The sequence below is a fragment of the Camelus ferus genome, chromosome 10 (genome assembly GCF_009834535.1).
Source record: "Camelus ferus isolate YT-003-E chromosome 10, BCGSAC_Cfer_1.0, whole genome shotgun sequence".
NCBI classification, from domain to species: domain Eukaryota; kingdom Metazoa; phylum Chordata; class Mammalia; order Artiodactyla; family Camelidae; genus Camelus; species Camelus ferus.
Window position 1 is genome coordinate 21565340 of NC_045705.1, and position 288141 is coordinate 21853480.

Sequence of the window (288141 nt, forward strand, 5' to 3'; positions counted from 1 at the left end):
GACAGAAAGGTCAGTGGTTGCTTTCAGCTGAGGGTGGAGCAAGGATTGAATATAAAAAATTCAAGAGAACTTTCGGTTGACTGAAGTATTTTAAACTGAATCATAGTAGTTATATAAATTTATTAAAACTCACTGGAATATCTACTTACAGCAAGTAAATTTTATGGTATGTAAATCCTACCTCAGTAAAAGTGTGAAAAAGTAAAAATGACTCAAGGAAGTTCTAAATAAAACAAATGATAATACTTGAGCTTGGGGCTATTCTTTTCTCTTTGCCCCACTTCTGAAAAGAAATGATTTCCCTACTGACTAATTCTGAGAGAGAACAAGTCTTTGACACGTGTGTTCATGATTTCTTTCTCACCCTTTTTGCTGCTTATCATTAAGTGGCAAAAACTAAGGGAAGTTTTTCTGAAGTTCAATAGCTTGTGTTCTGATCTATTTTTATTTTACACTTTTACAATTTTTAAATTTTATTTTGCAATTTTTATTTATTACACTTTAAAATTGTAAACATGGAAGAAATAATTAAATAATGTTATGCTAACCAAATTGTATATTATATAGATGGTGTTCCAGGACTACCAAAGTGACTTCAGATCTGTAAAAAGTGTTCAAAAGATAGCCTGTAACACAAACAGACTCTAGTGCAAGGTTGGAGGGACCTGATGCTGAGTAGATAGGAACCTTGAACAAGGTCCTTCATCTCTAGGTTAGCGTATTTCTAGGTGTATTTCAAAATGTGATCCCTGGACCACCTGTATCAGAGTCACCTAAAGGCAAACTCTTACAGGCACATGAAAAGATGCTCAATATTGCTAATTATCAGAGAAACGCAAATTGAAACTAGTGAGGTATCACCTCGCACCAGTTAGAATGGCCATCATTAAAAAGTCCACAAATAATAAATGCTGGGGAGGGTGTGGAGAAGAGGGAATCCTCCTACACTATTGGTGGGAATGTAATTTGGTCCAACCACCCTAAAAAATAGTACAGAGATTCCTTTAAAAACTAAAAGTAAACTTACCATATGATCTAGCAATCCTACTCCTGGGCATATATTTGGAGAAAACTAATTCAAAAAGACACATGCACCCCAGTGTTCATAGCAGCACTATTTACAATAGCCAAGACATGGAAACAACCTGAATGTCCATGGATAGATGACAGGATAAAGAAGTTGTGGTATATATATACAATGGAAAACTACTCAGTCATAAAAAAGAATGAAATAATGCCATTTGCAGCAACATGGATGGTCCTAGAGATGATCATACTAAGTGAAGTAAGTCAGACAGAGAAAGACAACTATCATCGCCTATATGTGAAATAAAAAAAAATGATACAAATGAAATTATTTACAAAACAGAAACAGACTCACAGACAGAAAAAAAATTTATGGTCACCAAAGGGGAAAGCGGGGTGGGGATGGATAAATTGGGAGTTTGGGATTAGCAGATACAAACTACTATATATAAAACAGATAAACAACAGGATCCTACTGTATAGCACAGGGAACTACATTCAATATCTGGTAATAAACCCTAATGAAAAAGAATATGGAAAAGAACATATATATATGTATAACTGAATCAATATGCTGTACACTAGAAACTAACTCACCATTGTAATCAACTATATAATAATAATAATAATAATAATAATAATAATAATAATAATAGACAGTCTCCTGCCTTTAAACTGTCGATAAAAGACAGATTCCTGAACTTCACGCTGGAATTCATGGATCAGATATTTACTGATTGGTGGTCTCTGGTAGGGGTTTAGGAGAGATACCCAGTATCTGCATTTTTAACTAGCTCCTCGGGTATTTTTTTAAAAATTGAAGTAATCTCAATTTAACTACAATTCAAGGGGACGAGTGAAGGGGTAAAGAGTGTGGCCGCTGGGGTCCCAAGCCCGGGTCCACACCCTGGCTCCCCATGTGCTGGCTCAGACCAGCTCCTTGACTTTTCTCTTACTGTTCCTCCTCCTCCTCTGTGCAATGAAGGTAAGAGTGTCCTTACCTCATAGGATCTTTGGGAGGACTGGGTTAATACTTACAAAACACTCAGAATTGTACCTGGCCTATAGTAAGGCCTGTGTAACTCTTTGTTAAATAAATGTACTAGCTTGAATTGATTTCAGGCATAAACTCCCCCTGAGACAGTTCTGCGCTGTCAGGGCAGTGCTCTGGCATGAGCGTCGGGTACAGACGTTCACTTTTGGGTTTCAGTATTTGGGGGTCTTAACCCAGCCAGATAGGCATCTCCAAAGCTATGCTCTAAGGAGACCCAGAATTCCATAGTGTGTGTGCGTGTGAGTGTGCACATGTGCACGTGTGTGTATGTGTGTGTTTGAATGAGGAGGACACATAGTAAACAAGAAAGATGCAATGAGCAAGATAATCTCTGATAGTGGTGTTAAGAGGTAAACAAAACAGAGTAATAATTCTGGCCTTGCTGAATTGTTCCCTCGTGGCTGCTTCTGTCCCATCCTTCCCCCGTCTTACCCAACCTCCGTCTCCCACCCCACCCATCCCAAGATTGGACAACCAGGACCAAACAACTGACACGTGGAGTCCACATCGGCACACTCGACTGGGTCCACTCCTAAGGGTCAAATGGGCCAGTTTCCCACATCCTGTGCTTCTCTTTATTTAAAAGCCCCAAATGACTTTTCCGGTGACAACCTTGTGAAAAATTTTCCATGAACTTTGGGCTAAAACCTTCCTTTATTTAATTTCACCTTAATTGCATCAATTAGGCTGCTTTCATGTTTGCTCAACAAACTCTTTTGTTTATTTCACTCAGCTCTGAGCAACAGCTGCCAAATGGAGCCTTTGTTCTGAGGGCCTTTTCTAATAGTTTTCACACCGATCCTGTTTGTTTTCCTCAATGGCAGCTCCTACCCAACCTGAAAAAGTGTGACCATTAAGCCTCTGAGGGCAAGATCAGTTGCCAGCTGCCATTAACCCCCAATTCAGTTCCTGGAATGGAAAATGACGCCTTTCTTCTCTCATTTTGCAGGGAGCTATTTTTGGTTGTGTGGGGAAGGGTGTTAAAAGACCTCAGATAACTTGAATTTTCCTCATATTCTCACAATATGACACCTGGGTCCAACACAGACTTTAGCCACCCCTCCACCCTCAAACCACTTTTGCTCTTTAAGACTAGACATCTCCTCATAGTTTACCTCCCTGCCTCCCATTTTGTCTCATTCTTCACCCCATTCTTCATAGCTGTCAGAGGTGGATGATTCTAAAATAAATTTGACCAGACCACTACCTTAGCTCCATGCCAATGCTTAAACCCTTCCATGGCATCTCACAGAACTCAGGGTCATCACTCCACAGCTTGCTTCTCCAGGTCCTTCAGGCTCAATTCTCTAGTCCCAATTTCTTCACCCTTTGGAACCCATTGAGGAAGCTTTTCTACAAGATGGCACCTATAAAAATGTCTTCCTTCCTTCTGCAGGCAAGCCATTCCCTCATTAAAGGAGGGGGCTCTTCCTTCCCTCCCTTGAATCTGAGCTGGCTAGTGACTTGCTTGCTCATTAGAATACAGAAAAACTATGTTCTGGAACTTCCAAAGCCAGATTGTAAGAAGACTGGCAGCTTCCACATGGGTGAGTTGGAATATTTGCTCTAGGGGAAGCTGGCTGCTACGTAAGAGGCCCAAGGGCCCTGAGTTGGTCATGTCATGAACCGCCCAGACCACATGGAGTGGCTGTGGGCAGTGAGACACCACATGGAGAGGGAGAGAAGCTAAGAAATACAAGGCATTAAGACGTCGATGAAGAAGCCATCTTGGAGGTGGACCATCAGCTCCAGTTGCCCCAGCTGATGCCAAACAAATAAAGAAGAACCACCAGCCAAGCCCTCCCACGTTCTTTACCCACAAAATTATAATGGAAACAAAATGATTGGCTTATGCCACTAAGTTTGGGGGTAATTTGTTATATAGCAATGGACAACCAGAAAATCACTTCTTCCAATAATTCGTTCAGAACTTCGTAAAGTCCACCCAAGGCTTTGATGCATATTCTCATTCACTGTCCCTGAACCTGTTACTTCTTTTTTCTGAAATACCCTTCCCACTCTTCTCTGCATGACTCACTCTTGCTTTTTCCTTGAAAACCTAAGTAGCACTTTCTTTGCCTAGACATTTTTTTTAACCTCCCCAGTCTGTGTAAAATGATTCCCTTCTAAGATAATTCAACAGATATTTATTAAGTCCCTGTTGTGTGCCAGACACTGAGGGTTCAACGGTGAAGCTTACTCTCAGGATGTTCTGTGCTTCCCTCTTCTGTCAAGAACTCTGCATTCCGTTGAAATGGCTTCTACCTGTCTGACAATGTGCTCCCACCAGGCAGAGGCACTGGATGTCCCTCGCCACATTCTGAGGATCTGGCACAGTACTGGTATACAGCAGGTGCCCGATAGATTCCAACCAAACGAGCAAATGAATTGTGACCTTTAGTTGGCATCCATATGAGCAACGGACTTTAGTTTTGGCTGAGCCAGTTCCAACTGATTTTTGCTACGTCCAGCTTTCTCAAGAGGAAATATTACCAAAGCCCTTAAAGTAGTGGGAATAAAGCCTAGTAGCAAATTCCCTAGTTTGAATGTCCTTCAAATGCAAATCACAGGTGCAACAACCAAGAACCCAGTGACAGAAAGTCTACAGAATGAGCGTTGGGAAATGCTTGCCCAGAAATGTACAAGGAAACCTTCTGTTTTGAAAGTAAGAGGGAAGATTAGCAGACGGACCATTCCTGTCGCTCTGGATGGTAGGTACATCACTGAGCTCAGAACTCAGTCCCTTTGTCTCCTCTGCCCTAGGGTAGCAAACACACAAGAGGATGGGAAGAGCCTAGACTCTGAATGTTTTTCGGTTTTGTTTTGTCTTGAATATGCCAAGCAGCTGAGCCAGAGAACTGGTGCTGAAAGTCAAAGTCAATGTCGCGTGCTCTTGCCTGAGGGTGGATTTGAAGGAAGGGTTTATCAAGATTGAAAAACAAGATCTACCCTAAGGTGGGTATGTCTTTTTGCGCTCATCACTGTTTTGTGCTAAGGAGCCTCCCAGAACGTGTGGCAGCTGTTTGTCAAGATGGTACAGAGAGGTAAAGTTCTGCACACCGAAGTTAAATTCTCATGGCACCGCTTAGCTCTACTTGACTCTTCTTGAGCAGTGAGTCACTTGACTTTGGCTAGTAACTGCTCGCATAACCTGCAGCCCCCCTACCCCCTAAATGTCCTTAATTTATCTTGTGAGCCCACTAATCACCTTGAGGCATCCTGGATCACCCAGTAGCTCAGCAAGTGGTCTGCAGGGTTTCTCTGTGGGTCTTCTTTTCTGTTTTACCTCTCTTTAGGATTAAAAAAAGTACAATACAGAGAAAGGATAAGCGGTTTGTCCATTATCTCAACCGGGGATGATTTTACCTCCTTCACCCCATGACGTCTGGCAAGGACTGGAGACAGTTTTGGTTGTCACATGGATTCGGGGTGGGGGGACTACTGGAATCTAGGGTTTAGAGGCCAGGGATGGTGCTAAACATCTCCCCAAGCACTGGACGGCTCCCTCTACGAAATCACCCAGCCCAGACTGCCAGCAGTGCCGAGGCTGAGACACTCGAGCGCTGGTTTCAGACTTCAGCGTGTATCAGGATCACCCAGGAGGCTTGCTAAAGTCCAGGCTGCTGATCTGGTAGCTCGGCAGTAGGACTCAAAAATTTGCATTTCTGACAAATTCCTAGGGGACACTGATGCTGTTCTTGGGACCACACTTTGAGACTCATTGGTCCAAAGCTTCTCTTCCCTGTGTGGCAGAAGCTGAGATGGGAAAATCAAGGAAAGCAGCCACCATGCAGGCCTTTTGGGGGACCTCCCTGAACTCACCTTGGGTCAATGAGCTTCATTCTAGTTCAGTCCAAAGACCACCTTTGGGCTGGAACTGAAAAAAAAAAAAAAAAAAAAACATAACTAAACAAGAACAAGCAAACAACAACATCCCTGAAAGAAAAAGATCAACCTGAACAGAGAAGGGAAATCAGTTCCAACTCAAGTCAAGATTTTGGCACATTCCGTGGAAGGGCTCGCAGAGTAGATAACAATACCTCCAGTTCTCTGGAAGGGCAGCCAGACCAACAAAAGTTCAATTAGTAAGTCTTGGCAAATAAAGACAACAAACAGTTTGGCAATAATGAATTAAGGCCCTGCTTGGCTGTCACCCAGGCTCGATACTGTATCCCTGCCAGGCTTTGTGAAAGGGTGGCTTTGAAGGCTTCTGAAAAGGGTCCATTTCTCAAACAATTACAGCTTTTGTTTGTGGCCACTCTCTTCTTCTCTGGGCTCCTTCCTTCACTTATCGTGAAGGGAATGGACAGGAGCGTTAGGCTTCTGCCCTCCCAAGAGTTCGCCAGTTCACTTCCCTTCTTCCCAAGATGGTACCAGGAGACCATTGCTCACTTCCACTGTGACCGTGGCAGACACCCACGGATGGGACCTAACAGATGGGACTCAAAGAAATGAGCTTTCTAGTTTAAAAATCCCATTTCCAAGGAAACAGAGAACAAAGGCTGCTCACACTTAGAAACACTGTTTACCTTTTGAACCTGTGTTTACGGGCGAGGAAGTGGGATCATTTGGTGAACTTGGTAAACACTTTAAAACTTGGCAGTATACAGTATGGAGTCCACACCCCTCAAGGTTTTCTGTGTCCCCTAAGATGTTGCTAATGACATCAATGATGATAATGACATTATCTCATGTTCATTGAGCTTTCGCTGTGTGCCAGACATAATTCGAAGTGTTCAACATCTGTTATTTAATTTAGTTTTTTGAAAAACTTCCGAGATAGGCATTTTATTATTCCCATTTTACTGATGAGTAAATAGAGGCAAAGAAAAATTAAGTCATAGAGCTAGAAAGTGACTGGTGTCTCCAAGATGAGGATAAAGATTTTACATCCCTTGTGGGAAAGTGCGGTCTGACTCTTGCTGGTCTGGTAACTATGCGTGCGAGGTGGAGTCTGTGATCTGTGGTGGGCCTGGTACCCATGGTGCAGTCTCAAGCACTTAGCTCTGCTTTAGGCAAATACGTTGCTGGACACCAAACTTAGTGCCACTGGGTGAGGTCCTGCTGGCAGGAACTTGGTGTTCCAACTGCGCGCTGGGTGCTGGCATTTTGACAGTTCAGGGCAGGGAGGAATGCCGGGCTATAGCTCAGGTGCACCGAATGCGCGGGGAGGAAAATACAAAAAGGCAAGGGCCTGCCCGTGATCAGGAAACAGCAGACCTGGTTTACTAGTTAAAATCAAACCTAGTGACTTTCAGTTTGATTTCTGTGATCATCAGGGTCCCTTCTCATTCCCCTGTCCCAGGGTCCCAAAAGGGGCAATGGAGGCTCAGCTGAGGAACCTACCCGAGGGTACACAGTGAATAGAAGAAGTAAAACTAGGACTGGGGGCAAGGGACTCTGGCTCCTGCGCTCTTCCCGGGATACCACTCAGCCCTCTGTCATTGGTAGATCAGTGGCACGAGCCGTGGGTTTTGTAAAATTCCCGAAATCACAGAATCTCAACCTCCAGAGAAATTTCCCCTGGTTTAATCTCTTACCTTCTACAAAGCTAGAGAGAGAGCAGCAGTGACGTCTTGCCATGTTCCTAGGTCTGCAGTTTGCGGGGTCAGGGCCACGTGAGGCATCCCACATGATGGGATGACCAACCCATCCAGGAAACGTTTCCCAGTCCACTGAGAGCCAGGCACTGCCACGGGCTAAGTGAGATGGTGCTCTCTAGGCAAGGGCCCTACAAAAGGCTAGGATCAAAGAGTCTAGGCTATCATCAGCCAGAGAGTGTCAGGGAGACACAGAAAGTAAACATGAGGAAAGAAAGTTGAGACTGAGTTGTGTGGGGTCTTGAATGCCAGGCTGGACAGGCTTGACTTCACTCTGAAGACAATGGGAGCTTCCTGAGTAGATTTCTGGCATGGATAGAGCTCTGCTTTGGGAAAATGAATATGGCCTAGTGCCCAGCTTCAGGGGCTGACAGCAGGTGGCAGGCATGGCAGCTAGGAGAATTCTGCAGCCATCCAGACAAAAACTAATGTGGAGACTCAGATTTTTTACACCTAGGATGTATCAAATAGAAATGAAAACACAGGTCCATAAAAAGGCTGCAAGGAAATATTCATAGTAATTTAATTCACAATAACCCAAAATAGAAACAACCCAAATAAACGTCCATCAATAGGAGAATGGATAAACAAATTATGGTTTATTCATCCGAAGGACTGCTACTCGGCAATATTTAAAAATGAACTACTGATGAATAAAACAACGTGGAGGAAGCTCACAGACGTTATCCTGGGTGAAAAAGCCAGACACAAATGAGTACAGAGGGTATGAGTCCATTTACATGAACGTCTGAAACAGCCAGACTAATCTAAGAGCAGAAAATCAGAACAGTGGTTGCTCTGGGGGAGGGGAGAGATGGGGCAGGGACACAAAGAAACTGTGAGATAAAAATGTTCTAGATCATAATAGAAGCATGGGTTAAATGGATGTCTCCATTTGACAGATTTGTACAGCAAAGACTTGTGCTGTGTAAATTTTGCTTTACTTAGAAAATAATTGTGAAATAATAATGACAATTGATCAGGGGATAGAAAGTGGCATAATATTGGTAATCGTAGAAGCTGAGTGATAGGTTCATAGAAGTTCATTACACGATTCTGTTTATATTTTATGTGTTTGAGATTTTTCCATAATAAAGTGTTAAAAATAAATAATGGGCTTAGATCAGGCAGTGGGAAGAGAGAAGCCAGGACAGATGAAAGACATTGTAGGGGTGAACTCGAAGCATCTTGGCAACAACTTGGATGCAGGAGGCAGTTTTCAAAGGTGAATGTTGAAAACAACGTAGGGTTTTGATGGCAGTACCTTTAGTGAAGTGAGGAACAGGTTTCAGAGGGAGGGTGGTGGGTAGGTTCAGTGTGAGGATATACTGATTGTGAAATGCTGGTGGGATGAGCAGATGGAAATGGAAGACAGAAAGGAAGGAGAATGGTGTCCTGCCTGGAGTGTCTTGGTTATTATATAAAAAGAGTTGTAACTTACTATACAGATAAAAAAAATTATGCAAAGAAGGGAACAGTAACTTATAACCAGGAGATTGTGGAACAGTTCAGTCATTTTTACAGACAAGGAAGTTTCAGAGAACTCATGTCACCTGTTCAAGATTGAATCGCTTTTCAACAATTTCAACTGATTTCTTAGAATTCTGTGCTACTTGATCCCAACTGAGGCGTCATGACCTAGGCTTCTTTATCTCTAATTCAGTGCCACTTCTGTTACAGCTCTCCAAATTTTCCATATTCATCGTAGTTGGAAACACCCACTTGTCCCCTGCTTTTCCACTCCATTTGATGTAATAAACGCCAACTACAAAGTACTCCTGAATGGACAGAGGCCATTGCTCCCCTGAGTGTGAGCCTAGTCTGCACACTATTGGAGGGAGGTCATTGCCCACCTGAGTGTGAGCCTGGTGCAATGCACTACGAAATCCAACCTTGGAAAAATGGCACCAGCGACCTCCTCCTACAGGAAGCCAATCTCGACATCAGTTAGGCCTTTTACATAATCTCCGATTTGTGATGACACACGTCTTCAAACTGCAATTAGTTATAGGCCAGAGATGTGGAAGCCTTTGATTCACAGTTGGCTGACTGTTTCCAGAAAGTTAACCAAAGGGACAATAATATCCAGTGGGCTCTCCAAGCCCTGTTGCAAACACACACTCTAATTCCTGAAGCTGCCCACTTTTGCTGAGTGGATCCCTACCCACATCTCCAATCTTCAGTTTTTCAAAATGTTTCTGGGATTAAGTCACTCCCTAGCTCAAAACCTCTCAGAAGTTCCCCCGAGCGTATTTGGGACAATGTCCTAACTCCTTGGCACCACCCATGGAGGCCTCCATGCTCTGGCCTCTGCCTCCTGTGCAGCTCAATGGGACTGTGCTCATTGCGTCCCGACAAGCCTGGCCTTGCAGGTCATGTGATCTCAGTAGCACATCCCAGCAACCAACCTGTATTCATTCATCTAGTCTTTTGCTCATTCACTGATTCATTCCATGAATATTTCATGTGACTTTATTAGGTGTCGGCCCCAGTGCTAGGTGCTGGGGATTAAGTGATGAACTGGGGAGTCAGCTTTAATTCTCAGAGGAAGACATTAATCAAATCATCACACATCTACATGATTACAAATCGTGGACATACAAGGAGTTGGAGGAAGGACATTCCAGGCAAGAGAATAGCAGGGGCAAAGGTGCTGGGGAGGAGAAGAGGTCGGCATAGTTGGGGAGCTGATGAGGGTGTGGCAGCGAAGAGGGAGGAAAAGGAACTGAGTTGAGGTTGGAGAAATAGCCAAGGGCCAAATCATACAGTGCTTTGTAAGTCAAGGTAAAGAGTATGAATTTTGTTTAGGAGGTAGGATTTTAAGGAGGGAGGATGACACAACACAATAATATATGACATCAAGGGATTGCGGTGGGCTCCCGGGTGGAGAAAGAGTGAAAGACAAGCACACCTGGGACCTGGGAGACCTGTTAGGAGACCACCATGCAAGGCAAGGTCAGTGGAGAGATCAGCATCCTGGTCTGCCTGCCCTGAGGGATTCCCCGGGGTGGGACTTGCAGCACTAAATCCTGAAAAGTCTCAGGTGAACCCGGAGAAGCTGGCCACTCTCCAGCTAAGACATCATGATGTCTTGAATTATAAGATGCCACTAAATGGAAGGATGTGAAAGGTCTAGAGACAGAGGACTTTTGTTGAGGAACTGGACAAAAGGGATAGAAGAAAAGAAGGACTCACGTTTTGGCTTTTGACACCAGTTGGTAGAGACTTCTACTGAGAAAGAAACGACTGGTTCCCATTTCTCTGTCTGCCTCAGGGCTTTCTGAGCAGAAAGCAAGCTAACCTAGAAGAACAGAGTGAAAGAAGCCACCTCCTCACTCTGCAGTAACTTCAGGCAAATAAAATGATGTTTTGCACCAAGGCCAAAGACATGGTCCACCAGTTGTCCACTCTCTATCTTGTTTTCAAGGAGGCCAAAGCAATTTGCGGACTTTTATGATGATCTTCCTAAAAGTCCACGTGGCACCAACTGAGAGATACGCAAGGAGACAGAGGGAGATCAGATTATCATCATTATGGCTGGTAAACCTGTGCGTCACTGTGCTCGCTGGCTAACTGAAAGCAATGAGAATGCAGCTGCTTGCAGACAGCTGGTTCCTCCCCAGAGAGAGGACTGTGTGGTGCTACGAACACAAACTTTGGGCTCCAGTCCTCCCACGGTCACTTACCAGCTGTGTGACCTTGGGCAAGTTACCTAACCCCCTGCGCCTCTATTTCCTTGCCAAAAAAGGAGGATAATAACCTACCTTGCAGGGTTGTGATGAAAATTAGAGGTAAGGTATGTACTTGCTGCGTAATAGCCTTTCCATAGTGGTGCCTTTCATTACCTCTGCGCCTCCCTCTCCTCATCTGCGAAAGAAGGATGATCTCGCTTGTATCTACCTTACAGGATTTTTATGAGCATTAAATGAGATTATCCATGTTTAGTACTTAACACTGGCTCCTGGCACACAGAGGGAATTCAACGATTATCAACTACTTGTTTTATTAATAGTGGGAAGAGTTGCTACTGGTTTCCCCACTCTCCCATTCACTTCCACTCATGGCCAATATAATGCTTGTGTGGATCAAGGGAACCCTTGCCTCACACAGAAGTCAGGTTCCAGAGGTAGTATGTCAGGTGAAAAATCACAGGTATTCAAAATTTCCCTTACAAATACCTTTCAAACCCCCAAAAGTACTGTGTATGTGGTTTTATGCTGGCAACTCTGTAAATTAGTATTTATGTATGAATGCATAATACATTCAGCAATTCACAGTGCATAATAAAAAATGATATATGCAAAATTTGTTTTTCCAATGTCACACAGTAGCTTAAGATTTCTGCTAACCATGAGTAGTTGAATTCCTATGGGGTAAATCATGTGCGATGTGATTCCACTGTGATTATCAAGAGTGAGAGTTTCTGCGGGGAAGGGTATAGCTCCCGTGGTAGAGCACATGCTTAGCATAGGCAAGGTCCTGAAGTTCAATCCCCAGTACCGCCAATACGAAGAAAAAGCTAATAGTAAATAAATAGACCTAATGACCTCTCCCCCACACACAAAATAAATTAACTAAAAGTTTAAACAAACAAAAAATGGTGAGAGTTTCTTTGCAAAGCTAGTACTTTTCTCTCCAAAGCTAAAGAGCCAATAGATATGGTATTTCCTAACACTATCATAGGCACAATTGAAAATATGAGTAAGCACATAATTCAGTGAACTAAATACAAAAAATAGCTATATCCATCAGCATTTATTGAGAAACATGTACTGATTTGTAATAAATCAGCATGTAATAAATGCCAGACCCTGGGCTGAATGCTTTACCCGTGTTTGTGAGAAGCAGCATAGTCCTATTAATTACTTGGATCCTGGCCCCACTAATTACTAGCTGTGTGTGAGCAGGTGCTTATCCCATCTGAACCTCAATTTTCTAATCTGCAGTATGGGGATAATGACAGTGTCTGATTAAGCAGGTTTTTGTAATGGATTAGTAGCTAACGCAGAGTGCCTTGAATAATATTTAGCCTATATAAGAGGCACTCAAATATTAGCAACCCCATGATGTAGGTGCTGTATCGATCCCACTTTTCAGACAAAGACACCAAAGACTCAGAGGAACCATCAATGAAGTCTGAGGAATGGAGAAATGTCCGCTTGAATTTCTAAACAAGGAGCTAGAACCAGTGCTTATTTCATAAATAGCCCTTTTCAGTTTATCTCCATTCTGGGTCAAAAGAGATCATCTTCCTTTAAATTTGTTTTGTTCCCACACGTCTGTTTTCCTTTGCCTAACTGTGACATGTGTATGGTGTGGTGAAATTTGTGGTTTATTCATTCCTTCAGCAACTTCACAGCGAGCCTGCTGTGCTAGCTGCTGGGGACCCCGCAGTCAAAGATCTGCATCCTGTCTACACTTGCACTCAAACATCAGGAGACAGAGAGGACAACGATTTCCCATAAAGCATTCATCCACGCACATAATTTCCTGAGATGCCTGCTGGGAGAGGTTTCTGTGGTAATCATTACCCAGCCCCCAAGACGCTGACCCCATGAGCTCGCCCCAACAAGCTCACTGAATGGCTGGCTCTGATTATCTCTCCAACCGAGAGAAGGCTGCCTTTGACAACAAGACATTTTCAACAGGGAAAACACAGATAAGCATGACACGTTAGAACTTGTGGTGGAGGCTTAATCATTTGACTTTTCTCTACTTCTACAGCATGACTTTTCAATGTTTTCAGGTTAAACTGGTTCACCTGAGTTGCCCTGATCTACATCTATACTTTCAGGTTATTGACTAACAAACAAGTTGGGGCAGCAGTACGGTGTTCTGGTCAACCCGGAAGTATCTGCAAAATATCTGAGCTTTTATATAAATGGTATTAGTATTTTCCCCAAATCTGTACTTTGGGGTTATTGGAACACCAAATCAGAAGCTTGGAGAGTCCAGATGAAGTCTTGAAAAATCATGAGACTTTCAGTGGCCATTTATCTCCAGTTTGGATTTTTTCCCATTTGAGTCAATCAGCTATTGGGTCCCTCTCAAGAGTAATATTCTGTGATTATTGGATTTGATTTCTGAGAATGTTCTAGTCCCCTGGAAACTCCCACCCTTGGGGCTTAACTTTGTATGTTACTAACAGAACTAGACTTCCATGCTCCAGTAGCTGGGAAGAGAAATATGGAAAATACTCTAAAGCTATGAAAACTACACACAAACTCTGGTTGGAAGGGAAGATTTTTTTTTCTATACTGGGTTATAAGGTGGCTATATTTATTTTCCTCACCGTAAGATGTTCTAGGAATACCTTTGAGTTCAAAGAAGCAGAAAGGTGAAGGCATTTTTTTAACAGTGGCAACCCTACATACCACTTGGCCCCAGAGAAGGCGGGCACTCTCACGTGACCAAGAGATGTGAGACTAGCCAGGCAGCTAGGACTGGTTCCCATCAGGTGATTCTTCCTCACCTGCTTCACTCTTCCAAACTGAATCGGCAACCACAAGAGCACCGCAAAGGTGTTAAGTAGGTATTTCTGGAGCCCAGGATTCCAAGAACTGTACCAAGCTTCTACCAGGACTGTTTTCAGAGCCAAACCAACAGGAAATGACTTTTTCTGTTCCCAGTCCACCAAAAGAATAAAAGAAAAATTGCCAAACCTGGTTTGGCATGTGACCACAATAATGCCAAAGAGAACAGGCATAGCTGAAAAGAGAAGGCAATAAATCTGAAGCCACCACCCCCACCCCTACAACACACACACACACACACACACACACACACACACACACACACGCTGCTGCTTCATTTCCTTCCCCAGTTTGGCTAATGGACAGTCATATCAGTATTAAGCTCAACAAAGTAAAACAGTGAGAACTTCTAAAATTTCCCTCTAGATGAGGCCCTAAAGCCCAGGAAAGAATTCAATTCATTGCCGTTGAACTCTGGAAAAGGATAATCTCTCTTGATTTCTGCCAAAGGAAACAGCAAATCTCTGCAGCTCTCTTAATCTCACGCCAAATTAAACAGTCCGTCTTTTCCCCAAACTCTAAACCCCAGTGTCAAATCTCTTTGTGATGATGATGTTGACAGTTTGTAAATTTGAATTTCAAGTGGGCTATTTGTGAATCAGTAGAAACAAAACTTGATAAATTGACTGTTTTGCTTCTGAATGATGTGAGGACCTTGGTCCATGGCGGGGGGGGGGGGGGGGGGGGGTGTCTCATGATCTCGACCATATAAGGTATATTCATTAAGTGAAATTCAGATTAGAACCATTGATTTTCCACTGCTCCCCTCCCACCCCCAGAATATAGTCCTTTACAAATTAAAGCTACTGGCTATAAATAAATGCCAACAGAAAAATCATCCAATTCATACCCATGATGTCAACCTTTTCATAAGAAATATTAACTCGGTGATAGGAGGTGGTGCTAAACGGCTGAAAGACCAGAATATTCTCAACACCAGAGCCAGCTCTGCAGAAATCAGTTGTGTGACTTCGGCTAAAATATAATTTGCCTGGGCTTTCTCTGACCTTTATTCATTTGTAAATAAAAGACTTGGGCTGGGTAGTTTCTAAGTTTACTTTCAAAATCTAAGTTTCAATAACTACTTTAATTACAGTTAGTGCTTTTCTCCCTTGCTGCGTTTTACTGTTAGTAAATGTCACTTAAGCTAATCTTGACCTTATCCCAGACATTGATTAAAATTCTTTTTTTTTTTTTTGCTAACACATCCTTTGGTGTATAATATCAAAGGGCTAAAACTTTGGGACGTCAGGCCAGTTTAATATCGAAATCCCTTCCCAGTGACACCTACTCAAGATCTGACAGTTTCTAACAACTTCTGGGTAGGGTACTTTTGTTTAAGCAATTATCCCTGTATCTGCTCTTCCTGTATCAGCTCAGTAATTGGCTGTTACTGAAATGAGTGCAGAATGTCAGGTTCTTCCTGGCCCCTCCTTACCCCCAACTGCAGGACTGGGAGAGAGAGAGAGAGAGAGAGAGAGAGAGAGAGAGAGAGAGAGGCTGTCAACCGTACACAGGAACAGAGAAAGCAACAAACAGACGTAGGAGAGATTGTTCGGCATTTCAAAACCCTGTGACCCCTTTTCCCAAACATAAGTGCTAACTTTCTACTTCTTTTTAATAAATAACTTCTGTCAGCTTTTCAGTATGTCTTAAACTGGGAGCTGTTGGCCAAGTATTAAATGAAACAAATATATTGGATGTCTCTTAGAATATACTTTTAACCTACAACTTCTAAAAACTTTATGAATAAGAGACTATTTCTCAGGAGCTACTCTCAGAAAGAAAGTGCCCTTTCTGGGGCAATACATTTAAACAGAGTAAACAAAATTTTTTCTAATGTTAAAAGTAATTTGTGTTCATTATAGAAAATTCAAAAAAATACAGAAAAGCTCAAAGAAGAAAAACTAAAATTACATGTACCCAGTACGGGATTAACAAATAGACACCATGTTTATATAAAATACATAAACAACAAGGTTCTACTGTACAGCACAGGGAACTATATTCAATATCTTGTAATAACCTATAATGGAAAAGAATATGAAAAAGAATACATATCTATAATAAAATTACATGTGCCAGAACTCTGGGGTTCTTTCGTTTTTTGATAACAATTTGGTGTGAGTGCATGCAAATACTTGTATGTGTTATATATGTTATATATTTACCTATATTCCATAGTTGAGATCACGCTGGGGCTAGAGTTCTCAGTGATTCAGTGATGACACATCCGTCCATCTCCTGCAGAACGTCACATACAGCGAGCCTTGCTGCTGACACAGTAAGGCTGAGAGAGTGAGGAACATTGTCCAGCGCTAGCTGTCCCTGGGGAATTTCCTTGTACAGATTCCATTGCAGTAGTTAATGGGATTATAGTTACCGCACATCACAATTTTCCATGTTTCCAGGACAGTATGAAGTTACCTAGACCCCTTCAAAAAACATTCCTAAACACAGGCTACATTTATATCTGCTTAATCCAACACTACTTTTGCAAGTACTTTCAATTTTTTCTGAAATAGGTGCTTGGCAACTTCCCAGGTATAATGGTATTAGAACACCATGTGTGTAGTCAGTCAAAAAGATCTCAGCAATCCTTGTATTCATTGTATATTCAAAATTGTATAGAAATCTGTATCACATGAAGTAGTGATTAATCCCAACGTTGATGCAGCAGGTGGGGGAAGGTCTTTGTCTTCGCTGAGTTGAATTGCGTGGTTCTTTATTACAGACTGCTGGAGGGCGTGCTCAGTGCCTGCTTTGTGTTGGTATTGTCCTTAGTACCCACCATCACACCTCAGAAAAGGTGGTTGAATTGATTTTAATGTACTCACCAGGGAGAGAACTGCCAATTGCTATCACCAAATATCCTATAGCCACTGTTTCGTTCCATCTTGGGAAACAGCCTCAAGGCAGGTGGAAGTAACAAGGTAACATGAGATGGTTGAAGGAACCCTGGAGAAGAAAGGACTTGCCCTGGGATCACTGTGGGAGGGCAGGTTGGAATGCAGAATTTAGGGATCGGTGCTTTGTCTTATCTAGTCACTGTGTCCCGTGCTCCATTTAACCCTTGGGAATCACCCTAAAGAGTTCTGCTCCCTTTTCCCTTTTGTTTATGAAACTTTTGAATATGGTTATTTCATTAATTTCAGAAACATGTATTGAGGACCTCATATGTACACAGTATATGAAAAGTAGTTCATAGTGGATAGCTTTGACATATATACAATATAAATTGGGCAGAACTCAGCTCTACTTTTTATTAATTCATTAATTTCAGCAAGAGAATTGGTCTCTGTGCCTCAGTTCCCTCATATGTAAAATGAGAATTGTAGCAGTATATATCCCTCAGCCTTGTTATGAGAGTAAACATTGTTATTATCATCATTTTTATTATTAAAGCTTGTGCCAGACACTATGAATGATACTCAAAAGTTCAAGCATCAATCCCTGGAGAGTGGGCACCTTATGAACCGAAAGAAATTCAAAACCAGATGAGTTGGTATGTACTGTATGAATTCAGAGAGGGGAGAGTAAGTAAGAGCTAGGGTAATCAAAAAAAAAAAAAAGGTTTCACAGAGAAGAAAAAACTTCAATTGTGTTACAAAAAAAGAATAAGAATATATGCATGTGATTTGGTTGAGAAAGTGTGCTTGGAAGATGTAAGAGTGGATATAGCCAGGAATAAGTTTGAAGCCAGGATGGGAAAAGGTTGACTATCCCGCTAATAATTTTAGATTTCCATTCATTCATTCACTTATCCATCAAGTATTTATTGAGTAAAACTCTGGCTATAAACATTTGCCTTGTTGATACAACGGTAAGCATGGCCTGGTCCATTTCTCTTTATATTCAAATGGAAATAAACAAAGATCAACCAAATGAAGAAAGCAAAGGCTATTTATTCTGAGCTTGCTACAGCAAAGGAGTCACTATATTTTGGCAGAAACTGACAGGCTGACCTAGGAGTGGGAAGGCTTTATAGTGGAAACAAACGAAGGCTTCATGTATGCCCTGATTGGAGGCTGTTGGCATGGGGAAGCTGTAGGCACACAAACTAGAAGCAGGGCATCCTATGTAATTGGTTAAGGGTGCATATTTGGCTTCCGTTGATTAGTTCTAATTTGGAAGCAGGGACAAAAAGTAGAGAAGCTGTCAGTTTTTAATTAAGTCTTGGCATTTGGGGCCAATTGTTACAGAAGTTATTGTTCAGCTCCCTGGATTATCGTTGGAGATAGCAATCTGGCTTCTTGCAAGTCTGACTTATAGTAGGCTGGCTTCCTGGATTGTTTATTGTAGATTAGGAAGTTGGTTTACTGGGCAGGTTGCTGCAGGTTGTGAGTCAAAGTTCTATTTTTATATATGGTGTGGCTATTGTCCATTTGTATGTTCAGTCTAGTGGAGAACTAGACTGAAAAAGATGGTAGGAACAGGAGCAAAACAAAAGCGATTAGACCATTATAAAGACAATGAGAACTTGGTTGGGGAAACCTGTTTTAAATAAAGTAGGGAAGGCATTTCTGAGGAGGTGACAACTATGCAGAGAGCTTAAAGATGAGAAAGAGCCAGCTGTTTGAGGAGCAGATAGAAGAGCATTTGCAGGCAAAGGGGCTGAGAAAATACTCTGAGTCAGAAAGAGCAAAGAAATGAAAGGAGACCAGTGCAGCTAGACAGGAGGAAGCAAGGGGAGAGGGCATGAGAAACAGGCAAGGTTAAGGTCAGGTAGAATTTTTTATGCTATGATAAAGAGTAGATTCCATGAGTGCTTAAGCAGAGAGAAAATGAAGGAAGCCGTTGCAGTAGTCCAGGTGAAAGATGGTGATGACGGGCTAGATTGAGGTAACGGGAAACAGAGATGAAGAGGAGTGACCAGTTTCCTGAGACGTCTTGAAGAAGGGACACAGAGGACTTGCTGAAAGCCTGAATGTGGAAGCAACCGGGAGTGGGGAGAAAGGAAGGAAACAAAGAGAATTCCAACGATTGTGGCACTTAATGAGGCGGAGATACTGGATGAAGAGAAAAATGGGTTTTTCCAGGGAGAGGGAAATCAAGTTTAATTTAGATAATGAGTTAGTGAGAAAGGCGCCAGTGTAATAAATGCCATCTGGAGAGACAAAAGGCAGGATGGGTTCAAAAGCCAGAGACCTCAGGGCTGAGCTTATATTGACAGTCCGTACCTCATTTAGTCGAACAAATAGGTACCCAAATAAAGAACGGGGAAGACAGAAAAAAGCTACAAAATGGAAACTGGAGGTAAACTCTGGCTGGGAATATCTGGGCCCAAAGTTTCTGGTCAGATGGTTAAAAACAGATCAACATAAAAAAATGGAATTGCTTAACATTGTGTGGTCGAATTACCTGGTCTACTGGCTGCGCTTGAAGTATCTATCACTTGGTGACACAATCACATGTAAGACATGGTCCTTGTTGCTAAATATACAATTTAGTATTAGGCTATCATTTTGTATAAAAATACCCTCTTGGGATTCTGATTGGGATTACACTGAATCTATAGATCAAATTAGAAAGAACTGATATTATAATAATAATGAATTTTCTAATCTATGAGCATGGTGCAGCTCTGCCTTTATTTAACATTGTATTTAATTTCTCTCAGAAATGTTTTGTAATTTGCGGCATATGATTTTTGCACACATTTTGTTCGATGCAGCTCTAAATATTCCATGCTTTTCAATGTTACCGGAAAGGGTATTGTACTTTAATTTCAATGTTCAGTTGTTTTTGCTGGTATGTAAAAATAAAATAGATTTTTTATATGTTGACCTTGTTAAAATCAGTTGTTAGTTTTACTGGCTTTTTTGGTAGGTTCTTTGGGATTTTTTTTACATCCACAATTATATTGTCTGCAAAGAAAGATAGCTTTCATTTTCTCCAATCTGCCTGTCATTGGTATCTTCTTATTGCCTAATTTCACTGTTTAGGATCTTCAGTAAACATTAGGTAGAAGAAATGAGAGTGAATAACAGTGCTATATTCTTATATCTATTAGAAATTTTGAATTAATTGTTAAAACCTTCCACAAACACACACACACACACACACACACAAAATTACATGCTTAGATGATTTTGCTCATGAAATCTACCTAACATTTAAGGAAGAAATAAAACCAACTTTACATAAACATTTAACCATTCATTACTAACTATGATATTGTCTGTAGGTTCTTAGTAGATGTCCTTTATCAGGTTGAGGAAGTTTCCTTCTATTCTTACTTTACTGAGCTTTAAAAAAAATAATTCTATTAAATTATTTTTCTATGTCGATTGGGACGATCACATGGGATTTCATTTTCAGTTTGTTAATTAATTGATTCACTGATTTAAAAAAGAATGTTGAGCCAACCTTACATACCTGGGATAAACCCAACTTGGCCATAATGTATTATCTTTTTATATATTCTTGATTTGATTTGTTAAAATTTTGTTGAGGGTTTTTGTGTCTCTTTGGTCTGTAATTTTCTTTTCCTAATATTTTTTTCTGGTTTAGGTTATCTGAGTAATTCTTATCTTAATAAATGACTTCAGACATAATCATTTTTCTCCTTTTGAAAGTGTGAAAAATTGGTTTCATTTCTGTCTTAAGGGTTTAGGAGATTTTGTCAATAAAACCATCTGATCTTAGAGTTTCTTTGGGAAAAGTTTTTAACAATAAATTCAGAGTCTCTAACAGATATACCCCTATACAGATTATGTATTTCTTCTTAAGTATTCTATGGCAGTTCGCATCTTTTTGTGAAATTTACCCATTTCATGTAACTTATCAAATTTATTGGCATCAGGGTCATAATATTAGTATCCTTTTAATGTTTTTAGTTTTAATGTTAATGTGATAGCCTCTCTTTCATTCCTAATATGTCCTCTCTCCCTTGCTCACTCTCTCTTTCTGTCAGACAAGAGGTTCATTTATTTCATTGATATTTTGAAAAAAACAGCTTTGGTTTCACTGATTTTCTCCATGTTTTTCTGTTTTCTGTTTCATTGATTTCTATGTTTATCTTTATTCTGTCTTTCCTTCTATGTACTTTGGGTTTGATTTGCTCTTTTTTGAGTTATTTTAAAGTATAGCCCAGAATATTGATTTGAAACCTTTCATTTTCCCTACTATAAGTATTTGATGCTATGAATTTCTCACTGAGTACTTCTTTAACTGCATATCACAGATTCTGATACATTATTTAAAAAATCTTATCCATTTGAAATATATTCTAATTTCTCACGTGATTATTTTTATTTAACTCATGAGTTTTTTTTGAAGTATGTTATTTAATTTCTAAATATTAGGTATTTTCCAGATATCATTCTGTTATTTATTTCTAACATAATTCTGTTGTGGTCAGAGAACATATTTTGTGTAATTTTAATCCCTTTACATTTGCTGAAATTTGTTTTATAATCTAGAATATGATCTGTCTTGATTCATATCCTAAGTACACTTGAAAAAAATGTATAAAAAAGAGTATATTCTGCTACTCCTTGAAGGAATGTTCTGAAAATATTGTCAATTTTTTGTTCTGTCCTTCAATATCTTGATGATTTTTTTGTCTACTTGTTCAATCAATTGCTGTGAGGAGTTTTGAAGCCCCAAATATAATTGTATATTTGTCTATTTCTCCTTTTAGTTATATCACTTTTTCTTTATTTTGAAGCTCTATTACTGAACTTAATTAAGATGCTAATTTTAATCCCAAAGGCACCTACTAAGAAAATAACAAAACATGTATAGTAAAGAAATAATGAGGGAATTAAAATAACACACTAGTAAATATTTATTTAACACAAAAGAAAGTGGCACTTAAGAATAGAAAACCAAGAAGACATATGAGATATAAGAAACAAACAGCAAAATGGCACAAATGACTCCTACCACGTTAGTAATTACATTAAATAAATGGATTAAACACTCCAATCAATAGGCAGATACTGTGGAATACATTTTAAGTGATATTACTATATACTACCTTTGAAAATCCACTTTAGATTCAAAGACAAACAGAATAAAAGTAAAAAGGTTAAAAAGATACACCATGCAAGCAGTAACCAAAAGAGAGCTGGAGTGTCTATATTAATATCAGACAAAATAGACATTAAGACAAAAAGGGAGTTCAAAATTTGTACATACTGACAGGCATATGCAGAATAGATAAACAAGATAATACTGTATAGCACAGGGAAATATATACAAGATCTTGTGGTGGCTCAAAGCAAAAAAAATGTGACAATGAATGTATGTATGTTCATGTATAACTGAAAAATTGTGCTCTACACTGGAATTTGACACAACATTGTAAAATGACTATAACTCAATAAAAAAAGTTTATATATAAAAATTTTTTTAAAAAGACAAAATGTATTACTTGTTACTAGAGGAAAGAAGTTTATAATAATAAAATTGTCAATTTATCAAGAAGATATAACAATTATAAACATGTATGCACCGACTGAAGTATAGTTATTTATCTGTTGTGTTAGTTTCTGCTGTACAGCATAGTAGTCAGTCTACCAAGGCATTTTTTTTACTTCTGATACTACAGTTGTGTGGGATGTACATTGAAGGAGGCTGAAGGAAGAGTACATGGAACTTCCCTGTACGTTTCTTTGCAGACTCATGTGAATCTATAATTATTTCAAAATAAAAGTTTTTTAAGAAGAAAAAAGTTGTATGCACCAAACAGCAGAGTCCCAAAATACATGAAGAAAAGCTAGACAGAACTGAAAGGAGAACTAGACAATTAAACAATAACAGTTGAAAATTTTAATGCCCCACATCAGTAGCAGAACAACTAGGCTGAAGGTCAACAAAGAAGAGTTGAAAAAACGCTAAAACAAAACGGTTCTAACAGAACTCTATAGAACATTCCACTCAATGACAGCAGAAAACATATACTCCTCAAGAATATATGAAACCACCATGATAGACCATATTTGAGGCTGTAAAACAAGTCGCAGTAAATTTAAAGGAATGAAAATCCTACAATGTATGTTCTTTATCTACACTGCAATTAAATTAGAAATAAACAACCAGAGGAAATTTGGGAAATTCACAAATATGTGGCAATTAAGCAGCATTCCCTTAAATGGACCAGTAGATCAAAGAAAACATTACAAATAAAATTAGAAAATACTTTGAGATGAATGGAAATGAAACACACTATAACACAATTTATAGGATACAACTAAAAAATACTTACATCAGCTAGGATGGCTATAGTCTTAATAAGAGTTGGTGAGGATGTAGAGAAATAGAAACCTTCACACGTTGCTGGTGGGAACGTAAAATGATGCAGCCACTTTGGAAAACAGCTTGGCAGTTCTTCAGTAGGTTCAACATAGAGTTACCATATGAAACTCCTAGATACATACCCCAGAGGAACGCAAATGTATGTCCATACAAACACGTGTACGCAAATGCGCATATCAGCATTTTTCATAGCCCGAAGTGGAAACAATCTGAATGTCCACCAACTGATGAATGAATAAGCAAAATATAGTATATCCATATAATAACATATGATTTGAGAATAAAAAGGAATGAAGTACTGATACAGGCTACAACTTGGATGAACTTTGAAAATATTCTGCTGATTTAAAAAGCCCAGTAAACAAAACACCACATTTTGTATGATTCTGTTTATAGGCAATATCCAGAATAGGCAAATGATAGAGGCAGAAAAAACAAATTAGTGGTTGCCAGGGTCTGGAAGGGGGAAGGGTTGGGAAGGAACAGGGAATGACTACTAATGTGTACAAGGTTTCTTTTTATTTTATTTTTTGTGTTCAAAGACAGTATTTTTATTGCACAATATCTCACCAGTAATGTTCTATATTGATTGCATGTTGAAATAATACTATTCCGGATATGTTGATTAAATAAAACACATCATTAAAATTAATTTTACTTCTTGCTATATTTACTTTTGCTTATGTCACTACTAAAAATTGTGAAGTTATATGTGAGGCTTACATTTGTGGCTTGCATTATATTTCTTTCTTTTTTCTTTTTTTATTGAAGTATAGTCAGTTTACAATGTTGTGTCAATTTCTGGTGTACAGCATAATGTTTCAGTCACACATATACATACATATATTCGTTTTCATATTCTTTTTCATTATAGGTTACCACAAGATATTGAATATAGTTTCCTGTGCTATACAGGAGAAACTTTTTGTTCAGGGTTTCCTTTTGATGGAAATGTCCTAAAATTAGATTATGGTGATGATTGTCCAGTTCTTTGACTATACTAACAAACACTAAAATTTACACTTCAGATGAGTAAATCGTATAGTGTAATATGTGAATTATATCTCAATAAAGCAGGTAAAAAAATCTTTGGAGTCATTCTTGATTCCTCTCTTTCTTTCACATTCCATATCCAATTATAGGGAAATTCTGTTGGCCAATGTACCTTCAAAATATGATCCTGAATCCAGCTACCCCTTGACCCTTTCACCCCTCCCATGTTAGTCTAAACCACATCATCCCTCGTGAATTTCTGCAGTATCCTCCAAGAGGTCTCTGCTTTTATCCTTGTCCTCCCACAATCCCCAAAAAAGAGGCAGCATGATCTTTGTAAAATTTAAGTCAGATCATGTTACTTCTCTGCTCAAAGCCATGCAATGATTAACAAAATCCAGCACAGGGAAAACTGTGGGTCAAACTGACCAAGTACTTCAACAGACAAAGGAAAGAAAGGGATAGAGGAGGACCTGTGGGCTAATAACAATTTAGATTAAACTATAGTGACTACAGCCGAGATGCAAACTTGGGTGATGAAACATAAAGAAATCAAATGAATGATCAGTAGAAAAGTCAGGATGGTGGTTACTTTTGGACAGAGGCAGGGGTCTCTGATAGGGACAAACCACGGAAGGGCTTCTGAAGGAGGCTGACAAATTTCCTTCTTGACTTGGAAGGTGGTTGAAAGGCTATAAGCCTCATAATAATTCACTAAGCTATATATGTGTTTTGTGTGGTTTTCTGTATCTTTCATTTCACAACAAAAAGGTTAAAAACACAAACTCTACATTGGTTCCCCATACCCCTTGATGAAAAGCCAGTCAGAAAACAGTTCACAGGCCTTATGGATCTGACAGTGTTTCCTCTTGCCCGCCTTTTCTCACCCGGCTTCAGCCATAGTGTCTCTCTGCTTTGTCTTGAATGTTCCAGGCATATTGCTCTGGCTTTTTCCTCTTCCCCTCAAAACATCCCTTTGGCTAACCCTCTCTACCTTTCCAAGTCTTTGCTCACATCCCAAGTTCTCAGTGATGGGTACATTGTTAACTATTTAATATAGCCACCTGCCTCTCTGCCCTAAAACACTGGTCCCCTTAACCCTTTACTTCTCCTGTTTTCCATAATCTGTATCATTTTCCATTATAATATAGAGTTCACTTCATTATTGTGCCCATTTTTGTGGTCTGTCACCCCAGTGGAATGTAAACTCCATGAGAACAGGAAATTTATCTGTTTTATTCACAAGTGCATCTAACAAGACAAGGCAAGGCTAGGGCCAAAACTTGAGTGACTTGACTCGTAAAGCTTCAAGGAAACACGTTTAGATTTAGACAGTGCATACATACTGTAAAGAAGAATCAGCCAAAGGTGCCAGCTCCCCGTGATCCTTGGCTCACACACTGAAAAGGACAACCCTGAAACTAAAAGGGCTTGATGGATACCACGTGAATGGTGGGCTACCCTGTTCCTGAGAAGCTGATTCTACACTGCAGTCAAGTTGCTTTATATTCTGCAACTCTAGTCTGGGGAGGACATGGCAGAAAGCCTCATAACTCATCAGAACTCAGGAGGTGATGAGAAATGGTTCATGATCGGCTTCCCCAGGAGATAGAAAGGCAAAGGGAGGTGGCCTTGGAGCCACACTTCTCAAGCTTCAAATGCTCTTGTGTTTCGGAAGGACCACAAGGCATTCTGCCAAGACTCAGATAAGGGTCAACTGGAGCTTCTGCCTTCGTGGCCTATGTGGATACACGTCAAAGTTGCCAGGGCGCCAGAGCAGAGCTGTTCTTCTGCAAGTAGGCATTCAGTAATAAATACATGGACAGCTGAACTCCTGCCATTTCCCAATTGAATTGACCCATGAGGAGAGAGAACAGGAGATGTAAACACATGTTTTGGAGAAACAATGTGGTTCAAAGTGCGGAAGTAGCTGCTCTGGGGTTGGACTGTTCAGCGTGGCCTCAGAACAGCTGGACAAGCTCGGGCAAATAGGCACTGTGTACGTGAGTGTTACAGCATTTATTAACTTCATATTTGATATTTGAATATAAGATTTTACATTTGCAAAGACTCCTTGGTACATTTGCCTTCTTTCCAGCCCTACCCTCTACCCCAGGGCTTGCAATGGTTTCCCATATCCCTCGATGAAAATGCTTGGTTTTGCATTGCACTGGAGATTTGACTGTTATCATACTTGGTAAGTTATAGAAATAAGAGAGCCACCTCATACAGAATGGAGAAAAGAAAAGAAAAATCACTCATATCTAACAAGCTTAGCATAACAAGCTTGCTGTGAGCACTTTAACATGATTCCTTCTAGTCCTCCTTCCACCTCTCTCTCTGTAAGTGTATATAATACATAATATTTCTTGATGGCCTCATATGTGGTCTATATTAACTCATAGATCCTCACAAAAACCCTGTTAGCTAGGACCCGTTATTAGCTCCATTTTAAAGCTGATGAAACACAAGCACAGAAGGTTTGGTAGCTTGCCTAAGATCACACACCTAGGCAGAGCTGGAGTTTGAACCTACGTGGTCAGCTCCCAGTATGTGTTGTGCATGTCACCTCTGGCATACCAAGTAAACGATTTTACATTCTAGCGCGAAGGCTGTCTTAGTTCAGGCTGCTGTAACAAAACGCCACAGGCTGGATCGCTTAGAAACAGCAGAAATTTATTTCTCACAATTCTGATGGCTGGAAGTGCAAGATCTGGGTTGGGTTCTGGTGAGAACCTTCTTCTGGCTGCAGACTGCCGATTCTTACTCTGTCCTCCCATGGCAGGAGGAGACGTACTAGGTCTTTGGGGTCTATTTTATAAGGGTACTAATTCCATTCCTGAGGATTCCACCCTCATGATCTGAGCTCCTCCCCAGGCCCCCGCCTCCTCATACCAACACAGTGGGAGTTGGGACTTTGACATACAAATTTAGAGAAGGGACATTCTTTTTTATAAATTAATTAATTTATTGTTTAAATTGAAGTATAGTCAGTTTACAATGTTGTGTCAATTTCTGGTGCACAGCATAATAATTCAGTCATACATATGCATACATTTATTTGTTTTCATATTCTTTTTCATTAGAGGCTACTACAAGATATTGAATCTAGTTCCTTGTGCTATATAGAAGAAACTTGTTGTGTATCTATTTTATATATAGTAGTCAGTATCTGCAAATCTCAAACTCCCAGTTTATCCCTTCCCTTCCCCTTTCCCTACTGGTAACCGTAAGTTTGTTTTCTATGTCTGTGAGTCTGTTTCTGTTTTGTAAATAAGTTCATTTGTGTGTATTTAATTTTTTTTAGATTCCACATGTGAATGATATCATATGGTATTTTTCTTTCTCTTTCTGGCTTACTTCATTTAGAATGATGAAGAGAGGGGCCACTCTTGAAGGAGGTCATCGAGAGGCTGTGACTGTTGGTTGACCCGGGCAATAGGAGACTCCTTACCCTCTCCCCTGTCCATGGAATGTACATTTCACCCACTGTTCCTTCACGTAGAGCTGTTTTCAAGGACACAGCCTTGAGAGACCAATGTGTTGTTAAGACCATCCAGATGGTATGGTGACTGAACCCCATGAAGAGCGCCATATAAACTTTTAAGATTCTGGCAGGTGGGTATGGAGAAACACTCTTGTGCCTGCCCAAGGCAAGCCCGATATGTAAGTTCCCTTGCTTGTTAAACCAGCCACCTCCCCATCTGAAGTGGTCTGCCTCTTTCTTCCATCTCTCCTTGCCCTTCATGTATAGGGGCCAGTAACAAATTTCACTCAGGAAGCTCTGTGGCTGCAAACCAACAGTCACAAACACTCAGACTATGGTTAAGTCAAAATACTTCTCATGTAGAAACACATTCATAAGTATTAATGTCCATCAAGAGACTGTATCATAGTTTCCGTAATCACTTCCCCTACTTTTGGGTGTTTATTTTGTTTTTAAATTCTCACTTTTATAAACAAGGTGAGATAAATATCTTTGGACACAAAGTCTTTCTGTGGTTAGGATTCTTTCCCAGAAATGCAGATACAAGATCAGAGGTAAGAACACATACTTGGCTCTGGATCCTATTACCCAGTGGTTTTCCAAACTGGCCCAATTTCTGTCAGGAGCCAGCAACTTCCTGACTCAGACCAGGATGTTCTGATACACTGGGGGGCTGGATGGTTCCCAGGAAACTCAATTTTTACCAACTGTCCTGGGGATTCTGATATTGTCCAATTTTGGAAATGTTTGATGTATCCGAGGGTCTTCCTTTTCCATGCAAATAGTTGAGGATTTTGTATGAGTTAACTCTTTGCCACCACCTTCAGGAACAAATTCATAATAGTACCTCTGATTAAATAGAATTGGCTGCAAACACTAATTCATTCAACAAATTCAATGAACATATGTGAAAAGGTGATTTTAGGGGGCGATGTATGCTGTGAAAGTACCACAATGGAATCCCGTGATAGGCTGTGCTGTGGGGCTGCAGGCGTGGCACGTAGCTGGTGTCAGGAAGAGAGGACAAGAGAGGGAGGCCAGGACCAGATGATGCAGGGCTTGGCGGCCTCCAAAAGGAGTGACTGTGTTTACATTCGGGACACCACTTGTACCACTGGTAGGGATGGAGCCGGAGGTGACATGCCATGACGCATGCACTTAAAAGATCACGCCTGTCCTTGGGTGTAAAGGGAGAGGGAAGGGCAGGGCAGCAGCAGAGAGGCTTCTTAGGAAGCTCCTGCAACTCCAGGCAAGAGATGAGGTGGTTTGGCAGAGAGCAATGGTAATAGGGATGCAGAGAAATGAACTGATGCTAGCTGTATTGGGAGGCGGAGGCATGGGAACACTACAGAAGAACTGGTATCTCACATAGCATTAGCTAAGAGCAGACATCAAAGGTGCACTCGAGGGGTGCACTGAAGCAGAGGGTCTTGGAGTTGATCCTAGGGCTCTTATCACCCAGCCTTGTGACCTTGAACAAGTCGCTTTATTGCTCCTGGCCTCTCTTTCCACGGTTGAAATAAACATGTCTGGTCATTTCTAGCTGCAGCATTTTCCTACCAATTTTGGATGTCTTATTCTCTACCCCACTCCTCCTTTATTCAACAAATATTTATTGAAAGCCAGCACGGCACAGGCGGACCTTGTTTCATCAAACTTTGTTTACTGCACTTCACAGATAACTGTTTTTTATATATTGAAGTTTTGTGGCAACCCCGCGTCGAGCAAGCCTGTCAGCGCCTGTTTCCCATCGGGATTTGCTCACTTCATGTCTCTGTGTCACGTTTTGGTAATTCCCACAATATTTCAAACTTTTTCATTGTTATCGTATTTGTTACAGTGACCTTTAATGCTACTACTCCAACGTGCTGAAGGCTCAGAGGATGGTTAGCATTTTTTTAGCGATATATTATTTTTTAATTAAGGCATGTACATTGTCTTCTTAGACACAGTGCTGTATTGCACACTTAATAGACTGCAATATAGCATAAACAGAACCTTTATGGGCACTGGGAAACCAAAAATGTGTGTGGCTCGCTTTCTTACGATACTTCCTTCATTGTGGTGGTCTGGACCCAAATAGGCTTGATTGGCAGTCATGGGAAAGCTTCCCTGAAGAAGGGCATTTCGGCTGTGCTGTCTGGTGAGGGCACAGTCTGCTGAAGGCAAATCAAAACCCTCCTAGGCTGTGTTTTGTGAACTTTCACCCCGCAAGCCCAGTCACCTTTAGAGTCACCGGCTTGTGAGACGGAAGTGACTCCAGCCCAGGCCTGCCACAAGGGGCCACGTGGTCCCGGGGACAGTCTCTCCTGAGGTCGGCCAGTTCAGCTCGACAAAGCCAAGCATTCTTCCTAGAACTGAATGTCATCGGGAGGCATATTCTGTCACCTGATGTCATGATACCCCAGAGCGAAGGAGGTATCTGGCACCTCATCGGGTTCCCCCGGACTCTTTCTCTGCCTCCACCCAGGGCTCTGGGACAGAATGCCAACTGCTGAGCCTCCTGGGGCCAGATCTGGCCTGTCCACTTGGAAAGCAGGCACACTCCCCATTTTCAGCTTGAGGATTACATCAGGAATGAGTCTCTCTAGCACAAGGTAGAGAAAAGCGTTTCAAGTTGCCTCGGTTGTTTTGAAAGTGACTGATTACTCCCATTGCTCCATCCCCCCCCACACACACATCCTTCCCCCATCCAACCATCACATGAAGACACTGAAGCGGGATCTTTGCTGGGCAAGCGTTTCCAGGATCTTGGGACTGGTGTCTTGTCTGCCTTAGCGGCAGGAGCCAGAGAATGATCACACTGTTTTCTTCCTCTTTGGAGGGTTTCTAGGCAAACTCTCACTCTGGGTGAGGTCACCCACTTGCTGGGCACGGGTATTAGCATGCCTGGCAGCACTGCAGATGGAGAGGAATCCCTTTTGCGGGGGCTGGAGAGTCTCAGAGAAGACAGCTTGGGCTCTTCTCCGGGGCACTGTCCCAGTGCACCACGGAAAGCCCACAGCCCAGAAGAGGGCACCCTGTTCGCCGACTGGTTTTCTAATCAGGTATGCTGAGAGCATTTTAAAGATTCATCTTTATGGAATATTTCCATAACTCTGAATAAGAGCCCGTGGCCAGGCATCCTCCCCCAAGACAAGGCAGTGCAGTGTAACGCCCAGGTAAACAGATACTGCAACCAGACTGCCTGGGTTCAAGTTTTAAACCTTGTGACTTCAGACAAATCCTCCTCTAAGTTTTGCTTTCCATATCTTTACATGGAACTGATAAGAGCACACTTCTCATAGGTTGTTGATTTTTCTAATTGAGATAAAGTTGAAATGCACCCTTATATTAGTTTCAGGTACACCTGTCATAGGCTTTTAATTAAAAAATAAGTGAACTGATGCAGGTAATGTGTGTAGCACAGCATCTGAGCTCAGTCACGGACGTCACATCATTACCAGACGTCCACAGGGAGCTACGCTTTCTGCTGTCGCCGCTACCCACTGAGGGATGGTCTGATCTCTAGGTGCTGAGCACAAGTGGCCACATGCTCAGTGGAGAGGTTTACAGATGGGAAGCTGGAGATCCATTGCCAATTCTCCCTGTGACCTTGGCCAAGACACTACATCCGAAGAGGAACAGAATGAAATAAAAAAAGGACTCTAAGATTCTCATTAGCGCTTCGTCATTTTTTTTAGGAGGGCTCAAATTAGTCAATGGGAAGAAGATAAAAGCTCCAAATCTGTGATGTGATTTTTCAGGGCATCCTGTTCCCTTTCAGCATCTTCTGTCCACAGGACCATTCTCATCTCCCCCCACCCCACCCACCAGCCACGCTTCCCCAGGTAGGAGGAGCACACCTGTTCATGGCAGAGTGTCCTCTACTGAACATAAGCGCTGTGGGTGACTCTGGAGATCGCATGTTCTGGCTTTCTCTCTTTGCAGGTGAAGAAACCGTGGTCCAAAGGCATGAAGAGATCCCCCTGCCAGCCTACAACTACGGGGCACAAAGCCCGGACTGGAGCCCTCTTTCTCTTCCTCTAAGTTTGCCACCTCCTGCTTCTCCTCATCCACCCAAGTAAGTATTAGGGGCACAAGGAAGGAGTGATGTCTGGCTCCTCATATGAAGAGACTTGCTGGGATCAGAATGGCCTCCAAAGAGGCCAAAGCACCAGAATCAGGAGGCCTGTTTTGCTTCCAGGGCTGGGCCAAGCTGGTTGTGTGTCTTGAGCCAACTCCCTAATTCCTCTGTGTCTTTTTCCTCGCCTCAACTCTGGCTGCAGTTTCAGCCTGCTTTTCCCCTACCTGACCAATCATGATGCAAAAAGGCCCTAAGGTGACAGCACCTTGTTTTAGACAGGAAGCCACTCAAAGGGATTATTCAGCCCCTCACTTCTCCGGGAATCCATGTGAAGCTCTAAGCCCAGTTCCCAGAGTATTATGCTCAGCTTTGGAGTTTTCTCTTCCAGTAAGTGAACAAAGACCATTTAGAAACCCAAACCTACCCACCAGCCCCTGGGGTCCAGGCCGAACTCCTGCATTTGTGCAGCTCAGAGAGGAAGGCGCCTGCTGCTGGCTTGAATGGGCCCATTATGCAAGGTTGATTCCAGAGCAGAACACTGTGTCTTTGAGGGCCTGGCAGCAACTGGCCCTACCTGTTTAGAGTCAGTACATTCTGTTTGCTGGAGGGATGAAGGGAGCACAGGACACACACCACATCTCCTCATTGTAAATGCCATTTCAGGTTAATGATTACCACGTACAGTAGTACTGTAGTCAGACTCTGCACACACCGAGCGCCCTTCCCAAGGAGGCTGGCGGGCAGCAGCATGAAGGGGGTCATTGTGCGCGCTGGGTGAGGGAGGGAGAGGTGCCTACGGGTGCCAAGTGTGGTCTCCTAGCTCATACGCTCAGGAGCGGGGAGGCTGGGACACCGTGCACGTATTTTCTCATTTTATAAGGCAATCTGTTTACATCCACTGTTGACACTGGGGTATGGTTACTGAAGCTGGAATTTGTGTCATTCAGTAAAATACCCTATCAGACTAACCTGACATTACAGAACATCTACTTGATCCTACACACAAAAAAGTTCCCATCTTTGGTTAGAACTGGTTCTTTTGTAGCCAGAGCCATTCTCCTCCTGCCGGGGAGCTGTGTGGACCTGCCTGTAGACTGACAGTTGGGGGTGTTTCTAATCACCTGAATGACCGAAGTTGATGGCTCTCAGGCCCCAACCAGCCTCTTCTGTCTGCCAGAGAGAAAGCAAGAATGTTCCCCTCCTGATGTCTCAATTTACAGGCTTTTCACGTTGACAATTAGGCAAGGTTTGCCACCTGCACTCCTATTTAGAGGTTCCTCCCAAGAGAGCCCTGACATCGCCTTGAATCAGCACAGCTGTGACTCCACCTGTTTCCACAGCCACCTCCAGACAGAGGGGACTGGTCTCGGGCTAGAAGGCTATGACCTTGGTCAGTCTTATAGGTCAGCCAAACCAACTGGATGACTTGGCAGGACCAAGGAGATCCTTCTTCTCTAGGGAAGATATCCCCCAATGCCTGGAATTCCAACTTTAGTGCAAAATTACTTTGTGCCAAGCGTTGCCCTCTTTTGCAGTTTACACTTCAAGTCCAAGTAACTCCGGAAGAATAGGAATATAACTTTTTCTCACTGAAATACATTTATCAGACTGGGAAAGGTAGTGTGAAAATCTTGGGTGTTGGAGGTGGGGAAATGGGGGAAGGGAACTCAAGGAGCTTTGAAACAGGTTGAGGGCTAAAGAGGGATTGAGGCATCTGAGGCACAATGAGACTGTCTCCTGAGTAGCCAGAGTTACAGATTCTTGTTTCCTCTTCCCTCTTAAAATCCAAAACCAAATCCAAAAACACAGGCTTTCATGTGTACGAATTCATAATGGCTGCAGTGGACACTGTTGTTTGCCCATTCAGCAAACAACATTCCCCTTTCTTTTGGGAAACCTTCCTTCCATTCTTTGTCCATGTGGTTCAGATGAAGCTGACTTCACCCCTGTAAGCGTCATGTTGGCCTGGTCCATCAGATCACTGCATCCCACAGTCCCTTTGGCCATAGTTACTGTTACATGGATAGGCAGGCATACGGCCTGAGCTAAGCCAGTGAAGCTCAAATGTTGTGCTTTTGCTGAAACTATTGGAAAGGGGACCTATCTTTCTGCTGGTGGTATGACACTGATCAAATGTGGACCTAGATCAGCCAGTGGCCTTGAATGTGAAGAGCCTGCCTGGGATTGAAACCAATGCAAAGGAGTACAGAACTAGAACTTTGAGCGCCATGTTTGTATGATAGCATTCAAACACCTAGATCCAATTCCACCTGCAGGCAGAATAACCTCAGACTTTTTAGTTACATGAACCAAGAAATGTCCCCCTCTTCCTTACGCCGGTTTGAGTTTCCAATACAACAGAACCAGTTCTCAGTGGTGCACTGACTTTACCATACAGTTCACAAGGGTGCCATACATGTCCTCAGCTGCTGGCAGCACTCTTCTCTACCTGATTCTGCCACATTCCCGAGAACCCGGCTGAAACCTGGGCCTCGGTGTACCCATTAGCTAACTGGGGATAAAAATGGGGCAGATAGAAGGGAGGAAAAAAGAATTATTGACATGGAAGAACTTTGCTCTCTTTGAAAGAAACACACTGTAGAAATCCAGTCTTATGTTGTAGACCACATTTTGGCCTTGGGAGAACCTGGAGCTTTGCCACTCAAAGTGAGGTCCCTGGACCAGAAGTGGGAATCACCTGGAACTTGTTAGAACTACAGAATCTCATCTTCATCCCAGACCTACAGATCAGCATCTGCATTTTCATAAGGGCCTCAGGTGATTTGTGTACACATGAAAGGTAGGGCAACACTGCTCACCGAGACCTCAGAAGGCCAGGGCCCCAATAACACCTCTATGTATTTTATATGTGGGGTACCATGGATGATCTCAGTTAGAAGTAGTTTCATGCTGTCAAGTAGTTTGAAAAATACGTAACACTTCAATTTCTGCATTTCACAGAAGGGTAAGCTAAGGCTGAGAAAGGATGAATGACTCGTTCAGGATGAGAATCAGCTGCTCACTAAGGATGAAAGCAGGTATTCTGAAAACCTTTGTGACCTTGGGTGAAGATTTCTTCGATATGACACCAAAAGAATGATCTATTAAAAAATTTGTGATAAATTGAACCACATCCCAATTTAAAACGTCTGCCCCTCAAAGGATACTATTAAGAAAATAAAAAGACAAGCCACAGTCTGGTAGAAAACATTTGCAAAACACATACTTGATAAAAGACTTTTATTGTCTCAAGCTCAAAAATAAGAAAACAAACAACCCAATTAAAAATGGGGAAAATATTTGAATAGATACTTGACAAAAGAAGTTATAGGGACGGCAAATGACCACATAAAAAGATGCTCAACATTTTTAGTTATTAGGAAAATGCAAATAAAACCACAGTGAGATACCTGCACAGAGCTGCTACTGACAAAAACAAAAAACACAATATCAAGTGCATTGAGGAGGATGTGAAACATCTAAGGGGGTCATACATTGCCGGCAAGAACACAAAAAGGGAGCAGCCACTTTGGAAACAACGTGGTGGTTTCTGACAAATGTAAACATACACTTGTCATGGTGTGACCCAGGAATCCCACCCCTAGGTATTTACCCAAGAGAAAATTTTACATGCAAAACAAGTGTATGTGTGAATATTTATGGAGGCTTTAGTCACAATAGCTGAACCCTGGAAATAACCTAAATATCCTTCAACAGGTGAATGGATAAATAAAACTGTGGTTCATCCATAAAACAAAATCCCCCTCAGCAATAAAAAAGGAATAGAAAAAAAAAAGGGAATGTAGGTGAATCGCAAAAGCATTATGTTGAAGGAAGCTAGTCTCAAAAGGCTGTGTACTGTGTGATCCCACTTACATGACACTCTGCAAAAAGCAAAACCTCAGGCCCAAAAATCGGATCAGTGGCTGATCAGATGGGGGAGGTGCTGAGGTGCTGAGGTGGGGGAGGTGGTTGATTATTGAGGGTCTGTCTCAGTTTGCTAGGGCTGCCGTAACAAAAGTGCCACAAACTGGGTGGCTTAGACTGCAGAAACGTGTTGTTCTGCCATTCTCAAGACCTGAAGTCTGAGATCAGAGTGTTGGCAGTGTTGGTTCCTTCTGAGGGCTATGAGGGTAGGATCTGTTCCAGCCACCCTCCTTGACTGGTAGGTGGCCATTTTCATATTCTTATGGTATTGTGTGTGCGTGTGTGTGTGCATGTGTGTGGTGTGTGGCTCCAGATTTCCCCTTTTTATAAAGACACCAGTCATTTTGGATCAGGGCCCACTCTAATGGGCCTCACTTTAACTTGATCACCTCTGTAGGACCCTATCCCCAAATAAGGCCATATCCTGAGGTACTGAGGGTTAGGGGTTCACCATACAAATTTTGAAGGGACACAATTCAACCCAAAACAGGGGCACAAGGAAACTTCTGTAGAACAGAACTGTTCTACATCTTTTTTAGTGTATAGTTTTATGAGTTTTGACAAATGCTCGTGTATGTATGCATTTGTCAAAACTCATGAAACTATACACTAAAAAGGGTAAATTTTACTGCATGTAACGTAATTTTTAAACACTAAAAAATAAAGCATGTCTCCTGAATTTTTCTTCAAAAGATTATTACTCTTTCCAATCTCCTGTGCTGTCCTGACTGGACCATGTGTTCCAGCCACCTGTGATGGTAAAGGATTGTTCTTTTAGAACCCCAAGTAGGTCACCGTTTCAGAGAAAAAGGTTTTTTTTCCACTGTGTGAACTTATCTAAAGCAACATTCCATCAAAGCATAAAGATTCCATCTCATCAAATAGCACATTTAATGAATTGCCTTTCCTGAGCGGGATGAAGTAATCCAAAGGGAGGGCCAGCCAGGAAAATCTGGTTTGGGACCTGCCAAGGTTAGTTGGAGCTGAGCTCCGCTCGTGACAAATAGAAGCTGAGCATTTTGCCCACAAGCCTCTGGAGCCTCACCTGAGGCCACTCAGAGGACACCCACAGGAGAGGGAGACAAGCAATCAAACAGCCTGCCAGCTACACTCAGATGCACAGGAAAGAACCCACGAGGTGACCTCATCGTCACAGGAGGGGCGGGGTGGGTGGATTTGCTCCACGCACTTCATCTGAGCTGAGGCGGGGGTGGCGACGGGTGTAGGTTAGATATGCAGAGATGTTGCTTCATAACGGAGGAAAAATGTTCAAAGGGGCCAGAGATAACAAAGCTTGGAGCCCTCCCCCACCCTGTCCCTGGCACCTTCCCCTGCCCTCTGCTTTCTTATCTGTCTTATTCTGCCACCACCTGCCTTTTAGCCATCCTGCAGGTCACTGACTGGACCTGCTTAGGCCAAATGGAATCACTTGACCAGTAGTGAAAGCAGGAAGTCTTTGTTCTTTCCTCTCTTGCTCTGTGTGTGTGTGTGCGCGCGCGTGTGTGCGTGTGTAAAACCTAAGTCAAGATGTGCAGGGATAACCAGAGAAGAGACACCATGTTTCTGGAGGGATCCTGAATCTGCTACAGTGTCTGCTTCAGGAAAAGTGTTGCCTTTGTAGCCAGTGCCTCCGAACACCTTGCCCTCATCTGTCTGCACAGGGGTGGTGTGACTGAGACTGGAAACTGAGGCCAGCTGCTGCCGACAGGGAGCCAGCTGGAAAAGAGGGTGCTCAGAGCGAATCTTCTCAAGGGGACTGGTGGGAGCAGCCCCCAGATGCGGCTGAGGGGAAGGAGCCCGGAGCCACACGGCCGCGCACCTGCGGGGGGAGACTGCTGTCGGCATGTTGGCAGCTGCCAGGCCAGCCTCCGAGGTGTGTGACAACAGGGCTTGCTCTTTCCGGTTACCCATCAGAAATGAGCTCACTGTTTCGGTAACCTTCTCATCCTCCGCATTATCACAGGCGCTCTGTCTGGCTTCTATTTAGTCTGTCCCTGCTGTTTTGTCTCTTTGTGTTTTATGTCACATATATATTTTTTTCAGTCTCCTAAATTTTAGTTTTCTTAATTTTATTTCCTGAACGGAAACCCGAAGACCTTCCATTTCCATGGCTTTATTTTTCTCGTCTGTAAAATGGGGGTAGAGGAAGGGTGCTTCTTTCAGTCAGTTCTGTGTCCAAACAGCAGGAGATTTGGACTCAGAGGGTCTAGATTTCCATGGTTTTTCCCCCCACATATTTATAAAGACCAGTAGGGACTGTGTGCCCCCCATTGAGTCTTTACAGTAACACTATAAGGTATTATTTTATCTTTACATAGGAGATAACTGAGATGCAGAACTTAACAGACTCCCTCCACAACACATAGTTAGTCCAAGACGACAGACAGGTAGGTGGGATTTGAACACCAGGGTTCCTACTCTCTTTTATTTTTAGCTTTGTTGAGATATAACTGACATTTAACATTGTATTAGTCTAAGGTGTACAATGTGTTGGTCTGGTATGGTGTATATATTGTGAAATAATGACCACAATAAGGTTGGTTCACAATCTGTCACCTCACATAGTTACAGTTTTGTGTGTGTGGGAGAGACAATTTTAAAATCTACTGTCTTAGCAACTTTCAAACATACCACACACCATGGTTAGCAACAGTCACCATGCAGTATCTGGAAGAGTTCTCCTCTCTCCCTATGTTTATTGCAGTGTTATTCACCAGAGCTAAGACAGTGTCCATTGATGAATGAATGGATAAGAGAATGAGGTATGTATATACAGTGGAATATTATTCAGCCATGAAAAGAAGGAAATCCTGCCATTTGGGACAACATGGATAATCCTTGAGATCGTTATGCTATGTGAAGTAAGTCAGGCAGAGAAAACGAATACTGTATGATCTCCCTTACATGTGGAATCTAAAATAAATGAACTCATAGAAACAGAGAACAGATTGGTTGTTGCCAGAGGTGGAGGAGCCCGGGAGGGAGGGGTGAAGGAAAAGGTGAAAGAGGTCAAAAGCTACAGACTTCCTAGAGTCACACTCCTAACCAGTCCACTCCACTACTGCAAGGCCAGTTTTACATCTTTTTTGCTATGGGACAGCTGGTGCATCATTTGGACCCTCTGAGCTTAACTGTCCTCATTTGGCAAATGGAGAAAATTATAAGATTCTTGTCAGAAATAACAATTACCTATATGTGAAAGCACTCTAAGTGCTTATTTAGAGCACCCACAATGTCAGCCCTCCATAAAAGATCTTTTTTTTTTTAAAATGGAAGTACTAGGGATTGAACCCTGGGCCTGGTGCATCCTCTGAGCTACGCTGACCCCCAAGAGCTCTCTTTTGATTCTTTGCCTCTTCTCTTCCCTTGTTTCCATGTCGGTGGCCATTTGGATGACAATTACGCCGCCATTCCCTGAGCATTCCACACAACAGGTAAACATCTGGAGCACCGACTACATACTAGGCACTGCACTAAGCACCTTGCATGCTTTTGAAGGAGAGGAGAATTTTGCCACCCCGAAGTGTGTCCATTTGGCATAAGGATTACCTTGAACTGGTTATTTTAAAGAAATTGCAGACACAAGAGAAGCTCTGAAAACCAAGTAGAAGTTACCCTTTTGTAAAAGACACTTAGAAGCGAACTTGCCATTCGTAAGGGTGTATCCATCCTTCTCTGTTCCAGGAAGAGGAGGATGACTAAATCTCTGGAAACTCATATCAATGGAGAAGGCGATGACTTCAAAAAAAAAAAATCTGAATAACAACCTTACTCTCATCTACTTTGTTTTTCCTGGTCACCTCCCATAATTGACTCCCCCACCCCAAACAGCTTCCTTTGTCTTTAGCTGAACATAGTATTTAAGATGATGTCTCTGGCCATTTGGGGGAGTTTCTCAGTTTTCCTGGGTCCCTCCCATGTATACAGGAGGGGTACGTGTTATTGTACTTGTGTTTGTTTTTCTCGTGTTAATCTGTCTTTTTACTACAAGGGTGTCTCTGCCAAGAAACTTGAGGGTAAAGGGAAAATTATTTTTTCTCCCCTATGCTTTGCTTCCTCTGTCTTTAATCTCACAACAATCCTGGGAGGTAGGGGCTACAATTATCCCCATTTCACAGGTGAAGCTGAGACACAAAGAGGTTGAGTAACTCTCCCAAGTTCCCACAGCCAGTTAGGGGTGGAGCCAGTGCTCAGATGAGGTCAGTCTGACCCATTCTGTTACCGAACTGTGCTGTAGCACCAACTAAAGCACGAGGGTGAGGGTGGGGGAAGTTGTGTGGCCAATATTCGAGGCCTCTTGTAAGGTTTTCCCATGAGCAAAAACAAGAATCTAAGGTAGGGAAACAGTCTTAATTTTTTGAAACAAACAACCCTTTCGTCCTTTTCTGGTCATTTGAACTGTTAGTCAACAAGAGGAATTCTCTAAACATCCAGATACAAGCCAAGTAACTCCTACATGAAATTTTGTACACGCACATCCAGATGTGTAAAAATACGGAGAAGAAAATAAGCTAGTTGATTGCTCATAGCCTGTGGCCTATGTCTGAATAAAAAGCAAGGCTGTGAACGCCGCCGCCGCTGTGTTTAGATGTCAGCCCTTCACTTTCAGATCCCTCTTTAGCACTTTGTGTTGCCGGGGGGAAAAGAGAAGCTCCTTAATAAATTGTTTCAGGTGGCAGAGTTTCTCTCAGCCTCTCTTTCCCATCCACCACCAACAACCTGAGTTACTGCATTCTGGAAAGGAAGGAGACAGAGCCAGGGGAGTGGCCCAGGACAGCGACAGGGTGGGCTCTGCTGGGCTCACAGACCCGGGATGCCAGGGAGTGGGGTGGTGGTAGGGGCAGATGTCACATACTTAGCAGTGAGACTCAGGGCCTGTCTCCGGCAGGGTCCAGCCCAAGACATAAGATAGATAACACCCAGCATCAGAGCCTGGCCTGCCTTCCCTAGAGGTCCCTCTCCATCCTCCTCTCTCCGTCCCACCTCCACACACTCTTTCACTAAGCATCCCATAAAGTCTTCCTCCCTACCAATTACTTTCTGCTAAGATGTTCATCTGTGAATTGATTTATGTGAAATAGCGACCTGACAGTGTTTGAATTTTAATAGAGGATTTCTGGAGACCCCAAAGAATTAATCACTGAATTACAGTTCCCCAGAGGGGAAGGGATGGAGCCATCAGCTAATCCAGGGGTTGTAGATTCACATGTCTCCAGGGACAGGCAGTAAATGCAGATGCAAGAAGCAGGCACCTGACAGTAGCGGGTGGTGAAAGATTGTGGCAGAGTAGAGAACCATGCCTGTCTAAAGGCATTTACATCCCAGCATTATAAAACATTCTGCAGGCAAAATAACAGAAAAACAAAGCAAAACAAACAAAAGCAGCTGCACCATAAATGCAATGTGGTATCCTAGCTTGGATCCTAGGACAGAAAAAGAACATCAGTGGAAAAACCAGTGAAATGCAAACAAAGCCTGTAGTTTAGATAATCGTGCTGGATCAACGTTAATTACGTGAATGTATCATATTTGTGTAAGACACAAATATTAGAGGGAGTTGGGCAGGCGGGAATTCTCTGTATTATCTTTGCAACATTTTTATGAATCTAAAAGTATTCCAAAGTGATAAGTTTACTCAAAAAAAAAAAAAACCCCAAACCCAGCTACATCCATAAGTGGGATCTGTGGTAACAGAAGCTATCACTTACTCAGATATGAGGGTTACTATGTCTTTGAGCTTTGTATATACTAGTCCACTTAATCCTCATGACAATTCTATCAGGTAAATACAAGTTTTAGCCTCCTTTTACCAATAAGGAAACCAAGGCGCAGACAAGTACTTGCTCAAGGTCACAGTTACTATGTGGTGAAACAGCACTTCCAATCCAAACGCACAGGATTTTTTCCTACACCAGCCCGCTCCTGGGATGTAACACACGTCTGTCAGGCTCTAGATGTCAACCTGTAACCAGGAGGCAGGATGGGGACCACAGTGAGATGAGTGAGACACCTCCTTGAGTGGGAAGTCTAAGGGCACTTCCACTTCACACCCACCTTGCATCATTAGGATGGTTTCTATCAAGAAACGTGGAAAGGAAAAGGAAAAGAAAAGAAAAATTGTCAGCAAGGATAAGAAGCTGGACCTTTGTGTACTGTTGATGGGAATGTAAAATGGTGCAGCCACTATGGAAAACAACATATTTCCTCAAGAAATTAAAAATAGAATTACCATATGATTCAGCAATCCCATTTCTAGGTATAAACCAAAAAGAATTGAAAGTAGGGTCTCAAACAGGTATTTGCACACCTATGTTTATTGCAGTATTATTCCCAATAACTAAAAGGTGGAAGCAACCCAAGTGTCTGTGGATGGATGAATGGATAAGCAAAATGTGATCCATCCATACAATAGAATATTATTCAGTCTTAAAAAGGAAGGAAATTCTTATGCATGCTACAATGTGGATGAGCCTTGAGGACATTACGTTAAGTGAAATAAGTCAGTCATAAAAAGGCAAATGTTGTATGATTCCGCTTATGTGAAGTATCTAGAGTTGCAAATTTATAGAAACAGAAAGTAAAATGGTGGTTGCCAGGAGCTGAGGGAGGGGGGAATGGGGAGCTATTGTTTAATAGGTATAGAGTTTCAGTTTGGGAAGATGGATGGTGTTGGAGATGGTTCTATAACAATGTGAATGTATGTAATACCACTGTACTGTACACTTAAAAACAGTTAGGATGGTAACTTTTATGTTAGGCGTGTTTTACCACAATTAAATATAAAATAAGTGAAATAAAATAAAAATGTAAGGGGCCCTAAAATTTTCAGTCATTAAGATAATCTTCTAATGCAATATTTTTAAAAAATCAAAATTAATGCAAAAAAAATCACAAGTTAAAAATACGAAAATTTTAATAAAGACAGGATCAGGTATGGTGTCCTATCAAGTTATATTGGGGTCTAAGGCAAGAAGAAATATGGGTGACACTGATCCTGAAGGACACCCCCACCCCTCCTTGAGCTCCTATGGGAGTCTTAGGGGTAATGGGGCATGGAGTGTGCATTGAAAAATCTCCCTTGATGATACTGATATTCAGCATTCCCTGCCCCATTCCCATCTGCCCCACTCTACCAAAAAAAAAAAAAAAGAAAGAAAAGAAAAAGAAAAAAGAAAAGGAAAATTTCAGCATGGACTGGAGGAAACTGAGACCCAAGGCTGTTAACTTTCACTTACTGGAGGTCCCCACAAATGAATTCATGGTGGACGGTCTGGGAGCTCAGTAGCCTGAGAAGGAGGCGTCTGGGGGCTGGATGCCCTGGTGCTCCGTTCCAGGGAAGTTCTGCCTTGGGGACCCTGTGACCCAGGCTTTGAGGAGCTCATTAAGACGCCAAGCCTATACATGTGTGGCCAGGTCTTTTGGACATGTTGTTATCCCCCAGCTCCAGGCTGATTTTAAAATGTGTTTCAGACCTAACTATCCAGCACCCTGCTACCCTTTGCCAACTCCCTTGGGAGTTACAGCTGGGGAGGCAGCAGCAGGACAAGTTTCTGCAGCAACACCTGGGGTTTAGGTACCGCCATTAGCAATGCAAATGCCGGGGAGTGTCAGCTGATTTATTAAATGGAGCCTTTGGCACGTCTTCTTCCCCCACTCAGGATCATCTGTCATCCCCTCGTCAGCCCTGGGAGCCGGGTGGATGGGCTGCATGTGCTAACCCAGCTCAATTAATATTGTCTCAAGGCTCAGGATTTATGGAGGCTTATTTCTTAATTTTTGGATCCCAGTGATTAGAGTCATGAGATCCTGTCAGTAGCCTCCTAGGCTCCCTTGATGTGATTTTCCGTTCTCTTTACCAGGGAGCAGACAACTCATTTCCTTCTTTCTCAGCCTGCAGGGTATGGCCCTGTCCGCCAGCCCCTCCAGCCACACTGTGTCTCCAGCCCCTCCAGCCACACTGCTCCCTCACCTTGGGGCCTTTGCTGATGCGGCTCCTTCCACCTGACACATCTTTTCTCTTCCTCCTCTTTTCTGTGCCCCAGTGCCTGGGCTATTTCCATTGTTCAGTGATTCTCAACCTGGGGGGCGGTTTTGCCCTACCCAGGACATCTGAGAGTGTCTGGAGACATTGTGATTGTCACAACCGGTGCGTGAGGGGTGGTGCTACTGACAGCGAATGAGTAGAGGTCAAGGCTGCCGCTAAAGGTTGTACAGTGGACAGGTCAGCCCCCCACAAGGAAGAATTATCTGGCCCCAAGTGTCAGTAGTCCTGAGGTTGAGAAACACTGGCCCAGTTAACCAGATCCATTAGCTGGAGCTCTAGCATCACTTCCTCCCCTGGGGAAGCCATGTCTGACCAAGCTTTCCTGCCATCCTCACCCCACCTCCAACCCCACCCCAAGTGCACAGCAGGCTATGCCATATTCTGGGCATGCCCCCTTCTTTCCTTTAGAGTATTTACTGTAATTTGTTGATGTATTTCTGTGCTTCTGTTTGATTAATGCCTACTCCCAGGCTGCAGAAGCTTGGGGATCTCGTCTGTGCTCACTCACCTTTGCATCCCCAGTGCAGAGCAGATTGCTGGAGGCATAGTAGATTCTGTGGCATCTACTGGGTGAACCAATGGATGTACTCTTTCCATGTTCCCTATGGAGGGCCCTCCACGTTTAAGGCAGCCCCTAGGAACTACTGGACTGAAATAGCTGGGAAAGGGCTCAGCCTGTGTGCACCCCAGGAGCTGAGAATGAGGGCTGAACAGATCCTCATTAAGTCCTCTCCCTCACCCCCCCTCCCTCCCAATAAACAAATATTTATTAAGCATCTACTGATTATCAGGAACTCTTAGGTTTCAAATATACAACGATGAACAAGACGGACACAGAACTTGCCTTCATTGGTCATTAGCCTTCTGAGAAGACAGTTGTTAAACAAGTTACCATGAGTGTGATGAACGTCCCAAAGGGGAAGGAAGTGGGGCTGTGAGTGCCTATGTCAGGAGAATCTGAACTGGGTGGGAAGGGTCAGGTAAAGACTCCCTTTTCTTCTTCCTCCTCCTTGCAGTCCTCCCACCAGACCTCTGTTCCTGTCTCTGGGCTGGAATGAACATGAATCATGTGTTAAATTATAAGCCTTGGGAATTATCTGCAAAGCGTGTAGGCATAGCCTGGGGTGCACAAGACAACTGCCGGGTGTAAATAGGAAACGTTAGAGCTCTTTATATTTATTTTCACCTCACCCTTGTTTGAGTTTTAATTTGGAGGTATATTTGATAATGTACATAATTGTCTTTGATTGGGTCCCCGGAAGCAGACTCAGAAATGTAAAGCGACATGCAGGTTTACCGGGGAGTGGTCTCAGGTGATACACTTGTAAGAAGTCGGGAAGGCAGGATTGGGCAGGGGGGATGCTGACCTGAGTGCACATGTGATGGAGGTCTTCACCATGACACAGGGAGCTCTGGAGCTGGGAGGGCCCTGAGAGGGTCCTGAATTAAGGCAAAGAAGTTGGGCTTTTGCACCACCATCAATCACTGGTCTCCTCTTGGGGATGGCATGACCTTGGATGAGCAGTTTCCCTCAGCCAAGGGCAGTTTCAAGTGAGGAACGCAGCTGTGAGTCTTCAGCAACTGATCTTCCCACGTCTACGAGATGGAGGCATCGGCTCTGAAGAGGGGATCTGGGCAGGTCGCTGCACCACCCACCACAAAAATCTACTCATACAGCAATATGTGTGAACTTCACACACACACACACATACAGACAGACACAGACACAAACACACACACACACACACACTCATGCTTTGGGGATTGTGTGCCCCCAAACTTTGTGTTATGCTGATAGGGTCATGCCACCCAGAAAGTTTGAAGACCACTGATTTAGAGTAGGGGGTACCCAATTGATAAAAGGACCCCTTTCTTTTTTTTTTTTTTTTTTTAATCAATTTACCCCTACACTTCTAAAAGTTCCTCTCAAACTGCTGTGATAAGTAATGCATTACTTCTCCATCTTGAAATTAACAAAAGATGGCAATAACTCTGGGTGATAGAAACCAAGAGAGGGAACACCAAAAGTCATCTGATTTGGACTTCTGATGTAACTAAATTTTAGTTAATACAATGGTTAAGAGTCTGGGTTTGGAGCCTGGCTTATCTGTGTCCAGATACCAACCAGTTCTACTACTTACTATGTGAACTTGAGTAAGCTAGTCAATTTGCCTCATTCCTGTTTCCTCATCTACAAAATGAGAGTAACATAGCACCTACTTCATGGGAATATTGTAAGGATTAAATGAAAGACTAATGTACTCAAAGTGCTTAGGACAAAGTCTGAGACACAGCAAACACTCAACAGATGTTAATCATATTAACCTGCATGATTTCCTTCTCAGGGAAATGGAGAATTTTTGGCTTTTCAAACTACTGTGGAGCCCCTTGTATCAGTTAAGATAGGGCTCAACTGTGAGTGACAAAAAGTCCAAAGTAAGAAGTGGAAGTTTATTTCCCTTTCATGGTATGCATTGCTAGCTAGTATGGCAACTCCACAGTCTTCAAAGACCAAGAATTCTTCTAACTTACTGCTCCTGTTATCTTCAGCATGAAGATCCTACCTCATAGCCCAGTGTGGCTGCTCCAGTCTCAACCATCTTGTCTACATTCCAAGTCATTGGGAAGGAGGAGGGCACAACTCCTACCTTTAAGAACACTTCATAGAAGTTGCACACTGGCTTCTGCATCTATCCTTTGGGCCAGAGCTTAGTCCCATGGCCAACCTTAGCTGCAAGGGAGGCTGGGAAATGTAGTCATTGTTCTGGGTAGCTGCATGTTCCACTAAAATGTGGAGGGTGGACTTCTGCTTAGGAAAAAGGAGAGAAGGGATATCAGGGAATAACTAGCAGCCTCTGCCAAATGTCCCAACATTGGAAGGGCAGGAAGGCATAGCCCACTACCCACAATATTTCACAGATAACTAATGGTGAATCCAGAAGTATGCATAGAACTGTTCCTTCCTTTGGTCTAAAGCTGACCACTGTGATCCCTCGGAGCCCAGGGGTGGATTCTGACTGAGACACTGGTTGAAAGACATCTCCTTTCCTTGCCCTCAGGGAACCTCTCTCTTCAGGCTACCTCTCTAACTACACAGTACCCGCCGTGGGCCCTGGACCCCCTAATCCTCCTACCTTCTTCCTCATTCCACATTTTCCCTTCCTTGGCTGTAAGCTGGTTTTCTGTGCTGTGGTTGTTCTCCCAGGGCAGAGAAGGAGAGGCCTTAGGGTGGCTGTGCTCCAGGCGAGGCAGGGGCTGAGGCAAACCTGACCACCTACCTCCTACAGCCATTCCTGTTGTGGCGCAAGGTTGTCTCCGTTTCTTCTCCAACTTGAGGTCCTTTTGACAAAAGTCCCCTCTCATTAGCCTGCCTCAGTGCGCACCTGCCCCAGAAGGAAGTGGACAGGGGCGGTTCTGGAACAGGTTCCCCACACCCCCAACCCCCTACTTTCAGGGACCACTGAGGATTCCAGCTGAGACCTGAGCACCTGAGCAAGGCCCAAGTTACTCAAGAAACCCCTAGAGGACAATAGACTTTATCTCTTATCAAGGCCCAGGCCATTCTCTGGTCCTGCCAACCTCTGCATGACCTTTTACAATAATTTATTACTACAGGGAACTAAAAGTTACTGGGTACCCACTATGTGCCAGGAACTGTGCCAGGGACTTAAATTCATTGATTAAACCCTATAACCATTCTTTGAGATGGAGGATTTTAACTCTATTCACAAATGAGCAAAACGAAAGTTGGGAGAGGTTGAGTAACTCACCTAAGGCTATAGGTCTTGACAGCGGTGGGGCCGGGACTAGAACTCAGGGCTGATTCCCTGACTGTTCTTTAGCCCAGCAAGAGCTCTTACTTCAGGGCATTTGATTAGTCAGTGGTGTGCGCCGTGGAGAATCAACTAAAGAAAAGCAATATGTATTTACTGAGCTACTCCTAAGGGCCAGGAGACGAAGAGGACACAGCCCCTCATGGAATGTAAGGTTAGCCAGGGAGACAGTCATAGATACAGGTTATTTGGAGTCAGTTTAAGGGCAAAAATATAGCACAAGACAGGATGGGTACCCCATAGCATAATCCATATTTGGCTGGGAATTTAAAGGGTGGAGGTGGTAGGAATCCTAGGAGACTGCCTGAAGGGCATAATCTCTGAGTTGAGTCTTAAAGGGTGAATTTGATATAGACAGGTTAAGAGTGGAAAAGGCCTTCCAGGCAGAGGGCATAGCACGTGCAAAGGTCAGGAGGTAGGGGGTAACATAACCTTCCAGGTATTGGCTCCAGGGTAGCATTCTAACACACACTCAGTAAACATCTTTCACCGAATAAATGCATTTTCCTCCTGCAGCGCTTGAAAACAAACAAACAAACAAAAAAAAAAACCTTTCCTATTACTCAGTTGATTTGTTGGTCCTGTTCTTGACTGTCTCACCTGCCTTGGCCTGGCTCCTACTTCCTCCTCCCTGCCCCCTACTCCCTAGCTCTTTATGGAAAGTGTCCTTTTCCATGAGCAGACGTCTTTGTCGTGTTCCTGGGATGCCATCTTGCTTGCATTCATTGGAAGCCGAATATTGTACTGCTTGGGGGTCTACTGAGATGTTGGGTGAATGAAGGCAGATCTCTTGAGTGAGCGAGGTCTGCACAGGGACTTTGACCTACGCAAGGAAGACTGAGCCCATCTGCTTCCTCCATCCTTCTCAAACATGGTTTCCAGGGAGCTCTGGTGTCAGCTCTGCCTGTTAAGAGAGCTTTGCCTCCTATTTGTCCCCAGATTTCAGTTGCCAGGGTACCTGGGAGGGAGAGGTGGTTCTCTGTCTTCAATTCCTCCAGCTTCACGTTGCTGTGGCCTCTCCACACTCCATGGTGGGTTGAATCTCTCCATTTCCCCTTCTCAGTTTACTCCAGGCCCCTTCTTTCCTCCTCCTGCCTTCCCCGCCCCATACACACTGTAGCCTGTACTCAGAAAATTGCATCCTACAGGCTTCAGTCAGAAGCAGGAATTTCTAAGGGTGAGATTTTAATCTCAAGGTTCCGAGTGATCTTTCCTCAACATCTTCTGAGGGTGGTGACCTCCTCAGACACCCCTGAAATCATGCCAGCCTGTTAAGAAGGTGGTACTACACTAAGAGTCAGGAAGGTGGGCTCTACCCTCAGACAAACTGGAGTTCAAGTCTGTGCTCTGCTTTTTCCTAGCTGGGTGTCCTCGAGCAGGTGACCAAAACTCTCTTAAGCATTTATATTCTTGTCTGGAAAGTGGAGATAATAAAAGCCCTACTTTGGTGAGTATGAGATGCACCATGTACGTACAGCATGGAAACTCTTATTACAGCACCGCTTGCCAGTTTGTAGGCTGCTCTCGCACATACATTGCTTCATTTAGCAAATAGCGACTGCCTACTGTGCATCAGGTGCTGTACTAGGCTCTGAGAACACAGGAGTAGAAAAAATGATCACAACACGAAGATAGTGGGAACAGGCATTTTTGCCTCTGTGGCTAAATTGCTTATAAGAGGCAACGCCTCTACTCTGCATAAGAACGTTAGAAAAAGTCCATGTTATCAGCTACACTCCTGGGCTCTGACCTGGCTTCCTCCTGAGAGTTTCTAAAGCATTTTCTTTAGTTGGTTGTCAGGTATATGAAAAGCATCCCAAATAAATTCAATTGTGTAGGACCACGAGTTCCTGTGTTCTTGGATGTCTCACAAAATCGAGGAACACCCTTTTTGGAGCTCAGGAAAATGCAGGACTGTCCTTTACGTAGAAGAATCTCTGATCCAGCTGAATGTGTGTTCACCTGACATAACTATAATAGAGATATTTTAAAATTATTCTTACAGTTAGTAATTATAAAATCATATTTGCTTATTGTAGGAAGGTTGAAAAATATAGCAGCAATAAAGAAGTTATATAAATGATTTATACTGATAGTTAGTGTTTAATGCAACATTCTCAAAGGGTGGTCCAAAGACCTTCTGGGAACCACTGAGATCCTTCTCGTGGGTCCACAGAGTCAGAATTTTTACAATAATAATACTAAGCCGTTATTTGTCTGGTTTACTCTTATTCCCTTATGCACGTACGGTGGAGCTTTCCAGAAGTTCTGTGACATGTGATGACACCATCTCTCTAACAGCTTATATGCATGTACATACCTATGGTTTTAAATTTCCTGATTTAAATTATGAATATAATAACTACCCATAGATATAACCCACACAAACAAAAGTTTTTTGTGATCCTCAATAATTTGAGAATAAGGGATCCTGAGAATAAAACGTTTCTGGGTTAGTGGTTTTTTATTTTTTCAGTCTTTGGCCTATGACTTTGTCTAGTCATAAAAAATTGGTGCCATAACATATGGACTTTGTATCCTGCTTTTTCACTTAGCTAATATATTATATAAATATTCACATCAGACATTAATATATATTTATGTTGTGTCTCTTAAACAACAATAACAGCATTTCTATGAGCCAGGCACTGTTCTAAGCACCCCTTGAGATAGAAATTGTTATAATCTCTATTTTAAGAAAATTAATTAATGTTAATTAGCTCACCTAGGGTTACAGAGCTAAGGAAAGACAGAACTAGAATTCAAACACAGGCAATCCTGATGCACCATGGTGCATCATCGGCAGGGTCCAAAATTGATGTACTCATGCCATAATTTTGGGACATTTAAGTTTTCAACTGTTTTCAATTTTCCGCTAACATAAAATAATATCATATGAATGTCCTTGAACATACAGGACTTTTCTGGGGGAATCACCAATTATTTCTTTGTAATCAGTTCTTAGAAGTAGAATTATCGGGTAGGGAATATATCAATTTTTTTCCGACGTTTGATACATATTGCCGAATTATTTTCCAAAAAGTCTATACAGTTTACATTCTGCCCTAAATATTCGAAGAGCACTCATCTCGCTTTACCCACACTGATATTTTTGCTAACATTATAGGCAAAGGAAAGATAGCTCCTTGTTTAACTGGACGTTTCTCTAATCTCTCGGGATGCTGAAATTTAAAATCTTTTCTGTTTTTTGTGATGTGTATTTATTCCAATGTAAATTGTCCATTTTACAATCTATTTTTTACCTAATGAGAGTAACTTGATTTTTAGTCACATATTCCTGTGCTTATGCCTCATAGTGAGTGTTGCCAACACCAGACTGATCACTTAGACACTTATTCTAATGATAGTACCACCTGATAAAAAATACTGGGGACTCCTTTATGCGACTTGCATGCAGAGTAGTTTATAAGTCACAAGGGAAGAAAGGAAATTCTTTGTATAAAGCATTATTATTACCTTTAAAAATGTTATTTGTATTTAAAAAAACATAATTCTATATTATTTACTAAGCTTATTTATCAGGTTAGATCCAAATAACTTTTTAGCTGTCTGCTAATTTCGACTCTTCTCCCACAGGACTGGGAGTTAGTACAGAAGTTATCTGGAGTGGACACCAACTGGCACCCTGCCTAGATTCCTCTTCACCTGCTGGATGTGCCCAGCTCCCTAGTGCTATAGGTAAAGCGGCCCCTTCTTCAGAGCATCCTCTGCTGACCAAGAGTGGCCAACCCTGTAGGTTCAATGCTCCTTCACCCCCTGAGGGCAGCTAATAGCCAATGACAAACACAGAGATACAAATGGTTGACATCCTTGCCTCAAGGGAAATCCAACCGTGTGGTGCAAGTGTGCTCCAGAGCTTTCTGCGGGGCCAGACTGATGCTAATCCTCAGCTGAAGCCACATCCTTACTTCACTTTTTTCTCTTGCCCTCACTTCCCTTCTCCTGAGAGCACTTTTTCAATAAATTACTTTCACGAGCATCCTCACCTTAGGCTCTGCTTTTTAGGAATTTTACCTGAGACAGTTGATACCAGTAGCAGCCAAGGGAAATAGACTCTGAGGGTGGAATCCTGGAGGTGGACCGCTCACTGACTGGCTGACAACGAGGACCCCTCCCTGTGGCAGGTGGAGTACTGATAGCATCTGGCATGCCATAGCAGTGCAGTGGCTAAGAATTCCACCTTTGGGAAACTGGAGGATGCAGGAGATAATGTCTGGCATTTGAGAGGTATGCAGCAAAGCCGAAGACTAGAAATTGGGTGACCGTTGCTAAGTGCTGTTAATTCACTGAAGAGAAAAAAAACGCAAGGCTCAAATGTGTTAATCAGCAACTGAAAGCTGAGGGCCTCTTTGGTGGCACCTAGAGACACTCCTCTTTGGCAGCCCGAGGGCAGACAGAGCTGAAAGGCAAGCATAGAACCTAATTGCAAGGATAGCAGGACTTCAACGTGGGCTGAATTCTCAATTTAGGCAAACATTTTCTGCCAAAGATGGGACCCTGATAGGAAAGGAAACCTAACCCTTGAAGATAGATACCTGGGAGATGCATCTGAGAACCTCGAACCCCTGGATTTCAGATTTCCCTGAACCCCTTTGACTTGCATAAATGGCCCACTCCCCTCTGTTAGGAGATAGAGTTCCCCTCCCTCTTCTTGAAGATAATACTGAATCTCAAATGAGGCTGGTGCCTTAGAAGATAATGCTTGCCCTTCTTGGGATCAGCTCTCATCTTCTCCCTCCAGGTCACCTTACCTATGATTAGGATCAAATTTCAGAATACCACCACTGAGGAAGTGCCAGGCCCGCCAAAGGAGGGGAGGAATTATATGTCAAAGAAGGTACAGAAGCTGGTTAATAGGTACCAGCAGGAACTGGGTGAGTATGCTTAGGAGTGGATCGTGAGGATGCTGGCTGAAGGTGGGAGGTTAAGGGAACCTTTGTCAATATCAAGGGAGGGGCCTCAGGAGACACGTTTAATATACTGCTGTGGTAGTTGTTAGTGCCTTAGAAAAAGTGATAGATTGAATTAAGGAGATAGAGATGCCAGACTACCCAGGAGACTGTGGGGAAGGGATTAACAGTCTCAGAGAACCGAGCTTGTTAGAATGGGTCAAATACAAAAGACTAGAAAGCTGAGAGCTGACCTGGTTCCTCCAATTACCTGCCCCCGCTGGGAGGGGCTGTACCAGAACCACCGAGAAGCTCAATTAGGCTGGGCTGACAGTGGAAAATGCTATTCCAGAACCAGGCTCCCTAGTGTTGATGAGAATAACAGGGTCCCAGAAGAACCAAGGCCAGGGGGTGACTCAGCCATCAGAAGCAGAGTGGATGTACTACTGTAATGGGCAGCAGTATTGCAACGTCCCTCAGGGAGGTCTGACCTGAAGCTACCTGTGAAGCTGACTAATAGATCATGCTGTTCCCAGGGCCCAGCTAGATAGTAGTCAGTTAGAATATTTGCCTAACAGCTCAAGTCAGAAGAGATCAAGAATGGATGAAAAGAAGGGCGAGGTCCATCATCCCAGTAGAAAATCAGGATTTCTAGCCCAGTTTCCAGACCTGAGTGAATTCTCTGATCCAGAACTCCTTGGCTGGGGTTGAGTTCCCATGTGAGAAGATACTGCAGCATCATGACAAGTATGTACCTTAGTAATTCACCCAGTCCTCCTGAGGGACCTACGGCTATTTAGCCAGGTAACTATACACTGGGAAAAGGGAAACACCCCGTTCTTTCAGTCAGAGGTAAGCTTGGTACTGAGAATCCAAAGTGCTACCCCGACCTCTTTTAAATAGGGGCGTATGTAAGTCAGGTATTAAGTTGAGTCCTGACCCAGGTTTTTCTCACAATTAGGTAAACTGAGTTCATGGATCCACCCAGTGGTCATTTCCCCAGCGCCTAAATACATACACGGAACAGACGTTCTTAATTTGCAGAATAATTACATTGGATCTTTGACCTGTAGAGTAAAAGCAGTTATAGTATAAAAAGCCATGAGTAAGTCCTCCACACTGCAGCCTTCGGTCAGGACAATATATCAAAACACTGTGTATTCCCTAGGGGGCATGGCAGATTGGTGCCATCCTTGAAGACATAAAAGATGTAGGAGTGGTGGTCTCCATTATATGTTCATTTAGTTTATCAGTCTGGTTCCTGAAAAACTGGGTCATGGGGGAAGACTGTGTACTGCTGCAAACTTAACCAAGTAAGACCCCCAATTGCAAGTATTTCTCACGAGAGCAGATTAACACATCCTCGTGTATACGGTATTCAGTTACTACCTGGGAAATAAGTGGTTTTAAAAACCCATCAGAAAGAAGGATCAGAAGCAGCTGACACTGTTTATGCAATGGACAGTAATACACATTCACAGTTTTGCCTCAGGGCTATGTCCATGTCCCTCCTCTCTGTCACAGTCTAAAGGGACCTAAACCAACTTACAATTATGCAGAACGTCACTTTGGTCCACCATATGGATGACATCATGTTAATCAAACCTGATGAGAGGTAGCAGATTCTCTGGATGCCTTGGCAACACCCCTGTGCTTCAAGGAACAGGAGATAAACACTGCAAAGATTCAGCGACTTGCCACAATGGCGGTGTTTTTAGAGGCCCAGTGCTCTGGGCCTGCGGGGCTGGCCTGTCTAAAACACAGGTCAAGGTTTTGCCCTTTGTACCTTATGCAACTAGGAATGGTCCTCTCTGGGTTTAGGAGAAAGCATATTCCACACCAGAAAATGAGTCTGTTTACTGGGTGACACAGAAAGATCCTAGATTGAGTGGGGTCTAGAACACTCCTCCAATAAATCTCTTATCCTAAAATTCCTATCCCAGGCTCTGCTTCCAGGGAACCTGACCTGAGACACGTGCTTGAGAAGAAGTCAAGCTGTTCTGAACCAGAAGGCAGAACACCTGGGTCTTAGTTCTAGTGAGTTTTCTTCTGGCTGAATGATCCAGGTATGTTATTTGGCCCCTTTAGGCTTCCATGTTCTCATTTATAAAATATAGAATTTGTGTTGTTTCAGCATTTCTTCATTGTATTTCATCAGATAGCAGACACGACAGAGAAGATTTACACTGCACGACACACTCCCAAGGGTGAGCCTCTCAGCAGGCAGGAGCGAAGCTGCAGGTTATGGGTTGTGTGCAGTTCCCGGCAGGCCGGCTGTAACTCCATCCTTCCTTCCCACTCAGGAATCGATACTGGACTGCAGTGGGGTAAATGTGGGAGAATGCGGTAGGGGTCACCTTGACATTGTTCTAATTCATTTTTAAAGACATTATTCACAATCTATAGGCACTTTAATGTGCTTTAAAAAATTTTTTTTAACACATTTCACAACGTCTTGACAACACGGTTCAGAACTGGTGATTAAAAACGCTCTTTAAGATTACGCTCCACCTCCAAACTTGCAGATTCTGAAAGTGAGTCCTAAAAAACAGAGTTCCAAAACCTTTCTATGCCAGTGCCTCTCTGATAACTTGAAGTAAGAGCACTCCTTTGTATGTAAAAATCTGACTATAAGTTGAACGTGTATTTGATAGCAGTTCATCTACTGTGACTCCTATATGGAGTCACTGACCCCATATTTACCAACTGTTTACTCTTGTGCTATTTCTCAAATTCTAGAAATCTAAGTTGTCATGAGTTGATTAAAATTTAGTGTACTTATAGTAGCATTTCAAAAAGTACAGATTAATATCTGTTAAGAGAGAAAGAGTTTCTGTGATCAAAGAACTTGGGGTCAATAAAGGATAATAAGATTTCTTTACTGCAGAACTTCTCAAGTCCTTTAACCTAATCTGCTAATATGTCTTGTGACTCTCCAGGAGAGAAATTTAGTTTGCAGTGTTTCCAAAAGACTTTGAGCATGAAACACCACAGAACAGATGTTTCCAGAAGCACACTTTGGAAAAGTCTGCTGTAGGGCCATACCAGATCTCAAAGTTTCCCAAGTAGTTTGAGAGAATTCTGCGATGAGACCATCTGTGCTGACCTACCCACCACCAATGGTGTTATGCCCCTGAGTGACATACAGTGTTGTCTACTGAATGTGTTCCACTCCCCTTCCATTTCTTCCTTCCCCATCAATAGTCCAGATTCCACAGAAGCAAACAGTGGCTCCACTTGAGAAAGTGTATTGCTCTCCCTCTCAAGTACTGATAGACTTTTGTGGGGTAATGGACCAGTGGTCAAAACACCCAGTTCTGGACTTTGCTCTGGTACCCAGTAGAAAGGTGGGCAGGGGTGGGAGACTAAGAATTAATGAGATACAATAATTAAAATGAGAATGGTTGTGTTTGTGAAATGAGTTGATTTTTTTTTAAATGTTGTTTAAAGATGTCTTTTAAAAAAATAAAATATAACACCTACCATATTTTCAGGCATATAACCTGTGAGCATCTTGAAAATGAGAACCTGGAAAGTAATATTATTAATGGCTCCATTTATGGAACAGTCTATGCCTGAATTGTGCTAAATATTTTACAATCAAGTCTTTGCTTACATGCCACCTCCTCCAAGAAGTCTTCCCTGACTATCCTATATCCAATAGTCTCCCTGTGACTCTCCGTATCTTAATCAGGCTTTAAGCTTTATAGGGTTTGTCACCACCTAACATTATATTATTTTTCTGCTTGTTGTTTATTTCCCCTACTAGAATTTAAGCTGTGCTAGAATTTTGTTCTGTGCTATATCTCTAAGGTCTAGAACAGTGCTTGAAACATTATAGGCCTGCAATAAAGGTATTTATACAAGGAAGATCTAAATGAATGATCTCATGGAATTCTAACCACAACCGTATGAGCTAAGTCCTATTATTATCTCTATTTAGTGACTGAGGAGACTGGGCCACGGAGACATTAAGTCTCTCGCTTAAAGATGTAGTAAGTGGTAGATCCTGTATTCGGATCTAGGTGTGACTCATGGCTTCAACCACCAGGCTACACAGCCTTTCAATGAACACAGTGTTGCTTCTCTGAAGGAGGTAACTGGCCTCCATGGGGACTCATTAAAATGTAGATTATTGGGATTCACTCTGATACACTGAAACTGAATGAGTTGGGGAGGGCGGGGGAGAATAAAGGGTAGGGAAAGGGAGGAGGTGGAAAGAAAAAAAATCATATTTTTCTCGGACATCATTTCCCACATGGACCAGTCTGACCCCTTGGGAATCCTGTCTGAATCCTCCCAGAGAGAGGCAAGAAGGAGCTGCTTTCACAGGGGCTCGGCCACACCTGGGTTGCTTTGATGCCCAGGTAAAAAGATGCTAACAAATCGGCCTCTTTCAGGTTAGCAGCCCTGGCAGCACCAGGAGACACAGCCTTGGCCCAGACACCAGGACTGTCATGGAGTCCGTGGAGGAAATCTCGGGAACTGGACATCAGCAACACAGAGGCTGGATGGAAAGCCACAGACCTGCATGCAAATGCCTACAGAACATCAGAGAAACTTGGACGGCGGGCAGAATTTGCTAGGGTCTGAGGTCCCATGTTTAAGTAAGCGTGGGCAAGTGTTAGCTACTGACGTTTGAACTGGTATTGTTACAGTGACTCCACTAGTGCCTCCAAATATTATTTTTCCTCTTCCACGGTCCCTGTTCTCCTTCTGCTGGCTGGGCCTGGGGGGTTCGACTCCCTCAGGTCACACTGGCCTAGAGGGCTTTCCCCCTGATGTGAGCCAGAGGGCAAGAAAAACAGCCCATCGTTGACAGTCTCTGGGACTATCTGTAATGCTCTGGTGACTTTAAACAGGAAAAAAAAAAAAAAAAAAAAAAAAAAAGTCCAAGGAATAGAAAGCATGTGGGAGGACTGAGAGTCAGCTCTGGAGTCCCACCTGCCTGTGTCCCCTCTCCCTGGACATGGGTGAGCTCCAGGGAGAGAAAGGAGCCCTTTGTCCTCCACTTGGTCTGGGCCCAATGACCTTGCTGAGCCTAAATTCCACAGTGTCGCAGGATTTGAGTGAAGCTGCCCTTGATTTCTAGCAGCTGAGCTTTCTTGAGCGGTCCCTCCAGTGCGGAGCTGCTAACTCACCACTCCTTTATTTACATATTAGTTAGACGAAGTACGCCCACTCAGATTGTGAAACACTGTTCATTGTTTTTGGCGAGTTGCTCTTAGGTGTTGTCAAGAAGCCTTATGCTGGGGGGTTCAAAAGGGTTTCATAGCCATTGTCAACTCTGTAGTTATGGCCCCAAGTAAAAACCTTGACCAGAGAAATGAGAAAAGCTCCCAATAGGTGAGGTAAGTAATTAAGCAAGGGGCTGCATTTTATTGTGTAAATTATACTACATTTACTGTAAAGCTAAACTTCCAATAACTCTTATCAAGTCCTCACCGGTAATGACTTAACCATGAATAGGGAATTCCAGGGCTGCAGAACAGAACACGTTTGTCCTTTAAATGTTATTGGGAAAGAGAAGCTAGATTAAAATTGAAAAGAGCAGTTTTCCCAGGTTCCAGTCAGTGAAGGCTTGGCTTGGGTTCAGGGGTGGAATCCTGGGTTTCCCCCCAAACCTCCCCAGGACTGTATGCAAATCTTAGGTGTAGCAAGAGTTGGGCATGAAATCAAGTGTAGTTTTGCGATGTTTGTAGCACACATGCAGCTTGGTGGGATAGTCTCTCTTCTCCTGCACCATTTTGCTCCTCGTTTCCCGGGAAATAAAAGCCATATGACCATTGCTTTCAGACCCACAAGGTTGCCCAACTGCAGGGGGCACTGTGACCTTATGTGAATGTCGCCCTCTAGAGTTGCACAAAACGTGAACCCTGATTCCTTGATAATGGAGCCATTCCTACAACCGTCTGCAAAAATGATGCCGGTTATTCCATCCCAGTATTCTTTTCCCACTGCCTGGGTCAGTCTATTTTTACCTTTTTCTGTGCTTCATTCAAAGATGCGACCTTTCATCCAGTACCAAGGGATGTGATACCCAACGTCAGGCACAAGAGAGATTAGGGGGTGAAAAAGAGAAAAGATTCTAAGTTGTTCCAAAGAACCTGGAAAAGATATGAGAATTTGTTCTGGAAAAGGTATGAGAATTGGCTTTGTGATAGAAAACAGTATTTTAGATGCCAGATCTTGTGTCTGGTACAGAGCGTTAAGACTCTGACGTGCAAGGAGGACACGGTGTTCCTGGCAGATGATGAGAAAAGCAGTGTGTCCCCCTCACCCCCTCCACCCAACCGAAGTAAGTTTTTCATGCTTTTTGCAACAGGTCTTTACTTACCAAAACAGCTGGTTCCCTTAGGAAGTACGCATCCTACTAATCCTCCGCATAAATACTTGGCTCCCACAGAGAAAATAAATTTGTCATATTCAGCTTAAAACTTGATTGCACTTGCCTCGAGGCCTTTGAACAAAGCAGGGCTGTCTTGCCCATTAGGCACCATGGGCACAGTGTTTAGGCAGGGGCCCAAGAACATTTCATGAGATGATTAAAATACCTGAGATCTGGGAAAAAAAGGAAAAGAAAAGAAAAGAAAAGAAAAGAAAAGAAAAGAAAAGAAAAGAAAAGAAAAGAAAAGAAAAGAAAAGAAAAGAAAAGAAAAGAAATGTTTTGCTTCCAAAATATGGAAATTGTGAAATCAGAATTTTCAAATATTTAGGGACATTGCTGCTCATTATGGCATATGTTGACTTCCATGATTAAATTCAATATTTGTAAGCATCTCATTACAGGTAATTTGTGGATGAGATTTTATGACTTAAAATTTCTCATGGGTACCCCATAATGGCTGAGGAATCATAACCAAGTGTGAACTAAAGGAGTTACTCATAGAAAATAATTTCGAAAGCCAAATTAGGAGATGCCTTTCAAATTTTTTCCTCCCAGGTTATGGTAGATGTGAGTCTCTTTGAGTGTTTGCTATGACGTGTGGAGCTGCCTGGGACTTGAGGGGATCCTCAGGTGACCCCGTGTGGGGGCCATTTCCCCTGCCTGGGATATTCTTTCATTGTCTCTACAATCCTTGGTCTGTCCCTGATTTAAATCTTTAAAGGAATTCCCTCAAGATCTTTTGTTTGTTCTGCTGCACTGGTCTCCTGGGCTATTTCTATAACAGTCACAGATAGAAGGATTTTGTATTTGCTGGTGTTCCAGACAACTTACATTTATTTGTATTTTGAGGGCTTTCTTAAATCTATTTTATGTATTGATGCTCTAGTTCAACTAAAGTGAGAGCCTTGGAAAGGAAAGCATTTGTTCTTCCATTTGCTTATTCAGTGAAGCCACTGTGTGTTGGGTGCTTGGAAAACAAAGCTGAGTAAGTCAGAGTATGTGGCCCCTTTTTTCAAGATGCTCACAGTCTAGGAAAGAAGCTGGGAAAGCAGGTAAATCATAGCACAGTTGCTACTCTGACGCTAAGACTGGGACTGGGTTCACTGTGTTTTTATTTATATAATAAACATTTTCTGTGTGTCAGATACTGTTCTCAACACAGGTGCTGTTTAACATTTTTGCAAATATTAACCTATTCAATTCTTAAAGCAGTCCTATGTGGCATTCTTGTTGTCCCCATTTCACAGAGGAAGACGCTGAAAATTCAAGTAACTTGTTCAAGGTCAGTTGCTCAGCAAATAAGTAGCAGAGCCAGGATCTGAACCCAGGCTGCCCGGTTCCAGAGCCCTCGCTACTGGTGTCCAGGATATAAACTGAACCATAGGTTTGGTACCAGAGGGGTTTGTAGAAAATGCTACGTAACTAACTATGCACAGGAAAGGTGAATTAGGCAGGGAATTCTTCACAAAGGGGATGATATTTGAATTGCTTTGTATCAAAGAGGAATTTGCCCAACAGATACATTTGGCTTACAGGATTGTGAACTGCTTTCCAAGTAGAAAGAATAGCCTATCCATCACCTATATGCATAAAAAATCCAAACAGATATGAAGGCTTATTTTGGGAAATGTAAATAGTTTATTTGGCCGGAATTGAATGTGCTTGGGGAGGATTTACAGAGATGAGGCTTGAAAAGGAAGCAAGGAAAACATAAACATGTTGGTTGTGTCGAGGAGTTTGGCTTTTGGTCAGTTCAGTGTTGATGACCTCTCCCCGCTCCCACCCATTTCAAACCACAAAAGAAAAACGTTATAAATCCGATTATGCAAAAGAAATTTTTTTTAACTGTGCAGAGAAAAAAATGACACAAAGTCAAAAATCAAACAACAAACTAGGATAAAATATTTGCACTGCACAGCACAATTTTTCTCAATGTATTAAGTGTGTTTACAAATCAATAAGAGAACTAGATGTGCTGATGGATGTTAACTAGACGCATTGTGGTGATCATTTCACAACATATACAAATATCGAGTCATTATGTTGTATACCTGAAGCTAGTATAATATTATGTGTCAATTATACCTCAATAAAAACAAAAAATAAGGGGGGAAAAAGACCAACACATCAAGAGACAAAGAACACAAACAGTTGAAAGAAAAGGTATCTAAACATTTGTAAAGGTGTTTTGCCTGACTTAATAGTATGAGACAAGCAAATGAAGTCAAGAGCAAGATATCATTGTCATTGCTGGTTTGGCAAAAATCAAAAGGTTTGGTAACACACTGGCCCCTCCATGGTTTGGGAAATAGCCTCTCTCATACATTGCCGCCAGGAGGGTAAACCGGCACAACCTTGGTGAGGGTAACTGGGCAGTGTCTATCAAAATAACACATGCGCGTAGTCTTTAATCTGACAATTCCCCTCCTAGGAAATTATATTCACACACGAATTTGACGTTGTACACACAAAGACATCTCTTACAACATTGTTTGCAATAGCAAAAGGTTGGGAGAAAAAAGCGTACCTGTCCTTCACTCAGGAACTGACTTAAGCCCATTATAACACATCCACACCACAGAATTCTCTGATGTCTTTAAAAAGAGCAGGTCTGTCCTATAAGTATCAATGTGGCAGGATCTCCAACATATAGTGAAAAAAAGCAAGGGCCAGAGCAGGGGGTTAGGTTTGTTAACATTTGGATGTGCATGGGTGTTGAAGGAACTCTGTATGCATGTAGACTTGTGTAGGCACTAAACACTTCTAGAAGAATCGAAAGAAAATGATAACACCCAAGGAAACCAGGTAGCTAGGGAGGGGGGGATTATGACGATCTACTTTTGTGGTATAATTTTGGTATCGTTTGCATTTTCTGTCATATTTCCTATTTTTAGGGTTTTTTTTCCCATATATGATTTTTAATGGTTAAGTTTTAAAATACTGGTTGACAGACTCACTCCTCCTTTCACCATTACATTGTTTTGCATTTGGTGGGACGATCACCTGAGATCTGTTTTGTGCTTTCATTTTCCATAAAACTCCAAAGTAAGTGATCTCGTCGCAGGAGGGGAATAGCGACAGCCTTGGCCATGATGACCAGGAGCCGCAGGTTGAAGGTGGTGGGAGGGCAGGGAGGCGGCTGCTCCTGTCCACCTCCTGGTGTGAGGCCAGATCCTCGGCCTCCCTGCTGGTCCTGCCAAGGGGAGAGATCGTGTGTCTGGGGGAAGGTGTGCACCACAGTTTGTTGGGAGTCTTTGGTTTAAAGACCTTTCCAAACCCGGGCTTTCTGGTTACTTGTACCTGGAGATAAAGGTTGTGAAACTCCCGTCTGGCCTCAGTTTTGTTTCCAGCCCTGGGTATGCGTCGGCTGATACCTTCTGGCCTGGACGTAATCCTCACTGACCCTAATTGGAGCAAAGCTGAAAGGGATGGATTTAGATACCTATTTTTAGCGAAGTATCTGGTGTCAATCTGCTTTGCTTTCGTGTGCGTATGTAGCCTTACCACCGAAGGCCTGATTTCCTCAGCAAATGAGGGCAGAAGACCCGAGTGCCCGTTTGGAAGAGACTACGTTTAGACGTCTCAAGGTATCATTCATAAAGAGAAGAAAGGATCAAAGATGATTTTGACTGACAAGGCCAGGCCCTTCTAATTAGTGAAAACTGCCCGGTCGCCTTGCCATGTTTTCTTTGCCAGGAGACAACTCCTCTCCTAAATGTTTCAGCGACTTCTTGTTGATCTGGTTTCGGAGGATTAAGCTCAGTGTAATTTCATCTTTCCCAGGTGTGAGACTCTTGTGTGTGCAGTAATATGATTCTGTACTGTCAGGGAAAACAGTGTGTCTTTGTCAGAACCCCTGAATCACGACCTCACTCTCGACAGACCTAAATCCTGTGTGGTTACCACTTGCCCTTCTGCTGAGAGATGCCAGGCTTTGGTGGCTGGCTCCTGGTCACGCCGGTCAGCAGGGCGGAGACGGTGTGTGCTGGCAGCCCAGCTGGCTTTCAGAAAGCATTTCCCTTCCGATTCCTTCAGATTCAGCTTCTAAGGACTGAACACTGCTAACTCTGTTTCCATCAAGGGTAAAAACAAAATGCTCAGTAATTAGCATTTGTAGTTAAGTCAGTTTTTTTTTTTTTTTGATTCTTTGGGTGATGCTCTCAATAATCATTTCCTGCTGCATGTTTGCATTTTTTATGTATAGTATGCACTCTAATACAAAAAGTAGTAGCTACCATTTATTAATAATAATAGCTGATCTTTATTGAGTTCTAACTGAGGGTCAGTACTGTTCCAGGTGTGGATGTGGATTACTGCATTTGATGCGAACCACTATATTAATCATGTCCATTTTACAGATTGGAAACTGAAATACAGGGAAAGTGAAATAATCTGACCAAGAATACAGAGCTGGCAAATGGTGGACATGGGATTCGAACCCAGGAGTCTGAGTCTAGCATTTTAATACATAACCACAAAGTGGCCTACCTCATTTATTATATGCCAGGCACATGACAACCCTGAGTCAAGGTGATGATTGCCATCCTCATTTTAAGATGGGCGAAAAAAGTCTCAGAGAGTTAAAATAAGGTACCCAGGTCACGCTGGTAGTAAATGGTAAAATCCAGATCTGAGCTCTTAACTCATAAATCATCTGACCAAGAAAGGTGAATCTATTCCTGCCTTGGTCCATGGGAACCCAGCCATGCTATGGACAGAGATACTGGCTGCATGGCTATTTGTCTGCACCTGTCCAGACAGAGAGGAATCGCAAACAGGAGACAATTGCATTCTGAGCTGGGGATTATAGAAATTTGTTACTCTAAGTCTCGCTGTCTTAACAGCAGCAAGAAGCAAGAAGAATCTTGAAGGAATGGAACCTTCAATATCACAGGTCAAATCCCACAATTTCACAGATGAGAAACTATTGCTTCAGAGACAGAAAACTAACTTACGCAAAGTCACAGAGGAAATGTTAGTGGCCTTGCTGGGATTAAAGCCAAAGTCTCCTGACCCCCAGCCTAGGGGTCTTTCTTTTACACCTTTTTGTTTCCACAGAGTTTTCCTGACCTTTGTCCTGCAAAAATACTGTGTGGGCATGGTTCCTCGTTGTGTGGTGTAGGGTCAGTAAGTTCATCGGAATTGCACTTTAAAGTTCCTTATCTGAAGTCTCTTTATAGTTAGCCCAAACCATATGAATTTGCTGCTTTTATTGATTCAAAAAGATTGAATTTAACCAACTTCTTAAGATTCTACTTGATGGTTTTTCATTTAGGAAGTAGCAACCAGCATAGTCTGCTTTGAATTTAGTACATTAAAGAATCATGTTCCCTTATTGAATTATTTCTTGGTCTAAATGCATCCCCTAACCCTGTGGGGATAATTTCTAGTTTTTGCTGTCTATCCAGAAGGAACCATTGAATAACTCAAGAAAAATAGAGGAGGGACAGCATGGCTAAGACTTTCCAAGGCTGACAAGTGTAGTGGGCTATTAATGGCCTCTGTGCTCTTGGCAATTAAACCATAAGATGTTCCTTCACTCCACCATCATGACCACCAAAACCAGGTTAAACTTCTTTATCACACATTCGCATAGCACCATAGCTCTCTTTTGTGGCATTATACTTATGAATTTACTTGTAAGATGATTTAACTAATTTCTTCCAGATCCATGAGTGTAGGAACCTGACTGGTTTTGCTCACACTGCACCTCCAACACTTAGCACAGTGTCCAAGCACATAGTAGGTGCTCAATTAATACACATTGAATGAATGAATAAGCAAAAATGAAAACATAATGCTTTTATTCCAATCCTCACCATCCAGCAACCTAATATTAGAATATTTTATTTAAGTTTAAATCCAATGGTGGAAATCTGTGGGAAGATCCCATCTTACCACTTTGAGAGGCTCACTTGTCCCATGCCAGCCAATGACCTTTACCAGGTATCAGTGTACTCAGAAAGCAGCCCTGGAAAGGAGTCCCCTTGGAGTTTCTTTGTATGGCCAAGAGACTAGTATGTAGATTAACTTAAAATTTGAATGTCAAGCTTCAGGGGGCTTTAAAACCCATCAGCCAGCTGTCACCATAACCATTTGGTCATCATGCCTTCTGATGACTGGGGAGAACATTCTGGCAAACCCCCTCACCACCCAGGCTGGCACATGTGCACACACAGTAGATCAAAGGCAGACTCTGTGGCAAATCCAGCCACATAGACATGGGCTGGGAGAGCCACTCCAGCAAATAAGGGCAGGGGTTGGAGCAGAATTGGAAGTCCAGTCTCCCCTAGTTCATTAGGGTCAGAGTTAGGACTAATTGGGACACAGTGGAAAATGCTCTGGAATAATTTGGGATGAGAGGGAGGGCTTAAGAATTTGAGCCAAACTACATTCTTCATCCCCTACTAGTGACTAGCCCTTCTTTCAGAAAATGATCTGATCTTAGAGTTAATCCATAGCCTGCCAGTGATTTAGGAGGCTAGATCCACACAGATGACCTAGTGCTGCCGTGCCAGCCCCCTTCACAGGGACCTGACATGAAAACCGCTGTCCCTGCAAAGAATGGAACTTCCAGCAATTGTTTTATTTGCCCAAACTGCGGTCGAGAAAGGATGATCTCTCCCTAGCTGGAATAAGAACAGGGTGACCTGGCACCTCAGCTGCTCCTAACTGCCTTGTCATCTAGTCAAGATCATTATCCGCAGTCTGGGCGTCCGAGAAAACAGTCTTTCCACTGACATCTCAGCGGGGATTATGATCCTCTCTTCTTCTGGAACATGAGAAAGCCAAGCCCTGGGAAACAGAGACAGATTGCTTGCTTGAGAAGCCAACTCGTCAAACAAGACTTAGTTTAAGCTTGAACTTGACAGTGGCATAGCCAGAATTCTCTGTCCCGGTCTTTTCTAGCCTCCACCTCCTCCCCCCACCTCCTCCTCTTCCTTCTTTTCTTCTTAACCAAATTTATAAATTTATTCCACTTTTGCAATGATAGCCAGAAACCTACCTGACTGATGGTCATTGGGCACATCCTTCTCAATTCTGGTCACTAAATGACACCCTGAGCTAGGATGAAAATGATACACCTTTCCGATTAGTGGTTTGTGCAAGCTTCTCAAGGTCTTCTTGGCCCTCTGATGTCTGCCTTCTATTTTTCAGTCTTCTCCAAGCTCGGCCATCTCTCATTTTAGACCTAGATCTGTGGGTACTTTCTATCCTGGCCCCTGCTCTTTCTCTTAATGATTTCCTGCTACTACCCCTGCCTCCAATGTCCAAGTGAGGGCAAGAGAAAAATGTTTTGTAGCCTTCTAAATTGAGGTGAGTCTAATGCTTGATGTATTCGTATGCTACACCAGATGTGGGAGACAGAGTCCAATTCAGTCCCAGGTTCTGAGTTGTGAGGTGTACCTTGCTTAAATTTCCAGCTGTGTGACTGAGCACATCCCCAAAGTTAAAAGGTTGCAGCATCTGGATACCGAATGGGGGCTCTAAATTGTTATTACAAGCGTCCCCTTGATTGCCCTTCTTCCTACATCTTACCAGACAGGTGCACAGTGGGAGACGATCAGTCTGAGGTACATAGATGCTGGAAGGGTGTATGAGGAAGAGCATACTGGATCTTGAAGTTTAAGGACTTTACGCAATTTCCTGGAATGCACCGATTCTCCTTTCCGCCAAATTCAGAGATGCCCCCACCCCCGCAAAACAAAGCAAAATAAAAACCACACTACTCTTTATTAAGCAGGACAATTGACACTTGCCACTCTGCATGCATGATCTCGTTTATGCAGCCCTTAAAGGAGGCATTATCATCCCCACCAAAATCACATCACCAGTACATGGTTGGGGTAGGACCCACAATTATGTTTTTCTGAGGCTAGAGCCCATGTTTTTAACAAAACTATCTACAACTTTTTCCTTCAGTCTTACTCTTGATTGTTTAGCCTCAGTTATTTTACTTCTCTTCCTTTGAAACGGTCACATCTTAAACAAAATGCGATGCTTTTCTGGTTTTCCACCTACTTCCTCTTCTTCTGTTTCCATTGCAGGTTTCTCTTCTCTCTTCTACGCTGTAGAGTGTGCCCCAAACTTTAGTGTTTCTCCACACCCTTGGAAAGTTCATTTATACTAGCGGCTTCAGTTAACACTTCCATGATCCCATCAGGGTAACAGAGACCAGATCTATCTGACTCACTGGAAAATCTTGAGCCTCCTGCAGAGTGCTTGTGACACAGTCGGTGTTCAATAAATTCTATTGAATGCTGACACAGTCGGTGTTCAATAAATTCTATTGAATGCGTGAATGGATGGATGGATGGATGGAAGTATCACCAATCCGATGAAAATTCTCAGATACGCTTTTTCCCAATGTGTAGACCCATCTTTCCAGCTACCTACTGGATATTTTCACTATAGTGCCCTGCCATTGCTATGAAATGGTGGTAAGTGTTGGTGGAACCACTGAGGGTTTAAACAATTTTCTGGAGCAGTCATACCAGTTGGGGGACTCTCATGATTTTCCATCGGAGGCAGCTATATTACCAAAGTGGGTTATAGACTTTCTACAGGGGGAGATAGAAGCTTGGTTTCTTCCAATATTGTGGGTTTGGGTTCCTTTGGGAGGGACCCCATGCAGCTACTGGGTAGAGTCCTTGTTAAGTACATGTGGATGGAGAAGTTTTGGTGTTTATGAAGCTACTGGTAGCTCATTTAAGGGTGACAATATCACCACAGTCACTGGGAAAACGCATCTTTATGTTGAGTGCCCAGAGAGACTTAAATCCAGGTCAAGTCCAGGCATGGAAGAATAATGAGCTCGTAGCCATGAAGAGTCGTGATTCTATCAGGGCCTCCTGATCTGACTGTTGGTTGCCCCCTCCTGCTGTGAGTCCTTAAATTTCCCATAAAACTTGGCTGTGAGTGCCAAAGTTGGTTGCTGTCCTTAGTTATTAGGGGTGTGATCTCTTTGTTTAGTCTGAAATAATTAATCAAATGATTTGTGGGTGGTACTCTCAGAGAGAGACTTGGAGGCTGGATGACACCCACGGATGGGTTCTCCTGTCCACTGAATCGTCTCATACCTGTTCTGCAGTGTGAGCCCCCTGGTGGGCATCAACATGTGAGTCAGAGATCTTTACACTTCATGTTGCTGTCCTCACACCTCTGCCTTGGACCAATTTGATCCCAACTTTCCAGTCTTTCTGCTTCCAGATTCCTGATCAGCCAGACATTTGCCACTGCCTGTGAGTCTGTATATATTATATATTTTAACCTTGAGCCACTCCTCTTGTCCATACAAAGTGGGTGACCAGAGTCATTACCCAAAACTCTCCCTACTGGAAGAATTTTTGCTTCATCGCTATTTTTCTAGATCACCCCTGGGTGGGGATAGAGTGTGGCTTATGGCTGTTCTTGGCTTGCATGCACATGCTAAGTTAACCATCCATAAATCAAGCCCAGGCTTTTCTTCTCTGTCAACAGGTTAAGGAACCCACCACGTGACCATAGATGTGCAATAAGGGAGAAGTGCTTGTGCAACAGTAATGAATGGCATAGAAGCCTGAGCTCTCCCTGCATTGCAACTTTCTTGTGACCTCTGGCCCAGTTCCTGCTTGACTCCAGGGGTACCACTGCTATCTTACGAATTGTGTCTGGCCTGTCTGAGCTGTCACTTGGTGGGTCTGACCCAGCTCATGATGGTGATAGGTGTTCTAAATGCATGATCATTTGGTGTATTGGTCAAGGTTCGACGGAGAAAAAGAACCAATAGAATGTATATAGATGCACACAAATATATGCACACACACACACACACACACATATACACATATAAACATATATGTACACACACATATGGAGATGGGGAGAAAGATTTATTTTAAGGAATTGGCTCACATGATCGTGGGGCTGGCAAGTCCAAAATCTGCAGGGTAGACCAGTAGGCTGGAGACAGCAGGAAAATTTGATGTTGCAGTCTTGAGTCTGTCTGGAGGCAGAATTTCTCTTTAAAGTACTTCAATCTTTTCCCTTAAAGCTTTCAATTGATTGGATGAAGCCCACCCTTATTTGGAGAGTAATCTGCTTCACTCAGAGTCTACTAATTTAAGTGTTAATCACACCTAAAAAATACCTTTAGAGCAACATTTAGACTGGTGTTTGAGCAGACATCTGGGCAACCTAACTTAATCAAGTTGACATAAAATTAACCATCATCCTTGGTGTCTCATAGGTCAGTTCTACCAGGGCCCAGGAGCACACTGGTTTTTCAAAAGGCAAGTAATTCTCTATTGCAGAAGCCTGGGACTGGGACTTGCCATAAATTACACATGACACCTTTTATCCACCACAGATCTTCAAATATCGTAAGGTTTTGTGGGTCCTATGGCCCAAGGAGCAGGGCTGCTTCCGCCACAAGGTGGAGCTGCTGCAGAATTTGTTCCTGCTCTGGGTGTCACTCAAAGCTGGTGGCCTTCCAAGAAAACCAGTGTATGTGCTGGAGTGGTATTCCCAAGTGAGGAATATGTTGTCTCCAGACCCGTAAGATATCAAGAAGGCCTTGTGTTTCCTTCGTCCTAGTGGGAAGTGTAAGATGTAAAGGTTTGTCTTTCACTTTGGGTGGAATATGTTAACATGCCCGTGACCATTGGACCTTTAGCGTCTTTCCTCATGTGTCAAGCTCCTGAATCTTCCTAAGATTTATCTCGCATCCACTGGAGCAGATGCCAGCTAATTCTTGCTCATCCTTGATAGCATAATGTTTAGCAGAAAGTCATCAATGCTGTGGGTCAATATATTGTTCTGTGAGATATACAGAAAGTCCAAATCTCTTTGGCCCATACTTTGAGAGTGAGCACTAACACAGCCCTGGGGAAAAACTCTATTGCGTATGTCACATGAAGGCAAACTCTTTCTGATGGAGAAATTGATGGCTTCCTAACATATATCTGAAGCCACATTAATCTCCTCTAGCAAAGATGCTGTATCTGGCTTGGCAGCTGCAGTTGGGTTTATGATAGTCAATTGTCATCCCTAGGAGATCTAATTGATTTCTGCAGGGGCCCAAATTGGTGAATTAAGTGGATATGAAATGAGGATCTCTACCACCTCCTTTAGATACTTAAGGGTGGTGTTAATTTCTGTCACCCCTCCAGGAATATGAATTTGTTTTTATTTAATATCTTGGCTGGGAGCAGGATAGGGGTAGGGAGGTAGCAGTTTCAAAGGCTTCTACTTGGTCTCCTCAACTAGGATAGATGGCTTTTACCCCTCAGGCCAAAAATCCAGTGTGGGGGCTGCATCATCTCCCAACTCTATCTGCTCCAGTTATGCATCTGGAATATACTATGGGCACACAGTCAGCCAGAACCTGGTCAGTGGTCCATTTGTAGCCTGGCTGCTTCTGGGCCCACCAGGGAGGCCATGATGATACTTTGGGTCTCCAGCTACCACCTCAGGCCCTGTGTCCAACAGTGGTTGAGTGATTGGGTGTTTCCCCCCTTCCCTAAGAGAAATAAACTGACTCTCCCATAACCAGTCTGATGCTCCAGCTTTCTATATCAAGCGCCCTTGGAATTCATTCCCACGAAACTCTCCTGGCTCCTGCTAGTACCTGTAGCAGGAGCTGCAGCTCCTCGGGGGCCCCTTTCCTCTCTTACTAGACCTGGCACAAACCCTGGCTGGGTTCTTCTGTGACTTAATGCTGCTTATGCACCTCGTGGCCAGCAGGGGAGTTAGGAACAGACCCTGAGGGATGCTGTCTTGGCAGGGGGTGGCAAGGGAGGAGTGCCAGCTCCTACCAGGGAGAGGAGTTCATTTCTGCAGCCTCAGAAAGTATAGGGAATCTGGGAATTGAAGATTTTCAGGGACATCAAGGCCAATTTCTCCATCGAGTGTGTCAAGGTCCCATTCTTTCCTAACAAGAGCCTTGACCTTGTGATGGCAGACTGGCCTTGGCTGGGAGTTGACCATTCTTTGAATCTCAGATACTCCGATAATTAAAACCCAGGCCTGTTCTTCAGCTTTCTTTGCTTTACTACTGCAGGAGATGAGAGTCTCCTGGCTACCAAGGAGACCCTCTGGCTTTCACTGTTGGCTTTCAGTTGCCTCTTAATCACTGTCAGCCTTTTGTTATCTTTCACCCGAGCAAAAATCACAGTAGCCATCCAATCCATTGTCATTATGGTGACTATTTCCTCCATAAATTTCAAATGCCTGATACACTGTGTGTGCTAGTGTTTTCCCTTCCTTGGTGTACTATCCTGCTTTACCATCGGCGAAAGTTAACAAAAGCTCCTTGTGTCAGGGGCTATATGCTCCACTTGTCGCTGGATGGGGTCTTCAATGCCAACCTGGCGGTAAGAGATTCAGCTCCAAAACTCTTATCTTATGCCAGCTCCCTCAGATCGCTCTTGCTGCTGTCACAGGCTGAGAACACTGGGAAGAAGGCTCTGAGACTGCGTTTAGTGTCCAGGGTGTTTATTAGATGGTGTCCTTGATCAACACATGTGAATAGGGCGACCAGTTCATCCTGGTTTTCCTGGGACATTTTTGGTTTTAGCACTGAAAATCCAATATCCTGAGAATTCCCTCAATCCTCAGAAAACTGGGACTCTTGGTAACCCTACACGTGGTAGAGAAGGGGTGGGAGCAGGGTTAAAAAAAAGGGGGAAGCCAACCTGCCATGCAAACCTGATGGCCTCAGCTGACCCCATCGAGAAAGAATTCCAGAATTAAATTGGCCCTTCAGACATGTCCGACATCACGTTGAAATGACCAGGCCTTTCTACACCTGTTATTTCAGACACTGGATGCGGGCTGCCCTGGAAAGGGCATGGCCTTGGGTGAACAGCTCTGCAGCTGAGACAATCTCTGAATGGGGCTGACAGCTAAAGGTTATCTACTGACAGCACTTCTAGGAGTTGGGGCAACAAATCCTTCCATGAAAAGGGATCTGGGTTTTGCATCCCTGTGTCTAATACAGATGTGTGTAGCTCTCTTCTTATATTTGCACAGACCATCTGTGGAGGAATGCACAGGATACTGGTACCAAGAGCTGCCTCCAAAGAGAGGATGTAGGTGACCCGGAGAACAGTGGGAGGAGGAAATACTCTAGGGAGATAGTCCTTTGTATAGTTTGAATTTTTCTATCATGTTAAATGTATATGTACATTGTAAACGTGCACTTCAGTTGAAATATCTACTCAGTAAATAAATAAAAATTAATTGAGAAACAATCAGAACCTAAGGAAATCAAGCATTTTATTGTTAAGATATTTTCCCTTGACAGATATTTATGGAATACCTATTACATGCCAGGATCCTGCAGATCCAAAAGTGAGATATAGACAAAATCCTTGTTTTTGCGGATCTGAAGATCTACCATATCCCTTGTTAACCAAATGGGTACAAATATTTAAATTCTACCAAGTTCATGTTCTTATTTTTCAATCCAAACCAATATAGTCATTTGGGTAACATGAGATGAATGGTAATATTAATAAGCTGGTTTGTTACGGAAATGTCACCTGATTTTACACAAAATCCAAACAGCTTATCCACAACATTCATTTTATTGTAGCCTTAACATTGCTCTTCAGCATTAATGCCTGTGTTTCTATTTCTTCCTTTCCCTCCCTATTTCCCCCAAATCATCTTATTAGGTAAACTTTTGTATGGTCCTCAGTCCTTTTCAGAAGGAGTGTGGCTATATATACATGAAATATAAATGCTCTGACACCGTATTTATCTTCCATACTGTGTTAAAAATAATAAGGCTTATGGGATCAACAAGGCTGAGGCAGACCACTAAAAATTTATGGGACTATGTAACCAGAGCACCAGTAAAAACAATAATACCGCTAATAAAAATGCGGGCAGTTAGCACTCTTCCAGTATTTGCCCCAAGCATCACTGTTAGTTAATCATTTACTTCTTTATAACTCCACGGGGTTGCTCTTCTTCTTTTAAGACTTGGGTCTCAGAGAACATTTGCTTCTGAAAGACTTGATTTTTATCCAATTTAGAAATCTGATCCAGTCTGAAACCTTCTCCATTAACCCATTTTTTTACATTGTAGGAAATATAGCTTAACAGGTAAAAATACTGAAGGCTTGTGAAGCTACTAGATCAGCCTTTTTTTTGTTTTTTTTGCAATGAAGAATGAACTTGCGTTCATTTTCAGCTTTCCTCCCAAAGTTTTTATATAATTCTAAAGCTTTCTCATTAATTGGTCCTGATTGCCTTAAACAGGGCGCTGAGAAAAACTGTGTATAGGCTAACACAGCTTCCTTGTTATACCAATATACCAACATTATTTCTCTAGTCACTAATTCTGTAGAAAGTCATGTGCATAAAAAACTCGGGTCCCATTCACATTAATGTGAATTAGGCTTTTACTTCATACAATTTCATGGCATCCTTCTATTATGTATTGTATCAGTTAAGACTCTGTTATGAAAGAACTCATGTCAAAATAAGTTAAAACAGACACACACACACACCAATTTGTTCATCCCTTCTGACTCAAAAGGCTGAGATGAATCCAGAGGCATTGCTGAAATCAGGTACTGAAACTCACTACTTCAGTAGACGGTTCTCCATTAGAACTTTCTTTTTATATCTGCTTTTACTGTTTCTCTCTGTGTGTTGGTTTCATTCTCTTCAACCAGAGATGGGTTTCTTCCATGTGGTAAGGAGGACGGACCCTCCTTGAGTCAGGAACCTCATACTTGGAACCAAGCCGGAGGGCAGGGAAATGGTACTGCATGATTGGCCAGGCCTGGGCCATGTGCTTAAGCCTGCAGCCAGAGGGCAGGGAGGACCTGGTGAGTGACAGTCATTCCAGGACTTCATGGGATGATGGGGGTGTGGAAGTGCATGCAATGAATGAGAGAAACTGGGCAGACAGTTTGAGCAACAACAGTTTACTACTAGGTGAGTACTAATACCCTAGTACTAAACAAGTACTGAGTATAAAAGAATAGCTGAGATCATCATTCTAAGCGAAGTAAGCCAGAAAGAGAAAGAAAAGTACCATATGGTATCACTCATATGTGGAATCTGAAAAAAAAGAGAAGACACTGACGAACACATCTACAAAACTGAAACAGACTTGCAGACATAGTAAACAATCTTATGGTTACTAGGGGAAAGGGAGTGGGAAGGGATAAATTTGGGAGTTTGAGATTTGCAAATAAACTACTGTATATTAAAAAAAAGATGAAAAACAAATTTCTTCTGTATAGCATAGGGAACTACATTCAATATCTTGTAGGAACCTTGCTGTACACCAGAAATTGACACATTGTAATTGACTGTACTTCGAAAAAATAAAAAAAAATTAAAAATAAATTAAAAAAGGGAATATGAAAACAAACGTATGTGTGTATGTATGTATGTGTGTGAGTATGTAGACATATATATATATGTATGGCTGGGACATTGTGCTGTGCACCAGAAATTGACACATTGTGACTCACTATGCTTCAATCAAAAAAAAAAAAAAAAAAGAATAGCTGAAATTAGGAGTTAAAAGATCCTTAGGAAATGTCAGCCAAAATATGGAAGAAAGTTTAGTGATTCTTCTCAAGGTCAATGTAAACATATTAAAAATATTAACACATATGCTGAGAACATAGGTGTCAGGAGAGAAAGTGTAAGTTAGGACAGCAGATTAAAAGAACAAAATAAAAGATATATGTTTAAAGAATAAAAAGGAAGAGAAATGAGAAAAGGGAAAAAGGAAAAAAAAAAGTAATAAAGCAATGAATAAAATCTCCGTAATTAAGAAGGATGGGCAGGAGGCATTGAAGGAAAGGAAAACCTCAGCTCCAGAGTGTGAAAGCATTAAGAAAGATTACGAGTGATATTAGATACCTTAATATATCGTGGATTTGGTTTAAGGTACAGTTTTTATTTCATACTGGAACTATAGATGGTGATTTGTTTCTTAAGTAAATAGGAAAAATGACAGAAGAATATGCGAATGGCATTGCATGATTGAAGATTAACAGCTAGCGGTAGTTAAAGCCTGGGTTAAAATCGCACTTATTTGTAAGCTTGGTGAGTCAGAATCATTGTAAATGCTAAATGGTAATGCTTATGAAGCCACCTGGGGCAAAAAGTAATATCCTTCACAAGACACAGCAAGATTTTTAGCAGGCATTCTTTGCTAGGAAGGGAAGCACTTGAAGTAAGAATTCAGTTTTGCTTTTTGGATAAAATGAGGCAAAGGAGAGAATCACAATAGGTTCTGAAATTTAGGAAAATTGGAGGAAAGAAGTCTTTTTCAGAGACTTTCTATAAAAAGCAGGTGTTGATTGCTGATAGGACATTGGTGAATGTAGTCTGAAATAAATTCATTCATCCCACTGTGTGATAAGATCACTCACTCGTTAGAGATGCCATGCAATTAAATTCACTGCAATAATTGCTTAAAAAAACAAAAAGCAAAAAAACCCCACACATGCAAGGGAATTGAAAGGGCAGAATTCTACTTGACATCCTATAAAATGAATGGCTTTGAAAGTGCCATTAGAAAGCGTCGCCTAGGTGCAAAGCCTTAGAGGTTGGAATTTAAAACAGAATGAACACACTTCTAAGTTACATGACACAGAGGTTATCAGGATCCTTATGTCCGTGAAGAACTACTGAAGAAAGTGGAAAGGGCGGAAATATGCGGGCTCATCAAGTTGTGTAAGTTCGTTCTTAAGAACCATAGAGGGAGAAAGCGAAATAATTGCTTCCTTAATGATATCCTAGTAGTCTAGCATTGTGACGTTAATCACCTCTATGAATATTATTTAAATATGCATGCAGTTTTACTAAAATGTCAGAGAGAATATACTTGCAGTTTATATAAAGAATGAAAACAGATAAATCAACCTGAAAATGTCCCTATGTACATTATGTGGAATGATTTAAAAATTTAGGAATAAAATGAATGTATCTGCCTTTTCTGAGAGAGAGCTGCTCGTCCACTTTGGGCAAATGTCACAGAATTTAGAACCAAGGGCCAGGGCAAATTCCCACCTCTACTATTCACAGGTCTTAGACAGTTAATCTTTTGGAACCAATGTTTTCATTTGTAACAGGGGGGATTACTCAAGCAACAAACATCTTTGATTGTCTCCTACATGTGGGCACAGGAATATGGGAATCCACAGGACATGGCTGTGGTTTGCCAGAAACCTCTACCCTTTGGCAGATGGTGATAACACTGCAACCACAGGATGACTAGGAGAGTGAAAGTGTTTGCTAAACTGTAAGATTTTATGCAATTGTTATTAATGAATGATTTATAGTTAGCTAGTGGGAAGACTCATTAAATTAAAGACCTTCATTAAAGAGATATTAGATACGGTTGACTGCCTCCACAAGATTTTGTAATCCTGTTCTTCCCAACCCCTTCCTTTGCGATGTAATACAATACAGATTTTTTAAATTTATAACTCCCCCTTTTAGTTCTGTCCCAAACAGGGATTTAAGACTTCCCCCAGTCCTACTCCATTAACCACCATGAACAATTATGCCCATAATATAAAAGCTGACATGACATTTATTCTTCCCAGGCTCAATTCTCTCCCTGCAGAATTGGGAGAAGGAGGTATGGCAGACATTTCATCTTACTCCTAAATCCCATTTGCTTTAATATTGCTGGGGGGCCCAGAGTCATTCATTCAGCATCTCTTGACATCTACTTACTATCCTAGGTTTGCCACAATATTATCTGAGGGGTAAAGATTTCCCATTTGGGCAGGAACTCTCAGTGCCCTGGGGATGGCTACTCCTTTCCCTTGCCTATGATATCCTTCCTGTGGTGTCTTTTAGATCATTTATATCAGACTGATAAGCTTACAGATGGTCACCCGTATTTCAACTGGGAACCTTACATCTGACACCAACACAACTGCCTGCTTCAAGAGAGCACTTGCTACACGGATACATTGTATTTCCTTGGGATAGGTTATTTTGTTTTTCACCCAGTTTTTATAAAATAATACAAATCTAAGTGAGCATAAAATTTTTATATTTAGAGCATGGGAAAGAAAGCTTTATTAACTGGAAAGTTTAACCATGCATAAGGAAAGAGAAGGCATCTTAGCTAGGCATGAGTTTCAATCACAGTGACATTGAATCATGTTAAAGTTGATTTACAGGGGTCATACAGCAGGGCAGTCCTCCCGGTTCCTTCCTTACATTAAAAGTGGTGGCTGCAGTGAAACCTGAAACCAACAACAAGCATTTGTGAAGCCAGTGGAAACCCCTGCGAGTAATTTTAAAGCACACTGTTCAAGCAGTAGACGAACGGTTGGTGATGGATTGATCAGTATCCTTAAGAAAGGAAAAAAGTATGCTTGAGGGCCCTAGGTAAACACTTACTATTGAAAGACTGAAAAAAATGAGGTTAAATTCACAAGTCATATATACATAGGACTATATTTTGTGGGTGATTTAAAGGATGTTTTAAAGTAATTTTGACTATTGGAGAGTTTCACTTTACTCATTAAATTTCAGATTTAGAATGCAGCTCTGTTGAATGTCATAAAACTGATTCCTTGGTTTCATGTGCAGAGATGTGGCCCTTATTGCAATAAAAAATAATATTAAGAAGGAGAATAAAATTATAAGTGAAATAACAGAAATAAGTGAGTATTTTATATCTAAAAGGCTAAAAATTAATCGTATAGTTGAATAATAAATTGAAATCCAATACATGATTAATAAATGGTCTCCAAAGAAATCTGGTGAACTATTTGCTCAGTGAAGCCAAAGATGCTTCTTTTCTTAAGTCCCTGATGCTTATCTCAGAAGCCACATGTACTTTAAGAGGAAAATTAGTTTTACACCCTTAGTATACCAATTGGTATATTACATTGATAAGATAAAATTGAGTTGATGTGGGAAAGTGCAGAAGGCTTGCTTGGTGATCTTGGTTAATTTTTTACTTGGGTCATTTAACCTCTGAATGTCCTTTTCCTCATCTATAAAGTGGGGGTAATAATACCTTCAAGGGTTGTTATAAGAATTGGATATAATGTATTTAAAGATCTTTACCATACTGCTTCAAAAAATAGAGACTGCTATGATGATTACAATTACACCTGGCTTGTGCTGGGCGCCATTGTAATGACTTGAAGAAATTCATTTTACCCTCGTAATCTTTAACTACTTCTAAATCAGAAAGTTTCAAGGACAATCATAGAGGAGATGCATACAATATTGAATTGCCTTGCTTATTCTCTGGCTTTTAAAAGTCCAATAATGAAAAAAACTTGTAGAATTTTCAAGAAGGAAGAAGTAAATGGAGGGAAACTATATTTTTCCTTCAGTTGGATTTATTTAATTTTCAGAAAATCTACTTTCGAACAGTAAAATTACACAGTGAGAGACAACTGTGAGAAAGAGATGAACACTGCTTACAACTTATAACCAAAGAAGAATGCTTAATTCAGTGATTATCATCCAAAACACAGTGCTCCGGTGATTATAGATGTTTTAAAGAAATTTGGTGAGAGGATTCTGGCTGCTTTTTGAAAAGTGATGTCCGTGTTATGAGCCCCATATCTGACCACCTTGAGTGGAACTGCTGACAAGACACGGCAGTTTTCTTTATCAAAAGAGAAGTATTTGAGCCAATTGAAATGTAAGATGAAACTCTCCTTAAGGTTATGATTTGACCTTTCTAATTATTTGGGACATTCTCTGGGGAACCATATTATTATTATTCTGAGGTGACTCTCACAAAAGAGAGCTGGGTGGGACCAGAAGCTTATAAAACCATTTGAAACATAAACTGACATACTCTTGACTAAAATGTTAATCCCTTATTCAGTCCGGGAGGTGAATGGAACGTCCTGCACTTAATGAAATAAAAGTGTTTGATTTGAATCTCTTACCAGTTTAACCTTTCACCTCCTTATTTAAAGTAGGGATGACTGAGGGAACAACAGTCACCAGGACATGTGAAGGATGCCTGCTGCTCCCTTACACAAATATCCACTGAACACCCATGTGCCAGACACGGAGAACAAGCCCTCCCTGAGCTGTGCCTGTGGACCTCAGCTCCAAGCAATCACATTGCAGGGATCAGATTTTTCTTTAAAAGCAACAGCAACAGCTAACTAGGAGACACAGGCTTCCACCAGCTACCCGCAACTCTAAGTCAGGTTTTGCACATCTTCCCTGCATGTCCAGGGGTGACGAAAACATCCAGTGGAGACATGCAGAGCTACATGTAGCACAGCTCAGATGGCTCACCTGCATCACAGTTACCTCGAGGGTAGCTAAATGAAGGGCGTTTAGGAAAAGAAGTTTATAGCTTGAGTGCATTCCTAGTATATGACAGGCACTGTGGCAAGAAATTTACAACCTTTCTCTTAAGTTCTGCATATTTATTATTCCTACCTAACTCAATTTCCTTATCTAAAAAAAGGGATAATACGTACCTCGAAACCCTCTCATGAGAATGAAATGATACCTATAGAAAGGAGGGTCATTAATATTTATAGCATACCTGCTGTAGGTCAAGTACTGTGGTTTTTTCCTTCACATACTTATTCTCATTCATTAGCTCCATTTCAAGAATGAGGAAAATGAGGTTGAGCAGAAGTGACCGAAACTCTTTTTCCCCTGTGGAAGAACCTCCACCAAGAACCCAGAAAAACAAATATTTATGGAGTCCTTACAACGTGTCAGGCATTTTCCTTGGTTGTTGTGAATAAGACAGAGGTCTGTCACAAAGAGCTTTTGGCGTAAGCATCCCGAAAATGCTTGGGGGTGAGGCGAGGGAAATGGCTCATATGGAAGAAAATTCAGTGGCACTGTTTTGGGCCATGGTAGGTTTCATGTGCCTGTTAGACAACACTGCTAGTCATCAGCACATAGATAATATTTAAAGCTATGGCATTGAATGAGACGCCCTAGGAAAAATTATAGGTGGAGAATACAGTCATGGGCAGAAAGCCCTGAGGGCCTCCAGCACTTAGAAGTCAGATAGAGGAGAAATCTTCCAGAACCACAGGAGTGACCCATGAGGTAAGTAGAACATCACATGAGTCTGGGGTCATGGAAGCCTAGAGAGAAATGTTTCGAGGAGGGAGGAATCACTAGTGATGCTACCTTAAAGTCACGTAAAATACAGAGAACTGATCTGTGGTTTTGGCGAAAAGATGGTCTTTCATTCAACAAATATGTCCTGAGTATCAGTTATGTACTGATACTAATCAAGGGGCCAGGGACATGTGTGAACGAAACAGAGGGGAATCCTTCATGGGATTCACATTCACATAGTGAGGGGGAAAAGAGAATCCATTCCATCATAGTATGCTAGCTGATTCTAAGCACTTTACAGAAAACTGAAGCAGGGAAGGGGTGCATTCTGGGTATGGAGGGTGGGGTTGAGATTTAAAATAAGAGTAATCGGGGAAGGCAGCACAGGGGTGACTGTGAAGTCTTGAATGAGCAGAGGGAATGAGCTATGCAGGTGTCTGGAGGAAGGGCATTTAAAGAGGGAAGAACACATATGAAAGTGCCTGGGATGCTGAAAGGCTCCCGAGGACGCCAGACCGAGGGTGCCAGAGTGGCCGGGGCAGGGTAAGTGAGGAGGAGGAGAACTGAACTAGGCAAAGGGGGAGATGGGGACACCACATAGAGCCTTCATTGTGGGACTGGAAGCCAGGATTTTGAGCAGAGGAATGCCACAGGCTGACTTCTATGTTAACAGGGTCACCCAGGTGGCTATGTTGAAAAGAGACTATTGGGTTGGGGTAGGTGGACCGGGGGGGGGGGGGGGGGGGTTGGGGGGGAGCAAAGGCCGAAGAAGGGAAACTGGTTAAGAGGCGATTGCTATAATTAGGTGAGAAATGGTGGGCCTTGGGCCAGGTGGTAACAGCGAATGCAGTGAAAAGTTGAGAGGCTGTATTCACAATGAAAAGCTGATAGGATTTGCTGATTAGCCAGATGTAGCCTGTGAAAGAAACTGCCAAGCATGGCACCAAAATTATCTGCCTGAGCAACTGTTAGAATGGAGTTACCATTGAGTAGTGGAAGACTCCAGGAAATTGGGAATTATTTTTGGAATTGGGAGGAGAGCTACTGCCTAAGGGAAGAGGCTGGCCTTAGTGGGAGGCATGAGCATTTTAACACGAGAGTACATGCAGGCAGGTGGGAAGTCTGCACAAGTTCTCTCTTGGTAGCTTCTATTTTTGCAGCAAAATAGCAGTCAAGGTCATCAGCCAAGAGTGTATATGCAGGGAGGAGTTTGAAGTTGAAAGAGAGAAACAGGTGTCAAGGAGAGTAGGGGAATGAATAGACCAGGAAAATAAAGTAAAATTCATAGGCAGCATTAAAGACTCACTTGACCTTGATGTGATTGTGTTTTCCTTCAGACTTATTAAGACTCACAGGTTCAGGTTAGTAGTAAGAAGAGAGCTGGAATTAACTGTGATTGAAGGTTTGCTGAGGACAGTGGAACAGGAGGAGGGGAGAGACATTTAGTGCTCCAGGAATTCACTCACCCCAACCCCAGGGGTAAGATAGGAAGTAAGAGCAGCCATCAATGGGGGCTTCAGGGGAAACCGTGTCCCCTGGGGAGAGACAGGCTTCTCTCAGAGCAAAGAAAGAAAAGGATGCATTCAAAAGCTTGAGAGTGGGGGGAGGGTAAAGCTCAACTGGTAGAGTGCTTGCTTAGCATGCATGAGGTCCTGGGTTCAATCCCCAGTACCTCCTCTAAAAATAAACCTAGTTACCTCCCCCAACCAAAATAAAATAATTAAATGATAAATAAAACATAAGGCTACTTTTTTAAAAAAAGGTTGAGAATGGGAGAATTTCTTATTTTTGGTAAAGCAGTTTCAGTGGTGTGGTGCGGTTGGACTGGAGTGGGTCAAGGAGCAAGTGAGAGAACAGAAGTTGATGGAAAAATGGACAACTCTCAAAAATTTTTGTCTGAAGGTGCTGAAGTTAGCTGAAGGTTGGTTGAAGGCAAAGTTTGTGTATTTTAAGATAGAAGATAGTATAGCGTGTTTTTATACCAATGGAAGAGGGTAAAAAATTGACAATGCAAGAAAGAAACGGGATAAATGTGGGAATCTTTGTGTTAGCAGATAGTGGAAGGCCCATCAAAGTGTGGGGCCTTGCCACTGGCTGTGAAAGAACTCAAAGCAGAGGCAGAGGGACAAAGTGAAAAAGCTGCTTTGTTTTTCAAAAGAGGGAAAGGAAAGAAAAGCACTCGAGCAGGGAGCTGTCAGCCAGGATGGCCATTCAAGACAGCTCCAGCCCCGGGTCGGGCCACGTGGACTTCCGTGGTACACTTCTGCCATGTGTCCTCCTTCTGGGTGTGTTACAGCCAGTTGGTCCTAAAGCCAATCAGGCCTTGTATGGGCTGTTCTGATTGTTGTCATGGCAATCGTCGTCTGTCATGGCACTGGTGGGTGTGTCATTTAGCGTGCTAATACATGATAATGAACGTGTAATGAGGCTCAAGGTCTACTGGAAGTCAAATCCTCCATTATTTTGGGCTTAGTTGGTTCTCACCAGTTCTTGTTTCTTCTCTTTTCCTCCTGAAACTTAAATAAGATAACTGGTTTCTATTCAAGGGAGGGGCAGAGGTAGGATCCTGGAGGCAACAGCCTCGGTAACATGGGGCTATAAACAAGAGGCAAGGGTTGGGCTGGGGGGGGTCCCAGCAAGGTCCTACTCAGTATTATTTGCAGAAGCAAAGTCGTTGAGAAGGCCAGAGGACATGGGCTCCAAGGCGTAAGTGGAAGAACTGAACTTAGAACTTGGTAGAAGGAAAGTGGCAAAGGCTGGAGGCAGGAAGGTTGGCAGAAATGTGAAATGGGAAGATTACTTAGTTCTCTTTGGAACGGATCTATTTCTCTCTAAAAGTGTGTGAGGAGGTCATCATCTGAAAAGTGGTGGGTGGGGGGAAGAATGTTGGGTATTTGATGTCGGAAGTAAAGCTGTGAGAAGGAATGGTCACCAGGTTGGGGAAATGAACTTACTAGTAGGTTTGTTTGACAGCATCGAGTGCCCACCTGAAATGTGTGGTCATGAATCTGAAGGGAGATCCGTCTACATAGTTGTCATCTTCCCCATCAGGCCTTGCTGCCTGGGTACAGGTGCCAAGTGGCTCACAAGGAATGAGAGTTTTTCCAGGTGAGTATGATGGAGGGGGCAAGATACAAGGGGCTCAGGATGTTTGCAATAAAGTGGTGCAAATACTGGGCCATCATTGATGCTTCATAAGGAAGGAAGCAAGGACATGAAAGGAGTCACGGGCAATGACAGATGGTAAGATCGAGGGACTGGAGTCTGGATGAGGTTAAGGAGTCGCTGGTGGAGTGGAAGACCTGGGGTAGATGAACTCAAATCATGGAGGACAACAAACTGAGAGGAGGAGGGGTATATGAGATTGATTTTGGAGATTGTGCATTATTTTCTCTCCCAATTAAATAAAAGCATTAGCCAAATAAAACCTTAGGATGAAGAGGATGTTGCTTTTGGCTACATTAAAAAAAAAAAAAAGCACTTTCTGATTATATCACTGGTTTGGTCAGGGTTTATTTGACTTAGGAGAGTTTGAGTTAATGGTACCTAATTTGAATTCACAACTGACCCCAATATAACATGAGTATGCTATGTTACAATACAGGGAAGCACTGCAGCATATAGGGGAGATCTATAAAACTGTTGTGGCATCGGCATTAAGGGATATACATTAAGGCCTTCACTTTTAGACAAGAAAATGCTCATTCTGTAATTAAGTGGAAACTTTCCAGGGAATTCTACTATTTTCAACAACTTGAAAGAGAAAGAGGAATTCTCTGGGAGTATATACAAAAAAATTAAAGAAGAATATTTTGCTATTAAGGGATTCAGAAATAAGACTAAAAATTCATTATAAAATTTTTATACTCTTACATTGTCATTTGAAAGGATAAGAATATAAGCCAATACCATCCAGTATCAGAAGACCTGCAGTATTTAATGACAAATAAAAAACTGCATGGAAATTTTCAATTCATTAAAAAAAATAGTCATGCCATTTAAGTAATAATTAAGATAAGCTTTGTCTCTGTATATAATCAAACTTCTACTTGGCTTATACAATTCCATTTTCTCCAACTGGAAGCTGTGAAGGATCCAGCCCTATTTTCTTCATTGACACAGCGACATCAAACAAGTAGTCATAACATTCACACCTGGAAAAGAAAAAGCAAAGAGAACTAAGAGTTTAGTGGAACAGAGTTCTCTAATCGTAATAATCACATTTTTCTTCTGCATCAGGTTAGCCCTGTTCCTAGCAGATTTTTTATTTTTCTCAATTCTAGGCAAAGTTTTTCTTATATTGTCTTCAACATTATTAAAACATGGAATCATATTGAATCATGCCACCATATTATATACTTCTCAGGAAATAAAAGGGAGTTTAAAATACCCTACTTACATAAATTTAAATTTTTTACTATGTGTCACTTTTTAAAATAAACGTAGCAAATCATTATAGAACTTGGGTCAGCTTTATTCAAGCCTTCAACTTGGAGAACGAGATCTGTATCTCCTTTGTATCAAGGAGCACAGTGCCTTGCCAAAAACAGCTCATCCAAAAAACATTTAACAGAAGAATACATAATACAAATAAAAACCTAGAAATAATAATGATAAGCTGAACTTAAACCAATTTGACCAGTAACACACACAAAATATCATACTTCATTTTAAATCATAAAACATTCTTGGTTCTCTTCTACATTTAGAGTGTGGTGACTTGTCCCCGATGCTCTCTGGTTCCCACTTACATGGTTTTAGCCTTCTCCCAAGTCTCTCCCCAGACGTAGACTCCATGCCGTCTGACCAGCACCGCACAGGAGTCTGGGTATTCATTCATTGCCCGAGCCATTCGCTCTTTGAGGTCTTTCTCCTCAGGTGTATTCTCAATAATGGGTACTACTAATGTATCATCGTATCTGTAAGACAGACCAAGCTGTTTGTTTTCCTTTTTAAATCAAACAAAGGTATTCATATATAAAAATGTATATTTTTTTCAAGTAACCGGTTAGACAGTCTCTTTATATCTGAAAGGCTACTCCGAGTTATGAACAGGATGACGCATGTTGTTCTGTATATCTTGCATAAACATCTGTATCAAAAGACACTGCGAATTTGGCAGGACTCGTTCTAATCCTAAGTGGCAGAAATTTGTACAGGATACCAAAATCTGACAAAGGAATTATCAAGATCATACAAGTATTTCCTTGAAGCACAGAGAATCATGGTATTTCCAACAGGAGATGAGAAATGATAAATCTCAGAAGTGTAGGAAGGATTAACAATTGAACTACTTATTAAAGCAGGAACTTCCCAATGATACAAAATCATTTCATTCTATCTCTGCAGGATCTGAAAGTGTCTTGGATAAGCAAATAAATAAATTAAGGTGCAGTTTGTGGCCCTGGGATAACAAAAAACTCCTGGCACTAACTATTAAAGTATGATAATATTTTCAGAATGTTCTTAAATCTGTGACATTAGAACTTCTTTTACCTCATTTTTAGTAAGTTACATGTGATGAAATCAGAATATATGCATTTTCCATTTTGTTTATGGAACAATATTTAAGCAAATAACTTAGTTACTGGTAAAATTAAGTCTATTTCTGAGGTCATTTATAATCAACCAAAACTCAGATATGTTTTCCTTTTTACATGAATTTCCCTTGCCTTGTTAAAGTTAACATTTGTTTTTTCACTACCTCTGTAATGGCTAAACTTAACCAAAAAAAGTTCTAGCTGTATATTGTCAGAAATGACTACTTTAGGGCAAGTATAGGCTAGGGAGCTTTCATGTGATAAATAACTTGGCCAACCATTATCAGTAACAGTGTGAGGTTGCCCATTATCTCACTGAAGTACAACAGAGGTAATTATACAATATCCTTAAATATGGAAGGAATAAACTGCTAGTCCCAAATCTTTCCTAATACTGGCCAGGAGAACCACAAACTTATGCATATACCAAACAGCCTGAAATATCTCCAGGTGCAAAATAAAGCCATAGCAAAGTAAGACCTGAAAGCTAATCCAACCCAATCTACCCATTTTACAGGAACAGAGCCAGGCTTGTCCTCTGACCATCAAACAGCGTTCTTTTCACTCTCCCACAGGCATGTTGCTTCCAAAAGGTAGGATACGTATTTAACTACGGTAACCTCCTCTGATAAGAACTAGGCATTTCAAAGTTTTTTTTTTTTGTAACATGGACTTAAAATTTTTTAAAGTGGAGAAGAAAATGTAAAAAAGTCCATCCTCTCTTACTTCATCCAGCTTTTATTGCCCCTTCTTTTGACTGGATCTTAGGATTACTCCCCAAATACTGGTGAAATATTGCTGCCTCTGAGCTGTGAAAATGACCCTGTTACTGATTTCCCAGCCAGGCTCAAAAAGAATTGCAAAAACAACTTGAAAAACTATGTACCCTTTAAATTCTGAAATATTCAAATTAATATATAATATGTATATTATGCATAACAAATGGCATCTTTTCGTTTTCATTCACTGCGTTATTCTTTTTTTCTACAAAATTCTGAAGGCTTTCTATTATGTTCTCTTCCTCTCCCCATCTTTCCATATGTTCTTTGAACTCATATTTGTTTCTTCACCAAAGCAATCAAATGCTGATGAAATTGACAGCACACATAATGCCTCTGCTTCAAAGACCCAGGTATGGAAAAGGCAGTATGCAGCCCTGCCTTCTTTAGCGTGTACACTTCCATAATTTAAATATTTAACTTTTGTAACCAGGTGTTTCCTGGCGTGGAGGAATGCTTTAGGCACTCAATAAATATTAACTAAAATCAAATCAAATTAACTTCCCAGCACACTAGTGCAGACACGTACATTCTATTACATGCAGTAACAGTAACCTAAGGACACTTGAGAAAAACTGGCACCCTTTTCCTCTAATCAAGGCAAAGCAGATTCAGGCCCTTTCGGAAATTGGTGGTGAACAAGAATGCCAGTATATTCAAACGCAATGCTGAGCTTGTACCTGGTCACCAGGAACGTGTTTCTTCATGTCACTGTATTTTAGATTGATGAATACTGGCTACGTTTTGCGCCGGCTGGCGGACTTAGCTGATTTTTATCTAGAAGGCCCCTGTTCTATCCTATCTGCGCCACTTTCTACACTGAAAAATTATACAAGTATAGAGATCTACTTAGTTAAAATAATTAAAAATTTTTTAAAAAATGAAAATATTCCAGCAATACTACATTAAATCAGCACGAAGTATAAACTTTAGTCAGAACTGAAACTTCCTGAAGACAAAGTGAAGGCGAGGAGACGTTGCTCCTGGGGTTCTTCAATATAGGAACACAATCTTCCCATCTCTACGGAAATCTCAGCTAAGGGTTTTTCATTTTACTCGGACGAACATTTCATTATTCACGTTGGCAATAATTTACCAAGGCTGGGGTGGGGATGGAGGGAAGGAGGGTGGGCATCTGATTCGTGTCACTGAGAATATTTCTGGAAGTGTAACATTACGTAGGGTGCTATTTAACACAGACCCACAATGTCTCATGAAAGACATGAAAAGATCAGTATCCTATTTATCAAAAGAAGGAAAAATACTTTCCAAATTATTTAACCAAAAAATAGGGGAAAATACCTGTAGTACCCTCCTGAGGTACATTTCTTTATTCCTTTTATCATCTCTTGATGTGTAATTTTAAACTCCCTTCCTGGGAAAAGAAGGGTGGCCATGACCGCAGCCTTAGAGTGGGTATGAATCACAGCACCTGCTCCTGAAGGAGGAAGAGTAAAGTCACATGCTCAGTGAAAACTAAATTACACCTTTCAAAAAAAAAAAACCTATATATACACACATACACACACACACATACTTTTATATGGTTATAGATTTGTTTTTCTTGGCATGAAATAATAAAAAAACAACACACACACACACACTTTATCCAGTATCGGGGCAATGCACAATATGTTATACATTCTTGAGAAATAGCATTTAGATGGTCTGAAGTACAGCTATAACAATCATGGAGATCATATTCATAATACTATTACCACTGAATTAGGGACCCCTATGTGCCAGGCACTGGGCAAATGCCCTTTATGGATGTTACCTCTTCGTATCATCACAACAACCATCTCCCCCATTTAATGCTCAAGGACATGGAAGCTCAGAGATGTTTAAGTAACTTGTCCATGGTTCACAGACAGTGCTGCAGAACTTGGATTTGAACCCAGTTCAGTCTGACCCTTTATCACCAAGGGAGGCTTCATAGCATAGGCCACACCTCGGTAGCATAAGGAATGGTAGCGATTTTAAGACACAGAGGCAATGGATTTACCTAAAAAAGAATCTGTATGCTATAAAACTCAGTAATGGCCATTTTTGCAACTGGAAGTTTATTTAGCTTTTTGCTAGGAGAGATTGTCCATGCTGTTAGAGTCTGTTGCTGAAGTTTGATCCTTTCAGGAGTAGCTGATAAGGTCCGAGAACAGAACACAGCGGGATTATTTATTTACTCAATTGATCCTATTCCCGGGCTACATTAAAGCACGGTCTGAATGACCTCAGTGCTGTGGGTCAGCCAGTGCGTCCGTCATACTTTCCTATTTTTACATTGTCCTCAACATTCAGCCTTTCCGGGCTGGTTTTCTACCGCAATTTCTGGGAATTAAATGAGTCCTAATTGTTATTGTACAGTAAATTTTTCTAAAAAAGAGAGGACCACTCCCACTGAAGTGAAGAAAAGGCCATGATTCTCCCTCATTTGTATTTTGATTAACTTCTAGTACAGGTTCCCAGAGGTGTAGCTCTAAACTAAGAGCAGCAATTGGATTGTAATGTAACAATCAGTTAATTCAACAATCTGGTGGAGTCATACTGATCTAGGTTGGAACTCTGGCCCCAGTACTCACTAACTGTTTATTTTGGGAAGATCCTCCCAGAGCCTCTGTCCTCTCATATATTAAATGAAGTAATAATGGGCCTTCCCCACAGGCTGACGTGAGGACTAAATGAGTTAACGTATTTAAAGCTCTTGCACACAGTAGGTATTCAAGAAGTGTTAACTACAATAATAATTGATGCGATTTAGGGGAGCCTACTCTGCAAATATTCTTTATGCTGACTACGTTTTCTGCCTACCTCTCATTGTGTATGCGTTCATGAAAAGAGGAGTACACTGGCTTTTTTTTAGATTCTTACATGGCGGGGGTCCACTTATGTCCTGTTCATTGATATCACAAACAAACATGTCTTCAGGCTATTTAGAGGGAGAAAAAGAAAAAAAGAAGGCTTATACAGTATCCATGAGAAATGTCCCCTTTCTTGTATACAGATATACACATAGTATATACACATCTGCAATGCTAAAATATATATACATGTTTAACACACATTTTAAATATTCATATAATTATAGTTTCTCTCTCAAAAATTTTAGCCTTTTTTTAGAAATAAAAAATATTTTCTACTAATAAAAATATTATCAGGAGTTAAAAAAAACTGACCTTTAGAATTTGAAGAAAAAATTGATATGGAAAATTTAATATTCATGTAATGATGCTGATACGTCATCAATTTAGCTTCTCAACTTTGCCCTCTAATTTCACAACTGTATTTCAGAGACACTATATAATCATCATTCTAAGATGAGTGTTATAATTTTTTTCACATTTCATAATATAAGAAGAAAAATATAGAGTAAAATTTTCTTATCCCTCAAGAAACTTAACTGGTATTCAGAAATGTTAATCTCGATAAGGTACATGATTTTTAAAGTTCTAAGGAATTATGCAGAGCCACAGAGTTTTTCCTAGCGATACATACACATTTCTGACTTGCACCTTTCATTTGCTATGGTTTATTACAAACTACAATATAAATGTTTTATTAATGAAATACTACACCTTGTAAGTATTACGTGATTATTTTAACTAGATTCTGGATATTATTCTAGCATTAATACAGAATGGGTCTCCTCAAAATTCTGAAATGAAGTTTTACAATTTTAAATTGAAAGAGCTTCACTACTATTAATGTGAATCCATTTGGCCCATTTGAGACCACCAATCTGATTACCCTATTAGCCTAATAAATATGGTGTTACAATGCTGCAAAGTTATAATCATTTTTTATTATGATTTAAGATTGCTCTGTTCACTTTTGCCCTCTAGAGGCTGAATGAGAATTCAAAACAACTAGTTGCATGTAGGATCCTTACCACCTTAAAATAATTTACTTAAATGTGTATTGATTAGTTATTAAAATTATCACAATGTGACCCCCCTTCAAAACTAACATTTCTTTTAATGTTAATTCTATTTCAAAACAACAGTAATCAAGTAGAGAAGAAGAGACGTCTGAGTTGTAGCAGGACCCCTTTACCATACCTGAATCCGTTCCTTTTGCACTCCTGAAGGAGCAATGTAGATTTCATTGCTGGTAACACAAAATACAGAAATTGGTATACATTTAACTCTAATGTTCTGCTTTTGCACAATGAAAAGTGTATCCCTGCAGTCCAATCATCAATGATCTTATTTAATCAAGTCACACAAAGAGCTGCTTTATTTCATTAACGGTATAGCTGCATAGGAAGATTACCAAATTAATGTCTTTATAATGCTGGTGACACAGTTTAATGCTGATAGCTGCTTTTGTCTTCTGTATTTTTATATATACTTCTTTATTTCTTTTTATGGTGCAAAATCAGTGGTAACCAGGCTTTTGTCTGGTTAGGGGAAATCAAAATCTGAAAACACATGTCTTTAGCATCTTTAAGCATGAATAAGTGGTTTATCCTACTGTACATGGAACACACTTATTCTAAAATCCAGTCAGGGGAAAATATGCTCACCAGGAGTAGTAGATCTCTGTCTCATAAGGAATCAGGTTTAATTTTACTGTTTGGAAATGCCTATTGTAAAACATGAAGTTCAGAGACCTCTGCTGGACAGTTTGTTAAATTACAGCATTAACACTGGGCTACTTTTTGGGTGTAAGAGCATGCTTCCTAATTGAAGAACACTTTTTTCTTGTGAAAATATGTGATAACAAAGCTAAAACAACGGCAAGAAGATAAAAATATAAGATGCGTGGCTACAACTGGAGACCTCTCCGTTACACAGCATGTTGCGCTAAGGGAGACACATGCTCTAGCAACACCATTTACCACAAGGTGCTTTCGAGTTTGATTTGGAAAATAATTTCAAAATCTTCTCTAAATTCTCTCCACCCTCAACAAAGGTCGTATGGCTCACTCCTCAGTTTCAGTTGCTGCCAGAGGGTGTTGAAGAGCTGCCACATAATGCCAATGAAGGAAACACCAGCCCCTGCACGATCCAGCTTCTGCCACTGAGGCATGGACGTGGGGACACTGAGTAAATATTAACCGCTTCCTGGTAAAAATGAGGATGACTGCCTGCACTGCATCCAGCTGTCCAAGCTGGGGTTAATAATGAACCTACGGACTTGGAACTGACAAAAACATAAGAAAGTTCCTTTAAGGGTTAACTCGTAAATTAAGGTCTAGGAAATAGATATCCGATAATAATACAGTGAAATCCAAAGCAGAGTGAGCCAGGTTCAAGCATTCGTTTTCACAAAGTAGCTACTGCTTTAGAGCATAAGAAAACCATAAAGTGGCCTTCCTCTGGAACTCGTGGGGATGCTTAGGGGTCACGCCATTAAAAAGGGCCCCTCACAGATTTGGATACTAGGCATCCAGATCTTTAGTCCTTGCTTAACAGGAAAGAGGTTCCAGAATTATGTGTGGTGTGGAGTCCAATCACCTCCACTGGTAAGTGGATGCGCAGGTCTTCTCATGTGCGGAGAAATTTATGCAGTCCTGGGAACAGACCCAAATAAAGTTCAAAACAGTCTGCTGGTAAATAAACTCCATCGTCAAAGTGGGAAAATGCAGGGTTTCTGTTCTGTTTGTTCAAGTGATTTGGTATGCTAAATCTGTTTTTATTACTGCCTTTGTAATGGCAGTAATAATGGAAATCAGTTTAGACTTTGATCAAACTTGAGTAATTAGAAGATTAGCTAAATGGGTTTTGGAAAAAATATATTCACACGTACAAAAAAAGAGATACCTGGATAAAAACAGAAAGATGACAGAGCTTTTATTTTAGGAGGGAAACACGCCAAAGACTAAGGTGAAGTATTTACTTGGCGCTGTAAGCCATAAACAAAAAGCATTTTGAATTTCAAGGCATTAAGTTTTGGAATTTATTTTCTCTGCAATCCCTGCTCTTTCACTATGTGGTAAGCAGAGGGGCAAAACCCAAGGGTTCATAATACGTCTACATACAGTTGCTTCTATTTTTATTTACAATTGTACTTAACAAAATCCTTTAAATCTTACTATACCTCATGTATTGTATACAATATGGATTTATTAATTTTAATTCTAACAGCATAATCAGGACTAGTGTCTCTGACCCGTAACAATATTACACTGTGAAAACAGGAAATGCTAAATGTGAATGGTAGGAACCCAACTTAAACACAATGGCTGCTGAGAATCCTGGAATTGCCTTGATCACTGTTATTTTCTTGGTCCTCCACTGCTTCCTTTTGATTTACCTCTCATATGTGTCTTAAGCTGTCTTTTATTGTATACATCTTTAGGCACCATAAACCAACAGCATAAGCTGAACTGGTATCAGCCAAGCCTCGGCACTGGTAAATAATTTCATATTCCCCGAAGAGCTTATTGTCAGTATTATCCTGGAAACATCATCTATTGGGTTTGTACTTGATTCCAAACTTATTTGCTCTAAGTGTCAGATAAAGAAAACCAAACTTTCACTAACATGAGAATAATTATTGCTGCTAAAGTTATTGATATGGGTCTATGAAGTCATTTAAATATTAGGGAGAAAGTTCAACATTTTATTACACATTACCCATTTTACTCTGTAAAGCACAGATTTAGTAATATTCCAAATGCAGTGCCATAAAATTGTGGCTGTTTTCACCTGTGACCTCCAGGAGGAGCTCCTCACCAATTAAGAATCTAAGGAAAAAACATTTTACAAATATGATGCATAACTTCCCTGCAAACTGATTGTCGTGCAATAAAGCCATTTAATTTTAAAATGTGCCAATGAGTGTTTTAGGGTGATCACACACAATTTTAGTGCATCGTTCAACATGTTAATTCTACAATGAATTTTAGTTCTATAAGGAACATAGTCTTTTGTGTCTTTATGATCAAAAAAATTCCCTCTTGAGATCTGCAGTGGCTCCTTACCTGCATTCTATTTTTCTTAGCTGTTTCTTTAAAGAGCCATTTAGGTTATCTAGGCTCTGTTTTGTACAAATACAAACTATTTCTGCATATGCAAATAAAAAGCAGTTAACTAAAGGCAATGTTTAGAATATGGTTTATCATAAATACAGCAGAGAAACCAAATTACTAGGACTCAACTCCTAAATGAATAAATGAAACAGCAACAACAAATGTTATCACAGGACTTTTGCTGTGAACACATCAATTTGAACGCTTTGGGAAAATAATCTGAAAACCTGCAAAATGCTGACACATGAGCACTGGGTTGATGGTAACAGAGGACGCATGTGATGGATGTATGTGTGATGTACCACGTGGAACTTTCCAGACTGAGTGCCTCCCTACACATGTAACTGACATTTGTTGACTGAGGCCCCTCCTGTTGCTTCCCACAGTTTAATCAATATTCATGAGTTCCTCAATAATTTGAAGCAGATGAAATTTCAATGGCATCATCTTGCGGTGTGCCATAAAATCCTTTTTGTTCAAGATGTTCTGATTATATTTTACACTCCATTCCTTTCTACACAACGCAGCCTCCTTGGGGGCGTTACTTTGTATATTCAATATTACATAAATATTGCAGTAATCCAATTTTGTTAAAGAAAGTGAATTAGGATAAAGAAATAAATCGAGTTACTCAGTTTAACATTCTGCCTCCAGACAATAACATCTCTAAAAAATGTGAGGAGGAAAAATATTAATCTTGTTCCAGAAACACTTGAGAGAATGAGATGCCACAACCTCTATTTTCATTGTTAGTAGGTTACTTATTTCTTCATCCTCTTAAAGGAAAGACACTGAATAAGTCTAACAACTAATTAAATACTGTTCATTCCTTCTGTTTCAAGTCTAACATCTCTGGTTTTGTCCTGTGAGCAACATGGGCCAGCCGGGGCTATGTCCATTAACAATGGTATACGCATTTAGAAAGGCATAATATTGCCTTTTTCTTGATTCAATAAAATGTAATTTTTAGGATTTTGGATGGTTTGTAATCTGTACCTAGGTGACTTTAACATATGTATCTGATCCTTTGAAACGAGTCCTGTCTACCCAGAGGGGGCCTTTCATGGTTCCAGACATGTGAACATACCTGGCAGCATGTTTTTTAATTTTGGTACCCCAAGGACTGAGGACCAAATAATTCTGATTAGAAATTGTGGTTCTTAAATCCTTATATATTTATTATATCTGCAATATCTGTATCCTTACTCTATTCAGTTATGCAAATATCTATTTCTGGATTTAGAAACTAAATACCTTCAGTGTCATAAAACTGATCAGTTGTTCTTTGGACTTAGTACACATGGCCTCTCTGTGGCCTACTTATATGGAGAATTCCCCAAAATGAAATCAGCCAGAAACTTACCCATGCTTCAGGCTAATTCCTCCTCCAGTCCCAGTGACCCAGCCCAAGTGGTAAAACTGTTTGCAAAGCTCTGGAATCAGGTATCTTGGATGCTCCTTGTCCTTAAAAAGAAGAAATGATTTCTAAAATGGACATTTTATCATCTGACTATTCTAGTTGACATCTCTATTAAAAAACTAATTTAAGGACGTTCAAGAAAATATACCATAGAAGGGATGTACCAAGAGGGAGAAAATTATTGCCAAATATACTTTGTTTTTAATGTTTGGAAAGTGGATCTACTGTATTATTTGGCAACATGGAATTACTCAGGTAAAGGCCATACAGCCCAATACTATGGAACAGGTTGCAAGAACAAGGTGGAGAAATGCCCAGATTATATTACAAAATGTCCACTGAAATGGCTGAAATAAAATGGAATCTGGTGCTAAAGGGAACATGCTTCATTCTGTCCAGAAAATTTCTTTACACGAGACATCTTATTCAATTAACATACGATATGCATGATATACAGTGATAGTTATTTGTTTATTTTCTGTGTGTTGGTTCAATTTTATTTCTATTCTAAAAATACTGCCTTTTCCCATAGTAATTGTATTGTTTTCTCTTATTATGAAAGCAATATATACTCAGTATAGAATATAAAGTCAAGAAAATAACATTAAAAAGCACTCAGAAACAACCGTAATTAATTTTTCTAGGCCCAATTCTATAAAGATCTATGTTGGGGTAACATTGAGCCCTATTTATTTATACATACCAATGTATAATTGACATATAACATTAGTTACAGATTTACAACGTGATTCCGTGTTTGTATAGCTGGCGAAATGTTTAGAACAATAAATCTAGTAGCAATTAAGAGCCTTACTTTTATGTAAGTCTAATGATTACTTCTTTAGGAAAAAAAAATGAAACAAAGCCTTTCTTCTTCTTTTTTAAAGCTAACATGAATGAAAACAAAAACACTAAGAAATACAATGAATTCCTTTTTTGGCCGTATGATAGACAACCCTTACCTCGAAAACAACCAAAAATGCTGAATAAATTATTTTAAAAATATTTCAAGAGAAATTGCTGAGCTGGCAAGAAAATACGGTTTCACAGGGGCCATAAAAGAAATGAGAGTGAGTTCTACCTGGGAGGGAAGTGAGCTCCAAAGCCATAGTTTCCCTGAAGGTATTTGCAAACTGCTGGTGACCTTGAGCTTCAATTTTGATTGCTATGCAAGTCATTAGAAACACAAGATAAAATCTAGAGTGTGCTCAAAATGGGGCATCTAATAGAAAAATCCCTACAGACACATGAAACCCCAAGGGACCACACCCGCCAGGTAAAAGGGAACAAGAAATAGATGCACTGTGCAGAAAAGCAGAGCAAGCAGATCTGCCTGTATAAATCTTGGCACTGGGTAAAGGGGAAAACACATCTTTGAGTTCAAAGAGGGATTATTATTGAAAACTGAAATTTCAGCTACTTGATTGGATTTCTGGAATTACGATCTTTTTCTAAATTCACGTAATATTTTACATACATATTTTTTAGTATTATGAATGATAATTTGATGGAGTAGGCTTGAAATTAAGAACATGGGAACTTTAAAAAAAAAGTTCTGATTAGGCTTAGGAGTTAAGGGACATAAAGTCAAATCCATATAACACCATTTATTGCTTACCTGACTTTTGGCCTCAGTTTACTTACCCATAAAATGGGAACATTATGAGGATTGAAAGGAGATATAATAGATATAAAACATGTAGTATAATGGGTGACATAGTCAATATTTGTTTCCCTCTCATTTTAAGGAGTTAAAAATTCCTGAATTAAAATTAATAATAAGGCTATGTTGGTTTTTCTTGCATCCATCCTTATGAAATCTAGCCAAAATTACCTATGCCCTGTATAATTTGCTATTTCCTTTTTTAGGGATATAAATGAAATATTTTAATTACATATTAAAGTACAGCTAATGAGAAGACTCCTGCAGTTTTCCAATCCTTAACCATCAATCTGCACAGCAGGTTACAAACATTAAAGAAAACAGTGTGTTATTACAGGTCTCCCCTCTTCCTTTTGTCTTTTCAGTACTGAGGTATTACAGCAATTAGCCAGCTTCATGCTACACGAATAACAATAAGGCAGCTGCTGTAATAAAGTTTCATTCAGTCGTTCAAACCCACAAAATTACAATTTCAAGAAAAATAATCACTTAGCAGCAGGAACCAACAGAGATGTGCTGAGTAAAAAAGTAGTCATTTAAATTATCCAGAGTGGGAAGAAAGTAAAAATCAGAATATATATTTTAATGAGAATGGACTAGAAAGAAAACATTTATTTCGTATTTAGTTCTCCCCTGAATGTCAATGATACTACTTCTCTGTTATTGTCAGGTCAGGTTTTCACTTAGAATAAGAATTCTGAAAGACATATCTAAAGATGGATTACTGTCAACAGCTTAGAGCAGAGGTTCCATATAGTAAAGGAGAAACACAACAGTATTTTGTGTATATTAAAGACACTGAGGCCTAGGGGGTGAGGGGTATAGCTCAGTGGTCGAGCATGTGACTGGCGTGCACAGGGTCCTGGGTTCAATCCCCAGTGCCTCCATTGGGAGAGCAGACATTAAAGCCTAAAAAATTTTTGAATCAATATTTTTCCAATTTTTCAATCCAGTTATTTTCAGGAAATCAGCCTTGGATGTCACTGAGATACATGTTCATGGTCAACAAGTGTTCTAAACCCCTCCCCTACTTTGTCTTTCAATTTACGCAGCACAGAGGCATGTATGGCTCAGATGGAGGTTTTCCTGGGGGCTCTCATACAAACATAAAATAAACATGTGTCCAAGGTATTATTTAACCTGTCAATTAATGAGGGAGCCAAAAAGATGATATGACTATGTCCAAAGGGAATTCAAAATACACACACACATAAAAATAATTAGGAATCCTGGATTTACAAATAAAAAACTGAACAAGATCCACTGGGCAGCAGTAAGTTGAACTCCATAACACGACTTGCATTTCTATGATTATTATCATCTGCATCACTGTCAGTATTCTACAAGAATTTACAGGCCTGTAAAATAGCTCAAAGATAGCCCAAAGACAACGTTCAGGCTTTCAAAATTCTTCCTGACACTAGATGCAGGCACAGCCAAGTTGTCAGCATTTGCTCTGTCTCTAGTCTTTGTTTCTTTCTGCACATCTGTTTCCTTTTTCTCTCGTACATACTGGTTTTCTATGTAACTCCACCTCCTCTCAGAGCCCTTTTTCTCCCTCCCACCTTCCCCACACCTAAATGCTCTTCTTACCACTTTAGCACTGACTAGAAGAAACCAGAAAACATGGAACCTGGCTTTAGCTTTGACCCCTACTAGCTGAGTGCCAGCCAAGTGTGAATGAAAAATGTTTCCTGCCACATTGAAAGGGAACAGGACCCTGTGCCCCCACCCCTGCCCCTTGTTTATAGGAAAGCTGAAGTCTCCCAGGCCTCCCTGAGTCGCAGAAGAGCAGGCTCAAGCAGTACATTAGGACAGGCCTGCAGGCACTGGGGGGTGGCAAGGACTCTGACCTCCTATCTCAGCGGTTAACTGAGATTACTCCCCCATTTTCCTTTAAAACTTTCATGGCTGAACAGAATCTTTGGAGATTCTGTTTTGGGGGGGCGGTGCTGGATCTGACAGAGGAGGTTAGGCAGGTTTACTGACCTTAGCTAATTAACAACAAGGGAAACAAAGTCCTTAGCTGATGAAAAAGCAGGACATTTCTCTTATCCCACAGCGGGCTCGTTAAAATCCAAGGACATACCCCAGTATCTCTTCCTTCATTCCTACCGAAGTTTCTCTATAATTGCTTTTTGTTTCAGGGCTGAGCTCTGAGGAAGGAAGGAGCCTCTAGCAGAAAATAATGAACACCACCACCAAAATGAAGGTAACAGTGGCAGAGCCTTCTAACAAAAGACCCCTGAGTCAATCCCAGGCTGAGCTGTCTCTATGGGCCACCTTGGCTGCCGGCTCCCCATTCAGTGCTTCCTTTCCCTGCTGGAGCACCTTTCTTTCCTTCTCTCTGCTCAAGCACTTTCCTGTGATTTCCCCTTCTGAGCAATAAAGTGGCTGTTTACTTCGTTCCTCTGCCTCTGTTGAGGATCCGTGAGCAAGGATCCACACTTTGGTGGGCTTCCTACTTTAGGGGTCCCTCTATCCGCTAACAGTATCAGTAAACAAAGGATGTTGCAACCATCACCACCTTGCAGCTGCCCCAGCAGTGAGCCCTCAGGGAACTCAGGATGGAAATAGGAAGCCTGCCATCAAGCCCTCAGCCACTGCAGCCACCCCCAAGGGGACTCCGGATGGGAAAGCATGGGACACTGGCCCTAGATAGCTAAGTGCATATCAAAGGGATGATTTCAGTGAGCCCAGACTCCTGCTGCTTCCCATATTTAGAAAAGCACTTAATTCCTTAAGGTATATGATTTTCTCTTGCAGTAATCTTTTGCTGTTTCAACTACCTGGTTTGTGTTGCAAAACTCCTATACTCCTCCCTCACCTCTTCAGAGCAGTCCCTCAGAGCTACCTGGCTTGAAGTCCTCAGAAATTCTGCCAAATAAAACATAATTCTCAGCTTGCAGGTTGTGCTTTTTTTTTTTTTTTAAGTCGACACAAGACAACATCTTTTTCTCTTTGCACTGTTATTGCTCATGCTGGATCTACAATTATCCCAACTCTAGCTGTCAAACTCCTGCTTGTCAGCCCTTCCGCCAGGCTTCCTACCCTCTCCACTTATGATTCCTTTTCTCATCATCTCCGCAGGAAGTGATCATTCCTTCCTCAAACTCTGTGTCTCAGCACTGCTCTATATATCTTTTTTTGGGGGGGGTTATTGTATGGCTGTCTTATCCATTCACTAAACAAACTTTTACTGAAGGCCCTGAAGAAATAAATACAAGTAAAATAAAACCCTTACACTTGAGGGCTCAAAATCTAGCAAAGGAGTTAACATTTGTGAAATGACAAAGCAAACAAGATGGTCCAGGCATTATGGAAGCAGAAGCAACTGGTGGGAGGGAGGAGTTGGGAAAGGCTGTACAGAGGAAGGGATGCTGAGCTAAGTTTTAATGGATGGTGGAGTATGCAGGTAGGTGAAGAGGATAAAGGGCATTTCAGTCAGAGAGAACTCTTGAGTAGTTGGAACTGGAATTAGGTTCTGTGGGATGGAGTGGGGAGGGAAAAAGACTCTAAGGATATTTCATGACATGCACAGCGATTTGGACTTTATGCTATAGATGGCTGATAATCACTGAGCAGTTTTAAACAGAACCTCTGATTTTGTTTGTGAAACATATCTACAGTGGCAGTAGAGAGAAGAGGCTGAACAGTGATGACCAAGGAAGCAAAAGACCAGACCAGTAAGGAGGCTGTGGAAATAGCTCCAGAATGAAATGGTAAGGGAGTGATGGTGGAGATGGATTTGGAAGATAATTAAGAAGCTAAAAAGAAAGGATGGGCTTTGGGTGAGAAAACAGAAGAAAATGAAGGCTTCAAAGAATTCCAAGTTTTCTACTGGCTGAGAAGTTAACTGGACAGAAGTTAACTACGACAGCTAGTCATAAATATTCCTTGAGTGCCTACTATGCAGCAATCACTTCTGGGAATTCAGCCATGAACAAGACAACATCCCTGAACTAAAGGAATTAATACTCTTGGAGATAATTTTTAAAAAGTGACATCAACTGAAAAAAAATGCATAACCTGAGAGTTGAGTTATGTTCTATTTGGGGCAAAATGAGGACTACAGCCTGGAAGACAGCATTTCAACTCCAAGGAACTGCTCAGGAGAGGTAGGGTGGGAGGTCAGTATATTTGTGATTTTTAGTGAAGGGAGATATGGGCAATCAAACACATTTTACCAGAGGCTTGCTGCTAGCCACGAGGAGCAGATGTCTCCATGAATGATTTTAGTACTTTTCCAGATATGAGAAGATGCAAGAATTTGGGCTCATAAAAATCCTCTCCTGAAACAATCTGTCCGAAGGCCTGCTCTGCCAGTTTCTCCCAGAGCAAGGGGTGCCTCACTCCTGATCTCCTCCCTGAGTTCCTTTCAGGGTGTCTTGGAGGTCAGTAGCTGCAGTAGCTAGTGAACTAAACCTTGTAGAGGCAGGCAAGCGACCACCTTTGGTTGGCAGTGAAAACAGGAATAAAGAAATAAATTATAATAAGTAGGAGAAATGAAACTAACAAGGGACTTTGCTCATCTGTGTAAAGTCACTTATTTACACAAGCTAGTGGCTGACAAGTACTTACCAATAAAATCTCCCACGTTATTACATTTTTAAAAAATTGAAGTATAATTCTGAGAGGGGATAAATTAGGAGTTTGGGATTAGCAGGCACAAATCCTACTTACTACTTTTTAATTGTGACCTTTACCGCCAAGAAATAACAGAAAGCATAAGGAATAAGGGAGCGATTTTAGTGCCCTTTCCCTGCCTCTTAAGCAGTGCTCCAGACATTATAACTGTTTATTCATCCAGCTCTCCTCTAGACCCCAGGTCATTTGTCTTAATCACTTTTAACAAGCAGGTTTTCCATAAAATTGTCGATATGCAGAACTGAGTCAAAAATTAAGCACACCCCGAGGGTGGACTGTCCTTTGACTTCTGCATAAGAATCCTTCTTATGATCATCCTATGATCAATCTAAACCCAGGAAGGCAAAGAGCATCTGTGCAGAGGAAAAATGCCGGCTACTGAGGCACAGATATAGTTCGGTGAACGTTTCCCAAGTGCCTACTGCGCACGAAACGTCGTGCTGGTCGCCAGGACGCAGAAGATTAGCTGGAGGGCACAGTTTGAGCTCCAGTTCCACTCCAGGGATTCACGTTCCCCTATTCGGCCTGTCTTCAGGATAAGCTGTTTTGAAACACACACTTAGGATGCCCAACGCTCTTCTCCGTTATTCTTCGTTTTTCAGCGTTTGGTGCCCAGCTCCCGCCGGCGGAGAACCCCAGCCCGGGAAGCAGAGACAGCTGCACGAGGAGCCGATGCGGCTGCGCGCAGGGGCCGTGTCTGGCCCGAAGCCCCTCCCGGCCCGCGCCGCGCCCCACCGACGCCCATCCTCCTCGGAATAGAGGGCACCGGCGGCCCCGCCCCTACCTGCGCGCCGCATTGCCGTGAGCAACAGTCTCCCTCCGGAGCGTGACAGCCGGCCATGGCCCGGACCAGGGGTCCCCACGCCCTCCAATCTTCCCACGGTTTTGCTCCCGGAGCTCCGCCTGGGCTAAGGCGGCGAGGCCAGACTGCAATCAGGCGTCACTGAGGGCAGCCCCGGGGGCGGGGCGGACAAGGCGGAGGGCGGGTCTGGGAGGGCCTCGCTGACCCAACCGCGCAGCCGCCTGGCCGGCAGGTAGGGCCACCGACCTTGGAGGCGGGGCTAGACGGGCTCTTTGACTCAGAGACAGAGGCCGTAGGCGCCCAGGGGGCGTGTCCAACTGAGTGTGGGGCGGGGCCTGGGAGGGCTCTGATGACTGGGCGATCAGGCTATGCTGAGGGCAGCCCGAGAGAAGGCCGGGAAGATGGCGGCCTCCTGGAGGCTGCGCTGTGACCCGCGGCTGCTGCGTTGCCTCCTGGACTTCGGCGGCCGCCGAAGCCCAGGGCTGGTTAAGGGGGCTTCTGGGTGGCCTTTGGGCCGCGGAGCTAGTTGGAGATGGTTTCACAACACGCAGTGGCTGCGGGGTGAGTGGTTGGGGCTTGCTTAGCTTCTCTGTGTATCTGAGCAATGGGCCTGGGGCAGGGGCTTTTTGATTGAGGGCCTGCATCTGGGTGTGGACGTCTTGGGGCCCCCTGTTCCCTTGGCCTTTTCTCAGGGAGGGATCTGCTGATTTGGCCTAGTGCTTGCCGCGAAGCTAGGAGAATTTGACTCCGTCCCTGGCCGCCTGGTTGGTATGGCTTCTCTGTGACCTTGCCTTGGAATTTGGGTTGTGAGGCGCGGAGTCCTTTTTAAGGCCTCTTCTTAGGTTTCCTTATGGTTGTCAAGCTGCCCAAGTTTGCTCAGATTCAGATGTCACCGTTAGCCATTTTTTATTCATTCTCCTGACCCGTCTTTATTAGGATATCTTCCCGGCCACTGGGGTTTCCCTACGGGACGACTGGTAAAGGACCCAATTTGTTAAAGTCCAGGCCTCACAGATATAGGTCCAGAAGAATGTTTTAAGCACAACATGAACTTGAAAGAGTGAAAATTTAGGAGGAGAGTCTTACGAAGAAAGTGTCGATTTAAAAATCTACGACATAATAGTTGTGAATTTAAGTTTTATTCAGGGTCTTTCTGAGGATTATAGCCCTGGAGACAGCCGCTCAGCTCTGAGGAACTGCTTGCTCTGCAGATGTAGGGGAGAAGCCAGGTTATATTTAAAATTTTTGGCTAGGAAATTCGTGCCGTCAAGCATACATCTTGGTAAAAGATTACTGCTATATCACAAAGAGCAGATATTTCAAGTTGGTGGTTTTGGTACTTTTCTATATATGGGAAAATGTAAGAATTCACGGTCATTGAAAATTCTTCCTGAGATATGCTTTCTACTATCTTAAGGGCCTGTTTATCCAAAGCACAGAGTGCTTCATTTTGTTTTTCATCCTGAAAGCTGCACTGTAGCTGTGCATCTGCAGTGGGTTATGACTTAACCCTTGTAGAACTGGGTAGTCATTGAAATTCTTCTTTGTTCACAAAGTTTATTACAAGCAGTTGTCATTAAATAATGATGTAGACACAATTAATACAATTCTTCCAATATTTAATAGTATGTAATGTAATATACCCGGCATTATTTTTCTTTACATGCGGATGGGGAAGGGTGGATGTTTGAGTGTGATGTATCACCTGCCAATTATTGTCACTCCACAGGATGAATTGTAGTAAAAAAAAATTAGATGCAATAGGCGTGGCCTACACATTCTGAGCTATCCAAGGCTCTGAAGAAAAAAAAAAGTTACTCGAAGTTACATGGTAAGATGAGTGCGCTGAGATTTTAAGATCCAGTGATGAGAACAGTTTATTTCAGTTTCTTTAGCTTAATGTTTCATAAAATACCTCTCGGAGCGGTGGTTTCTTTAAACTGTGTTTAGAGTTCCCTGTCCTCCCTTCTCTGAGTTTTTTAAATATTGAACTTTCCTACAACTCGCAGAGATTCTGTCTGGGGTAGAGCTCAGCAATCTGCATTTTTACAACCAACCTTTGGTGGGTTTTGATGTTTCATGTTGGTGCTTGAATGGGCTACACTGCGAGTCACTCTCATAGAAAATGATGGAATGGTAAAATCTCAGTTTTCAAAATAATTTACAAAGAGTGTTGTTAAGCTTGTTTGTGAAACAGTTCCTTTTGAGAATCTTTGAACATTATAGACCCTCTCTGCAGAGGAAGGGACAAGTGTGGTTACACACAAAATGTGCATGCAGTTTCAAGGTTTTTTCTTAGACCAGATTTAAGGACCTCTGCCTTTGGAAACTCTCTCAGGCAGTCATTATCTGATGCATCCTGACATTTTACCTACCCACCCCTCCCCCAACACACCGTGAACAACTTGTCTAACTCTGCTTGAACATCATGTGTAAGGAACATTCCAAGGAAGCTGTATTAGTTTCCTAGTGCCTCCTTCTTTGGTGTATGTACAGGACCCCAGTGGTTATATTGAGCCCACCTGGATGATCCAGGAGTCTTTCCCCATTTCAAGGTCAGCTGTTTAGCAGTCTTAATTCCTTTTTCAACCTTAATTCTTCCTTGCCATTGTAACATAACATAGTTAATAGGTTTTGGGGTTAGGGTGTGGTGCATTTTGGGGGTGGTGAGGGAGGTTTTTTTTTTTTTTAAATATTGAGATTTTTTTTCAAATACTGAGCCAAAATTTGTGTCCTAACTTTTCACATACAGGTTTTTGTTTTGCCGTGATGAATTCCTGTGGCAGTTCTTGAACTATTTGCTTTACAGAGTGTGGATTACATGACTTGTTTGTTTTTCTCTGAGCTTGGTAGAAACTGTAGTTTCATAAAACTAAGCAACTATTTGGTAACCTATAGACTATGTAAACTAGGTGCAATTATTGAATTATTTCCTCTTTTATGTATCTATCCAGGATCTAAAAATCTGTCAGTTGGGAAGTCACTTGGAGTTTTGGTTTCCTTAAAAGGTGCTTGTTGGCAGCAGTTTTATGAACTACAGCATATGCCATGTCCTTAGTTCTTGGAGAATTCCTTATTTTCTCCTCACAAAAACCTAGTAAAATTGACATTATCTGCATTTGTATTGGACAAAAATACTAAGGCTCAGAGAAATTAAGTGGGACTTCTAAAGCCACACAGCTATAACATTAATGAACTGAAAAGGATACAGACACACAGACACACACACACACATAAACACATACGTATATGTGTATACATATTTTTAACCTATGTTTAACAAAACCTTAACTAGTTTCATTCTTTCAACTGGTACGTTTATTGAGAGGGCAGAGACCGTTATTCACTGTTGTGCTACTACTGAGTGGAAAGGATGATGTGAGATTCCTGGTGCCTGCTGGAAAGTAGCCAGCCTCCTGAAGGAACAGAGTCTCTGTATTCTGGCACATGGCCCATTTAGTCATGTTTAGCTTCTGGAGATGCAATCCTAAATTCTGTATAGGCTTTATCCTTAAGGTAAGGGAGGTAAACAACAAAGGCATGATTTCAGGAGTATGTGCAGTAAGCTCTGAAGAGGCAAGTTCAGGATGATGAAGGAGAACTTAGGAAAGCATCTTGGAGGTGGCAGCCCTTCCAGGCTGAAAGAGTAGCATATATAAAGGCCTAGAGGCCAGATGTGATATTTACCTAAGTGGCAAAGGATGTGTGAACAGGTTTTCAACCTACCCTATGCAATTAACTTTGAAGAGTTTCCACTGCTGTCCTTTCAGAGAAAATGACATGGTTTGAATTAATTAATAATTAATAAGATTTTAATAATACTGCTTTTAAGTTGTCTCTGGGGAATAACATGTTGAATTTAAAATGACATGTGAGTAGAAAAATAAAGGTTCAAACTTTGTAGTGCTTTGTCCAAAATACAAGCACAGGCCTTGCATATGCAGATGTTAAATACACATATCTAGGGAAGCTAAAAGTCTAGGAAGTTACAAAAGGACAAAGACCTGACGTCTACAGTAGGATTGCAAGTTGGCAGCCAGTGAACCAACCTACGTGATTGTAGAAGAAAATTAAATTTATTGACAATATTCAAAAACTAGCAACTTTAGGTAAAAGTCTAGATTTTTGGCTTTTCTTGAAAATTTAAAATTAGGGCGTGTGTGGTGACAGATGAATAATGATTGTTCTCTTTAGGTAGGAAATTGCCACTTTCTAGTTTCCTAGTCTCCTCTCTCTTTTACCCCTTAGTCCTGTGGTATTTGTCATCACCTCTAGTTGTCATTCTTTTCTTGTACTCTTATCTCTATGGACAGCAGACAACAAGAGGTATTTAGGAAAAATGGGAGAGAGCAGTTGGTATGTGTGTGTGTGTGTGTGTGTGTATACATATGAAGAAGCTTCTTTTAGATTTACTATGAAAATATAGCATGTCTGGATCTGAAGAAAAAACTTCCAGATGCTGCTGGGCCACTTCTTTGACCTGCCTTTTCCCTATAGGCATCTGAGTTTTTGACAGCGGTTCTATAACAGGGAGGCAACTTCTTTGATAAGAGTTGATGGTGTGGTGTGTTGACCTAAAACAAGTAGACTGCCAGACATTTCTCGAGCAAAGATGGGTATATTTGGGATCAGCAGAGAATTGTAATTTGGGGCCTGCAACCATGGGGAGCCAGGTGCAAATCCCACCCAGCGCAGGAAGGAGAGGGGCAGCGGAGGTGGGGAGTGCTATAGCAAACAGAATCCATAGCTTTTCATTGACTGAGTCCTTACCAGGAAAGAAGAGGAGTCAGTCTTCCTGCTGGGCTCTGCTGTCATCAAGGGCGTGAGAGCTTCCCCTTCGGGTCTCCCCAATATTTTTAAACAAGTATTTTTTGCCAAAACAAATACTGTTTTAGGCCTGGCTCTAATTCAGTCCTTCTACACTAATACTGATGAGACTGTTACTGTTCTTTGAGTTCTTTGACTGTGGTCACAGAAACTCATAGATTAGCTGAAGTAAAATAGGATTTCTTAGAAGGATACGACACCAGATTTATGAAGTTGCGGCTGGGGCCATGGGGGATCCGTGTTGATTCCATACACTTCTAGGCTCCCATTGTTTTTTTCTCTGATTTAGTTTGTTTTTCTCCACAGACTTGCCAGTCTGCTTCCTCATAGCTTTTCTTTCTCTGTAATGTCAGCTTGCTTTGCCTTCATGTTGATTCAGGCCCTTATGCTCCATGCTCTTTTAGTTCAGTTCAAGTGCACACCATCATTTCTGTGATTTAATTCCAGATTCCTTGGGCAGAGAAGCTGTTGACCCAGTTGTAGGTCAGCTGTGCTATAGAGTGCACAGGATTGATCCCATCAAAGACTGCAGTTAGGACATTTTCTTTAAAAAGGGAGTGTGATTTGGGAATCAGTGATGTCTGCTATTTGGACAGTCTGATTAAAGTAGGAGAGTAGTGAAGTCCTTCATTTTAACTGTTATGGGGTAAGTATTGACTAGAGAAAATAGGTGACTGCTTAAGCAAAGCAGATCTAGGCTACTCAGTAGGTGAGATGTGTGATCATCTAGGGAAAACAGGAAGGGGATAAATGAGATCTTAGTAGAAGCAGCAGCAGGAGAAACTGATAAGGTTTGGATTATCAGGAAGTACTTAGTACATATTTGCCTTGCCTTAAAACATTTCATTCAGGATATGGAAGTGGGCCGTTCAAAGGAGGCATCACGTATTGAGCATTTCATGGGTTTCATTTTAGATTCTTTACTTCTGTCACTCCTAATCATAAGAACCCTGCAAAAGTTAGTTGTGCTTTATTGGTGAAGAAATAGAGACTCCATGAGGTTTAGCTGTTTGCCCAAAGTTAGTAAGTAAATGACCATTTTGGAACTATGTACATGATAATATGCAGGGGGAGAAAAGGAGTCCTTTCTTGTTGGATATCTTGGAATGGACTGACTTTGACTAACCAAGGGGTTGGGTACTATAGACTGGATATTTGTGTCCTCCATCTCCCTGCTCCATTTATATGTTGAAACCCAGTGCCCACTGCGAGGGAATTAGAAGGTGGGGGCCTTTGGCAGGTACTTAGGTCATGAAGGGAGCCCTCATGAATGGGATTTAGTGCCCTTACAAAAGAGACCCCGCACAGCTCCCTCACCCCTTCCACCACATTAAGATACAGCAAAAAGATGCTGTCTATGAACCAGGGAGTGGGTCCTCATCAGCCACTACACTGTGTCTGCCAGCATCATGATCTTGGACTCCCCAGCCTCCAGAACTGTGAGAAATAAATGTTGTTTATAAGCCACCAGTCTCAGATATTTTGTTATAGCAGTCTGAACAGACTAGGACACTGATCAGTGGGGTCACTAACTCCAGGCACACATTCACAAGAGATACAAGCAAACAAAACTGGGTCTCTACCAGCAAGAAAGAAGTTGGAAGAGTGGGTTTGGGAATAATCAGTAGCATTTATTGAGCGCTTTCAGTGTACCATGCCCCCTTCTCAGCACTTGACATGAATTCATTCAGTACTCACAACAGCTAATGCTGTGCTCTGGTGATAGAAATCCAGTTTCAACCCAGGGCTACCTGATACCAAAGCCTTTTGCCTTCCTTAACCACAGTCTACCTCAGTGCCAAGTGATGGCTCAGCTGCAGACATCAGCAGAACAGTGTCAGTATGCTGCAGTTTTGTACCATGTGTGTTCTGAGTGAACACCTGCCCTCTTTTTTTTTTTTTTTTAAAGAAGTGAGACTCTTTTAAAGTGTTAGTAACATCTATATTGTGAAATAGTGTTTCAGCAACAGTTGTGGTATCTTTAAGTAATTTAAGATACTAAAATTCTACACTGTGTATAAAGGATGGTAGGACCATTTCAGAGTTAAAGTGTATGTTAATGTGCTCCTCCCTGTAAATTTCTAAGATGATAGACTCTTTAAGTATGACTTATTGTTGCCTTGAGCTTCATTTGCCTTTACAACAAAATGTGTAAATCCCCAGACTGCTATGCGTGTGTCGATTTCTTTCGCCACACTTTTAAGTGGTGATTTCTTTTTTCCCTTGTTCCAAGATTACAAGATAATCTGAGATTCATGTAGAATTTTAATTTTATAGTTTAATACCAAGAAGGCCGATATTGCAAGCTGAAACCTCTTCTGAAATGTTTATTTTGTTTCATTCAGAGGAAATAATTCTGCAGCTATACTGACATACCTTAACAATTCCAGCCAGCCTCTTTACAAGTGTGTCATTGAATACTAAGTGTATGAAGGAATCAGCAGATTCTGTAAACAAAATGAAGTGTATGGTGACTTTTTGTACTTGGTAAGCAGTACATGTAGTGTAGCTCCTGATCTACTCGACACTTTTCTGCAATCAGGACTTTCTTATATTAATGAAACATTTCTAGGGAAGAATAAAGATTGGTAAATTTATAATTCAGGAGAGTTTATTTGGGAATATACTATCACTGATTTTTAGAGGTGCATAAATCTATTGGAAAACTGATTTTAAAAAAGCTGTATCACTTCTTCAGAAAAGTGCATACATAAAGAAGTTTGTATGTGATTGCAGGGAACTTGCAGATCTCCCTGTAATTTATCTATAAATAACCACTAATCTCCAATCTATTACCATAAACATGTTGGTCATTTCCTACAGAAAATAATTGTGCTGCTTTGTGAGGGTATTTATTATATCTGAGAACAAGAAAGATGTGTTTTAATATAGGAGTTTCAACTATAAACAAATGACTCATGGTTGCATTTACATAGGTGACTACAACAAAGGTAGTAATTTGGAAATCTTGATTCAGATCTGGGTTTTGGTTAAGTTTACCTGTGCATTTAGGCTCAATCAGAGCATTCACCTTCACTTAAACATCTGTATTTCGTTTTCCTTTTGCTCATACTGTTTCTTCAAATGGAGTGAACTTCCTTGTGGTTTGAAATTTTTCTTACTACTTAAGTGCCACCCTCCTAAGTCTTTTTATAGGGTCCTGGCAGGGAATAGATGACAATCAAAAAATGGGTAATTTGAGGAGAGTTTAGTAAGTGACCATTTTTGTAAATTGAGGGTGTAGAGATGGTGCTGTACTAGGGAGCTGTTTTGAGTAAGGTGCTTGTGACCACCTCCAGTCTTGCAGAGGCATGGGAAGGGAGCACTTCACAGAACTGGGAAGGAGGGAGCTCGTAGGTAGGACCTCTGATGGAGTTGTGCCCTTCAGTTAAAGGATCCAGCCAGGCCCAGGTGACCCCACAAAGAGGGAGCTTGGGAAATAAGTATCCTGACCTCTTTCTCCCTCTCCTTTCAGACTCTTGCTCATGCTGCCTGTTGGCTGAACCAACTGGAGGCCAGAGCACAAGGAAGCCTGTTGATGTAGCCTGTTACAGTAGTGCGGGGGAGGGCTGAGGGGTAGATCTGGAAGGGCAGATGGGAGATACCCGCAGATCCACCTGACTCACACCCATCAGTCATTACCCTTTAGACCTCAGTTTTAGCACTGAAACAATCAGGTACTGGCTTGTGTGTATGTGTATGGTGGGTCTCATGCTAAAAGAGGGGCAGAGAGCAAGTTGAGTTTCTGTCCTTGGAGAAATCAAATGTAGTTTCTGTCTGTTATGTCCCTAGGCCAGTGCTTTGCACAAGCGTAAGCACAGGCTCTTTATAACTGACCTGATTTTTAATGGGATTTTTATGTCTGCATTTGAATAACTGAATAGGAATCACGTCTATGTAGGCTCTTTGGGCACTTTCTATAGGAAGAAACGTTTTCTTTTTGGAGGGTTATCTCCCCAGCCCCTGACAACCATTGTTCTCCTTTCTTCGTCTGTGAATTTGCCTAATCTAGGTACTTCATAAAAGCAGAATCATAAAATATTTGTCTTTTTATGGCTGGCTTATTTCACTTGGCATAATGTCTTCAGGTTTCATCCATGTTGTTGCAGTTATTTCAGTCCTTTTTAAGGTTTTATTGTATGTATACACCATGTTTTGTTCCATTCACTTGTTAGTGGGCACTTGGATTGCTTGCAGCTTTTGGCCATTGTGAATAATGCTGCTGTGAACATGGGTGTGCAAATACCTGTTCGGGTTCCTGCTTTCAGTTCTCTTGGGTATATTCCCAGAAGTGAGATTGCTTGATCAAGTAAATGGTAATTCTATTTAATTTTTTGAGGAACCATCATGTTGTTTTCCCCCAGCAGCTGCACTGTTTCACTTTTCCACCAACAGTGCACAAGAGCTCTAATTTATCTCCATATCTTGCCAATACTTGTTTTCTGGTTTCTAGGTAATAGTCATTCTAATGAGTAGGCAGTGGTACTAGCACAGATTCTTTTTATTTTTCCTTTCTCGATCTGCTAGAGTCTCGGCTCTCATAGCTCTTTGGCATCTCAGGGCGCGTTATCTCCTGCCATCTGCTACTTGTGTATTTGTCTTGACTTTCCATTTAAACTATAATCCTTGGAGGTCAAGGTTTTCTGGTCTTAAATGGGTCTGGGGCTAGGCTAGCAAGAGCTCAGTAAACATTTGTTGAATGCCTAAATTTGCCCTTTAGCTTTGGTAGCCAGTATTATGACAGCACCCCAGAAGGCAAAACATTTGCCAGTGAAATTCACAAGAGTTTGTTTTCAAATGTGCAATACGGTTAAAGTAGAGATCACGAGTTAGTGTGCTTGAGCAGCGAGACCAAGGCTGGATTAGATAGAGGAAAGAGTAGAAAGGAAATCTTCAAGTTTAGATTGGGAAGGTGAAAGGAGCCTGTGAATTCATCTCTCATTACTGGAGGAGGGAACTGTAAAGTAGGATATTGTGATACATCTAGCTAACTGTCTGGACTCCCTCAGAATCCACTCTGTTAACCTTTTCTGTGCTGCTTTTTATATTAAACTGCTAACATTTTTGAGGCTTACTTTTTGCTGGGCCCCATTGTAATGGCTTTGCACATGTAGCCTTATTTAGTCCTTACGAGATAGACAACTGAGGCACCGTGATAGGTAACTTGTAGGTGGTGGGTTAGTAATCTGAGCCTAGGCAGTTTGGCTGCAGCGCCTGTCCTCTAAACCACAGTGGTATGCTGCTGCTTATTACGTTTTTTAAAAATATTTATCATTTTATTAAATATTAAAGTATTTTAACAGTAGTACATGCATATAGTTTAAATAGTTTAATAGTACTAAAAGGCTTATAACGATACAGTGGGTCTCTGACCCATCATTTCCCTTCTTCCCTAGTCACCTTCCTCCTTAGAAGCAACAAGTTTTGTCTCTTAACTTTCTTTTGGCATTTGCTCACCTTCCTGTTTGATTTTATACATCATTTGTGGATGACTTCTGATCAGTGTCATCCCTTGTCTTCCCTCCCTCATTCTCCCAATGTCGTTATTTGGCAATTCTTAATAATATTCAGTGTTTACATCAAACAGATATGCTCAAGTGAGAATTGTCATATATCGTCCGATATTATAATCGTTGTTACCTTTCTTACTTTTTGCTTTTCCTCAAGCTGTTGCCTTTTAAGTTTTTTCTTTAGTTTTCCCTGTAACTACTGCTGATTCATCCCACACCGTCTAATAGCTCAGCACAGTTTCTGTACTGTCAGTCACATCAGCTAATCTCTCAGTCACCTTGGGGTGTGCAGGTTAAACCTCTGTTGCAAAGGTCCTCTCTTCTATGTCTCCAGGCTTCTGTTGAATGAGGGGGGTGTTACCCAGCACTTCAATAGCATTCACCCAAATTCCCCACCTCCCCCAGCATTTCCACAGGTCCTCAGTGTTGTCAGTTCTTGGGCCTTTGGGAAATTCTGGTACAAGCCACGTTTATTATCTCAGCTTTCCTTATTTCTGGTTTAGCATTTGGCCTTCTCAAGTCTCTTTAGTTAGTTATTGCTATCTATCTGATTTACTTTTCTGCTTCCAAAATTATATTCTGTTGTTCCTTCTGTTCTCCCTGTTCTTGTGGATTTATGTCTAAAAGTAACAAAAAACAAAAGCACATTTTTAACTTAGTGTTAGATTCTGAGTTTTGGGGAGGGAGTGAAATTGGATATATTTGTTGTAGGACATTGCTTAAATGTAGATTATATGAAACCAAAGAAATAGCAGGCACTTACAACAGTATCACCAACCGGAGCTAAGTACTGCTGCCATTTTGGAGCATGTCCTTTTAGTCTGTGTGTGGATGCAAGCTGCGTAGGTAGGTTGGATTATGCCGTATACACTCTTTGTGGGCATCGTTCATTACCTCTGAGTGCTATTTTCACACAAACTATTATACATACATTCTCTGTTCATTGACATTTTCAACCTATTCTTATACCAATACGACACCAAGATAAGCACTTGTACAAAGAAGACTCATATGACAAGCACTCATTAAAAAAAATTGCTTTACCTGCCTTTATTCAGAACTGTAGTGTTAATGTTATTCTGTGCCCTGGTGTTGATTTTTAAATCACCTGTATTTCATATGGCTTTATTTCATTCAGCCTGCAGATGGCAGAATTGTTTTATTTGAGCAGAAGTTTTAAGGTTCATTTTATTTAATGAGTTCTTGCATTGGACAGAGAGGTAATTAAATGAGCAGCGTCTCTGTCTATTAGAAAAGCAAATTAATGTAAAAGGAGCAGAGCTGCACTAAGAAAGTGCTGGGTAGTTTATTTCTTCATTTGGTCTATCTTCATTTCATGGTTTTCGTGTTTGGATTATAGTTGTATAAATGGATTAGAGCATGACACTCTATGGTACCATATGTAAATTGCTGAATTTCCTGAATTACTTTAGTCAGAGTAATGGAGCTTAAATCTGCTTTATATTAGCCACAAAGCTATTTGTTCTTCATTTGCATTTTAAGAGTTTGCTTATGTTAATCTTTTTTTTTTTTAATCTGGAGATCTTTTAAAATTGATGTACAGATCTGTTTAAAGCTTTGATAGGTTTTGCTGAATTATGAGTGTTTTACTCTTGGTAGAAAAGAAATACTTTACAGAACAAGAAATTAGAATTAGATCAATGTACCATATTTGAAGTTGAAGACAGAATTATGCTGTAGAAAGATCTGGAAAGCAGATTTGAAGAAATGTAGGAATTGCTTGGAGAAACTGCTGTTAAGATTCAGTGATGAATAGATTGCCCACGTGCTCGACATGGAAAGTAAGGCAGCAATATACTGAGCAAAACATTTTAACTTTCTGTATCATTGAGGCAAAAAAAAAAAAAGATATTAAGACAATTGTGATGGATTTGTGAGACTACTTTTAAAATCAGTATGTTTAAATATAAACTGGAAATGTACATTACTATAGTTATTCTAAAAATTTTTATATATGGTTTTTAACTGCTGTAGAAGGGCAGACTTTACAAGCCATTAGATATACTTTGTTAGCTTAATGAAAAGGAATAGAATACAAAAAATGACTACAAAAGGGTTAAATTCTAACAAATTTGGGGTATTTTCTGAGTGTTAATTGAAATAACCTGTATGACCAGTGGAGCAAAAATACCACATTTCCTTTATTCTTACCATAGTTGTGCCCAGTTAGTAGCAGGAAATATAATTGGTGCCCATTTCAAGGCCTCCTCAATTTGACAGGAGAAAGGTAGAATGTACTGCTTGGGAATGAAAAAGGAAGCTATATATAATTTGTAATGAAATTAAACAATATTAGGTATAGGTTAAAATTCCAAGGAGTTCGGAAAAGCCCTCACTGTCTCAATAGAATTGATGGCCGCCGTAAAGGCCAGATATTAGTTATAAGCAGCCCTGTCATTCAAAAGTGATATTATGATTGTATAATTACTTTCCCACGGGGAAAAATATATTTGGAAAAGATATGTATAATGTTCCAACTGAAAGAGGATATACTGGAATGAAATATGTATTATTATTAATAAATTAATGCATATATTTTGAAATGATTTTCTAGCATGAGATTCTGAGGCTAGATTAGGTTAGATTAATCAGAAAATGCATTGCACATTTTATTCTCTATAATAAGCCAGTATAATCAATCAAGAGATAGTATTGAATAATGAAGATGTCCAAAATGTCTTTCTTTGGTTTTTGTCACCTTCATTTCAGAGAAAGGATAGTGATCTATTACAGAATTTTTATATTTTATTGTCATTCTTCAGAGAAGCAGTTTCAATTCATCCATGAAGGGTGGCTGTATGAGGAATGATTATGTTCTTTTTATTTTTAATATATGAAAAATTTTAAGTTTCTTGATGTGATAAATTTAAAATAATAAATGCAAAAGTTTTATTATAGTACTTAATGTCAGGACTAATGGAAATGTGAAGGTCTCATAGGTGAGAAATGGTAATAGGAGATACAGTTAATATTTATTGTATGACTCTATCATGGCAACTAGAACCACAGTATAAAAATATTGAAGAGAGACTTTGTTTTGAGAGAATTGAGCTGGTGTTTGTCATAAATTGGGATCTGGATGGGGAATTGTTGAAGTTCATTTATTTTGCTTCTTTGTAGTAGAACTCTATCTGATGTATAAATTTAATGTGTCTATGATTATGAAATGTTCTGTCTCATAATGCCAGGCCTGAACTTTTTGATAGAAAGGGATTGTCAGCCTGTTTGATTGGACACATGAAGAATGCTCACATGGACTTAATATGTCTAGTTTGATGTTTGAATTGCTGAGTAAATAGGCTGTAAATAACCAACGGTTGATTAATCAATGATCCATATTGGTAAGGATTATCAATGATGAGTGGTAGTACGGTGTAGGAGAGTACAGTCTTGAGAGTTAGGCAGAGTTCAAATCCCTTAATTAATGGATTATAGTTTTCTTATTGATGAAATGGATGCGTTGACTTAGAGTTTGGTTTGGACTCTTTCATTGTTGGGTTATTAAGAGTAATAATTCTACTTCTTTATCCTTCTTATAGCTTGGTACCAATTGAGAAAGAGGCAAAAAAGTCAGACAGAGATCAGAGTAACAGTTTTAATGCTGATGGTTTTGTCAGATTGGAAAATGTGACTTAAATCTGTGGCCTTCTGCAGTTGGACTTCTCAGTACAACACCATATTTAGACTTGGGGCTTTTATTTGAGAGGGAGAGTTTGTGTCTAAAAGCAAACACGTGTCCTAAATTGCTTCCCAGTACCCATGAGGCCCTACTGGCAGGAACAGAGGGAGGTGGGCTTGCTATCTGCCTTTGAAAGGCAGGTCCATTTATGCCCAGTGCATCGAAGAACCAAAAGGAAAATGCAGGTTCGCTATAGACAGGCAGGTCTTAAAATGAAGAGAAGGCTGAGGCAGGTGTGTGTGCTTGGGTCCTTTGCCAGTCAGTCATCTAGAGGGAAGTGAAAGAAAAGTGGAGGGAGATAGAAATTTCCCTCCACGTGCTTCAGAGATGGAACTCCTTCACCATAAAGCCATAGGAACTCTCCATTTGAAATTACAGTAAAATTAATTCAGTTTCTCAAAGGAAACATTTAACTTCATGTAACATTAGTATTCAGTTCTCTTATTTGAACCCTAAAACATCAATGGAAAAAAACAAGCCCCATTCTGCCTTTTTCCACATTTGAAATACGTTAGATGTGGTATGTTGTTTTGCTTTTTTGGGTCAAAGAGTTGAATAATCTGAGGTGAGAATAGGTTTTGTTGAAGATTTCAGGGACTGTAATTTGTTACTATGGCTACTGCCAAGTGTTGGAGCATGCTGTTAACTCTGTTATTAGTATAAATTTTATATCAATTGTAACCTAACAGCTGTGTGCTCTTTGAGTATGGTCCTGGACAGTGGAACTGTCATGAAGGCCATCTGGCCAAACATATAAAGTGTCTCCTTTTTTGGTATCTAAGGGAAAAGAATCTATGCTTTATTGAGAGATCACCCTGGTTTGCAGCTATCTCTTTGGATCCCCAGTTAAATTGTGGTATGGAGCATAATCTGAGATTAATTTAATTACTTAGGTTCACTTGCCTGATCATCCTTGATGAGGCACACCTCTCCTTTCATATACTTGGCAGCAAGAACCTTTGATTTTTGAATCGTATAACATTACATGGAAGTAAAAACAACCAATTTCTTAAAGTTTAATTTTGATTATTCTGTTGTAAGTGTAACCATTGTTATTTTGTTGTAGGTTATCAGAATCCTCTTTTTTTCTTTTTTGTCTTTTCCTTTGGTCATTTTACTTGTAAATGTTTTTTGCAGTGACAAAGAGGGAAGGAGAAGATGAAATATAAATCGACTTTTCTTTTTTTAAATCTTGTAAGCACCTGGCTTGAAAATGTTCATAGAGAACTTGGGGAATTATAAAAAAAAGGAGTTGAGTATTTCAGAAAGGAGTTTTATTTTTTAAACGTTGAGAATTTTTTGTTTCCTTGCTGTTTACTGGACACTTGGTTTGACCATTTGGATGTCTTTCCGGCTGTGGAATAGTTTCTTTCTCAAATTGAATTTGACATGAATTTACTTGAACTTCTTATTGTTGCCTCATGAGGTACATAATTTTTTGTGTTTAATCTTTCCTTTTTTTCAATTTCAGCTGGTCCTATTAAGATATTAATGCCATCACTGTCTCCTACAATGGAAGAAGGGAACATTGTGAAATGGCTGAAAAAGGAAGGTGAGCAGTTGCGTTATTAATACCTGTGTTATTTGCTCATTTTGGTTTTTTCTTAATCAGTTGATTTACACAATGCATGATATAAATGAAGTAATTGGTTCTTTGCTCATTAATCTTAATTGTTTAAATAAATTTCTCATGGTAATGCAGCAAAGGTTTTCCAGGTTCAGCCTGTATCTTTTCAGAATCAGAGAATGGTAAACTATTTTAAGGCTTTTTTCCAAGTTTTCATTCCTATCCTTAGCTTTTATTTTCAACATCATACATTCGTCAATTCCTGTAAGTTAATTTATAACTTTATAATGATTCTGTATGTGTGTTTTCTGTAGTTAGGCAAGCTGATTATTAGTTCTATTGGAAAGAACAAATAAGTAAGAACAATAAGGAAAACTCGCAAAAGAAGAGCAGTGGAGGAGGGTTGCAGCCCTACTAGATGCTGAAACATGTTATTCAGCCTCTGTAACTAAAACTGGGGTGTTGACACTTAAAAAGACAGACTACTAGAACCAAATAGAAAATGACGAAATAGACATAGTTGCACGTAAGTATTTATTGTCTCAATAATGAAGGAAGATGACATTGGATTTATTCTCTGTACTATGCCAATGATAAATTACAAATGAACCAGATATTTAATGTACAGAAATGAAACCATGTAAATACTAGGAAAAAAAACTGTTCAATTCCTCTGACCCCAGAAGTGGAATAAATACCCTAACTGCAGCTTAAAAGCCAGGTGCAATAAGGGAAATATTGATAAATTTGATGATAAAAATAATAACTTTAGCTGAAAACACAATAAATAGAGTGAAAAACATGACAGATTGCAGAAGAGTATTTGCAGTTTTCATCACAAAAATAGTAAGAAAATTATCCAACTCAGTAGGAAAGTGGCCAAGATATAAGAATAGATGGTTTACAGAAAAAGAATTGCAAATGGCCTTTAAACATATGAAAAGATTCTTCATCTTTACTAATAAGAGATACACAAACTAATACTACACTGAGATATCGCTTCTTACCATTCATACTGACAGAAATTTAAAAGTTTGACAAGCTATTCTGTAATGAGGCTGTGGGGGGAGTGGGGAGAAGTGGGCATTCTCGTACATTGCTGGAAGAAATGCAAAATGGTGTAGGCCCTACGGAAGGGAATTTGTCAATACCTAGAAAATTACATTTATATTTTCCCTTTGGCCAGACAGTTCTATTTCTAGGGATCCTATCTCAAGGCAGAAATAAGAAAAGACACATGCATGAGGCTATTTGTTGCAGCAGTGTTTCTAATAGCAAAGGTGGAGACAATCCAGGTGTTGGTCAGGTCTGAATGTGGTGGACAACTTCTACTCCATCCATAACTATAAAAAGGAATGAAGGGTATCTCTTTATGCTACTGTAGAGTGATCTTCAGGGTCCAAAAGCAGGGTGGAGACTGTTAGATACAGTATGAACATGTCGTTAATTAAAGAAAGGTATGGGAGTACTAATATTTGACACATTAAAAAGAAAGGATAAGACAAAAATTTAACAACAAAAAATGGTTACCCAAAGAGTGATGGAGGGAACAGTGTTGTGGGTGGAGAGAGGTGTAGAAGCTAGATGTCTCTGAATATATCTTGTTGTTTCTCTTTAACTTTGGAACCATATACATATTTTGCATAATTTTAAAATTTGATTTTAAGAGATTCCTGAGAAATGAAACCAAATGAAACAGAAGAACCTAATTATATATCGAGTTGTTGATATGACCATACAGAGAGGGGCTATTTCAGATGTCAGTAAACTTGATGATACATCCTTAATAGATTGTAACTGAAGGACAAAGACATCCCTAAAAATATCCTAAACTGTTCAGAGTAATCATATTATAGTGGTTATGTTGGTATTGCTATTCTAAGGTTTTTGTATATATTTTATGGAATAAAGCAAGTGAGTGATTCAGATGGTATTATTGGTTAGCCAGCCTTTTGGTGTGGTTTAAAGGAAAAACATGAAAGATAGCTAAGATTAAGGCAGGATACTAGGATGGTAGATTTTCTAGCTTTTTTCCATGGCGGGGCCTGGGACAACCATAAACCCACTATCAATGAGCAACCTTAACAATGAGATTATAGTCTCTAAATGTCAGTTCCCAATAAAGTAAACTAGCTCCTTGGAAAAGAGCTACTTCCAGTTCTGGGGCAGGAAATGTGCAAGATGCGCTTGGAACATCTTGTCAATTTAGAAAGCAAAGCAGTTATCAAAAACCCCTGAGGGTATCTTAAAAGACTCAGGAGCCAAAAATGGGACAATCTGAGGATCAGTAAGAATAATAACTGTTGTGTGAAACACATTAAATATATTTGAATTCAAAGCTCACAGTAATACTAAAGAAAAATACTAATAGTTGGTCTCTTTGGCGGATGCTAGTAAATTAACTCATTTTGAAAACTGTAATAAGTGGAAAGACTTAAGTATTTTTCCCTGCCTTTCCTATATGAACTGTAGCTCAGAGTAATCAAGTAGTTGGTGAGAAGTTTCTAATTATTGGCAGATCCCAACTCTTAAAAGATGGAGAAATAATAGAATGTCACTGTATCATAATTTTGGACTCTAATGAATTAAGGAATGTAACCAGTGACCATCAGTGGTTAATAATATCACAAAAAGAGAGGAAACCAGATAGTACACCCCAGCAGCTATGAGGTTGTCTTGCCAGAAAATTGAGCCAAACATGATCAAGCCTGTAGCTTTAACTACCATTTTCCAGGAAGTATAGGAGGAAGAGGGATGCATTCAATCACACCATGAGAAGTATATCAGCATAAACCGGACTGGGGAATTCTGCAGGTCAGTTTCTTAAATAAATTTCAAGGGGTGGGAAGATGGGGAAAGGAAGGAGGTAGGGGAACCTATAGCTTAAAGGAGACTTGAGACCAGTTCCAATGTATGAACCTTGTTTTGTTTATGATTCAAGTGAAAAAACATTTGGGGCTTTTGAAAATTATATATTTAATGAGATTAAGGGATTAATCATTTCAGAGGCTTAATCATACTGTGGTCATAATTTTAAAAATCTTATCTATAAGAGATATGAGTTGAAATACTTATGTATGAAACGATAGCATGTCTGGCACTAACTTCAAAGTAACACTGGTGGGAGAATAAGAGCGTAACTGTTCATGAGTCAATTGACAATTGTGTAAGTTGGGTAAAAGGTACATGTGGCTTCATTAACTCTGCTCAACTTTTGTATATGTTTGAAATTTTTGTACTAATATATATTTTTTGAAGTTGTACAATCAATAGCCGTTGGGCTATGACTTGGAGTGAGAAACTGTTTCCTCAGCTTTTTATAAGCTCCAGGTGAATTTGAATCTTGCTGTTACTAAGAGAATACTTGCTCAGTATTACCTATGAAACTGTATTAATCTATTATTTATAGCAACTGTTTTGCCTGATTTTTTAAAATTTATTTTTTATTGAGGTAATATTGGTTTATAATACTGTGAATTTCATGTGTACAGCCTTATATTTTAACTTCTGTGTATACTACTCATTGCTCACCACCAAAAACTCAATTTCCATCTGTCATCATACAGTTGACCGTCTTTACCCATTTTGCCCTCCGCCATGCCCCTCTCTGGTAACCACTGCTCTGTTCTCTGTATCTACATGTTTGTTTTTGTTTGGTGTGTTCATTTATTTTGGTTTTTTGTTTTGTTTGTTATAGTCTACATATGAGTGAAATCATACAGTATTTGTCTTTCTCTGTCTGACATTATTTCACTTAGCATAGTGCCCTCGAGTTCCATCCATGTTGTTGCAGATGGCAAAATTTCATTTTTTATGACTGAGTAGTATTCCATCGTAGCTCACATCTCCTATCCATTCATCCATTGATGGGCAGTTAGATTGTTTCCATATCTTGGCTATTGTAAATAATTATTTTGCCATATTTTAAGTACTTAGTATGGTACTTAAAAAATAAGGTTAAGAATATGAGGGCCAAGGAGATAAGGATACTACAGTACTCACAGGTACAGAAGGACAGAGGAAAAATTAATGTGAAGAAAGTTAGAGAAGGAGACTTTTTACTTTTCTGACAGCTGCTTTCTTTCCCTCTTTTCTTCCTCTGGTCATTGCCACATGTATTGGTAGAGTAACTCTCCCATGTGGCTCCCCCACAAAGTGTTGACTGTGGGATGGCTTCTTTTAGCACTCTGTGTATCTATCTTATGCTTTACTCTGCAGTTTGTTAAACTTCTGTGGAGGAAAGAAGAATCTCCAGTCCTTGTTAGGGCTTGTTAGACATATAGTAGAGAAATTGACCAGATGACTTCCCCATAGCCATTATTGTGCTTTAGCTTGAGAAGTGGTAAACCAAGTGCTTAAAAAGGAAAGAGAGGAGGGAAAAGTGAGTTGAGAATAAAGGACCTGTCCTGGAAGGACTCAACTGATTCCAAAGACTAGCCCTGGCAAGGACATCTGGAGTCTCTATATGTGATTCATTGGGCACAGATGTCATCTAGGCAGATGATGAGTGGGCCAATCTAGTGCTTATAAAATTGCATGTGGAGAGTTTGGGTGGTGGGCAGGAGTTCAGAGTCTGCCAGAGTTATTCTGTGATTCCAGGAGATGGAGCCATTCGTGGCCATGAGGACAAGTGTGGGGATTGGGCAGATCCCTAGACAAATGTGCTTGGGAGTTCAGGAGAAGGCCCTGGTTCTTTGATGGGGACTAGGGCACCAGGAAAGGCAACAAGACAGATACAGTATGGGCCTAACAGCAGGAGCTTGGGACTACGGATTGGACCAATATATAGGGTGGAAGGTATGGCTCATTGAGGCCGTCCAGATGACCATGACTGGTCCTTAATGTGCTGGATACCACGTCTGATTGGAAGCGTTACTCAATTCTGTTCCTTGGGAACATGTCTGAGTTTTGATATGTTTCCTTTTCTGCTTATGACTGGCATAGTAGTTGGAAAAGACCGGGCAGCACTGTAAGTAGTTGATCAGTAAATAGATCAATAGAGGGGAGGATAAACCAAGAACAGGAAATGTGTCAGGATTTGCAGATGAGGTACTGTTTGAGCTGGTCCTTATAGAATACATGGGCTTTAAAAAAGAGAGAGAGAGAGAAAGAAGGACATTCCAGGAAATGTAAACAATTTGCTAAAATCTTGGAAGTGAGATGTCGTGACATATATTTTGGCAGCCGCAGGTAATTCTGACTGCATTAAGGGCATAGTGGGTGTGGGATTAGGTAGGTTACAGGAAGGATCTCGAATATCAAGGTGCAGTTTATCAGTGTGTGAGTGTCCTTATCCTAAAGCCAAGAAATATCCACATTCCTGGTATAGGGAGTGGGTTTTATGTGCTTTCTTGAGGTTTGCAGTGAATGGAACAGGCCCTAAGAGCACTGCAGTATCAAGAGCTAACTATAGGCAGTTTAATTAGCTGCCTTCACCTGCTCACATTTGAAAAACCAACCCTGAGGACTTCTACTCAGTATGACCATCTAAACAGATGTGGTCAGGATTCTGCTCACTTCTGGATAGAAAATTGTAAGACAGATCTTTTAGATGTAAGTTGAGCTTCTGCATTTAACATAAGAAAGAGGAATCACCAAATGTCAGCAGTACCCAGAGTGGTGAGTGGGAGTTGACCACATGCCCCACTGGACCTGAGCTGGAAAGATAGAATAACTAAAACTGAGAAACAGGTTTTTTTGGGGGAGGAGGTGGGGAAAGCAAGAATTAGGTTCAGGTTTGGATATGGTAAAGTTTGAGACGCTTATTAGATATTCAAGGGAAGGTGTTCAGTAGACGGTTGAATTGAAGTTCAGGAGTGAAGTCTGAGGTAGAAATTTGAGAGTCATCAGCAAGCATATGAATGGCATTTAATACCGTATGCTAACAGACAAATGTATTTGTTTGACTTGGAATAAAAATGCCTACTCCCTTGAAAATGTTCCCATAGGACTCTCCTCATGAGGATTTGGGGTTCAAATTTATAGTATTTGCATTTTCTGGGACCCCACAGATAGAGGTAAAACAGTCCTGGGCTGATAATTTTCCTGGGTTACTTGGCAGAAGCCATTATTCTGGAAATAATAATAAACAGTCTCTAATCCAAGCCACACAAGATTCCCAGATAAAGTCCCAGTTACCACGAATTCACAATTCCAAATTTAATAATGCACATGGAAGCTGTCTTTTAGGAGCAAAAGTCACGAGGCGTAACAAGCAGCAGGATTAGGCCTCCAAGAATTTCAGTTAATTGGAATTGCTAGATACATACAAATGAATGTTTGAAATGACGAAACATGTAAGAGAAGGAATTGAAAATATGGAAAAAGGCAAACACTAAAGTCCAGGCAGATTTTAAAAGGACAAATAGAACTTCTAGGATGAAAAACAATCTCTAAAATTAGAAAATGAAAAAATTCAAGGTTGGGTTAAAGTATGATTAGACGTGACCAAAGAATTCGTAAACTGCAGTCCAGCCTGAAAAAATTAGCTTGAATGCAGCAGAGATAAAGCAGTAGGAAATATAAAAGAAAAGTTGAGATATGAAGAATAAAATGAGAATCAATCATCCACTAACCCAATAGGAGGAATTCCAGAAGGAGAAAAAAGAGAATGAGCAAGAGGTAGTATTGAAAGAAAGAAATGGCAGAGAATTTTCTAGAAGTTGAGAAAGTCATGTCATGTAAGTGAAGGAGCCAGTGCTTCATTAGGAGGCATTTTGAACAATCGGCTCTGCATGGCTGCTGCCATCTTTCAAAATAATTATCAGTGTCTAAGAAAGTTTCACCTTTATAAATAATGCAGTCAATTGGAATCTATTTTTGAGTTTCTTTTTCCTAATGTGATGAATCACAGAGCTTTGGCTATTTCCATATTCAGTATGACGGAGTGTTGGTGTCATTAAATAATGATTCAGACACAGAACAGCCTTTTAGGGTTATTATAAAAAGATTAAATTTCTTCACACTTTGAGACCTGATAGACAAGTAGATAAGGATTCTTTGGATCACATTTATCTCTCAGACCTCTAGTTCACTGGCAGTCAGCTAAGTTACTCACACCCAGTAGAAGGTGGAGAGTATGATGAAGAGCCAGGAGATAAATGGTTTCATCATTCTGTTCTTTTTCCTTTTGATTACATGTGCTATTTTCATATAGAACAAGCCAGGGTGTACTTCACGCCCCTGGAGCGTGTCTCCCTGAGGGTTGCTCTTAAAATTCTGTGTTCCGCCAACTGAGGAGAAATGTTTGTTTACCAGGACACATAAATAATTGAGAGCAGTCTTAGTCCTTGGTTCTCCATAATTCATTGGCTTCTTTTTTAAGTTCATCACTTTTGTGATTTAATTGTGATTCTTTTGGAGCATAATTTACTTTTCTTTAACATTTATGTACTGTACACATGGGTGTGACTATATATCTTTAAGTATGTTTGGTGCTTGATATATTTATAGTAACTTGGTTCAGTCATTATGTACTAAAAACTTTTATATTCTGCAAGAAAAATTTTATGTATCTTTTTTTCTTATTAGCTATGTTTTAAAAAATTTTATCTTGAGATCTTTATTGTAGGGTCACTTATTTGAAACAATGAGTTTAGACCTTCAGTCGTTGAGGATTGAAATTTTTTATGAAAAATAGTATTGTATCTATAAGAACCTATTTTTATGCTAAAGCTAATAATCTGATAACCTTTAGTAGATAGTTTGTTTTTACAAACTTTTAAGATTTCTTGAAAATCTGAGACTCTGTAATTCACAACTGTTACTAATGTTGTATGTATGTGTGTGTGTGTGTGTGCATGTGTTGTAAGCCAAGGCGATCGATAAGGGTGCAATGGAAAGAACTCTGGCCTACGTTTGTCCTTTGGGGTTCCCCCTCTGTCGTGAAATATCTGGGAGTGAGTTGAACTAGATGAGATCTAAGATATATCCTTGGCTTTAGAACTCAATGCTAACTCAATTTCATTTTCTTTTTTGAAGTCATGATGTTGATTCACAACCTCCTCAGGAGCTCCCGGGTGCGATCTGAGATCAGCCTCATACATGGAGGGTAGGGGGAGATGGAAGAAAGAGGCAGGCCGCTCCAGATTGGTAGGTGGCAGCTTTACTAAAAAGGGCACTTTCGTGTGAGGCTTGCCTTAGGCCGTCAGAAGACAAGTAGATCTCCACACTGCCTGCCAGAACTGGACTCAGGCATGTACACTGGCCAGATGGTCTCAGCACCGCGGAACTAATCCCAAGGCTGTGTCCATGGGCCACTTCTCACCCTGGGAAGGCAGGCAGAATGCACATCCAAGGAAAAGAGGGGCTGAAGGACCTCCAGTGGCCCTTGTCCAGCCCACGAGTTAGCTAGTGGTCATGTCCCTCCCTCATCACACAGAAACATGCAATAATACAGCATATAAATGATTCCTTTGTTGATCTAATGAATGTTGGAAAAAGTAGTTTTATAATGAATATTTGAATACTTGATTTCAGTCTGAGGATTAAGTAAAGAATATGCATCATTAAGTTAGTAGAGAAAACAAAAGTGCTAGATAACACGTAGCAATTCCCAAATCTCTTGAAAGGTAAATTGAGCTGTAATTCCACACATTTAGTACACATTTGTTATTTAGGGGCGGGAGTGCAGTGTGCTTCGGATATTTTTAGTTTAAAGTGGATATAGTTTATTTTTTCATCAGTTGTAAGGTCAAGTCTGTTAAAATAACAAGAAGGAAGAAAATGTTCTTGTTCCTCCCTTTTGTGAGAGAATATTTGAGGGTATGAAAAACATTGTGTTCTTTCTTGAGATATTTGAGAGCGTATCCTGAAACACTGGAACAAAACTAGCCTGAGATAGTTACATGAGGTCTTGGCCACATCCTGTCTGGAGCACACGTAGAACTTGCCTCACCTGCTGCTCCCGCAGAGCCTGTCTTTTCATGTGGGCTTTCCTTCTGTCGTGTGACTGGGAATTCTGAATATCTCAGTTTGTGTGTAAATCTTAGACTGTGTCTGACTAATCTAATACAGAGGGTAAAATTCAGAAATAAAACTGTCTTGAAGGAATTTAGCACTACTTGAATTGTCATCGCTAGGTGCCACTAGAGTTAAATGGGTCTCTGGCTTCTACTCTAGATGGAACTTTCATTTCTGTTATTTCTGGGGGTTTGTATAGGTTTGTGGGGCTAAAATGGAAAACTTTTGAAATGTGCATTTCACAAATGACATCAGTGTTTTTCACTATTTTAACAGCTTTACTGAGGTATAATCTACACAGTGTAACATTCACCTATTTTGGTGCACAATTCAGTGATTTTTAATAAATATATAGAGTTAATGCAGTTATCACCAAAATCCAACTTTAGAACATTTCTATCACCCCAAAAAGACCCCTAGTGCTTAAGTGTAGTCACTTGCCTTCTCCTATCCCTACCCTGATCTGTTTTCCATCTCTAAAATTTTCCTTTTCTGGGCATTCCATATAGATAGAATCATGTAACATGAAGTCTTTTGTGCCTGGCTTCTTTGATTTTGTAGTTTATCCATGTTGCAGCATGTACCAGCAGTTCATTCCTTTTATTGTTGAATAGCATTCCATCATTATGCTTTTTTACATTTATTGTTAATATTTCTATTATGTCAGAACTGTAGAATTGGTGAGTAGAATTACAGATTACAGTATCATTCAGTAGAACTTTCTTTGGTGGTGGAAATGTTCTGTGTCTGCACTGTCCAGCATGGTAACCACTAGCCACGTGTGTGTTGAGTACTGGAAATGGGCAGTGCAGTAAAATGTAAGAGCCAGAAGGCTGTAAGAGAGGTTAACGTTGCCTTGCAGTTTCCTTCTCAAACCACTACTCTTGCCTTCGGCCCTCAGGGCAGGACTTCAGATGGCCTGGGAACCAGGTTGCCTGCAGTCTTAGACCATATGAGAAATATCTTTTGGTGTGTGATGGTGAAGAGTTGGCAGACACCACGTAGGGGCCCCGTCTCTGTCTTCCCCTTTGCCGTGAGCATGACTGGATGGGATCCACATTGCCTGCTCGTTTGTACTCTTCCTCTGTCAGACTAGGAACTTCTTGGAGCAGGTCTGTCTTATTCTGTTATTATTTTTGCCATAGGGTCTTGCACAGTGGCATTCACATAGGGGCAGCTAGTAAATATTTATTGAGGAAACAACTGAATTATTTTTGTCTCTAATCATGGTTGTCATTATGGTTCAACTTAGCACTAAGAAGAGGTTTTTCTGTAATACTCATGTAGGTGTGACTTCCTTGGTCTTACAGAGAACTAGCTCTTCCCCGCCACTACCACCACCTTTTAAACGAAGACTTTTATTCTTAATTTTGGCAGAACCAAATTATTTTGTGAAAGTCATAGAATGTGTTTAGTTAATGAACATCACCATTAACTATGTTTGATCAAGACTATACTTCGTGCCCAGACTTTAAGAGAGAAAGGGAAGCCTCTGTGTGCTCCAGTCCTCAGCTGGCAGCTGCCCATCTGGACAAAGGAACAGGATGATGATGCTGCTGGCTTCGGTGCTGGGGAGCGGCCCCCGGGCGGGCCTCTGCTCTGGCCCCTCCTGGGGCCCGCACTCTCGCTCCGGGCCCGCTCCACCTCGGCTGCTGACACGCACCACGAGGAGATGGCGCAGGCACGCGCAGGAACACGACAAGGCTGCCATCTCCTTCTCCAACCAGTCAGCCATCAACGTGGCAGCGGGACCGTCTGTCACCTCACGCCAGCCATGGTGCTCTACCCTAGTTTCTCAGTCTTCCCCCTCCCCCCCGACTCCGAACTCGTGGACAGAACCGTGTCTTACTGTTGTGTTTATACCCAGTGCTTACTTATAAATGCCTTGTATACTGTTTGTTCAGTGATCTATTTGAAATGACAGAGTATGGCGTGGGGAGCTAGAATGAGCCTTGGTTCTTAATGGTTATTAATAACGTGTCTCATTTTCAATCTAAAGGTGTTATGAAGTGTTATTTGAAGAGATGTGTGAAGAGTGAACAGTTCCATGATTTTTTATAGTAGGTGGACATTTAAAACTTCCCTTAGAGTCAGAGAGATTAAGTAAGTTGGTCAAGACAACTACTAAGTGTCAGAGCTTGGAATAAACTTGTTTCTGAGTTGGCATAGCTTCTTAAAACTACTCTGCCTTGTAGCTTTTCCAAATTCTAACACTAAATTGTTGACCAAGGCTGAAACAGTATGTTTGGAATCTCCATGGCTTATTATTTATCTCCAAGTTTTTCTTTGGCCTTCATATTATGTTTGATTATTGATAGATAGACCCTTGGTTTTGTGATATTAGGGGTAACGTGCCTTACATAGTAATTCGATGTTTTAAACCTTGCTGTAATTCCTGGGGAAAGTTCACCACACAATAGATGTTTTTCTCTATGTTTCTTTACCGTTTATCTCTCAGCATTCTCATACAGCTAATATATATGTCTATGTCATGTGAATATGTATACATATAATTAAAATAAAAAAGGAACAGGATACCTGAGTTTTAAATGTTAGAAACATGCTACAAATGAAATGTTAGAATTGAAAGAAACATAAAAGGCAGTTTGATGTATACCTTGTGAGGAGATGAAGAGTTGTGAAATTCCAATTTCTTTCTGAAGTGTTTTAATCTCAAACTCGTGTATAAGGTACTAGCTGGGGTCCTGGGGAATGAGATAGAATGTAAAACATTTAAGGCATGTCTTATTCCTACTGGGAAGAAGCTCATAGTCCAATAAATAGAGGGAAACCAATTTTTTTTAAGCAAGTAATAGTGGTAACCTAACATTTCATAGTGTAATTTGTGATTCATTTTGAATTAATTGCAGCTACTTTAGGAATTCAGGAATAGGAACAAAATCATCTAGGTTCATCTGTGGCTGAGGTAGAATTTGCGAATGGTTCTTAAAAGGTGTTTGGAATTTGAAATAGGCAAGCACCAAGTGGTAAAAAAAAATCATTTTATTGTTTTCCTATGGCCAGAATTTCTTTTCTAGCTGTCTAGAAAAAGTATTTAATTGCAAGGTTGACTTGTTCAGTTGTTTTTTTCCATGGTTACAGCAGAAACATATTAGGGTGTGATTCCTTTCCTTTTGAAATACAATCTGTCTTAATTACTTCTAAAACACCTGTCATACAAAGAAATATGTAAGATTATATAATCTGGCACTGTAGCTTTCTCTGTATGACAGATCAGTTTCCTTTTTGGGTCTGAATCTGGCTTACTTTACCAGCCTAATCCCTCATCACTTCTCTCAGATAGTATTAGCAGGATCCTCCGAAGTTTCCTGTTCTCTTGCCTCCAGGGCTTTGGGTATGTTGTGCCTTCTGCCTGGATCAGTTACCCCCTTTCCTTGATTGTCTCCTCTTCATCTTTTCAGGCTCAGATTAGATGTCATTTTTTTTTTTTTTTTAAGAAAGCCTTCTCTCACTTTCCAAAAACTAGATTAGATATTAGATACCCCTCTTGAGTGTTCCCATAGCATCCTGACCTCACCTAATCCCAAATTTCTAATTGATTTGTCACTAGATAGTAAAGAAACCTCTTGAGGTCAGAAATCTTAACTGTTTTTTTCTTCTGCTGCTGAATCCTCAGTGTCCTAATACATTTCAATACATACTGGTTGAGAAGGAAAATCCCTTTGGGGTTAGACCAAGCACCTTCTGTGTATTTGATAAATATCTAAAGATAAGTTTATTTCATTAAAATAGTTTACATTCGTGGTTGTGAACTGTTTAAACAGATAGAGTATAACCATCTATGTGAGAATCTTGGTATACGGTGAAGTAGTTTCAGTACAGGTAACTGTCAGAGCATATTTGTTTTCTTAGTGTTTTAGATTTTCCTTCATGTTCTTTTATTGAACGCACCTGTTATTGCTATACGAGCTATTTTTGGTGTGTTTGTGTGTCTCATTTTTCTCTTATTTTTTATTCTCTTTTTGTTTTAGGTCTGTCTCTTGTAAGCAACATTTACCCAGATTTTTTAAAAAATTCATTTTGATAATTTCTTGCTTTTAGTAGATGACTTTAATCCATTTATATTTATTGCAATTACTGATATGTTTGGACTTACTTCATCATTTTTGTTACTTTCTGTTTTTAATCCTTTGCTTTTTTCTTTCAATGTGTTTTCCCTCAATTGGACAATAGTTTTTGTTATTTTCTATGTTTTCTCTGCTTTTATGAATGCTGTAGGTCATATTTCCATTTTTATATTTTTTGGTGTACGCCATTAAGTTTTTAGGATACATATTTAATTATATTTTGCCAATAGTCTAGAATTATCCAGTATTTTTTTCCTCCTGTTTGTATCAAAGTTCTTAGCATGTTTTATCACCCAAAAATTCCCTTATCCATCTTATTTTTTGTTTTGCATTTGAATTGTAAACTTTTTTTAACCCCTCAAAATTGCCTTTTAAACGATTAATAGTTAACACCTTTATCAATTTCTGTGGTGACTTGTTTTTGTAGCCCATGGGTCCCCTCTGTGTCTACTTTTCTTTTTGATGAACTGCATTTTGTAATAGCTCATCAATAAGTTGTGCATTTTCTTAGCCTTTGTATGTCTAAAGAATACTTTTCCTTCATTCTTGAATGATGGTTTGGCTGCATATAAAATTCTAGACAGTTATTTTTCCTCAGCTTTTTGAAGATATTACTCCGTTGTCTTCTGACCTCTATTGCAGCTGCTGAGAAGTGTGCTCTCAGTCTGTCATTCCATTGAGGTAATCTATTTTTTTTCCCTCTGCTAGCTTTTAAGATTGTGTTTCTGTTGTTGATAGTTTGCAATTTCTGTACACTGTGTCTATAATGTGGAGTCATATTTATACAGTCTTATTACTCTTTTTTTCTGTTTAATTTTTTTAATTGAGGTAGTACCTGCACAGAGTGTAAGCTTAGTTAATGTCACATACACATATATCCAGGTTAAACCACCTAGTCAAGACACAGAATATTCTAGCAAGTTAGAAGACTCCATGTGCACCCTCCTAGTCAGTACACTATGGATAGCCACGTTCTAAACACATTCAGTAGTCTTTCATTTTGAAGATACATATCTCTTTTCAGTTCTGGGAAATTCTCAGCAGTTATCTCTTTATGTATTGTTTCTTCACCTTTCTCTCCTCTCTTTTCCCTTGGAATTTCATTGGACAAACACTGAGCCTCAATCTATGTTCCTTCACTGCTCTTGCTATTTTTTATCTTTTTGTCTGCCTATGTTAAGTTCCAGTTAGTTCACTGATGCTACCTTTACTTACTAAATCATTTTTTCACTATGGCCAGTGTAGGTATATCCTATTGATTGTTTCTTTTTATTTCATTCACTGTATTTTTCATTTCCAAGGTTTCTAATTAGTTTTTTTCCTTTTCTACTTGATAGTGTTTTATTTCTGTACATTATTTTTTTAATCTCTTGTTCTTGTGATGGATCTTACACCTTCATTTCTATTTCTGAACATCCTTTGAGATACTTATTTTAAAATCTTTGGTGGATTGCACTAAATAGATTGCATCTGAAATGAATTTCTGTGCCAATTACTGATTTTTGTTGTTTCCTTTCTTAGCATTAAATTTCTTCATGTTTTGGAACTTTGTTTTGCAATTTACTTTTGAGTAGAATGTTTATGTTTTAGTTTCGATGTCTTTCCACCTGTCTTCTGAGTCACCCTTTCCCCTACCCCGCCAATCTAGGGATTTTGCTATTGGTATGGGGGATATTGGCAGATGTAGTAATGAAACTAGAGGGTGGCTTGGCTCTGTTCCTGGTACTGAGGTAGTGTTTTGTTCTCTACCTTCTTAGACCCGCTGTTCTGATTCAAAGCCATAGTTCTAGTCAAAGGTTTTCACTGCCTGTTTTATCAGCCTACTATTATGGGTAGAGAAACCCTGGTGCAGCCCTGGCTTTAAGCAGAGAATCTGATTTGAGTCCCCTGCTTCAGCACACCACTTTTAGTTCCCTTTACTCCAGAGGAAACCACTGATTCACCCTTGCTCCCCACACCCTGCTTTTAGATCCAGAAACAAGCAAGTCAGATCCTACTCAGCATATTTGAGTATCCGTACTGTTTCTGTTGCACAGATATGTTTCTTATTTGACCTTAGCTGTGTCTTTGATTTTTTTTCTCTCTTTATGCTTAATATGCTTTATTCATTTATGCTCTGTGGTACCAACAGGGTTTCTGAACTCACCTCCAGTGTTAACCCAAAAGTACTATTAATTGTAAAACTATTTTCTTAAGGAATAATTGTCAAAATGTATTAAAAAGGAAGGAATGTGGGCTCTGGAATTGATTTGTTCAGAAGAAGATATACATTCCTTGCTATTGTTTATAAAATATGATTTCATTTTTGATACTTGCTCGGTAATCTTTGTAATCACTTTTTGTTGTAACAATTTATTTCCATTATAGAGCTTTTGGAAAATACAACAAAGCATACATATATACACACATAATAACACACACACAATAGGAGAATTACTTGTAATTCCACAGCCCAGAAATAGCTACTGAATAGTTTGGTATTTATTATTCATCTTTTACACACTTTACACATGCCAACTCACGTAACTAATGTTCTTAACTTAAAAAAACAAAACAAACCCAGTCTTGTTTTATAGGTGAAGCAGTGAGTGCTGGAGATGCCTTATGTGAAATAGAGACCGACAAAGCTGTGGTTACCTTAGATGCAAGTGATGATGGCATCTTGGCCAAAATAGTGGTAAGTTTTTGATTGTCTTCAACAGGATGGAGATTTCTTAAATGTAAAGTTCCTTAAAATCAAGTTCCTTTTTTATTTTTACCTTTTTGTTTATAGCGTTGTATTATCTCTACATAATACGTTTCAAATTCGGATGTTTAAAATATTTTAGTGTTAAGGTCCAGTAGTAGCCAGTGATGATCAAACAACATAGAACTATTTCAACCATGATGAAAGTACTCGGTATTTTGGGTTCCCTAATGGAAAATGAGAAGCATTCTGGCCTGAGGGATGAGAGAAGGCTATTTGAGGTGGAATTCAAAGACAAAGAAGTTAATAGTTTAAGGCTTAGAGCTTTACGATATTAATAGCCATGTTAAAACACATTGTTGAAAATACTTCTTTGGAGGAAATATGAATGGGAGGCTAAAATTTCTGTACCTTTATTAACTGGGAAAATATAAATATTCATACCAAAAATAATTTCTTTCACTAATTTATGCAGCATTTTGAAAAAGATTGTTTGAATTACCATATGTAACAAACTCAGCTACATTTTATTGTGTGTGCTTTTGGCAAACTGTGTTTTTGGCCCTAGTTCTGGATTGTTTGGCTATGAAAGTCTTCCGGAATTGATCGCCTTTTCCACTCAGCAGCTTAGTAATGCGTTTCAAATTACTAACGATGTCATAGGTCAGTAGTGCCTATTCATCTGGCCCCAAAAGCTCTGAAAACGTGTTGCGGGGGGTTGATGATAGCAGGCTTTAGCAGCACAAATAGCTGTTTCCTTGCCAGACTGTGTGTGTGTGTGTGTGTGTGTAGTCTAGAGCTTTGTCGCTTTATTATTGCTTCACATGTGTTTTGGATAATAGGAATGGGAGTATATGCATGTTACAATGTGTGCAATTTTATGGGGGACAATTATGGAGGAAAAAATTACGGTTGTATTACTGGTGGGGTTTTTTCTTTTTTTTGTTTTTAGCCTTTCACTACACTCCATTCCTAACCGCCCCACTAGCAAACTATGCTTTGTCTTTCATTGTGGAATAATTCTCAAATTAGCACATATAAGGAAATGATTTTTATAGGAATACATATAGGAGATTCTTACTTTCAAATCAAGGAGTTGAATAATTGAGCTTATTCATGGGCAAATGATGATATAAAACTCTAGCTTTTAGTTGCCCACATTTTTGAAAGATTGAATTATAATCTACTTCACTCCAAAGGGATTTATTTCCATAGTCTTTGAGAAGTTTTAGTATTCTGCCCCCTCCACAATTTTATACCCTTCTTTGTACTCACTCATAATTTTTACATCTGAATTCCATTTTAAATATAAAATAATAATTATTATTACATTTAAATTAGAACCAGAAAAAAGCTAAGAAGCTCTTAATAATGTTAATAAAGAATAATTGCTGTCAGTGTAGATAATTTTATGATTTATTTCCAGTTTAGTTCAGTTAATGGGAGCATTATTAAATTCTCATTTAATCACTAGTAAATTGTCCTGCAGAAACCTTAAATTATTATGTATATATCAGTTCATAAGTTTAGTCTTAAACTTATTCATCAAATTGAACAGCAGGTGTTTTAAATGATAAAGTAATAAAATTGAATATTAGGATGACATTTTTGAATTTATTAGAAATTGTCTAGTTTGGCATCAGACGTATTTAAGGTTACTATATGATTTGTCATGCAAGTCAGGATTCTTTTCAGGATAAAAGGGTGTAGGATCCTGTGATTATTTATAATTTTTTAAATTTTAGTTTATTGACTGGCAATACTTTCATTAATAGATATTTATTTTATTGGTAAGCCATTACTCTTCAAAACAATTTTCAAAAGTAGAAATCTTCTGAAACCTAACATCCATTAATATTAAAACAGATTTTTAAAAAACCTTTTATTTATTATCTAAATATTACAGAAACAACAGACCATAATTCTTCTTGGCATTATTCCTATTATTCAACCAATTTCTTAGCTATATCTCACTCCAATACTGTGGCACTGGTGTTTTCTAAAGAATGGATTTTTTTCAATATGGTTTTATTTTATTGTAGGATTCTACTCCCCCCATTTTTTAAAAAATTAAATTGCCTGTAATCTCCTTCAAAGTTGCATTTTATCATTTAAAAGTTGAATGGTTGAAATTTGAAGTATTCCACTAAATGGGAGATATTCTCAATTCTAATTTTTTCATATTGAAATGGGTAAATGACATACTGAGATAGTAAATGAGTCTAGGTTCCCTGTGAAATAAAAGCTAACTCATTTGTAATCTTCTCTATTATCTTTTTTAAGCTTCTTTTAAAAAACAGTAGCACTATTTTGAGTTGCTATATGGTAATTTTGATCATGTGAATGTAATTTACAGATTTGGTACTGATCATATGGAATGCTGTCTCTAGTGTAAAACTGCATTTGAATCCTGGCTTTACTAGCCTTGTGATCTTGAGCAAGCTATTTAACCTTTCTGTGCCTCAGTTTCTTTATCTGTAAATGAAAATAGTAATAGCACTTACTTCGTAAGATTATTAAGAGAATTAAATGAGTTAATACTGTGCTTGAACAGTGCCTGGCACTTGAATGCCAGACAAGCTGGTATTCAAGGACTTAATGAATGTTTCTTCTCCCCTCTGCATTTTAGCTTGTCATTGATTTGTTTTCTGATTCATTGTTTCTCATGTGTCTTCATTTTAAATCAGAATTCATTGTGTGTATAAGTTAAATATATATTAGAGAATAAAAATAATTTAAAACTGTAAAATGATTCAAACCATGATGAAAAATCTTTCCTAAGTTTTCAAACCAACCAAGTCAGTCTCCACTAACCATTGTGCATGCTCCTTCAGCGCTCGCTTAGCAGCTCTCAAACTGTTCTGTTTTAAAGAAGAAAAATAGTTAAATAATTGTTCAACTTATTGATTATGTTTAAATGTTAGAATGAATACAGTATTTGCCAGCACCTCTAATGGAGTGGACCCCTTCACATAATTTCTCTGTTGGGAAATACTGCTGTAGATATTTTGTGTCTTCACATCAGCATCTCATACCCTTGGGTACACTGATGAACTCACTGGGGGCTTTAGTTAGCACATCTGCAGGTGACTCATTCCAGCTTATGGGTTGCCTTGGGTATAGAGACCTTATACTAGGGTGAGGGCCTCCGGACAGAATTTAGACTCTATATGTGTCTTATTGAGGAATAGTTTGTCACAGGTCTTACCACCTCAGTGACTCCCATGTTCTAGTGCTGCCAGCCTCACGCTGGGCCTTTAGGTATGACTTTCCAGCCAACGGAGGACACTTCTCTGTAGTTCAGCCTTCATCCACATTGAGTATATTTTTCGTTTTAAAAATAACTTGGAGGAAAACACCACCACGATCATAATAATCCTAATACTACCTTCCCCACTTATGTAGTAGTTACTGGATGTCTGGTATTGTTCTAAGTAACATATATAACTCATTTATTCCTTATAACAACTCTGTGAAGTAGCCACTATTACTGTTTCTATTTTACAGATGAAGAAATAGGCATGGTGAGATAGAGAAACCTCACTCAGGTCACATAACTAGTAAGTAGCAGAGCCAGCCCTGAAAGCCAGGGGATCTATAGAACACCGGGAGGGAAGGCTGGTGCTTTAAAGGAGAAAGACTTACTCAGTTTAAAGAGAAACCAGAGTATAAAATGGCATACTCCAGATCCAATATTTGAGCATTAATGAGCTGTTTTAGCAGAGCTAACTGTAAAACCCCTGCAGTTAATATTTGAGAAATCAGTGACATAAGAGTAGGAGAGTTTTGATCAAGTAAGTCAAGTCCCTGGGAAGACCTGGGCCTTCAAGGTGTCATCACGCTCCAGGTGAAGGCGTGGAGCAGAGCGCCCGCACTGCTCACTCAGAGGGAGCGGGACAGCTCACTGGGTCCCTAAACACAGTTTTGAAAAGAGCATTATTTATTCTTCTGTTACTAAATCTACACCAATTTTAAATATTTTTGACCACAACATAGGCAAATGTCTACAGGAAACTAGCACACCTCTAAAAGATCTCTTATTGTATTAAGGGAATAGAAACAGAGAATGATCTTAAATTCATATGGTGGTTTTAAAGGCTTTAAATGGAACTAAATGAGTCATTATTTTCTTTTAACTTCTGTTAATATGTTGAAGTTGTGTGGTAGTATATTATTGTTCATCGTATTTGGGTTTCATGGTTCATGGTATCCTGTTTTATGGAAAAAATGAGAGTAAAGATAACAGTTATTTGATATTTAGATATAGTAAAAATTGAAATGATACTAAATGCTCATTATTGCCCACTTGTGCAGGTGTCAGTAGGTAGGGTGTATGTGGTATCATTGATGTGATGTATTGTAGTAAATGAAACAGAGGGTGAGGTATCAATTTCAGATTCAGTATAGTATCTGATGCAGATTTCAGAAACCTATTGATATAGTTTAAAATAAAACTTCCTTTTTTTTAAGAGAATGCTTTTTATTTTAGTGATGTTCTTTGCACTTGGATATTGATACTATTTCTAGTTCAGTTTTGATAGGAATTAACATCAGATAGACTTCGTATCATTTCATAATTTTTTCTTTTTTTTAAGAAAACTGGTCATTTTTGTGATTTTTAGTTAGCAGTTCATAAGCAGGTAATTAGGTGTTTTTATAAGAAGAAAAACTGTTAACCTATTGATAATCTTGACTCACCTTTTTGACATAGTAAAGAAAAATGACAAGTCCACAGAAGTAAAACCTTTTTAGGATGTGACACACAACTAAACAAATTGGTTTTGGGTTGTTTAGCATTTTTCCACAGCTTGCAATTCATTAAACATCCTTATTTGGTTTTATATACTCATTTCTTACGTGTATTTTGCTTTCTCGGAGCATTGTTCCTGTTCTCCATCAGTAATTAGTAAACCTAGAAAGCTTCCTAACTCTCAGAACTTATGCTATATTATTTAAAGAATACTGCACATACTAAGCATCAAAATTAGTGTTACTCAGAAATGTCAAGCCCATTTTAGGAGTTACACTTGTTTACTTATAATTACTGTATTAGAGTCTGCAGTCTCATTCTGTTATTCATTAAATTATATCTCTAACGAACCATATTTAAACTAATTGAAAGGAAATAATAGAAAATTTTAAAGGAATGACGTTTTCTTCCAGTACTGAACGTATATTGTCACCTGAAACTTCCCTAGGGACTTCTTTTAATAAGTAAATAAGAGTCAGACCTTTCTTTATAAATTAATTCTGCTGAAATGCTTAAAATATATCTTGAGTTTAAAAAAATCATCTTCAATTTTATTTATGCTTTTAATTGGCATTATCTATGAAAAAGTAGTTAGCTGAGACACCATCATGTTTCTGATGTGCTTATAGAAAATTCATGAGGTTTTATTTTATACTCAAGGTTTTGCAGATATACATAAGGGAAAAATTAAATATAGAGAAACACAGAAAGTACACTTAACATTATTAACCAGAATAGTTATCCAGTTCTATCCATACAATGGAATATTCTTTTTTTCCAAAGACTAAATGTACTGAAAAGATTTTCCTTTAAATTAATTTTAGTAAATATGACTAATTTGGAGGAGTTAATCCCTTATGAGGTCTTGGAATTTCTAAGTCATTGCGTGGCAACTGTCTGGGGAAGACAGAAAATTAAGATACGTAACTGCAGTCTCCTTTGTTGGATCTGTATTGATTGACATCCAAAGGAAGATGGTAATGGTAGCTCTTACATATTTGAAGCCTGTCAGAAAAGGAGAGATTCTAAATTTTTTTTTTAAATTTCAGAGGGTAGCATTAGTAACAGGGAGGGGGAGAGTTGTGAAGGAAGAGGTAAGTTGGGGAAGGTAGATGAGGAACATGGAAGGAGCAAGCAGGCTGGCCTGGTAGATTTTAGCTCACATTAAGAGATATTTCTAATCAGTACAGAATTAGCCAGGGTATAAACTACTTCATGAAATCATGAGCCTTTCTATCCCCGCAATTATTTTCTTTTTAAAATATAGGTTGAAGAAGGATCTAAAAATATACGGCTAGGTTCACTAATTGGTTTGCTAGTTGAAGAAGGAGAAGATTGGAAACATGTTGAAATTCCCAAAGACATAGGTCCTCCGTCACCAGCTTCAGAACCATCAGTGCCTCGCCCCTCACCAGAACCACAGGTTTCTACGCCTGTCCAAAAGGAACACACACCGGGGAAACTGCAGTGAGTATGCTTATTTGAATGATGTGAAAAAAAGTTGCAGCCAGTTTAGGGTATTTTAATCATTATCCTATATTTAAAAAAAATCTTTGTCCATTAAGTAGGAAGTTACTGATCTCCCCCTTTTGCTCTTAGGAAACTCAGGTCAAGGAGTGATTATTTTACCACTGTTGTTTATTCCGCAGACAAATAGTATTGAATACCTACTATGTTCCAGGTACTATGAAGACCCTGAACACCCAGTAGAGAGCAAAGCAAACAGTCTGTGTCCACATTGAGCTTGAATGAGGTTTTAGGATGCCAAAGTGGAATTCAGTGCACTAAACTTCATATTGTGTTCCCATTCATGATGTCCTGATTACTGTGAGGTGAATTCCAAGTTCAAATGTATAGCTGATATAAAATGGAATTAGGATTTTAACATGCATTCCTTTTCTAACTACCCTGCATTTGAGTTTCTGACACAGGTTGGAGCTCAGTTTTATCCAGTTGTTCTGTAACAACACAGATGTTTAGTAAATGTCATTTTACTTTAGCTTTCCATAGCTTTAATTGGTGGGCTCTGAAAATGCTAAGAAGTTTTATTTATTTATTTTAATACTCTTTATAATTATGCATGAAATTACTTTTTTTTTTGTAAAAGGAAGTTCTTTGTAGAAAAAATGTCCTATTAAGAATGCTTGTGAAATGCAGACCCTTTCGCTTTTTTATTTTTTCCTTTCATTCACCATTGTCAGTTCTCAGAAAAAATTCCCAGTGTGTTTGAAGTACTGACTTTTAACTTTCCATTACCAGGAGAGAGGGTATAGCTCAGTGGTAGAGTGCATGCGTGAGGTCCTGGGTTCAATCTCCAGTATTACCATTAAAATAAATAAATAAATAAATAAATTTCCATTACCACACACAGGGTTTCTGACTCCATTGGCTTGACTCCTATTTCTTTTCTTTCTTTCTTTTTTTTTTTTTTTTCATTTACCATGAAAATCACAGGGTAGGCTCACGGGTGTTTTGTACTTACTCTCTTTTCCCCTTTGTAGAGGTAATGGTGTGCACTCTTGTCATTCTGCTAAGCTCCATCATTAGAAACTTACATAGGTCTGAGGCCCCACGGTGCAGCTTAAAAACCAGCTGACCTGTGAACCTGCACAGTGTTGGCCCATACAGTGATTTAAAAATTTTTTTTTCAGTTGGTTGGTTACTAGCTAATTTTACGTAAAAATCTAAAACGTTAAGTTTCTCTTGGGAAATCTGAAGATTTGGTACCACTGAGTGCATATTAGCTAGAGTCGTTTCCCTGAAACGCAGCAAGTGCCACATTTGTTCCTCTCCATTTCTGACTTACGAACTTCTGGATCCAGTCCATTTTACTCATTTTCTTTATCTGACTGTGTAGTTGTTTGTGTTTGCTGCTTGGCCTAAAGGTCTTAATTGACGCATAGACACTAGTCATGTGACCTTTGGTGTGCCTCAGTTTCCTTGTCTATACTATCAGCATAACTCTCTTCTGGAGTATATATAAAGTAAAAGTGCTTTCATGTAGATACTAAGGACTTCAGAAAATATATGAAGGATATAATTAATCAAGAACAAAACAAAGAACCCAATTTAAATGGGCAGAGGACTCAAATGTTCATTTCTTCCAAACAAGATGTGCACATGGTCAATAAGTACACAGAAAGATGTTCAACATTAATAATCACTAGGGGGCTGAAAAACCAGAATGAGATATTACTTCACACTAACTAGAATGGCTATCAAAAAACAGAAAACCCCCCCAAAAAACAAAATAGCAAGTGTTGATAAGGATATAGGGAAATTAGACTTGTGTGCACTGTTGGAGGGAGTGTAAAATGGTGCAGTCACCCTGGAAAATAGTATTGCAGCCCCTCAAAATATTAAAAATAGAATTACCATATGAGCTAGCAATTCCTCTTCTGGATATATACTCAAAAGAATTGAAAGCAAGGATTTGAATATTTCTTCACTTAGTATACCCATGTTCATAGCAGCATTATTCACAATTGCCAATAGATGGAAACATCCCACATGTCCAAAATATGCTATATATATACACAATGGAATGTTACTCAGTTTTAAAAAGGAAAGAAATGCTGACACACATTATAGCATGGATGAACCTTAATGATACGCTAGGTAAAATAAGACAATCACAAAAGGACAAATAATGTATGATTTCACATATATGAGTTACCTAGAGTAGTCAGGTTGGTAAGGACAGAGAGGAATGATGGTTGCCAGGGGCTGGTGGGAGGGAGGAATGGGGAGTTATTGTTTAATTGGTACAGAGTTTCATTCTGAGAGAATGACAAAGTTCTGGAGATGGGTGGTGGTGATGGTTGCACAACATTGTAATTGTACTTACTGCCACTCAGTTATAATACCTAAAAATGCTTAAGATGGTAAATTTTACATATATTTTACTGTAGTAGGAAATACATGAAGGGACAATATAGTTTTTTTATTGGTGAATGTGATAATGAGTCAAAATAGCTCTCTCCCTGTGAATATGTGTTCTTATTAAAAGAATATTTTGAAATAGTAACTAGTTAAATTTGTATGAAAATTCTTTGATGGTAAAATAAACCAGATTAGTACAGATTATCTTGACTGTGACTGTCTGTGGGCGTCATTGCAGGTTTATTATAAGTTTTTATTGTTCTAATTATCAGCAAAACTGTTGACATTTAGATCTGTTTGAATCAAATATAAGTATTAATTGGTTCCTTTAATCTTCATGTTTTCTTCTTAGGTTCCGTTTAAGTCCAGCTGCCCGTAATATTCTGGAAAAACACGCACTGGATGCTAACCAGGGCACAGCCACTGGCCCTCGAGGGATATTCACTAAGGAGTATGTGTGTGCTTTTTGTAATAACCGATTCCGTTATTTATCATGGTCATCCTTTTTCTGAAAGCATTTAAAGAAGGGTTTATTCAGTGTTAGGATTTAAAAGAAAGTGCACTGTTCTTTTGTACTTTTAATTGGTTTTGTCAGTATAAAATTGTATTTTATGCAAGAGTTGTTTTCTGAATAATTATAGCGTTACTGAAAAACAGTTCTAATTTGATGACTAAGCCAGAACCTTAGAAATGGTGATAAATGGGGAAAATTAGAGTGCGAAATGGTGAAGCTTTATATTTTAAGTTCGTATGAGATAATCATGCAATCACATTTAAATTCCTGAAACATGTGCATATACTTTAAGAAAAAATTTCATTATTGTCCATTTGGATTTTGTTCACGTATATGATCAAAGCAATTTCCATATGCAGTTGGGTCTCATTTTAGATTTTCTTTTCTATTCCGTTGATCAGTCTATCCATGAGTAAGTATCTCACTTTTTTAGTACCATACTCCTAATTAGAAATATTTTATAGTGAGCTTTAAAATCTGATAGAGCTATCCTTGCTCTTCTTTTTCGGTAAACCAGTTTTCTTGGTTTATTCTTATTTTATTATTCTTCCAAATGAATTTTAAACAATTTGCCTAGCCCCACGGTCAGGGTTGGGTAGGAGAACTATGGTATTTTTATTGGGATTGTATTACATTTTAAATTAACTTAGGGAGAACTGACATCTTTATGATGTTGAATCTTCCTATTCAAGAACACTGTCTTTCCATTTGTTTAAATTTTGTGGCTTGCAAGAATATATTAAAACAGATGGCCCCTGCTATATTGAAACTTAATCTAGTGGGGAAGACAAAGATTAATCAAACAGGCCTGTGAACTAACATGAAATTGCTCAGGTGGTGCGTGCCACAGTTTCTATTAGAGTAATACTACGTTTTCACATGAAATTAACGTTTTAAAGCAATATCCTTATTCACTGTTTAATATTGATAAGAAGTGATCAGTAATTTTGGCTAAAATTTTTACAAGTTGAGATAGAGCAAAGGTTGTGAAATTATTAAATGGCAGTGCTAGACTAGATGACTCTTCTTTCTTTTTACTGGGCTATTTAACACTTCACTGAGGCCATTGATTTATTGTTGGCCATTTCTTATAACAAAAGCAATACAGCTTTAATTCTTAAATATTCTCATTTATCTGTATTACAGCCTTACTGATTTGTTAATCAACCACGTGTGTGTGGTTTTCTTAAACACATACTGTGAAGTTTGTGCCATGGTTACATGTTGGAAATCAGCTGTCTGTCCCCTAGCTGAAGAGCAGCATCATAGAGAATGTATTTTTTGTTTAAGGACTTAAAAGTTTCACTTAACCATAAGAAATTAAAATGAAGAATCCTGATAGGCAGTTAAGTCTAGTTTTCTCCCCACATTAATCCTTATTTAGTATCTGCTACTTGTACCTTTATTTTGTTAATCTTCCACCAGTCTCTACTGTAGTAAAAGTGTCTGTAAAAATGGAATGAAACAACTTTCTTCATAACATGGTAGACTTAACCTACTATATCTAAAGGATAGATAAAGAGTCTATGCTTAATTCATTAATCGTTAAAAATTTGGTGAAATGTAAAATAATCATAGATGTACCTTAGAAAGATCAATTTTGTAAATTTGTGAAAGATAAATTAGAGGAGAAATAAGACTTGAGTAAATAGAGAAATTAATAGGCTCATAAAGTAATCCCAGTAAGAGATAATGAATCCTTGAGTGTGGGTGGGAATGTGAAAGGGAGATTACTGATGGAGACAGCATTATAAAGATAGAGTCCAGAAGCCTGTAAAGGATAGAATGTGGAGCGTGGACCAGGAGAGCAACAAGTCAAGGAATGAATGTGGGATTCTGGTCCAGGGGATGACATTTTGGCACCATAAATAGAAATGAGGGATATGGGAAAGCATTTGTCTCAATGGAATAACCAGTGTGTTTGGTCTGAAATTTATTGTTAGTGCTGACGAGCTGGATTCCAGATACCAGCCTCAGTGAGGTGAAGATGCATCTCGGGAGATAGTTTGGGACTAGAGAGGTAGGTTTGATAGATAATAAAGTGATAGTTATAATTGGGATCATAAATAGGTAAACTTTTTAGAAGGCAAAACTTCCTGGATATCTCGGAGATGGATAGAAGTCAAGGAAGAAGGGTCTGAGAAAAGGCTCTTGAAGTTGATGACTAGTGACCTTTTGGAGGGCAGTTCAGTGGTGTGACAGCAGTGGGATACAGAATTAGAGTTTTCATCCTGTCTGCTTTCTCTTTCCATATGTGCTTAATACATATGTGATGAACAAATGTCTTTTTAAACCGGGGTTGAACGTTATCATAGTAATCTGACATTTCCTAAGGAGGACAGACGAGTGTTAGCTCGTTGGATACCCTAGGGAAGCACTATTAAAGAGTTACGTGTTTAATATTTTTGCCATCTTTTTTCTGTTACCAAGTCCTTTCCCTGTCCTTATTCTTTAGCTCCCTACCATGAGAGAGTCAACCTTTGGTCTTCAAAATATGACATATTGCAAAAGATTTTATGAGAAAAATGGATTCTTAAAGCATGTGTTATTGAGAATTTTTGCTTTGTATACTACTGAAAATGCCTATGTTTTAAGTTAAACACTGAGATGAGCTTTGGGAAAAATGTCCTGATGTCATCTATAAAAATGTAATCTGCTAAGACTGACAAATTGCAGGCTTTGGCATAAACTCCTCAAATACCTTCACACACATTCTTGAAATACTGAAAGTGCAGGTATGATAGAAAAGTCAATTACAGCTGCTGAAGAGGTGCCACTCACCCATTGTATTTATGAAGGAAATTGCAAGTGTCACGGTTGCTATTTTAATGTTGCATTAAAGCAAACATATCACTAAGAATATACATTATGCAAAAGTATACAGACTTTACTTTCCCTGTACATGTAACTATTTTAAGAAAACGTGCTGGGGACACCGTTGGAGGCAGAACACGCTTAGATTCTTTGCCTGCAGCCTAACTTCTTTGGTATACTTAACATCTTAAATCATAATTGTGGCTAATGTTTGTGTTCATATCACAGCATCGCAAATGTAGTAGGCGTGACCGTAGTCATATCTAGTATGTTGTCAGTGATACTTCTCTTTATAACTAACCCATAGGCACATCCAAATGAATTACGAGACCTGGTAGAGTAGGTTCTACAGTAAGTGAATGATCAAAGCATCCTCTGCCATTCTGCAGAAGGGTATGGTGGATCAGTTTTTCTTTTAATTTTTATAGCTTTTGATGTCCACCTAATTCTTCAAGCTTAGGCTGCTTAATTATTTAATGGACAGTAATCATTAAAGTCACTCTCTGCATTACAGAAACTAAATTGTTGGCTGTTATTAAACAATAATTAATATTTTTACTTTATGGAGGTATGTAAGTGTAAAATCAGCAATGAAAGCTTACTGTGACTGGCCAGAATTTATTTTCTTCTTACTCATTTATGATTAATGACTCCTCCTTACTTTAACGGTTGAACCCAAAGTGCCTTTTTCTTGATAAAATAGTAATAGTTATGCTGATAGTAAAATTAAAATGTCTTTATTTAGTGTGACCAACCTTTTTATTTAAGTAGACATATTCAGGCATCATTTTAGATATTTTAGTCTCCTCAAGTGTTCATTGTTTGTTTTTAGCTGATTACTGAGGGTACACTAGTGACCTCTATATAAGGAAATCAATGTGTTTTGGATATGCCATTCTGATGCTAAATGTTAATTTAAAACCCAGATTAATAATAGATTTTGTTAGAAAGAGGTATTTAATTACCTTATATAATGAAGAGGGACTAGTCTTTTTAGGGTGTGACTGGTAAGAGCTCTTAAAAGCTAAATCTCTTTTCTTGAAGGCATTTTTCTGAATCACTAAAAGGCCTTATTTTATATCAGTGCTCACACTTTTATCTGTGTGGCCAGGGCTTTGGTTCATGACGTAAATTCCCAGGGATTATATTGCAGTCATTTACTTCACATGTAAGTGTCATCACAGTTAGCTGGAAATGGTGCTTTGGGTTATAAATATCATAAGTAAATTAAAAATTAACTTCCAATGGAGGTAAGCTTATTGTCAGAATCCTTCACAGTACTTAAGCTCATTCCCTGGGATGCTCGGTCTTTCTGTCATCATTGCCATGTTGTGGCTCATCCTGGGAGAACCAGCAACACCTCCATTATGTTCCTGTCACTTTTTGTGTGATGGGTGAAGGGCCTTTGTCAGGAGGTCCTATTTTTAGCTACATTAGATTAAGTAGATAACATTTCTTCATTCAATCCCAGAATTGCTGTTAATCTGAGATACACTTACTTAATTCTGTTCTGGCCTGTTCTTATGAGAAAAAGTTATCCTGACTGTCTTAGTTTATATTTAATTTACATACTTTGTACATAGGTATTATTAGAAAGATAGCAGGAAATACAGTGGCTTTAGGGTTGGCCATACCTGGCTTTGGTCCCAGCCCTGGGACTTCATCTTTTAACCTTCTCCGTCTTGTTCACTGCACTTCTCACTTCTTCCACACTCTGGCTTTCCTTCTGTTCTTAGAACCCCTAATTCTCTCCCTAAAAACATGGTTTTCCCAGCTGTTCTTGAGACTTGTTCCTTCATGTCATTCCACAGAAATACTACTTCTTCAGGCCTTCCCTGACCATCCTGTTTTAAAATAACACCTCCTCTCACCCATGATTCTCAGTCTCATTACTCTGCTTTATTTTCTTCATAGCACATCGCCATCTATTCATTTGTTGACTTGATTAATCTATAGGATTGGTCTCACCTCCCAGAGGCCTCCTTCAGGTCTTTGCTGTGTGGTCATCTCCGTAGGCAGTTCATAAATGCCTTTTGCTTCTCCAGTGCAAGCAAGAGAATCTTTCTCCATTCATATTTCTTTCAGGAATTCCCTGTTCCTTTTAAAGAGCTTATCTGCTGTGTCTGACCCTTTCAGCATAGTTTGCCTTTTGATTAACTCAATATTAATTGATTTTGGGCCATAATTATGTCTGCAAAATCCATCACCTTTGTCATGTAATGTAACCTAATCATGGAAATGACATCCATCATAGTCACAGGCCCACCCACACTCAAGAGGGATTATATTGGTTATATACACAGGAACAGGAATACTGGGGCCATCTCAGAATTCTGCCTACCATGTGATCATACCAAATCATTATCTAGGTTTAAGAAATTTTAAAAATATAATTTGCCTTTAGATTTGTGTCACCCTGAAGTTGTTTTTAGATTATATAAAACTTTTTTATTTAAAAAATTTTAGATTTGAGACATTTTTAATGTAAAACATTTTTCAAAGTGCTTTTGAACTGTCAGATTAAATTTTTCGAAAAAGCTGTTTTGTTTGAAAAAATATATCACTTTATACCCACTGTAACCTAGAATGGATTGAGAGCTTGACAGACTAGTCTAATTATATCCTTTTAATAAACAAAGACACCTTTGTTTTGCAGAGTAATGCAAAGGCAAGTCAGTTACTCATTAATGATGTTACTGAGTTACTAAATGATGCTGTGGGTTAGATTTATTACATTAGATTGTGTTCATAGCATTTGAGCAGAATTTTAAATGATATGATTTCCTGGCCGTAAACAAGCTGATTTACACTAGAATAAACAATGTTTTAGTAAATATCCTAATGAAAATCATAGGTACAATAAACTTGACGCTTTCTGAATGCAATGTGAAAATTATTTCACAAGTACAAAGAATGAAGGTATGGTTTAATTTATGAATTGCTCATCTACCAAAAGACACCTTCCCTCCCAGAAAAAAGGACTGATTTGCCTTTTGAAAATAACCGTCTACACCAGATACTCTGATAAAATTGTATTTGTTGTTTGGTTTTTAAAATACGCAAATTTGTAGCCATTGGACAAATATGAATCAGTAGAACAGATAAGAATCAAGATTTTCTTGGGTAGCTCAAATAATTCATTTTGCATTATAGCCTTGACATCCGTATATTTCTTTATCTTCCCTTCACATCTGGCCTTCATTTTCTGAAAGTTCTCTTATATTCCTGGTTGCTAATCATGGTTATCTTAATTCCCTTCTTATCTCCAGGGATGCTCTCAAACTGGTCCAGCTGAAACAGATGGGCAAGAGTCCTGAAGCCAGACCCACCCCAACCATTCCAGCCACTCCCACAACACCTTTGCCCCCCCAGGCCACTGCCGTGCCATCTTATCCTCGGCCAATGATTCCACCAGTATCAACTCCTGGACAACCTAATGTAGCGGTAATATCTGAGTAGACTTTTATTTTTCAGATTTAAGTGAAAGAGAAAATAAGAACCATTACAAGGTACTTTTACCAGTCTGTTTTAGTAGTAGCTCAAAGTGATAAAGACAAAAATACTCTACATGTTTTGTTTTGCACATTTCCATGAACCAAATTTGTTTGTACAGTGCCACTTTCCAAATAGAATTATGGTTCAATTTAAATTTACTACAAGTTCCACAACTTGAGTACTGTGTATATGCTCTATAATTATGATACTTTTCATGTCTTTTTTTGGGGGGGTGATACTAGTAATTGGTAACTGACACAACATCCCTTTTGTGGATTTCTTCTATTTTTTGGCCAAGGGAATTGATAGTTTTACTGTGAAGAACTATAGAGATTATATAGCTAATCATTCTTTCCTTCTTGGATACATGCAGTATAACAGCCTTGTTTATTTTCAGATTACTCCATTTTACCTCTGTCTCCCTTTCTTAGTACCTTTTATGTCATTTGCTGCCCATGAGAAGAAATGCAGGATAATAATTTTATTTAAAGTTAAATAGACACTGTAAAAAAAAAAAAAAAACACCACCAAACAAATAAACCTACACAGCTTTTTCTGATGGAGAAGTATATTCCAATATAATATTTTAAAAGAATTAAGACAGTATAAGTTTCATGAGCAACATACTTTTTAAGTGTACATTAATGATACATGACCACATACACAAAAGTTTGTGAGTAATCAAACTTCATTTCTTTAAAAAGTAAGTTATTCAAATTAGGAAGATAAACCTTGCTTTCAAATTCTTACAGTATGTAGACAGCATTTATTTTACTTGGTCAAATATCTTGCTAACATAAACTGTTTAATTCCCTGAGAGAGCATTTGTTAAAAAAAAAAAAAAAAAGTCAGCTCTATTTTGGCTGTTTTGTACTATCCTAAGTGATTGTGATCCAGTCCCAGAATGGAGTAAAGGACAAGAAAGGAATTAGATGTAATTTAAGGTCCATCATGTTTTTGTTAGCGTTTCAAAGGACAGAGTGGAAAAGCTACATTCAAGTTACAGGAAATTTTTATTATCTTATTCATACTTTATATTATGAGTTTTTTTGAAATAAGATGCTAATGTGATTTAAAAAATTTTTAATTACAAAACAAAAATAAAGATATTTTGGCAGATTAGTATGTTGGGTTTTTTTTTCTACTGTATGCCATTTCTTCTAATTGTTTTATTGATTGATTGATTGCTTTGAGTTTTATTAAAAAGTGATGTTTGTAACAAAAGCTACCTACAGGCTTACAGGTGGTATCAGTACACACAGCCATGGGGGTATTATTCATGATTTGGTAGATGTCTTTTTGATCATCTTAAACATAGCAACATAAAGATGTTCCATGCACAACTGAAACACGAATTTTTCTACTTTTTTCTATAGTCATTTACTATAAAGCTAAAACTCCTAAGGTATCTTCTTATAGTAAGAATTTTTAATAATACTTTTACTATATTAATCTTTATTTTCATAAGTTAGGTAACTGAGACTGGATTTCAGTTATGCAGTTTGTTTACTTGTTTTTTCCAATTCCATTTGTGGTTTAATGGACATGTTATTTTTTACAGGGCACATTCACTGAAATCCCTGCTAGCAATATTAGAAGAGTTATTGCTAAGAGGCTAACTGAATCTAAAAGTACTATACCTCATGCGTATGCAACTGCTGACTGTGACCTTGGAGCTGTTTTAAAAGCTAGACAAAATCTCATCAGAGGTTAGTAAAGCTGAATTTATTTTATGTGATACACATGCTAAACTATTATGAAAGCCTTTATTTATAAAATGTACGTTGTGTAGCTTTTTTTTTCAATTTTATCATTAGCTATGTTTTAGTGCTACAAAAAAATTGATTCTCTTTTCTTATAAGAAATAGATTGGTTCCAGAGTATTGAATTAATTATACTTTTTGATATGATGAGTGAATAAGCAGTTCTTAACATCTCAGAAAGTATATAATCCGAAACTGATTTAAGAATGTTTTAGATTATAAATATGTCTTAGATATCACTTGTCTTTATAATTTTAATTTTCAGTTTCTTTTCAAAATGTACTTTTATATTTTTAAATTTGTAGTGTTCCTCCTGTAAATCAGTTAAAACTAAGGTTGCTGAGAGACATAAATTTTTAGTATGAACTGATGTTTTATTTTTTCTTTGCAGTTTTTGGCTTTTATTTCATTTTCTTGCCTTATTGCACTGTCTAGGACCTCTGTTACAGGGATAAATATAAGTGGTGAAATCAAACATTCTTGCCTTGTTCTGGATCTTAGGGGAAAACATTTGTCTTTAATGTTAACTGTTGGTTTTGGGGAAGGTAACTTTCTTCATGTTGAGGAAATTTATTTTCCTAATTTGCTGAGAATTTTAAGCATGAATGGATGCTGAATTTTGTCAAATACTTTTTGTGCATCTCTTGAGATAATCTTTCCTTTCCCTGTTAATATGGTGAATTAGGTTGATTTCCAGATGTTGAATCAACTTTGTTTACCTAAGTGATTCCTCATTAATGAGTGATGAAATCTTACTTAATCATTAATTTTTTCATATATTGCTTGATCCCACTTTCTAAATTTTTGCCAAGAATTTTTACACCTATGCACATGAGAAATACTGGCCTGTGGTTTTTCCTTTATTGAGAATTTTTGGGGGTTTGTTATCAGATTGCAGAATGAGTTGGGCTGTATTTCTTACTCCTTTGTTTTCTGGAAAAGTTTTGAGTAGAATTGGTTTTGTTTCTTTTTTAACTATTTGGTGGAATTTACCAGTGAAGCTATTTAGGCCTACTGTTTTCTTTATGGGGAGATTTTTAACTGCAAATTCAGTTTTTAAAATAGATAAGAGTTATTTATTTCTTCTTGAATGAAATTTGATAGTTTTGTGTTTTTCATGGAATTTGTTTGTCATCTAATCAAATTTATTGGCATAAAGTTGATCATAATATTACCTTACTGTACTTCTAACATCACTATATACATTCCTTCATATCCACAGCTTTTGCATCAATGGATTAAACCAACCATAGGTGGAAATTGTATTTTTTTATATGAAGTTCGAAAAAGCAGAACTTGAATTTGCCACACACTGGCAACTGTTTGCATAGTATTTACATTGTATTAGGTATTATAAGTATTCTAGAGATGATTTAAAGTACACAGGAGAATGTGTGTAGGTTATATGCAAGTACTGCACCATTTCCTGTAACGGACTTGAGCATCTCGGATTTTGGTATCGGAGGGATATCTTGAAACTAGTTTCCCCTGGACACCAAAAGATGACTGCAATCTGAAGTGAGGTCATCATTTTATATATTAATAATTTGTCTTCTAACTTTCTTGATCAGTCTGGCTAGAGGTTTATCAATTTTATTGATCTCTTCAAAGAACCAGTATTTAATGTTATTAACTTTCTATTTCTATAATTTTGTTTTTATTGATTTCTGCTCTCACCTTTACTGTTTCCTTTTTTCTATTTGCTTTGGGTTTAATTTGCTTTCCCCCACCCTAGTTTCTTAAGGTGAAAATTGATATCAATATAACATAATAAATTTTATTTCTAGTATAAGCATATGCTTTTAAGTTCTCTTTAAGCAATGCTAGCTGTATCCCATAATTTTTGACATGTTTCATTTTCCTTCCCATTTGATTCTAGGTGTTTTCTTATTTCCCTTGTGATTTCTGTTTTGATTCATCATTTAGAAGCATAAGTTTAATTTCCAAATACTCAGGGGCTTTTCAGTTATCTTTCTTTTATGATTTCTAGTTTAACTCAGTTGTGTTTAGAGAACATGCTTTGTATGATTTAAATCTTTATAAATTTGTTGAGATTTATAGTCATAATGTTACTAATTAATTTTATAGTCATAATGTTACCAAGCTCATACTTAGCATTGCAGGACAGCCAGTAAATCAAGAGATGAGGTGTTGGGGCAAGTAAGAATGATTTTATTCAGAAAGCCAGCAGACCAAAAAGATGGCAGACTAGTGTCCCAAAGAACCATTTTACTTGGGTTAGAATTCAGGCTTCTTTTATACTAAAAGGGTTGGTGTGTGACTGGGTGTTGCAGACTTCTTAGTGCTGGAATCCTTTGTTCTTACAGTGTCTGTGTGGGTCTGATCACAGTGTTCCTATGAACTCCCAACAAGACAGTTGTTATTTTCTGTTCTGCAACCTTTTATCTCCTGATAAATGGAAAAGTGTTATACTTTTAAATGTCAAGCCTGGGAAGTAGAGCATTGAGAAAGGGCTGTTATCTATATATCATGCCATAGACATCATTCTTTTACAAAAGTGCTGAGCCAACATGAATGACTAAGCACAGGCAACAGCACAAAGGTTAGAGATAAAGGAATAGGTCCAATATGGAGTCAGGTTTGTTCTCTGTTACTATAATAGGGTCTATCTTATTTCATGTGTACTTGAAAAGAATGTATGGTTTACTTTTGAGGAGCATTCTATAAATGTCAGTTAGGTGAAGTTGGTTGATAGAATTATTCTTGTCTCGTATACCCTTACTGACTTCCTATTTTTTTGTCTTATTAATTCTTGAAAGAAGAACATTAAAATATTTAATTTTAACTGTAGATTTGTCTGTTTCCCCTCTTAGTTTTGTCTGTTTTTCTTCATGTATTTTGAAGGTCTGTTAATAGGCACTTACACATTTAGGATTTTTGTATTTTCTTGATGAATAGACTCATCATACAATATCCTATCTGTTGCTGGTATAATATTCATTATCCTCAAACCTTCTTTGTCTGATGTGTATGTGGGCATTAGTGTTTTCAAGTTATGTCTTCTTCATTCTTAATGTAGCTGTATCTTTATATCTCACACATAACACAGGTTCGGCTCTAGACCACCACAATAAAGCAAATATTTCAATAGAGCGAGCCACACATTTTGTTTGTTTGTTTCCAAGTACATATAAAAGTTACATTGCACTACACTACGGTCTGTTAAGTGTGCAATGGCATTATGTCTAAAAATACTTTATTGCTAAAAATGCTAACCATCATCTGAGCCTTCAGTGAGTCAGTCTTTTTGCAGGTGGAGAGTCTTCCCTCAATATTGATGTCTGCTGACTGATCAAGGCGGTGGTTGCTAAAGGTTGGGGTGGCTGTGGCAATTTTTAAAAATAAGACAACGATGAATTTTGCTGCACTAATTGACTCTCCTTTCACAAATGGTTCTCTGTAGCGGCAGTGCTGCTTTGTAACATTTTACCCAGCGTAGAGCTTCTTTCAGAAGTGGAGTCAGTCTACTCAAACCCTGCTGCTGCCTTGTCAGCTAAGTTTATGTCATGTTCTAAATCCTTCGTTGTCATTTCAACAGTCTTCACAGCATCCTCACCAGGAGTAAATTACAGCTCAGGAAACCTCTTTCTTTGCTCATCCATAAGAAGCAAGTCCTCATCCATTCAAGTTTTATCATGAGATTATAGCAGTTTAGTTGTATCTTCAGACTCCACTTCTAATTCTGATTCTCTTGTTACTTGTACCATACCTGCAGTTACTCCCTCCATTGAAGTCTTGAACCCCTCCAAGTCATCCATGAGGATTGGAATCAACTTCCAAACCCCTGTTAATGTTGATATTTCTACCTCTTTCCATGAATTATGAATGTCCTTAATGACATCTAGACGGTGAATCCTCTCCAGAAGGTTTTTCAATTGACTTTGCCCAGATCCATCAAAGGAATCATTGTCTATGGCAGCTATATATAGCCTTATGAAATGTACTTCTTTAATAAGACTTGAAAGTTGAAATTATTCCTTGATCCATGGGCTACATGATGGATTTTTAGCAGGCATGAAAACAACATTAATCTTGTCTGATTTCCATCAGAGCTCCTGGGTGACCAAGTGCATTGTCAGTGAGCAATAATATTTTGAAAGAAATCTTTTTTATGAACAGTAGGTCTCCACAGTGGGCTTAAAATGTTCAGGATACCATGTTTTAAAGAGATACGCTATCATCCAGGCTTTGTTGTTCCATTTATAGAGCACAGGCAAAGTAGATTTAGCATCATTCTTAAGGGCCCTAGGAGTTTCAGAATGGTAAATGAGCATTGGCTTCAACCTAACATCACCAGCTGTCTAACAAGAGAGTCAGCCTGTCCTTTGAAGCCAGGCATTGACTTCTCCTCTCCAGCTATGGAAGTCCTAGATGGCATCTGTTTTCAATAGAAGGTTGTTTCATCTACAGCGCTTGCTGTTTCCTTACACATTTATGTTATGGAGATGGCTTCTTTCCTTAAACCTCATGAACCAACCACTGCTAGCTTCACACTTCTCTTCTGTAGCTTCCTCTCCTCTCTCAGCCTTCACAGAATTATAGAGAGTTAAGGCCTTGCTCTGGATTGGGCTTTGGCTTCAGGGAATGCTATGGCTGGTTTAATCTATCCAGAATACTATAAAACTTTCTTCCTATCTTGCTTTTCCTCCCACCCTACTTAGGATGGGCACAGCTTTCTCTTGTGATTTTTTCTTTACATGCTAAGTGAAAGCAGAACTGATAAATCAGCTTAGGTACAGGCTTTCCAACTTGACAGCTTTTAAAAGTTCAAGGAACCAAATGAAAAGCTATTTCAGAGAGAATGGTCAATAAAATATTCAAGAAGTAAACCCTGGAAACTGCCCTTTTAGTCTCAAATGACACTTGCTTAGGTATGACATAGAAATTATTATGGGAATAATTTTCCTGGTTCCTTTCGTTCATGAGGCCAGAAACAGTGCTATTTCAGTGGGGGTGTGGATTACAGTAGTATCTTTGCATGATCCAGTTTTGGTATGTCCTTTCAATTAGGAATTTTCTGGCAAGTCTTCAAAGAGCCCACATTATCCAAGTATCTCCACTCTTCTTTCTTATGTAAGATTATAGTATATAGCATTCTGTATGCGTATTTCACACTTTATTTTGTAACAATATACAAATAAGAATATTTTATATTCGTAATGTTTCATACTGTCTTCTTAATGTCACCAATGGTCTCCTTCCAGCATGTTTGAAAATTTCCGTAATAAAAAATATTTTTCAGTGTGTTTTAAATTTCATTTAAAAAGTAAAGGATCTTGGGAACAAAATCTCCTTTGCACATGTTAGATTTGAGATGCCTATTAGACATGTAAGTGGAAACGTCATGTGAGAAAGTGGATATGAGTCTGAAACTCCGTATACATCAGGACTGGGGACAGGAGGAATCACTGTCATATAGATGGTCTCAGAACCATGGAACTGAAGTTCTCACCAGGCAGGTCGTTAGCGTGAGAGGAAGGGACTTGAACATGAGTGAACAGAGAGTGGAATAAAACCAGGAGAGTCTACTGACACAGTCGGAGAGAGAAAGTGTTTCAAGCTGAAGAAAGTGATCAAATGTAGGAGTATGATGGGGGCAGGGAATTTTAGGGTGAGGACTGTGGACTTAGGCAGTAGATTTGGAAATCATCAGCTGGCAGGTGTTTTGAGAAGTCTTCACTCTGGATACCGGTGGACAGTAGATAAAGTGAGGAGGCTGAGAGAGGCAGGAGAGGTAAGCATAATGAGTTCATAAAATACGATGTCTGCATATCAAAATTTATGCAGACCAGATCTTTTGTTTGTGGTTATCATTAAAAGTCTAAGCACTGGAAATGCGTTTCTATTTCTGCTCCCAAAGGGATTTTAAATAAACAAAAATGTTTGTGTTTCTGGAAATCTGAATTATAAGAGCTGTGTATTGGAAGAGCAGCTGGCAGTTACCATGACAGCTTGGCAGTATTAGGTTTGTAGTACTACATCTCATCGCTTTCTGAAATCTTAGCATGCCTTTGAAATGAGCTATTGTTCACGTAAAATTCCGTGATACTGCAGTAACAGGATGTGTGTATTCTGCCACATTCCATCGACTAGATTTTGATCTTCAAGTCTTTTTCTTGAAGTTCTTGCAATAAAGAATCAAATGGTAGTTTACATTTTCTAATAGTTTCATACTCACTGGGAAAAGCAAAGGTATAAATCAAATGCTTTAGTTATGATCAGCTCTTTGGGAAGGGAGGGATCCCAGCTTTATCTTAAAATCATTATGTATAGTGGAAGGAAATTGATTTAAATGAATTCACCATAGAAGTAGACAGAGAACCTCATGTTATTCATTACGTTAGGATCCATGCCAGCATTGCTTCATCTTTGGCATTTGCTATATCCTGTTTTGTTAAAAAGCAACCCTTATTTAATGTAATGGTCTTAAATTTTTTCATCATACAGCTCATTAGTAAAAAAATTTCTGAGCATTCCCTTTCTCTCTTTCTACGTATGTATTTGTTTCTTTAAAGTGACTACATGCGCCACTGTTCTGATATAATCAGTCTATTATAAAGCATGAACAAGATACAAACATTTGAGAAGGATGTGGAAAAAAATGAATCATCTTGTAAACTTCCTGGCTATACAGGCCTCTGAGAGAGACCATTTGTCTTTTTAGAGACCCAGGAGTTGGTTCTTTTCTTTCTGATTATGGTTATAATGTGTATCCTTCAAGTTCTTACATATGATATCTGAACAATATAAAAGAATTGTAATCAGGCCCAGGAGTAAACTTTTACATTTATGGTTAGTATTATTTATCTGGGACCTCATATAATGAAACTTTTTCTACTCGAGAGAACCTTATAACTAAGCAAACAAACAAAAACCTGTAAAATTTTTCGTTTGTCAGTACATAATTTAGAAGTTTGCAATCATAATGGTTAATTTTAAAGTTGTATGATGAATGCTAATTTTAATATGCTTGTTTTTCTTTCAGATGACATTAAAGTATCAGTGAATGATTTCATCATCAAGGCAGCGGCTGTTACCCTTAAAGTAAGTAGCAAACCCCCAAATAATTTTAGCTGCTAAAGTGGTCTCGTGTCTTGAGATTTTACATCATAAATAGAACTCTTATTTTTAAGTCACAACAATTTTGTAATTTTAATGCTAAAAATATTCTATTGTTTAATCTTACTCTCAGTTTTACAGATGAAGTAATTGAGAATCAAAAAGGCTTACAATGAATTATAGCAGAATAAAGACCATTTATTCCACAAATACTAATTGATCCCCTAGCTTGTACTAAATATTAGGCCTTAGCAGTATAGCAGTGAACAAAAGCCTATATATTTTCTGCTCTCGTGGGGCTTACAGTCTAGTAGGGAGAGACAAACATACATATATCAGGTAGTGAAAGCGCTGAGGAGAAAAAGAAAGCAGGGGAAGGGGGTTATTTTCAAAAATTCAGCAAGGAAGGCCTCTCTGGCAGGGTGATAACGGAGACAAGGCTGGCAGAGAGGGAGAGAGCCACGTAGGTCTTGGGGGAGGAGTGCTCTGGGCAGAGGGGACAGCAGACACAGAGGCTGTGAGGAGCTGATCGTGTCACTCAGCGTCATGGCTCTGGGGATGAAGGGAGCCTAGAGTGGAGTTAGCCAGAGTGGGGAGGTAGGAGGTGAGATTCAACATGAAAAAAGATGGAGTTGAGGGAGCCCCGAAGTACATGAGTCCTTAGTGGCCATGGTAAGGAGTAGGGATTCAATTATGAATGAGAAGGATGTCTTTGGAGCGCTTTGAGCAAAGGACTAACACTATCTGACTTAAACTTTAAAAAGAAGGAGGAGAGCCTGCTGCGGGGGTTGTGCGGAGCATGGCCTCAGGAAGCCAGGCAGAGGCAGTGCTCTCTCCTGGAAGGCTGGGGGATGACCGCGGCTTGGGCAGAGCTGGGTCACATGGAGACAGCCGGTTATGTTCCAGAAGCAGAGCCAGCAGGATTTGCTGATGGATCGGATGTGGAGGGTGAGAGAAGGGACAAGGATTTTGCCCCAACCAGTGGAAGGAATGGAATTTTCCCTGTCCTAAGATTGGGAAAATGGGAGAGGAGCGGGTATGAGGCAAGAAATCTAGAGTTTTGGACAAATTGAGTTCAGGAAACCTAGCGGCATTCCAGCGGGGGGTGGCAGGAAGGCAAGCGAACTTGCGAGCCTGCAGCTCAGCAGTGTCTGGCTCCAGATGTAAACTCTGGACCCAGGCTTCTGACGTCCCGCTCAGCACCGTTTGCTGTGATGCCTTCTTTCTTCTTTCTAGGCTATTTTCTGGATCACTGTTTATTAAGTGCTGTATTTCAAACACATTTATAAGGAATTCACTTTTACATCTTGGACAGTGCAATAATAAAGAATTTTAAAGGCATGCCTTTTCAGCCATTTGGTATCTAAATGTTCATATGGTTTTTCTTTTTGACCAAATGATATTTTGAATTATATTAATGGTTTTTCTGATTATGAGTCATTCTTGCCTTCTTCAGGTGAATCCCTCAGGATCATTAGCTGTTTGTTAATATTTCATTTTATGATTTTGCATCAGAAGCCATAAGTAATTATGTAAATTCTATGCTAGCTTTTTTCATGCTTTTTTTTTTTTTAAATCATTGCCTTCATAAAATGAATTTGGATACATTTTTCCCTTTCCTTTTTCTGTGCTTATTTCAATATTATAAAGATTTTTATTTCTCAAAGTTTTATAGAGTTTACCAGTGAAAATATGGGAGGCTAGTTCTATTTTGAGGAGGAGGCTCTGGCAACTTTCTCATTTTTTTTTACCACACGATTAGCAAGCTATTTTTGAATCAATTTTAGAAATTTATATATTCCAAGAAAATCATTTATTTCATGGATTTCCAAACTTATTAGCCCAGAGTCATTTGAATTTGCTTCTTACAATTATTTTAGTGTCCTCAGTGCCTGGGTTTATTCTGAACTCTGTGTTACTTTTATTGCATATTTTGCATATTGCGTATTATTGCATATTTGTATTCTCACTAGAAATATTTTGTTAGAAAACATGAATGTGTAATTCATTATAATTATTTTTTATTAATAAGAAAGTTTAAGATGAATTTTCCTTTGAATACAACTTAGGCTTTATCCCAGAGGTTTTTGTTATACAACTTTCTAATTGATTTGTCAAATAGTCTTCAATTATGAGGTTCCCCCCCCTCTTATTTCAGTGTTGTCTATGAAGAATTTAAAATCTTCTGAGGGGTTGGGACATAATTGTTTATTTCTTTGACATAGTAGCATTGTTTAATGAATGAGCTGCGCCTTGAAATGTGGAGAAGTGAAAAGAGCAGTTGAGCAGTGATGAAATGGAAGTGGGTGTAGGACAGCAGCAGTGAGAAGTCTGAGTAGGGTGACAGTTCACCTTAGGGGAGTGGTCAGGAGTAACATTAGATAGACTGGGTGAAATCAAATGGGTTGCTGTGTTTGAAAGACACGCTGGGAGGCCTGGATCTTATTCTGTAGAAAGCAGTGAACTTTTGAGAAGAAAAATTAGCTTGTAATTTCTGTTTTTCAGCATCATTGTCTCCTAAGAATATTTGGCAACATTATCCATACACACTGTTTCCAAGCATTTAGTCATTCCGTCTGGTTTTTTCCATCCTCAGTGTAGTTGCATGTATATTAAATATATACATGCTCATATATAGTATATAACATGTGTTTATGAAGCCTAGGAAATCTCTCTTTAATAGAGAAGTCATTTATTAAGAGCTTTCTAGTATCTTCCAAGGCTATGCTAGAAAACCAGGCTTCCTCATGCCACAGGAATAATATGGTGGAATGTCACTACTCCTCTGCCCTCCTCTCTTCTCCTCAAGGTCATGTTGGTCATCATATGAGGCAGGAAGGTTAACAGTCATTAAATGCTTCCTAGATATCAGGTTTAGCAAAGGGAGCCCTTTTTTTTAACCATGTTATAAAGAGATTAAAACATGTACATCATCAGAATCTCCTCAAGCTTGCTTCAGAGCAGGTGATATGTTTAATTATTCTTCCCAAACATAGAATATTTAATATAGTGATCCAAGCCAGTTTTTTCAAATTGAATTTTTTTTTTCCTTCAGTCTAGCTATATTCACTTTCAAAACTGCATAGTGATATTAGGTATTTTTCTGTACCATCCTTGGTCTTTAGTAACATGTTTTTTCTATTGCTGTTTTCTAGCAAATGCCGAGTGTTAATGTAAGCTGGGATGGAGAGGGCCCAAAGCAACTGCCCTTTATTGACATTTCAGTGGCTGTGGCAACAGATAAAGGTCTAATTACACCAATTATAAAAGATGCTGCTGCTAAGGGTCTACAGGAAATTGCTGTCTCTGTAAAGGTAGGTCTTAACAAATACTGTACTTTCAGAATGTTAGAAATTACTTTCTGATAAAGTCTTGGTATGATATGGTCACACTGTGAGGGAGATATACGTGTGTGTGGTAATATATATTTTTGTTATTTCTAAGTGATTATCAATTATGTATATAGGTTTTTCAGTTTTAATCTGGGTACAACCCATTTTAAGAACATTTAACATTCAAATATTTAGAAATAACATGCAGATAAGTTAGGGCCCACAGCATCAAGTTTTAGATGAATGCTTTATATCCCAAAGTCTCAAATTCAACTCTGAAGATGATATTTTGATAGAATTTAAAGTTAAAGCTGAAACTCTATTTCTATGAAAGTGGTAGTGGATAGACCTCACTTTTCACAGCATTTTATTCTTAAAGGTTTATTTTATTCATTTCCTCCCTAGAATTGAGACCATCAAAAAGTACTTAGTATTCCAGAAGCAAAATTACTTCATTTTTCCTGGGCTCCTTTAAAAGCAGTTTTGTAGCTCCAGTACGGAAGAATCAGATTTCACTAAAAGTATCACATTGAATAAGCAGGAACACAAGCAATAGGTCAGCTTTGAGAGCCTCATGAATTTCCAAGGGTTTTTTGTTTTTTGTTTTTTTGTTTTTGGCAGAAGTATCACAGATCTTGAAGTGTTAGCATTGAAAATTTTAGATTCATTTAGATAAGTGATTTTTTTGTTTTCCATTTGTCAAGGACCTCTGATATGTTGAGTGGTAGAAAAAGTTACCAGGGGGATAAAAAGTAGAAGATAAGACTCCTTTGGGGAACTGACAGTATATAAATGTGTAGACTCACTTGCCCCAAATAAATAAATGAATGCAAGTTAATCTAGTTTAGAATCTAGTTGGATCTTAAAGGTGATCTTAGTGGAATTGACATATTTAAGTCTCTCTTCACTCCTCTTTAGAAAGATTTGCAGAATGTTTTTATAGATAAAAATGCAACTGTTTTTCTTAATTGAGAGGTGGTAATAATTTGGCAAATTCAAAAGTTAAAGAGATTAGTTTATTAGGATATTACATGCCTTTTTTTCATAAAGGGTTTTCAACAGCAGTAAGAATGCATATATTTCAGTGTTTTTGTGAAGTTCAAATGAGATTAGATTTAACTGTAGTGTTAGAATTTCCTTTAACTGTAGAGTTAAAAATTAACCATCATAAGAAGGTTTCTTTGATTCTACCCAATTTACCTGCAATCCATAGTTTTTAAAGTAGCTGTGTTAGCATTCTCTGTTCCTTGCATCTTAAAAGAACCTAAGTTGAGGTGGTAAGGAAGCAGTGTCAGCAGCCTCTCAGCAGTGGGAAGGGCGATCCTAACCCTTCGGAGTGTCCCACTGGTAGCCCTTGAGCACTCTCTGTAATTCCTGATGACTCGTAGGCTTGCTGTGTGTGTGCTCTGGCTGCTCATCTGAGCTTCCCACTCCACCTGCTTCTCTCTCTTGCTCTGCGATCTGTGGTCAGCACTCCACTAAGCACTTCATTTAATCCAATAGCCCAGTATTACGGTTGGAAACTTGAGTTTTAGCACCTTTAAGAAATTCGTCTATGGTGCTGCATCTAGAAAGCAGTGGAAGTGAGGATTTGTTTAAATGCAGTCATTTATCAGTTCAAGTGCCCCTGTCTTAGGCCTTCTGTGGCTCCCATAGCTAGAGTGACTTCCTACATCACCCTGTTTTTTGTCTTCGTATGGCTTATCAGTCTTTGAATTTACCTTGTCTGTTTATTTGTCAACCCTTTTATGTTCCTGATTGTTATGTTCATTGCCATATATCTAATTCTAGAAGGTGTTTGGAAGATAGTAGTTGCTCAGTGGATTTATTTAAAAGAAAACTTTCAATAAAAACTGTTCTATTGAAATTATTTTTCAAGGACTTTGTGGGTCCCTGAATATCTATCCATGGACCCCAGGTTAAGAACACCTGCTCTGAGTACTTCCTGACCCTCAGTAATCCCAAGGATGTCAATATGTGGGGCCAAAGGCATGCCTCAGCCAAGTTCAGGTTTGTATTCCCTGAATAAAGTAATATAGTAACAAGCCTTAGATCCCATGCTGTTCTTAATTAATTATAACAATCACAAGAGGCAGAGGCAAAGTTTACCTCATTAGTATCCAGTAAACTTTTTGAATGAATTAATAAGGCATGTGGTATATTTTAGAAATATTTACTAGTCAGCTTTTATTATGTCCTGTCAGCTGGGTGTCGGGGAACACTTGCTTTGATTTTTAAGTTCACATTACCAGGATATACCAGTGAGAATTAAGTTATTTTCAGAACCAGTAATCCTCATCAGAATCTATTCTTATTCCAAGCTGTTCAGAGTTCATTGACAAGAATACCCTGCTGATGTTTTTGGGGTCCGTATAGATTTTTTTTTAAAGTGTATTATGTGTGCTTGCAATATGTTTTTTGTTTTAGCCTGGTAACTCATCAGGCTGTGTTGAGATCATCTGCTTTTAGAGAAATGCCTTTCAAAATTCATGTGATATGTGCCTGTTCAAATCACGTGAAGTTACATTGCTTAAGGCAGGGAAAATGCATTTGTAGATTGTTCTCTCTACTTGTGATACTCTGAGGACTATATAAGTCGAAATTCATCTCTTAATTTTTCATTTTGGATCCAAATATTTTTATAAGTAACTATATCCAAATAATATAAATCATTTGGCAGTAAGTCACAGTGATAGGTTGAGATCATTTTTAGGTTTTTAAAGAATGTTTTATTTTTCAAAAATTAAATCATCTGTAGTTTAAAATTAAATAGTTATCAATAGTGATTATAGTTGTATCTATGTTAGTTATATAATACAGAATATTAAGTAATCCCCAGATATAGATCATCTACCCAAAAGACAAAAGCTTTGCTCTTCTCTGCTCTTCCCCTTATAGAGTAATTCTTGATTAGTTTTTCACCTGTAATGACTCTATCTCTGTCCTCTTGCTTTTGAAGCACTGAAAAATAAAAGTGAAGATAAATGTAGTTAATTGCATGTACATGTAGAGAAAATTCAACTGCTTTTCCTCATTTCACTCTCAGAGTGTTATCTGTCTTTCCTACTGTAAATTTTTAGACATCAGTTTTAAGAGTGGTATGAAATAATTACATTCTTAATGTTCCTTGTGGCAGGGTAAATTAGACTAGCTCATTCAGAAATGCTTTCACTATAGTATCAAGAACTAAGGGGAAAAAAATGTTCCTTTTCTAGGGCTTTTTAAGTCCTCTTCTGAGAATTTATATGAAATAATTCAAAAGAAACAAATGATCCAAATTACACCACCAGGGAAATGACTGAATTATGGCAGATGCAGTTTTAAAATATTAAACAGATGTTAAAAAAATCTTACAAAGACTAACAACATGGAAGATGCTTATACTATGGAGAAGTAAATATAAAATTCTATGTTTTTTTTTCTTTTTTACAACTCTCTGAAGTTATATATATGTATGGGTAAAAAAGAAGCAAACACTGAAATAAAAAAATAATATATTTGTTGTGAAATGGTTACCACTGAATAATTTATATAAAAGCTACTAGATTGACAAGAATGACTTTTATAATACTCTGTCTTACAAGAAAAATTTTATAGGCAAATTAGAAAGTTGCATTGTTTACATAAAAACACTGAAACAGTCTTCATCTTGTACAAGATAATTCCAATATTTGAAGAATTTTTTAAAGGGAAATTATTTTTCTAAAGTTTTGATTTACATGTTTAGCTTCTTGGATTGTCAGTGCACTAATTTACTCATTTTTTAAAGTGTGTTAGAGAAAATTATATACCTATATATGAAGTCTCTTTTAAAGTCAAATCAAGGCATATCAGAGATGAGAGTGTGTCCTGTACAAATATTTCAAGTGACAAAAATCAAAGGTATAATGTAGTGCTGGTGGTCATTCTCTGTTTGTCCTTTCCTAGGCTCTATCAAAGAAAGCCAGAGATGGAAAACTGTTACCTGAAGAATACCAAGGAGGCTCTTTTAGGTAAAATTTAATCTCTTAATTATTGGTAGCATCAAACAGATGTAAGACTTACAAAATCCTTGTCAGCCTGTTTATTTTCTGAAACATTTTTTAAAATGTAAGCTAAATATCATACTTTTATCTAGACAATAGAATACATGAAAATAGTCCCCAGATTAGTTAGGCTTTCGTATCAACGCTAGTGGGAATCCATTAGGGTTAGCTAAGTTAACCCATTCAGATGTTCACAGAATGACAGTCAGGGTCTGAAATACAGTAGATTTACAAACCTCAACTGTATATTTTTTCTACTTGTGATTTATTTTAAGGTACTTTGGGGAAGAATATTAACACTTAGACTCGAGTTATTATCAGCTCTATTTTTGTTTAAATGTAACTTGCATACATCCCATAAGCCTCCCTTCACCTTTCCTAATTCTCACCCCCTCAGGGTAACCACTGTTGTGAAAATTAACACCAAAGATTTGTTTTGCTGGCTTTGATCTTTATATAAATAGGTATTTCTCAGTGTCTGACTTCTTTCACTCAGTGTTAATGTCTGTGAGATTAACCATGTTACTGTGTGACGCAGTCACTTATTTATTATTGCAGTTATAATATTGTGTAATATGCGCTATAAATATGCCGATATCCACTTCACTGTTGCTGGGCATTTGTGTTGTCTACACTTTGGTGCTATTACAAATAGTGGTACCATGAACATTCTTCTTCTGTCTTTGGTGAACGTATGTACATACTGTTGTTGTATAGCCCTGAAAGTAGAATTGCTGGGTTTATAGCTTTGCTAGACCCTGCCTGATAGCTTTCCTAAATGGTTATACCATTTTTTACTTCCATCAAGTTGAGTGAAATAATTCCCATACATAGGATGGGAATCCCCATTGCTCCACATTCTTGTTAACTCTTGGTATTGTTAGGTTTTAAATTTTGAGTCATGGGGTATGTAGTGGTACTTTTTCTGGTCAGGGAAATACAAATTAATGATCTTGAATACTGTTTTCAGTTATCTGTCAGCCATTGGATATCTGGTAACTCATCAGGCTAAATGCCTGTTGAAGTCTTATGTCTATTTTAAAAAATGATTTATAATATTTAAAAAAATGATTTATAGGAGTTTTTTTTCCCCAGATACACAGACTTTTGTAGCATATATATTATTTCAAATACCTTTTCCCATTTTGTACCTTGCCTTTGAAACTCTCTTGATGATGTTTTTTAATGAACAGAAGTTCTGAATTTTAATAAAGTCCTATTTATCAGTATTTTTCTTTATAGTTAGTATTCTTTGTTTTCTGCTAGGAATTATTGTCTATACCAGAGTCATGAAGTTATTTTTCTATGTTATCCTCTGGAAGCTTTATAACTTCTCATGTAGATTGCAATCCATCTGAAATTAGATTTTATCTATGATATGGAGGTAAAGGTCAAGATTCTCTTTTTTCCCCATATGGATAATTAATTGATTCAGTCTCAATTATTGAAAAAAGATTACTTCTCTGTAGCATTGAGAAGATGACCGTGTGTGCTTGGTCTTTTTCTGTGTTCGCTCTCTCTTTTTCAGTTGGCCTGTTTCTTCTTCCATTGCTTAGTTACCAGCAAACTATAACTTCTGATATCTGATGATGAAAGTCTTCCAATTTTGTCCTCCATCAAGATTGTTTTCTTGGCTTTGTATTTCCAAATAAACTTTAGAATCAATTTGTCATTTTTCATCCATACACACACAGATATACAAACCTTGCTGGGATTTTGATTTGGATTGCATTGAATTGTTTGATCAGTTTAAGGAGAATTGACATCTTTATAGCATTGAGTCTTCCCGTGAATGAGCATAGTATAAAACAGTGTTTACCTAGTTCTGTGATTTCTTTCAGTTGTGTTTTGTAATTTTTTGTTTAGAGGTCTTATCTAATTTCATTAGATTTATTTCTAGATTATGCTACTGTAAATGGTACGTTAAATTTTACTTCCTAGTTAAAGCAACTTACATAGAGATATAAGGTAAGGTTTTATATTGATTTATTATCTAGTAACTTAGCTAAAGTTATTTACTAATCTTACTAGTTCATCTGTGGAGGCTTTGATTTCCTTTGTATACAATCAATTCATCTGTGAATAATAAAGTTTTATTTTCTTTTTTCCAATTCTTATACCTTATATTTCTTTTTCTTGCCATATTCCTCTGCCTGGGATTTCCAATTCAATGATGAATAAATGTTTATGTTACATGTAATATTTGTATGTGTGTTGGTACTTGTTTTTTCAATACTGTTATAAATAGTGTTGTTTGTCTGTGTCTTTGGTCTTTGAATAGCTTGGCGTAAGGTTCTGTGACATTTTTTAATAAAGTAAAAATGTATAAGTCAGGGAAAAGTTTCTTTGATTAAGGATAATGCCACCTTCAGAGCTTTTTGTTTTCCCCTAGTATTTCCAACTTGGGGATGTTTGGCATCGATGAGTTTACCGCAGTGATCAACCCACCTCAGGCCTGCATTTTGGCTGTTGGGAGATTCCGACCTGTGCTGAAGCTCACTCAGGATGACGAGGGGAACAACAGGCTGCAGCAGCGCCAGCTCATCACCGTCACGATGTCGAGTGACAGCCGCGTGGTGGATGATGAGCTGGCTACCAGGTTTCTTGAAAGTTTTAAAGCAAACCTAGAGAATCCTATTCGACTTGCCTAGTTCGTCGAAGAGAAGAAGTTGGTCTTTGGCTTAGTGAATTGTATAGTTGTTACTGAGAAACATACACTATAGGAAAACAGTTAGGTATTTAAGTGTGAAGTGGATGAAGTGTTTATTTATTTTAGGTGAAAGAGTTTGACCCAAGTTGTCTTTGTTTTCAACTTGGTTTTAATGTTAAAGAAATAAATAACAAACTGTAACTAACAGAAGAGGACATCTGGTTAGTCAGATCCATTTTTAATTTAACCACTGGTGCTGTACAAAAGGGATGTTAAAGTAGATGTAAATTAAATTGTGTGTTTGGCTCATTGGAGCATTTTACAATATTGGAGAATGTATGATAAATTGTAAAATCAAAAAGTTGTTAGAACTCTACCTTAATTGTGTTGAAATTAGAAGTGGTCTTCAGAGAGATGCCCGTTAACATAGCAGTGGGACCTCACTTTTACAAGCACTGCTCTAGATATACTTGAACCATTTAATATGTACAGACGTTTATTCTGGATAGTAGTAAATAAATAAGAATCACGCTGTACTAGGGGTTGTGGCAACATTATTGAATTTTTTTATGTATATAAAGCCATATGTTTTAGAGTGGTTTCTATCAGTCTTATTTTACACTTCCATGACACTGTGAACTAAAGAATAATTTAAAAAAAAAATTAAAAGTGAAGAAAGAGACCAAAAAAAGTGTTTGTTTCAATAATAAACTATAGTTAAAATATCTAAGCCTTCAGAAATAAACTGCTCACCTTCATACTGAGTTGGAACATATTAAAATAAATTATGCTATTTCCTATCAAACATTTTAAGTTAGCGTTGAGTTAAACACAAAATGTTGTTTCTTTAGTAAGAAGAGAAAACTTCATACAAATATGAAGAGAAACATGAGTAAGAATCAGGATGTTGTTTCTTAATGCATTTTAATCAAGTTTTTATATTGTGCAATAAAATGTCAGAAAATATAAACATTTCAATTGTATTTTAAATGTTAGGACACAGAAGTTTAGTACCTTGAAGTAGGTTAGTAGTTTCCCTGGAACAGCTTAAAATGGACTCTACGGGAGGAAAGAAGGAATTTAAAATTACAGTTGACCCTTGAACAACTCGGGGTTTGGGGCCGCTGACCCCATGCAGTTGACAGACGTGTAGGGTTGACTCTCATATCCATGGTTCCACATCCGGGGATTCAACCAGCTGGGGATCGAGTAGTACTGTGGTATGTATTTATTGAAAAAACTCCGTGTATAAGCGGACATGCACAGTTCAGATGCATGTTGTTCAAGGGTCAGCTGTAATATGACATCAGGAAAATAATGGATATGGAATGTAAAACTTTGGAAAGAGGGTAGAAGAGGAGGCCTGTGAAACAGGTGAGAACTGTTCTTTTTATTCCATTGATAATATGAAAATTTGGCTAACTGTAGTAAAGGTCAGAAGAGTTTATTTCTCTCTTAGCAGCTGCTACAACTGACGAGGTAACTTTATAGGAATTGGGCGGTGATTTACTTAACCAGTCACAGACTCGTGTCAGCATCTGCTGACATGAATCACCAGAAGGCTGGTGTGCAAGTCATATGCTATGACATGATGAGCTACTTATGCTCTAACAAAAGAGCTTTCTGAAATAATTAGCGCCCCAGTACATCAATTGCTAAGAAGATGCTTGATCCAATCACTCGGTTTTAAACAAGCCATTTTAAAAGAATAATCTTCAAAACTTTTGTCTGATTAGCAATTATACTGAAAATTGTAACCAAATGCTATTTTCAAAGCAACTGTCATGAGTTATATCATTTTCAATCAGTTTCAACTGAAATTACTTGTTTTTTCCCCTTATTTTTGTATCTGAGGAATAGTGTGAGACAGCCATAAATCGCCCTTTTTGGAGTTCTGTTTTTCCAGGGACTGACACACGTAAACTGTGGTGCATCTGTTTCCCTGGAGGTGGAATGGCAGTGATACCCACCCCCACCTGCCTCAGGGAGTGGTTGTGAACGGCACGGGAGAAATGCTCTATAATTCAAGACGTTTTAATTCTTCATGAACGTCACAACCAGGCTTTTCATATAATCAGTTGCTTCTCCTGGTTTGACCTTTCATAGTTTGACTTCTCAGCTGTTGGTATAAATGCCCATTCATTCTGTCTGAAAGTATTTTTTCTAGTATTTCTGTATTGCTTAGGTTTATGTAAGGAAATTGTCATTCCTAAAAATAATTCTCTTGCAGCCTGAGGTCAGAGATTTGAGAAAGGGGTTTGGTATCCTTGGTGGGGATTGTCACGGAGAATGGGTGTGTGCTGTATGAGCAGGCTCGCTTCCACATGGTGTGTATAAATCTACTTTGTAGTACTGAGAGGCTATGAAATGAAATTTTACACCTGTTTTTTTTTTTTTTTTCTCATTTAACCAAAATGACCAAAATGTTGGGAAGACTTCTAAGGAAAAGGCAGCACTCGTTCCAGTTCACACTTGGGCATGAAAATATCAGTGAATGTTAGAATTTATAAGTCACAGCAGTCCTGCTTCTCCCTGACTGTAGCTTCTAGGTAACATTTTCAGACACAGCTTATTCACTATTTTGTGGCAGATTAAAATCGTTATACTGCTAGACAAACTGCTTTGTTTGAAACATTACTGAGAAATTTATATATACTGGTGTAAGTATTCGACAGTGTCAAATGCAACTTCTATTTTTAGATTTTGTGGTGTGTATGTATTTGTGTGTATTTTGGACTAAATTTCACATTAAGTTGTACAGGCCAGCCATTTGGGCATTATGCTCTTTAAAAGTCAAACTAGTTTCCTAACGTTTTATTGAAAGGTAGGTGGTGCTGTGACTTAATATATTGTAGCTAGAGTGTGGCAGAAAAATTAAAATGGTAATTCTGTTTCCAAGGAAAATTTATTCTCATTACACATTGCGTCCTGGTAGACTTTGTCTCGAGTGAAGTGAAGAAATGAAAGAAACAAGGGTATTGCAGGTCAGAATTAACCATTATTTTAAATGTGATGTTATTAATGGGAAATTTCTGTTGACTTTTGAAAAAGGAAGTAATAGTGCAGAGTTACTTTTAAGGTTAGATCTGGCCACAATATGCAAGGTCAGTCAAAACAGGGAAAGGACAGCAGTCAGCAGGAGCCAGCTGGAAGCTTTTGCTATAGTGAAACCTTGAGTTGATTAGATTCTGTGCCAGGTCAAGTGGCTTTAAAAAAGGGAAAAAAATTAAGACTATTAACATGTCCATCTGCTGCTGTAGGTTATGAATACGTGGGGTAGGTGTGCTGTCAGGTGGTGCAGTGACAATGATGCAGTTTCCCAGTCCAAAACATAGCCCCCCATAGTCCCCATCACCAGTGTACAAAGGGTTAAGGTTCTAATAAGTTATTGGCAGCAAATTGTATATTTCAGAAGACACTTAAACTTTTTATAAATGGAAAACGCAGCAGTGTTCTAATAAAACCATGTTAAATATTTTTGTGTATTTTAAAATTTATTTTCTAGTGTGGAAAATAAAATTTATTTTTAAAATTTAGTTTCTTTTGATTTCAAGAGATGGAAACAGGCAAGACTGAGGCAGAAGGTATGATTTGTCTAGACTTGTAATATTGAAGACACCATTTAATTGAAATTATAAGGTATAAAGATGTATTTTGAAAAATTATTAGTCTCTGTTAGTGGCAGTCTTTTATTTCTTTGATCGTATAAAGTTTACTTTCACATTTTATTACTTACGTACATTTTTTGCAACAAATCCAAGCAGCCTTTTTCTTCCTAGCAAAGTGGCTACTTTTAAACATCAAATTTAACCTCTTCTGTCTATGATCTATACAGTTAAGAGAAACATGGGCTTTTATTAAAAATTGAGAAATTATTAGCAAAATCATTAATTATTCATGATTTCTCTTTATTCACACCTTAAATAATTTATTTTTTCTGAAATTTCTTAGTTTACAAAATTATTACTCCTATCACTAAAAAAAAAATAAGTCAAAGATAAGGCTATTGTGATCAAATTAAATTAGTCATAGCACTTTGTAAAGCATAAAGTATTACGTAAATGTAAGATGTTCAAGTTTTAATCACATAAATCGCCCTTGTTCTACGCTTCTTATCAGCGGCTCATCAGCCGTCCGAGAAGGAACGGCATTTATCAGGCAGCTGTAGGATGGTCCTTAACAAATGACTGTCCCTCTCAGTGGGGCCACCGGTCTTTAGCACATACTTTGTTTCCCAAGTTTGCATACTTAAGTCGAGGGTATTTTAAGCCTAGTTTCAACTTCATCTGTAAGTTACTACGCTCTTGGTAAAAACCTTACTTCTGTGCCTCAGTATTCTCTGACCTAGAAAATGAAGTAACAGGAGGGAAAATTAATCACAGTGGTGGTTGCTTGTTTAGTTTAGTCCTCTCAATTCTGTGAGGTAGGTATACCCTACTTTACAGCCGTCATCGCAAGGCAGGAAACAGACTCAGGGGTGTTATTTGGCCAGAGGGACACAGCTCAGAAGTGACACGGCTGGGATTTGAACTAGGCCTCTGCAGTGCCAGAATGCTAGCTCCCGCGGGCAGTGTGCAGCTCTCTGGGCTGGGTCACTGCTGCTGAGGTGCTACTGTGTTAACAGCGTGTTCCACTGGCAATAATTGAAGGTCCTGCTCTTCAGTAATAACACTGATGTGTCTACCACATGACCACTCTTAAATCAATTTATATTTTCTCTGTAGAATTTGTCTTTGTGCCTTTCTGGTGATTGTATGTAGAAAGTGCTGAGGGATTTTTAATTTCATTATGGACAACTATTACTAACCTAAAATGCTAAAGTTAATTAAGTGTTACAACGTCTACGTCTGAATGGAAGGCTTAGAGAAACATGAGCTTCAAATTAGGGACTTCGTTCCTCTAAGGGTAAAAACATGATATAGAACACCTTACTTTAAATAAACATCTTTGGTCCAAGTTCAGAACCAAAGGTAGTCCCTTCAGTTTTTATTTTGGAAGCTCTAGGCTTCTTATATATTGACAACTGTATCGGTCAGGGTCCAGTCTTCTGCACTGACCACCGAATCAGTCAGCATCCAAAGGTTTGCAGCCCACTGGGTGGCAGAGAAGTTCATTATGTTGCTCAGGCCAGATCTGTCTGCTGCCGTCCAGGAAATAATGAAGCTAACCTCCAGGGTCAGGTCAGCCTCAGCTGCTGGGCTGGTGCACTGAAGGGGTCCTGGTACCACTGCGGGTGGGAGGTCTGGAGGGTAGTGTGTCTGTGTTGGGAGAGCCGTAGGGAAGGTGGTCACCAGGCCGAGCTGGGACTGCCATTCTGGGCACATGGCAGGGACAGAGCATCCATCAATGGGTGTTCTGCCCAGGCTGAGAGCCCTGCAGCAGCTGCGATGAGCAGTGTCTCCTAGGCACCCTCTACTGAGAAAGTTACGTTGTGCTCGCTGTAAAGGAGAAATGCTTTAAAGAGTCTTTTTTTTTTTTTTAAAGAAATGTATAGGAAGTGCAATAGTGCAGAGCAGGCATTGAAGAATGCAGCTGAACCTGAGAAATGATAAATTAGTGACCGGCACAGCAACCCAACCAGACAGGCTGGGAAGTGCAATGTGACCTCATAATTTGGAATAATGGCAAATGATAAGACATCATAGTAAGGTAGAGCAGTCTATATTGGACATACTTTGTGAAATCTGTATAGGCTAGGAGTAATATTGAAGATGATCCCTTTATTTCAAGTAAATTCCCCTATTTGTCAGGTGAGACATTTATTAAAATGTGAAACAAAATGCTGAAATATGATTCATTCGACAACGGTGAGCATCTACTGTGTGTTGGCACAAGATTCATGCTAATGGCCCTTCCTTACCCTCGGTCAGCTTAAACTACAGATAAATAAAATGCACTTCAGGGAGTTCTGTAATCAGCGTCCGTGCATAGGGCCTGGATTGAGAGGACGGCTTCACAGAGGAGGTAACATTTGAACGAGGTTTTCACACTACTGGGCATAACCAGCTCCTTTTGGCTTCCGGTTGCTTCTAATTTTAGAAGCCAAATATTTAGCACCTGTTATACACGCTCAGCAGTTCATTCTCCATGACCTTGACTCAGTACCTGTACCCGTTCACTCTAATAACTTTAATCCCAACAAAGCTTAGAAACTTAGTCGGAGGGAAAGCTACCCAGTGGCGAGTTGAGTGGCGAGTTGCATGGGTGGAGAGCTTTGCACCCTACTGCTCGCAAAGAAAGTGTTCTTTGTCCAGCTCATCGTGCCTGAAGAAAGGCTGATGTAGAAGAAACACTGATGCTCTTGTGTAATAGAAATTCATTTTAATACCTCCACTCTCTTACCTCTACTCCAGCCTCTGCTTTTTTGAAGATGTCTTTTTTGTGCAAATGCATTGCTAATGGAGTAGGCCATCTGCCAGGAGAGCTTTTTTTTTTTAAATCAAAGCACACGTTTGGCTTGTTTTGTTTGTTGTTGTGGTGGTGGTTGTTTTTATGAGGGGGGTTGTAATTAGGTTTATTCATTTGTTTCTGTTTGGAGGAGATGCTGGGGATTGAACCTGGGACCTCGCGCATGTCAAGCATGCACGCTCCCACTTGAGCTACACCCCCCACCCCACCCCGGATGCACAGCTACTTCTTTAGGTATCTTCACACCACATTGTCTTGCTTCTCAAGGGACCATCTGTCAGGTTTATTTTCAGAGCATCATGGTCATCTTTGAGTTCTCCAGCTGACTGCGCAACACAATAGGAGCGGGTGAAAATCAAGTTTTATTTTTGCCGTTCAGTATTATTAACGCTAAATAGCAAATTAGTTTGTTGTTTAAATGTATTAGTTCAGAACGAATGTGAGCAATGCCGAGGCCAACTTTACTCCCCATGCAGCTCTTCCCGCGCTACACAGCCCCAGTGAGCCCCCGGTTAACCAGACTTCATTACTTCACTGAATATGATACGCCGTTTGTGGGCTTTTCATTTGGACACCAAATCATCTATTAATTATTGATAAATAAGAATGTATTTTATCTCAACCTGTTAATTAAATACTAATCAGAAGATCATGATCAGTTTCCAGATAACCTCTTTATATCTGTGCTTTGATGCAGTTTTAGAAGAATGGGAGTTCATGAGCCTGTGAATCGGGCAAAACTGGAAACTCACCATTCAGTGGGATACAGGGCTTTTGTATGTTTTTCAATTTCCTGAATGAGTCATCACAACTTTTGACATTATTAGGAGGAATAGCTTCCTCCTAAAATGGCTTCCTCTTAAAAATGGAAAAACTGGTAAAAATAAATAAATTAGTTCTTTGAAGTATCATTTGATACTTTACTTTTACTTTCTAGGTACTTTTATTTTGTAGGTAGATATTTCAATATAATTTTTCTAGTTACGTTGTACTTCTTTCCTGTTGAGTAGATACAAACCTTTTCTTCGAACTATACATATGCTGACCATGAAACTATAATGATACAATAGTAATGGCTAACTTACTGTGTTTTAGGCATTGTTCTGAATGTTTTGTATGTACTATTAACTCCTAAGTCTTCATCACAACCCTGTAAGATAGGTGTTAGTATTATCAGTATTTTACAAAAGAAACGTGAAGTCTTTTGCCACTTGTGTAAGATTACACAGTCGACAGTTGGCAATGACAGGATTCAAGACAGGCAGGCTGGCCCCAGAGCCTCACAAGAGATTCCTCTTTAAAAAACATCACTTTAGTAGGAAATCCTGGAGTTTAGCACATTGAAAAGACTTACAAGTTGGGGAAATGCCTCTCTGTTGATGTAGTGAAGACAGCTTTGTTGAACTTCTTGGTAGCACCTGCTACAGGACTTTAGAAATAAGAATGTAACAGAAATAAGCCTGGTTAAAACCGCAGTAATCTTGGTGTCCTGTAGATTGTCTCATTTCTAAATGAATGCTATATTCCTTTAACCTTGTGATTCATAACAGGGTGGTGACTGGTGTGGATTAATAATTAAGGGTCCAACAGGAAAACACCTCAGTGTTCTATTTAGAGGGCAAGTTATTAGTTGATGGAGCAAAGAGTTCTTTAGTTTTGCTCTGAGATAGCAAGCTATGGAAAAAGAAATGGCTAATAATTTTGTTCAGCTTAATAAATGTCTTTGTGATTGAAAGTACATGTTCTTTCTATGCAGATGCCAGAGCTTGGTAAGTAGAAATATCTCTTTGGTTTTTCCCAGATTGTTTTGCAAGTTTCTTGGACATGTTTTTCTTTGAAGTATATCACTCGTCACCCCTCCTCCTTACTATCACCAATGAGATTATTAATGCATAAAATATAACACAAGGTTCATACCTTGTAAGATACCAGACTGATTGGGTTTCTCCCACTCTTCCTCCCTCTCAGCCTCTAAATGTGTCAGTCTGACCTTCACCACACACATTCCTTTTTTAAGGACCTAGGGAATCCTGTTGGAGCAGTTCTGTGTCTAGGGTTCAGGAATGAAGCAATTAAGTTGAAGTGTTACCATTTGTCAAGACTAACCCATAACATTATGTTTTCTCTAAGATGTTCTGAGGCCAGTTTCCCTTTTATGGTGGGTAGATATGTGAACATTTTATCATGGTAGCACTGACTCATCTCTTATTAGGAGGCCAGAGGAGGTTTTTTGTGCATTTATATTTGCAATACCATAAGCAAATATTCAGAAACATCTTACCAGAAGACTCCTTATCTGCATCAATTGTGTTTTTTTCATAACTGAAAAATTACACTTTAATTGGAGAATGATTCTTTAGCAGAGGCATCTGCCTCATGGTACTCAGATAAAAATAACATATTTAGTGGACTTTTGCTTCTTTTGTGTTTTAAGAGAAGAATTGTTAAGGAGGTTTGGGGTGGGGGGTTAAGGCTGTAGTATTGAATAGATTCATGCACTAGGACATACGAGTAACGTGGACAGCCAGAACTCCGATTTGATTAGAGACAGGTTTCACAATTTAGTTAAAAGAAAACTTTAAATTTTCATCTCAATTTTTTTTTTCCCCTAGCACTGAAGGAAACTCCTTGATGGTTAGTGTTGACTATTGGTAGTGGCCTAAAGTTACCAAACCACAAGACTACCAAGGAACAGAATTTTTAAAATTTCCATACATCTTGGCTTGGTAATTGTGTTTTATTTCACCTTTAGAAAGATACTTTTAAATCACAAGCAATGACAGTATTAAAATGTGTAAGAAACCATGATTTTCATGTGCATTCTGCCTGGTAAGAGCTGGAGATGCTCACTGGCTCTCAGGTACCCGACATGTTCCATGACAAGAAGATTCAGGCTCCTTGTTTGCTGCTTTGATGCCTCTACTTACTCTCCTCTGCTCCCAAGGAGCCATCTGGTGTAGGTTCAAGGGGAAGGACATTTATTAGGCTATGGTACCAAGGCTGACATCTGTTAGGATGCCCTCTTATCTTTTCCACACGGCAGGTATGGTCAGATCAGCCTAAAGCTGTCTCTACTTGGAAGACAGCCTCCTTAGGAAGGGCTGGATTAGGCAAATTCAGTTATCTGCTTTGCATCTTCAGGAAAATCTCTTTTCCTTTTGTGTTCTTGTACAAGTCTTTGTGTTTTTCTTGACAGGAGAATGGTGAACTAAAGAGCTGAGATAAGGGTGGGGACCTATAGGATAGAAGGCAAAGAAGCTGTTCAACCTGTTTTATTCTTGGCTTGGGCTGTGATGTACTGGTAAATGTTTTAACAACAGCTCTCTGTAAAAAACATGTATATGCGTTTATAATCAAATTTAAGTCTATTAGAAGTTTTATTGATATACAAAAAAAATATAATTCCCAAATTTAATAGAATATACAATACTATCAAATATAGAAAGAATTCAATAAAATATACAATTCACAAACAATAGGACCTACAATACCCTATATGATAAATTATATACAGCTCATTGATTCTCAAAGAATGCTTTCAATGATTATATGAAACCTTTGTGTCTGTAGCCAAGCTATGGTTGCAGTTGATAAATGTTGGTTGTTTTTCTTTACATGAAAGAGTAAAATGATAGTTAACAAAGACGTGTTAGAATTTCGCTTGTTTGTCAACGAAGAGAGTAACATCTTTTCTAAAGTCGGACAATTTTCAAATACCGAAGGAACGTTTTCTCAAGTTTGGTGCTATTTACAGTATTGCAGCTACAGGCGTGACATATTCCTAAGTTGAATCTGCATTATTTACATTTTCCCATCATTTTCTTAAGTCTAGAGACAGTCAACAATAAATCAAACCTCAGTTTTTACTGTTTGCTGATTTCCATGGTATAAATCTTCTGATCTCAAGCTACCAAGGCGATGTCATGGAGTGCGGAGTTGGGAAGAGATACACCATCATACAGCATTTCCCACCACTGCATGTGCAACAGATATAAAAACCTCAAGAATGTAGATAATAATAAAATGTAGTAAGTTAGGATGTGATGCGCTTTGGGTATTAATTTTTTTTGATAGAATTTATTTCATAGTAAGCTTATATAATCTAACTTTTGATGAGGGTTTGCAAAATTCCTGAATATTCAACAATTGCTCTTGTGAGCTGGTACAACCCAGCTGCAGCACACCACTGGCCTGTCAGCTTCCAGCTCAGATCAGCGGTTCCCTAAAGCTAGTGGTGGCAGGGACAGGAGGAGACATGCCAATGTGCCATGCTTTTTTAAATGCAGAATCCAGGGCCTCGCCCCTGGAGATATGTCTGAGATGAGACCTGAAACTACAGTTCAGAACAAGACCAGACGTCTGCAGATGATGGTGATGTGCGACCATATTTAAGACTATTCCTCCAGCAGGAGTGCTTACAGTTCAGGCCAACTCACCAGGATCCATTACATCAGAGTTTGAGGCAAGAGACCCATTAACAGTATGTCTCTCTTTGTCTGGCCTTGTTCTCTGCTCATATATTGTGTCCTTTTGAAACCTCATGAGGGTGAGAGTAGAACAGGGGCTGAATAGAAGGAGTTCTCGTGTTTGGGGCCCTAGGACTCAGCCACTTTTTCTACCACTGTTAACACGGTAGCGCCACGATGTATCCTCCGGAAGTAGAAACTACCCCACTTTCTCAGTTCCTAACCAAGAATTGTACTCTTAGAAAAGACTGAAAAAGCAGAACTGGATGTGAAAGGCTGTGGGCCAGTTAGTTAGAACCATGAGCTCTTTGGCTGGGGTTGGCTACTGACTCATGGGGAAGTTCTGTCTGTCTCAGTAGCCCACATTTTCATGTCTTTGTTTAGTAAAGCTTAACGACAAAGCATGATTGGCTCTTGTGTTGGTGTGGAGCTTGCTCAGCTAATGCAAAAGGATGGTGGGCTCCATCACTTTTTTGAAATGAATTCAAGAAAACCTGAAGTTAGAACACACAAAGTAGGGGATAGTGTCATTTTTTTCAAAAGGACTTTTGCTTTATGAGAAGATCCATAGACGGTTACCCAGAAAACACCCTTCAGATAGTTGTAAATGGTGCTACAAAATCTTCATTGATATATATGTTTGTAGAAATACACCTATGGCATTAAACATGCTGTATCTATATTCATTGTACAGTATCCAGAACCTGTCTTCTTATAGCTGCTGTGAAATAGGAAATATGACCTAATTGCGGGGGGCGGGAATCGGGGAATTACATACTAGCATAAGTGTATCTTTGGAGACAGTCACAACACCAAAGCTGTTTCCTTCTTCTCTGCCAGGCTGAGAGCCACGTGCAGGCAACGTGACTGAGCCAGCAATGTTGAAATTGCTTTTGTCCCTGTAACACATCCTGACCAATGAAATTCCCAACAAAAATTAAGGAACCTTAGCTTGAGTGAAAGCTTTAAGCTTTTTTTTTTTTAATCCCTGAAACAATCCATTATAAAACATGTGAATGAGGGAAAAAGTTATGGGTTGTGGAGCAGGGAAGGCCAGCGTGCATGAAATCAGATACACCTAAAGTTGCATGCGCTCATAAAATTCTGTTACTTATTAATGAGCTTTACCCAGAATTTCTCATGGAAAATTTAAAAAGGGATGTGCAGAGAAAATAAATAACTAAAAATAGTTCAGGAATCATTAGGAGTCAGATTGTTTTCCTGAGCAGTTTCTAAGTCCTCTGATGGGACTTAAGTACGTTAGTGTGCATGAGCTATGCTACAGATACAATAAAAAATAGAAGATGATTAGGGCATTACTTGGGCTTTTTTTTTAAAGTAATGATATTTCTATCTATCTGAAAGCTTCCTTAAGCTCTGGGAATGCATAATTTCGAAGGGAGAATGTCTAACTTGATATGACAGGCAGGCTGCTCTTGGAAAACAGATTGGAAACAGAAACCAGCAAACCATGTGACTTGTTTTACTAAATTGCTAGTGCCTCGTATTTGTGCTCAGACCACTTAACTCTGTTTCTTTCTACCTTAACTTCGCCAGCTTGGAAATGTGTAATGTTCTCTGCATCAACGTGTTTATGGGACAAAGGGAACCAACAGATCTCCTGATCCCCTTCACCACATTTCCCACCTCCTCCCCTTCCCCGCTGCATTTGACGTGTCGTACGTGGGGCTTGCTGACTTGTGTCCCTGCCTCTGTGCACGCACTGTCTTCCCATCTACAAGTGCCACTTACACTGCTCTCTGCCATCTGGATCCCTCATTTCATGACCTTATGCAAAGAGATCCTGTTCCAGGAGGGCCTCCAGGATGTAAGCCTCTGCAGACCAGAGTACAGAATAACTCTCCATGAGAGCCTGAAGAAGATCATGGCTGTAAGTCTCTTGGAGAGGTAGACTGATGCCATGAACTGGTCTCCGCATGCTCTGTATGCTGTCCCTGGGGCCAAGAAGCAAAGCCAGATGAAGCAAATGGTGACAGAGAATCTTAACTAACAGTTTATGAACTTAGCAGGGATTTTGTCCTTTCATGATACCACTCTGAATTACAGTTTTGCTTTCTCTTTCCTTTGGTTCCTCCTCTCTACTTTAAGATAAAGTTCAAATTTCTTAGCCCAAGGGACAGAGTCCTTCACGATCTGGCCACGACCCTCCAGCCTCTCCCTTAAGTGTGTATGCCCCTCTGCTGCATCCGCATGGGTCCATCTGTTGTTTGGATTCCCCCGAAATGACCACTACTTGCCCTTTAAAGTTCAGATCAAACATCACTTCTTGGCTTTTGGATGTATTCTTCTGGGATCTTCCAGGTGGAGTCATACAGCCCTCTGCACACCTATAAATGCCTTGTGGCTCTTTCCTTAGAGCACTTCCTGCTTTGTCTAGTCATGACCTTCCTTCGCATTCACCATATTGTGAACTTCTAAAAGCACACCATGTTTCTTCCAGTCTTATCTCCATCACCCAACCAAAGTGCCCGACACAAGGTAATTTCTCAACTGGTGGCAGAGTGAATAAATGGCCTGCTGAATCCCTGGAAATTAAAGTAAATGAATAGAAAGAGAAGAAAGAAAGAAAAAAATACAAGAGATTGTCTCTGAGCTCTGCTCTTAAAGACATCAGCAATTTGACACAGTGCAGTGACCCATGGGCGTGACCCCTGCCTGTGATTGATGCGTGCTGGAAGTCTGGCAGCATGTGACTCAGGTATTCCTCAGAATATAAAGCCTTGAGAAAGGGCAAACATACTACTCAGGAACAGCTTGAAACAAAAATTATCATTAAACAAACACTGAGGGAGAACTGTCTTTGGTAAGAAATAATGCCCTAAGAATACAGCAGGATTCAGAACAAATAAATCTAGATAAAGCAGAGATTGTATCAAAAGGAACGTGTTTAGTTAGCTGGGAAGTTGAGAAGGCTGATTCATAGCTCTCCTGGGTTAGCTAAGTACAGTAGGTAAATCAGTGACTTGGAGGTGAAGAGTCTGCAGCTACTCAATACAGTGTGCTTTTAGTTCAGGGGAAGACACTTACCTCACTCAGTACCACCGTGAGTATGCCACACGGCCAATTGGTTGATAAGGTCAAAGAGCATCAGTATGTAGGACTTTTTCCAAGTTGGTGGTGGTGACCACCAGCAGCCGGAAGCTGTACATAGCGCAGCTCTGTGTTGGTTTTCCCTGAAATGTGGTGTTAACTTGCGGATGTGCAGGGTTGCATAAGAACGGCTGTAACCAGAGTTAAATTGCGTTGTTCCCAGGCAGCCCCGCCCTTCTCCAAAAGGATTAATGATGGAAAAAACCCTAAGGGCACAGAGCTAAACAACACTCATTTTAAGGCAACTTTTCTACAGTAAATAAGCATTGAAAAGAGGCTTAATTCAGGATCTTGAGCCCTGGTGCTATGAACTTAAAATCCAGATAGCATTGTAAATATTCATCACTACCTTTCTGCAGGTAAACTGGCAAGAACTTTGCTGCCAGAGGGTCTTGTTGGGCTTGGGGCTTCTTACTGGACCTATTTTTAAAATGAACAAGCATGTTGTCTTTTCTCCTCTGCAAAGATCTTTCTGGACTAAGGCTGAGCTCAGGGAAAGGCATTTGCTTTTAAGGAAGCTGAGGCCGTGAGTCCAGAACAGGGCAGTCAGGACCTCCGAGTGGCTGTGTTTGGAAGACTCCTGGAGACAGCTTACTTTTCTAAACTGATCTTGAGCCTGGCTCTCTTTGCCTGGCCTCTTGTGTTCCCTCATCCAATATCATTTGGCTATTTCCCCCAAACTGTATCAGTGCACTGATAGGTCAGTAAGTGGCAAAGAGGCCCCAAGCTGATCAATTAATTCTGTTTTTTTTTTTTTTTTTAGCAGTTTTAGGCTTTGCTGTCAGATCATGCTAATTTACACCACTGCCACTCAGTGCTTGTGTTCGTCTATGGCAATGTGTGCCCTAAATAATGCAGGGGGATCCCGCAGGTGGTAGAGAGGACACCCGTCTACCTCTGATCTTGGTTCTTTGTAAATCTGTTGACCGGCAGAGAAACTGATTCTCACACTCGCTCCCTCACCATGAAGGCAGCTAAATCCTCAGCTCAGCCTGTTACCCTGTATCCATGGTGGTTACGAGCACTCACCTTGGAGCCGGACTGCTCGCGGTCCTTCCCCCGGCCCACCACTACTGTGTGACCCAGGCCAAGCAGCTCGGCCTCTCTCTGTGACTGTTGCCCATCTGAAAAGTCAGGGATGTAATTATGATACCTGTCTCATGGGGCTGTAGGGAGGATTAAATGAGTTAATACGCATCAAGTACTTAAGGGTGAGGTACTATTATTTGTAAGCCCTTTGACATGCACAGATTCTCAGATCTTCAACCTTGCAGTTGCAAAACATGGAATCTATAGCTGAAAGAGGTAGGGCTCATGGCCTAGACAGCTCCTCATTTTTAAAAAGGAGAAAACTAAAACCCGGAGAAAAGACAGGCCTTTTCCCAAAGTCAAACGGCCCCTAGGGCTAGAGTGAGGGCCGGCATTTGAGCTCTCTGCCATCTGAGGCAACTTTTTAGTGGTCCGTGGTCCTTGGGCAATGAGGGGATCAGATTTCCTAGAGTCAGTTCGCTGTTTCCCAGATTAACTAGTCTTGTTTGGTTAGGCCTTCTGAATGGGCAGAAACTAGGGGACTTCATAGTTTAAGAATACAATGTCAGAGTCTGAGTGTGCGAACTCAGAAGGAGACACAAGGATTTCAAAGGGTGAAATTACAAATAGCCAGCAGCCAGAGCCCCCAGACCTGGAGGATCACTCACCTTTGCTTTGGCGGTAAGTGATGGCTGCATAGTGACCAGGGGGGGCTGCATGGAGTTGCCGGGAGTAGATTTGCCTGCCGAGGCTTAACAAACAAACAAACAAACAAACAAAAGAACTCTAGTTCATATACATACTCAATTCAGCAGCCAGGCAGTAAAAGTGTTGTCTTTGTTTTACTGTCATGTCTCACACAGTATCTACACAAAAGCTTCACCATCCACCACCCCCCTCCAAAATCATGACTCTTCTTTTCAGCCAGAAAGCAGGCATTATGGTCTCTCTTTACTGCCTCTTCTTCCTTCCCCCATTTGTGGCTCCTTCTCAACCACCCTTAATGTTCACTTCAGTGTGATTAAACCTCAGGATAAAGATCAGGATGAGGCACAGTGTGAATTGCCACGACAGGAAAAAAAATTAAAATTCACTCTTAGAGTAAAACTAGTCCTCAGGCCCAAGTCGCAAGTGATACAAAGAGCTGTGCTTTTTTTCGTGTGTGGGCAACTGTCAACCTTGCTGGTCGAGTGGTTTCCCAGAGCCAGGGCCACAGAGGCACCCTCAGGACAGGAGGAGAGCTCCTCTCCAAATCTGCAGAGCACGGCGTTCCTTTATTTTTGTTGCATCAAGATAGTCTCTTCCTCTACCTGCAGGTTGATGGTAGCTCTTACTGTTTATCTTCTGGGGTCTCAGGAGCTGGCAGTTACCAGATTTTGTCAGTTAATTTACTTAATGTGTTCTTTATGCCTCCCTGAGCCCTGGCAGGTTGGGAAGTACCTGTCGTGTTTTCTCCAAGCGCTGAGCCTGCTCATGTTTTGGATATTTTGAAATAGCCCAGGGAGCCCTGATGTTGGGAGGAAGCACGAGGAATAAACTCCAGCAGCCCTGTCTCCCCATTTCCTTCAAACTGAGATGTTGCATTTGAGTATGAAGCTGGTATGGCAGTGATTAGCCTGAGAACGCCCAGCAGGATGTGAGTAAATTAAAGAACTGGGTTTTTTCCCCTGGGTTTTTAGGCAGAGGGGAACCTACCCACTATCAAAACTAAATTTAAAAGTACCAGCATGGGTGAAAGTAGGGGCAAGTCCAAAGCCGAGATACCATTTTTGCTCTCAGTAAATCCACAAAGGGAATTTCCTCCCTTAACAAACAGGAAAAAAAAAAAATGTCGGGGAGAAACAAGACATGATTTAGTCACCGGGCACTAACTCCACCTCAGTTCTCCCTGGAGAAGAGCCTCTCCCTCCAGTCCCCGGCTCTCGGATGACACAACGGATAACACCGAGTCACAGAAATCAGTCTCCTTGTTTTGTATTATGTTGTACGTCATTAAAGATCTAAATACAAAGGATTAAAAAAACAAAGAAGAAAGTGAATGATTAGAAGCTACTGCTCTCCCCATTCTCTCTAAGCCTAATTTTCTACTCTCTTCTGGGGCAGAGGGTGCTCTTGGAAGCTAATCGAGGAGAATACATGGGTTGGATGGCTGGAGAAACTAATGATTTTGATACTTGGAGCCTTTATAGAAAGGGAAAGCAACTTGCTACAGGTGACGTGGACCAAGGCAGTTGGATTCATGGCAATTGAATAAGGACAAGGTGCAGGGAGGGAGTGTATACTAATGTGTTACGAATAATTCTGGTGGCCCTGACTTCTCAGACGGAGAGGGGTCTATCTTGGCTGTTGTCCGCCTCAAGCATTAGAAAACTCAACCGTCTAGGTCATTCAACCTGCTGACTCTGCCCAGAGGAACCGAACTGGCTGAATAGCTGAGTAGCCCAAATTCTAGGTCCCAGTTTGTCGAAAAGAGGTCAGCCAGCATTCTGACCCTACTTGGGTTCCTGCTTACTTTGAATTAGGTGGCCTGGAAAGCCCCAGAGATTTCACTGTCTGATATCTTGAAGTCAGTTGAAAGGGAAACTTAGCGACAGGATCCCCAAAGAAAATATGAAAGTCAGCTCCTTCGAGGAGTGGGTTTTGGGTCTCTGGAGTTGGCGTCTGCACACAGCCAGCCCCGTGAAGAGCCGGGCCCCTCGGTTTGGGGAAGGGCCCTCGGCATCATCTCACACAGCGCACTGTTTTACTTTCACTCTAAGGTTTGTCTGCCCGAGAGAGGGGTTGCTTCCTTTATTGTTGTTGCTTTGAAACCCAGTTGTCTTTTATTTTGCTTTTGCCATGGAAACTGTAATAAATAAAGAGAAGCGTGATTTCTTAATGGTCTCCATCTTCAGATGCGCTTCTCTGCCCGATTACCTCAGACAGCGTGCAGCTTCTGGGAATGGAAAAAGGGGGAGAGGGAAGGTGAGTGTTGGCAGGACTAGGCAGTGCATTCACCTCTGGAAAACAGTGTCCTCTTAGGCCCATTTCTGACATTTGGTGTGGTTTTGTTTGCAAAAGGATACAGTGTGTGCATTATAGCACTAATATTATTATTACTATTATTTTAGAAAATGGAGTTAAATGCAATTTTTTGTGTGTCTTGGTTACCCTTCATGTAGCTTTCTTCATGGGGGCTGTACAATTACCTCAGCATGGTGTCGCTCAGACTCATTTCAGTGGAACCCAGTTACATGGTCCGAATGCTTTTGCTGCGAGGCGGACCTGTGTCTTGATTTACCTTGTGCTTGGATGGACCGTAGTATGCTTCGTTCCCGTGGAAGACATAATTTGCAACAGAAGACTTGGAATAGCAGCATCTGGGTTGGATAGTTATTGAGGGAGAGAAAAAAAGGACTTGCTGATTAATTCCAAAATCTTAGACTGCTCTGCAGATAGGTACCAATTCAAGTGGTTAACTCATTGTAATTCTCAGTCTGGGTCTATAACAGCCTCATCTGAGTGGATCATTAATCCCTACCACCCTTTTCTACCCAGCCCCAGAGATTCCAGGATGTCTTAGATGGGGGCCTTGGGATAGATGTTAGATAGACAGACAGATGGGTAGATAGCTAGATAGACTGATTTATTTTTTTTAACCCAGGTGAGTTTGAGCCTCAGTCATAGTTGAGAACTACCGAGTTAAACAGTGTGTTTCCTTCAAGGCAATTTGCTTTGATGACAATATATAAACCTAAAGACAGAAAAAGGAGATGCTTACAAAAATAAAGATGGCCAAACAATGTCCATGGTCACAATGCACTTTATTTTTATAACCAACTGCTCCCTTATGGGCTACTTTGGCTTTATATAAAGGTAAGTGCTGTGAAACTATAAAGGTTTCCATTGTGTTTTTTGAAATCAGAAGCATGGGGGAAAAGTCACCTTTAGGTGTTTTAAAAAAAGACTGCCATTTCGCTGGACTAAATCTGGCCTCACATACAAAGGTAGCATATATTAGTCCACGAGAAAGGAGTCGTTCATTATCTGGATAGAAGTTGGCTGGTTCCTGTTAAATACAGTTTCAGTTGAAGATGGACCCAAGCTTTATAAGGGCTCGGTACATACAGACACACAAACTGGTAGCAGCCACTTACCACGTGCTGGGTACTCTTCTAACGCTATTCTTGCATCGCCTCTCAACATCTCCACAAGGAAGGTATTGCCATTTCTATTTTATGAATGAGGAACTTGGTACAGACATTTGTCCACAATCACTCAGCAAGTTGGCAGGGACTGGAACTCGGATCTGCATGGCCCCAGCGCCATGCTGCAGCCACCACACCACTCTGCCTCACTCCCTGGACCATCCTGAAACAATCAAGACCACGGAGCTGACAGCAGTGCAACCACTTCAGAGGAATATGTCAGAGATTTCCACACAAAGACGTGTTCATGAGACATGTTATAGCAAAAGGCCAAACGTTCTTGTAAGTGTGGCAGTGATGACGGAGGGGCTTTATTAAAAACATATCAAGCATCGACAGTGGAGTGTTAACCTCTGTTCAATCTGGGCGGTTTTATTTACCTCTCTGTTTTTCTGTAGGTTTGAAATATTTCATTGCTGATCATTCTTGAGCAAATGGAAATGAAAGAAACCTGATAAGCTCTTCTGCATTAAGAATTATTCAGTAGTTTTGGATAAACTGGAGGGCAGATGATTGCTGATATGACCTCAAAAAGAGATAAGAAGGAGAAAGGAATGTTTGCTAATTAACTACCAAGAAAAGAGATATGTGCGAGATAATGAAATCACTTGGTTCTCCGTGCTCCTCCAAAGCATCCTCCCAGCGTGTCTCTTCCAACTTACTGACTGAGAGCAGTTAGCCAGCAATACACTCTAGGAGAAAAGAGATCTCGTTAAGCTTGGAGTATGATGCCAGTTGTGCGTGTTTTGTTTTCACAAATTATATTAGTGCTCATGAGCTGGGATTACTCCACTTTAAACACTCAAAATTATGAGGCCAGCTGTCCCAAGTAGTTGCCTGGTTTTTGGAGAGAACCTCAAAGGCAATCTTTGGCTAGGCAAGATTCTTCCAGATTCCAGCAGCTTTTGTTCAAAGCAGGTCGTATTTTATTTATACTTCCTTCCACATTCAATGTGACACGGATAGTTGTGCTTTGATATTTGACTTTGGGTTCATGGAAATTATAAATGAAGTTTAATTTTCTAATCTTGCCCTTCAGAGCAGCTGACATGTCTCAGTCAATGTTTGTTGTACGTGCAGAATATAAAGAAGGAGTAGCCATTTATCTCCTAGTGTATTTGGCTGTGGGGCGTTAATGTGCATGTCTTGTTAGTGGGAGCCGTTGATTGTAAGAAAGCTACTTATATAAATAAGCTATGACAGAGGGAGTTCATCCAAGTTTTAATGAGACATCTCAACTCTCCCTCTGCTAAGTTAAAACAGCTAGTTTGAGAATTTAATCTCCAGGGGAGGTGGCAACAGAAAGAGTAATTTAAGAAACATTCTTTGTACATGGTCACGATACTCATTTTTATGAAATCAAAGCTGTATATACAATATAATTCCACTTTTGGCTTAAAAAAAATGTGTATAAGTGCAATTAAGACTAGAAAAATATACAAGCCAGAATGTTCATACTGACTAACTTTCTCTTGAAGGTGATATTTTGGATAATTTTTATTTGATTTTGCTTTTCTGTATTTTCGAACTTCTCTGTATCAAGCTTGTATAACTAGTTTAAAAGGAGAAAAAGATGCAATAAATATTTAAAGGTCCAGAGAAAAAAAACAATGAATATGCACCTACATGCTCCCCCTGGACCATTCCTAGTGATGGAATGTCTCAAGCTTCCTTGCTCACTTTGCAAATGAGGAACACAATGCACTTCCGAGACTGGCCACTGCAGTGGGCAGGAGTGACTTCTGGCTGTGCTCAGCTTCCACAGTGGCAAGAGTCCAGACAAATCTTCCTCCCCAAGGAAGGCTTTGATGAGTGGTAGCTTCAGGAGGCAAGGGCAGGAGTCCACAGGCAAGTATCCTACCACTGTACCGTGAGCAGCACGAGGGCAGGACAAAGAGCAGTTGGTGTGATGTCTCTGTCGCACAGAGCAGAGGCTCAGTAGTGTTGAATGACAGTGATGTCCTGCCTCTTCCAGACACTATGGAGCGGACGTATGTGGATTCACAGAAAGTCATTCAAAGAAGAGACGTAGTAGGCAGCTGGTTCAGCAGGATCAAGCCTGATGACCCATCAGAATCTCCTGGGAGCCTTTGAAAATACAGCCGCCTGGCTGTCACTCACAGATTGGGTTCAGTGTTTGTTCAAAGTGTTCCAAGTGATTCCCACATTCTGGCTTGTGGGATCTACTTTAGGACAAACTCTTTCCTTTTGAGTCAGTAGAACTTTTTCTTTTTCTTTGTTTATGCGGGATATTCTACCTGAGTGCTGTCCTTCGTCAAGTGTCTTCCTGCAGAAATGCCATGGTTATTCCATTGCCTTTGCTGAAAACTTTGCTGTGACTCCCTTTTTAGAACTGCTTTCAGAGCACGTAACATTCTTTGAACTGCCCTCAAAGGTAGGGTGACAGCACACTTTGGCGAGGAAAAAGGAATGCTGAACTAATTTGTTACATATTTTTGAAATATTTATTGACTGAGAAGGTTTTTATTATATTGATAGAGGGATAAAAACTCCTGTTTCATTCAAGAATTATTTCTAATAAACTGAAAGTAACATATATCCATGTTGATTTATGCAAAAAACTTTAAATGTCTAACTATTGATTGTAAGACCATTAAAAATAACAATCAGAATAGTTATTCTTGGTACTTGTTCATTAATCAGTTTCTTAGCCACTTTTATCCTTTGAAATACATATTTGGTTTTTGAAGGACAGTCGATTTACAATGTTATATGACTTTCAAGTGTGCAACGTAGTGATTTGATTTTTTTTAGATTACACTCCATTTAAAATTGTTACGAAATATGGTTGTGTTCCCTGTGCTGCACATTATATCCCTGAATCTCATTTATTTTATACCTAGTAGTTTGTGCCCTTGAGCCCCTTCTCCTGTCTTGCCCCTCCCCACCAGTCCTCTCCCTTCTCGTAACTACTAGTTTCTTCTCTGTATCTATGAGTGTTTCTGTTCTGTTATACTCATTCATTCGTTTTATTTTTTTAGATTTCACATAGAAGTGAAAACAGAGTATTTGTCTTTCTCTGTCTGACTTCACTTAACCTAACACCTTCCATGTCCATGTATGTTGTTGCAGATGGCAAAATTTCATTCTTTTTTTATGGCTGAGCATTCAAAGCAAGATTGAGCAGAAGGCATAGAGAGTTCCCATATACCTCCTGCCCTCACACATGCACACACGCCCCATTATCAACCTCTCTCACCAGTGTGGCGCATTCATTGCAATCATGAGCCTGCGTTGACGCGGCATCACCACTCAGAGTCTGCAGTTTACATTAGGCTTCATTCTTGGTACTGTGCACTCTGTGAGTTTGGGCAGACGTCTAATGACATGTATCCACCGTCATCGTATCACGCAGAGTATTTTCCCTGCCCTAAAAATCCTCTGTGCTCCTCCTATTCATTCTGAGCCATTTTTAACTCCAAAATTGTGTCACTAGTATTTTTCTGAAGATTTTTTTTTCGGTATATTTCTACTTTTGTGTGGATTTTTTTTTCATAAAATTTCTGAGATCTTCACACTGTAATTTATGGCTAATAAATTCAAAATCCTTGACCTATTCAATTGACCCTTACTTGTACTAAAATTTTTTTAATTGAGAAAATAACTTATAGATGCTGAAGTATCTGGTAACATCAGGGAAATCTATGGTAGATGAAGTATATTCTCAAAAATGTTTTTTATATTGAAAAAACCAAATATTTCAGCCTAAATGTTTCAGGTACTATCTTTTAGCTTCCATTGAGAGTTACTTTTTTGACAAATATTTTTAAAGACAAAATTTACCATAAAGATTGCCTGTATTTATTATTTTTAATGTTTCATCAAATGTAAATAGTGAAAAATCATGTTTTTTTTACTTTTACTTCATTCTGGCACAGAATATCAATTTATTTATATAAAAAAAAAACCAAGCCCATTCAAATTATTCTTCCTACATGTTTAGATATTCCAAACCCAGTTACCAACTTTCCAAATCAAGTCTTACATACTGTTTGATCATTATTTTATTTCTCTAGTTCCATCTTTGCTTTAATAAGACTGTATTTCAGTGTCGTCTCGTTTGCAAGCTTGCTTTTATTCATGGCAGTTCTCCAAAAGTTTCAGAAGCCGCACTTTGGGAATTTTCCATTTATTGCATACTTTAAAGATTTCCAACTGATTTTTAAATTAAAAATAAGTCAAATTTAGAGCTCTCATTTCTAAGTAAATAAAAGTTCGATACATTGTAGGGCACTTAGTTTGATGTGCAAATTAAAATGCAAAGATTTTAGAATATTTTAAATCTGATTGATTATGAGCAGCAAGAAGATGAGGCTCATATTTCTATGCCAATGTTTTGAGTTTTTAAAAATTTCAACATTAACCTTGTCAGAAAAATTTGGTAGTTTAGTTGCCGTGCGTGTTTGTGTATGTACATAAAATTTGACAACTATAGCTTCTTTTTTTTTTAATTGGTAAAATATTGTGGCTTGTTTGTACAAAGTTATGGCTTATGTGTGCACCCAGCCAGTTCTAAGTACAACTTGGCTCCATGGGCTGTTTTCACTCAGTAAGAACATTGGTTTGACAATGTGACTGTGCTTCACCAAAATATACTTTTATATTATCAATGAAAAGCAAATAAGTTTATCCTTATTGTTAAGCATTTTAATTGAATTTATAGTAACATTCAAAAAAAGCTCAAGTGTTTCACTTTGGACAGGATGAACTTCCACATCTTTCCTTGGACTCCATAAATTGGATTTTAAAGAGCAATCTAGTAGCAGAAAATAACTAAACTGATTTTCTATCTGAAGTATCAAGTGGTAAGTAAAATGGGAATTATTTAACTGTTTTCAAAGTTCCCAATGGTTCTACTTTTCAGTTTCCCAATACTTTACTTTTCAAATGTGCACAAGAAATCTGAAACTGACAACAAGCAAAATTAACTTAGGATAACATTCAATTGATCTAAGTGAAAAGGCCACGCTTTGTAAAAGTGATTTGTAAACGTGCATTGTGTAGCTGCAGTCATTATCTGCAGGCACATTCTTCTTTAAATACACATTTATGATTCAGTAAATACTGATGCTTCTTCAGCTGTGGATTTGTGCCTTCTGCTTTACAAGTGGGTGGTGATATCACTATGACACCCTTAATAAATAGGGAGATGACCTTAAGCAGTGAGGAATTTAATAGTAAATGCCAAACATATTTTCTGCAGATTGTACTTTATCATTAAATATCTTGAGACCCAGAAGCTTAGTATTTAATTTTTCACTAAATGTACATTTTTGGGTTTTTTTTTAATTGGCTCATTGTTGCTTAGAAGATTTATTGCAAAATAAAAGTATTATCAAACAATAAGATATTTGCAGATTTATACTATCTGATAGTGACAAAAACCACTGCACAAGACAATTCTGACTACTCCCTACGTACTCTCCGGGAGGGCTGGTCAGTGTCTATTTCCTGCACGTACTTCATAAATGCCTAACCTATGACTTCCATTTTCCTCTGACCCCAGTGAATAGTGGCCTGGTATTATCATTAATTTCCTGGCATTATCATTAATTTCACAGACTGTGGCAAGACCACACACAACTAGCTGCTACCTCAAGTGGCCAGCAGGGGTGGCAGCTGCAGCAAACAGGTGTCACACCGTCACCGGAGACCAGAGGGAATTAAATTGTTTCTAAACTCTTCCATGTGAGCTCATGAATAAGAGGGTTAGTTATGCTGACTGGAAGCATGATCCCACTTGCATGAAATTCTACAAAATGCAAAACTACCTGATGGCAGGAAAAAAATCAGTACTTGTTGCCTCTAGGGAGTGAGGACAGAGGTGATTGGGAGGGGGCATGAGGAAAGTTTCTGGGGTGACGGGAATGTACTACAGCCTGGTAGGTTTGGGCTAAACAATAAACAACTGTATGCATTTGTCAAATCTCAATGAATGCACACTTAAGATTTGTTTATTTCATTGTATGTAAGTTTTATCTCAAAATAAGTTAAAATATGCATAATGAAATATTTAGGGTGATAAGTATTGATATCTGCAGTTTACAATATAAGATGGATGGATGAATGGAGAGAAGAATAGATACATATGGGATAAAATAAGCATAATAAAAAATGTTAATGGTGGAGTCTAGATGGTGGATACACAGTGTTCACCATGAAATTATTTCATCTTTACTGTTTGCTTGAAAATGTTCCTAATGAAATGCTGGGGAATAAAGCAGCCTTCATGGGTATGGTGGTCAGGAGGGTAGAAAGGACCACGCTTGTCTGTTCAGCTCTGTCTGTGCCCACAGATTACAATTCTCATTGGTAATATTGTCTTTGAATCTGTGTAGACATTGGTATGAATGTAGATAATATCACGTTACTATGACTACAAGTAGAGTGGCAGGACCACTGTGGACAGATAAAAATCTGTGGTATCTTTTCATTTTGTAAATGAATATCTTTTATGGTAAATCAAACTTTTGTTATCTGTGTGTGTGTAACATATGCATAAATATATATACATATACATACATATGTGGTATGCATAAATGTATGTACATGATATATGTATGTATACACACACACACACACACACACACACACATAAATTTAAAGGATATACACTAAAAAGTTAGCCATAGTTATCTTTGGATGGCAAACCACAGGTGACTTTTTTGTGTATTTTCTTATTTTTGCCTATATTTTTTGAATTTTCTACAATGACATTTCTTGTGCCATGTTGTAAATTTTTAAAGACATCCTTTATTAAATGCTTTTTAATAAAAACAAACAAAATATTTTCCATATGGGTATAAATACTGTATTTTTACCTTTTAGCTTAATCTCCACTTCTTGAATTATTTTTCTGTGGAGCATACTTGGGTAATTTTTCAAATGATGGTAAAATACACATAACATAAAACTTATCATTTCAACCATTGTAAGTGTACAGTTCAGTGGTATTAAGTACATTCACATTGTTGTGCAGCTATCACCACCATCCATCTGCAGAGCTCTTCATCCTGCAAAACTGAAACTGTACCAATTAAACAACTCCCTATTCTCCCCTCCCCCAGCCCTTTGCAACTATCATCCTACTTTGTGTCTCTGAATTTTGACTACTCTATGTGTCTCATGTAAGTGGAATCATATAGTATTTGTCCTTTTATGATGACTTACTTCACTTAGCATAATGTCCTCAAGGTTTATTCGTATTGTAATGTGTGTTAGAATTTCCTTCCTTTTTAAGGCTGAATAATATTCCATTATATGTATATACCACATTTTGCTTATTAATTTATTCTTCCACAAACACTTTGCTTTCACCTTTTGATGATTGATAATAAATGTTGCTATGAACATGGGTGTACAAATATCTCCTTGAGTCTCTACTTTCCATTGTTTTAGGTACATATCCAGAAGTGAAATGGCTAGATCATATGTTAATTGCATTTTTAACTTTTTGAGGAACTGCCATATCGTTTTCTATAGTGGCTGCACCATTTTAAGTTCCCACCAACAGCACATAGGGTTGCAATGTCTCCACATTCTTGCCAACAGTTGTCATTTTCTCTTTTGTCTTGTTTCTTATAGTAGTATCCTAATGGATGTGAAGTAGTCTCTCATTGTGGTTTTGATTTGCATTTCCCCAATGATTAGTGAGTTTGAGCATCTTTTTAGTGCTTATTGGCCATTTTTATATCTTCTTTGGAGAAATGTCTATTCAAGTCCTCTGCCTATTCTTTTAGTTGTTTCCCTTTGTTTCTTTATTATTGAATTGTAGACATTTTTGTATATATAACTTGGGAATATTTTCTTCTCTTCTGTGGGTTACTTTCTCAGTTTGTTGATTGTGTCCTTTGATGCACAGAATTTTAAAATTTGGATATAGTCCAATTTATCAATTTTTTCTTTAGTGTCATATCCAAGAAATCATTGCCAAATCCCATGTCATGAAGCTTTTCCTATGTGTTTTGTTCCAAGACTTTTATAGTTTTTGTTCTTATATTTAGGTCTTTGATCCATTTTGAGTCATTTTTTTGTAGATGGTGTAAGATAAGGCTGAACTTCATTCTTTTGCATGCGGAAATCCAGTTTTCCCAGTACCATATTCCAAAAACACTGTCCTCCCATTATATGGTCTGGGCACCTTTGTCAAAAATTATTTGACCTTATATATGAGTGTTTATGAGCTCTCTAGTCTGTCTCATTGGTCAGATGCCTCTCTGTATGCCTGAACCACACTGTTTTGATTACTGAGTTTTGAGATCAGGATTTGTGAGGCTTCCAGCATTGTTTTTCTTTTTCAAGATTGTTTTGGCTCTTAAGGTCCTTTGAGATTCCATATGTATTTTAAGATGGATATTTCTGTTTCTGTATTTCTCAAAATACACCATTGGTATTTTGAGAGGGATTGCATTGAATCTATAGATCCTTCTGGATAGTATTAACATCTTAGCAATGTTACATCTTCTAATCCATAAACACTGAATGACTTTTCACTTATTGGTGTCTTTAATTTCTTCCAACAACATTTTGTAGTTTTCAGTGTATAAGTCTGTTGCCTCTTTGGTTAAGTTTATTCCTAAGTATTTTATTCTTTTTGATACTATTGTAAATGGAATTATTTTTAACTTCCTTTGAAATTCTTCTTTGTTAGTATAGAGAAATTAAACTGATTTTTGTGTGTTGATTTTTTTCTCCCTTTTTTTGGAGTTGAAAATGTTCTATACTTTGATCTGAGTGGATTACACTGAAGTACACTTGTATAAAAATTCATCAATCTGGACAGCTAAGATTTTTGTGCCTCATTTCATGAAAATTAATCCTCAAAAAAGAAAAACAAAAATTTATCATGAAATATTCCAAACACTGAACAAATTATGAAGGATCATTCTTTTACAAAATACTTTAAAAATAACAACCAATTCAATTGAAGTCTTAGGGGCAGATGGCTTCTCTCCCATTCCATCCCATCCCAAGTAACATCCAATCTGAAATCACTGGGTATTATTCTCTTCACGGTTATTATAATGGAGAGTTCACATTATGACTTCTCTTACCCAAACCTGGAAATCCTTATTACTCCTTCCATTTGAAATTTTAATGTCAGTTTTTTTAAGTTCAGTGATGGAAGTTATCAGAAGATTTTTTTCCTAAAAAGTATTTTTTCTTAGGGAAAAAAAAGGAAACTCAGAACCCTCTCAGCATAGCCTTAGATGCTCTACAGTCAAGTGTCCCTGCAGTTGGTCATTCTATGTGTCAGCACAACTGTAGTCTAGACCATTCTCCTCATCTTTTTGCTCCAAGTCATCCATGTTCTGGTGCAAAGCCTCATTGACCTCCATGTATTGGTAGCACCTCCTGCAACTTGATCTCAGAAGTGTCGAGATCATGATTTGTTTTAAATCACTGTTTCCCATTTATTTATTTATCCTGCTTCTTGTTCTTCTTCCACTCATTTCTTTCATTTGAGATTTTTCTTGTTTTGTGAAGTAGGCTTGCTTTGCTATAAAATTCCTTCCTAGAACAGTTTTTGCTGTGCCGCACATGTTTTGTATCATTGTCTTATCATTTTTTATTTGTTTCTAGGTATTTTTTGATTTCCTTTTTGATTTATTCAGTGACATATTGTTTGTTTAGTAACATATTGTTTAGCTTCCAAATGTTTGTGTTTTTTGAAGTTTGTTTTTTCTTTTTTTCCTGTAGATGATTTCAAGTCTCGTAGCATTGTGGGTTAAGAAGATGCTTGATATGATGTCAATCTTTTCAAATTTACTGAGACTTGTTTTGTGGCCTAGCTTGTGATCTATCCTGAAGAATGTTCCATGTGCATTTGAAAAGAATGTCTATTCTGCTTCTTTGGATGGGTTATATATATATATATATTTTTTTTCCCAATATGGATGATCTGTCCATAAATGTAGGTGGGGTGTTAAAGTCCGCTACTATTTTTGTGTTACTGTCAATTTCTTCCTTTATGTCTGTTAATATTTGCTTTACATATTTAGACGGTCCTATGTTGGGTGCATAAATATTTACAATTGTTAGATCTTCTTGGATGATCCCTTGATCATCATGTAATGTCCTTTTTTGTCTCTTGTTGCAGTCTTTGTTTTAAAGTCTATTTTGTCTGATATAAATATTGCTATCCTATCTTTCTTTTTTATTCCCTTTGCATGGAATACTTTTTCTATCCCCTCGCTTTCAGTCTGTGTCTGTGTCTTTAGATACAAAGCAGATCTCTTGTAGGCAGCATATAGATGGGTCTTGATTTTGTATCCATTCAGCAACTCTATGCCTTTTGATTGCAGCATTTACTCCGTTTACATTTAAAGGTATCATGGATAGGTATATACTTGTTTCCACTTTGTTAATTGTTTTTCAGTTGTTTTTATAGTTCTTTTTTATTTCTTCTTTTTCTCTCTTCCCTTGTGATTTGATGACTGTCTTTAGTTTCATGTTTGGATTACCTTCTCTTTTTCGTATGTGTATCTATAGATTTTTCAATTGTGCTACCTTGAGATGTGTATTTGTGTGCATGTGTTTGATTATTTTAAGTTGCTGATCTCTTAAGTTTGAATACATTCTAACAGCCTTTCATTTTTACTCTCCCGACCCCCAGATTTAATGTTTTTGACATCATATTTTACATATTTTGTGTATATGTATGTGTGCCTTAACTACTTATTGTGGATATAGATAACTTTTGTCTTTTAACTTTCCTACTAGCTATATAAGTGATTTATCTACTACCTTTACTATCTATTTGCCTTTACTAATGAGATTTTTCTCTTTGTAGTTTTTACATATCTAGCTATGGCTTTTTTTTTTTTTCTGCTTAGAGAATTACCTTTAATATTTCTTATAAAGCTCATTTGGTGGTGTGAATTTTTAGTTTTTGCTTGTCTGTAAACTCTTGATCTCTCCATCAAATCTGAATTATAGGCTTGCCAGGTAGAGTTTTTTTGGTTATAGATTTTTTTTTCCTTTCATCTCTTCAAATATACTATGCCACTCCCTTCTGGCCTGCAGAGTGTCTGCTGCAAAGTAAGCTGATGGCCTTATGGGAGTTCCCTTGTACCTAACTGGTTGCTTTTCCCTTACTGTTTTTAAGATTCTCTCTTTCATTTTTGTCATTTTAATTACAGTGTATCTTGGTGTGGTCCTCTTTGGGTTGATCATGATTGAGACTCTCTATGATTCCTGAACCTGGATGTCTGTGTCCTTTCCCAGGTTAGGGAAGTTTTCAACTATTATATCTTCAGATTTGTTTTCTGCCCCTTTCTCTCTTCTCTTCTAGGACCCCTATACTGTGAATGTTGGCATGCTTGATGGTGTCCCAAAGATCTCTTAAACTGTCCTCATTTTTAAAATTCTTTTTTCTTTTTTCTGTTCAGCTTGAATGATTTCCACTACTCAGTTTCTAGTTTGCTGATCCATTTCTCTGTATCATATAATTTACTATTGACTCCCTTCTGGTGTATTTTATATTTATAACTATATGCTTCAGTTGCATTTGGTTCTTCTTTATATTTTCTTTTTATTAAACTTCCCACTGGGTTCATCCATTCTTCTCCTGAATTCTTAAAGCATCTTTATGATTGTTACCTTGAACTCTATTGGAATTGGCCCTGCATACCAGCAGGCTAACACTAGCTTTGGGACTCCTAGCCTTGCAGCCAAGGCTGCCAAGGACCCAGCTCTGCACGCCAGTGGGCCAGAACTAGACCCAGAACCTTGAGGCTCCATAGTCAGTCACCTAATGTCCCAGCCCCACCCACCAGTGGTCTGGCACCATGACCAGGATTCTCCAGGCCATACAGCCAGCCATGCCAGGAATTTACCCCACCCCCCATCAGAGGCCAGCAGTCTCTGCATTAGGTAGGGAGTAGTAACCAACCAGACCAGAAGTCAGTCATGCCTACCAGCATGCCCACAGTAGTCAGTCCACCACAACAGAAGGGCCCACACAGCTCCCACAGAGGGTACTCTTAGCACTTATAGCTCTGGTGACCTGCTGGGCCCCATAAGACATCTCCAACATAAGGCCACTTCTCCAAGGTTGGGAAGTGTAACCAACCCACCAAATACATAGAAATAAAAACAAAGAATTAGGCAAAATGGGGCAACAGAGGAATATGTTCCAAATGAAGCAATACGATAAAAGCCCAGAAGAATTAAGCAATCTACACAGTGTACTCTGGATTTTGGAAGAGTTTGTAAAGAAATGTTCTGTTTCAGTTTCTACTCCTAAGGCTTTCAATAGTTCTATACCAATTTTACATCAATTCCTTGGATAGGATTTCCACACGAAACAGGTAGTATAAATCCAATCACCATACCAATGTTTTCTACAGGCTTGGAGCATTTATTTCTCAAGTGCAAATTTATTCTTCACCTATGACTGACAAATGGTAGGCTTCCTTTGTCTTTTTTTTTCTTTTTACTTTTATACAAATTACTGTATTTTCATACCATGGATAAAGTCTTGAAATTTTTCATGAAAATCAAAATCACACTTTAAATGCAATGGTAGATGTTTTCAAAAAGTAAATAACCACCTTCTAATTTGCCAAAAAATAATTGACCACCCAACAAAGTGGGATGTTTTAAATTTAATTCGGTATTGCCCATTTAAAAAGTGTTTGAGCCATCTTGACATATCCCCCAGTACCCTCCACACCACGCCCCCCACAAAGCAGAAAATTCAGCAGAAGTTTGCCCAGTGATGCTCAGCTGTCATTAAGTACTGTAGACAGAAATTCACCAAAAAGAAAAAAAAATGAACTAAGAGTTTGGGTTTGCATATGAATTCAGAGGTAGTTTGGCAGTCTGGAGTTTTCTGACTGTGGGTCCCCCAAGACCTTTATTCGGTACTACTCTTAGCTTCTTGTGAAAAGTGGAAATGCCTGTGTTTTGGGTGGGGCTCCCAAATTTGCTTCTGTAAGTAGCGTGACTCATTTGTTGGGCTCCCTTTGTATAAAGTGGTGGGAAGTTGTGGGAAGTAAGCTACTTACCAGGAGAAAAATATAGTACTTTGGGGGTGTCTAATGGCTTTCCTGAGATGAGGTGTCTGCTGAGCTGAAATGGTGTTAACACTTTGAAGAGAGTATTGTATGCCAGACAGAAGACCTGTAAGCTAGTGTCATCTGATAACCTCTCCTGGGATGGAAGGAAACTGACCCTGATTGAACACCCACCATATATGTGGGATCCTGAACCAGGTGCTTTGCATTGAAAGCTATTATTATTATTTTTTTAATCCTCATTTAAAAAAAAAAAACCCATTTTATAAGTGAGGGGAACTAAGATTTAGAAAGTTTGACCATCTTGTTCACAGTGGCATAGCCAGCAAGTAGGTAATGAGGCTGGGATTTTAAAGTTCATATTCTTTCTGAATCCACCGGGCCTGGAAGGATGGACAGTAAAGTCATAAATTCAATTCACTGCTGGGAAAGTATGTGAAGGGCTTAAATTAGCAAGTGCACCACGCTAAGAAAAATTAAAGAGAAACTGTGTACAGTGATGGGAATTTTTTTTCTAGTAACAATTTTTATCACTTTGTCTATACTTACTGTATCTGTCTTCATGGTGAAGCTGGGCCCAGCACGAAGATCCTTGTGCTTCGTGAATACTTCTTGTCTCTGAGATATTCCCTCAGTCGTTGTCTGAGGCCGAGTTCTGACGGCTGGGATGAGCCTCAGCAGACGTCAAACCGGTGTGTCATTTAATGGGTGAGAGCTTCGACGCTAACTCCTAGGAGCTGTGACTCACTCAGCTTCTAATTATAGCTTGTCCTGGCTTCTCAGATAATGGGTTTGTCTCAGCGGTTTCCAGGGACAGATTAGATCAGTCCTATATTTTGTGGGTCTTGGGTATCCAGCCAACTTGTGTTATTCTTTGTGGAAACAGAGAAGAGACTGACATGCTGTCAAGAATTTGAGTGGTGCCTCTAGAGATTTCACAGTAACCTGACATCGCCTCTTAGCAAGGGCTCCCAGGGTTTGGATGTTAGCGGTGGAGTTTGGAAGTCCTGCTTCAGGTCTCGACCCTAAAGCGTACAAATCCTTAAAGAGCTTTGGCATCACGAGGCCCTGAATTCCCCACGGCCATGACAGTGGTAATGAGTGATAGACTTTACATTCCACAGAACCAGCAGCTCAGGGGCAACAGCCATAGAGAGAGTGAGTAGAGGGCAGGTCGGGAATAGGAAAGAAAGACTGGACATCATCTGACCTGTGAAAACTGACAGACGTACATGTGGGTCACCTCCTGGTGACTTTTGGGAGTAATCGGGGAGACATGGCTGGCAGTTATAGCGAATAACAGGAGCCTCTGAAACACAGGCTGCATTAACATGGAACGCTGGGTCTGAAAGGGACCTGAGAGGTCCGGCATTTACTTGGCACACTTTACAGACCAACCACAGCTTAGGAAGGCCAAGTGATTTTCCAGCATTACACAGCTGGTTAGGACCCACTCCTTTTCAATTCCCCAATTAGCATATTTGATATACAGCAAATATCTAAGTTTTTCCTCCAAAATTATTTCCCTGTGTTTGTGATTCAGTTGATCAAAACTGAGGGGGAAGGTTAGGGTCATTCTAAAAGACATGGGCAGTATAATTCAATGGTATATTTCCAACTGTAATATCTTCAGAATGTAGTACCACAACCAAAGCTCTGTATTTATACTGTTCACGCAGAAATTTTTATAGTAGGCTCAGAGCTCAGGAGTTGGAGGATGAATCTGCACTGAGATTTTTCCTTTTCTGTCCTTCCCATCACCCCTGCTTTACTTCTGCACCTCCGATGCCTCATCAACCCTGCTGAGTCAACTCATGACGGAGTGGGATGATGAGGAGGCAGAAAAACGGCAAGGGGGACCTGGAGGCAAATCTCAGCCTGAGTCAGACTTGTAAGAGACCAAGACTTTATGCCAAGTGTAAAAGGCCAAAGTCAAAGCAGACCCAAACTTGGGAGCAGGGCAGAGACACAGTTCTAGGACAACAGGAGCAAGCAAAGAAGGGGCTATGGATGGAAAGCAGAATGATTGCCAACTTGTTAACTGACTGCAGCTCTAGCGCAATGGATTAGGGATCAAGCTTGGTGGGATTGCTCTGCAATTGACCAGTGATGTCTGCTCTGAACAACAAAGGAAGAGTAAATGCTCTATGTGTTTGCAGTATATGGCAGGATTTCTAAATATTTAAAAGTACAACTCTACAGGCTTCCTCATCTCTCCCCCTTATGGCTGGTGACCTTGGACAAGTCACTCACCTTCTCAGTGTCTCATTTTCCCAGTTTGTAAAGTGGGATAAAAAGCCATAAAGGTTTGGTGAACATGAAATGCAACAACGAAGGAACACTACCTAGAACAATGCCTGAGACGCCGTCAGCCCCCAGAAAAGGTTAACTGTTATTACAATGCTCTTCCTTATCTTGGACAACTGCCTTGAACAGCTTTAGGGTATATGCAGTACATAAAGATGAAGATCCGATATAAAAGGCCACAAAGAACAGGGGGTTGATTGGACAACTTCTCTCTTTCTGACAATACCAATAAGGTGTTTTGCGCCTAGAGTATTTAAAACAAAACTTAAAAGTACGTTTTGAACCTGAATGCCAGGGAGGATGTTCTCAAAACAATGTGGATTTCATAAAAACAGCCTCCACCTAATCCACATTGGCGCTAAGTGTGGGCTTCGGTTTAAACCAGTCATGACACTTAATTAACTTGCTCTCTGGTTATTTCTAGTCTCCAAACTTTTGAAAATCTTCCTTCTGCCCTGCACCTGGGGGATGGGGAGATGGGAGTGAAGAAGCTTTGACCTTGCAGGCTTGGATCTTCTATTGTGTAACAGACTTTGCTCTGCGCACATGGGGGTTGCAGGTGGCGTGACCTCTTCTCTAAACTCCACCTTGTCATCCCACTAGGACCCGGCAGCCGGTGAGTCCAATACTCACCTCAAAACCAGAGACTTTGTTCACTCACACTTTCATCCTTTAGGTCGAAGAGGGGAGGAAGTGTCCTATTGCGCCTTCTTGTCCCTTTAAGATGTATGCTGTCTTGATGTTTTTCCCTCTGTGTCTCTCTTTCTCTCTATCACAGTATTTCTGTCTTCACTGCCCAACCTGCTGGTCATACCTTGCTTTCTGAGGACTTAAACCTCTGCCTTTCTCTCTAAGTAAAATCCAATTGTTATTCTCAGTGACTCAACTTCCAGGTGGACAGTTGTCCTGTTCCTAGTTCCTTAGTTCCTTGAATCCCTCAGGACCAGTGGCCGCCCCTCCACCCCACCTTGGCCACCCACTCGTCTTTCCATACCCTGTACACTGTCATCACCAGAAAGTAAGCCACCTTTGGAATCCAGATGTCAACACTGCTCTCTCTGACCATTCCTCCTACCTTCCCTCTCACCTCCTCTATCTGAGATACTATACTTTCGCTTACAGATTTTTTATCCCCAAGACTCTCACCCTACACAGCAGCTCTTTTCTTTATTCACATCCCATCCTCTCCTAGTGTAGATTCCATGACCCACCATCATCACCTCCTTTGCAAGTGCCCTCGACTCCCCTGCTTTATCCTGTGTCCTGTTCACCTGGCACAACTCAAACTCCTTGACAAAGCCAGTGTTCCACCTTCTGCCTTCTCTGTGCTTTTACCTGAACAACTGGACACTGCAAGAGAAAACTCAAAGAATGCAGGCCACCGGTTTCACTGAAGATCCATGATCACAAGTGTTAAAAGATAGCTAGTGATCCTACCACTTTTCTCTAGAAGTCTAGCCTTCCCAGTTTCCAAGGTGGCTATTTTCTACTTAAAACACAATCTCTTCCCCTCCTTATCTCTGGGGGTCCCTCCCTATATACTTCACTAATAAAAAGTGACCAGATGGGCATGGCCTTCATTTCCCTCACATAACATAGAAACTGCAGTCCCATCTACATGACACCCATCTTCTCCTGCCCTCTCTGTCCTGTCTCCTCTCGTTCTCTCAAGGATACTTTACCCAACTCCTTCCCCTCCTATGTCTATGATGCATCTCCTTCCTACCATGTTACTCTCATCAGTAAATAAATATAAAATAAGAGCATTTATCTTAAAAAACAAAACCAAGAGGAAAAACTCCTGTCCTTCATTAACTTAACAACTCTCCACCAGTTCTGCTCTTCTTCACCAAAATTCTTGAAAAATTCCCACTTTTAAATCAAAATTCTTGAAAAATTCCCACCTAGTCTGTCCCATATCTTCTTCCATTTCATCTTCAACTCCTCCTAAACTGGCTTCCTTCCCACTTCTTAAATGAAGTTGTTTTGTCAAAGTCAATGATGACCTTGAAATTCAAGAGATACTTTTCCAGCTCCTTCTTTATCAACCCAGTTGAGCATCCAATCCTTGAAATGCTTTCTTTTGTTGACTTCCTTTGCTCACCTTCTGACCCTTCTCAGCTGGCTGCTTCTTATCCCCTCAATATCCTAACGATGGTACCCAAGGTTCAGCCCTAGACATTTTCTATGTACATACTCATCTCAAGGCTTCATCTGTGTTGGCATAGCCATCTGTATGGTGATGGCTCCCAAATTCGTATGTCCCAGTTTGATAGCTTCCCTGGGGTCCAGACTCTAACAGTAATAATAATATTAACAGTAACAACAGCAAAAGTAACAAACACTTGACTGTTGAGCACATGCCAGGCCTGTGTGAAGTACTTTATAGGGTTAAATCATCAATTTTCATCACATACCTTTGAAGTAAATCCCCTTAATCTTCATCTTATAGATGCGAAAACTTAGACACAGATGCTTGTGTATTTTGCCACTCACAGTTGGTAAAGAGTAGATCTGAATTTTAAACTAAGCAATTGATTTTTATCTGCTAGACAGAAGTTTTAACACCTATCCACCCAACATGCTTATGACATGTTACTTAAGGCAGAAATCTGAAAGCCATCTCTGAATTATTTCATTCGTTCACTCTGCACATTTAATTGCTTTGAAATTCCTGATCATTTCAGCTTAAACACGCATCTTGAATCCAATTACTTCTCTCCACTTCTTCTGCCATCACCTAGTCCAGGATTTGTCTACCTTGAGACAGCTGACATTTGGGGCTGGATAAGTGTTGTGGGGACTGTTGTGTGCATTTTTAAGATGTTTAGTGGCATCTCTCGCCTCTACCTACTAGGTACCAGCAGCATCTCCCAGTCATGACCACCAAAAATATCTCCAGACATCACCAATTGTCCGCTGGGGGCCTGGGAACCACCAAATGCAAGTCCTCACCATTTCCTGACTGAACTACAACAATAGTCTCCTGCATGGCCTTCAAATCTTACGTTATTTTTATTTTGCTGTCCACAAAAACAAACAGAAAATGGAAATAAGATTGTGTTATTCCTCTAAGATGCTTTAATGCTTTCCTACTGAACTTGGGTAAAAATTATAAGGAAAACAACCACATTTTAAAAAGGCTTTGTGCAATCTGGCCTCTGCTAAATTCACCAGTCTCCTCTCATACCATCTTCCTCTTTGCTTCTCCCACATAAGATTTCCTTCAGCTCCTTGAATCTGTTGAGCTTCTACCAATTTGCTCTTCCCTCTGCCAGTAAAGCTACTGCTTCCCCTACTTCTTGATGCTGGTGTGTGTGTACATACACACACCACACACACACACATCATACACACACACCCCACACTACTCCTACCCTACCCTATGTTTCATAAAATTGGCTCCTTGTCATTCTTCAAGTCTCTAATGTCACCTTCATGGAGAGACCCTCTACTTACTCTATGCAAATCCATTCCCATTGCCCCCCGCCACTAGTCTCCATCACAGCTCTGCACTCTGCCTCTTTTATGATGTCACTCATTGCAGTTATATATTATTTGTACACTTTCCATCTCCCACATCAGACTGTAGGTCCCATACAGGCACAGGACATGTCAATCTCGCTTTCTGGGGTGTTCCGGACACCTGGTGCAGTGCCTGCCACATACAGACACTCAATAAATCACTCATTGGAGAGGCTGAAACACACATGGCACTTAGAGTGATTGAATAATTTCAAAGACTTCCCCCAAAACTCCTGATGGAGGAGCAAAGTGCATTTTAGGGAGAATGGTATGAGTAAAGGAGGGGAAATTTAGCCACAGCGAGGAGTTTGATCAGAGCCAACATGGTTTGTCTTGGAAAAAAGGAAACCCTAGCTGGGCTACCACTGTGCGTTCCCCAGCTGTGAACTGGTCTGTCCCAGGCCAGGCTTCTTGTTTCTGGCCCCAGTTACCCACCGCTGGTTAAGTCCTTGGGTAGCATGGTTTTTTCCCTTTCAGTTTGTGGTTAGCAGCTTGGAGGAAGTACCCCATTATCAGTTTTGCTGGGCCTCAGATTCAGGATGTTAGGAAACAGGAATCAAGTATAACTCCTTTGGGGCCGTTTCAACAGCTGTGGATTTTGAGGAAGTTCGCCTCTCCCAGAGCCAGCCTCGGGAGAGAGGAGGTGCCCGGCAAGGAGAGTATTCTAGGACGTTCTCTTGGAGGGTGGCATCACTCACGCCATCTCCCTAGGTGTGGTGTGGTTGGGGTGTGTGTGTGTGTGTGTGTGTGTGCGCGCGCGTGTGAGAGAGAGTGTGTGTACCTGTACACACATACGAGAAGTGACCTCGTCATTTCTAAAGCTGGGAGAATCTTCAGGCAATATTTAGCATAACCTTCTCATTGGATAGAAAGAAACTGAGGCCTTGAGAAGCTTGGCTTGTCTAGTGTCCCACAGCTAGTTAATGAAAGAGCTGGAGTCAAGCAAAAGTCAGGCCCCCTTTTATCACATCTCACTGTCTGAAAGGTTCATTTCAAAACATAACATTTGACTTTTTTTTTTTTTCCCTGATTACTAAGTGATATGTAGGGAAGATTCTGAGTGCTCTGGGTTCAGTTAATGCTCACAAGGACCACTTCCAGCTTCCCTTCCAAGAGGCAGCACTTGGCAGAAGCCACTGCCAGCAGGAGCATGTCTCTGTGTCAAGTCCCAGACTTGTTCTCTGATCTCAGCCCAACACTTGCACCCCTACTCTATTGGTTCCTTTGGTTTCAGCTGTGTCTTTTCAACCACCAGCCAGCCAGCTGGGGTTCCTCCTCCAGCCCCTTGTCAGTGGTCCTGCCTTCGCCATCTGTCCAATCCCCACCATGACTCCAGCCTTCTTAACTGGTCTAGTTTTTGTTTATCCTGAACACATATTAGTCACACTCAACATCTTTGGACCCAACCAACCTATAAGACCTTTTCCTAAAAACTCACCTATCAGCTCAGACCACCCCCTTGACACCAGGGGGACATAAGATCCCAGGCTGATGCCCCTTCCTTGTAAGTACTGAGTGTGGCCACCACACAGAGTACAGGGCATTTCACGGAGGTACTAACTGTTTGGTTTCCATTTTTCATTGAACTGTTTTATAGTGCATTAAATTTTGTGAGCCATCTCAAATCCTTCTTGGAGGCACCCAAGGGAATAAGAGATGTGAGCATAAACAATGCATTTATTGTGCCTGAACTTGCCAAAGGAGACCAGATAATGTGGGAGATCAGGACTCTACTCTACAGCTCAAAACTGGGTCTTTTAACATGTGCAATATCAGATCATTAAAAGATCTGATTGGAGAGACAGTTGTATAGGAAATGAACAATAGATTTGGCTTTTTGGGAGAGGATTGAAATACGTGGTGGACACACGCTTTTTTTGGTGGGGCATGGGGTTTGTTCACCTTTCTACTTCCCCTATTTTGGGGCATTTTCCCACCCTGGTGTGCTTTGTGTTGGTAGAACCCAGTGCCCTACTCTTCCTATAGAAGTTGAAAGAAGGAACGTCTGAGTTCTGGCAGCATGAGCTTGCAACCTACAATTTATCCAATCGATGCTCCTCTGTAGGACGTGGAGTCTTTGGAGAGTGAAACAAAGCTGGGGGGACACATAGAAATAAGTTTCTCATAGCGAAAATGAGGTGACAGCAGCAGGAGGCAAGAGCTACAGTAGCCACAACATGTCTTAAATGAGTTCTTCCTAAGATGTGGTCTTGACAGTGCTTACTGTTCCCTGTGTCCCCGGAGCTGCTCTGGCCTTTGCCTTTTTCCAAGCCTCCCTCTCCTGCCTTCTGTCTATTCTCTCATCTTCCCTGAACTCTTCCAATAAACTTGTTTTCTGTTTCAGTTAATCCAGAGTTGAATTCTGTTGTTTGTACTTAAGGACTCTGGATCATACAACGTAGATGAGGTGAACTAACCCTCCCAAATCTTCTATATGGATTACTAGAAATTCTCAATGGCACATTTAAGTTACTGGTTTTAGAAAAGAAAAAAAAAAGATGGGAGAGGGGGCTAGAGAGTTGCTTGTATGATCTATGCTCTCCAAGGAGATAAGAATTGTGGGCATCAATAACTGTTTATCCTCACGTCTGAATGCCTACCAGCATAATATCAATTGAATGAATGAATGAGTGAATGAAATCTTTCTTCAGAGAAAATTGGGCTCATCCTTGAGTTTCCTGGCTGGGTAGAGAATATGAGTTGGAAATGACTGTACCTAGCACTTGATATCTTTATAGTACCATTTAAAAAAGAGCTTCAGAATCTTACTAAACAGCAAAAATACTCTTTATCTGATAAATGTCTTGAGATGCTGAAAAGAATTGGATCTTGGAAGTCCTGATTTCTTAAGCTCTGCTTTCTTCATATGTTCTGGAAGGAAGACGTCAGAAGAGGGACTGATTTGCCTATGGTTACTTGAATCATTGTAATTAGCTAGCATGTGCCTTATGACATATTCATGGGGCAACCCCAAAACAGGCTTCTGTACTACTGGGAGACTCTCCTGAGTTGAAAGCTAATTCCTAAATATGGTTAAACGTGTTGCGAAAAGGACATAAGATCTGCTGTACACTGCCTGGAAGCCACACAGAATGCAAATTCTTCTTTGAGACCTGGTGACTAGGTAAGCAGACCACGTCCAGCAATAGTCCCACCAGCATCATTTCTGGTGAAACATCTCCATTTCATTCATAAGGGGCTGTTTCACACACTGTCTTTTTCAGTTTAGTTTGTTTTATGTCAGTGGTCCTGTAATGGGCATGCATGGTAATCCTTTACTAAAGGCTATAGATAGCATTCTCTCTAAAATCTAAGCCAAGACATGAAGAAGTTCCGGAAGCATTTCCTTTTCTGGAAATAAAGGTGTGGCAGGCTATAGAATTTCTCAATACATTCTTCCACAAAAGCTGGTGCACAACTACTCATCAACTTTGAGGAGTTTTAAAGGCATGGGCTGTTACACATGCTTCCCTCCACTTCCCAAACCAAATCAAAAAGCCAAGCACATCCTGGGAGAGGTGCAACCCGCGGGCACGCTGGGGTCAATGCCCGAATCAATCAGGAGCAGGCTTGGTCTTGATCAGAGAGGTAGGGGTGTGAGGGAGTGTCCTAAACTAACTCTGAGTCACCAGGAGGCTGATTTCCCAGCTGGAGAAGGAGCTGAAGAATCGATCCAGAGAAAAGGGAGTGTCAGGAGGTAGGAACACTCAGTTCAAGCTGGTTCAAGACACACGAACTTGGGAATAGTTAAGAGGGCAATCTGCTCGATTTTGCTGAATAGCTAATTTCTCATCTATCACATGCCACCCTGGCATCAGTGTCTATCTTGAAGGGATCTGATAAAGGAGTAACATACACTCACAGTTAACAAAAATTGGAGAACTTTCATCTTCATCTACTCATGTGGGAATCTCCGGCTGAATCTCACTGGGGCTGGGAGAACAGGAGCCAAACTCATTTAGCTGCCCAATTCAGAGAAAACCTCGGCCGCCTTTAGGTTATCCTGTTCCTGTCCCGGGGGTGAGGCTAAGATGGAATTGACTGTGGTGCTGTCCTATTTTTTTCAGTACCATTTCTCTAAGGATCTCTGAGTCTCATTTGAACAGCAGAAGTGTACTTTCCTTTGTTGACCAAAAAAAAAAAAAAAAAAAAAAAAAAAGTCTGAGCTATAGGAAGCAATGGATCCTGAAGGGTTCTGGTTCCTTAAGCTGTTTTCTTCAGAAATTTTAGAGGGTGGGTATCTGCAGAGGGACAGAGAGTGTGAAGGTGTTGGGAAGGTGAGGAGGGAATCCCCCATGAAGAGTCTGTTTACGCAGATGGTGGCCCAGACCTACGGAGATCTGGGTAGAGACAAGGATGAAGCAAGACTGTGTTTTGGAAACTGTGGTAAGAAGGAGGCAATGAGTCAGTGCTTACCATCCCCAGAAAAAGATATTGCTCACTGGTGAGGCTTGGGGGCAAAGCCTGTACATGTATCTGGGGGTGGGGTTGGAAAGGCAGATTGGCGGATGGGAATTTGGAGGGAAGGGAGTGGGGGAAGAGAGAACATGAATGAACGAAAGGTGGGGAAACACATTGGGGAAATAATACTGAAAGCGGGTCTCCAAGCGGAAGGAGCTGTCAGAGCAGAAGCAGAACTCCTGTGTTGTGCTGACAGTGAAAGGGAGATTTGCAGGTCATGTGGGAAACCCATAGAACTTTATTTCATTTTTTTTCATGCTTCTAATTTTAATTTCATTTTTTTCATGCTTCTAATTTTAATTTCTTTTCAATCCAACATGTGTGAAATAATTGTGGTTTAAAGCAACATAGTCCTGGTAACCTTGGGGCTATACTTAAGGTCCAAGTTTAGGGTCTAACCAAACATAGCATACCTGGAAACGGCCCTTTATTTATCGGCAGCCGAAATAGAAGCTGAGTCACAGAAGTGACACAAACACATCTGGTGCCTGTCTCAGACCTCCCGGTTCCCCCGGGTGCCTGTAAGTTCACCTCTCCTTGCTCAGATCTGCCAACCTCCTCTCTGTTGGCATCCACCCACCTTGCTCTGGGATGACCACCCCCCCACACACACACGCTCATTGGTCCTTCTCTAGTTCTTCTCCCAGACGTCAGTGACTATATATTTATGATCGGCTTTGAGTTGAGCTATAAGGCCTTTGATCAACTAACGTGTCAGCTCTTCCACTCACTGCTGTAAACATGGGTGATTGAATAGAGCTCAGTTTTGAAATCTCATCTTTACTTAAATTGGATTTCATCTGTGTTCAAAAGGAAGGGGGAGGAAGAATCCATCTGGTTTGGAAAAAAAAGACCTGTACCCTTTTCCCACCTTGGTGTAGTCAATGATAGTCACTATTCACCCAACCCTCAGGCCCTAGAGCTGGTACAGAGGAAGGAATAGGGTGGGGTGGGGCATAACCACGATCTCAGTGGCTCAGAGGCCATTAGAGAAAGTGGGATGGGTTTACATCTGTAAGTCGTGGTAGGTCACCCCCTTATTTCCCACACATTTTTTTTCCATCACAGACAAGACTATGAGAATGCTCCAGTGTAAGGTGTTCCTACATCAGGGGAAATCAAGATGATCCCTTGGGCGCAGGAAAATACTAGAACCTCTATCATATTTATTTTTATCTTATCCCTTAACATTTTTTATTTTTGTGTACATGTTATAACATGTATTACACATGAGTATGTTGGTAAATGCATGTTATTTATCGTCTACCTGCCTAGCAATCATCTGTCATCTGTCTGTCTCATTTGTCATCTGTCCGTCCATCCTTCTATCACAAGCTTCACTGAGCAGCGTTTTGGAAAGGCAAATGCATGTGAGATTCTATTGCAGTAGGCTGCAGGTGAGACCCAGACAACTGTAGATACCTGACTCTTTCATTTTCATTAAGGAACCTTTTCTTACCTTACACAAAATCCTAGCATGTAAACGGTAAAGATGGGACCACTCTTCTGAAGGAGGACTGGAGGCAAGGGTAGGGGATGGTCCCACCCACCAAAGTTTCCCTTTCATTTGCTCTCCTCTCGGCTCTTCTTGGTCTGTGTAAACTCCCACTTGGAAACCACCTTGGTAGCTTCTGAAAGATGCATCCTTGGAGATGAACTGGTTCAGTGTTTCAAACTAGACTAACAGGACATGGTTCCCATTCTCAGGTTTGATCTTGAAAATATCTCCCACTAGCTGGATCTGTCCCAGTCTGTTTTTCATGCCACATGCTAAACACCCCCTCATAGCCCAGGCTCAGTGAAGGAACTGACATTCTAATAGACTCCTTTCTCCTCCTAAGAGAAGGCGCCTCTCCAGGTAATTTCCTACCTTCCAATTACCGCTTCATTTTTCTCAACACAGTGACTTTCCCACAGTAAACAGTCAATACTCATGTATTCATGAATAGTCATGTTCAATGAAAAGTATGATCAGACTTCTGCAGCGAAGAAATCTGATCATACTCTGCATGAGTAATAAGATTTCTCTGATCTTATATCAGATTTGCAGTTAGCTCCCTCTGCAGACGGAGACACTGCTTAGACTAAATGCAACCCTGTATCCTAGGGGCACCTCACCCTTTGGCTAATGCAGTTATGCTTACATATGGTTATAATCTTCTTTCTGATTTTGCTGGTTTAGAGATGGCCTATTTCCCAAGGGCAATTCACACTGTCATTTATAAAGTGATGTTGTCTTCATGTATAACCTTGAGGGACAAAACTGCCTATTGAAATAGGGGGAAATTTGTGGCAGATGGAGATAAACTACTCAGATCCCCCTTCAAGAAAGGACTCACTTCCCAGCTACCAAGAAGGTAACTGGGTGACAGCCTTCCCTGTTGGCAACTTTTGAGCCAAAAAGTCCCACTGGGCTCAGAGAGGCCTCAGCCCATAACCGAGCAGAGCCATGGAATAAAGATATGGCCATTCCCGTTGGATGGGGACTCAGCTCCCACAGGCAGTCTTGCTCCAACAGAGCAAACTTTAGGGTTAACGGAGCCTGTGTCATGATCAGGTGGCTTCCTCATGACCATTCCCGCCGCCTCACATTTCCCTTCACAGATGTTACTCTCCACAAAACCGTATGCACTCCTAATTCCATGTTAGCATCTGCCTCCCAGAGAAGTAGAGGTTGGGGGTCAGGGAGGAAGTGAGAACCAAATACAGGTTGCAGTGTTCTCCTAGACTCTTTGAGTTTACTATTCCCAGCCTGCGGGTATGAACAGCCCCTGGAGAACCTCAGAGTTATCGCAAGGGTTCTGCAAATATGCACACACGTGCCCAGCATTGCCCATAGCCTGAATACAAAATATGTCCAAATATTTTGATTCACATATATGCTATTTTTCAAATACATGAATAACAATTCACTAAAATAGTTTTTTAAATAGTACATTTTTAGATAGTGGACACCGATAGTTATACACACATTTAAGGAAAGTTTTTGCATGGAAGGGGTGTCTTCATGTTAGAAGGGCTGAGGGCCACTGTGTTAGATGACGCGGCCTTCTTGTCTTCAGACGTTAACTGGGAATCTCCAACTTAATTCCCAAATAAACTTGGGAAAGCTACCTAATTCTCAGAGGAAACAGCTCTAACTTGACAAAGGTTGATTGCTGAGAGGTGCTGGAATGGCCAGCTTTAAAAGGTCATGAGATATTGTGTAGTCTGTTGGTAGAATCTCACACCTCCTAGAATGAGCTTATGTACTGACAATCTGAGGTCTTGACGAGGTAGAACGTGTTTGACTTGGGTTCAACATCTCTATTTGTTCTGGGACAAATTGCCTTGTCTTAGCATACAATAGCTATCTTTACGGAGCAGGTACCATGTAATTTTGGATTACCATTTAGGTAGAATCTTATCTCTGAAAGAAACCAACCATCCTGTCCTACAGAGGAGAACACTGAGACTTATTCCAAGAAAGTATAATAACTTGCCCAAAGCCACACAGCTAAAGAGTGGCACACATCTCTCTTAACAGAAGATAGGAACCAAACTATGGATTATAATTTGAGATGATCAAAAGTTACTAGCTCTGACAGTCAGGATGTGCTAGACTATGCTGCTGTAACAAATAACACACACAAAAAAATGTTAGTGGATTAACATAAAGGAAATTTGTTACTGTTTCACACAAAGTTCACTGTAGATCTGGATGATTCTCTAGGACACCTGTGCCCCAGGGATCCAGGCTGCTTTAATATTCTGAGGCTTCCATTTCAACAGATGACTCCATAGTGGCTACAACAGAGGAAGAGCATGCTGCAAGGTCTCTCACTGGCAAGTAACCACCTCGGTCCATCATAACACACAGGTAATAGACCTTATCTAAAAGGAGAGGAGAGCTGGATAAAAATAAGCACTCACATCTCTGCCACACCAGCCTCCCAGAGTGCCAGAAAATTTCATTAGTTATTGTTAGGGTAAATTTCAAAAGTTCTCTGAGAGTATTCATTTATTAAGTCCTTATCACCCAATAGCATATAAATCATGAATCAATTTTTCTGTTTGGTTTAGCCACTCATACTTTGAAAAAATAAACAGCTATGGTGGAGATATACTTTAAGATCCCCTCTTAATAAAAATACAGCCCAGGGGTTTGGCCTGGCAGGACAGAATTGTGCGGGAGATGCTTGGGGGTTCCCAACTCTGGTGATGGATGGTTGAGGGCAGTGAGTGTCTGAAGGAGGAGACTTTCTAAGAGAAGAAGAGGAACTAAAAGATGGTAGACGCTGCCATGACCAACTTCCTTGAATTCACCACTTTGCCCCAGGCTGCCTGTGTGAGTAAAGCAACTTTCAAATCTCTGTGGGTGTATCTGAATGATACCAACTCTTATCAAACCTTTGATCTTATGTTTGTCTCCATCTGCCTTCCCTCCTCAGCTCCCAAATACTGCTTTGAAAATAATATGTTGCTACCCTAGACTGTGGGGTTTCCTGCCAGGTTTCAGTGTCTGCAGTGCTACAGAGACCAAAATGGCAGGCACTCACTGCAGAAGGATGTCAAGCATGGTTTCTGCTTGCTGAAAATGTTAGTGAAGAGCCACTTCTGCCCCTAGCAGAGGTGAGGTGTTTACTTTCACACTAAGACGTGTCACAAATCGAGGCCAGATTAGAACAGAGCAAAGTCTAAGGGTCTGGCCAATTTACACAAATGAAATTTTTCCTCCAAAGATGGGCCAACAGACATGTGGCTTTGTAGTCCAGTGTATGACTTTGGCGTCGGACTGCTTGTGTTCGTAGGCTGACTCAACCATTTACTAATTGTCTGGTTGTAGGCAGGTTACTTAATCTTTCTGGGCCCCAGTTTCTTTAACTTTATAATAAGAACAATTGCATCTATTTCAATAAAGTTGAAGCTCAGTAGGGCACTCAATAAATATGAACTATTATTGTTTTTGTTGTGCTCTTAAGAGATTTGGGGGGAGAGGTCTGATAATTTGGGGTCTAAGACCACTGCTATTATTGTCAGTGATAGTACTACAGTGATGTACTAGCAGGGACTTCAGTTTCTACACCCATAAAATGGGACTAACGTTGCTGGCCCTTCCTACCTTCCTGGGTTAATGCGGTGCATCAAATGAAGTAAGAGATGCCTCGAAAAACAAGTACATGCTATGGAAATGGGAGATCTCGTGCGTGCTGTGGGGCGTGGTAGCAGCGATAGCAGCGGAGGCTGGCGAGTGTCCCTCCATCCTGTTACCACTTCTGTTGATGCTACCTCTGCACGTGACTGTGAGTGAGGAGCCGGATTTGGTTGGGGTGAGGCTGCTTCTTCCTGCAGCGCCTTGACAGAACCTCGTGCGGATGAGGGCACTGCTCTCTGACGCCCGATGCTTCCATCATGGAGTGGGAGGTGCTCCCGCTAGGAGCTGTCAGTCTCTCAGAGATCCGTGCCAGAGCCTGGCTTCCAGTTCAGAAGATCATAGGATGAGCAAAGTGAGGTCCTGAAGCAGCGGGAATACACCAGACTCCGGCGGTGGGCAGGCCCTCCCTCCATCTCCTGCGTGAAGGGGATTTTTGAGGCTGCATTTGCTTGGCTGCCCCTGATTAGGAAATAGTAAGAAGCTTACATTCGTGGAAAAAGGAAGGAAAAGCAATCACTGATGCATTCACAAAACCCAGCCTGTCACAGTTCCTGTTTAAGGAGGAGGGACTCATTTTTCCCTACGTTGAAAATGTTTGAGTCGGGATGGGAGTGGGGTGGGGGATGGGGGCAGAAATTGCGCTTCTTTCCGGAACGAGGCAGAGATCTGCACGTACAGTGAAATACGTCAGGGCTCTCGTTTTAGGGGGAGTTCTTTGGTTCCAAGCAAAAGAAATCAACTTCAGCTAATTCACGCAACAAAAAAAAAATTTTTTTTAAATACACATATACATTCATCATACCACGCACATACATGTTAGAAGGCCATAGAGTAGCTTACAGAATCAAATAAAAAGCTAAAGAATGTGTCTCTGTACTGGACAGGAGACTAGGGGACCTCTGGAGGAGAGACTGACAGACACTCCATGAACTAGGGATCTCGGTGTTCCTTTACCCGGGATTTCTATTCCCTGGAGAGACTGAACTGGTCTTGCTCGGTGGGTGCCACCTACTCGACCAGCAAAAAGTGAGACATCTTGCTTCGGGCTCTGCTGGAAGGGAGGACGGATGCTGAGCAGGCCGTGGAGCAGAAGCCTATGGCAGCCTCTGCTTCTTATCAGCTTCGTTGCTGTAAGAAGTTCCCCAAGGCTGCCTGGGTTCACATTCATCTGAAGAGAGTCAACACGCTTCTGCTGCAGAGCATCCTTGATGAAATGAAACTGGGTAAAAAGCGGATTGTTGTCTTCTCACCCAAGACAGGATCTCTGCCTTGTCTCTGTGGCCCACCTGCTGCGAAGGCACTTGGGCCTTCCTGAGGTGACCTTTGGCTTCACCTGGCTTTCCTTTCATAGCTCCAGGCTCTGGATTCTGGAAGTCTGGGCCCTAAGGGCCCTGGTTACCCAGCCCGGCACTTGCTTAGGCAGCAAGCTAAAAATAAGTGTCCCCAGGACCGTTCTCGTTGGCGCTGACAGTTGGGCTGCCACCTCACCACAAAGACACTTGTCATTTGGGGGTTTGGAAAAGGGAAACACTTAAGTGCTAGTTTATCAGCCAAAAGAAGCTACGGCCGAAAAAAACACAACACCCATCCCAACCACAGACTTCTGGTCAGAAGATCAACTTACAGGGGAAAGTTTAGCCTGTTATAAATTAAAGACATAGAGGTGGTTCTTTATTTACACACTTGCAGAGGGACAGCGGGGGACGATGGGAGCCCACAGCAGCTGCCTTTTAGAAGTTTCCAGGGAAACTTTAAAGGAGAACAAAGCCTTCTTAAAAAGGTGTTAGAACATTTGCAAAATACAGAAGAACAAAGAAAAGCCGGCAATGATGTATTAATATTTTGGTGTGTTTCCGATCCTGGCTTTTAGATCAGGAGGAAGAGCTTAGGGGTTGACGGCATTGTGCGTCCCTGACTTGTTTCCATACCTTCTCTACCTGCTCTCACTTAGGGATGAAGCCTGGGATAAAGTAAAAGTTTAATCAGTGTAGCTATTACCATGACAGGTTTTAAAGCATAACATTCATAGTCCTCTTTATCCACTTAAATTATAGCTTGCCCATGTTTTAAAGTTTCTTTGCCAGTGTTATTTGAATGACTGTATAATATCCCATCAAATAATTGCACTGTAATGCACTGAAGCATGCCTTGATGTTGGGCATGAAACAATATGAGTAATGGTGTGATGGATATCTCTGTATCTAAACCGGGGCACCATTTATCAAAGAAGAGTCCAGCCTCACAGCTTCTTGGGTGAGAGGTCTTTATTTGCAGTGTCGCCTTTTCTCTGTCACTTTTTCTCTTCACTGGACCAAGACTAATTCTCCAGTTCATAGGTGATTCTGCCCCAATTATTCTTCACTCTTTTTCCTCCTTTCAGGTTTCTGGAAGTCATTTCCTAGGTTGTTAGCAAGGATACTGGAAAATTAAAGAGAAGACAAACTGTGTTTTAAGTACTTGTTGCTAAGTCATAGGAAAAAAAAACATCCTGGGGGTGTGGAGGAGCCAGGGTGACACTTACTCAGGAAAATCCATCAGACAGGTCTAGACACTGCTTTAAAAAATAGGGGAAGTGCTTTTATATTTTTTCAAAATGTATTTACATTGCTATTGTAAAATCTGCTTCCATCAGGCACATGAAATTGTGTGTTTGGCAGTAAGAGTAATACCATTTTTTCTTTAAAGGACAGAAGAGGATTTTCAAGCCCACATTTTCTTTTCCTCTAAAAATATCTAATCTTCCTCTCTTAGAAGCTCGTGGGAGCCCAGATATTAAGTGGTCATCTTTCCTACTCCGTTTATCTAATGACTTAGGCCTGCATTTTTAGAGTATTTACAAGAACATCAATGATCAAAACCAAAACAAGAACTATCATTAATTGAGTGCCTGCTGTGTGCCAGGAGCTGGAATAAGATGTGGGGAGGGAGGCTGTGTGCTACAGATTCTGCGGACCTTTTTGAGGAGATGACAGCCATGGGGAGAGTGGGGGATAGGATTCTGGCATGGTTGAAGGGTCCCAAGGGTGGAAGAGTGTGGCCTCTTCTGCCACAGGATGGGGATACATGAGAGGGCAGAGAGTGGCATCAAATCCATCTGGAAGAGTATTAATAAGAGACGGACAAGATCCAATTCATACATTAAAAAGGACACACACCTCTTCATGGAGATAGAGTTTGGGGTGGGTGGGGGTATGCACAGGAGGGCACAGCTGATGTAGTTGGACAGGGGATGGTGGTGGCCTGGACTCAGGGGTTCTGGTGGAAGATGGACAGAAGCAGATGGACTTGAGATGCGTTTGGAAGATAGAATTGTAAAAAGGAGGTAGGATAAGGGAGAAATAAAAGCCAAGTCCTGCATCTTTCCATTTGAGCACCTAGGCAATGGTGGTGTCGTAATTTTTTTTAATTGAAGTATAGTTGGTTTACAATGTTGTGTTAATTTCTGATGTACAGCATAGTGATTCTGTAGGAGTATATATATATATATATTCCTTTCCATACTCTTTTTCATTACAGGCTATTACAGTGTCATATTCTTATGATGTGAAATCTGGGGGAGTAACTGATTCACGGGTAAGGAAATGGAAGTTTCTATTCTTACCTTGTCGTTTGCCAAAATTGACGTGCTGACCAAGGATAAAAAACAAAACAGAACTAGAAAATTTAACTCTAGTTCTTGTGTAGTAAAAGGAGGCTAGACAGACCTAGGACCACCATCCTCAAGTTGTGTGACTTTAATCAAATTCCTTAGCCACCTGACACTTGATGCTTTGACCTCCTGATCTTCAACAGAGCACACTTTTGTTGACATGATATATGTGCAGCCCAGCCTCTGGCACAGAGTAATTCCATTTCCTAAACGTTCGTTTCATTTCTTAGAAATAATCTGCACAAAACAGAACTGCTATGTGCAATAAATTCTTCTTTGTGAGGGTCTTGTACACACCTCAGCCTGGGTGACAGGATATACCTCTGTTATCTGAGGTCTCATATTTAAATGCTTTATTCCTTCCATGGAAGGGTTTTTTCCTTACTGAAATACGAATGGCCTTGAAGAGAGAATAGTTTAAGGCATATTTGTTAATAATAGAAAGCCATCACAGTGTAGTGATTAAGAGCATGGATTCTGGAGCCAGCCTGCTTGGGATTAAATCTCATCTCTGTCACTTGTGAGCTGTGTGACTTCAGGCAAATTACTTGACTTCTCTGTATCTAAGTTCCCTCATTTGTGAAATAGTGACGTTACTGATTCCTTCCGCATAAGGTTGTTACGAGCTTTGATAGAGCTAATATATATAAACCCAAAAAACGCCTGGGAAATAGCAACTATTATATAAGTGGGTGTTGAATTAAAATATAAATAGTTAAGGTGTTAGAAAACATGACATGGAGAAGATGAGGCAGGAAAAATGAGGTCAAGGAGGAGAGGGAGGGCAGATGAGGTGCCGGACCTCTGATCCAGCAGAAAGAGTGAGACGCGGTGGGCGATCATGAGAGGAGCAGAACACATTCTTCTGCTTTGGGTTTTGTCTTGTCAAACCCCAAAGAAAGAAAATTCCAGAAAGACCCCTAGCCCCAAACATTGGGTCTAAATTTCCCCCTCTTAGAAGCAGCCTTTTATCCATGTAGGGCTCAGGCAAGGTAACACACACAAAAACATGCATTTCTGCTGTCGCACCTTCCGTCTGCAGGGTCTCTCTACCTGAAGTTCATAAGGCACGCGTCAGGGTGTCCCCTGCCACCTGATTTGGCCTGAGTATGTGATTCTGTATGGCTTATCAAGGTCTCAACTGAAATCCGGCCACAGATGGCTCTTCCAGAGCCTCAAGGGATGGTTCCTCATTTCTGGTGTTATTTTAAATGGACTGGGGAGCTCAGGACATGTGCGAGTTTCCTTTCTTGTCATCCTTCCTTCAGGGAAGACGCTTGATGGGCTGTTCCATCTAGATGGCTGTTGGCTTTTATCAAGAGTCCCCATCTGAGCCAAACTAGGGACAGAGCATCATCAGCCTTTTTGAAAAGTGGGGCAGTAGAAAGGACGTTAGTGAATCCCCACACTCACCTGGAACTCTAGCAGGATCTGAAGTATGTCCCTCAATTCTCCCAAGTGTGGTGAGGATGCGGAGAAACCAGGACACTCATACATAGCCAGCAGGAGTACAAAATGGTACCGCCTCTTGGCAAAACGTTTTGGCAGTTTCTTAAAAAAATAATAAATATGCAACTACCATAACACCCAGCAATTGCCCTCTTGGCCATTTATCCAGGTGAAATGACAATTTAATATTGACATTAAAACCTGTATTCAAGTTTTTGTAGCAGTTTTATGGGTAATAGCCCCAAACTGGAAACAACCCAGGTGTCCTTCAGTGGGTGACTAGTTAAACACACTGTGGTCCATCCACACCATGGAATACTACTCAGCAAGTAAAAAAAGAATGAAATTTTGATACCAGCAACAACCTGGATGAGTCTCCAGAGAATTATGCTGAGTGAAAAAAGCCAATCCCGAAAGATTACACACTGTATGATTCCCTTTATATAATATTCTGAAATGACAAAATAGTTGAAATGGAGAACAGATTAGGAGTTGTGAGGGGTTAAGGAGGTAGTGGGAGCAGGAGAGAAGTCACTGAGACTATAAGAAGCTAACATGGGGAATCCTTATGGTGACAGAGACCTTCTGTATCTTGACTGCATCAGGGTCAACATCCTGGTTGTGATATTGTACCATAGGTTTTGCAACATACCATTAGGTCAAACTGAGTAAGGGTATCTGAGTCATTTCTTTAAACTGGTCATGCATCTCAAGTTATCTCAAAATAAAAGTTTAATTTTAGTAAGTAGAGACATGAAAAAGACTGTTAACTGACCCCCAAACTCATCCTGAACTCTACCAGGACCTAAGTAATGCCTCAACTTTCCCACATTCCTGGCTCTAAAAGAGCTTATAGTTGTAGGAAGACCTAACCAGATGCAGTCAGGCAAACAGACACATTGCTTGTCCACACACAGTTAGGCCTCAGTTCACCTACTGTTCATTGTGTCACTCATTCATTCAACAAACATTTATGGTGCCCCTCCAACATAGCAAAGACTATTCTAGGTGCTGCAGACACTGGGAGACAGGTAACAGACTCTACATGAATGGAGCTTATATTATAGTGGGGAAGATGGACAACATATAACATGCACAGAACGAGATAACTTCAGAGTGGTAAGAATTAAGGATGCAATAAGACAGGATAATGTAGACGGTGGCAGGAGAGGGAAGCTTCTTTCAGTAAGGGAATCAAGTAAAGTGTTTCTTAGTGGGAGATTTGATCTGAGAGCTAAATGGTGGAACGGAGCCCCAGAGCTGGGGAGAAGACCTGGCTGCATTACCTTTAAAAAGATCACTCTTGTGGTGTGACGAACACCTTGAAAGGAAACAAGAATGAGAGTGAGGGACCAGTTCACAGGCCATTCCAGTGGTCCATGCCTGCCATGATGGTCTCCTTGATTAAGGTTTAGCAGTGGAGACAACAGTGCCATTTTCTGAGGTGACAAATCCTGTGGGGGAAGTGGGAATCGGGTTGGTTTGGTTGAGAGAAATCAGGAGTTCTGTCTACTCGTGTTCCTTTCGATGTGTCTCATAGAGATCTGCATTTGGGCCACAAACGTTGTTCAGCCTCATTCTTTGTCTGTCCCCCCAGCCAGTGCTCTGTCAGCTCTGGGTTAGGTTTCCATGTTCAGACATGAATGAAACATCACACCACGAGTTGGCTTCCAGCATGCCCACAGTGGTTCAGATTCTGTACACCAGAGGTCTAGAGTTACCTCCCTGAGGGTGAACCTTCCACAAGGGGAAACAGGAGCTCAAAGGGAGCCAGACTGACAAAGGCCTCATTTTTCCCTCTCCTATGGGCTACTCTGAGGAATAATATCTTCAAGCACATCTTCCAGAGAAGTCCCATAGGCTGAGTGAACATAGCTTCTGAGTGACTGCTGGGTCTCTTGGCAGCTCTCTGGGAGCTGGAAACCAGGATGCAGTAGTGCAGCTCATCACATTGCATCACACATCCTTTTCCTTTTTCTCCTACACCCAATACCCTGGACTTGCACCTCCCAATTATACTGTTACTTTATTCACCCTCGCCCCGGGCTCTGCTTTATAGAAGATCCAATTAAGATAACATCCAAATGGAGATGTCAAGTAAGAGGTTAAAGTCTAGAACTTGGGAGAGAAGATTGGAGCAACTAGCTCAGGAAACATTAGGAAATATGTAGTACTGAGGGCTGTAGGACTGGTGCCGTCACTTACAAAGAGTAAATGAATGGAAATATGGGTCAAGGAGCACATCTGGAGCACCTTAAAATCGAATGTTTAAGTAGATGGGGCTGGATCCAGCAGAGGGGAACTGAGAAATAACAGTCAGTGAGTTACAAGAAAATCTGGGGGGGTGTAATGAAATAGTTGAAAGAGAGGAGAAAGTGGCAAGAAAGATGAGACTAATCAGGTGGGTGGAACTGCTAGCTAAGAGATCTAGTAACATAAGAGAGACACCGTTGGTTGGGCACCATAGAAGTTTCGGGTGGCCTGATGAAAGCAGTTTCAGGAAGGAAGTAGGATCAGAGTGGATCAAGGAGAGAAAGGGAGATGAAGACTTGGAAACACCTAAGATCAAAGACAAGTCTTTGAAGAAATTTAAACGGAAATGGAGAGGAAATAAATTGAGTAGCAGCAAGGAAGTCTGTTTGCTGGGTGCTACAACTGGGAATTGAGCGTGGGAGAAATGAAATGTCTGCAAGTCAAGAGACCTAAGTTCTAATCTTTTCTTTTTCTATCATTAACCAGCTGAGGAGGCCCTTGGTAAAACAGTTCCCTCTCTGGGCATTAATTTCCTCATTTGTCATAGTCAATACCTTTCAGATCCTTCAAGCTCAGAAAAGCTATGTTCCATGGAGATTCTGAAGCTGACAGAGAAGAAACAGTGAGTGGAGAATGCAGGATGTTTGAGAGGATGGTGTAATTCCTTAAGGGTGGTAGGAAAGATAAAATAGATACTTCATGCAAAACACTCAGCACCGTGCTTGACATGACAGTAAAAACACAATACACTTTATTGCTAGAAATACTAGAGGTAGTATTTGTAGCAGAAACTAGCAGGGTATTGGGTGCTCTGCTCTACTGTACACACAAGAAGGTGCCATTTGGAGATTAAAAAAAGGAGAGGAAGGAGGAAAAGTGGGGATGGACTAGGCAGTACCCCGTGTGGCGTGGGGACCACACTAGAGGCAATTTGTGCAATGAGGTACGATATGGACTTAATGACATCAGCTCAGAGCTGGTGGCTTGGATGATATGAAGGTCCACCAAAACTGGAAGATACTTTTAAAGATGCTGTCTAGTTTAAGTGAAGTAAGGATGTGAAGAGCCAAGAATAGCCAAGACCACCTCAAAGAACAACAAAGTTGGAGGGCTGCCTTGACCAGGTGTCAAGATTTATTATAAAGTGACAGTAAGCATGAAGTGGAGCATACACACAAAAACAGGCGAGTAAGCCAACGGAACAGAGTGGAGAGTCTAGAAACAGACCCCTGCATATTTAGTCACTTGATTCTGAAACAGGTGGCACCTCAGAGCAGTGGTCCAATCTTATCAAAAAACAATCTCATCAGTAAGTGGTGCTGGGTCAGACGGCTATCCAAGTGGGAAAAAAAAGAACAAAACCCAACCCTTGCCATAGACCTTATACTAGAGCAAAAAGATCAGTTCTGTGTGGTCTGTAGGCTTAAATATGAAAACTTTCAGAAGATACTGATCAAGACTAGATTCTTGACCTTGAGATAGGCAAATATTCTTAAGTAGGACACAAAAGTACTAATCATAAAGAAGAATATTTGTATATTGAACTTTATTAAAATTTAAAACTTCGATTCATCAAAAGATACCATTGAGAAGATTAAAAAAAAAAAGTCAAGTTACAGAGTGAGAAAAGATATTCACCATACATATAACTGATAAAGGGCTCAATTCAGAATATATAAAGAACTTTTACAAAAGAAAAGACAGACCACCCCGTTGAAAATAAATGAACTAAAGATCTGGACAGACATCTTGTAACAATAAAATGGTCAATGAACACATGAAAACGTGCTCAGCTAGTCACCAGGGAAACACACATGAAAATCATACTGAGATAACACTAAACATCCACAGGAATGAAAATAATTAAAATGAAGAACAATACCAAGTGATTGTGAGGATGTGAAGCAACTACGATGCATATATTACCAGGCAGAATTCATAGTGATACAGCCACTTGGGGAAAAGTTTGGCATATCTACTAAACCTAAACATACTATGTTCAAAATCTGTCAAGTCTGCTCCTGGGTATACATGTGACAGAAATGAGGGCTTATATTCATCCAAGACATGCACAGAAATGTTCATCACAGCATTATTCATAAGAGCCTCAAGACAGGAGAAACCCGCATGCCCATCAAGAGTAGAAGAGATAAATATACAGCGATGTACTGATGCAGTGGAATACCGTACACGATGAAAATAAATCAACCGCTGCTACACGCGACATCGATGACTCTCACAAATATAACGTGGGATGAAAGAAGCTAGTTACAAAAGAATGCGTGTTGTCTAATCCCATTTATATGAAGTTTGAAACAAAGCAAAATTCATCTATGATGTTACAAATCAGGTGAGCGGTCCCTTTAAGGAGCAAGAAGGAGGTAGTTGTGTGAATAGACGGACGTGAGCGGGGCTCTGGGTGCTGGTGACGTTCTATTTCTTGACTTGGGTACCTGGGTGTGATTACTTTGCAATCAGTCATCAATAATTCATTTAATGTTTGTGCACTTTTCTGTGTGTATGCCCTATTTTTTTTTGAAGTTTTATCTAAATAAATGAAATGGGAGGTGTGATCTACATTTTAATAAATAATAATAGATGTTTCTTTCCTCTGTTTCTGACACCACTCCTCCATCCAAGTTCCCCAAGGTATGGGAACTTACTGTTCTCACCAAATGAGTCAGTCACAATGGAACAAATTTAACGGTTTTTTTTTTTTTTAAGTAAAATGTCTTCCTTTTAAGGTCATTAAAAAAATCCTCTACCTTTAAATAAACCATCGCACCTCATTCTTCCCCCCTTTATGGCTAAGAAAGCTGCAGTGCTGGATTCGGGAACAATAATCATTCTGGGATCAGAGAGTGACAGTGGATGAAACCTCATCTGACATTTATTAAGCAGCTGCAATGCCGCAGGCATTTTTCTAGGCTTCAGTCAACACAGGAGAAGAGATCCTTATCCTCATGGAACTTATATTCTAGTAGAGACAAAAAGTATACCCCCCAAATGAACAAATGCCGTGGAGAAACACAAGGCAGGGGGTGTGGAATGGTGGGGCCAGGGCAAGTTGTGCTGTTGTGTAGAGGGCGGGCGGGGAAAGCCACGCTCCTGGTGAGAGTCCAGGAGGAGAAGAGAGGTGGCCATGCGGGTGGTGGGGGGAGAAGAAAGCTCCGGGCCTAGGGAGCCGGAGGTGGGAACAGCTTCTGTGTCGGAGGAGCTGCCAGCAGGGAGTCCAGGGCTGCAGGAGGGGAGTGAAGGAAGACTAGAGCAGCAGGCGACAGAGTCAGAGGACATTAGGGCCCCATCCCCTACCCCACACCCCTACTCTGTGCCCATTGGAAGGGCTTTGGCTTTTCCTCTGAGTGAGATGGAGCGACACGATCTGGCTTAAATTTTAAGAGTCACTCAGGCTGCTGGGGGAGAATAGCTGGAGGAGGGGTAAGAGCAAAAAAAAGGAGACCAGTTAGAAAGTCATCACAGTGATACAGGACAGAGACCATGGCAACTCAGAGCGGTGGAGATGGCGAGAACCGGGTGCATACAATGGTGGAGACAAACAGGTTTACCGTTTGCAAGGGGGCTGTGAGACACAGTAGGGAGCCAAGATGTTTGGCCTCAGCAGCTGAAAGAACAGAGTTTCTGTCAACTGACTCGTGGGTAGAAGGGGTGTGGGTGGAAGTTTCCGAAATTCTGTTTGCACATGTCGAGTTGGAGGTGTCTGTTAGACATCCCCGTGGAGATTGTAAGAAGGCGGCTGGAGATAATGATGCTGGCGCTCAAGAGAGAAGCTGGGACTGAAGATGTAAATGTGGGTGTTGGTGTTTAAAGCCATGAGATTGAATGAGGTCACCGAGGGAGAGGATACCGCCAGAAAAGAGAAGTCATCCAAGGAATGGTCCTCCGAGATCAGCCCTGCTCCAAATCCTGCTTCCGCTGCAGGAAGGGGATGTCCTCATGCTGGAGGAATTGGCCTCCATTCACCGGGTGCCAGGTGGCTGGTTAGTTACAGGTGTGAGAATAAATGGGGCAACACTGTGCCCTGGAAATTGGACTTCAGTGGAGACCAAACATTCCGTGAGTGAAGCAAGCAATTGTCCTTAGCATCCCCTCCTCTCCCTGTGTCTAGCTCAGTCAGGATTTAAAGTAGTGACCTCGAGGGCAAACTTCTCCATTCCAGCCCCATGGTTTGCCAAGCACCTGTGGCCTTCTCCTCTGGCGTTCTCTTTGCCTGTGTTCTAGCGCAGCCCGGGGCATTCTGCTCTCCCAGGAGAGCGCACGGTCCCTTGGCAAGCAGAGCATCCTTTCACCCTGAGCCAGAGATTGAGGGCTGGAGGCAGGCAGCCTCCCAGGTGATGTTTTACCCATGAGCTGAAAAATCTCTCATAACCCTTCCATTCCCTTAATAATGAACCGTCGGATGAGCAGGGCCCCTGCTAGAAAGTTTGTAAAAAACCTTACAGGTCTTCAACTTTTCAAGAAAGAGAAGGAATGGCTGACTTGGCCCATGGAAGGCTCCAGTCAGAACCTCTTTCCATAGTTCCATGGTTGGTCCTTATTTCTAAAACCATATGACAAGGAAAATAGAAAAGCATGTTAAGGAAGAAGTTTTTGAAATCTTTCCAGTTTTCTCTCTTCCTCAGCTTTCCTGTCACCATTCAGACTCCCAGAACTCGTCTGAGGGAGCCCCAGCCAAGAGAGGCACCTCCGGAGAGGAGGCAAACTGGAGAAGCAAGAGCAGCAGGAATGGCGCTTACTGAGCCACGCTCCCCAGGGCCCCATCTCACTTTCCAGAGACTCCAATCACTTCCACATTTTTGTTGCCATTTTTTGAATGATTCTAACATAAACCTGACTTCCCTACCCACTCCCTCCCTCCCACTCTCAGCTTGATCTTTTTCCCTTCTCTTTTTCCCTTTATGGTAAAGGAGCAGTGGGCAGACGAAGCTATTCCATGGTCTTCCAAGTCTCAGTTGGCCGGCGCCTCTGAAGACCTCTCGCCCCCCTGCCCCTCCTGGCACATTCTCTACTCTCTGCTTTCCCACCTGAGAGGGAAAGTGGTCCAAGGAGACCATTGCCCGAAAGGGAGCTTAGTGTTTATGAAGCTGATGCCCGCCTGTTTTGGGATGGGACTCCCTCTGAGTCAGCTCTGGGAACTTGGCACATGGCAATGAAAACTGGGGAGTTTGAGATCCCTTGTTAGGTCGCAGGCAAGCATTAAAAACAGTCTTCTGTGCTCAACAAAAATTAGCGAAGACATGGATGGTACTAGGTGCGTTGTCTACTCCAAAGATCTACCTCGTGGTCCCCTCATCCAAAATTTTTCATTCACTCTTTTGTTCATTCAATATATTTTTACTGGGTGACTGCTATGACCCAGAGGCTGGCTGCTGTGTGCCTCAGAAAGAATGGAGAAACAAGGCAGACGAATCTCACAGTAAAACTGATGGGAGAGGCAAAAAATAAGCAGCTACATCCACATCGTTACACACGAGTGTGAGAGCTATGGGATCTTTGCGGCCAGCCAGCCCACGGGGCGAGGTCTGAAGGACTATGGGCTAAAGGAAGTAAAAGCAAGTTGCATTTGTTAATGGCTTGTTTTACGTGGAACTTAGGAAACATTCTTTGGGGAGTCACAGCAGAATTTTAAAGAAATTACTTTCCCCAGAACTAGGACCTCAGCCATGTCCATGATCTCATGAAGACAGATCACATCTCCCAAAATGCCTTTCAAATGATGTGGCTTTGCCTCTATGAGGGAAGTAAACCAAAGGAGCAACACAATCGCCCCAGCAGCTGGTACCGCCGGTGTCTACCCAGCAGCTGCTTTCCACTTGCCTGCCTGTTTTTCCATAACCTTGTGTAGCATCTGGGCAGGTCTTTGTGACAGTGTCCCTGAGAGACTGGTCTAAAACTCACTGCTGGGCACCTATTTGGGGAAAACGTGGATCACGCCATCTCCTTGAGAGAGACGATGCTATGAGGGTTCAAAGGAAGTGATGTGCACTGACACCTTCTCTTCTCATGTCACTTTCCTGGGCTTGGAGAATAAAATTTATGCCGTAGCCCTCTGATTTCTCAGTTCCTATTAAAAAGACCCAGAGCCACCAATCCTTTTCTGTGGCAACCAGGTGGTCATTTCCCTACTCTCTGATAACTTACAGCTAAGTTTCTGCCTGGTCAATGGAGATGGCTCTTCCTATACTGCAGAGACCCATAAAGCTGCTTGCCTTCCCCAAGCCTCCCCATTTCTGGGAATATGATGGAGATGATTCTATGGTACATCAGGACCAGAAAGTCAAACTAAAGATTTCTTCTGTTAGACTAGAGAGAGGGCCTCTAAGCGTTATCTTTTTTCTACCCTTTTCCTGGTCCTTAAAACCATCCCACCAGCTCAGCCACATCTCTGCTTCTTCTTGTCCTTAGATCCTAGCAAGCAGCAAGCCCTGATGTTGGGACCGTCTGACCATGATCCTGCCTTACTGTTCTCAATCTGCTTCCATTTGAATTCCAACCAACCTGATTCTGCAAGTTCAGTCTCCAGCCCTTCGCTGGCCCCTCCAGATGTATTATTCCTCCATTGCTCTGCCCGCCCTTATTTTAACCCCCTGCGTTAGTTCTAGGGAGAGCCCTAACCCTGACCCAGCTCGACACAAATCCCATCGGCACAGGGCTTGCTGACCTGCTCCAGCCCTTTCCCTTTCTTTGCGTCACCACTGCCAGATGTGAGCTTTTATGGGCAGTGCTTTCCCTGACAGCACACACCAAGCTGAGCACAAGAGAGATGCCACGGTGTCTGGGTCATGTTTGTAAAGTTAGTTCCTGAACTGATTTGCAGTCTTTCTACTTCTCCCCTCATCTCAGTGGTCTCCTTACGACGTCGGCTACCTACTCGTCCTGTCCTGGGAAACTCCCTTTCAGCCAACCAGCTAACTTGCTTCTCAACCTGGAAGCTCTGCATCCCACACTCCAGCATTTCCCCTCCTGATCTTGTGTAATGGGCTTGCTTTTTTCCCCATTTTCTTTCCATACTGTTTACTTTTAAAGCCGCTTTTGGCTGACTTAGGGCAAAACTGACTGCACACTTTCTCCTCTACCTCCCACTCCCCCGACGCCCCCTCCCCACGGGCCCCACCCCCAGGCAGAGCTTCCCCCACCATCGACATCCTGAACCACAAATGTACATATGTTTCCCTGGGTGAACACACCTTGACACATCGGCATCCCCCGAAGTCCCTCATTTCCACCAGCAGTCTCTGACTGTTGCACATGCTATGAATTCTGACCCATTCTGTGGCTGATGACAGTCATCCACCACGTGTGAGAGTATCACACACAGTTCATGGTTTTCCTGCCCTCAAAGTGCCCTGAGCTCCGCCTAGTCGTCCCTTCCTCCACCCTAATCCCTGGCAACTACTGGTGCTTTGACTCTCTCCATTGCTCAACCCTTTCCACAGTGTTCCATCCTTGGAATCGTATGGTCTGCAGCCACATAACATCCCACTGGTTTCTCTCCCTTCGGAAATATGCATTTGGAGTTCAGCACCTCTCTTTTCCTAGCTTGATAACTCATTGCTTCCGAGTGCCGAATCATATTCCATTGTCTAGCTATGCACCGAACCTTATTCTTTTCAACTCCTCCAGATGAGGAGCATTTGGCTGCTTCCAGGCTTTGGCGATTTTGAAGGCAGATCCGATAAACTTCTGGGCGCAGGTTGCCATGTGAGTACAAACTTTCAGCTCCTTTGGGTGAGTCTCAAGGAGCCAGATTGTAGGGTCAGAGTATGAGTAGTTTTGTAAGAAACAGCCAAAGGGTTTCCCCAAGTGTCTGCCCTGGTCAGCTAGTGTTACCGTAAGGAAACGCCAGAGATGGGAGGGTTGAAACAATGCAAATGCATTTTCTCACAGCTCTGGGGGCTGGGAAGTCCCAGATCACGGGTGCGAGCTGACTTGCGCCTTGTGCTTCGTTCCTCGTTCCTCGTTCCTCGGTGATGCCTCTCCCCTGGGCTGCAGGCACCCACCTTCAGGCTGTGTCCTGGCATGGCCTTTCCTCTGTGTGTGATGTCCCTGTCTGCTCTTTGAAAGACACTGGTCATATTGTATTCAGGCCCCTCTAGAAGGGGTGCGTTCTATCGTCATCCTCTCCCCCCAAAGAAGTCCTTGTCTCCAAATGTAGTCACCGGGTAGAGGACTCACCCCTAGGACTTCTTTTAACCCTAGGGACCGTGTGAAAAGCCCTCACCCCCAACAGAGTCCCATTGGCAGTTTGGACTTTAATGGATGCACCTGCGGGGGCGTTCAGGTCTGTCCCTTGACAATGGCTGTACAATCTCACCTTCTCAGCAGCAGTGAGTGAGGGTTTCCATCGCCCCTTAGCCTTGTCAGCCTCTGGCCTTGGCAATGTTCTGGATGGAGCTGTTCTTCATGGTGTCTGGTGCTATGTCAGTGTTGCTTCCATTTGCAGTTCCTAACCGGTGTGCTTCAAGGCTGGTCCAGCCCTGGATGCCCGGCATCAATCCCACTAGGTCAGGTTGTATATGTTTCTTTTGTGTTTAGTTGCTCAGCATCATTTGTTAGAGAGAGAATACTCCTCTCTTCTCGCTCCTCTCTGTCTCTTCCTTTCTCTGTCTCCCTTCCTGCTGGCGCTCAGTTACAGAGTCCAGTCCACCTTTAGCCACAGGAGAGGGAGTGAGGGCAGTCGTACAATTCAAATTGCAATCTGTCTGACTTCAAAACTTAACCAGTACACAATCCTGCCTCTATTGGTAAAAACTGGGTAGAAATGCTTAGAACAGGGTTGAGTTGATAAGCTCTGTGGTTGAAATAAATGAGAAAGAGCCCACTGAATGCTGTAGATAATAAAGCATCGAGGGGCCAGTCCACCTGGAAAGGCCAGTAGGGCTGGTTCTCCACCATGGGGTAACTTTGCTTCTCGATAGAAGCATTTCCTTGTATTTCCTGCTCAACTAAATCCTCATCTAGGACCTGCTGCTAAACCACAGTACTTCCAGGGGTGAGCCCACATCCGAACAACAGCTGTCGTACAAAGAATCTTCTCTGGGTAGTGACTATGCAGCTATTAAACTACCTCCTAGAATATCTTGTCATCGAAGGAACTTTTTTCTGGACACAGGTAAGAAAACTTTTTCCTTCCAATTTAACTGAGATAGAATTGACATGCAACACTGTGTAAATTAAAGGCGTACAGAATAATAATCTGACTTACATACCTCATGAAACAATTATCACAATAAGCTTAGCGAATATTCATCAACTCATACAGATACAAAATTAAAGAAATAGAAAAAAACTTCCCTGTGATGAGAACTTCTGGGATTTACTTTTTAACGTTCATATATAACATACAGCAGGGTTAATTGTTTAATCCCTAGTACTTGTTTACCTTATAACTGGAAGTTTGTACCTTTTGACTGCCTTCATCCAACTCCTCCTCCCCCCACCTCCACCTCTGGTAACCACAAATCTCATCTCTTTTTCTACGATTTTGTTTGTTTGTTTTCGACGTGTAATTGAGCTACAACACTGTGTTAGCTTCTGGTCCACAACATAGTGATTTGATGTTTCAATACATTTCAAAATGATCACTATGGCAAGTCTAGTAACAGTCCGTCACCATACAAAGATATTGCCTCATTATTGAGTATATTTCTCACCCAGTGCACTTCATCCTCATGACTCATTTATTTTTCAAGGGGAAGTTTGTACCTCTTAATCTCCCTCACCTATTTCTCTCCTCCCCCCAAACCCATCCCATCTGGCAACCACTTGTTTGTTCTCTGTATCTATGACTCTGTTTTTGTTTTGTTACGTTTGTTCATTTTTTTTTAGATTCCACATGTAAGTGGAATCATACAGTATTTGTCTTTCTGTCTCTGAGTAATTTTACTTAGCATAATATCCTCTAGGTCTATCCATGTTGTCACAAATGACAAATTTTCATTCTTTTTTATAGCTGAGTAATATTTCTATGTGTGTGTGTATACACCACATTTTCTTAATCAATTCATCTATCGATGGACATGTAGGTTGTTTCTACATCTTGGCTATTGTAAATAATGCTGCAGTGAACACAGAGGTGCACATCTTTTCTAATTAGTGTTTTTCTTTTCTTCATATAAATACCCAAAAGTGGAGTTGTTGGATCATATGGTAGTTCTATTTTCAATTTTTTGAGGAATCCTTCATACTGTTTTCCATAGTGGCTATGCCAATTTACATTCCCACCAACAGTGCACAAGGGTTCCCTTTTCTCTACAGTCTCACCAACACTTGTTATTTGCTGTCTTTTTGATAACAGCCATTTGGACAGGTGCAAGGTGATATCTCATTGTCGTTTTGATTTGCATTTCCTTGCTCATTAGTGATGTTGAGCATCTTTTCATGTGCCTGTTGGCCATTTGCATGTCTTCTTTGGAAGAATGTCTATTCAGGACAATAAGGGAATGCTGTGTTCAACTCTACACACATAAATTCAACAACTTAGTTGAAACGAATCAGTTCCTAAAAAAACACAAACTACCACAACTGCTCAATATAAAACAGGTAATTTTATAACCCTATAAATATTTAGGAAATATAATTAGTAATAACCACCATGCCCCCCAAAATCTTCATGTGCTAATGAATTCTAGCAGATTTAAAAAAATACACATTGATTCTACACAATCTTTTCCAAAAAATAGAAGAGGTGTGTATATATGGTATGAGTTGGAAGAGGGGCACTTGCCAATTCATTTTATGAAGCTAATGTTACCCTGATACCAAAACCAGACAAAAACAGCACAAGAAAAGAAATTATAGACCAATATCCCTCATGCATATAAATGTAAAAATCCTTAACAAAATACTATCAATATCTAAAAGAAATTATACATCATGACCAGGTGGGATTTATTCTAAGTATGCAAAGCTGTTTCAATATTTTAAAACTGGTCAATAACCATATTAACAGGCTAAAGAGGAGAAATCACATGATCATATCAATTGATGCAGAAAAAGTCCTTGACAAAATTCAACACTATTTCACGATAAAAACTCTCAGAAAAATAGCAATAGAGGGGAATTCCTTCAACTTGTGAAGAGCAGCTAAAAAATCTACAGCTTACATTATACTTCATGGTACGTGACTGGATGCTTTGCACCTAAAACCAGGAACAAGGCAAGGGTGTTCATCCTTATTCAAAATAGTACTGCAAATTCTACTCAGTTCTTTAAGGCAAGAAAAGAAAATAAAAGGCATACGTATCGGAAAGGAAGAAATAAAACTGTCCTTATTTGCTGATGACATAAATGTCTACTTGGAAGATACCAAGGAATACACAAAAGCTTCCTAGAACTAATAAGTATGTTCAGTAAGATCACTAGAAACAAAATAAGCATAGGAAAGTCGATTGTATTTCTATATACTAATGATGAACATGTGGATATCAAATTTTAAAATATAATACTATTTACAATAGCCCCCCAAATTAACTACTTAGATATAAACTTAACAAAACATGTACAAGACTTGTATGCTGAAAATTACAAAATGCTGATGAAAGGAATCAAAAAGAAAAGACTTAAATGAATGGACAGGCATGTTGTGTTTGTGGACTGGAAAACTCAACATAGTGAAGATGCTAATTCTCTCCAAACTGGCATTCAAGTTTAACATATTTTCTGTCAAACTCTCCCCAAGATTTTTTTTGTAAATGTAGACAAAGATTAATCTAAAATTTATATGGAAAAGCAAAGGAACTAAAATAGTTGAGAATAATTTTTTTAAAAGAAGGATGGGTGACAGGACTCATTCTATCTCATTTTAAGACTTATTATACTGCTGCAGTATTCAAGGCTGTGTGATATTTGTAAGAGGACCTACATCCAGATTAAGGAAACAGAACACAGAACCCGTTAAGTCCCGTTAAATGGACCTATACAGAAATTCCAGCTGATTTTTGACAAAGGTACAGAAGCAATCCAATAAAGCAAAGGAAGGATAGCTTTTTTAACATGGAGGAAAAAGCCATTGGACATTTATAAGCAAAAAAATAAAAAAATAAAAAACAACAAAAAAACTTAAGTCTCATAACTTACATGGCAATTAACTGACTGAAAATGGATTGAGGACTTAAATGTAAAACATAAACTACAAAACTTTTAGAAAAAAGTATAAAAGAAAATCTGTGGGATCCAAAACTAGGCAAAGAGTTCTTAGATGGCACCAAATGCACAATCCATAAAAGGAAAAATTGGGAAATTGGACTTTATCAAAAATAAAACCTTTTTCTCTGTGAAAGGTCTTGTTAAAAAGATGAAGACTGAAGAAAATATTTGTAAATATATATTTGTGGTATGATTTCAATCTGAAATACTCAAACTCATTATAAGAAAGCAAAAAAAAAAAACAAATTAAAAAATGGGCAAACTATTTGAACAGTCATTTCACCAAAGAAAATGTCAGATATCAAATAAACATTAATAAAAAGGTTCAGATCTGAAAAACATCAAATGTCAAATAAGAACATGAAAAGATTCTCAACACCATTAGTCATTAGAAAAATGTAAATTAACTCAGAATGATTAAACACTACATGCATATTAGAATGGCTAAAAAATTTTTGTAATGGCTATACCAAGCGTTGGTAAGAATGTAGAAAACCAAACTCTCATATGAGGCTGATGGGAGTTTCCAAAATGCTTCTGAAAATAGTTGAACTGTTTTTTCTTGAAAGTTTAAACAGACCTAACATATGATCCAGCCATTTTATTTCTGAGTATTTACCCAAGGCAAATAAAAACAAATAACCATATTAAGATCTATATACAAATGTTCATAGCAGTTTTATTTTTATCAGCGCCAACTGGAAACAGCCCTAATGTCCATCAACAAGTGAATGGATAAACAACTGTCATCAAACAATGTTATTCAGTGATAAAAAGAAGTGAATTACTGATGCACACTGTCAACATGGAGGAATATAAAAATAATTTTGGTGAATGAAAGAAGTCAGGCAAGGAAGAGTACATAGCGCACAGTTCCATTTACATAAAAATCTAGAAAACACAGAAAATATATCAGTGGTTACCTAGGGACTGGAGTAAAGGGACAAATGGGGAAAGATAGGAAGAAAGGATTAAAAAGAAGCATGAAGAAATATTTGGAGGTAATGAATATGTTCATTATTTTGATGGTAGTCAATTTTTATGACAAATTTATACTTATGTCAAAGTTTATCAAATTGTATGCCTTAAATATGTGCAGTTTATGTATAACCATTATACAAAAATACATCTGTTAAAAAAGTTTGTTAATAAAGTTTTGAACATTGATCATAATTACTACAGAAACATTTGCCTCAATTAAGTATTTGCTGAGCATCTGTCTAATGCAATCAGCTATAATCAAACCACAAAATAGCAATAATATAAAGATCTAATAGTTGTGGATGTCTTTCAAAGTCATCACAATTAAATTATAATAGTTGACTGGTTTGAAGGCATTCAAATAGTTCAAAAAGTATTCTTCCTAAGCAAGTATAGAGAGTTTCAATCTGGGGGTATAATGGTTATTAGAAATTTGTTGTAATATAAGAAAATAAATAGAAAACAAAATTTTAAAGCATGAGGGAAGGAAGACTCCAAAATTAAAGAATGAGCTCTCTTTATTTAAAGTAGGATTTGATTTATACAATGGAATACTACTCAGCCATAAAAAGTAATAAAATAATGCCATTTGCAGTGACATGAATGGACCTGGAGATTGTCATTCTAAGTGAAGTAAGCCAGAAAGGGAAAGAAAAATACCATATGATATCACTTACAAATAGAATCTAAAAAAAAAAAAAAGACACAAATGAACTTATTTACAAAACAGAAACAGACTCAGAGACACAGAGAATGAACTTATGATTACTAGGGGGGCGGGGGAGAGGGTAAGAAGGAAAAACTGGGAGTTCGAGATTTACAGATACTAACTAGTATATATAATATAAACAAACAACAAGTTTCTACTGTATAACACAGTATAAAACTATACAGTATAGTGTACAGTAGATAAAATTTAACATCTTGTAGTAACCTATAATGAAAAAGAATATGAAAACAAATATATGTATGTACATATATGACTGAAACATTATGCTGTACACCAGAAATTGATACAACATTGTAAACTGACTCTACTTCAGTTAAAAAAAGTAAAATAAAGTATGATTCGGCTTACAAAATCATCAATTGCACTCAACTTTTGAGAGAAACACTTATCCCATAAAGTAAAAGGCTATGTAGAACAAGGTGGTCAAATTGACCCAGAGCAGCAGCCAGTGTCAATGAACATTATTGGGAAAGATTTGTGCGGAGTTCTTTCAAAATTGGTGTCTTTTTAAATTTAAAATCTTATTTTTGAAATTTATTAGCTAGGTCCCGAAGTCCCACCCTTGTGAACAGGTGGATTTACTCCTATGTGTATTGAGTTGCTTTGTGAATCTGTGAAGTCTGCTTTGCATTTTCATACCATAGTAAGGTCTTTTATGGGCATACTGTCACTTTGAATAACAGCATCAGTATTATTCCTAAGTGCATTTTTCTTTCACGCAGGAAGCACTCAGTGTGTAGTTCTGAAGTCAGGCACTGCCTGCCTTTACCTGTTTCTGCCAGGGGTTTTTTAATCACCTAAGAGAGAAGGGATTTCTCTAAATCCATAGGTATTATAATACAAACCACTCCTAGCACTAGTGGGTCGTCTCACTGATTTTTATGCAGCAGTGATGGGCAGATGAAGATTCCTCAGGCAGAAGTCCAGAGAGGAGACAGAACCAGTTTAAAGTGTTGACAACTAAGTCTTGAACTAAGACAGTACTTATGGAAAGGAGTAGAGTGAATCCCGGCTGCAGTGTGGAAACAAAAGCAGAAGTTGGCTCCCCTGAGTGTGCTCACCCTCTAGACATACCGGGACCTCAGAGGCTGACAGAGGGAAAGAGGAGAAAGCTGAGAACTGCCAGACCCAAGACGAAGCCACCAACTGTAAAACAGGACTGGTTCCTGATGGAGACTGGAGCATCCATCAAAATCCTGTTAAGTAGAAATGGTTCCCATGAGTTAATAGGTCAGCATTCAACATTTAAGTGGAAACCTTTGGGCAGGAAGAGCAAGATCATAGGATTTTCAAGAACAGGGATCAGCAAACTATGGTCCATAGGCCAACTCTGGCCCATGTCCTATTTTTATAAATAAAGTTTTATTGGAACCCATGTCTGTTCATGCTACAATGGCTGAATTGAGTAGTTGTGACAGAGACTCTAGAGCTTACAAAGCCAAAAATATTTTCTATCTGGCCCCATATAGAAAATGTTTGGCAACCCCTGTTCTGCAAGAAGGTGAGGCTTGGAGTCGACATTGTGGTCCCAGGTGAGGTGTTTGGTTTGGAGACACACCCCAGGGATGGACTGAGAGGAACTTCTGCAAAGAAGAAAATGGTTTAGGCAAGAATCAAAACCACAATGGAATGGTTTGAGCTCAGGACCTCAGGTATAGCAGAAACCAAGGTAAAAGTGCCACCCTGTTGACAGAATAAACATGGTGGGATGGAGGCAAGAATAAGGCTCAGTAGACTTGCGGGATCCAAGCCTCCTCTTAGTCATAGAGGATACCACGTCTAGGACAGCAAGTCCCCTTCAGTGACCTGCTGGTGAGTAGAAACCAATGGTCAGTTTGAAGTACTCAGTGCTGAGCAGAGCTGGGAAGGCAGACAGAGGCTGCCTCAGAAGGAAGGAGCTATCAAGTCCAAATATCCTGGATCTTTCTGCTAGAAAGTAGGAGGATGCTGCTATATTCTGTATTTCCTCTTCAATATGGTAGCTTATCACTCTCACCAATCCAAAGTAATGAGATTGAAATGTCTCCTGGATAATGTTGTTGGATTTAGCAAGTAAAATACAGAACATTGAGTTCAATTTGAATTTCAGACAAAGAAATAATCTCATATAAGTATGTCTGAAAAACTGCACTGGACAAGTTTCTACTAAAAAATCACTCATTATTTGCAATTCAGATTTAACTGGAATCCTCCAATTTTTCTGGCAACATTATTTCCAGGACACTAGCCATCTTTGTGATAACTCATGATTCAATTAAGCAATATTTTGACTTCTGGGACAGCAAGAAATTTCTAGTCATTTGGTTTCTCCCCTAGTCTTTTTTGCTTCTTCCTCTCTCCATATACAAGATATCTTCTTTCTCACCTCCTTCCATCTCCTCTCGATCACTTCCTTTCCAAGGGCTGCCTGGGAGAGAGGACCAACTGCATCTATCAACACTTCCAGTAATTATAATTTGGCTTCAACTGTCATTGATTAAACCAGAAAAGGGCTGAAAACTGAGAAAGAAGAAGTCAAACTTCTTAAAGTGACTCACAGGAAGGAAACTTGGTGAACAGACAGTTAGATGATTGGCTTCTGACTCACAGGAACTTTCTTTGCTAGAGATTTGAGGCCATTTATCACCGTTAGTTTGCTATCAGCAAAAGACTGAAGCTTCCTTGGCAGCACGCAGATCCTTGTCTTCGTAAAAGACTTGGGTTTAGAAGAACTACTGGGTACTTGCTGGTTCTACATATTGAATTAAAGTGGACCTTTTTCTCTCTTTTTTTCATTTACAAAAAGACTCTTAGATTAAAAGCAGAAGGCTCCGTGAGGGCTGTGCCCGTGGTTTTAAAGCATGATGTCAGCCCTGCGTTCTGTAAAGAGGGTCTTAGGACTTAGGAGAGAAGTCAAATCTGTGTGACTCGCTTTGTGCTGTGGTCACAGTGGATTAAACCTCACCTGCAGTGGAGAGGATGTGGGTGAAGATTGTGCTCGGTGATGACTTTAAAGAGATCGGGTGATATGTAACATATGTAGAAAATATTAATCCAATATGAATTTCATCAGCCCCCCCTCCATCTGTCACTTCTCCAGCAGCCTTTCTCTCATTGTGATAGTCTCAGAAGTGCCCACTTGGGTCTCCCTTCAAGAAAGAACTTGCTGTTCTGGGGGAAGGGTATAGCTCATGTGGTAGAGTACCCACTTAGCATGTGTGAGGTCCTGGGTTCAATCCCCAGTACCTCCTCCAAAAATAAATAAATAAACCAAATACCCTCTCCTCCAACCTTAAAAAAAAAAAAAAAAGAACTTACTGTTCAGCTGTGAAAAGTGCAGTGAGCACACAGCCCCCAGCTCTGGTGCCTCAGGACCCACCGTGCTTTTAGAGCTGGGGCCACGCTCTTCTGGGGGCAGCCCCCAGCCAGCGACCGAGCACAAGCAGTTGCTGGGCCCGGCCATTTCTTTTCAACATGAGACTCCTCTGATGAGCCATCCTTGTTCTAGAATTCCTCATTGAGTTGGCCAAAATAACTGATCTGCATTGTGGTCTGGGGCTCTCCTTGTCCAACCCTACTTTCTCCCTTTTCTATCTTTCTATCTTCAGTGTTACTCACCAAGAAACCTCTTGTGATCTTAATTGTCTTGACACAACCATGATGGCCCCAGGAAAGTGGGAAGAGCAGGTCCCATCTCAGGAAAAAGACATGTTGAGGGATACACCCTCACCAGAAAGGAAGGCGGGGAATGGGCGAACTCCTTTCTGTCCAGTAGAGCACGGAAATGAGGAGAGAGGTGGAGACAAGGTAAGCCCTTCACACATCAGAGTGTTGCCTTGGCTCTTCCAAGAGGCCAAGGCTTTGCGGGGAAGAAACTAAAAAATATTCAGAAAAGTATGGAGAGACTAAAAATATTAGGGCAAGTGACCTACTTTCTCACACATAGCCTGGAAGAATCTGAAAGCAACCAAGAGAAGCCCAACTTCTGTCTTGGCCCCATGTCTAACCTAGCTTGGGTGGGACAGTGCAGCGTTAGCACATGGAGGGGACCTTGGTAGATCGTGATGTGATGTATCCCTGTATTTCCACATGCCCTGCTGAAGGTCAGGGAGGTTCAAGATGGAGCGCTGGAAATACAAAGGCTTGAAGTTGGAAACCAGAGGCCAGAGAGCTCAAGTAGTTTGATGTCTAGAGGCAATGGCAGTGTCAATGTCCCATGGGAAAGTTTGTCCATTGCATGCCAATGGACAAACTTGACCTGGAGCATCTCAGGGGACAGTAGCAGAGGACCTCAACAGCCAGCAGGGCTGTCTCTCAAGACCAGAGAGGTCACCATACTGATTCCCACACCCAGCCACATGGTAATGACCCCCCCTACCAACCAAAGACCCAAATGCTAATGTCAGGAGACCAGGGGATACAAGAAGAGGCCAAGATATACAAACTGACTATGTAAGTCCAATCTTTTCCTTCATGATCCATAGGGCTGAGAGAATACAAGGAAGATGAGATCAGTTATGGAAAACCAAAGAGCTGCCTGTATCAGCACATCTGAGTGTGTGAATCACTTGGTGACCCCACTGCACTTGCATAAAATATTTTACATTTTGAATTTTAGTCCAAGCCATGGAGTTAAGGAGGGTCAGACTTAGTGTCTCTAAGTCATATCTGAATAGCCTGCCAAGAACCCCCACGGGTTGGATAAATTATAGCATCTGTGGATGGTGAACGTTTGGTTTTTCTCTAGACCGCATTTTCCAAAGGGTGGGAGATTTTAGGTTGTGTGTGAACACCTCTAATTAACACTGAATCACACCCAAAGCATGCCATTTCCAGTTTTTCTCCATCCTCCTGATCACGTAAGAGGAAGTCTGGGTGGCGCTCTTGTCTCTAACCTCCCCAACACTTTTCAATTCCACTTTTTAACAATGTGAGAGCAGACTGCAGACTCAGAATATCGGCAGTCCTCCACCCTCAATCTATTCTCCATGAAGCAGCCACGATGATCCTTAAACAGAAATCAAACCATCCTCGTCCTCTGCTGAAGACCCTCCCATGCCTCCTCATTTAACTCAGAGGCAAAGTCTGAATCTTCTCAGTGGCCCCCAAGCCCGACCTGGTCTGACACATCACACTCCAGCCTCACCCTCTCTCCTCTTCCTTCACTCACTCTGCTTCAGCCACAGGAGCCTCCTCATTGGTCTTGGGCTGTTTCTTCTGTGGATACCAGCACCGCTCAAGTCCTCACCTGCCAGGACTTGACTCAGAACCACGGTTGTAGTGAGGACTCCTCAGTTCCCCTCTCCTGGATCGCAACTCCTTCCCATGCCCCGTGTCCTGCGTCCTGCTTTATGTCTATGTGTGCGCACAATAGATTTTACATATGCATACTGTTTTGTTGTAATTTTGTCATTTGAATTTCCTGCCTCTCTCACTTAAATGTAAGCTCCATGAAGTCAGGAATTCCTGCCTATTTTGTTGACTGCTGCATCCCCGCCATCTAAAACCGGGCCTGGTATGTAGTGACTGCTCACAGTGTTTAGCAAAGGAATAAATGAATTCTTGGCCCCCTCCTACTTGTGGTTGTCAGTATCATGTCTTCCCTTTCTCACACACCTCCCTTTTAATTCTACTTCCTTTCCTGGCAAAGTAAACACAAACACACAACAAAGAAAAACCACAAGATACTGTTAGTTCCCTCCTCATCATGGAAGTTCTAATATATCATATATAACATATATTTTAAAATTGTATATAAAACACATACATGGAATATTTGGTATATAATGTATTTATGTATATATATAAAGTGTAGATATAATGTTTATATAAATATTAAAACGTGTTATATAAAAACATGTAATATGAAAAGGAATAGTACATATATTTTTATATAACACACTTTTTATATTATATACATTATATATACATTTAATACATACATTATATATCATATATAACATATATACAGTTTACATTGTATGTATCATATATTACATATATTTTTATATAACACATGTATATATTTTATATATACTTTTATATATATATAAAATTATATTTGTATATATACACATTATATTTATATACACATTTTATATATGTATACACATTGTATTTTCCTTTCAGATGGGAGATTTGGGGTGTGGAGTGCCAAGGGAAAAGAATTTGGGGAATTCTTGACCTGGCTGACCTCTGCCTTTCTCCCAGTTCTGGGTCCCTCTTCCTTCCCACCCCGGGTGCTCACACCCCTCCCACATTCCTGCGTGGTGAGTTGCTCCTCAGCAGCCTGGAGCATTTGGACTGGGATGGTTGGAGGCTCAGCATTTCTAGCATCCCCTCTTGGACTGGGCGGGGAGCATCAGAAACATGTGTGCCAAGACGCCTCTTTGGGGGGCCAGAATTTGGCGTCGCTGTTCTGTTTGAGTGAATGACAAGTCACGAACACAAATCTAGAACTCAGGAATGGAGAGCCAGCACGAAGGAAGGAGTGAGCCGCGAGGTCCCCACAGCTGACTGATTCTGTCCGCCTGTTTCCTCTCGGCAGCAGTGTCGGGTTACCAAGGAGATATAAGGGAACATACTGGTGAGACCGTCTCGGGGCGTGGGTGGCAGCAGACGGTCATGGAGGACCATGCCCTAATCCTTGGCTCTGCCCCTCCTCCCACGCCCCAGAAGAAGCCAGACAAGGAGCTGGAATTGGAGGGGCTGCCTTTGAGATTCAAACCAGAGCTTGCCCACACGTGCTTTCTGGCCCGCCCTGCCTCCAAGCTTGGATCTTGCTGTGAGCTTGGATCTTGCTGTGAGCTTGGATCTTACTGCTGGATCTGTGGGCTTTTCAGAGGCTGGGAGGATTGTATATATATTATATATATTGTAAGAAAACTCCTGGGTTTCTTCAAAGATCAGACAAGATGAGCAGCTGAGCTCTTCTGCTCTCCTGTGGATGGGCGGCTGTGACCTGGGGCCCTTGATCACCATGGAAACCCTGGACAATTTGAAGGAGACATTCCAGGAGCCAGGCCTCAGGGCCTGGATTCCTTCTCTGAGCTGACGGCCTTTAGCAGAACAAAGTGATAGCAGGGAGACATCCACACTGAACTTTGAGAAGGAACAAGGCCATCTAACCGCTAACTCCGATGACGAGCCAGCCCTGTTTGTACATGCCAGGGCCTAAATGAGACTGTGATTGGATTTGACAAGCTTTTTGGGATATATAGTAATTCCATAATCATGCTACTAAATGCACCCAAGGCTTCCATCTTTGCAAAGCTTGTCAGGTCTATGCTCAGTCTTCTTCCCACATGAAGAGAGTTTTATTTCCCTCATTTTACAGATGAGAAGATGCAGGTGGAGCAACTTTCTGCTACCATAAAAGCAGCAGGAAAGCATTTCAAACCCAGATCTCATGCCCTACACATGGGGTGTTTCCCACTCACTCCTGGTAGACGAGTTCCTTAAACAGGAGCCACACGAGTCTGAAGCCTGAAACCTCAGGGCTTACTGATGCAGCTGCAAACTGCAGCTCTCAGCCAGAAAGAGAAAAGTCAAGGAGAAGAGAAACCCCATTGCACTGGTGGACCTTAGTGTGTCTCACACATGCTGACTGTTTACATGTGTTCCCCACACGGTCTCCATAGCAACTGGCAGAGGTGCAAAAATGCTTCTCGCTGTTTGTAAGATGAGAAGTGGGTAGGGCAGAAAGGTTTCCATCCACTGGCTTTGTGATTTCTCCCAGCAGCCACTTGGCAGGAAGGTTTCCAGCAGAAGGGAGCTCATGAGTCAGTTCAATCTACATTTGAACCTTGCAGGATGGAAGGGCCTCATCTCCTGCTCCCGCTTCCAGGCCATTATGCACAGAGTCAGGAAGGGATTTTGTTATTAATAAGTCTCAATGGTAAGGAGTTGAGAGGTTGTGGTTTCCAGCTTTTAACCACAACATTTAAGGCGTGGCTCCATCTTTCTTATAGTTTTCCAAGTGCACATCATTACCTAATTCTCCCTGGAGAATTGAAATTGCCTTATGATGCATATGTATCAGTGATGCTGAGACTCGGAGCCAGGAAACTGTCTTTCTCAGAAACCTCCCTCCCATGTCCCTTTGTCCATGTTGCACCTTAAAATGATGACTTCTCCCCTTTCTTCCTCAAATGGGCTCCTTGATCAGGAATAAAGCCTACGTTGCTGTGATTAAAACTGTATTTCAACTCCTCATATGTACCACAGAATATTTTATCTCCAACATTTCAGTTTGTGACAGACTATGTGATTTATGTGCTGTTGGTTAATGTGTTGTGCGTCCAAAGCTTTTAAGTGCTTTGGGAGAAACAGGAATAAAAGAATTACTGACCCCAGAGATCTTACAATCTATTTTAGCTAGGCTCTTATGTTGCATTCATTCAATTCATTCCCAGCATTACACACTCAACATGTGACCAACACATCTATTAAGGCTCATATGAAAAACTGAGCCCCTCCGCAATTGTCCCTGGTGGGGCTGGATTGATGGTGGGGCAACTGGTGTCACTGCTCAAGCCTTGTACTCAGAAAGACTTGCTTGGGGTTTAATGTATTGCCACTACTGTCTTGCATTTCTTAATTTATCTTCGAATTTGTGTTTTGTAAGTGAAGTCTAATGAGACAATGGAGCTCAGTTCACTGGTGGTCCTGCCTCCCACCTCCAGCCCCTGTTGTTCCAGACCTCAACCTACTTTCTCTTTCCCATCCCCATTCCATGACTGCTGCCCTATTCCATCCAGGGTGGGTACCAGATCTTGTCAGCATGCGGGGAGACCTCATTCTGCCTCTGCTCCCTGGAGGAGACCTGGGAGCTGATGTAGGAAGAGGCGTGGTTGGGCATGCACCCCACGGCATCTTGGGGAGGGACATGACAGTGCTGTCCCTGCCCTGAACTGGCAGTGTCATGGTGCATTTGACTTAGTGGAGGTTTTTCAATCACCTCGACTGGTGTACCCAGTGCGTGCTGGAGGTTGTAATCCCTTGAGGGGCACCATGGGTTGACGTTACTGACAGTGGGAAGGGGAGATTGACTTCCCTGCCACGTTTTCATTTCATACTTGAGCCGGACTAAATGGACTCCAGTGACTTCCTCCTTTCCATCAAAGCAGGTCTTGAACAGCTGTCATGAAAAAAGCCCGTGTAAGTCCATCCTGCCTCCCTATCAGTTCAATGAAAAGCAAATTGTACTGTGTTCCTCAGAACCCATTTCAACCATAAAAGTACCAAAATTGTGGTGTTGCAGAAAAAATGTGTTACAGCTCAGTTGTGACAGCAACCTGGATCAGGGCGAGAGACCAAACAGCACTCAGAGAATTGGAGAACTCAGGTTTATTATGCCAGTGGGCCCAAAAGAGTTAACACTCCAAGCTCTGGACCCTGTCTGTGGGTTTACACAGGCTTTTATAGGCTGCCAGTTTATACTTGGCAAAGTCATATGCAAATAAGGTGTAACAAAAGTTGACTAATTAGGAACAAACTTTGTAGAAATGGACCAATCAGGTCGGAGAGAAATAACCAATCAGGAGTGAGGGAAATGGACCAGTCAGGAGTGAGAGAAATAACCAAGCAGGAGTGAGCTCCATGCAAATAAAGTACTATAAATGGACCAATCGGAAGTTAGGGAAGTGGACCAATTAGGAGTGAAGGAAATCACCGATCAGGAGTTAGCTCAGGGAACCAATAGAATTTTAGGGGTAAGTTCCACTTTCCTAGAAGTAAGCCCTTTCAGAGGCAAAAACTGAGATAGAGCCTCTGGGCCAGAGAACCAGATGGTGCTGGCAAGAGAGTAGTGGCCCTGCCTGGGGGTCCTGCTGGTCTTTTTATGGGGCTTCCCACCTCAGTGGAAGTGAGATGTGAGTACTATAAAGTCACTTCCTAAATGTATTTAATACACTTGATGCATTTAATACATTCAGAATAATCACGATCTTTAGAATGTGCTATTTTAAGACGTGTTCTACATCTTAAGCTTTTGCAAGCTTTTGCTTATTATGGAAAACCAAGCACAATGTGAAATTCACATCATAAACGTGCCTTGTGGGAGATTTTCCTGCAGAGACTGAACTGACTAAAGTTTTGTTCTCTAAACTCGGGCAGACATGTTAAGTGTTGAAAAGTGTCATTTTGATGACGATTTCTTTCAATGCTCTTCCAGCGTTAGAAAAAAGAGTTACAAATAACAAGGAACGAGATTCCCCTCAGAGGCTTATTTTTAGCAAAATAACACCTTGTAAATTTCCCCCTCCTTGCGCTCAGCAGGGAGGCGATGGCGTAGGAAGTGGGTCCAAACTGACACATAGTCATTGGGCATCTGCCATGATAGGAGCTGAACCCTGGGCCCTGGGCAATGTGGAGGAGGTAGTGATGAATAAGACTGTCCCTGCTTTTAGGAAGTATATACGCCCCTCGGCTAGGGAAAAAGTGTAAATTTGTAGCTGCTGAAGGGAGCTGGCCAAGAGCTTCTGGGCGGCTGGCAGGCCTTTCTTAGTGGCTTACTCCTTTGGGGTGCCATATTGTCAGCAAAAGGCTGCTTGGCCAGACTGACTGTGGACAGGGCTTGGTCACTGACAGACCACTGGGAGTGGCTGTCCACAGCTTGACACACTGAGAGCCTGGCTTTCTGTTCTCTGTCTAGGATAGGAATTGCTTTTGGAAAAGCACCATTTCTTGGGTCAATATGCTGATCACCCTGTGGAAGACCCTGAAAATATAAACTATGAGCAGATATTTTTGAAGACTTGCTATTTGTGAGGCATCATGCCAGAGTCCAGGCATATACTCTTTGCTTGGTGTCATGGTAAATTAGAGGAGCTGTGTCTATAAGCAAATGACTAAGTGCATGGAAATTGAACATGGGGAAGTGACAGTCAAAAAATCTAATATCCAATGTCAGCTCTGACCAGATGGCTCTGTGACTTTAGTCACGTACTGTAACTTCTCTGGATTTTGGTTTCTTTATTTGTAAAATGGGTTTGTAGTTGGAAAGGAGAGAAGGTGTCTATCTGGTCTCCAAGTTGCCTTTCTGTTTTAAAATTGCCTGTCTCTTTGAACCTCCTAGAAATAACCTGCACTCCATAGGTAAGATTCTCCCTGCCCTTGTATTCGTTTTCTAGGTCTGCTGTAACAAAATGGACACCCAAATTGAGTGTTCTCAATAACAGACACTGTCTCATGGCTCTGGAGGCTGGAAGTCTGAGATCAAGGTGTTAGCAGTTGGTTCCTTCTGAGGGATGTGAGAGTCTGTTCCATGCCTCTTCCTTAGTTTCTGGTGGTTTGCTGGCAATCTTTGACATTCCCTGGCTTATCCATGTTCTATCTTCATGTTCATATGGTGTTCTCCTAAGTGTATCTATGTTCAAATTTCTCTTTGATGTGGTTACCAATCTTATATATATATATATATACTGAGGTCATATATCTCAGTATAACACTTTCTTAACTGTATAAGCTCATCTTAACTAATTATGTTTACAATAACCCTATTTCCAAAGAAGGTCACATTCTGAGGGTTAGGACTTCAACATATGAATTTGGGGAGGGGACACAATTCAACCCATAATAACCAGTTTTATCCATTTCTACCTTGGAATCCTTGGTCCATTCTTATCCAAGGTGGTAGATCTTTTTCATTTTATTTATCAGCTCTGATCAATTGGAGAGATTATCTGGAGTGTTGTGTAGAAAAGTATTCTGAATTGATTTCCAGGATTCATTGTAAGGTGACTAGAATTGGCTCAAGTTTTGTTTTTTGTTTTTTTTTCCTTCATGGCTACAGGAGATAAGGAATAGGGGTCTGTCATGTGCCTGCTCTCCCAAGGAACAGAAGACTTAAAAATTCTGCTGCTCATCCCTAAAGCAAGGACCTCACCATAAAGTGAGAAACCTTCAAAAGAACTGCTTTTTTCAGATCTCTCCATTTGAGCTGATCCTCTAAAGGTGATTGCCAATTTGCAGTCTTGCCACACGAAATCATCCTTGCACAGCCTTCCAGCCTAGTGCATGAAGGTGTTGCAGTCTTCAGTAGGACTCGGCTACTCCACAGTGAGGGGGAAAGGAGTTTGATCTTTAGAAAGACAGGAGCAGTCTGGGCTTTCTGAATGCTTTCTGGAGCCAGATAGGAAGTGAGCTTCTGGAAGCACCAGAACTAGATCCTTACTCCCACTCTTGACACCTTTAGCACCAGAATCATCAGATGATGGCAATTGCTGTAGAAATCTAAGTCAGAGCAGGAATGCCCACCTTGAGCCAGCCAAGCTTGGTACAGGAGACAAAAACTGGGAAGTGACAGGAAGCCAGTCACGGACACAAAGGAAGTATTTTCAGAGGGGAAGTGACTTGGGACCTTAAAGGCGGCTTGGACTATTTCCAGGGAAGTCCTTCATTTTTGTTTCATCTGCTGAGTTCCTTGGTGAAAACCTGGCAGACTGATCAACACCAAAGCCTGCTCACCAGCAGAGAATATTTTGATTGAGGCCTTTGCACTCATGACATTCCTCTGAAGTATGATTGTCACTGATTTGAAACATTTTCCATCATATAAGAGGATCAGGGTCACACCTAAGGCCTGTTTTAAATGTTTCCCTCTAGTAAAGGCTACATTCTCTTCTTGTCCAGAAGCTACATTTCTGCTTGTCTCTCTTTGACCCTGGCCCTCCTCATGAAAATATGTCCAGGCTAATCTGCTGGAATTAAGTCAGAGACACATGATAGAGAACCAGGTCATCTGGCCAAAGCCATCCTAGATGAACTATTCCCCGGTCACCTATCAAACTGACCACTGACACAAGCTTGAACCCAGCCGTCATCATCCAAGCCCAACGCAGACCAGCAGAACCACCCAGCTGAGTGATAGTCTTGTGAGAAATAAAAGGAATGTTTGTTATTTTAAGCCATTAAATATTTGGATGGTTTGTTATACAGCAATAACTAACTGTGACACATGGTCTCCCACACGTAGGGGTAAAGAAGGAGGGTAATAGATTAGGTGTAAGCTGTGTGCACTGTTGGAATTCAGCTGTGACTAGGAAACTCTGAGAAGTTGATGGGGCAGATCTGTTAGAAGGCTATTTGCCTAAGGTGCATCCCAGAAGAGAATTCATCCCAAGGGATGAACAAGTCAAGCAGAGAAGCTTGGCCTGGGAACAATGACTTAGACGTGAGAGACTGAGAAAATCCACCACAGTGTCTGTCATTCTGATGGGTCTTCTGGCTTAAGGTCAATGGATTTCTTGTCTGACTTTTATGGTTGAGCATACACAGAAGGTACAGTTAGAAAGTATTATTTCACTGACACCTCTGTAGGACATTGGGGTACAAGATCCCCAGCTTTAGGATCAGTGTAGGAGTTTGTAAAGCTGAAGGAGCATGAGAGAATCTATGGACAAAGCAGAAGTTTGGTACCCAGAAGACTTCAGCACCTCAGTCAGAGATGGAGCAAAGATACGGTACCCAGGAGAGGACTAAGTCACATGTGTCTAAATAGCTACATTAATTCAGTATTTCATTTATTTCTGTGTTCAACAAACACTGAGGGGAGACAAATGCACTCCTAAGGTAGGGTCCCTGCCCATAAGGAGCCCACAGACTGGTTCACATTTCAAAATAGGTTCTATCTTGTGTGCTCTGATTGATTGATAATGGCTATCTAGAGCACTGACTGTCTTGAGGAGAATTTGAGTGGCTGCATTCTGATTCAGAGGAGTGCTGTGATTGACTAGCAATGTCTGCTTTGGCCACATATGTGGGATCCTGGTAGTCTAGATTTATTTCCTGGCTCCATAGTACTATTTAGATCTATAAACTAGACCTCTTGCATATATTCTATGTAAACCCATCTCCCACTGCCTCTTCCTATCTTGGCTGGGTGACAAAGGGCTGTATTGATGCTAAGGAAGGTGGTTCTGAGTTGGCATTCTTTATTAACAAACAAAGGAGAGTGACATTTTCTCTGTTTCTCTTTCTGCTCCTCCCCTGTAAGTCAGAAACATAATCCTTAGAATGAGGATGGGGTAGAATGGAGTATGGAAGGAAACCTATGTACAGTGACAAAAAAAAAAAAGCCTCCACCATTCTCCAGCAGAGTGATAAAGGTTTGGAGGTAAAAAGACCATAACCCAGTCTTGAAAAGAAGCACTGAAATAACACCAGCCCATTTGGACTTGGCATCACACGGGCAACAAAATAAAGAAAACCCAACCAGTCAGGTTTCTTGTGTTTATCTAGTGCGAATGTGGTTAATCTGTTGACAGCCTTGGCAAGCCTGTGAGTCCTCAAGAGGGCTGGGCAGTGCTCCCAAAGGGCGTTTCACAAACACAGTGGAAACTTTTCAGTAGCCCCCCTGGAGAGCCCAGACTGGATTGGATGCACAATATCTGGACAACTGCGGGGAGATGAAAGATTTTACATTCACTGCGCTGCCCTGTTCCGGAAGGTCTGTTCACTTTGTGAGCCATCTAGAACTCAAAAGGCTGAGTACTTCATAAGCACTTAATCCAATATGGCTTCTGTCATCCACAAGACCTGCTCCCCAGTCTCTTCTCTGCCCTTCTCCACTCGTGTGACTTTGGAAAAATGCCTTAACCCTCAGGGTCTTCATTTGAAAAATAGGGATAAGAATAGAACTTACCTCGTGGCTTTGGTGAAGATAGAATGCATATGTAAAGTACTTAACAGAACACCTGGCATATAGTAAATGCTCAATAAATGACAGCCACAATTATTAGCAATTTGGTTCTGGACTCTTTGGGAGAATTTCCCACACCTCATCCCCTTTCTGCTTTCTCCTGCCTTACCCACAAGTGGCATCAGGCTCTAACTGCCCAGGGCCAGAATTTCTGGGTGCTTGCCCCCAGTGGGCCTGGCTCTCCCCTCTTCCTTCCCTGGCCCAGCCTCCAGCTGCCTGCCCTGTGAACACAGGCCGTGTGGGGGTGCACGCGACGCCCTAAGGAGATGCTGTTTTCTCAGCAGCACAGCTCCCATTTCCAGGCCCCTTGGGCCTGTGTCACTGCAGACAAAGCCCAGTGTGTCTGTGAGGCCCCAGCCATTGTGACACTGCTTAATGAGAGGGCTGGGCAGAGGAGGAAGACACAGAGATGCTGAGCCAGAGCCAGCAGGACAAGAAGCCAAGGTGCTCCAGGCCAAGGGCTGTTTACACCCGGCTTTGGACAGTGCCTGCTGTCCAGGAGGAGGGTTTCAACACTGGAAGCTGTAGGGCCCGGGTAGGGCTACCCCTGCCAGACTGCCCTGCTGGGCCACAAGGATCCAGTCATCTGGCCTGGATGGGGTGGTGGGGATAAGTTTTAGAGGGAAAGAATGCTAGGGAGGTGGGAAGGATGCCCTCTGGTTCTCACTCTCTGAGCTTCCGTTTCCTTTACTCGATGGGAAAAAGCACATGCCCCATTGTAGTACAGTGTGGGAGGAGCACAGGACTTGACAGAGGCAGCTTGGCTTCAATATCTCCCCTGCTGCCTTCCATCAACATATTCTTGGGCAAGTCCCATTGTCTCTTCTTGCAGCCTCAACTTGCGTATCTGTAAAATGGGGACAACCACAAGGTTGACACAAGGATCACAGGAGATAATGTATGTCTCAGCCTTTTTAAGGCCAGCAGTTGTGTGCACAAATACTTCTTTTGCTTATTTGCTTCCTCTCTGTGCTTTCTTTTCCCTTTGTCCAGCCTCCTTCCTATCTTCATTTATTTCCTTTTTTTTCCAGGCCAGGGATTTTCTTAGGTCAGGGATTTTTCAAACATCTCCACCAAAATGCCCCTAACAACCAAAAAGGGTAGAAAAGATTCAGCCTAAATTTCCCAATACGGTGTGAAATTTCATTGGCATCTCATGTGTATTTCTGAGATTCCTGTGAATCTTGCGTTTGGCTCCGTCATAGATCCATGTGGAGCAGTTACCGTTCTTGGTTGGAAACGACAGAACCTGTTCTCAGCAGCTCAGGCAGAACAGGAATTGAAGGGCAACTGTGGACTTTGTAGGTGAACCAGAGAGTCGAGCTCTCCGCACACAGGAAACACGCCCAGCCGCCCCTCGGGGCCTGCCCCAGAGAATCCCCAGTAGCACTGACCTTGAACACAGACACCACAGCTGCCAGATGGAGCTGCTGGCTCTGAGCCCACTGGGGACGGGATACCCACCAGGCTTCACCTCTGCTGCATGTGGAAGTCGGTGCCCCTGCCACCATGCTGCTAAAACTTGGGTACCCCAAGGCCTCCACCCTCACGTGGCTTTCCGCTGAACTGAAGACTTGCGTGAGTGCGTCCGTACGACGCGGCCTCAGGCACAGCCGGTAGCCAGGCTTCACGGGAAGAAGAAAGAGCGAAATCCGTCAGGCGCCCCCACCCCACCCCATGTGGGACATTTTCCCGATAGTGAGGAGACTTTAGAAGACACTAAGTGGTCATAAAAAGCCTCACCTATACCCCATGTACTGTAACATTATGTTTTAACCACCGATCTGCAAGTGAAATGAATGGTCCCGAAACATATGCTCTGTTTTCCTTTGCTTTGTGTACCTGTCACAGTTTGTGTAGAGACTCAGGGACAAAGGTGCTCCAGCTTGAAAAGCCAGGCCTTAGACCCTCCACAGGCATTCCCCAGCCTCACCAAGTGTACCCGGGGTTAGAGTCCTCTCCCTGGAAAGAGCACCCAGTTTCTCTGTCCCCTAGGAGCGGAAGCAGGTTGGAGACATTTGAATGGTGCCGGCTATGTGACTGTCATATTGGACCACTGGAGCTGACACTCTTTAACTGTGCTGGTCACCAGTCCCAGTGTGAACATCACCTAATGTTTCAGTTGATGTTGGTTTCCATGGCTTCCTTCCCCCCTTTCCTGTGAAGGCTTGGTGCCCGTCTGGTGCAGGTAATTCAGACCCACTCAGCCCATCTCAAGTCCGGTTTTGTTTATAGTAAAGCATCAAGCCCCTCCCCTATCCTGGTCCATAATTCCTGCTCAGAATGGAACCCACTGGGAGAGAGCCAGGACAGGATTGCTGCTCTTTTCTTGAACTTTGACTTTTCTTATACTTCCTGAAATTTTCCCATCTTCATTAGCTGAGAGCCCCAAGGCCATCAATGAATCACCGAGAGAAACAAAACACGGTTCAAATTTCCCTGTGGCTGAAGGTAGTCGGGTCGGTGCCATGGAGGTTCACATCTTCTCTGCACAATGCAGGCTGACGTTCTCCTAAAGGCAAGGGCCTGTCATTGTTGGGAACTGCAAACCCTCTCCAGGGAGTGGACTCTGAAACCACTGGCCAGATTTCAAATATGTACATGCAAAATGAGAGCTATTTTTCCAGTTGGTCACTAGAAATAGAACCCTAAAATTGGAAAGTACATTTCATAGCAGTTTTTGTTCCCCTAAAAATAGAAAAGTAGCTTTGCTGTGCGAGAGGCAAGACTGGGGCCCTAGCCTGGAAGGAGAGGAAGGCTGCCTTGTCTTGACCTGGTGAGACTGGCTTCCCCGCTTGGGGAGAGGCCTTAGCTCCACAGCCCCCCTGCTGCCCAGCCCCGCTGTGTTCCACACAGAAGGTGTGACCCTTCCATCTCTCACCATCCTGCCCAGACCCGTGTGCTCGCTTGCCAGAGCTTACCTTGGCACAGGTCTGGGGTCACTGATACCATGTGTACCTGCTCCAAGAAAAACCAATGTGTGGAGGAGGCATTAGAGAGATACTTAAGGTAGTGCTGCGTGTTTGCTGAATGGAGGAGGATATGGGTCCGTATATTGTCATGTGAATCTGAAATGTGGCTTGTGTTTTCTCTGTGCACCCAAGGCCACCGCTCGGTTCCACAGCACCTGGAAATCTCTGCTCAGGATTTTCTCCCAGCTTGTCTCTCCCCGGGACTCTCACATGGCATCCATAGAGGGCGCGCCGACATGGCCAAGCGACATTGCCATACTGGACCCGGATCCCACACTGGCTGCTTTGCCGTCAGGCCAAGCTTCTCTCTCCTTCAGGGTCCAGTCCCTGCTCTGCGGCTGACTTGCTGAGTGATCTTGGGCAAAGCTTTTGACCTCTCTGGGTTTCAGTTTATTTATCTGTAAAACACAGGAGATGTGCTAGCTTGTTTCTATAATCCCTTCTGTTTTAGGATTTGATGGCCCTTTGGAGGCACAGTGCCTTAGCAGCCAATACCCAAGAAGACATGAGCTAGCTCCATGAACCAAGCAGTGCCAGGTGCCCTGTAAATAAGGACTTGTTCTCTCTGATGAGAAACAGGCTTCTCTGATCATCACTCTGTTTAAAACCCTCCAGTGGCTTCCTGTCATAAGTAGAAAAACTCCAGACTCAGTGGCATCCTATCTTGGTGACATCACCTCATACTTCTTTTACTCTTATTTAATACACTCCAGATGCACTAGCCCTCATTTCATCCACGGAACATTCTGTGTCCTTTATTCCAGGGGATTTGCACGTGCCCATCCTTCTGTCTGGAGTGCTCTTCTCCCAGACCACCCAGGACTGGTCCTTTCTCATCATTTGGGTTCCTGGGGGGCCTTGCTTAACATCCTCCACTGCCCAACCTCGCCACCCTACCCTCCTGTCCCAAGGTTTGGCAAATTACGGTCCAAGGGGAAAATCTGTTCACACCCATTTATTCACACGTTGCCTGTGGCTGTCTTTGTGTCACAACAGCAGAGTTGAGTACCATGTATGTGTAGCAGCAAACGAGACCATACGGTCCATAAGGCTGAAGCTATTTACCATCTGGCGCTTGACAGGAAGTCTGCCAACCCCTGCCTTTCGCAGAGCCTCTTTTCATCCACGTCACCTTTCAGTGTCTGAACTACGAATCAATGTTTCCTTGCGTTTTGCTTTCCTCCCCCCACGAGAATGTAAGTGCCATCCAAGGACTCATCTGTCTTGATCTGAGTGCTTTCATTCTTTCTTAGCACAGTGCCTGACACAGAGCCAACAAATAACGGTAGCCCAGATGATGGATTCAGGTCTATTTCCTTTTGCTCCATTGCAGCAACAATGACATTCAGTATATACCTTAAGATAAGCCCCATCTCCTCCATGGTCACCTTCACACCCCCATTACCAACTGCCAAGCTCTCCTCTGCTCCTATCTCTTGCCCCCATTTTGTCTCTTTCTTATCCTGCTTGGACATCCCCAGCTGCCCGTGTCTTCTTGCTTTTCACCTTGTGTACTTTTTTTAACCCAGTTCTCGACCTTCCAGGAAGCCAGCAGCCCTCCATGCAGCAATTCGTCCTTAGGAGGTCGACCAAGGCAACATGGCGTTCCTCTCAGATATTTCTAGGTGGAACTGTGAGGTGTGATGTTTTGAGGTGTCTTAAAGACTCACACACATTTTTGTACCTTCATACCATGTAGAGTTTCTCTATGGGAGGTTATTTGAAAAATAAATCCAGGCTCTTTAGGGAATGGAACTCAGGGGTCAGGGGAAATTTATCTAAGAAGCTCTAGATGTCAGATATGGAGAAGCTTTGTGTAATCACCTGGTGCTTCTCAAGTTTCTCTGCCAAAAGTCACCCAGTGGCAAGTGAGAAGGACACTTTTCCCCAGCAGGGAGTGGAGGTGTTCCTTAAACCTCACCTCCCAGAATTCATTAGAACATGGTATTTTATTTCATATTAGATTTTTAAAGAAATAATCATTTTTTCCCAAGTCTTCAAGAGGAATTGTGAGCCACGTCACACCATGGCTTTATCCATCCCTCACACTCTCCTGCCTGTGCCCTCACCCCCACTGGTACTGGGACAGCTTGCTAAGTGTGGAAACTAACCAAAGTTTCCTTTAATGAGTGAGGAAACTGAAGACTCAACAGAGATGGCAATAGAAATGGAGCCTCCTTACCTTTAGGCCTGCTCCCTTCCTGCCTTCTTGGGAGGGTGAGCTAATCTGTGGTGGGATTAGGCGTGTGCTGAATGGCCTCTGGCCGCCCCTCCAGACCCACCTGCCACCCTCCTCCCCACGCTCTGTGACCCAGGAGACTGATATTTACATGCTGCATCTGTGTCTCTCTTGCCCGCTGACTTCTGATCAGGGACCAATGGCAGACAAGGGCAGGGGAATGGAGAATGGGATGGCCAGCAGATAGACGGGCCCTTAAATTAGGAAGCCCACCAAAGTGTGGGTCCTTGCCGCCGGCTAGGAAAGAATTCAAGCAGCAGAAGAGGCAGAGGGACAAAGTGAACAGCTGCTCTATTGCTCAGAAGAGGAAAAGGAAAGAAAGTGCTGGAGCGGAAAGAAGGAAAGAAAGGCTCTTGAGGCAAGAAGAAAACTCCTGAGTGGAAAGCCGTCAGCCAAGATGTCCAATAGAGACTGCTCTGGCTGTAGCTCGGGCCACGTGGACTTCCATGGAAGGCTTCTGCCATCATGTCCTCCTTCCTGGTGTGCTGGAGCCAACCGCCTTTCTTTTCTGTCCTAGAATGGGCTTCTCCAGTGCTTGTCATGGCAATCACCAACCGTCACTGCGCTGGTGGGTGTGTCACTTAGCATGTTAATACATTTCAGTGAACATACAAAGAGGCACAAGGTCCACTGGAAGTCAAATCTTCTGCCATCTTGGGCTTCACAGATTCTAACCAGTTCTTCTCTTTGCCTCCTGAGACTTAGGTAAGAGTAATTGGTTTCTATTCAAGGGAGAGGCAGGGGTAGGATCCTGGGGGCAACAGCCTAGTAAACCAGAACCCTGCCCCATGGCTACAGTATTGTTCCTTGACTGTTCCTCTTTCATTTCTGTATTCCCTCCCTTCTCTGATTAACAACTGTTTGAATCTGCCCTTTGGAGCTCAGGGAAAATCAAGGAGGCCGAATGAAGCCTATTTCCTACAAACAAGAAACAGGGAACATGGAAAGATTTGTACCAGGGAGGACCCCACAGGGTCCTGCTGGGTATCACGATGAGAGAGTGGTCAGGGTTTTTGTTTTGCCGTCCCCCTCCCTGCCAGGCCTCAGGCTGACAGTGGCTGCGCTCCTCTCCCGCAGCCAGCTCCCCCGTCCAGTTAGAGGCCCCTTTGGGGTGTGGGAACTACTCCTTTCTCCTCCTTTAATCTAGGGGTAGTAGCAGCTTCTTCACCTGTCAGCCCTAGGGTGTTTCACTACCCCAGCCGCACGTTTGTCTACAGTGCCGTCATGACATTGTCCTCAATCCCCTTTGTCCGAGTGCCATTTGTTTTCTGCCAGGACACTGATCATAAATGGTACCAGAGCAGCCCAAGGAAACAGCCCCTTAAATGGGATTCTGGGACTGGGCTGCTGGCACATTTATCAAGCATGTGTGTGTGTGTGTGTGTGTGTGTGTGTTGAGGTGGGGGGGTAGCACTGGTTATTGTGGTTTGTGGTGCCCTCACGATCACTTGAATCATCACCAGCTGTAGCAGTGGATGGACTGGGACACACAGGGAGGGTATTACGTTTTGAGATCAGTGCCTATGCCACTCTGGTGACAGTGGTGTTTATGCGGGCTGGCTACCTCTGGAGACTCTAAAGAGTATTTGCAGACAAAAGGAGAACTGAAAAGTTTTGAATATCCAACTGAGAAGGCAGATAGAAGGCAGATAGATCAGCAAGCCTCTGTGGTCTGGAAGGGACAGCGCGCTGTCTAAACAAGTGGCTCAGACCCCCACAGCCCTCACTCCTCCTTGCAACCATAACTAAGGCGCCGCGGAAGTTTCTCCTCCTTCTCCTTCTTCCTCTTCCTCATCCTCTTCCTCCTCGTCTTTCTGTTCCTCCTCTTCTTCCTCTCCTCCTCCTTCTTGCAAATGACAATGACAGGCCAGGTGAATGGGTGGATACATACAGCATCCTGGATGGTCTGGCCGCTACTTACACACCTGCTCAGGGGTGACCCTAAAAAATAGTGGTGATGAGAAATCCACCAAGTGGGTAGAACTTTGGGCAGTGCAAGGACTTCGGCTCTTGCAGGATTAGGGGACTGTGACAAGGAGGTCCTGGGAGAGGTAGGTAGATGGATCTCTGGGAGTGGGTGCAGAGTATAAAGACAGCTGTGTCCTATGAATATACTCACCAAGGGCACTTACTGCAGATGAGGTTCCAAATGACCAAATGGCTGAGATGATCTGTCTGAGGGATGCCAGTCTTTCTTCCAGGTGACCCTGTGCTCACTCCACATGCAAAGTGGTCACGGCAGCAGGGGTGAATGGCATGCATGGGCCCAACAACATAGATGGCCCCTTACCAAGGCTGCCCCAGCTATCACCATCACCAAGACTGTCATGTCAATATAAGCCTCTAATGTGGCTCTATTCCCCCAGAAGCCAACAGCCACTTGGTAGCAGGATCATTACATTGGACCCTTTTATTTGGAGAAGGCAAGGTTTCCTCTTCGTGGGAAAAGATACCCATTTCATTTCTAGAGTTTGCCTTCCTTACCCACAATGCATTTGCCAGCATTATCTTTTAAGGATGTAAAAAGAGCTTTATTGATTATGATGGTGTTCCACACCAAGCAAGGAACTCATTTTATAAGAACAACAGAAATATAGCATTGGACTCATGACTACAGAATTCACTGGGGGTTCTAGATACCCTATCGTCCAGAAGGAGCTGACCTAATATATTAGCTATCTATTGCATATTACCCCAAAACTTAGCATTTTAAAACAATAAACACTATCTCTCAGTTTCTTGATGGGTCAAGAGCTTAGCTGGGTACCTCAGATTAGAGTCTTTCACAAAGCTGCAAGCAAGATAAAGGCCTGGGCTTTTTTCTTCTCAGGCCTTGACTAGGGGAGGAGTCACTTGCTCACATGGCTGTTGGCAGGCTTCAGATCCTGGCTGGCTGTTGGCTGGAGAGATCAGTTTCTTGCCGTGTGGACCTCCCCAGAGAGCAGCTCACAACGGAGCAGCTGGATTCCATCAGGGCAAGCAAACCAGAGAGCAAGCGAAAGCCAGCAAGACAGAAGCCAGAGTCTTTGTAATCTTATCTGAGAAGTGACACCCCATCACTTTTGCTGTATTCTGTTCAGTGAAAGCAAGTGACTAGGTCTAGCCCACATTTAAAGGGCGGGGAATGCACAAGGGCAAGGATATCTGGAAGCAAGGATCTTTAGGAACCTTTTTAGAGGCTTCCTGTTACACTGCAAATAGCAGTAAAACAGCCTGATGAAGCCTCCTTTGTGGTTCTACTTGGCAGACAACACCCTGTAGGTTAGGGTCCTGTCCTACAGTCTATAAAAATGAGTAACAGCTAACCTAGGGCACCACCTCTCCCATCCAGAGAATGCACAGGTGTAGAAAACCAGGGATTGAGGTAGAAGTATCCTCTCTCACTATTACAAGAAATAACTCACTTAGAAAAATTTTGCCTCCCTTCCCTGTGTCCTTGAGCTTAATGGATTTGGAAGTTCTGGTGCCCAAAGGTAGAATGCTTTCCCCAGAGCCCACAACCTTGGTTCTAATAAATTATAAGTTGAACCTAGTACTCTTCGCCTTTTTGTCCTGATCATTGCAAAATGATGGCATCCAGGACTTAGATCTGGTGGGAATGATGGTTGGGTTGCAACAGGTAAAGGATCTCACCCAACCAGCTTGCTGGCAGAAGGTCTGGGAAGAAAAGAATGGATGGCAGAAGAAGGAAAGGACTCTGGTCATTACCTTAAGCTTAATGTCTAGGGCTAGGTGTGGGGTCTGTAGAAGCCATATTTTATGTTCATTATTCCTTTGCCTCTGTTCTCCCCACTACTTTATAAGAATAGCTCTGGTGGTAACTGAAGTTTTAGATTTCAGGTAATGGTGTGACAGAATATCATCCTGAAATGACACCATAGTTGAGGGGCTTTGAAACTGCTGAGGGACAAAAGGGGTGGATGGAAATGAATAGTTTCTATTTGCCTATCCTGATCCACTCTGTTCTCCTCCATCTGTCTTCTCCGTGCCTTGATCTTTACAGACCTTATCAACTGGGTTTTCTTGCCTCTGGCTTCTGAGAGGTCCTGGCAGGACATCATGGGGCTGGAAGGACATAGGCAGTGTTACTTATCCCTCTAGTTCCTGCCATGTCCAGTCTCAGATTGACAGTGATTGTGTTTCTCTGCCCACGATTGGCTTTCTGTGTTTAAGTTTGCATTCCCTTGAAAGCAGTACCTGAGTATTGGGGGTTTACTTGGGAATTGATCCCAGGAAGCAGAAGGAATAATAAAGTGTTTATTAATAACCTGGTTATTGCCCTGGGCAATGGGGTTCAGCCACTTTGAGGACTCTCTGAGGCACTGATAGTATGTGCCCCAGAAGGATTCCACGGAGATTGAGAGGTTTGGCCACTTATCCACTGACTCCTAGTCACATTGATTGATGTTGCTTCTGCAAATACAAACTCTGTGAATTTCTGTGTTGTACCTGTGTTGACTAAGTGGCCTCCTGCAACCTTGGAGAAAGCTCCAAGCAACAAAGTAGAGGAATTCCTTGAACAGTCACTCTGTCCTTGATGTGGGACCTTGATGTGTGACCTTGATGTGGGTAAAAAGCACGGAACTGTCCACCACATGGTACCAGAGTCAGGTGGACAGAGGGTCTACGGTGGAGTGTGTCACCAGCGTCTCCTAGCTCTCTCACAGCTACAGGACCCCAGGGCTACTTCTTTCCTTTGTCCCTTCAGACCCAATCATCACAACAACAGCTCCCTGCCCTTACTAGCCCCAGGGTGCTTCATTATCCCTTGTTTGTTTCCGCTAATGAGGACTGCACTTTGGTAAATAGCCCCTCCTTGAACTCTCTTCAGTCATCCTTTGAAGTAGCCATCTGTTTTGTGCCAAAACTCTAACAGATAGAAAGAGTCTCCAGAGGTGAACATATAATGAGCTAAAATCCAGACAGCTGGTCTAGACAAGGTCTAGTGTTGCTATAGCCACCCACCACACACATATTTCCTCCTTATTGAAATGTTCACAGAATCAATTTTATGGCTCCTTGAGATCCAGAGACTTTGAGGAAGCACTGTTCATGCCAAGGAAACACATGCTTTCTTTCAGAGCTAGCATGCAAGTGTCTTATTTTTTTTACAATTCTCTGCATGACATGGAAATACCAGAGGAGGATTTGTTTTTTTTTTTTTAAGGAAATGAAAATTGTATAGTGTTTAATTTCCTGAAATTAGCAGATATCTATCATTTTGTTTGACTGCCCAGGATCTAAATCTCTTTGCTATGTCAGTGGGCTAGGAAGGAGAGCAAGGATCCCAGGTTGTATCGCCCCGCCAAACTTCGTGGGAGGGTGTGAACCTAGAAAGAGACCGAGGGGGCTTTAGCAGATAGTCTTGCCGCCTCATCTGTGATTTTCTTCAAGGGACTGTCATCACTCCTGCACAAATAAACTGCAAGTTTGTAGGAAACATATGAACTTTGCATTCTCGTTAGTAATGTATGGACTTCCCATGCTTTTCCAAAAGAAGGCAAAGAAATTATATACTTGGATTTCCAAGTTGGATAACTTGGATACAGAAAAAGTGTGAATGTTTTGAGGAAACACTGAAAATAGCAGGTTTTGAGGAGAAAGTCACAATAAAGGAAAGAGGAGGAGGAGACTGTTAGAACCTTCCGGAAGTCTTGGAGAAAGTAATTTTACAAGTCTAAAAATAGCAGATGTTTAGGATAGGGAGACAACCTGACAACGATGTCTGTAAATGTTTCCCCATACACAATCGTGTATATTCAATCAGGCTCTCCATATGCTGTGGGATGTGCTGTCTCTCAGTCAGGATAATCACTTGGCATCAGAATCGGCCGGAGGGTTTGCGTGAGTTGCCTTCTGGGTCATGTAGTGGCAAGTTGAGGGCAGTCATGATGGGCTGTGGGTGGTTAGGAAAAAGCAGTGGTTCTGTGGGAGGCTGGGAGAGTTATTTACAAAGCTTTGTGTATTTTAAGCAAGCCATTCTAAGAGCTGACTTTTTCAAAAATATGCCAACAGAGGTTTCAAAATTGGCCTGAGATGAGATGGTTCCTAGGTCTAAGGCAAGTTACCTACGTCTCCTGGAATTAGAACTTAAAGTGTTCTTCCCTTCACTGATTCAAGAAAAGCATATAAGAAGCTAATGTTTGCCGGAAGCTGTAATGCCCTGGGGATGCACTGGTGATCAACACAGTGTGCAGACCCTGCCTTCCCTGAGCTTGTGTCTGGTGGGGACTGTGTGTAAGCAAGTGACTCTCATAGTGCAGTGTGGTAAGTCCTTCGTGGGGTCTTGGATGATGCCCAAGGTGGTACTGACCTGGTCTCTGGAAGTAAGTCAAACTGCGCTTGACTGCAAGATAGCAGATTCCATCTCCTCACCCTAACCTCTTCCCAGGGAGGGGGAGAAAACGGTGGTTTTAACAACTAAGAACTTCATATTTCCAGAAGTAGGCGGTCCAGGCAGCTCAAAGATGTCATCAGGACCTTTGCTCATTCTTAGCATATGGATTGTGTCCTCATGGTTGCAAAATGGCTTTTAAAGGTCCACGCACCAATTCTGCATTCCAGGCAGAAAGAAGAGGAAGAACAGTGGCACAATGCCAGGTGAACATGTTGGAGGTTTTCCAAAATTTCAGTCCCGTGCCTTCTTATCTTTTTGGCCACAGCTCTGTCTCATGGCTACTCTAGAAGCAAGGGTGGTGAGGAATGCAGCTTTTGGCTCAAAGTCTTGCCCACCCAGGCTAAACCCACTTGTTCATCAGGAAGAAGCTGAAGTGACTACTGTGGAGAGGCTTCCAACAATCCGTCCCAGGGGCCAGGGCCAGGGGAGGGGGCAGGTGCCCCTTCCTGTGCTGTGGCCCGCGTGGTTTGCTTGCTTGCTGGCTTGCTTGTTTGTTTGTTTTCAGCTCTTCCCACTCCAGAAGTTGCAGTTGATCACAAGGCTGAGGCAGGTAAGGAGGACTCGCCGAAGCCTAAAATCCCCTCCCCTATTCCTCCCCTTTCTGGGCAGAACCACCTGCGAGCACCATGGGTGTGCTCAGTGTCAGATGCAACAGGGAACCGGACGGATTCCCCCTGCTCCGAGATGCTGCATTCAGTGAAGACGTCAAAAACACAACCATTCCCACTTGAAGCATTTCAGTGTTTTTTCACGTCGTATTAATCCCTCCCAGCAAGCTTGAAGGGAAAGCAAGCGTGTGGTCTCATTATAAGGGTAAGGAAGCAGAAGGCCACAGAGGATGGAGACAGCCCAGGGCCACGCTGCAGGTTAGGGGCAAACGCTGGGCTGAGATGCAGGGCTTCTGCTTCTCTCCTGTCCAGGGCCAGGCCCTGCCCCGGGGTGGGTACCCACGAGCTGCCTGTGCTGAGCAGGACTGAGAAGAAAGCCTAGCTTGGGGGAAGGGGCAGGTCAGAGAAGGAGGGCGAAGTGGTCAGACATGGCATCAGAGCGGTCAGACATGGCATCCACCAGGCGGGCTGATGGGTGCCCACTGCCCTGGTCCTTGCAGGGGAGACGGTGCTCACTCTTCCCACAGTCAGAGGCTTTGGGAAGGCGTCCCCGTCCTCGGCCGGCTAGGCTGCCACCTCCCTGGACAAGTTCTCTGTCTTCTACGAGTCAGGCCCAGCTGCTTCGTTCCCCTCCGCCAGGGGCTTGGGCTGTCTTCTGTTGGCCTGATTTCCATCCCTCCCTGCTCTCAATTCCTGCGGAGCCTCCTTGGCCAACAGCAGCGTGTTGACTGGGTTCAGGGTGGAGTAGCTCTGAACCAGCCTTGGGAAGGAGCGGCCCTGGCCCTCCCCTAAGACTTTCGCTTTTCCTCCCCACCCTCCCAGCGGTGGCTCTGGCTGTTTCTCCTTCCTGTCGAGTCCTGGCAGCCAGGGCCTCAATATTAGATGCTAGGAGGAACTTTCGGGCTTCTCCCATGGACCACGCCTGGGCACTGAGCCTGGGCACCAAGCTGGGCCTCCGTGGAGGCTTGTGAAGGAGGCTGTGTGGATGGAGTGTGCTGAGCCGTGCCTCTCACCACCGTTCCCACTGCCTACTAATGCTATCCCTGCTCCTGCGAGGCCAACATGTGACTTACAACTCAGTTCCAGTGTATTTCCTTTGGCAGGTCTTCCCTGCCCTCTGTCCCCTCCACCGTCACATGCTCATCTCGTCGGTGTTAGAAGATCCCTCGCCAAGGCCCACAGGTGTCAAAGCATCAACCTTCCTCTGCAGGGTACATGTCTGTTTGCCCACCTTCCTTCTCACCCCCCGCCCCCCTGCCTCCGAGACTGTGAGCCCCTTGCATTCTCCAGGTCTAAACAGTGCCTGGCATTCAGCAGGCTCTCAACACACATCAGGTGAATTAAGGACATATTCTGGTGCAGAATGTAATGCAAGCATCTCTCAAAGCTTCTCTCACACTCTTGAGGTACCTGAAGCTGAAGCAGTTGCTGAGAGGGAGCGAAATGATCATAGTCCATGTTTGCTGAGCGCTTGATACACGCCAGGCACTATTAAAGGCTCGCTGAACCCTCACAACCGAGCCTGCAAGGTGTGTGCACTCTCCATTTTGCTCATTAGGAAACAGAGGCACAGAAAGGTCAAGTAACTTGCTCAAGGTCCCACAGCCAGGCAGTGGTGGAGGAATTTCAACTGTGGTGATCGAGCTATTAACCCTTTACCACACTGGCTGCATCTTTAGTGCCAGCTCCCCACCCTCCCAGCCGCACAAGAGGATCAGCTAGACCAAAAGGCAAGACACAGCCTGCCCAGCCCTTACCACTCCATCCTTGTCCAAGTGCTCACGTGGGAGTAAGAGGAGCAGGGGGAGGGCTGAGGGCCGGACGGGAGGGAGGGCTGGGGGAGACTTCCTCAGAAAAGGTGCGTCCTCATCTGCCTGGCAGTATAACTGAGCAGGGCCCTCCCCCATGTCCTCTGCTGCAGCTCCTCTCTGAAGTACCCAGATAATAGTATCTCGTGTATATTTCCTGAGTTTTTCAGATGCTTAAAACCATCACCAAGGGGCAGAAATTAACTACTTGATGATCAAGAGCACATGGCCCCCAGACCTTCTGGCGCCTAGGGGTTGATAATTTTGACCACCTTGTTCCCTCCATATCAGCCAATCAGAGAATTGTGCATAAGCTGATCACGTACCCTGAGACCTGCTCCCTTACCTGGCCTTTAAATATGCTTTGCTGAAACCCTGCGGGGAGTTCGGGGTTTTCTTGGGCATGAGCCACCCCGGTCCTCCTTGCTTGGCCCTGCAATAAACCCTTCTCTGCTCCAAACTTGGATGCTTCAGTCTGGCCTCATGGTGTGACGGGTGTATGAACTTGCCTTCGGTAACAGGAGGATGCAGAGCAGCAGGTCCTGTGCTCACGCCTGAGGAACTGACCCTGTTCCTCCATGATCCCTGCCAAGATGGGGCAGGGGGCAGCAGCTGCACGGAGACACAAGCCAAGTGGGCAAGGTGCCAAGGCTTCCCCACCACCCGAGGAGAAAGGTGACTCCTGTTTGTCAATCCAGGGTGGGCTGGGAAGGTCTCGGTCAGGGTCAGACACTGTCTGACTTTGGGAGCAGAGGGGGTTGTCTCCCCCTCCTCCAGCTGAGCTAGGAACAGAACCACCCAGGCAGGACTTGCTGTCACCCAGCAAGGTCTCCGTTCTGGTGCTGCTACACTCTCTGAAATGCCGCCATCAGTGAAAGATTGGGAAACTTATGCCTTCCTCTTCTTTCAAGATAAAAAGAGCTTATTTCATCTGAGAACTTGTCACGAAAAGCATTCAAGCTTCCTTATCTCAGTTGAATCTCCCAGGAGGGCTGGGAAGCCCGCAGGGGTCTATAATAGTTGTTGAAGCACCCAAGTGATGCAGCTGTTTGACTACCACACAGGCTGTTTGAATCTCACTGCCGACAAAACCGGGACAACTCACCTAACCTCCCGTTGCCTCAGCTCTCCTTGCCCATAAGTGGGGTGATGAGAGGACCTCCTCGTAGAACTGGTAGGATTAAATAAGTGACCGATGTGACTGACATCACCCAGCATTGTCTGGCACGTGGCAAGCGGTAATGGAAACATGAGCTGTTATCATTATTCCATTTCATAGGTAAGGGAAACCGAGGCTCAGAGAGGTGGGGCACCTTTCCCCAGGCCACACAGCCAGTTGATGGCAGAATGAAGATCCAGTCTCTGTAACTTGACTTTCCGACTCTGAGCCTGATAATCCACAGTGGGGAGGGTCCCCCTCCTTCATCAACCTCCCAAAACAGTGATGCTCCCTGTCTTTGGGACAGGACCAAAGGTACCTGGTGGAGAGGATCAAAAAGATGATGAGAAGGGAGAGGAATGCTTGTTAACATTCTGCCATGGCCCAGACTGTCCAGATCAGGGGTTGGCAAACCTTTTTCTGTTTAGGGCCAGATAGTAAATCCTCTAGTCTTTGTGGGCCGTCTGGTCTCTGCTGCAACCTCTCAGCTCTGCTGTTACCACCCAAAAGCAGCCACAGGAAATACATAAATATGACTGCATGGTTGTGTTCTCATAAAACTTTATTTACAGATACTGAAGTTTGAATTTCATATAATGTTCATCTATGGTGAACTACTACTCTTCTTTTTATTCTATTTTTCCAGCCATTTGAAAATGTAAAAACTATTCTTGGTTCGAGGGCCACACAAAAACAAGCAGGACCCCAGGTACCCGAGGGTGGAAGTGTGCTAACCTCAGAGGTAGAGGTTTAGAGTGAATTAATCCTGCCAGCACCACTGAGGTGCATTTTACACCAGAGGAAGGTGAAGCTGCGGGAGGTCCCATAACCGGGCCCAGAGATGGGCTAGTGGAGAGCAGAGCCGGGACTCAGCTCCTCCGCCCCGCGTGTTTGCTCCATGCAGCCCTCTCACCTGGTTGTTTGGGTTCCCTCTGCATTTGTCACCACCTTATGAAGACATAGTGAGACCCACCCTTTATGAGACAAGAAAAGCTGTCCTAATGAAAGTGCCCCTTCAAAGTATGATGACACTTCCTGTGGTACCTGGGCCCTTTGGTGAGACGTGGATTAGCCGATATCCAGGAAGCAGGGGGCCCAGCCCTGTCACTGGGCAGGCGCCACAGTTCTGACTTGGTATATGGCATGGGACGGTGTTCTGTCTAAACTAAACCACCTCTGGGCTCTGTGGCCCTGGGGACAAGATCTGCCTTTCCCTGGGCTGTGCTCAGCGAGAAGGAGATTGGGAGGTCCCCCGGCAGGCAGCCCTTAAGGGCTAACCCAGAAAGGTAGCTTGGTCTTGGGGACATTGGCATCATAATGGGTACGTGACAGCAAAACGGGAATAAGATGCGCGTGTCTGAGAGACAAAACTGGGCCAGGCGCTTTCCTGGAGGGTGTGGCCGGGCCTGGCAGAGCTCCCAAGAGGGCCACCCGGCCTTCGTCTGGCTCTTGCCCACTCTCCACACGGCAGGCCTCGGGCGCACACGCGGCTGAGCCAACTGGGAGGCCGGGGACTGGCTCCTGGCCCTTCCTCCCCGGTGCACGCTGGAGAACCCTGAGCCCGAGCTGCGGCTCCAGACGGCAGCAACGCCTGTGGCTGCGGTCCTCAAGCCCAAGCTTGCAGAGGCTTCACCAGAAAGGACAACGCCCCCGCCTTGTGCAATGGGTGCGGCCTGTTCTGGGATCTTCCGCGAGCCAAGCCCAAGCCCGACTGAGGGACGGTGACTGGGGACCGGGCACTTGTCTATTTATTCTGCATCCTTTTAATATTGCTCTTTCAAACATGAACACTCCCAAAGAAGAAATTTTAGAAAATATGGAAAAGGCAAACGAAGAGACAAATCTGTAGCCCAGCCTCTCAGAAGTGAGTTTGATTTCCCTTTCTTTCCAGTCTTTCTTCTGCTGGTGCACACGTGTGTGCTCGTGTCCTTAGCCAGATGGGACTGTAGGATGCTTTCTGCCTGGGGAATCTGTTTCTTCTTTATTTCACATTGTCAGGGGAGCACACTTCTATGTAAAACTACATTTATCTTTGCCAATAATTTTGCCCACCATCTGTTCTCAGCAAGTTCTCGTTTAAAGGTGTGTGGAACTTGGATCAGGGTTGCGGGTCCCACCTGGATCCCAGGATCCAGCCCTTTTTAGGTAAGAGTGCTGGGGCAGGCTCTGTGGTTTTGAGTAATGGAAAAGCCCCAGGCTCGCTGTGTGCAGCCAGCATTCCTGCCCCAGCCCTTCCCTGACTCATGGGGCCATCTTAGACTAGTCACCTCACCCCTCTAGGCCTCAGTTTCTTTGCCTATAAAACGGGATGGTTGGATTAAGGGCTTTGCCAGCTCTAATGTTCCATGACTAAGCACTTATAGACTCACGGGATTCCAGAAGCCTCTGGGAGCGTTGGGTGCTGAGGGGAAGTTGCTTCTTCCTAGGGAGTAACCCAGAGTCTGGGTCTAGGCTAGCCAGGCTTGGGGGGGCTCAGTCTGGTAGAGCTAACGGCTCCTCCGGGGTAGCCAGTGCCCTGTGCTGTGGTTCCCAGGGCTTCCCAGGGCTGGGTTCTCTCCATCTTCTCGCTCCCCACCCATGTGGAGAGGGAAGCAGCTGCTCCAGGGCCAGCACTGACCTCAGAGCTCCACCACGTTTCAGTCATGGTATTAATAGATGGAACCAGCGGCCAACAGCTGCTGGTTACATTTTGAAATACAAACCACGTGATGGGGCAGGAAGCGCAGCTTCAGCAAGTGCTGGGGCCATACTGCAGAGCTGGCAGGATCTGGGAAGGGCCTGGCAGAAGTCTCCTTGGGTGGGCAGGCCTTCTCCACCTCCTCTCTCCTAGCCCCCCCCCACCCCCCCCTTCCTCCTTTGCTCCTGGAGCAGCAGCTGGCTTTTGTCGGTTGGGTTTGAAGAGATCCTGACGTGATACTTGGAGGCCAAGGCAGCTGCCGTGTGGAGGCTTCAAAGGGGCAGGAACATTGTGAAATAGAAGCCGAAGAACCCTTCTCCCTGAGGCATGAACTGTTTGCCTTCCACGTTCTCTTGTAGAAATAATAACAATCTTAGCAACATCGCTGCCATGTAATGAGCGTCTGCTGCGTGCCAGGCAATGAGCCAGATGTTCACTTGCTTCCTCTTATGATGGGGAGTCCTCGTTAGACAGCTGCCCAGAGTGAGGTCCTGCTACTATTGTCTCCCTTTTACAGATGAGGACGTTGAAGTTCAGAGATGAAGCCATTTGCCCAAGGCTCCCCAGCTAATGCAACTGGACTCAGGACTGTCTGACCTCAAGCTTGCTATCTTTAGCATCCCGCCCTTCCACCTCCTGGAACTTCATGCCTCTGTTGGTCAGGATCCTCCTACTGTCATTTCAGCTTTTTCTTTGTATGCAGAGTTTCCCAGAGACTTCATAATTTTCTCGATTTCGGGCATCTATGTGCCAGGTCCTGGACTCACCGAGGGGTTACCCCAAATGTATGAGGCTTGGTCCCGAAGCTAGAAATTAGTTGACGAGACCAGGGATGTAGATCCTGTGATCCTGGGATGCATTTGTCTTTTTCACAGCATCATGGAAAGAGCTGGTATTTCAGAACTACGCCTGCTGCAATTTGAATCCCACCTCTGCCATTTACTAGCTGGGTTGCTCTGGGCAAGTCTCTTACCCTTTCTGTGCCCCAGCTTCCTCATCTATGAAACAGGGGTAATACTACCCATTTTATAGGTTGACTCTTAAGGATTAAAGAGACTATGTAGAGTACTGTCACATGATAGGCACTTAATAAATATTAGCTATTGTTTTAATGACTGAAAGAATAGGGTCCCGTGTCAGATAGACTGGGTTTGACCCTAAATTACCTACTTACCAGTTACATGACCTTGAATTGTTTACTTTTACCACTATGTTCCTCAGTTTATTCCTCTACAAAATGGGGCTAATGATAGGATTATTGTAAGGAGTAAATGAATGCATAAATGTGTGTCAGAACAATAGTAAGTATCTCAGTAAATATTAACTAAGTACCTTGGGAAATATTAACTGCTCAATATATGCAACTCTTCACTATTAATTATTCTTACTTTACTATTAGCATCATGTTGTTATTAATATTACTATTAGTCGTGCCTCTGACTTATGATAACTTAATCTCAAATCCCTTTAAGTTTTCTTTCCCCATCTACTGTTTTCCTGTCAGTTCTGCCTGGAATGTTTCTTTCATCCAGACTCTCTTTTCCATTCCCACTGGTCTCATATGTCATCAGTCATTTCTGGGAGCCTCTCCTGGGAGCCATTTTTGATGTGGGGAGAAGCAGACGTGGTGGCAGTAGGTACGTGGTTCTTCCACATCCACTCTCCTCTGCTTGGATATTTCTGATCACCACACCCAAGTAATTATGCCCTGAACTTAGTTCTCTCTATTCTCCTGCTGGAAAAACAATCAATAGCTCCCCCATGCCTTTTATTTTACGTACAGATTCCTGAGGCTGAGACTTAAGACTTTCCACAGTCTGGTCCAAGCCTGCCAGGAGTCACTGTTGTTGACTTTCTACCTTGCATGTTGATTATACAATTATTTTATACCATCCATACTAGTTCCCCTGTGATTGATTGGCTCAGGATTGGGCAGTCCTTCGTATCAATGGGATCTGAGGAGAGATTTGCTTAGGGCTTCTTGGAAAGAAAAACTTTTTTTTTTTAATTCTCTCCCTTTCAACATGAACACCCTATGCCCTGGATGTTGCCAGCAGCCACCTTGTGATCATGAGGCATCATGAGGATGACTGCCACGAGGGCAGCGTCAGCACAGAGCAGAGGAGAACCAGGAGAAGAACAGAGAAACAGCACGGATCCTTGGTCAAAATGCTTCTGGAGTTCCCCTGCTTTCACCTACAATGTATGAGATACATTAAAACATACTTTGGTGACTTGCAGCTCAAAGAACCCTAACTGATACATCCACCTTTCCAGCTTTATCTCAAGCCATAGAGAAAACCTTACCTGTTCTGAGAGTTCCCACACATTCCCACTTTGGTGCCTTCACTTATTTTTGCCTTCACCTGGAATGTTCTCCCCTAGACTTGACTTGTTAAAATCTTTTGCACTCTTCAAAGTCCAGATCCAAAAGCACCAACTCATCCTCTCAATCAGAAGGACTCTCTTTCTTTTTGAGTCTCCAAGATGCTTTGTATCTGCCTGATAGCAGTAGAATATTTAGCTTTAGAGAATGCTCATTTGCCTCCCTCACTGGATTGCATATTCCATGGAGGCTGCTACCCTTTCATCATCTTTGACTCCCTTAGTCTGGACCAGATACGCTTAGTACGAATTTGTGGAATTGAGATGTGAAATTCAATACAAACGACTGCCAGATCTCAAAAGATGTTAACAAAAATAATCATTGTTCTGTGGACTGAAAAGTGAGGAAAGGATTCTTAGGACTTGAGACGTGTCCCCAGTGAATGGGTAGAATTCAGATAGGCAGGGCTGGGGATTTCTCCATGCAGAGGGCCAAGCAAGTGCAAGGGGTCTGTTTCTCAGCTCTTCTAGCCTCTGCAGTATGTTTCAGAGGTTCTCTATAACTACTGGGAAGTCTCAGTAATTAAATTCTAGTAAAAGAGGGAGAAAGTTGGCTGCAAATGGCACCTGCTGGGCAGAGGCTGGACAGTCCTTGGACACTGACTCTACTCCTGTTCTTGGGGTCCCACCTGGTCCTATTACACAATGGCCCTTCTTTTAGGTCCCATAGACCTTCTCCCTGATAATGCTCCTCTGACCCTCCTCCCTCCTCTGCCTTTCATTTTGACAGATACTGCCAAATCAACTTACACACACACACACACACACACACACAGACACACAACACACACACAAGCCCATTTCAAGTCCCATCGACTGTCTATGGGGTGGGGGTGAGTGCCTAATTCACTTTGTACTACCTAGCACTTTATATTATCAAGCTTTAATTTTTGAAAAATTTTTATTGCAGTAAAAATGCATAACATCCATCTCACCATCTTAACCATTTCTAATGTACAGCTCGATGGCATTAAGTGCATTTGCATTGTTGTCTGACCAGTCTCCAGAACTCTTCCACCTTGCAAAAAAACTCTACCCACTAAACAAAAACGGCCCCTTTCCCCTCCCTCCATCCTCCCCCCAGCAGCCGCCATTCTACTTTCTGTTTCTATGAACTTGACTACTCCGGATGCCTCACATAAGTGGAATCATGCGATATTTTCTTTTTGTGACTGGCTTACTTCATCTTAGCATAATGTCTTCAAAGTTCATTCATGTTGTAGCATGTGACAGCCTTCCTTTCTTTTTAAGGCTGAATAATGTTTCATTGTATGTATATACCACGTTTTTCTTTTCCATTCATCCAGTGGACACTTGGGTTGCTTCCACCTTTTAGCTGTTGTGAATGGTGCTGCTACGAACATGGCTGTGCAAATGTTTCTTCAAGACCCTGCTTTCAGTTCTTCTGTCTATACATCCAGAGGTGGAATTGAGAAATCATATAGTAATTCTAGTTTGACTTTTTTGAGGAACCTCTATACTGTTTTCCATAATGGCTGCCATCATTTTGCTTCCTACCAAGAGTGTACAAGGGTGCACTGTCTCCACATTCCGGCCAGCACTGGTCACAGTAGCCATCCTAATGGGTATAAGGTGACGTCTCACTGTGATTTTGATTTGCATCTCCCTAATGATTAGTGACATTGAGCATCTTTTCATATGTTTGTTGGTTTAATCTGCTTTGGCTTTGTATTTCCATTTTTTCATTCTATTCAAAGGGCAAAGAGGAACTTTCACCCCGATAACGAGATGTTTACACTTTCAGGTCTTACAAGGACTACCCCAACTTTGCAAACAACTGCTCAGGTCTGCGATGAGCGGCACCTCAGCGGTGGTAGGAGAAGCTCATGTTTTGATCATCACGTTCATCAGATGCAAGGTTTACACAGCACTTTGTAGTTTACGTGTTATCTCACTTGATCACAGCAGCTTCGCAAGATGCAGAAGGCAGATGAGGAAATTGAGGTTCCGAGATGAGAACAGAGAAATAGGTAGAAACTAGTTCTTTAAAATCATAACCGCTGAGACCTAGTGATGCACAACAGACATGGCTGGCTGCCTACCCGACATCCGTTCTCTCTTTTTCTTTTTGTCAGGGCCCTAGTTTTGCTGGGGTATCCATCCTTGCTAGTCATAACTCCATGAGGAGGTCTCAAACAGTAACAGTGGTCCCGGCCTCTTGCTTAGAGATTGGTTTTGCAGTTGTCAGTATGGTGTGAGGGGGATTCTAGGAAAGATTTCTTCCTTTAAAAAAAAGGTGAAACAGGGACAGCATGGTCTCTTTTGTCTCTTTTCTTTTTCTGGATGAGGTGGTCCCTGGACGGGGATGCCTGGAATTTCAGCACCTATCTTAGGAACACAAGTGGGACCAATTTTAGGATGAAGTCAAATTTTAGGATGACAGAGCAGAAAGAGCCTGGGTTCAGTATCACTGAGTCATTGACAAGACCACATTCAGGTTTTCCCTTGACGTCGCGTGAGCTAATAAATATCCCAGATATAAACTGGGCCAGTTTGATCTGGGATTTTTGTTTTGCTTGTTTGTTTTTGGTTTTGTTTTTTGTTTGTTTTTGCTTCTGACATAATCCTATTCTATGATGGATGGACTTATATATACATGGACAGGAAAGCAGTGTGAAACCATGAATTAAGAGCCGTAAATGTGAGAGCTGCGTCCCCATGTTGGGGGTGTCAGCTTTAGGCCAACACTGTCCGGAGCAGGGACTGCCTGGGGCTGACAAGGGGAGGGCCAGGGAATAAGGAAGGGGAGAGTGGGTTTAACCATGGCTGTGAGACAGACAATGCAAGATCCAGATGATGAGACGGGAATTATGCCCAGCAGGTCAGCACAGGATCGAATACTGGATCCAGAAAGAGACCTGTTGTTCCCTTGCCTGATATTTTCATGTGGAGAATTTCAGCTAAAAATACTCCTGGCCTCTCTGATCATCCTTTGCTCCCTCTTTTTTTGCGGGTGAGTTTGGAGAAAAACTGAACATTCTCCACTCGGCTCCTCCCTCTCCCCTCCTTCAGATCTGCCTGCCTGCAGCAAGGGACCATTCTGGGCTTCCAGCCACTCCGTGGCAAATGGGAGAAGCCTGGAAGTTCATTTCGGGAGGCAGTATTAGAAAGCTCTCTGTGGCCACATATTTAAACCATATTCTTTTCTTCAGCTTTTCCTAGCAATAAAGCCATTATCTCCACCTCCATCTATCTGACTCCTGAATGTATTTCTTCTTTGGTTCTGAATTCAGGAAGGAAAGTGAAAGTCATTATTCACTGGAATAATGAATCAAAATTATCAGGTACTTAATTTAAAACAAAACCTCACATTACATCTGCTAGTCTATTGCTTCTATATAATTCTATTTCCTGCAGGATATGGAGGCGGGCGGGGGAGTTTTAATATACCTGATGTGATCTGGAGTATGGTTTCTGAAACAAAGAGGGCCAGGTTCCCACAAAGACCTTTAAAGAGCCTGAAAAGAGACCAGGTCAGGACCGAGATTTGATTAAAGACTCAGACTCTGGACAGACAGGAGATGCGTGCAGGGAGCAGGTGGCGAGGCTGAGAGATGTGCATGAAATAAGAAGTTCTAGAATAGTTTGACCTGTAGAATGATTGCAAACCAAATTCTGTTTGCCTCTAAGAAAATATTTTGGGTTTCAGCCACATGGTGTTGAGTCAGCTGAATGTAAAGAACAGAAAAAAAACAGTGTTCGTGTTAGCAGCAGTTGTAGCCAGGGGAGTACTAGTAATAGGTAAGATATATGGAATGCGTGGTATTTTATTTTATTCAAGTCCTCACCACAACCCTATGGATTAAGCATTATGTATTAGCTTTGTTTTACATTTGAGGAAATTGAGGCTTAAAAAGATTAAGTGGTTTGTCCAAGGTCACACAGCTAGCAATTGCCAAACTTATGTTTTTAACCTGGTCGTTGGAACGCCACTCAATACTAACTCTGTACTGCAATCAAGCAGTTCATGACCATTCGCATTCCTGATATATTTTCTGAGGAAATAATTCAATTTAAGCAAAAAGCTACATGCATAAAAAAATTTTCCTTAGAATGTTTTATGTAATTGTGGCCAGAAGAAGCAACTTACGTGTACCTCAACAGGAAAATATATTAATAAATTATGCTACATCCACTCAGTGGAATGTTAGTCACAATTTTAAAATAGTAAATTGTGGAACTTACAGTGAAAACTGAGCACTAGAGAATACAGTGCTTAGGGTACAAAACAGAAAAGAAAATGTTTTGAACAGCGTGACAGCAAACAGGGTAGAAAAAAAGTCTGAGAGTGCATGTGATCAAAAACTGAAAGGAAATATGCAAAAGCAAAAATAACTTTTAATGCCAAATGGGATCCGGGTGAATCTTTTTTCTTTTTACCAAAATTGTTTTCTGCATTGCAGAGACACTACCTTGTCAATAAAATCAGAACAGATCTGCACTGGGCGCCGTAGGCAGAACTACGTGTTTGTGCATCAGTTAGTGCGTGGGTGGGGAGAGGGTCCCTGGGCATATGTGGGACAGCTTGATGGGGTTCAGCCTCCATCTGACCCGTAGATATTAGCCTGACCTTGTGAGGGCTGCAGTCGGGTCATGTTCTCCCCTTTCCTGATCTCAAATCTTTTTATTTCAATGTTTCAATAGAGTTTAATATAAAATTGATCAAAGAATTAAATTAGGTGACCTGAATTTACTCTTAGTATGCTTTTATTTCATTTGTTTTTTTATGTTAGTTTCTGGTATACAGCATAGTGATTCAGTTATATATATTCCTTTTCATATTCTTTTCCATTATAAGCTATTATAAGGTATTGAGTATAGTTTCTTGTGCTGTACAGTGGGACCCTGTCATCTATTTTATATATAGTAGTATGTATCTGTAAATCCTAAACTCTCAATTTATCCCTCCAACCCCTCTTTCCCACCTTGTAACCACAAGCTTGTTCTCTATGTCTGTGAGTCTGTTTCTGTTTTGTAAATAAGTTCATTTGTGTTTTTTTAGATTCCACATATAGGTGATATCATGTGGTATTTTTCTTTCTCCTTCTGACTTATTTCACTTAGCAAGACAATCTCCAAGTCCACCCACGTTGCTGCAAATGGCATTATTTCATTCTTTTTATGGCTGAGTAGTATTCCATTATATAAATATACCACATCTTCTTTATCTAGTCATCTGTTGATGGACACTTAGGTTGTTTCCATGTCTCAGCTATTGTAAATAGTGCTGCTGTGAACACTGGGATGCATGTATCTTTTTGAATTAAGCTTCCCTCTGGATATATGCCCAGGAGTGGAATTGCTGGACCTTATGGTAAGTCTGTTTTTTGTTTTTTAAGGCATCTCCATACTGTTTTCCATAATGGCTGCACAAAACTACCTTCCTACCAACAGTGTAGGAGGGTTCCCTTTTCTCCACAGCCTCTCCAGCATTTCAACAAAATATTAGCAAATCAAATACAGCAACACATAAAAAAGATTATACACTACAATCAAGCTGGATTCATCCCAGGGACACAGGATGGCTCAACATGTGCTAACCAGGTCTCCATTTAACTTGAGGAAGACACTGAAATCCTGAGCGCAGCTTCCTCTAAGCATCTCACAGGGAAGGGAAACTTTGACCCTGACTCCAGACAGCTAGAATCCCGAAGCACCACGGAGCGGGGAAGTGTTCCACAACTTGCCCAAGGGGCTGGTGACATCACTGAGATGTGGGTGGAGAAGTGCATGGGGCAGGACAGGAGAGGAGGTGAAGACATTTACACCAAAAACTTATCTAGAGGAAATGAGATGCAAATGAGTAAAGGGCAGGAACGAGGGAAACAAGTATTGAGGTGTTGGATGGTAAGAGACTTTCTCAGATGGTTACGACAGAAAAAGGAACTCCACTGAGCCAGTTTCCTCAGTCCACAGAGGCCCTCACTGCAGTGGAATGAACAAGTGCTTTGACAGGAGACCAGGTTCTGTCGCTGGCTCGGTTGCTGTGTGACTATGGGCAAGTCACTTAGTCTCTCTGATTTTCAGATTCTTTATCCTTAAGTGGCAATAGCCAGTCCTACAACACAGAATTCAGTGAGACATCCTGAGGTTGCCCTTCTCCCAGTGCCTGCCTGATAACATAAATGGTTCTTTCTTTGTCCTCCATCTCTTTCCCTGTGGAGATGGGGTTCTTTATACGCGCTGAAACTGGAAGGCATTTCCCATGCCCCCCATGCTCATTCCATGAGATAACTTCCTAGCATTCTGTCTTCCCCCCCTGCTTGAAGAAGCCTGTCCCTACTTTCTGAGGGAACAGAGAAGTGTGAAACTGGAATATCCTGAGGGCTGCACCCCAGAGCCATCTTTCTACTCTGAAGGTGAGTTTCCAGATTGCGTGTGATGAGAATGGAAACACATGAAAAACTTAAATCAGGCCACCTGGGGCTGACACTCTGTGGGTGGGGAAAGAGAAGGGGACAAACCCCTGCTGACGAGGTGGCAGATGGGCAGACCAAAGAGGCGGGAGCAAGAGTGAAGTTTTAAGAAAATGCATAAATGTGGCTGGTGGGAGGGGAAGCCAGCCAGCCAAGATGTAGGAGTGAAGGGAAACTGGGGAGAGGTTGAATAATGAGGATGTGAGGTGGGCAGAGGAAAAGCGAGAGGGACAAGTCAGGAGAAAACAGAAGTTAAAAGAAGATGGAAAGAGTGGGGAGTGAGAAAGATGAAATGTATCTGAGAAATTGACAGACTGCCCGTCATTCGTCTGCATCCTGCAGACATCACCCACCTGGTCCCAGCCTAGGTGCATCATGATACAATGTGGATGTGAGCAGGAACCAGTCATTGGACAAGGGGCAGTTTCTCCACGAGATGAGGCAATGGAAATGCCATTGTTGGTTGATTTCTCGGTGGAGATCCATGAACCCTTGTCCTGGGGATCCCCCTCCTCCGCAAGCCTAGGCCAGAATGAAGAAAGTTTTCCATCCTTGAATAAGGCAAGCCCGGTCTTGACAGCACCAACCATCACTGGTGTGGCCCCGTTTGGACTGGGAAAGGGGCAGTGGTTGCTTCTGAGAAGCCAGATTAGGTACAACTGGAACAAAAGCCAACTATAACTTAGGTACAGTCTGTCTTTCTGGGTTTTCCCTCTGGTTTTTCCTGAGTATTCAGAGTTCTCATGCCCTCACCCACATCCACCATCCCTGAGCCAGACTTGCTGGTGAGGAATGATCTTCTAAACTCTCTGACCCAGTGGCTAGTTTAGATGGCAGATGTCAGGGCATCTGCTGTCTGGCAGAAGAGGGGCTGACGGGACCTTCTCTGAAGGATGTCACATGGTGGTCCTGCCTCCTGCTTCCCAGCTGTGATAAACTCCCTCACATTGCTTTCCAGAGGCCACCAGTCTGGACCACTCACTTTTAAGACTGGACCAGACTTCCCCTTGGCCCCATTTCCCACAGACTGGGATGAGAATGGGCAGGATTTCCCTTCCAGGTCTACTGCGGGCAGAACAGGTCCACCCAGTTTGTGGTAGAGGCTGCCTTCGGGACCCGGGTGTTTCCCTAGAGATGATGTGGGCGCCACTCAGCGTATGTGTATGGGTGTGTGTGTGTGTGTGTGTGTGTGTGTGTGTGTGTGTGTATGCTCGTGCACGCACCTGAAGATACCAGTGATGCTTACTGCATCTTAATATGTTTTTAAAATGTGATTGTTAGATTCAAAAGTAATGTATTTATAGTATAACTGAATCACTATGCTGTATACCAGAAACTCATACAACATTGTAAATCAAAAAATAAAGATTAAAAAAATCAACAAGTTTTATATATATATATATATATATATATATATATATATATATATATATATATAAAATGATTCATATGAAAGCTTCTGGTGGAGAAAATTTTAAATCACCCATAGGTGGTTCTGTTATTGTAAAGAGCTCTTATCTCTTACAGTCACATATTAAAGTATTTATAGATAAACAGATATGATGTCTGGGATTTGTTCCAAAATAATCCAGTCCAGGGGTAAAGAAGGAAGTAGGGGGTGCAGATAGATAAAATGGGCCATGAGTTGATATTGTTGAAGTTGGGTGATGTGTACGTGGGAATCCATAATATTTTTCTCACTTCTTGTTTATCTATATTTATGATTGAAATTTTCTATTATTTAAAAAAACCTTTTAAAACTTCTGGTCTTCCTTTTGTGCCATATATATCCTTCCATTAAATCTTCATTGCCTTATTTGGAAAAAAAATCACCAGCATCTCACCCCAGTCCTTTTTCAGTACACAGATTTACACAAGGTGAAACTGTACTCTATTGGGATTTGTAACAGTGCGTTGAAAATAAGACCTTGTTTGGTCAATATTAATATTTCCACACTTTATTGTGGGGATTTCAAAATTATGTTTATAAAAAAATTATGTTTATATACTAACTTTCTGAGAAATTTCTTTAAAGAAAGGGGGAAGAATCTGCAGTCAAATAATTTTGGGGAAAATTGCATACCCTGGCCCCCTCTTGGAAACGTACATTGTGTATTACTTACTATGGAGAATCAAGACTGCGTGGGCAAATACACCGCTGACCTGCAGTTCCTGGAACAGACAAATATTCAACAAGTGGCCAAGGGGTGAAAAGAAACAGACTCTGCAGTAAGGAAACCTGTTAACCCATAGTTAGTCCAGTGTTCGCAAACGTATTTGTCAATGAACACCTTTATTGATGAGCACCCTTACATTAACCTCCCTTGAAATTAGTATTTTGGGAAATGGGCTCAACACATTTTACAAATAGTATTGAAACTAGCCTCACAAGGTCCCAGTGAGTCGGCAAAGAGAGGCACAGCGTATAGTCCACTGCTAAACAGACCAGTTCCCTGCTTGTGCACTGTGCCCAAGGTCCTAGATGACTGATTTTGGAATCGAACCCCTGCTGCCACCCCCACTCTCTTTCTTTTTTGCTCCAAACCAACCCTGGAACTACTTTTCTCTGTACTTTTTGGTTAATAAAACAATAATGGCTCTCCTTAAAAAATAATAACAGTAACTACAGTTTTTTGGACTCTGCTCTATTCCCAATCCTATGATAATCTACAGAGATACGTTGTTACACGATATATTTTAATTTTCATGATAATTATATAAAGCATTAAATGAGGAACTTAAGCTCTGAGAGGATGAGTAAATCGCTGAAGGTTATACAGCAAATAAATAACGCTGTTCCACATCATGTGATAATTCATCCAAAATGCTAAATCTAAAGAGCCAGGTACGAGTAAAGAGCCCATTGCAAGATCGTGGAAAGGGATGGACCAGGGAAAGGGAAGGGTTTAATGAGCTTGCAGTGGGGAGAGTTGAGCTACAGGGTGACCTTCTAACAAAAATATCCATCAAGATCTCTCTCTCGTACCCGTTCTCTATAGAGCCTTTCTGAACCTCACTGGTCCACCTCACTACTCTTCAAACTCCTTTTTTATTTACTCCTCCCCATCCAGTTCAGTATAGACTGCCCTGAAAGATTACTGGACTTTCTTTAAAGTTGACTTACGCGTCCATTTTTACTGCTTGCAGGGCCTTCTGTATCCACAGATTGGTTGAACAGCAGGTGCAGAAGCAGCAGATACAGAGGGCCAACTGTATCATTGTACTTCACCATTTTATATAAGGGACTCGAGGATGGGCAGATTTTGGTATTTGTCGGGGGCTCCTGGAGCTAATCCCCCTTGGATACCAGAAGGACAACTGTACTTACATTAAGTTCTCCTCCATCTTTAGGCACATGGGAGAATTACCCTTCCCCAGCCTTCTTGCAGCTAGACGAGGTTGTGTGAGTAGTTTTGGCCAATGCATTGTGAGCACTAATGGCATGTATTGTTTCTGAACCAAAGCATTTAATCGCTGGTCTGAGGTCCTCTACTGTTCTCTTTCCCTGATGTGGCAATTGTGTTAAAACGGAGTTTCCATAAAATTGAAACACACAGAATCACTAAGCTACTGCATGGAAGACAGCTGCCTTGAAGCACTGCCTGGACCCACAGCAGACTTAGCATGGCAAGAAGTCACTCAGGTGACTGTGTTAAGCTATTGAAATTTTGGTGATGCTTTTTCTGCCGCATAAGTCAGACTATCCTGACTAATACAATGTAATATTCTATCCTCATGAGAGATGGCACATACTGACCATTAGCATTATCATGCAGATAGGATATATACTAACAACCCATCACTGAACTCTTCTTACCCATTGAGCTATAAGACCTCAGAATCTTTCTTATCACAGTGACCTAGGCCGTCACTAACTAATAGGAGCTGGGAAATGAAGGGAAATCCACCAAAATCATTCTACTGAATCAGCGTAAAATCCAGACTTCCTACCATAGCCTGCAGAGCTACACAAGAGCTAGCCCTTGGCCTCCTCTTCAATCTCATTTCCTAACCACTTACTTCTCGTTCACTCTGCTCCAGCCACACTGACCTTTCTGTTCCTCAAACACACCAAGAATATTCTCATCTCAAATCTTTACATTTGCTGTGCCCTCTTTTTTGAAAGCTTTTCTCTCATATTTTTGCAAGTTTGGCTCAAATGTCACCTCTTCAAGCAGAACTTCCTGTTCACCGTATTAAACACTAGTCTGTCTTTTTTTTTTTTTTTTTTTGCTGTTGCAGTTCTAGTACTGAGTGCTTCCTGATGCACAGAGGCACTTACTAAATATTTCTGGAACTAATAAAGGCAACTCATCTGCCAACCTTCCTAAGGACTATAATCTTTTTTGGTGAGGGAGGGCAGGTCCAGTTCGTTTTTGGCTTTTCCTCCGTGCTTTGTCCATGTAATGCCTCAAGTAGGAGTCCATTATGTTCTTGACTGATCGATGGTTAGAAGGCTTTTATTTCCCTTTGTACCATGGTGGCGTCATGTCTGTGCCCTTTTCCCTTCCACCTCTTATGTGCTCTCTCAAGATGTCTCTTCTTTTTTCTCTCCTCCCTTCTCTCTCACCACGTCCTCTCCGATGAAGCTCAGTTCAGGTCTCCCTCTCACCCACGCAAGGCCTTCCAGAGCAGCAGTCTACTGCGGCTGAGGTACAGCATCCAGCAATAAAATGGGTTTTGGCCTGGCCTCACATCCAAGTTCAGTACTTACTCCCTTTTCTGTAGTAGTTGATACCAAGCCCCGTCCAGACCTGGCTGGAGCCTCACGCCTGTGCACTAGAGCCCAGAAGTTTTACCCTTTGGGTGTTTTGAAGAGAAGCAGCTGTTACCATTTGCCAGCTGAAAGGTTTTGTCTTTAAAATAGACTGTAAGGCATGTTCGGGCAGAAAGGGGCTTTTTGGAGAAGGTTTGGGAAGACAGGACTCACAAGACCTGCCACTCCTTCGGATTGCCATGCAACTGTGGGCAAATCATCAGAGATGCCTAGTTTCTATAACAGTGAAGGAGAAATAGTTGTATTCTTTCAGTATAATTAGCCGATGGCGGGGGAGGGAAACTGTAGGTGAGGCCAGGTAGTGAGAGAGTATGGAACTTAGAATCAGAAGACCTGAGATTTAGAGTCATAGTCCTGAATCGAAAACGCGGTAGAAGGCACATCCCGGCCATTTGTGCCTCTGTTTACTCTTTTGTGAAACAGACGGATGCCCTCCTTATTCAACAAGTCTTTTGTGTACAGCAGAAGCCAGATAAAGCTAACATGAGGAGAAGAAAGGGGGTTTGTGAAAGGACATCAGGGTGCATCACACGCGTCAGGGGGAAGAGTGCAGTCAGATGTCTAGGCTGGACTAGAACGAGGAAACCAGTAAAGTGTCAGAACTCATGTCTTCCTGCCTTTCTCTCAGCTTTTCTTCTTTCTTTTGTTTCTCCATCCACGTGGAGGTATGTGGCGACGCCATAGCTTCCACGTTTTGTTTTCCAGGAAGAGCCACACTCCACTCCCAAGTTTCTAGAAGGAAGACTCTGACTGGCCCAACTTACATCAGGTGTCCGGCACCTGGCCCAGCCAGTCAGGGGCTTGTGGGGGAGGGGCCACATAGTAAAACTATGACTGCCATTGGGGGGCAGCCTTTCAGGATCTAGACACAATATTGAGAGAAGGAACTATAACTTGTGTGTATGGCCAGCAAACAAAAAAGTGTCTCATGAGGAGCATGTCACTGAAGAAACCTCCCAGTGCTATTAACAGAGAATGGTGTTTATTTCTAGGGAGGACACGCAGCTATCTCACGATGACACTCTAAGGAATGAAGGCAGAGTCCTATGCAAATCTAGAATTTTCTAGTAAGTAATCAAACCTGAGTTTATATATTTCAAGTTGCCTCATTCTAACAGTCTAATTTTTCAGTGGGTTGTAAGAATCAACATTCTCCATCTTTTATCTTTGTAACCTGCTTTCTGCCTCCCCAGCTCTAACAAAAGCTTCCAGAGGAAATGTTCCTTCTTAAAAGAAACTGACTGGAACAAAATTCAATGAAAACTAATTAATTAAGGCTCAACTGACTTAGCATTTTTGCTAGATCAAGTATCAGAAAGGGATCAAAATTTTCTATCTTTCCATCTCTTAATGGCAAGAAAGATTTCCCTTAAGTGAAATGAAGATGTGACTTTGAACAAGTCAACTGACTTCCTTGAGCCCTGGTTTCCTCATCTATAAAATAAGAATGAACCTTTCATAGGGTTGTGATGATAATTAAATGGCATGAGGTTTGGCAGGTACTAAGCACTGGCAGTTAGCTGCAGTGTCGATGATCATGGGGTTGTGGTGGTGGTGGGTAGTGGTGACGGTGATTGTAGTGATGGTGGTGGTAATGCTGGTGGTGGTGATTATGGTAGTGGTGGCAACGGTGGTGGTGATGGTGTTGCTGGCAGTGGTGGTGTGGTGGTGGGGGTGGTGACGATGGTGGTGATGATGGTGGAGATGGTGGTGGTGGTAGTGGTGGTGATAGCAGCAGTGGTGGTGTGTGACAATTAATTATAATGGAATCAAAAATGTTTAAATTTTGCTCAACATCTAATAGTCACATGTGAATGAATGAAGAGAACAAACAATTTTCAGACAACCTCAAGGATATTTGCTAACATTGTATATCAATCATGGATGTGACCAACACAAATCATGCTTAAATTTTCATTGATGCAGATCCCTTAAAGACTTCCAATAGATGTTTAACTAGCAATTCATACGACGTGAAGAGAAGATGAATAAATAAGAATTTTAGTTACTACGTGAACTTAAAAGGAATACTTAAATTTCTTTTAAATAATAATGCACACAATATAGACTCTCATTTGTCTTCCTAATTAGCTTGCTACATAAAGTCACACACTGTCCATTCAAACCTCATCTTCGAAAATTCACATTTCTTAATTAGTTACCATTTGAGTTGTCGGATTTGGTCCTAACAGCATACTATTTTAACTTCCAGAGGTCTGTGTAAAGCTTATTTTGTAACTGACATGCCATATCTGGAGTCCAGAGGCATCGTACCTCCTTGGCATTTCCAGGATGCACCAACTACTTTTGTTGCCATAATTTGAAAGCCTTAGTAATCCTAAAGGCTCAGCTCCATAATCACACTTGGTTAGCTCAAGATCAATTAGTCATGCAATGTCGTTTATGTATCATGAAGATTACTTCCCAAAGTACAGATGTATTTAGACTTCACTGATAATTATTTCACAAGAGCTTTTTCACCTCTGCTCACGTGCATATGTGGAATTCACACTGTGAGGGTGACCCAGGAATGGATTTATTTTTTGAGTGAAAGCTGAACTGGAATGGAACGTTTTCATTCACTTTGCCAGATTGCTCCCTCCCTGGGAAGCAGCCCCATGTGTGCAGAATTGAATGTTGTCCCTTTAAAAGAGCCTGGTGGCCTGCTGTGTTCGTAACCCTCAAATCCCAGGATTGAATCGCCCATCTCCCAGGCTTGCTCCACACATTCCTTCTAACATTTGCTTTTGATCTGACTTTTCTTTGCTTAAGAAGAACAAGATGTATTCCTAGTCAGAAGCCAGCGGGTCCCAACATCTTAGGGAAAAAAAATAAACAAAGCCTAGTCTGCCAGCATGAACTAGACTCTGGCTCCCTCGGGTCTGAAAGTGGTCACCCAGTTGTGACCCTGCTGCTTGTATTTGTCTAGAAAGCACCAAGTTGTCCCAACGCTTCTACCTGTTGGCTCATGTGATTCTTGAAGTCACCCTCTAAAGTGTGCTGGGAGGAAAAAGAACAACAGAATGAACAGGCATTCATGCATTTATGGAGTTTTTTTTGTTGAGCACAGCACATACAGAGAATCATCAGGCACAGAGAGCTGAGCGTGCACGGGACCTAAGACAGCCATGGTCCAGTCCTCAGGTGACTTAGAGGCTGGCGGGTCATGTGTCCCACCATGAAGCAGGCACCCCAGTCCTTGCTGCCTTCCTTCACTTACTGTTCCTAACAAATTGTGCGAAAAATCTGGTTAACCTCATTTTGTGGACAGGATAACTGACCCTCCCAGAGGTTAAGTGACCTGAATAAAGTCACCAGCTGATAAGGGGAGAGCTGAGGCTCAGACTTGGTCTTCCTCATCCAAGGCTGCAGATCGAATTCTGGATTCTTCTCAAATAGTGTAATCTCACATCAACCCAGATCAATTCAAGCTCTCTATTTCAGTTTCCCACATTGCATGGTTTGGCTTTAAGAAGTGTTTGCTTAAAAGAAAAAAGTATTTGCTGCAAATTACAAGTGATATTGAGCATCTAAGATTAGTAATTTTGAGGATTTCACCTTTATAGAGCACGGGAAAGACTTGGTGAGACCAAGACCCATGGGTGGGAGTGGGGAGGGGATTGGCTCAGAGAGGTGATCCAGGAAGCCCCAAAGGCCAGCCCTGACTCAGTAAGTCACCAGGTCAGCTTGAAATGAGTCATTTGTGGTATGGGGGCAAACAACCTCAGTCCCTCACTAAACTGTCGGGAAGCAGGCAGGCAAAAGATCTCCCCTGGGAGAATAATCCTAATTACAATGCCTCGCATTTGCGTGTCCCACTGCAGTTTGCAAAATACTTTCACATCCATTACTTTGTTTCTTTGTTTGCTGAGGTTACCACACAAGTGCAGAAGGGACCAGGCTTCAAGATGACCTAGTCGAGTGGTTTTTATACATTTTTTAAAGGTGAAATTCTTTGTCAAAATGAAATCTCACCCAGTAGTTGAGTGTATAAAATTGATGCAAGTGGCACTTCTGTGGCTGTGATGGGGACAGTGCTGGGGGCGGCACAGACCACTCTGTGTCTGCTTCTGAGGGGTTTCCAAGGAACCTCCAACTTCCATGAAGCACAGAAAGACAGTTTGTCTAGTATTTATATAATACCCACCCCACATTTCTCCCCTCTTCCAAAAAAAAAAGAAAGCTGGAAGCCCAGGAGGTGACATGAGATGGCCAAGGCCATCACTTGTGCAGTGTTCTTGCCATGAAACTCACCAGGGCTGGCTTCTCAGGTGGTTAGAGCCTGGAGATCTACCTGGGAGCCAGTTTGCCCCCAGTTGTTTCAGGAGAGCATCCTCTTGGTCACAGACAGTGGCAGGGCCTACTCTGCTGCTACTGGCAGTATTTTTCAAAGTGCTTGCTCTTCAGGTGGGGCTCAGGGGCACTGTTTTTGTTTCAAACACACCACCCCATGAGTCATGGGATGCCAGTCGCTGAGTGGTTGGAGAGTGGTAGGTCCAGTGATTTTTTCAGTCCCGAACACTCTCCCTGAAAATGCAAGAGGAGCAGCCTGTAGTCAAGCAGTCTCTCCCCTAACTCAAAAAACTTACACTGAGCCAGATAGTGTTTGTTATTGGCTAAATGTTTGCCTCCCACCAAGGCAAATTCATACTTTGAAATCTTAAACCCCTCAGTATGACGGTCTTAGGAGGTAGAGCCTTTGCGAGGTAATGAGGTCATGTGGATGGAGCCCTCATGAATGGTATTACTGCCTTTATAAGAAGAGACACACAAGAGATCTTGTCCTCTCTCTCCTCTCTCTCTTCCTCTCTCCCACATGTAAAGATAGGAGAAGATGGAGAAGACAACTATTTGCAAACCAGAAGAGTGTTCTTACCAGAACTAGACCAAAATGGCAACCTGACCTTGGATGTCTCAGGCTCCAGAAACGTGAGAAATAAATTTTTGTGGTTTAAGCCCCCCCTCTATGTTATTCTGTTACAGCAGCCCGAATAAGACAGTGGTGATGGTTGCACAATTTTCTGAATGTACTAAATGCTACCTAATGGCTAAAATGGTAACTTTTAAAAATTGATAAAATGGTAAATTTTATGTTATGTGTATTTCAGCACAAGAACAGTAACAACAACAACAATAGTAATACAAATAAAATTCACATTGGCTCCTTATTTCTTAGGAATCAAGCTCAAACTTCCTAGTATAATTTATGACCTGGCCCCTGTTTATCCCCCGAGCCTCATGTCTTGCTGTCCCCCCTCAACCTCTTCATCTGATCAAACGTTCAAGTCATTCTAAACTGCTCTCCAAAATCAAAAGGGAATTACTTTCCCTCAGAAATTCTGGCACAGCTCCATCATGGTCCTGCCATAGTCACTGGTAACGACTATTATTTTCTGTGTGTCTCACAAGGCAAGAATTCCATTCAGATTTACTTTCAGCAGTCCACATTAACAATAAATACTGCTT

The 288141-nt window shown here is 41.1% G+C and overlaps 2 protein-coding genes and 1 long non-coding RNA gene across 5 annotated transcripts; 2 read left to right on the forward strand and 1 right to left on the reverse strand.

The window, feature by feature from the left end:
- Positions 1 to 36985: 36985 nt before the first annotated feature.
- Positions 36986 to 41149, forward strand: LOC116666342. Of its 2 annotated transcripts, XR_004323149.1 has the most exons (5): positions 36986 to 37088; positions 37612 to 37823; positions 38269 to 38337; positions 38655 to 38712; positions 39385 to 41149. It is a non-coding gene; the product is annotated as an uncharacterized LOC116666342 (long non-coding RNA). The 2 variants fall into 2 exon arrangements; XR_004323148.1 differs by lacking the exon at positions 36986 to 37088 and having other exon boundaries at positions 37467 to 37823.
- Positions 41150 to 84018: 42869 nt separating this feature from the next.
- On the reverse strand, positions 84019 to 102225 carry APIP (APAF1 interacting protein). The gene is made up of 7 exons (XM_032488445.1): positions 101980 to 102225; positions 94829 to 94929; positions 90548 to 90596; positions 89301 to 89418; positions 87795 to 87930; positions 84925 to 85092; positions 84019 to 84327 (listed from the first exon to the last, which is right to left on the reverse strand). Exons 1-7 carry the CDS (start codon positions 102034 to 102036, stop codon positions 84228 to 84230), a joined length of 729 nt encoding a protein of 242 aa, XP_032344336.1. The 5' UTR covers positions 102037 to 102225; the 3' UTR covers positions 84019 to 84227.
- A 132-nt stretch (positions 102226 to 102357) lies between these two features.
- Positions 102358 to 171110, forward strand: PDHX (pyruvate dehydrogenase complex component X). Of its 2 annotated transcripts, none has more exons than XM_032488446.1 (11): positions 102358 to 102558; positions 117506 to 117586; positions 133227 to 133327; positions 139354 to 139553; positions 142321 to 142419; positions 148566 to 148740; positions 150353 to 150500; positions 157561 to 157619; positions 160790 to 160948; positions 164894 to 164958; positions 166520 to 167372. In XM_032488446.1, the coding sequence occupies exons 1-11, from the start codon at positions 102366 to 102368 to the stop codon at positions 166545 to 166547; spliced, it is 1308 nt and encodes a 435-aa protein (XP_032344337.1). In that variant the 5' UTR covers positions 102358 to 102365; the 3' UTR covers positions 166548 to 167372. The 2 variants fall into 2 exon arrangements, with proteins under 2 accessions (XP_032344337.1, XP_006195103.3); XM_006195041.3 differs by lacking the exon at positions 166520 to 167372 and adding an exon at positions 167384 to 171110 and having other exon boundaries at positions 102359 to 102558.
- The last annotated feature ends 117031 nt before the right edge of the window (positions 171111 to 288141 follow it).

Bases quoted from the DNA above. Each gene is read 5' to 3' on its own strand.
- APIP (XM_032488445.1), bottom strand. From the start codon at position 102,036: ATGGCCGGCTGTCACGCTCCGGAGGGAGACTGTTGCTCACGGCAATGC. The intron at 90,597-94,828 runs GTAAGTTTCTGG...TTGTGTTACCAG, and splicing joins GGAATTAGCCTGAAGCATGG to CAATGAAATCTACATTGCTC. The intron at 85,093-87,794 runs GTATTTTCCCCT...TCTGTCTTACAG, and splicing joins ACCTCAGGAGGGTACTACAG to ATACGATGATACATTAGTAG.
- PDHX (XM_006195041.3), top strand. From the start codon at position 102,366: ATGCTGAGGGCAGCCCGAGAGAAGGCCGGGAAGATGGCGGCCTCCTGG. The intron at 133,328-139,353 runs GTAAGTTTTTGA...TTTAAAATATAG, and splicing joins GCATCTTGGCCAAAATAGTG to GTTGAAGAAGGATCTAAAAA. The intron at 150,501-157,560 runs GTTAGTAAAGCT...TTTTTCTTTCAG, and splicing joins TAGACAAAATCTCATCAGAG to ATGACATTAAAGTATCAGTG.